The sequence below is a fragment of the Fringilla coelebs genome, assembly GCF_963513975.1.
Source record: "Fringilla coelebs genome assembly, chromosome: 3".
NCBI classification, from domain to species: domain Eukaryota; kingdom Metazoa; phylum Chordata; class Aves; order Passeriformes; family Fringillidae; genus Fringilla; species Fringilla coelebs.
This window is the reverse complement of record NC_140030.1, coordinates 73,984,997-74,273,354: the sequence shown is the minus strand read 5'-3', so window position 1 is coordinate 74,273,354 and position 288,358 is coordinate 73,984,997. Positions and strand designations below refer to the sequence as shown.

At 39.1% G+C, this 288,358-nt stretch overlaps 4 protein-coding genes across 4 annotated transcripts; all 4 read left to right on the top strand.

The window, feature by feature from the left end:
- Nucleotides 1-710: 710 nt before the first annotated feature.
- Nucleotides 711-6,751, top strand: LOC311151551 (sulfotransferase 6B1-like; the record flags this gene model as incomplete). Its single annotated transcript, XM_084202078.1, has 7 exons — nucleotides 711-941; nucleotides 2,396-2,532; nucleotides 3,200-3,289; nucleotides 3,932-4,058; nucleotides 4,813-4,907; nucleotides 5,530-5,686; nucleotides 6,621-6,751. The coding sequence occupies exons 1-7, from the start codon at nucleotides 740-742 to the stop codon at nucleotides 6,749-6,751; spliced, it is 939 nt and encodes a 312-aa protein (XP_084058204.1). The 5' UTR covers nucleotides 711-739.
- Nucleotides 6,752-13,867: 7,116 nt separating this feature from the next.
- On the top strand, nucleotides 13,868-36,965 carry LOC311151931 (uncharacterized protein; the record flags this gene model as incomplete). The annotated part of the gene is made up of 19 exons (XM_084202643.1): nucleotides 13,868-14,069; nucleotides 15,519-15,658; nucleotides 16,306-16,395; nucleotides 17,050-17,176; nucleotides 17,934-18,028; nucleotides 18,658-18,814; nucleotides 19,752-19,871; nucleotides 21,132-21,145; nucleotides 22,900-23,332; nucleotides 23,434-23,627; nucleotides 24,253-24,450; nucleotides 27,743-27,889; nucleotides 31,249-31,477; nucleotides 32,911-33,050; nucleotides 33,494-33,583; nucleotides 34,228-34,354; nucleotides 35,124-35,218; nucleotides 35,731-35,887; nucleotides 36,828-36,965. The coding sequence occupies 19 exons, from the start codon at nucleotides 13,868-13,870 to the stop codon at nucleotides 36,956-36,958; spliced, it is 2,886 nt and encodes a 961-aa protein (XP_084058769.1). The 3' UTR covers nucleotides 36,959-36,965.
- A 6,900-nt stretch (nucleotides 36,966-43,865) lies between these two features.
- LOC311151930 (uncharacterized protein) lies at nucleotides 43,866-60,226 on the top strand (the record flags this gene model as incomplete). Its single annotated transcript, XM_084202642.1, is given in 16 exon segments — nucleotides 43,866-44,067; nucleotides 45,506-45,645; nucleotides 46,312-46,401; nucleotides 47,066-47,192; nucleotides 47,953-48,047; nucleotides 48,560-48,716; nucleotides 49,654-49,773; nucleotides 52,791-52,823; nucleotides 53,504-53,752; nucleotides 55,808-55,947; nucleotides 56,402-56,491; nucleotides 58,014-58,140; nucleotides 58,567-58,590; nucleotides 58,593-58,660; nucleotides 59,075-59,231; nucleotides 60,096-60,226. Coding segments are annotated over 16 exon segments (1,950 nt in total).
- A 35,831-nt stretch (nucleotides 60,227-96,057) lies between these two features.
- Nucleotides 96,058-233,015, top strand: SMOC2 (SPARC related modular calcium binding 2; the record flags this gene model as incomplete). Its single annotated transcript, XM_084202185.1, has 13 exons — nucleotides 96,058-96,132; nucleotides 140,658-140,829; nucleotides 153,085-153,191; nucleotides 154,298-154,397; nucleotides 161,981-162,028; nucleotides 165,981-166,064; nucleotides 167,221-167,295; nucleotides 191,877-192,063; nucleotides 199,155-199,237; nucleotides 226,470-226,572; nucleotides 227,470-227,744; nucleotides 230,212-230,255; nucleotides 232,992-233,015. 13 exons carry the CDS (start codon nucleotides 96,058-96,060, stop codon nucleotides 233,013-233,015), a joined length of 1,377 nt encoding a protein of 458 aa, XP_084058311.1.
- Between the last annotated feature and the right edge of the window lie 55,343 nt (nucleotides 233,016-288,358).

Sequence of the window (288,358 nt, the reverse complement as noted above, 5' to 3'; positions counted from 1 at the left end):
CTATTACCAACTCCCTAAGCACTGATCAGTTGTTAAACAATGATTGAGCTCACCAAAGAAATGCAGAAATGAGTAATTTTCGTGTCACCACCAGAAGAACAGACCTCTGTAGTGCAGTCTGATGAGCGGTCCAAGAGTGCCTGTGCCCCTGTGGCCTCCTTGGCACCAGCTGCAGGGAGCCAGCCCCCCTCACAGGACTCTCCTCAGCTCTGTCTCTAGTGCACTGAACATTTTCTCTCCCAATCCCAACACATTTTCTCTAACTCTGGTGAGTGATATAAAAAAGAAAAAAATGAAAATTCCAGCAGTGAGTACTGGAAAGAGATGAACTGCCCTTGAGGATTTTGACTGAGGAATTTAATTTCAACCTGCAATTCATTTAATTCAATTTTTTTATATTCTTTTTATAAACTTTGTGTTGTAATCACAGAATTTTTGGCATGATGTTTAGAAATTATCTAAGCCCTTTCTTCTAGAACGCAATTGCATTTGGCTGCATCTCTTGTTCATTTATGTTCAACCACTATTGATTTCAAAGGTTCATATTATGTAACATACATGACAGGAGCTTCATTTATCTTCACAGGCTCAGAAAGAGGTAAATTATTATTCATACGGTCAACAAAAAAAAAAAAAAAGAACAACAAACCAAGCACCTATTAAAGGACAAGCTGTGTGTTTCATTCTTCTACACAGGATTTTACACTGTGACAGAGCGTGTGTGAGAGAGAGACGAAGAATGGAGAAGACCGGGAAAACATTAAATAGCTTGATAGATGAGGCATTTGCAGCTGCCAACTCCATGCGTCGTGATGAACTCCTCTTTTCTTACAAGGGAACTCTCTACCCTACCACTTTTTGCTTTCCGGAAACATTCAAAGCCTTGGAGTCCTTTGAAGCCAGAAGTGATGATGTAATTTTGGCAGGATACCCTAAATCTGGTGAATATATTTTAATTTTTTTCTAAACAAGGTTCTGTAATAGCAAGTAACAAGGTTTGTGCTAAATATATGAAATATTTATGATACATCATATGATATTATGCGAAATAATTGTATTTAGAATGTTCACCAAATTTTGTAAAACCGATTTAATTCTCAAAAAGCAGAAGAAATAAATGATGAATATTTGATATGGGAAATTCTCCAAAGGACTGTGAAAAGCATTCTGAATTTCTTTTTTATAGCATCTAAAGTTTTTTGTTATTTTTACTTTTCATAGTTATGAAGAGAAATTGGAGAGAATCACAAATTGGAGAGAATCAAAATACAGGTTTTTTTACACCTGTAAAAAGAGGCAACTAGAGCTCTTGATATTCCACGATCTGCTCCCAGGTTTATGTTTGTAAAGTGAAGAGATTTATATTTTTACAATGGAGCCTCTGGTACCTTCAAATGGTATCTTCCATATCCTTTAATTATTTCACATAGACGTCAGGAAATAGCTATCAAAAATATTTTTGTCGTCCTTGAAGTGATTGCACTGTTCTTTAATTTTTCTTTAAGGAAAATCAAGAGGACATCCTTGCTAGGATTGCAAGTTTACCCTATGTATTTCCTCAATCTGCCTCAAAGCACTGGCCCACATGAAAGCCAAAGGTCTGGATTAGATGTGCCTCATATACACTTTATTGTAGCTGCTTCTCTCTTCCAGCAATTGGTTCACACTGCCTTACAGTGGTTAGTCAGAGCTGACAGGATTGTGAACTTTATACATTTTATTGTATTTTCTTTTTGAAGAAATGTTATGCACTGGAATGCACTTGTTAAGATTGCAGTGAGAAGGATGTAGGCACCCAGTGTCCAGAAGTCAGGACACGATAAATCAGAGATGGGAGATCTATGCAGTCTCTGTTATCTTTTGAAGAAAAAGATAACAAGTGTGTCTAGGAAATGTCACTTCAGAGAGGTTTTCCTGTTGTTACAGAAAAGGAATGCACAATTTTCAGATGTAGTTCTGCTCCTGTCTTGAAGTACTGTGACCCATCGTTCTTCCAAAGATAATCCAGCACAACAGAAAACATTTAATACATTAGGTTTTAAAGTACAGGTTCACCACCCCAATCTGCCTTCTATGTGTCACAGTAAAATTCATTACATTAAGGCAAGTTTTCCTAGTTGAATGTCAGTGGTTCTTCTCCCTGATCAGTTAGTTTACGATATACAAGTTAATTTATGGTGTTCTGAACTGTTCAAGTTGGAGAAATGTGTCCTTACAAGGAACAAAGTTAGGGTCCTGGGTGGCTATTGACCAGACAGTCAGCTGTGATTGCAGGACATGAAAGGAGACCAGGTGAGTTCACCTGGCAGTACTACCACCTCTTGACTTCCCTGGTAAATCCATTTCTGTCCATTCTAAAAGTTTTACAAACACTTCTGTATTATTCTTCTTTCAGGCACTAACTGGCTGAGTCAAATCCTAACTGACCTGATAGCCATATCTCAAAAGAAAACACCAGGTAGCGAAAGCAGTGGGAATGCTGAAGAAGAAGAGTTCCCCTGCCTTGAAATTGGAGATGTGGAAAAATACGAGGTGGGAACAGAATATGTATGGAAATGATCAACATTATGTGCTTCAAATACTGAATCTATGTAGTTTGAACTATTCCCTTGTTTCATAAGAATTTGACCACTCTTTATGGGGCATCTGGTCAGGAGTAATTTCATCTGGATTGTCAGATACTGAGCACATACAATTAAATAAATAGTTCATTGGGCCTGAGAGGAGGACATACCCATGAGATACATAAGAAGTTCAGAAATTCAAGACAGCATCTTTTGTATTTAAGAAAAACTTCATGAAGTGTCAAATCATGTAATATTAGCATTTGTCTCTTGTACTAGCTCTTCCTCCTTATCCTCTCTCTTAGTCCTTGAGATGCTTCAGTTTTCACAGATAGCTAATGTGTACCCTACCTCTAGATTTGATCTCTTATATAACAGAACTGAAGAGAATTTTCACTGAAGAGAACTAAGAGTGGATAGTCCTTTTTCCAGTTGCTAATGGGCTTTTGAAGATTGGACCGACTCAGAGCAGCCCACTAATATCCCACGGCAACACTCATTAAAAAATCAAAAAACCCACTTCAATCAGCCAATAACTGTAGATAAGTTCATCAGGGCACTATTTTAGCATAGGTTAATGAAAAGAACACTTGCAGTAACTGAACTGTCCACTTTCCTCCTTCCGATACTTCAAGCGAATGACCAAATTACCTTCTCCAAGATTTATGGTTACTTATCTCCGTCCTGAAAATCTTCCCAAATCCATCTTTCAAAACAATGCCAAGGTGAGTGCTGATTTTAATGCATTCAAGAAAACACTTCAACAGATTTTGTTTTTTTTTTAAAGAGCCACTGTAGTACTTTCCTGGCAATTATCAGAATCACTCTTCTACTTAGATGTTTAGCCTGGCCATTTCTACATGACTGTTTAAGTACTGCCATTCATCTGACTGAACCACAGTTTGTCCTTATTGGCCCCTTTGGGACAGTTTCCATGAAAGAGTGGCAGGGCTTGAACACATCCCCCAGAGACAAAATGGATTTTGATGGGATTTCCTATGGGAGGAATTTTAAGGCATTGTTGCAAGGGAGGGCTTCAATGTGTCACATTTCAAGGAGAATTTGTATTTTTGCAAATTTTCCCTGCCACTTAAAAGATGACCTATGCTCGTATTGATCAAAACATACTTAGATTCTGAATTCATAATTTGGTTAATCTGTAAAAGGTAGTAATTCTAGGCAACCATCTTCTCATGGTTCCAAAGCAAAGTTAAATGCTGCATCTTCAGAATTGGGAATGAAATTGCTACTTCTGCAAGGAGCACACAAGGTATTAGAAATCCCCAGCTGCAGTTAAAGTATATTATTGTGATTTCTTTTTTTAATGCTGTAGTCTGCTATGTCTTTCTCTATAAATTTTTCTCTAGATATTGTTACTGATTCGTAATCCAAAGGATGTTGCTACATCATTCTACCATTTTTCCAATGGCCTGGCTGTTCTTCCCTCCTATGAGACTTGGGATGATTTCTTCACAGATTTCATGACAAAGAAAAGTACAGTATATTTTTTTGCCTGTGTCAATTATCCAATGATTTGTCTTTGTTTACCCTTGCTCTTTGGTAAATCAGCTTCACCAGGACTTTTTGGTTTACAGTGCAAAAGGAGAGACTAACGACAGAGAATTAGAAATCTGAACTGAATTTTTCCATGCTTGTCTTACTGCTTGAGGATCAATATTTGTCAAACTGTCCTTCCACAGGCTTTTTAAATTTGTAAAAATGGGAATTTCCCTGGAAGAAGCAGTTCTTCTTTATTTCTGTCTTGGGTCCCCTTTACCCCTTACTCTCCTATGTCCATCATCTGGTGTTCATGGAGCTATAAAATCACTTCCATTCCTAATTGCATGGAAGGAATTTTCTGGACTAAGCCTAGTGCATTAAAAGGGGGACTAATTCTAATGCATTAAAAAAGAGAGAAAGTAATAGAACGAGATTAAAGTTATGAATTTTGGGTAGCACATGGTCAGCAGAAGGGGGTTTTCAACAAGGTTTTAGACTGGATTAAGGGAATCTTACAAGGTGGTCGGCAAGGTGATAGCATTTTTGGTGAACTCAAAGCTGTCTTGAAATGCTACCAAGTTTTATTTTTCTGACTTACCAATGGTACCATATGCCTGAGTCTCGAGCAAAACCGATAATTCCCACCGAAGGCTGTAAACTCTGCCAGAGACATGATTAATAATGCCCTGAGCAAATCTTGTGTAATCTTAATTTATACTTCATCTTAGATGCATTTTATTTTATTTAGTGGCCTGGGGATGCTATTTTAAATACCTTTCTGAATGGAACAAATATGCTGACAAAGAAAATATTATGACAATAACATATGAAGAGTTGAAGGAGGTAAGGTTATCAATAATTACAAATACTTTATACCTCAAGGGACATTTTTTTCCTGAATCAATACACCATTATACACTCAGGGTATCCAAGGTGTGTGAGACACATTCTTGTTTTAAGAATCTGTTTTAAAGGAAGAAGAGGTGAAATTCAAATTTAAAGACCCTCTTAAAATTTTGCTTGTGAAAATGATTCCTGTATTTTATTTATCTCTAAGACTGGGTATGGCACTCGACGCCATGGTTTAGTTGAGGTGGTAGAGCATGGGTTGGACTTGATGATCTTTAAGGGGTCTCCAACCTACACATCCTGCAAATTCTGTGAATAACCCAAATAATTATAAAGCATGATCAACAGTAATCAATCCTTGGGGTGGAGCTTTTGTGTTTTCAGCAGTAGATTTTGCTACCTGTAAATCATATATAATTTTTTGTAACCTACAGGAAGGCAGCTCATATCTCCTCCAAAATAATTAAGGAGAAGTACTATGACCCACCCCAGTACTTGGGAACTCTATGAATACCCTATGATGCAGCCAGCAGAGAGATAGAGGGAAGGGTAAACACCTTGGAAAGCAGAGCCATTTGTTTGAAAGTCATGCCTTATGTTACCTTCCTCTTTCCAGAATCCTTCCCAGGGTGTGAAAAACATAGCTACATTCCTTGGAATTACCCTGACTGAGGAACAGCTCCAGCTGGTGGTAGAGAGGAGCAGCTTCCAGTCTATGAAGAAAAACTCAGAAAAGACCCATGGGTCAGTTGGCAATGTTCTCTTTCGCAAAGGTAGGAAGCTCCAAGGGGCTCAGAGGTAGAAATGTCCCACTCTCTGGAACTTGGGCCATCCTTTGGCTCTTTTCCTACACTCACTTTAGAATTGGAAGTTAGTATCAAGCAGGTGATCACTGCTTTGCTTGAGAAGACTATTCAGGGAGAAGTGGTGAGGGAGATACCCAGCAAGGCTCTCACAGCAGGGCCACTCATGGCAGCTCACAGATGGCTGTCAGGAAGGAGGAACTGTCATGTGTCTGAATTCCTCTCCACCTCTGTGCCTGGATCACCAAGTGCCCAGCCTTTGGAGCTGGCAGCACAGGGCCAAACTCAGCCTGAGTGGTGTGACCACACTTTGGAGGAGAGCATGGGAATCACCTGAGATGGCCACTGCCAAATGCCTGTTCCCTCTTACACATGAGAAGTAAGCCAAGCCAGCAAGAATCCAGGTGGACACAAGAGAGGGAACAGAAGGGAGTAACCGTTGCAGTGTAGTGTGGGGACATGGACATGAGAAGGGCAACCTGGTTGTTGTCACAATCTATTTCGTCATTTTATTTTAAAAAAGGAACTGGATAAAAACTGAAGCTGCCAAAGGAGCAGAAACTCAGCTCTTCCTCCTGGCAGATGATTCTTAATCAATTCTTCATGATCTTCCACTGTGCCCATCATAACAGACTAGAGGAGAGAGATGGAGGGAAACAGGATTTTAGGCTGTGGTTTTGAACACAGTCACCTAAAGTACAGTGTGTTCTTTTTGCTTTATAGCAGAAGTTTATTGACATATATATAACCCCACTGATTTCACAAAATTATATTGGTGTAAAAAAATGATTCATCTGAAAAATGGATGAACATGATTTAGTGCACAATGCAATAAAATGACAGCTCTATAGAATAAAAAATGAAATGTCTTGGTTTTCAAGAGTTTGTTCCTGCTTTTTTGAAGGTGGTGTAAGTGACTGGAAGAATCTCTTCAATGAAGATCAGAATGAGAAAATGGACAAAGCATTTGAAGAACATATAGCAGGAACAAAACTTGGGAAAAGGTTGAAGTATGAATTGTACTGCAAAGCCTGAAGAGAAGTGAAATGTGGTTAGAAAAAGAACTTTGCAAGGCAGATTCGGGTCATCAGAATGCTAGACCCTGGAAATCTAGATCAAATGATCCATGCATCTTAGAATTAATGTAGGAGTCATTGCAGCAGCCTTTTCAGTGACAGTGATGAGCCTTTTGTTTTATGGCGAGACCTCAGTCTACACTCATTTGCTACACTCATTTCAACTAATCATCTTTGCATAATCACAGCAGCCCTGTTCTAGCTGTCACCTGGAAGTAAATGCCCCTTTTCTTTTTAGACAAATTCCATCCTTCTAGACAATTTCTAATTATTTAGTATGCAGATTAGTTTTTTCTTCAAAAATGTTTCAAATCAGGCAACACCTTCACAGAAAGTATCATTAGCAAAAATAGGGATATGACAGAAGCCTAATGTCAAAGGAGATCTTCCATGGATTAAGCACATTCTAAATCAAAGCTAGAGAAAGCAGAGAGAAGGGGAATATGACTCAGTTCTTAGGGTTTTTCATCTCTCTGAATGCAAAATATTGAAATGGATTTCAGAATATGGGCTGAAGTTAACCGGCAAGATTCATTCAGAGGCACTGCTTTTTGAAGGATCACAGAGCAGCCCAGGCTGGAAGAGACCATGACCTGTTCTTGTAGTTTTATCCTCTCTTGTGTGATCCCAAGGATTGAGTTCAGTCCCTTTGTGCCCTTTACAATCTCACTCTGAAGGACAGAGCTGTTCAGAGCAGTAACACCTCATGTGTTTTGCTCAACTGGAGATACTCTGTGGGCCATTGCATTCAGGGTGGTGTAAGGAGGTGGAAGAAGGAAGGATGGATAAGGCAAGCATGCCAAATGAAGTAGGCAAGGAAACTTAATGGATGAGTGACATTTGGAGGGAGTGAAAAGTAAGCAGAGATGAGGCCAGTGAGTTTGAGAATCAATTCAGAAAAACTTGGGAATCTGTTTTGAATGCAAGACATAATTGACTGACGCAACAGCAGTGACTCAACAAATTTATTACTTTTAGGTTCTTACCAACTGTCAAAAGAAAAAGGAAAAAGAAAAGTATCTTTCTTTTCAGTCTAGTCCATTTTGTTGCCTATGATGCCTAAAAAGAGAAATTTCCACTGAAAATTATGGTTATATTGTATTTGTATTGGTTCCCTTTAAAGAGAATGAATAAACCAGAAAAAATGTATTAACCCACCTTCCACCTGATGTCCTTTGCCCAGTCCATTTCCTAAGCAAAGTTGGGGTGAGTCTTCCATTCAGGTGCATCTCCCCTTTATGGTGCACTGCAGATGCTCCTGATAGCAGCATTTCCATCCAAGGCAAAACTTCCTGTGGCCAACTGAGCAGCTGAGAGTTGGCCCAGAGGACCTCAGGGGCTGTCCCAGAGTCATTGAGCGGCACAGCCCAAGACACTTTGGCTGCTGGGCAGACAGTGCTGGGACTGGGACTTGGATTGCTGGCATACTCAGGATCCCTGCTGCCCCGAGCCTCTCCAGAGAGACGGGGCTGCTCTGCCCCCCTTGTGTGCAGCTCCTGAGCAGACAGACAGATGGCTGTGACAGCACTGGAGACCCTGCTCATGAGCAGAGGGCAGAGTCTAAGGGTTGAAGGAGCTGGAGGCACCTGTGTGCCCAGTGTCTCAGGGGACAGGTTGCTACATTTCATGCTGAGGGATTATAGTGATCTGGCTCCCTCAGGATTCAGGCAGCTGGCTCCAAAGAAAATCTCTAAGGCAGCTAGCCTAAAGGAAAAAAAAAAAGATAATTTCTTGATGCCCTTACTCTGTAGCACTGGAAATCAGAAAGAAATTTTCCTCTGCAATTCATACTTAACTCATGGACAAAGAGTTGAAAAGAATAACAACACAAAGCTTACAGAAGGCGTAATATATGAACTGTGTCTTCAACTTTTAAGAGTAAAACCGTTCCAATAGAGAAAGTATCTCCAATGAAATGATCTATTTTGATGGTTCTGCATTAAGTGAGACCAGGAAAATAATTTTAAATTAGACTTTGTAGGTAATTTTGACCAGTCTTCCAAGTCTTGTAGGTACAATCTTCATTTGATAATTCTGCATAATTAATTAATCTATATCTAAAATCCATTTATAAAGAAAGAGACAAGGATGTAATACAAGGGCTTAATATATGGGTAGTGAAAAAGACCTATACTGTATTCAAGGGCAGGAAAGAGAGTGAAAGGCCCCTTCACAGGGCAGTTCACCTTCCTGTATTGCCTGTCTCCATGGGGATGACCAGTGGAGATAGCCATTTCACAATCTCAGCACTGCTTACCTTTTAAAAAGGTGTCACCTAGAATACAAATTACAGCCCCATAAGAAACAATTTCACCCAAAGAGTAAATTATGGACATAAGGAGAGAGCAAAGGAAGTGAAACAGTACAAGTAGAATTTGATTACCACTAATGCACTGAAACTTCACATGCAAGTGACCCTCCTGTCAGATTTAATGACATAAAATTCTCAGATGTGAGTATGTCACTATGAGAAATCTGGTTTAGTTGATACCTGTCCTCAGCTCTGGACATTGCCTTACAGTGACTGGATGCAGGACAGAGCCATTGCCTGTAAGGAACCTTCATCCTGGGATGTGCATCCATTTCTGGAGTAGTGTGTGGTAAGGAAAAAGGAGAGAAGTGGGAAGGAGCTGAAAAGAGCAATAGAGGTCTGCTTCTGCTTCTGCTTCTGCTTCTGCCAAGGGATGTGATGTGACCCTGAAGCATGCAGGGCAGCACTCCACAGTGTCTGCTGAACAGCTCTGCCCCTGTTGACCTTGGGCACACCCTTGTTTATTATTAACCTGGGCTGTGATTTACCCTCAGCTGGCAACTCACAGCTCAGATCAGTGGTTCCACAGGACCACTCACTCTTTCACCTGCAAGGGGATGGGGGAGGGAAACAGAGTGAGAGCAGTCATGGTGGAAATAAAGAAAGTTAAATATGTAAAGCAAGAGCTATGTGTGCAAGCCAAGCAAAGGAAGGAATTCATTCTATCCTCCGAGCACTCAAATGTTCTGCTGTGTCCAGGGCTCCATCACCCATGATGGTGACATGGCAAGACAAGTGCCTTAGCTCTCAGCATCTCTTTCCTTCTTCTTCCCTCAGATTTTATTGCTGAGCATGACTCCATATGGAATAGAATAGTCCTTGAGTCAGTTAGGGTCAGCTGTCCCATCTGTGTCCCCTCTGAATTTCTTGTGCACCTGCAAGCTCCTCTCTGGCAGCTCAGTGTGAGAATCAGAGGAGGCCCTGACACTGTAATTACTGCTGAGCAATGACTCAAACATCTCTGTGTTACCAACATTGTTTTCAGCGCACATTCAACACATAGCTCCATACCAGCTACTATGGGGAAAATTAGTTGCATTGCAGTGAAAACCAGCACACACACTTTTTGAAAGATTAAAGTACAACATTGAGCCAAACTGGTTCACTTGAAACCAATTTGACAGGATTTACATCAGCCAGGTTTGCATGAAAACGTGAAGTGGAATAGATGTCCTAGTGGAGTCTTTATCCTTTCCCAGCTTGAACAAATGGTGAAGGAGTTGGCAGATGCCAAATATAGAGAAGAGGAAATGAAAGAGAGAATAAATGCTGATGAGAAGCTGGAGACATTTCAGCATCTAGAATTTGGGGATCCTGGGATATATGAGATAAGCAGGGAAATTCTGGGTAGAGGAAAGAGCAAGGTATGCTTCTGTGGATAATCTAGAGTGGAGTAATCTGATGTTGTGACAAGCTGTGATCCAGTCAGGGAAGGTGACCATCATGAAAAAGAATTGAAAGTGACCAGCATGAAAAATATTCAAGAGGAAAAGAAAAGCTGAAGGAGAATCCTAGAAAATTTTACAACACATTAGTTCTCTGACCCAAAGAGTCATTTATAGAAGACAAGAAAATCCACCCCGATCTGGTACTGAGGATTAGTTATTTTTCATCTCAGTTTCAGTACTTTCTATATTGTAAAGTCAACATTAGTAGTATCGTGCAGGCTGGTACATAATTTTTTTGTGGCAGTTACTTCATACCTCTCATGTAACCCTGACATAATAAGTCATGTGCAATCACAAAAGATTGTTCCTCTGTGCTTCTTTCTGTGTCTATAGCCCAAGACGACAGCTCCTGCCAGTCTTCAAAAGTTCTCCTGCACTGAACATTTTGATGGGTCGTCTTCCCACCAGGACACTGGGTGTGAAGCTGTCCTGGAACAGCCATAGAAGGGTCCTGGACAGGGTCCTGTCCCTTTTTAAGAGTCCTTAACTTGCATTCCACTCTGCCTAAGCTCCTCTGAGCTTGTGGAGACAGGCCTTGGATGAGCTGATATCATGGGACTGTCTGGGCAGGGTAGTGTTTCCCCCTTCATTGCTCTGCTGTGCTCCTTTGTGGGTGTGCAGACAGCTTTTGCCACGTAACCTAAGCCATCCTACCACCCTGGGCTCTGTGTGAAGGCTTTGAGTCTCCTCTGATCAGATCCACATGAAATTATTCAATGGGGAAAATACCACATATAGCATTTCCATTTTATAGTAAATTCTAATTTAAACCCAGTTTTCATGGGCTCATTCACAGAAGCCCAGGGCATCTCCATATCCTTGCAGGCTTTCCTTTGCTGTCGTTATTGTTGTTGTTGCTGTTGTTGCTGACGAATGATCAGAGGATCCTTCAGAAGCACCTTCTTGAATGGATCAATCTTAATGGCATTATCTAAAAACAGAGGGGGTTATTTTAGAGGAGTAATTTATGGAGGCCTTCTCCAGAGTTTTACTGAGATAAATACAGATCATAGAAATAATTGTAAAAAAATACATGTTCTTATTGAGCACTTGGGAGCTCATGTTTTGAAGCTTTCATTCTTGGAAGCTGTTTCATTTCACAGGCAATGGAGCTGCATGAGCAGAACAGTGCACTATGTAAGGGCCAGCTGGCACTGTCCTGTAGCTATCACAGAAATGTCTCCAGCCTCCTTCTGCAAAGCTCCATGACCAGATCTGGTCCAGCGTGGGAAGTCAGAAGCCTTCAGAAGAACTGTAGTGGCTTGAACAACAAATACCATTAATCTGGACAGAATCAAATCCTTTAATCTGTTTTTAATCTGTTTTTAATCCCTGTATTTGGAATGCTGCTTCTTAGAAATTTTGAATCAAGTGATGCTTTCTTGTCAGTCTCTGGGTTCACTATTCAGCAGGTTCAGAGGGTCTTGTATCCCATGGGTGGGGCTAGGCACTTCTCCTCCCATCTCTCAGCTCAGGTGTCCTGGCAGGTGGCTGTATCAGAGGCTCACATTGCTCAATCTTCATCCTGCTTCTTTTTTTCATCAAGGAATAAAACTGCCCTCAAAACAACTACTCATGATTTATGTCTTCTAATTATAGTTTTCTCCACAAATATAGGAATTGGCTTTTTGTTTCTAGTTCCTAAGACTAAAATATGCTTCCCAGGAATAAGTGGTCTGACTGCCCTTTCTTGCAAAAATACACTGGAAATCCAGTATATTTTTAGAAACACAAGTCCAAAACTATGCTATTGCATGAAATAACACTAATAATTTGCAGGTCATTTTCCATCTTTTTCTACCATTTGGGAGGATTATCACAACGGTTTTTTTTGCCAGCAGGTAAAAATACCAAGTCTGTACATTTTCTTATCTTCAGCCTATGACATCCAAGGGAAGATAAGGAAGAAAAATTAAGTAAGCTGCTTTTGTTTTCATAGGGTGGCTAGTTTGCCATCAAGAATCACCAAATGTGCTACTTCATGGGACAGCAACTTTTACCTGATATCAGTGAAATCAATGATGTAGGTGGTGCCAGCTTTGTGCCCTTTGGCACACGTCACTCATCAAATGGATCAGGCCATGTGATATCCACTGGTTTCCACTGATATCCACTGGTTTCAGATTATGCCTGTACATAGGTAGTCTTTCTATGCTGACACTCTTTTAAAGGTAAAACAGAGAAGAAGGGGAAAACAAAGGATTTTGTATGGACTGGAAAAAGTAGATGTGAAAATATAGGGCTAGATCATCCCATAAACACTGCAGTATGGCTCAGGGACCAGGCTTGAACCCTCAAGGAGAGTAAATAGCAGAAGCATGCAGGTGTGTAGTTGTTGGTCCCCTTCCTTCCAGTGCCCAGCAGGCAGCAGCCAGGAGAGGGAGATAAGAAAGGATGGCATGTAAATTCTGGGCAGAAATTGTGGGGAAGTATTATTTTCTCATTTTCTGTGACACATCTGTCCTTTGCCAGATACTTAAATATTGAACCTGAGTCTAAAGGCAGTTCCTTTCCTGGGGTCAGTGCAGTCAGGAGCTCATCAGCTGAAGTGCATGATAAACATGACTCGCTGTAGCTGTGGTTGTACTATTACCAACTCCCTAAGCACTGATCAGGTGTTAAACAATGATTGAGCTCACCAAAGAAATGCAGAAATGAGTAATTTTTGTGTCACCACCAGAAGAACAGACCTCTGTAGTGCAGTCTGATGAGCGGTCCAAGAGTGCCTGTGCCCCTGTGCCCTCCTTGGCACCAGCTGCAGGCAGCAGCCAGCCCCCCTCACAGGACTCTCCTCAGCTCTGTCTCTAGTACACTGAACAGTTTCTCTCCCAATCCCAACACATTTTTTCTAACTCTGGTGAGAATTATGAGTGATATAATAAAGAAAAAAAGAAAATCCCAGCAGTGAGTACTGGAAAGAGATAAACTGCGTTGAGGATTTTGACTATGACATTTAAACTCCAATCTGCAATTCATGTCAATCTATTTGGTTATATTCTGTTTATAAACTCGGTGTTGTAAACACAGAATTTTTGGCATGGCCTTTTTCCTAGAATGCAATTGCATTTGGTTGCTTATCTTGTTCGTTAATGTTCAACTTCTATTGATTTCAAAGGTTCATCTTATATAAGGTCTTTGACTGGAGCTGTATATCTTCACAGGTTCAGAAAGAGGTAAATTATTGTTCATAGGGTCTAGAAAAAAAAAAAGGAATAACCAACCAAGAACCTATAAATGGACAATCTACTCCTGAGGCTTTCTCCTTCTACATAGGATTTCACACTGTGACAGAGCGTGTGTGAGAGAGAGAAGAAGAATGGAGAAGTCCAGGAAAACATTTATTGATTTGGTAGACAAGGCATTTGCAGCTGCCAACTCCATGCGTCGTGATGAACTCCTCTTTTCTTACAAGGGAACTCTCTACCCTGCCACTGTTTGCAATCCAGAAACATTCAAAGCCTTGGAGTCCTTTGAAGCCAGAAGTGATGATGTAATTTTGGCAGGATACCCTAAATCCGGTGAATATATTTTAATTTTTTTCATAAACAATGTTCTGTAAGAGCAAGTAACAAGGTTTGTGCTAAATATATGAAATATTTATGATACATAATACAATATTATGCAAAATAATTGTATTGAGAATGTTCACCAAATTTTGAAAAACTGATTTCATTCTCAAAAAGCAGAAGAAATAAATGATGAATTTTTGATATGGGAAATTTTCCAAAAGACTGTGAAAAATATTCTGGTTGTCTTTTCTATAGCATCTAAAGTTTTTTTTATTTTCACTTTTCATATTTATGAAAATAAATTGGAGAGAATAACAAATTGGAGAGAAGCAAAATACAGTTTTTCACACCAGATGTAACTAGAACACTTGATATTCCATGATCTGCTCCCAGGTTAATGTTTGTAAAGAAAAGTGCTTTATGTTTTCACAATGGAGCCTTTGGTTTGTTTAAATAGCATATTCCATATTCTTTAGTTTATTTCCCATGGATGTCAGGAAATAGCTATCAAAAATATTTTTGTACTCCTTGAAGTGATTGCACTGTTCTTTAATTATACTTTAAGGAAAATCAAGAGGACATCCTTGATAGGATTGCAAGTTTACCCTATGTATTTCCTCAATCTGCCTCAAAGCACTGGCCCACATGAAAGCCAAAGGTCTGGATTAGATGTGCCTCATATACACTTTATTGTAGCTGCTTCTCTCTTCCAGCAATTGGTTCACACTGCCTTCCAGTGGTTAGTCAGAGCTGACAGGATTGTGAACTTTATACATTTTATTGTATTTTCTTTTTGAAGAAATGTTATGCACTGGAATGCACTTGTTAAGATTGCAGTGAGAAGGATGTAGGCACCCAGTGTCCAGAAGTCAGGACATGATAAATCAGAGATGGGAGATCTATGCAGTCTCTTTGTTATCTTTTGAAGAAAAAGATAACAAGTGTGTCTAGGAAATGTCACTTCAGAGAGGTTTTTCCTGTTGCTAAAGAAAATGAGTGCGCAATTTTCAGATGTAGTTCTGCTCCTGTCTTGAAGTACTGTGACCCATCGTTCTTCCAAAGATAATCCAGCACACCAGAAAACATTTAATACATTAGGTTTTAAAGTACAGGTTCACCACCCCAATCTGCCTTCTATGTGTCACAGTAAAATTCATTACATTAAGGCAAGTTTTCCTAGTTGAATCTCAGCAGTTCTTCTCCCTGATCAGTTAGTTTACAATATACAAGTTAATTTATGGTGTTCCGAATTGTTCAAGTTGAAGAAATATGTCCTTACGAGGAGCAAAGTTAGGATCCTGGGTGGCTGTTGACCAGATAGTCAGCTGTGATTGTAGGACATGAAAGGAGACCAGGTGAGTTCACCTGGCAGTACTACCACCTCTTGACTTCCCTGGTAAATCCATTTCTGTCCATTCTAAAAGTTTTACAAGCACTTCTGTATTTTTCTTCTTTCAGGCACTAACTGGCTAAGTCAAATCCTAACTGACCTGATAGCCATATCTCAAAAGAAAACACCAGGTATTGAAAGCAGTGGGAATGCTGAAGAACAAGAAGAGTTCCCCTACCTTGAAGTTGGAGATGCCGAAAAATTTGAGGTGGGAACAGAATATGTATGGAAATGATTAACATTACATGCTTCAAATACTGAATATATGAAGTTTGAACTATAAGAACTTTACCAATTCTCTTCATGTGGCATCTGGTCAGGAGTAATCTCATCTGGGCTGTCAAATACTGACCACATACAAATAAATAAAGACTTCATTGGGACTGAGAGAAGGACATACCCATGAGATACATAAGAAGTTCAGAAATTCAAGATAGCATCTTTTGTATTTAAGAAAAACTTCATGAAGTGTCAAATCATGTAAATTAGCATTTGTCTCTTGTACTAGCTCTTCCTCCTCACCCCATTTCTCAGTCCTTGAGATGCCTCAGCATTCACAGAGAACTAATGTGTACCCTACCTCTATATTTGATCTCTTATATAACAGAACTGAAGAGAATTTTCACTGAAGAGAACAATGGATAGTCTTTTTCCAATTGTTCATAGGCTTCTAAAGATTGGACCTACTCAGCCCACTAATATCCCAGGGCAACACCCACCAAAAAAACCCAGTAAACCACTTTAATCAGCCAATAACTGTAGATAAGTTCATCAGGGCACTATTTTAGCATAGATTAATGAAAAGAACACTTGCACTAACTGATCTGTCCACTTTCCTCCTTCCAATTCTTCAAGCGAATGACCAAATTACCTTCTCCAAGATTTATGGTTACTCATCTCCATCCTGAAAATCTTCCCAAATCCATCTTCCAAAACAATGCCAAGGTGAGTGCTGATTTTAATGTATTCAAGAAAACACTCCAACAGATTTTGGTTTTTTTTTGAAGAGCTGATGTAGTACTTTCCTGGCAATTATCAGAATCACTCTTCTACTTAGATGTTTAGCCTGGCCATTTCTACCTGACTGTTTAAGTACTGCCATTCACCTCATTTAGCCACAGTTTTCCCTTATTGGCACCTTTGGGACAGTTTCCATGAAAGAGTGGCAGGGCTTGAACACATCTTCCAGAGACAAAATGGATTTTGATGGGATTTCCTATGGGAGGAATTTTATGGCATTGTTGCAAGGGAGGGCTTCAATGTGTCACATTTCAAGGAGAATTTATATTTTTGCAAATTTTCCCTGCTACTTAAAAGATGAACTATGCTCGTACTGACCAAAACGTACTTAGATTCTGAATTCATAATTTGGCTAATCTGTAAAAGGTAGTAATTCTAGGCAACCATCTTCTCATGGTACCAAAGCAAAATTAAATACTGCATCTTCAGAATTGGGAATGAAATTGCTACTTCTGCAAGGAGCACACAAGGTATTAGAAATCCCCAGCTGCAGTTATAAATTATTTTATTTTTATTTCTTTTGTAATGCTATGATCTGCTATGGCTTTCTCTAGAAATGATAATTCAATTTTTCTCTAGATATTGTTACTGATTCGTAATCCAAAAGATGTTGCTACATCATTCTACCATTTTTGCAATGGCCTGCCCACTCTTCCCTCCTACGAGACCTGGGATGATTTCTTCACAGATTTCATGACAAAGAAAAGTACAGTATATTTTTTTGTCTTTGTCAATTATCCAATGATTTGTCTTTGTCTATAAACCATTGCTCTTTGGCAAATCAGCTTCTCTATGACTTTTTGGTTTAGATTACAAAAGCAGAGACTAAAGACAGAGAATTAGAAATCTGAACTGAATTTTTCCACGCTTGTCTTACTGCTTGAGAATAAATATTTGTCAAACTGCGCTTCCACAGGCTTTTAAAATTTGTAAAAATGGGTATTTTCCTGGAAGAAGCAGTTCTTCTTTATTTCTGTCTTGGGTCCCCTTTACCCCTTACTCTCCTATGTCCATCATCTGGTGTTCATGGAGCTATAAAATCACCTCCATGCCCAATTGGATGGAAGGAATTTTCTGGATTAAGCCTAGTGCATTAAAAGGGGGACTAATTCTAATGCATTAAAAAAGAGAGAAAGTAATAGAACGAGATTAAAGTTATGAATTTTGGGTAGCACATGGTCAGCAGAAGGGGGTTTTCAACAAGGTTTTGGACTGGATTAAGGGAATCTTACAAGGTGGTCGGCAAGGTGATAGCATTTTTGGTGAGCTCAAAACTGTCTTGAAATGCTACCAAGTTTTATTTTTCTGACTTACCAATGGTACCATATGCCTGAGTCTGCAGCAAAACTATAATTCCCACCGAAGGCTGTAAACTCTGCCAGAGACATGATTAATAATGCCCTGAGCAAATCTTGTGTAATCCTAATTTATTCTTCATCTTAGATGCATTTTGTTTTATTTAGTGGCCTGGGGATGCTATTTTGAATACCTTTCTGAATGGAACAAATATGCTGACAAAGAAAATATTCTGACAATAACTTATGAAGAGGTAAAAGAGGTAAGGTTATCAATAGTTACAAATACTTTATACTTCAGAGGACATTTTATTCCTGAATCAATACACCATTATGCACTCAGGGTATCCAAGGTGTGTGAGGCACATTCTTGTTTTAAGAATCTGTTTTAAAGGAAGAGGAGGTGAAATTTGATCTTAATGACCCCCTTAAAATTTTACTTGTGAAAATGATTTCTGGTTTTTATATATCTGCAAGACTGGCTATGGCACTAGATACCATGGTTTAGTTGAGGTGGTAGAGCACGGGGTGGACTTGATCTTGAAGGTATCTTCAAACCCGTCATTCTGCGAATTCTGTAATATAAGGCCAAATAATTGTTAACCAAAATCAACAGTAATCAATCTTTGGGGAAGAGCTTTGGGTTTTTAGCAGTGTGCATTTTATACAACTGTAAATCATATATAATTTTTTGCAATCTACAGGAAGGCAGCTCGTATTTCCTCCAAAATAATTAAGAAGAAAAACACTATTGGCCAACCTAGTCCTAGTGAATTCTATCAATATGCTATGTAGTATGCAGCCAGCAGAGAGATAGAGGGAAGTGTAAGCACCTTGGAAAGCAGAGTCATTTTTTTGAAAGTCATGCCTTATGTTACATTCCTCTTTCCAGAATCCTTCCCAGGGTGTGAAAAACATAGCTACATTCTTTGGAATTCCTCTGACTGAGGAACAGCTCCAGCTGGTGGTAGAGAGGAGCAGCTTCCAGTCTATGAAGAAAAACTCAGACAAGACCCATGGGGCACTTGGGAATATTCTCTTTCGCAAAGGTAAGAAGCTCCAAGGGGCTCAGAGGTAGAAATGTCCCACTCTCTGGAACCTGGGCCATCCTTTGGCTCTTTTCCTACACTCACTTTAGAATTGGAAGTTAGTATCAAGCAGGTGATCACTGCTTTGCTTGAGAAGACTATTCAGGGAGAAGTGGTGAGGAAGATACCCAGCAAGGCTCTCACAGCAGAGCCACTCATGGCAGCTCACAGATGGCTGTCAGGCAGGAAGAACTGTCATGTGTCTGAATTCCTCTCCACCTCTGTGCCTGGATCACCAAGTGCCCAGCTTTTGGAGCTGGCAGCACAGGGCCAAACTCAGCCTGAGTGGTGTGACCACACTCTGGAGGAGAGCATGGGAATCACCTGAGATGGGCACTGCCAAATGCCTGTTCCCTCTTACACATGAGAAGTAAGCCAAGCCAGCAAGAATCCAGGTGGACACAGGAGAGGGAAGAAAAGGGAGTAACCTTTGCAGTGTAGTGTGGGGACATGGACATGAGAAGGGCAACCTGCTTGTCACAATCTATTTCTGCATTTTATATTAAAAAAGTAACTGGATAAAAACTGAAGCTGCCAAAGGAGCAGAAACTCAGCTCTGCCTCCTGGCAGATGATTCCAACTAATTCTTTATGATGTTCCACTTTGTCCATCATAATAGACTAGAGGAGAGAGATGGATGGATGGAAACAGGATTTTAGGCTGCGATTTTGAAGACAGGTATCTAAGGGGGAGTATGTTCTTTTTGCATTATAGCAGAAGATTATTAATACAAATATGTAATTCCATTGATTTCACAAAATTATTTTAGTGTAGAAAAATGTTTCATCTGGAAAATGGACGAACACGATTTAGTGTACAATGCAATAAAAATGAAAACTCTGTAGTATAAAAAATGAAATGTCTTGGTTTTCAAGAGTTTGTTCCTGCTTCTTTGAAGGTGGTGTAAGTGACTGGAAGAATCTCTTCAATGAAGATCAGAATGAGAAAATGGACAAAGCATTTGAAGAACATATAGCAGGAACGAAACTCGGGAAAAAGTTGAAGTATGACTTGTACTGCAAATCCTGAAGAGAAATGAAATGTGGTTAGAACAAGAACTTTGCAAGGCAGACTCAGATCTTTAGAATGCTATACCCTGGAAATCTAGATCAAATGATCCATGCATCTTAGAACTACTGTAAGAGTCATTGCATCAGCCTTTACAGTGACAGTGATGAGCCTTTTGTTTTAGTGTGAGATCCTGGGCTACAATCACTTGCTGAAGAAGGCTTCAACTAATCATATTTACAAAATCTCAACAGCCCTGTTCCACCTGTCACCTGGAAGTTAATGCCTCTTTTCTTTCTAGACAAGTTCATCCTTCCTGACAATTTCTAATTATTTAGTATGCAGATTATTTTTTTCTTCAAAAATGTTCATATCAGGCAACATCTTCACAGAAAGTATCACTAGCAAAAATAGGGATATGACAGAAGCCTAATGTCAAAGGAGATCTTCCATGGATTAAGCACATTCTAAATCAAAGTTAGAGAAAGCAGAGAGAAGGGGAATATGGCTCAGAGTTCTTAGGGCTTTCCATCTCTCTGAATGCAAAATATCGAAATTGATTTCAGAGTATGGGCTGAAGCTAACCGGCAAGATTTACTCACTGGCACTGCTTTGCATGGAATCACAGAGCAGCCCAGGCTGGAAGAGACCATGACCTGTTCTTGTAGTTTTATCCTCTCTTGTGTGATCCCAAGGATTGAGTTCAGTCCCTTTGTGCCCTTTACAATCTCACTCTGAAGGACAGAGCTGTTCAGAGCAGTAACACCTCATGTGTTTTGCTCAACTGGAGATACTCTGTGGGCCCTTGCATTCAGGGTGGTGTAAGGAGGTGGAAGAAGGAAGGATGGATAAGGCAAGCATGCCAAATGAAGTAGGCAAGGAAACTTAATGGATGAGTGACATTTGGAGGGAGTGAAAAGTAAGCAGAGATGAGGCCAGTGAGTTTGAGAACGATCTCAGAAAAACTTGGGAATCTGTTTTGAAGGTAAAACATCACTGACTGACCCAATAACAGTGGCTCACAAAATTTATTACTTTCAGGTTCTTACCAATTGTCAAAAGAAAAAGAAAAAGAAAAAGAAAAGTATCTTTCTTTTTAGTCTAGTCCATTTTGTTGCCTATTGTCCGGGCTTCTGGCTGTTGTTTGTCTCTGCCCAGACAAGGGTGAGATGGGCTCGCTTCCCGGGCTCCAAAAGACAAGACTGGACTCTCAGGTTCGGTCTTCAACGTTGTTTATTATTTCTTATCTAAAAATTTTCTTTCTGCCCAGCCGGGGTCCGACTAGTAAGGCAGCCAAAGGCACTCTGACTGCCCACAGGGCGGTCGCATCTTTTTATAACAAAGTCTACGTAAACTATATTTATCTTTTGTCTCCAATACTTATCATTTTTATTACTAAGTGTACCTTTACTATAAACCTATCAAAAATACCTACGTCACACAGAAAATGGAAGACAAGAAGAAGGAGGAAGAACCATGTGGCAGGCCCCAACTCCCTCCATCTTGTTTTTCCAACCCCCCTGTACCAAAATCTTAAAAACTGTACTTTGACCTATAAATGTTCTATTTCTATATCCTTTACACACCAGTGATTCTTATATCCCCACATATAGGTGGTACATCTCTTGCAGGGTCCAAGTTGAGCCACCAGGTACTTTTAGCAACATCCCAAGGCTCCCGAGCTCCCCAAGGGTTCTCTCGGTAGCTCTGGCCCTCAGGAGACGTGCGAGTTCTCACATCTCCCCCTTCTGTTTGCACAAAAAGCACCTGTTTTGTGACTGAACTTATGATGCGTCGTATACACAAAAGAATACAAGGTGTAACAAACATGAGGACTATAAGAACCACTAAAACCATGAACCCTATTCTCAAAACTTCTCTCCATAAAGGAGAAAGATCGAAAAATCTTGCCATGTCATCAATCCAAGACCCTGTGTCTTCGCCAAGTTTTATAATATTATCTTCTATTCTTTTGATGTTCTCGTGAATAGATTTTGAATGATCAGAGAGATTCATACAGCACATCCCTTCAAATTCTTTGCATCCATGCCCATGAGTGAGCAATAGATAATCAATTGCTGCTCTGTTTTGAAGTGCTGTCTGTCTTACACCGCTCATGTCTTCCAACATGTCTCTCAGTGCAAGAGAGACTGAATGGGCAGGTTTGCTCAACCAACAACCCATGTGGTCCAGTTGAGTCAAGGCCACCCCTGATGCTGTTTGAGGTGAAAAAATTGCTACTGCAATTCTTTTTGCCTTGTCCCAAGTGTACACTTTGTCATCACAATTTGTACCATATTGTTGCAAAGATCTTTTTTCTTTATGTTTTTGTTTTCCCATCAATTTTGAATCTGGTGACAACATTGAAATCTCTCCGATGCTGCATGGACCTCCCTTGGTATTCGCAGGAATACCATACCAAATTCTGTCCCCACAAATCAAGAAAAGTCCCCTTGGCAATTGCACAGGTACTTGGAGTGATCTTTTGTCCATACTTTTCACCTTGAAGTCTTTGGCCTTGCTCCTTGCGATTGTGTCTTCATCGCTGTGTCAACTGAATGTAAAAGATTTTTTGCTGTCTCAACTGCCGTGAACATCCACTCTGGAATTCCTTTTGAAGCTGTGATTTTGATGGTTTCTTCTCCTTGTGATTGTTCTTCCTGCGGTATTCCTTCGATTTCCTGAAGCTCCGATGTTGCCGGGTGACTCATCTGTTGTGTTGTTGTTGTTTTCTTTGATTTAGCTTTCTTTTTATAAGTTGTTGGAAAGTATTGTTGTAATGTTGTGATTTCGCCACGAGACGGCGCTGTGGCTCCGCCGACCAGGTCTGGTACGTCCTGCAGTGTGATCATCCCCCCATAAGGTGGCGCTGTCTTCTGCCTGACTGACTCTGATGAGGTCACAGTCTGCTGTGTCTACTAAGTGTAGTTTCTGTGGCTTTTGGAGTCGAGTTTGAGTGGATTTCTGATATACTAGCGATGGAGTTTGGACATCTAAGCATCTTTTTGAGGTGTGGGTATTTTGAATCATTGGGATAGGGACTGGAGGAGCTGCGCTTGGAGAGGGGGCGAGGTTTTGCCGTGCCGAACCCCGGGCACGGCCCCGCCTCACCCCAGACGTCACTGGAGATCGGGCCCGCCCCCGACCGCGTTTTGACCGTGTTTTCCGGGCATGCGCAGTCCCTGGGAGGTACTCTGTGTCCCCCTGAGCTGACGTCACTCTCTCCCTCCCGCTCCGTCTCAGAAGTCTCTTCCCTAACGTCTGTCCCCCACTCTGCCTCTTCTTCTGATGTTGTGTCTGCCCCTCCTGCCCGCGCGTCCTGTCCCCGTCCCGCCTGCGCCTTCATCCGCTCCCTTATTCGAGCTGAACGCCGCGGCTGTATTTCCGGGTCTGATGTCATTACTCTGCGCCCTCTACGTTTCCTTACCGGGGCTTCAGAGAGGTCCGGGTTGACCCGTCTCTGTTGCCCAGGTCAGAGACGTAGGAACTGACATCGGAACCCTTACCAGAGCTGATTATTTTCGGCGCGGCGGCACCGGAGACCCCTGTTTCGCACGGTAACTCGCTTGCAGAAATCTCCCCAGAACCCGTCTCCCCCATTGTCCCCACGGGCCTTGTAGCCGCCCCTTCAGGCTCCGTCAACCCATGGCTCTCTGGTCCGCTATTTTTTGCGGTCCTGATCTTGCCGCTCACTGCGGCTTCGCTCCTCCCGCCGCTTCCCGCGGGTCCGCTCACCCCCTCGCTGCCGCTTGTATTAGCGGCACTGGTGCGACTGCGACTCCCCCCCCCCCCCGCTTGGTGCTCGCCGCGCGGCCGCGGGAAAGCGAGGCTCCGCCCCCATCCCCTGTGTTTTCGACTCCACTGCCTGAATCAGAGATTGAGCTGAGGTTTAAATCGCTTTCTGATTCTGAGGTTTCAGGGCACTTCGGGAGTCCCTCACACAGCTGGGGTGGTGGGACTGGAGGTTGTATTTCTCCCTGCTTTTCCTCTTCAGGAAGTGTCTCCCCTTGGCCGACAGGGTTTAGAGGCAGCCTCTGTCTCGAGCCTTTGTCCCCTCCCCCGGCCCCTGTGGGTGTATCAGGTGTTTGTTTGGCTACTTTGTTTGACTTAGCCATGACTGCTTCTAGCATAGTACGTGCTGGAGACAGCAATCTAAAGGCTGTCTCATCCTTTTTTATTGCTAATAGATACAGATATCTGTTCACTTCTTGCCAGAACCCCACTTCAAATAACAACCGGGTCTCTGCTGATGGATAATTGCATAAAAGTAGCTGTTTAAGGTCTGGCTTTGATATTCCTAATGTGTATGTATCTGCTACCCTTTTTAAATCTGATAAAATTTGTATTTGGTCCTTTGAATATGAAACTCCCATTTTGTATGTATTTTTAAGAATTCTCTCACCGAAATCGTCATCAGGAAAGCCGGAAATGTCCTGAATGCTGACCCGCAGTTTTCAGGAGATGGAATCAGAGGCGCCTTTCTGGTTCCGTTTCGGGCTGTCTTGATACGAGGTGTTTTCGGCAGAGAGTGGAGTGAGGTGGATTATCAGTGGCTGCTGTTGCTTCAAATTCCTGGCTGGCTCCTGAAGGTATTATCTGTGGTGTCCTTGGCACATGTCCCAGGCCGGGAAATCTCCGCTTCTTTCAGGCTATCAGTTGTGAGCCCCGTCTCAGGAGTCCTGAGCCGTCTTCTGAGAGTCCTCTTCTGAGCCTTCTTCTGAGAGCTCCCGGGCCCTCTTCCAAGAGCCCTAGAGCTCACTGTGAGCCCTGGAGCCCTGGAGCCCACCCAAAGGACAGCCAGTTGTCTGGGCGTCTGGCTGTTATTTGTCTCTGCCCAGACAAGGGTGAGATGGGCTCGCTTCCTGGGCTCCAAAAGACAAGACTGGACTCTCAGGTTCGGTCTTCAACGTTGTTTATTATTTCTTATCTACAAAAATTTTCTTTCTGCCCAGCCGGGGTCTGACTAGCAAGGCAGCCAAAGGCACTCTGACTGCCCACAGGGCGGTCGCATCTTTTTATAACAAAGTCTACATAAACTATATTTATCTTTTGTCTCCAATACTTATCATTTTTATTACTAAGTGTACCTTTACTATAAACCTATCAAAAATACCTACGTCACACAGAAAATGGAAGACAAGAAGAAGGAGGAAGAACCATGTGGCAGGCCCCAACTCCCTCCATCTTGTTTTTCCAACCCCCCTGTACCAAAATCTTAAAAACTGTACTTTGACCTATAAATGTTCTATTTCTATATCCTTTACACACCAGTGATTCTTATATCCCCACATATAGGTGGTACATCTCTTGCAGGGTCCAAGTTGAGCCACCAGGTACTTTTAGCAACATCCCAAGGCTCCCGAGCTCCCCAAGGGTTCTCTCGGTAGCTCTGGCCCTCAGGAGACGTGCGCCGAGTCCCCACAGCCTATGATGCCTAAAAAGAGAAATTTCCACTGAAAATTATGGTTATATTGTATTTGTATTGGTTCCCTTTAAAGAGAATGAATAAACCAGAAAAAATGTATTAACCCACCTTCCACCTGATGTCCTTTGCCCAGTCCATTTCCTAAGCAAAGTTGGGGTGAGTCTTCCATTCAGGTGCATCTCCCCTTTATGGTGCACTGCAGATGCTCCTGATAGCAGCATTTCCATCCAAGGCAAAACTTCCTGTGGCCAACTGAGCAACTGAGAGTTGGCCCAGAGGACCTCAGGGGCTGTCCCAGAGTCATTGAGCGGCACAGCCCAAGACACTTTGGCTGCTGGGCAGACAGTGCTGGGACTGGGACTTGGATTGCTGGCATACTCAGGATCCCTGCTGCCCCGAGCCTCTCCAGAGAGACGGGGCTGCTCTGCCCCCCTTGTGTGCAGCTCCTGAGCAGACAGACAGATGGCTGTGACAGCACTGGAGACCCTGCTCATGAGCAGAGGGCAGAGTCTAAGGGTTGAAGGAGCTGGAGGCACCTGTGTGCCCAGTGTCTCAGGGGACAGGTTGCTACATTTCGTGCTGAGGGATTATAGTGATCTGGCTCCCTCAGGATTCAGGCAGCTGGCTCCAAAGAAAATTTCTAAGGCAGCTGGCCTAAAGGAAAAAAAAAAAAAATTCTTGATGTCTTTACTCTGTAGCACTGGAAATCAGAAAGAAATTTTCCTCTGCAATTCACACTTAACTCATGGACAAAGAGCTGAAAAGAATATCTAAACAAAACTTACAGAAAGCACAATATATAAACTGTGTCTTCAACTTTTAAGTGTAAAACAGCGGCGATAGAGAAAGTATTTCCAATGAAAATGGTCTATTTTGATGGTTCTGCATTTTGGGAGACCAGAAAAATAATGTTAAATTAGTCTTTGTATGTAATTTTTACCAATCTTCCAAGTCTCGTAGGTACAATTCTCATTTGATAATGTTGCATAATTAATTAATCTGTATCTAACATACATTTATAAAGAATGAGACAAGGATGTGATACAAGGGCCTAATATATGGGTAGTGAACAAGATCTCTATTGTATTCAAGGGCAGGAAAGAGAGTGAAAGGCCCCTTCACAAGGCAATTCACCTTCCTATATTGCCTGTCTCCATTGGGATGACCAGTGGAGATAGCCATTTCACAATCTCAGCACTGCTTACCTTTTAAAAGGTGTCACCTAGAATACAAATTACAGCCCCATAAGAAACAATTTCACCCAAAGAGTAAATTATGGACATAAGGAGAGAGCAAAGGAAGTGAAATAGCGCAAGTAGAATTTGATTCCTGCTAATGCACTAAAACTTCACATGCAAGTGACCCTCCTGTCTGATTTAATGACATAAAATTCTCAGATGTGAGTATGTCACCATGAGAAATCTGGTTTAGGTGATACCTGTCCTCAGCTCTGGACATTGCCTTACAGTGACTGGATGCAGGACAGAGCCATTGCCTGTAAGGAACCTTCATCCTGGGATGTACATCCATTTCTGGAGTAGTGTGTGGTAAGGAAAAAGGAGAGAAGTGGGAAGGAGCTGAAAAGAGCAATAGAGGTCTGCTTCTGCCAAGGGATGTGATGTGACCCTGAAGCATGCAGGGCAGCACTTCACAGTGTCTGCTGAACAGCTCTGCCCCTTGGGCTGAACAGTTGACCTTGGGCACACCCTTGTTTATTATTAACCTGGGCTGTGATTTACCCTCAGTGGCAATTCACAGCTCATATCAGTGGCCCCACAGGACTACTCACTCTTTCACCTGCAAGGGGATGGAGGAGGGAAACAGAGTGAGAGCAGTCATGGTGGAAAAAAAGAAAGTTAAATACATAAAGCAAGAGCTATGTGTGCAAGCCAAGCAAAGGAAGGAATTCATTCTATCCTCCCAGCAGTCAAATGTTTTGCTGTGTGCAGGGCTCCATCACCCATGATGGTGACATGGCAAGACAAGTGCCTTAGCTCTCAGCATCTCCTTCCTTCTTCTTCCCTCAGATTTTATTGCTGAGCATGACTCCATATGGAATAGAATAGTCCTTGGATCAGTTGGGGTCAGCTGTCCCATCTGTGTCCCCTCTGAATTTCTTGTGCACCTGCAAGCTCCTCTCTGGCAGCTCAGTGTGAGAATCAGAGGGGGCCCTGACACTGTAATTACTGCTGAGCAATGACTCAAACATGTCTGTGTTACCAACATTGTTTTCAGCACAATTTCAACACATAGCTCCATACCAGCTACTATGGGGAAAATTAGTTGCATTGCAGTGAAAACCAGCACACACACTTTTTGAAAGGTTAAAGTACAACATTGAGCCAAACTGGTTCACTTGAAACCAATTTGACAGGATTTACATCAGCCAGGTTTACATGAAAAAGTGAAGTGGAATAGATGTCCTAGTGGTGTCTTTATCCTTTCCCAGCTTGAAGGTGTTGGCAGATGCCAAATATACAGAAGAGGAAATGAAAGAGAGAATAAATGCTGATGAGAAGCTGGAGACATTTCAGCATCGAGAATTTGGGGATCCTGGGATATATGAGATAAGCAGGGAAATTCTGTGTAGAGGAAAGAGCAAGGTATGCTTCTGTGGATAATCTAGAGTGGAGTAATCTGATCTTGTGACAAGCTTTGATCCAGTCTGGGAAAGTGACCAGCATGAAAAAGAATTGAAAGTGACCAGCATGAAAAATATTCAAGAGGAAAAGAAAAGATGAAGGAGGATCCTAGAAAATTTTACAACACATTAATTCTCTGACCCAAAGAGTCATTTATAGAAGACAAGAAAATCCACCCCGATCTGGTATTGAGGATTAGTTATTTTACATCTCAGTTTCTGTACTTTCTATATTGTAAAGTCAACATTAGTAGTATCATGCAGGCTGGTACATAAATTTTTTGTGGCAGTTACTTCATACCTGTCATGGAACCTTGACATAATAAGTCATGTGCAATCACAAAAGATTGTTCCTCTGTGCTTCTTTCTGTGTCTGGAGCCCAAGACAACAGCTCCTGCCGGTCTTCAAAAGTTCTGCTGCACCAAACATTTTGATGGGTCGTCTTCCCACCAGGACACTGGGTGTGAAGCTGTCCTGGAACAGCCATAGAAGGGTCCTGGACAGGGTCCAGTCCCTTTTTAAGAGTCCTTAACTTGCATTCCAACTCTGCCTAAGCTCCTCTGAGCTTGTGGAGACAGGCCTTGGATGAGCTGATTTCATGGGACTGTCTGGGCAGGGTACTGTTTCCCCCTTAACTGCTCTGCTGTGCTCCTTTGTGGGTGTGCAGACAGCTTTTGCCATGTAACCTAAGCCATCCTACCACCCTGGGCTCTGTGTGAAGGCTTTGGTTCTCCTCTGATCAGATCCACACGAATTTATTCAAAGGGGAATAATGCTACTTATGACATTTCCATTGTAGAGCAAATTCTACTTTAAGCCCAGCTTTTCATGGCTCATTCACAGAAGCCCAGGGCATCTGCATCTCACTACCCTTGCACGCTTTTCCTTCTTGTTGTTGTTACTGTGGTTGCAGATGAATGATCAGGGGAATTTTAAAGTACTTTCTTGAATGGACCAATTTTAATGAACTATCTAAAGACAGAGTGGGTTATTTTAGAGGAGTAATTTATGGAGGCCTTCTCCAGAGTTTACTGAGATAAATACAGATCATAGAAATAAACATAAAAACATACCTCTACCTATTTAGCACTTGGGAGCTCATGTTTTGAAGCTTTCATTCTTGGAAGCTGTTTCATTTAAGAGGCAATGGAGCTGCATGAGCAGAACAGTGCACTATGTAAGGGCCAGCTGGCACTGTCCTGTAGCTATCACAGAAATGTCTCCAGCCTCCTTCTGCAAAACTCCATGACCAGGTCTGGTCCAGCATGGGAAGTCAGAAGCCTTCAGAAGAACTGTAGTGGTTTGAACAACAAATACCATTAATCTGGACAGAATCAAATCCTTTAATTAGTTTTTAATCCCTGTATTTGGAATGCTGCTTCTTAGAAATTTTGAATCAAGTGATGCTTTCTTGTCAGTCTCTGGGTTCACTATTCAGCAGGTTCAGAGGGTCTTGTATCCCATGGGTGGGGCTAGGCACTTCTCCTCCCATCTCTCAGCTCATGTGGCAGGTGGCTGTATCAAAGGCTCACATTGCTAAATCTTCATCCTGCTTCTTTTTTTTGTCAAGGAATAAAACTGCCCTCAAAATGACCACTCATGACTTATGTCTTCTAATCATACTTTTCTCCACAAATACAGGAATTGGCTTTTTGTTTGTAGTTCCTAAGAATAATATATGCTTCCCAGGAATAATTGGTCTGAGTGCCCTTTCTTGCAAAAATACACTGGAAATCCAGTATAATTTTGGAAACCCTACTCCAATGCTATGCTATTGCACGAAATGACACGAATACTTACAGATCATTTTCCATCTTTTGCTACCCTTAGGGAGGATTGCCACAACTGGTTTTTTTGCCAGCAGGTAAAAATACCAAGTAAACACATTTTCTTATCTTCAGTCTCTGACAGTTTAATGCCCAGGGAAGATAAGGAAGATAAATTAAGTAAGCTGCTTTTTGTTTTCATAGGGTGGCTAGTTTGCCATCAAGAATCACCAAAAGTGCTACTTCATAGGAGAGCCTTTTTTAGCTGATGTCAGTGAAATCTTGATGCAGGTGGTGCCAGCTTTGTGCCCTTTGGCACACGTCACTCGTCAGATGGATCAGGCCATGTGATATCCACTGGTTTCCAGTGATATCTGCTGGTTTCAGATTATGCCTGTACATAGGTAGTCTTTCTATACTGACACTCTTTTAAAGGTAAAAGGGAGAAGAAGGGAAAAACAAAGGATTTTGTATGGACTGGAAAAAGTAGATGTGAAAATATAGGGCTAGATCATCCCATAAACACTGCATTATGGCTCAGGGACCAGGCTTGCATCCCTCAAGGAGAGTAAATAGCAGAAGCATGCAGGTGTGTAGTTGCTGGTCCCCTTCCTTCCCGTGCCCAGCAGGCAGCAGTCAGGAGAGGGAGATAAGAAAGGATGGCATGTAAATTCTGGGCAGAAATTGTGGGGAAGTATTATTTTCTCATTTTCTGTGACACATCTGTCCTTTGCCAGATACTTAAATATTGAACCTGAGTCTAAAGGCAGTTCCTTTCCTGGGGTCAGTGCAGTCAGGAGCTCATTATCTGAAGTGCATGATAAACATGACTTGCTGTAGCTGTGGTTGTACTATTACCAACTCCCTAAGCACTGATCAGGTGTTAAACAATGATTGAGCTCACCAAAGAAATGCAGAAATGAGTAATTTTTGTGTCACCACCAGAAGAACAGACCTCTGTAGTGCAGTCTGATGAGCGGTCCAAGAGTGCCTGTGCCCCTGTGCCCTCCTTGGCACCAGCTGCAGGCAGCAACCTGCCCCCCTCACAGGACTCTCCTCAGCTCTGTCTCTAGTACACTGAACAGTTTCTCTCCCAATCCCAACACATTTTCTCTAACTCTGGTGAGAATTATGAGTGATATAAAAAAGAAAAAAATGAAAATCCCAGCAGTGAGTACTGGAAAGAGATGAACTGCCCTTGAGGATTTTGACTGAGGAATTTAATTTCAACCTGCAATTCATGTCAATCTATTTGGTTATATTCTGTTTATAAACTTTGTGTTGTAATCACAGACTTTTTGGCATGACCTTTTTCCTAGAATGCAATTGCATTTGGTACTTATCTGGTTCATTAATGTTCAACTTCTATTGATTTCAATGTTTCATATTACCTAAGGTCTTCGACTGGAGCTGTATATATCCTCACAGGTTCAGAAAGTGGTAAATTATTGTTCATAGAGTCAAGGAAAAAAAATCCCAAATAACCAACCAAGCACCTATTAAAGGACAATCTGTGGGTTTTCTCCTTCTACACAGCTTTTCACACTGTGACAGAGCCTGTGTGTGAGAGAGAGAAGAAGAATGGAGAAGTCCAGGAAAGCATTTATTGGTTTGGTAGATGAGGCATTTGCAGCTGCCAACTCCATGCGTCGTGAAGAACTGCTTTTATCTTACAAGGGAATTCTCTACCCTAGAAGTCTTTACAGCCCTGAAACATTCAAAGCCTTGGAGTCCTTTGAAGCCAGAAGGGATGATGTAATTTTGGCAGGATACCCTAAATCCGGTGAATATATTTTAATTTTTTTCATAAACAATGTTCTGTAATAGCAAGTAGTAAAGTCTGTGCTAATTATATGCAATATATATGATGTGATACATATTATATATTATGCTAAATAATTGTATTTAGAATGTTCACCAAATTTGGTAAAGCTTATTTCATTCTCAAAAAGCACAAGAAATAAATGATGAATACTTGATATGGGAAATTCTCCAAAAGACTGTGAAAAACATTCTGATTTTTTTTTCTGTAGCTTATAAAGGTTCTTGGTATTTTTACTTTTCATATTTATGAAGTTAAATGCAGAAACTGGAGAGACTCAAAATACAGTTTTTTACACCAGAGCTTCCTAGGTCTCCTGACATTATACAATCTGCTCCCACATGTATGTTTATACAATTAGGAGGTTTATGTTTTACAATGGAACCTTTGGTCCCTTCAAATAGTGAAAATTTCTTAGTTTATTTCCCACAGATGTCTGGAAATAGCTATCAAAACTATTTTTGTAGTCCTTGAAGTGATTACACTGTTCTTTAAGTATTGGGAAATACTTAAAGGACATCTTTTCTAGGATTGCAAGTTTACCCTATGTATTTCCTCAATCTGCCTCAAAGCACAGGTCCACATGAAAGCCAAAGGTCTGGATTAGATGTGCCTCATATACACTTTAATCTAGCTGCTTCTCTCTTCCAGCAGTTGGTTCACACTGCCTTCCAGTGGTTAGTCAGAGCTGACAGGATTGTGAACTTTATACATTTTATTGTATTTTCTTTTTGAAGAAATGTTATGCACTGGATTGCACTTGTTAAGATTGCAGTGAGAAAGATGTAGACACCCAGTGTCCAGAAGTCAGGACATGATAAATCAGAGATGGGAGATCTATGCAGTCTCTGTTATCTTTTGAAGAAAAAGATAACAAGTGTGTCTAGGAAATGTCACTTCAGAGAGGTTTTTCCTGTTGTTACAGAAAAGGAATGCACAATTTTCAGATGTAGTTCTGCTCCTGTCTTGAAGTACTGTGACCCATCGTTCTTCCAAAGATAATCCAGCACAACAGAAAACATTTAATTCATTAGGTTTTAAAGTACAGGTTCACCACCCCAATCTCCCTTCTATGTGGCACAGTAAAATTCATTACATTAAGGCAAGTTTTCCTAGTTGAATGTCAGTGGTTCTTCTCCCTGATCATTTAGTCTACAATATACAAGTTAATTTATGGTGTTCTGAACTGTTCAAGTTGGAGAAATGTGTCCTTATGAGGAGCAAAGTTAGGGTCCTGGGTGGTGATTGACCAGATAGTCAGCTGTGATTGTAGGACATGAAAGGAGACCAGGTGAGTTCACCTGGCAGTACTACCACCTCTTGACTTCCCTGGTAAATCCATTTCTGTCCATTCTAAAAGTTTTACAAGCACTTCTGTATTTTTCTTCTTTCAGGCACTAACTGGCTGAGTCAAATCCTAACTGATCTGATAGCCATATCTCAAAAGAAAACACCAGGTAGCGAAAGCAGTGGGAATGCTGCAGAACAAGAAGAGTTCCCCTACCTTGAAATTGGAGATGTGGAAAAATATGAGGTGGGAACAGAATATGTATGGAAATGATCAACATTATGTGCTTCAAGTACTGAATATATGAAGTATGATCTATTCCATTGTTTGATGCTTCCACAGATAGCTCATCTTTACCTTCCTGCTGCCCTGCTCCGCTGCCACCCAGACCAGCCAGAGGGGCGGATGGGGGCAGCCACCCTTGGCACGGGCCAGGAGGTGGGGGCTAGCTATAGGATCACCAAGTGACTGCAAATGTCAATGGATAGTCTTTTTTCCAATTGCTCATGGACTTCTGAAGATTAGATCTATTAGAACAGCCCACTAATATCCCAGGGCACCACTCACAAAAACCTAAACCACTTGTTATATAACTGTTGATAAGTTCATCAGGGCACTATTTTAGCATAGGTTAATGAAAAGAACACTTGCACTAACTGATCTGTCCACTTTCCTCCTTCCAAATCAAGCGAATGAGCAAATTACCTTCTCCAAGATTTATGGTTACTAATCTCCGTCCGGAAAATCTTCCCAAATCTATCTTCCAAAACAATGCTAAGGTAAGTGCTGATTTTAATGTATTAAAGCAAACATTCCAACAGATTTTTTTTCCTTTTAAAGGGCCAATGTAGAAGTATTCTGGCGCTTCTCAGAATCACTCATACTAAAGTGTTTAGCCTGGCCATTTCTTCATGACTGTTTAAGTACTGCCATTCACACTGACCCGCAGTTTGTCCTTATTGGCCCCTTTGGGACAGTTTCCACATGAGCTTTGCTGGGCTTGAACAAATCTTCCAGAGGCAAAATGGATTTTGACGATATTTCCTATGGGAGGAATTTTATGGCATTGTTGCAAGTGAGGGCTTCAATGTGTCAAATTTCAAGGAGCATTTATACTTTTGTGAATTTTCCCTGCCACTTAAAAGATGAACTATGCCTGTATTGATCAAAACATACTTAGATTCTGCATTAATACTTTGGTTAATATGTAAAAGATAATAATTACAGGCAACCAACTTCTTATGGTAACAAAGCAAATTAAAATACGGCTCCTTCTGAACTGGGAGTGAAATAGTAACTTCTGCAAAGAGAACACAAGGTATTAGAAATCCTCAACCACAGTTTTAAAGTATATGTATTTTTTTTTTAATGCTGTAGTCAGCTATGCTTTTTTCTATAAATAATTAATTTAATTTTTCTCCAGATATTGTTACTGATTCGTAATCCAAAGGATGTTGCTACATCTTATTACCATTTTTCCAATGGCGTGGCTACTGTTCCCTCCTATGAGTCTTGGGATGATTTCTTCACAGATTTCATGACAAAGAAAAGTACAGTATATGTTTTCTGTCTGTTTCAATTATCCAATGATTTGTCTTTGTCTATAAACCATTGCTCTTTGGTAAATCAGCTTCACCAGGACTTTTTGGTTTAGAGTACAAAAGCAGAGACTAAAGACAGAGAATTAGAAATATGAACTGAATCTACCATGCTTGTCTTACTGCTTGAGGATAAATACTTGTCAAAACTGCACTTCACAGACTTCCCTCATTTGTACAAACTTGTATTTTTCCTGAAAGAAGCAGTTCTTCTTTATCTCTGTGCTGGGTCCCCTTTACCCCTGCTGTCCTGTGTCCAACATCATGTGTCCACGGTGATATATAATCACCTCCATGCCAGATTGGATGAAAGGAATTATCTGGACTAAGCCTAGTGCATTAAAAGGGGGACTAATTCTAATGCATTAAAAAAGAAAGTAATAGCACTAGTTTAAAGTTATGAGTTTGATGTAGCACATGGTCAGCAGAAGGGGGGTTTGAACAAGGTTTTAGACTGGATTAAGGGAGTCTTACAAGGTGGTCTCCAGGTTGATAGCATTTTTGGTGAAATCAGAGCTGTCTTGAAATGCTACCAAGTTTTATTTTTCTTACTTACAAAAGGTATCATATGCCTGAGTCTGGAGCAAAACAATAATTACCACCGAAGCCTGTAAACTCTGCCATAGACATGATTAATAACGCCCTTGTCTGACACAACTTCAAGAGTAAAACTTGTATAATCTTAATTTTTGCTTCATCTTAGTATTGTTTTGTTTTTTAGCGGCCTGGGGATGCTATTTTGAATACCTTTCTGAATGGAACAAATATGCTGACAAAGAAAATATTATGACAATAACTTATGAAGAGGTAAAAGAGGTAAGGTTATCAATAATTACAAATACTTTCTACAGAAAGGGAAATGTTTTTCCTGAACCAGTTCATCCTTATATATATGCAGGGTATCCAAGGTGGGTGAGGCAGATTTTAGTTTTAAGGGAAGAAAAGGTGAAATTCAAACTTTAAAATCTTTGTACAATTTTGCTTGTTAAAATGATTCTTGTATTTAATTTATCTGTGATATAAGCCCAAATAACTATAAATCCAAGTCTCCAGTATAATATTTTGGGAAGGAATTTTTCTGTTATCAGTAGTGTGGATTTTTCTACCTGTAAATCATATATAATATTTTGTAGTCTACAGGAAGGCAGCTTGTATCTACTCCAAAGTAATTATGGAGATGAGAAACATTATGGCCCACCCTAGTCCTGGTGAATTCTATGAATACGCAGTGTATGCAGCCAGCAGAGGGATATAGGGAAGTGTAAACGCTTTGGAAAGCAGAGTCATTTGTTTGAAAGTCATGCCTTATGTTACCTTCCTCTTTCCAGAATCCTGCTCTGAGTGTGAAAAACATAGCTACATTCTTTGGAATTCCCCTGACTGAGGAACAGCTCCAGCTGGTGGTAGAGAGAAGCAGCTTCCAGTCTATGAAGAAAAACTCAGACAAGACCCATGGGTCATTTGGCAATGTTCTCTTTCGCAAAGGTAAGAAGCTCCAAGGGGCTCAGAGGTAGAAATTTGCTGCTCTCTGGAACTTGGGCCATCCTTTGGCTCTTTTCCTACACTCACATTAGAATTGGAAGTTAGTATCAAGCAGGTGATCACTGCTTTGCTTGAGAAGACTATTCAGGGAGAAGTGGTGAGGGAGATACCCAGCAAGGCTCTCACAGCAGAGCCACTCATGGCAGCTCACAGATGGCTGTCATGAAGGAGGAATTGTCATGTGTCTGAATTCCTCTCCACCTCTGTGCCTGGATCACCAAGTGCCCAGCTTTTGGAGCTGGCAGCACAGGGCCAAACTCAGCCTGAGTGGTGTGACCACACTCTGGAGGAGAGCATGGGAATCACCTGAGATGGCCACTGCCAAATGCCTGTTCCCTCTTACACATGAGAAGTAAGCCAAGCCAGCAAGAATCCAGGTGGACACAGGAGAGGGAAGAGAAGGGAGTAACCTTTGCAGTGTAGTGTGGGGACATGGACATGAGAAGGGCAACCTGCTTGTCACAATCTATTTCTGCATTTTATTTTAAAAAAGGAACTGGATAAAAACTGTAGCTGCCAAAGGAGCAGAAAGCTAGCTCTGCCTCTTGGCAGATGATTCTTAATCAATTCTTCATGATGTTCCACTGTGCCCATCATAACAGACTAGAGGAGAGAGATGGAGGGAAACAGGATTTTAGGCTGCATTTTTGAACACAGTCACCTAAAGTACAGTGTGTTCTTTTTCTTTTGGCATTATAGCAGAAGATTATTGACATATATATGTAACTCCACTGATTTCACAAAATTATATTAGTGTAGAAAAATGTTTCATCTGGAAAATGGATGAACACTACTTAGTGTATTAATGTAAAAAAATGACAGCTCTATAGAATAAAAAAAGATATGTCTTAGTTTTCAAGAGTTTGTTCCTGCTTTTTTGAAGGTGGTATAAGTGACTGGAAGAATCTTTTCAGTGAAGAGCAGAGCAAGAAAATGGACAAAGCATTTGAAGAACATATAGCAGGAACGAAACTTGGAAAAAAGTTGAAGTATGACTTGTACTGCAAAGCCTGAAGAGAAATGAAATGTGGTTAGAACAAGAACTTTGCAAGAAAGACTCAATCATCTGAATCCTAGATCCTGGAAATCTAGATGAAATGATCCATGCATCTTAGAATTAATGTAGGAGTCATTGCAGCAGCCTTTTCAGTGACAGTGATGAGCCTTTTGTTTTATGGTGAGGCCTCGGGCTACACTAATTTGCTGAAGAAGATGCCAACTAATCATATTTACAGAAAGTCAACAGCCCTGTTCCAGCTGTCACCTGGAAGTTAATGCCCCTTTTCTTTTTAGACAAATTCCATCCTTCTAGACAATTTCTAATTATTTAGTATGCAGATTAATTTTTTCTTCAAAAATGTTTCATATCAGTGAACACCTTCACAGGAAATATCACTAGCAAAAATAGGGATATGACAGAAGCCTAAAGTCAAAGGAGATCTTCCATGAATTCAGCACAGACTAAATCAAAGCTAGAGAAAGCAGAAAGAAGGGGAATATGGATGTGCCTTCTTAAGTCTCTTCATCTCTCATGCAAAATATCAAGATGGATTTCAGATTATGGGCTGAAGTTAATAGTCAAGATTTACTTGGAGGCACTGCTTTCTATAGAATCATAGAGCAGCCACAGGTTGGAAGAGCCCTTGATAAATCATCTGGTGCAACCTTTCATGGAAAAGGGAGCCTGGATGAGATTCTATCGAGACATCATATCGTGAAAACCTCCAGTGATGAGGATTCTACCACAGTCTTGGAAGCTTTTGTTCCTGCAATTGTTTGTTCTTGCTGCAAAGCACTTACTTCATCAGGACTAAACCTCTCCTGTTGCATCTTGACTTCACTGCCTCCTTCTTCTCCATGGGGTGTCTGCTGAATAGGGAGCCTTTTTCCTCTTTGTAGCTGCCCTTTTAGCACTGGAAACTGTGATGATGTTGTCCCTGAGCCTTCTCAACTTTGTGATCCTCCCTTGGAAAACCTGTGTTTTGTTTGTGTCTTTCTTGAAAATCCTTCTATTGAGATGGTGGGGTTGTGAAGGGTGATGGTGTGAGACATTGCTCTGCCCAGCTCTCTTGTATTGCCATTGGCATTTGCCTCTCTAGATACAGTATTTCAGATTCTACCAGGGACCTGTCCTGGAAAAAAAAGTCAAAATAAGGTTCTGTAAGTATAGTTGAATTAAAATCTGGAATAACCCCAGCCAATTTTGTAGATCACTCAACTGAGCAGATGAGGTGTAAAAATAAAAGATATAGTTGGAAAGAATGAAATATTCAAAGACTTTTTGTTTCATTCTTTGAAAGCTGCTTGATTCTGCTTGGACATAAGTGGACATGCAGTGTTTTGTAAAGAAATAGGAATTCTAAACATAATACTTAGAACATTTAGAAAATAAATGAATGGATTCAAAAGCAGAGCAGCAGAAAGTCCTGTGGCAAGGCATCTTTGAGCAACTACAAGTTACCTGTTAGCAACCAGAAAGGTACCAGATTCCTGGAGGAGAACATACATAATAGCAGCGTTTAAAAACTTGTGAAGGAAGAATCAGAATAGAACAGTCACCTTAACTTGATCATAGAAATGTAGTAGCAAAAATGACAAAGCAACTGACTATGGAACATTTTGAAGAAAATGAAATACTAAACATGAATTATGTTAAAGAAGTTTGTGGTCCTCCTTAAGATAACTTGCCTCTTGAGTAAGCCACTGACAGAAAGTACAAAGAGACACAAATTTATGTGGAGCTGGCAATGTACAAATGTGCTTATAGGAATGACAGTACTGGGAGTAGACTTGGAAATTCATACAACAGCAATAAAAGGCATTCAGAAGCCCTGTCAGCAGCAGCAATACTTTCAGGAATATCCACTTGTTTCCATGGATATGATGAACTTGGTTGCAATGGTTTGCATATGGTCACAATGCATTTTCTGGTTGACAGCAAAACTGGGAGTGCAATTAAAGCAATCTCTTTTAGTGGTGAGTTCTGATCACATCCAATATTGTTTTTTACATCCAATATTGTTTATTTTTTTGGTGGACAGACTAAAATCATGAAGTGTATCATAAATGACTGACTTGTAAGTCTGGGGCTCAGAAGAGAGGGCTGAAATTACTAGAAAAAGTGGCAAAAGAATTTGAAACATAAAAAACCTCATTCTTTGAGAAGATTAGGGAACCCACCGTTTAGTAATGGCAAGTGTAAAACTATATGTTTAGAAAAGGGAAGCCAAAGGAGCAGGTACTTGATGGGGGTAAATCAGTCAGGCAGCAGCTGGCATAAGAACACCTGATGAATCACTTAGCAAGGACTAACCTGATGACAGTACTAGACCAAAAAGGCTCAGAACTTATTCTGGTCTTGCTGATCTGGTTGAAAAGCAGAGCATTATCTGATTTTGCAGTTTTATCCTTTCCTGTGTCATCCCAAGGCTTGAATTTAGTCCCTCTGTGCCCTTAACAGTCTCGCTTTGAAGGACAGAGCTATTCCGAGCCGTAACACCTCATGTGCTTTTGCTCCATTTTAGATATTCTGTGGGCCCTTGCATTCAGTGGGGTAAGGAGGTGGAAGTAGGAATGATGAAAAAGGCAAGCTGCCATGTCAAAATGAATGTAGACAAGGAAACTTGATGGATGAGTGACATTTGGAGGGATTGAAAAGTAAGCAGAGATGAGGCCTGTGAGTTTGAGAATCAAGTCAGAAAAATTTGGGAATCTGTTTTGAAGGCAAGACATAATTGACTGACACAACAGCAGTGGCTCTCAAAATTTATTGCTTCTAGGTTCTTACCAGTTTTCAAAAGAAAAAGAAAAGTATCTTTCGTTTTGGTCTTGTCTCTTTTGTTGCCTATGATGCCCTGTCATGGTTTTGCATGGGAGATATTTATCGCAGTGATGCAAACTTCTAGGCACTGGAAAGCTGGACACTCTTCTGTGAAAAACACAGGTTAAAGATGGAAGAAAGGCAGGAACTTCCTCTTTCTCTTCTGGCCAGCAAAGAGGTAACACGCCCTGTCCCCCTGTCCTGGCCAGGCTGGGCATGTTGGCCTTGGGTCCGGGCCTCTTTTCCCCGCACCGGGGCACGGGCCGGCCGCCCACAGCTGCCAGGCCGGGGAGGGGATGCCATGGGCCAGGGCAGGGCCGTGATTTCAGGGCCCAGCTGATTCCGCTGGCCCCCAGAGAGCAGCCCTGGGCTGATTTGGCTTGGCCAAAATTCTACCCTCCCAACCACCCTCGTAGGGGTGGTAGAATTTTGAGCTAAATTCTCCTCCCTCCGCCCCTTCCTCCCCTGGCGTGCTGCTGTTGAGGTCGGGCCTGCCGATGCGATCCTAGCCCTCCCCCTCAGCTGCGGTTCTTGCCGTCTGTAGCACCCAGCCCGACCTGGTTGACCATCCGCAGGCCCCAGGCGAGGTGTAAAGTCTTTCAGTGTTTCAATCCTCCCTCAAGAGAGAGAAAGGAACAAGAGACAAGCATGTAAAGAAGCAACATTAGGACACTGAGGTCAGTGAAGGAGTAGTCAAGTCCCAGATTGGAGAGATGAGGAGATGTCTTAATCTTGGGGCTGAAATCCTCTGGAAAAGCTAAGGAAAATTACTCTTTTTCCCTATAAGCATGAAGGAATGGAGAGATGAAAGTGTTCAAATTGTAGATATTAAGCAAAGGCCTCCATGCTAACATCAGCAGATGTTAAAGTAGCGGTCATTCCATGAGAAGTTTGAACAGAGGAGAGAAGGGTGATCCTGTGTCCCCAGGAAGAGAAGATGATGACCTCTGTTCCCAAAGATAAAGATGATTTAAGAGTCAGATAATGAGAACTATTGCCTTTGAACAGCTTATCTTTAAAGCAGTACGCCATAAGTTGACATGGCGCATAAACACAGCTGTGGGAAAAGCTTCTGGAAAATAGGAGGGACTTCACAAATGCAGATTTCCCCAGGTGGCGGCTATTCGTGACAAAATTGAGAACCACAAGAAAACTGATTTTTTTCTTGTGGAGAAGTCTCCATAACATTTACAAGAGGGATTTCTCTCTGAAGAAATACTATTCTAGAGGTGGCAAATTGACTGAAATTTTAGTTTTGCTTCTTTACATTGTCAGTGGGAAAAAAAGGATTGTGGGTAGAGGAGAAGTGTTCTGAAGGTTTTATTCTGATTTTTATTACTACTTCTTTTAGTTATTGTTAATAAAATTTTCTTTATACACTTTACAATTTTAAGCCTGCTTTGCCTTTCTCCTAATCCTACCTCACAGCAGGAAGGGAGTGCACGGGTGATTGCCTAGCATCGAACTCATCACATACCAAAAAAGAGAAATTTCCACTGAAAATTATGGTTATATTGTATTTTTGTTGGTTCCCTTTAAAGAGAATGAATAAACCAGAAAAAATGTATTAACCCACCTTCCACCTCATGTCCTTTGCCCAGTCCATTTCCTAAGCAAAGTTGGGGTGAGTCTTCCATTCAGGTGCATCTCCTCTTTATGGTGCACTGCAGATGCTCCTGATAGCAGCATTTCCATCCAAGGCAAAACTTCCTGTGGCCAACTGAGCAGCTGAGAGTTGGCCCAGAGGACCTCAGGGGCTGTCCCAGAGTCATTGAGCGGCACAGCCCATGACACTTTGGCTGCTGGGCAGACAGTGCTGGGACTCGGACTTGGATTGCTGGCATACTCAGGATCCCTGCTGCCCCGAGCCTCTCCAGAGAGACGGGGCTGCTCTGCCCCCCTTGTGTGCAGCTCCTGAGCAGACAGACAGATGGCTGTGACAGCACTGGAGACCCTGCTCATGAGCAGAGGGCAGAGTCTAAGGGTTGAAGGAGCTGGAGGCACCTGTGTGCCCAGTGTCTCAGGGGACAGGTTGCTACATTTCATGCTGAGGGATTATAGTGATCTGGCTCCCTCAGGATTCAGGCAGCTGGCTCCAAAGAAAATTTCTTAGGCAGCTAGCCTAAAGGAAAAAAAAAGATAATTTCTTGATGCCCTTACTCTGTATCACTGGAAAACAGAAAGAAATTTTCCTCTGCAATTCAGAATTCGCTCATGGACAAAGAGCTGAAAAGAATAACTAAACAAAGCTTACAGAGAGCAAAATATATGAACAGTGTCTTCAACTTTTAAGAGTAAAACCATTCCAATAAAGTATTTCCAATGAAATGGTCTATTTTGATGGTTCTGCATTTTGGGAGACCAGAAAAAAAAATTAAATTAGTCTTTTCAGATAATTTTAAGCAATCTTTCAAGACTTACAGCTGAAATTTTTATTTGATACTTTTTCATGTTTAATTAATCTTGTGTCTAATATCCATTTATAAAGAAAGAGACAAGGATGTTATAAAAGGGTTTGATATATGGGTAGTGAATGAGAACCATACTGTATTCATTTGCAGGAAGGAGAGTGAACGGCCCCTTCACAGAGCAATTCACCTTCCTGTATTGCCTGTCTCCATTGGGATGACCAGTGGAGATAGCTATTTCACCATCTCAGCACTCCTTACCTTCTAAAAAATGTCATACAAAAAACAGCCCCATAAGGAACAATTGCACCCAAATACTAAATTATAGACATGAGGAGGGACAAATGAAAGTGAGGTAGTACAAGTAGAATTTGATTCACCTGCATGCAGAAACTAAGTATCAAAACTTCACCTGCAAATGACCCTACTGTCTGATTTGATGACATAAAATTCTCAGATGTGAGTGTTTCATCACGAGAAATCTTGTTCGGGTGTTACCTGTCTTCAGCTCTGGACATTGCCGTACAGTGACTGGATTCAGGACAGAGCCAGAGCCTATAAGGAATCTTTATCCCGGGATCTGCATCCGTTAGTGGAGTCAATAGCTGGCCAGGTTGAGATCCACGGTTCCAGTGTCCATTACACATGTGCTCCTTGTCCAGTTGGAAAATTGCACTGCATTAGTCACCAGTGATAAATATTTCAGGAAATATCCTTTACAGGTGTTTCTTTGAAATAATTCAAAAATTTTAATCTACTAGGTCTTTCCACAATTGTTCCTGTTCCTGGTCTCAGGTGCAGCAAAGACCATAGGTCTTAGCCAGAAAAATAAATATTGAACCTGAGTCTAAATGCAGTTCCTTTACTGGGGTCAGTGCAGTCAGGAGCTCATCATCTGAAGTGAATGATAAACACGACTCACTGTAGCTGTGGTTATACTTTTACCAGCTCCCTAAGCACTGATCAGGTGTTAAACAATGATTGAACTCATCAAAGAAATGCAGAAATGAGTAATTTTTGTGTCACCACCAGAAGAACAGACCTCTGTAGTGCAGTCTGATGAGCGGTCCAAGAGTGCCTGTGCCCCTGTGGCCTCCTTGGCACCAGCTGCAGGCAGCAGCCAGCCACCCTCACAGGACTGTCCTCAGCTCTGTCTCTAGTGCACTGAACATTTTCTCTCCCAATCCCAACACATTTTCTCTAACTCTGGTGAGAATGATGAGTGATGTAATAAAGAAAAAAAGAAAATCCCAGCAGTGAGTACTGGAAAGAGATGAACTGCCTTAAAGATTTTGATCATGACATTTAAATTCCAATCTGCAATTCATGTTGCTCTATTTTGTTATATTCTTTTTATAAACTCGGTGTTGTAATCACAGACTTTTTGACATGAGGTTTATAAATTATTTAAGTCCTTTTCCTAGAATGCAATTGCATTTGGTTGCTTATCTGGTTCGTTTAAGTTCAACTTCTATTGACTTCAAAGGTTCATCTTATAAAAGGTCTTTGACTGGAGCTGTATATCTTCACAGGTTCAGAAAGAGGTAAATTATTGTTCATAGGGTCAAGGAAAAAAAAAAGAAAAAACAAACCAAGCACCTATTAAAGGACAATGTACTCCTGAGGGTTGTTCCTTCTACACAGCATTTCACACTGTGACAGAGCCTGTGTGTGAGAGAAAGAGAGAAGAAGAATGGAGAAGTCCAGGAAAAAATCTCTTGGTTTCATTGATAAGGCAATAGCAGCTGCCAACTCCATGCATCGTGATGAACTTCTTTTTTCTTACAAGGGAATTCTCTACCCTACCACTATTTGCAGTCCTGAAACATTCAAAGCCTTGGAGTCCTTTGAAGCCAGAAGGGATGATGTCATTTTGGCAGGATATCCTAAATCTGGTGAATATATTTTAATTTTTTTTTATAAGCAAGGTTTTGTAATAGCAAGTAACAAGGTTTGCACTAAATATATGAAATATTTCTGATATGATGCATAATATGATATTTTGCTAAATAATTGTATTTAGAATGTTCAACAAATTTTGTAAAACTGATATAATTCTCAAAAAGCACAAGAAATGAATTATGAATATTTGATATGGGAAATTTTCTAAAAGCCTGTGAAAAGCATTCTGATTTTCTTTCCTATAGCATCTAAAGGTTTTTGTTATCTTTACTTTTCATAGTCATGAAGTTAAATGCACAAATTGGAGAGAATCAAAATACAGTTTTTACACCAGAGGTAACTAGGTCTCCTAATATTACACAGTCTGCTCCCATGTATATTTTTGTAAAGTTAAGAGCTTTATGTTTTTACAATGGAGCCTTTGGAACCTTCAAATAGTATATTCAATATTCTTTAGTTTATTTCACAGAGGTGTCACAAAACAGCTATCAAAAATATTTTTGTAGTCCTTGAAGTGATAACACTGTTCTTTAAGTATTGGGAAATACTTAAAGGACATCTTTGCTAGGATTGCAAGTTTACCCTATGTATTTCCTCAATCTGCCTCAAAGCACTGGCTCACATGAAAGCCAAAGGTCTAGATTAGATGTGCCTCATATACACTTTATTGTAGCTGTTTCTCTCTTCCAGCAATTGGTTCACACTGCCTTCCAGTGGTTAGTCAGAGCTGACAGGATTGTGAACTTTATACATTTTATTGTATTTTCTTTTTGAAGAAATGTTATGCACTGGATTGCACTTGTTAAGATTGCAGTGAGAAAGATGTAGACACCCAGTGTCCAGAAGTCAGGACATGACAAATCAGAGATGGGAGATCTATGCAGTCTCTTTGTTATCTTTTGAAGAAAAAGATAACAAGTGTGTCTAGGAAATGTCACTTCAGAGAGGTTTTCCTGTTAAAGAAAATGAAAGCACAATTTTCAGATGTAGTTCTGCTCCTGTCTTGAAGTACTGTGACCCATCATTCTTCCAAAGATAATCCAGCACAACAGAAAACATTTAATACATTAGGTTTTAAAGTACAGGTTCACCACCCCAATCTCCCTTCTATGTGTCACAGTAAAATTCATTACATTGAGGCAAGTTTTCCCAGCTGAATCTCAGTGGTTCTTCTCCCTGATCAGTTAGTTTACAATATACAAGTTAATTTATGGTGTTCTGAACTGTTCAAGTTGAAGAAATGTGTCCTTACGAGGAACAAAGTTAGGGTCCTGGGTGGTGATTGACCAGATAGTCAGCTGTGATTGTAGGACATGAAAGGAGACCAGGTGAGTTCACCTGGCAGTACTACCACCTCTTGACTTCCCTGGTAAATCCATTTCTGTCCATTCTGAAAGTTTTACAAGCACTTCTGTATTTTTCTTCTTTCAGGCACTAACTGGCTAAGTCAAATCCTAACTGACCTGATAGCCATATCTCAAAAGAAAACACCAGATAGTGAAAGCAGTGTATATGCTGAAGAACAAGATGTAATATCATACCTTGAAGTTGGAGATGCTGAAAAATATGAGGTGGGTACAGAATATGTATGGAAGTGATCAATATTACATGCTTCAAATACTGAATATATGAAGTTTGAAGTATTCCCTTGTTTGATAAGAACTTTACCATTTCTCTTTATGTGGCATCTGGTCAGGAGTAATCTCATCTGGACTGTCAGATACTGAACACGTACAAATAAATAGACACTTCATTTGGTCTGAGAGGAGGACCCATGAGATACATAAGAAGTTCAGAAATTCAACATAACATCTTTTGTATTTGAGAAAAGCTTCATGAAGTGCCAAATCATGTAATAGTACCATGTGTCTCTTTTACTAGCTCTTCCTCCTTATCCCCTTTCTCAGTCTTTCAGATGCTTCAGCATTCACAGATAGCTAATGTGTACCCTACCACTAGATTTGATCCCTTGTCTACCAGAACTGAAGAGAATTATCACTGTAGAGAACTAACAGTGGATAGTCCTTTTCCCAATTGTTCATGGGCTTTTGAAGATTAGACCTACTCAGAGCAGCCCACTAATATCCCATGGCAACACTCATTAAAAAATCAAAAAACCCACTTCAATCAGCCAATAACTGTAGATAAGTTCATCAGGGCACTATTTTAGCATAGGTTAATGAAAAGAACACTTGCACTAACTGAACTGTCCACTTTCCTCCTTCCAATTCTTCAAGCGAATGACCAAATTACCTTCTCCAAGATTTATGGTTACTCATCTCTGTCCTGAAAATCTTCCCAAATCTATCTTCCAAAACAATGCCAAGGTGAGTGTTCATTTTAATGTATTCAACAAAACACTTCAACAGATTTATTTTTTTTTTAAGAGCCAGTGTAGTACTTTTCTGCCAATTCTTAGAATCACTCTTATACTTAAGTGTTAAGCCCGACCATTTCTACATGTTTAATGCTCTACCTGTTTAACAACTACCATTCACCTCACTTAATCACAGTTTGCCCTTATTGGCCCCTTTGGGACAGTTTCCACAAGAGATTTGCTGGGCTTGAACAAATCCTCCAGAGGCAAAATGGATTTTGATGTGATTTCGTGTGGGAGGAATTTTATGGCATTGTTGCAAGTAAGAGCTTCAATGTGTCAAATTTCAAGGAGAATTTATATTTCTGTGAATTTTCCGTGCTAGTTAAAAGATGACCTATGCTTGTATCGATCAAAACATACTTAGATTCTTCATAAATAATTTGTTTAATCTGTAAAAGGTAGTCATTCTAAGCAACCATCTTCTCATGGTACCAAAGCAAATTTAAATACTGCACCTTCTGAACTGGGAATGAAATTGTAACTTGTGCAAGGAGCACACAAGGTACTAGAAATCCCCAACTGCAATTATAAAGTACATTGCTGTTATATCTTTTGTAATGCTATAGTCTGCTATGTCTTTCTCTATAAATGATAATTCAGTTTTTCTCTAGATACTGTTACTGATTCGTAATCCAAAAGATGTTGCTACATCATTCTACCATTTTTGCAACGGCCTGCCCACTCTTCCCTCCTATGAGACCTGGGATGATTTCTTCACAGATTTCATGACAAAGAAAAGTACAGTATATTTTTTTGTCTGTGTCAATTATCCAATGATTTGTCTTTGTCTATAAACCATTGTTCTTTGGCAGATCAGCTTCACTAGGACTTTTTGGTTTGCAGTACAAAAGCAGGGACTAAAGACAGAGAATTAGAAATCTGAACTGAATTCTACCATGCTTGTCTGACTGCTTGAGGATAAATATTTGTCAAAACTGCACTTCCACAGGCTTTTAAAATTTGCACAAACTGTTTTTTTCCTGAAAGAAGCAGTTCTTCTTTATCGCTGTCTTGGGTCCCCTTTACCTCTTCTCTCCTACGTCCATCGTCTGGTGTCCATGGAGCTATATAATCACCTCCATTCCTAATTGGATGAAAGGAATTATGAAAGGACTAGTGCATTAAAAGGGGGAAAAATTCTGATGCATTAAAAAAGAGGGAAAGTAATAGCATGAGATTAAAGTTATGAGTTTGGTCATAGCACATGGCCAGCAGAAGAGGTGTTTCAACAAGGCTTTAGACTGGATTAAGGGAGTCTTACAAGATGGTCTGCAAGATGGTGAACTCAAAGGGATCTTGAAATACTAAAACATTTTATTTTTCTGACTTGCAAATGGTATCATATGCCTGAGTCTGGAGCAAAACTATAATTCCCACCAAAGGTTGTAAACTCTGCCATAGACATGATTACTAAACCCCTTGGCTAACCCAACATAATCATCAAAACTTGTGTAATCTTAATTTATGCTTCATCTTCAGAAACTTTTGTTTTATTTAGTGACCTGGGGATGCTATTTTGAATACCTTTCTGACTGGAACAAATATGCTGACAAAGAAAATATTCTGACAATAACTTATGAAGAGGTAAAAGAGGTAAGGTTACAAATAGTTACAAATACTTTATAGTCCAAGGGACATTTTTTTCCTGAGCCAATTCACCCTTATATGAATGCAGGGTATGCAAGGTTTGTGACATAAATTTTTGCTTTAAGGGAAGAAAAGGTGGAATTCAAACTTAAAAACCTTTGTAAAATTTTGCTTGATAAAAGTGTTCTTGTTTTTTATTTGTCAATGATATAAGGCCAAATAATTTTAAATCTAAATCACCAGTAATGTTTTTGGGAAGGAGCATAAATATTTTCAGCAGGGTAGATTTTGCTCAGCTTTATATCATATATAATATTTTTTAATCTACAGGAAGGCAGCTTGTATTTCTTCCAAAATAATTAAGGAGAAGAGAAATACTATGACAAACCCTAGTCTTGGTGAACTCTATGAATACCCTATGTATGCAGCCAGCAGAGAGATATAGGAAAGTGTAAACGCCTTGGAAAGCAGAGCCATTTGTTTGAAAGTCATGCCTTATGTTACCTTCCTCTTTCCAGAATCCTGCCCTGAGTGTGAAAAACATAGCTACATTCTTTGGAATTCCTCTGACCGAGGAACAGCTCCAGCTGGTGGTAGAGAGGAGCAGCTTCCAGTCTATGAAGAAAAACTCAGACAAGACCCATGGGTCATTTGGCAATGTTCTCTTTCGCAAAGGTAGGAAGCTCCAAGGGGCTCAGAGGTAGAAATGTCCCACTCTCTGGAACTTGGGCCATCCTTTGGCTCTTTTCCTACACTCACTTTAGAATTGGAAGTTAGTATCAAGCAGGTGATCACTGCTTTGCTTGAGAAGACTATTCAGGGAGAAGTGGTGAGGGAGATACCCAGCAAGGCTCTCACAGCAGGGCCACTCATGGCAGCTCACAGATGGCTGTCAGAAAGGAGGAACTGTCATGTGTCTGAATTCCTCTCCACCTCTGTGCCTGGATCACCAAGTGCCCAGCCTTTGGAGCTGGCAGCACAGGGCCAAACTCAGCCTGAGTGGTGTGACCACACTTTGGAGGAGAGCATGGGAATCACCTGAGATGGCCACTGCCAAATGCCTGTTCCCTCTTACACATGAGAAGTAAGCCAAGCCAGCAAGAATCCAGGTGGACACAAGAGAGGGAAGAGAAGGGAGTAACCTTTGCAGTGTAGTGTGGGGACATGGACATGAGAAGGGCAACCTGGTTGTTGTCACAATCTATTTCTGCATTTTATATTAAAAAAGTAACTGGATAAAAACTGAAGCTGCCAAAGGAGCAGAAACTCAGCTCTACCTCCTGGCAGATGATTCTTAATCAATTCTTTATGATCTTCCACTGTGCCCATCATAACAGACTAGAGGAGAGAGATGGAGGGAAACAGGATTTTAGGCTGTGGTTTTGAACGCAGTCACCTAAAGTACAGTGTGTTCTTTTTGCTTTATAGCAGAAGTTTATTCACATATATATGTAACTCCACTGATTTCACAAAATTATATTGGTGTAGAAAAATGTTTCATCTGGAAAATGGATGAACACGATTTAGTGTACAATGTAATAAAAATGACAGCTCTATATAATAAAAAGTGAAGTGTCTTGGTTTTCAAGAGTTTGTTCCTGCTTCTTTGAAGGTGGTATAAGTGACTGGAAGAATCTTTTCAGTGAAGAGCAGAGCAAGAAAATGGACAAAGCGTTTGAAGAACATATAGCAGGAACAAAACTTGGAAAGAAGTTGAAGTATGACTTGTACTGCAAAGCCTGAAGAGAAGTGAAAAAGTGGTTAGAAAAAGAACTTTGCAAGGCAGACTCGGATCATCAGAATGCTATACCCTGGAAATCTAAATCAAATGATCCATCAACCTTAGAACTACTGTAAGAGTCATTGCAACAGCCTTTACAGTGACAGTGATGAGCCTTTTGTTTTATGGTGAGACCTCGGGCTACACTCATTTGCTGAAGAAGATGCCAACTAATCATATTTGCAAAATCTCAACAGTTCTGTTCCAGCTGTCACCTGGAAGTTAATGCCCCTTTTCTTTCGAGAAAAATTCTATTCTTCTAGACAATTTCTAATTATTTACTATGCAGATTATTTTTTCTTCAAAAATGTTTTAAATCAGTCACAAATCAGTCAACATATTCTCAGAAAATATCACTAGCAAAAATAGGGATATGACAGAAGCCTAATGTCCAAGGAGATCTTCCATGAATTCAGCACAAACTAAATCAAAGCTAGAGAAAGCAGAAAGAAGGAAGATATGGATGTGCCTTCTTAAGTCTCTTCATCTCTCTGAATGCAAAATATCAAAATGGATTTCAGATTATGGCCTGAAGCTAACAGGCAAAATTCACTCATATGCACAGCTTTCTATAGAATCATAGAGCAGCCCAGGTAGGAAGAGCCCTTGAAAAATCATCTGGTGCAACCTTTCATGGAAAAGGGAGCCTGGATGAGATTCTATCTAGATATCATATCCTGAAAACCTCCAGTGATGAGGATTCTACCACAGTCTTGGAGGCTTTGTTCCAGCAATTGTTTGTTCTTGCTGTAAAGAACTTCATGTATCAAGATTTAACATCCCTTGTTGCAATTCAACCTCTTCTTTTCCATGCGGTGTCTGGTGAATAGGGAGCCTTTATCCTCTTTGTAAGTGCCCTTTAAATAATGGAAACTGTGATGATGTTGTCCCTGAGCCTTCTCAAATTTGTGGTTCTCCTTTGGTATGCCTCTGCTTTGTTTGTGTCTTTCTTGAAAATGCCTCTATTGAGATGGTGGGGTTGTGAAGGGTGATGGTGTGAGACGTTGCTCTACCCAGCTCTCTTGTACTGCCATTGGCATTTGTCTCCCTATACACAGTATTTCAGACTTCTCCAGGGACCTGTTCTGGAAAAAAAAAAGTCAAAATAAGGTTCTGTAATTATAGTTTAATTAAAACCAGGAAAAAAAACCAAACTACCCATTTTATAGATCAATCACCTAAGATGATAAGATGTAAAAATAAAAGATGCAGTTGAAGTGTGAGACAGGAGGTTGGAAATTTAAGTCAGCATTGAAACCAATTTTGGATTTAGGTGAAGTCTGTCTGTTTAGTCTGTAAACTTCTGTGCTCACAAAAATGCCTTCAGAGAGAACAATGGAGGTTCAAGGCTTTTTACAAAGGAATGCAAGCATCCAAGTTGAAGAGATATAAGAAGAGGCCCCACCAACCTGGAGGATGAAGCAGATGGAGAACTGAATCTGGGTTGCATGACTGAATAACTGCACAGGTTCATAAAAATGGATAAGACAGTCCAATACATATGCATATGTCTTTTTTGCAACAGGTTAGTGGATAAAGTAGACGCGGGAATTGTCAGGGGTGGGCATGTCCTTGGGGAGCATACGTTCAGCACTGAAATAAATCAAACCACCTTTACAACATTTAGACCTTGCAGAGGTTTTTTCCACAATTCAAAAGAATGAAATATTTGAAGATTTTTTGTTTCACTCTTCGAAAGCTGGTTGCTTCTGCTTGGACATAAGTAGACATGCAGCGTTTTGTAAAGAAATAGGAATTCTGGAAGTAATACTTAGAACATTTAGAAAATAAATGAATGGATTCAAAAGCAGAGCAGCAGAAAGTCCTGTGGCAAGGCATCTTTGAGCAACTACAAGTTACCTGTTAGCAACCAGAAAGGTACCAGATTCCTGGAGGAGAACATACATAATAGCAGTATTTAAAAACTTGTGAAGGAAGAATCAGAATAGAACAGTCACCTTAACTTGATCATAGAAATGTAGTAGCAAAAATGACAAAGCAACTGACTATGGAACATTTTGAAGAAAATGATATAGTAAATATGAATTATGTTAAAGAAGTTTGTGATCCTCCTTAAGATAACTTGCCTCTTGAGTAAGCCACTGACAGAAAATACAAGAGATGACAGCATCAGGGAGAGCCTGAAATTATGTGACTAAAGGGACATAAATTTATGTGGAGACGGCAATGTACAAACATTGGTTATAGAAATGACAGTACTGGAAGTAGACTTAGGTTGTTAGAAATTCATACAACAGCAATAAAAGGCATTCAGAAGCACTGTCAGCAGCAGCAATACATTCAGGAATATCCACTTGTTTCCGTGGATATTATGAACTTGGTTGCAATGGTCTGCATATCGTCACAATGCATATTCTGACTGACAGAAAAAATTGGGAGGACAATTAAAGCAGTCTCCTTTAGTGGTGAATTCTGATCACATCCAAAATTGTTTTTAACACTAGTGGGAAGACTAAATCATAAAGTGTATCATAAATGACTGACTTGTAAGTCTGGGGATCAAAAGAGAGGGCTGAAAGTACTACGAAAAATGGCAAGGCCGTTTGGCACATGAAAAATTGAGAAGATTAGAGACCACAAAATTTAGTAAGGGAAGTATAAAACTCTATATATAGAAAAGAGAAGCCAAAGGAGGAGGTACTTGATGGGGGTAAATGAGTCTGGCAGCAGCTGGCATAAGAACACCTGATGAATCACTTAGCAAGGACTAACCTGATGACAGTGCTAGACCAAAAAGGCTCAGAACTTATTCTGGTCTTGCTGATCTGGTTGAAAAGCAGAGAATTATCTGATTTTGCAGTTCTATCCTTTCCTGTATCATCCCAAGGCTTGAATTTAGTCCCTCTGTGCCCTTAACAGTCTCACTCTGAAGGACAGAGCTATTCAGAGCTGTAACACCTCATGTGTTTTTGCTCCATTTGAGATATTCTGTGGGCCCTTGCATTCAGGGCAAGGAGGTGGAAGAAGAGACGATGAAAAAGGCAAGCTGCCATGTCAAAATGAATGTAGACAAGGAAACTTAATGGATGAGTGACATTTGGAGGGATTGAAAAGTAAGCAGAGATGAGGCCAATGAGTTTGAGAATCAATTCAGAAAAACCTGGGAATCTGTTTTGAAGGTAAGACATAATTGACTGACACAACAGCAGTGGCTCACAAAATTTATTACTTCTAGGTAATTACTTCTACTAACCAATTGTCAGAAAAAATTAAAAGAAAAGTGTCTTTCATTTTGGTCTTGTCTCTTTTGTTGCCTATGATGCCTAAAAAGAGAAATTTCCACTGAAAATTATATTTATATTGCATTTTCATCTGTTTCCCTTAAAGAGAATGAACAAACCAGAAAAATTATATTGACCCATCTTCCCCCTCATGTCCTTTACCCAGTCCATTTCCAAATCAAAATTATTTCAGGAAATATCCTTTGCAGGTGTTTCTTTGGTTTAATTTAACATTTTTATTCCTGCTCGTTGTTGCCCCAATAATTCCTGTGGCTAGTATTAGTTGCAGCAAAGACCATAGGTCAGTCTTGTCCATCTCTGTGGAGTTCTGTAAAGTCAAAAGGGTTTATCAGAGTACAGAGTTAATCAGTCACTTGCACCTTCACCCCGAGTAAACACCCTGTCCTATAAATGTTGCATAAAGCTTTTCTGCATTGTAGAAAGACAACCTGTATCTCTTTGGGTAGATTTACATAGGGATACAGACATGACCAGAAACAGTGAAAGAATCATTGAAATAGTAGACAGATGTTTTTCAGAGGGTGACAAGATGGCCCCAGAAGACATGCTGTTTTCCTACAGAGGTATTTTATACCCAGTTACAATTAGCAGTCCGCAGACTTTGGAAGCTCTTAAATCCTTTGAAGCCAGGAGCGATGATGTGATTCTTGTGGGTTACCCTAAATCAGGTAAGTGTTTTCTTCATCAGTAGTCAAGTACACAGTGTTACAATCCTGTGGTTGATTATTTAATCACTTAACACAGCAAGAATTCCTGAGAAAAGCTTATGATGACATCAGACTTCAAAGAATACTGAATTTAAGTTGTAAGGCATATCTGGAGCTCAAATAGTGCAACCCCCTGCTCAAAGCAAGGGAAAGACCTAACATCCTAAGTTAAGGCCTTGTCCAGAAGGGTTTTGAAACTTTTGAGGATGGATGTTCACCACCCATTGAAATCTTTTGCAGTGTTTTCCCACACAGGTGTTTTTTGGGGTGGGGTTTTTCTTTGTTTTTACATCAATGCAGTCAGACATCCCCTTGTGTGAGACAGTCTCAGTCTTCATTACTACCTGCAGTGAGAGTGTCTAACGCCTTTTTTCTTCCGTCTTCAGCCTGAGCAAACCAAGCCTTTCTATGCAGTTCATTTGCTCCAGCTCCCAGTAGTTTCATGGAAATTCAACCAGACTTTCTCCAGGTTCTCCAAATCTTTTGTTCTTCAGTCTAGGAACTGCACACAGTATTCAAATGGTGAACACACCAGTGCCAGCTAAAGCCAGATAATCATATCCTTTCCTTTGTATCTAAATAGAGGAAAAGACATGAATGCCACAAGGATTTTCTCTCTCTTTTACTCTGGCCCTTTCAGAACCCTTAGTTTTTTTTCCTATTGGCTTTACAGAAATATCTTAATTTGCATAAAAAGAGGAAGTTGATCCTTTTCACATCACCTTTGTGTGCAGCCTCTAGAGCTGTACATAAGCAGAACTGGTTTATATGTGTGAGGATCAACCCAAACACTGCAGGAGGTGGTAAATGAGATTTTGCTCTCCAAACCCAGATCCTCATGCACCATTTCTCCCAGGCTGCAGAAATCAAGACAACCAAGTCTTGTGCGAAGATGGTGTCAGGGGTGTGCATGCAGTTACATAAGCCTAGCTGGGAATTGTGAATGAGACCAAATGTGTCAATAATGAAGAGACCATAAATTGAATCTGGTTGGGAAGAGGGAACAGAGTGTTCCCAAAGACAGCACTGTGGAAGGAAAGCAGAAACAGAAAATGGGTGACTCAGTCGGCCCAGTGCTGCAAGCCACACACCTCTTGAGTAATTTCCACAGGCAGTAGTGTGTGGTAACCAAAATGTAGAGAAGTTGAAAGGAGCTGAAAAGAGCAATGGAGTTCTGCTTCTGCTCTGCCAAGGGATGTGATGTGACCTTGAAGCATGCAGGCTAGCACTCCACAGTGTCGGCTGAACAGCTCTGCCCCTGTTGACCTTGGGCACACCCTTGCTGGTTATTAACCAGGGCTGTGATTTACCCTCAGCTGGCAACTCACAGCTCAGATCAGTGGCTCCACAGGCCACCCACTCTTTCACCTGCAAGGGGATGGGGGAAGGAAACAGAGTGAGAGCAGTCATGGTGGAAATAAAGAAAGTTAAATACATAAAGCAAGAGCTATGTGTGCAAGCCAAGCAAAGGAAGGAATTCATTCTAATTCTATCCTCCCAGCAGTCAAATGTTCTGCTGTGGGCAGGGCTCCATCACCCATGATGGTGACATGGCAAGATAAGTGCCTTAGCTCTCAGCATCTCTTTCCTGCTTCTTCCCTCAATGAGCATAACTCCATATGGAATAGAATAGTCCTTGGATCAGTTGGGGTCAGCTGTCCCATCTGTGTCCCCTCTGAATTTCTTGTGCACCTGCAAGCTCCTCTCTGGCAGCTCAGTGTGAGAATCAGAGGAGGCCCTGACACTGTGTAATTACTGCCGAGCAATGACTCAAACATCTCTGTGTTACCAACATTGTTTTCAGCACACATTCAACACATAGCTCCATACCAGCTACTATGGGGAAAATTAATTGCATTGCAGTGAAAACCAGCACACACACTTTTTAAAAGGTTAAAGTACAACATTGAGCCAAACTGGTTCACTTGAAACCAATTTGACAGGATTTACATCAGCCAGGTTTACATGAAAAAGTGAAGTGGAATAGATGTCCAAGTGGTGTCTTTATCCTTTCAGGAACCAATTGGCTTGAACAAATGGTGAAGGAGTTGGCAGATGCCAAATATACAGAAGAGGAAATGAAAGAGAGAATAAATGCTGAAAAGAAGCTGAAGACATTTCAGCGTCTGGAATTTGGGGATCCTGGGATATATGAGGTAAGCAGGAGCTGAAAATACTGTCCCTGCTGTTCCTACAGGGAGTAGTAGCTGAAAGAAAATGGCTGATCTTGGCGGTAATGGAGAACCTAGAGCCTTAACAACAGCTACGGTCTGCAGAAGTACCATGTGCTAGTGCTTCTGGTGTCTCAACACAAAGAGCCTCAGATGGAAGACAGGGCTGAGAAGGCACAGTGTCCTCCTGACATAGACCCAGAAAGTTTGATTAGTAAGACCTTTCTCCAGGGTGTCCTGATTTTAGGCCTGTGTCATGTGAAATGGTGCTTGTTGGCAGAAGTTGGCAGAAGCCTACACCACCAGTGGATCCCTGTGGGTTTTCCCAGGGATAAGATATATCCCTGGTCTCATCTTTTCTTATAACCTACAATAACTGAACAGGCACAACTCACTGAATAAGCTAATCTGGTTACATTTCTTCTCACTTTCTTTAAAGAGGATGAAGCAGCTTCCTTCCAGAAGAATTATAGTAACCCATTTGAGAGCTGATCTCCTGCCGCCATCCATTTTCCAAAGCAAGGCTAAGGTGAGTCTTCTCTTTACATCATGCTAAAAAAGCTTTCCAGACTAAATTAGCTTTCCTCTGTGTCAGATGTCTTTTCTGCATTTTCACGTGAGCTGGTCAATACACAGCCACATTTCCAAGGTTGAAGTGACAGCTCTGTGTGCCAAGGCTGTGAACAAACATCCTCTTCCAGCTGCAGTTTTGCTGACTATTGGTGGGCTTGTTGCTGAGTGTCGCTGTCCTTTCAGATCTCCTTCAGAAAGATGCTTCCAGGTTGGTGGTAGAAACTTGAGCAAGGCAAGGAGTGATTCTGTCTTGCCTTCAAAACCAGGGTATCTGTGGAAAGCCTACCACAGGCTGTGGTTAAGATAATCTTAGATGGGAATTACTGCAGAGAGAAGCTAGGGAACATCTAGAGACTGTTTCTTGCTCTTTTGTTCAGTAGATAATGAACTCATTTGTCTGGATTGGAACTAGGGCAGAACTGTCTTGAGGGAATCACTGAAAATATTCTTGTTTTCAGCCTGAAGCTTAGATTAGCAACAAGTGATCTGCCAAAGCTCTGATTTCTTACTCAAGAAAAGGAATTAGACCAGAATTGGATGGTCTGGTGCATTTTAGTGACAAGTAAGCTTGCAGACAACACCAAGTTGGGTGGGAGTGTTGATTTGCTGGAGGGTAGGAGGCTCTGCAGAGGGATTTGAACAGATAATGGGCTGAGGCCAATTGTATTAGGCTAAATAAGGTACGTATTGGGTCCTACAAAATGGGAGTCACAACAACCCCATGCAACACCCAAAGACTGGGGGCAGAGTGGCTAGAAAGCTGCTCAGTGGAAAAGGACCTGGGGGCGCTGTTTGGCAGTGGCTGAACATGAGCCAGAGCTGCACCTGAGTGGACAAGAAAGCCAGTGGCATCCTGGCATGGATCAATAATAGCATGGTCAGCAGAACCAGGGCAGTGATTGTCCCCCTGTACCTGGCACTAGTAAGTGACACACTTTGAGCACTGTGTCCAGTTTTGGGCCTCTCACTACAAGGAGGACACTGAGGTCCTAGAGTACATCCAGAGAAAGGCACTGGAGCTGGTGAAGGGTTTGCAGCATGAGTCTTAGGAGAAGCGGCTGAGGGAGCTGGAGTTGTTTAGCCTGGAGAAAAGGAGGCTCAGGGCGGACCTTGCCACCTGAAGGGAGGTTGTAGCTAGGTGGAGCTTGGTCTCTTCTCTGAGTAACGAGTGATAGGACAAAACGAAATAGACTCAAGTTGCACTGAGGGAGGTCTGGATCTGGGTATGAGAAAAATTTTTTCATTGAAAGGGTTGCCGAGCATTAGAACTGGCATCCAAGGCAGTGTTTGAGTTACTGTTCCTGAAGATATTTTTAAAAAATGTGGATCTGGTACTTATGGACATGGTTTAGTGATGGACTTGGTAGTGCTTGGTTAATGGTGGGACTTGATGACCTAAATGATTCTGTGATTCAATGAGTCTGTGTGTCGAGAAGATGGCATTTTGGTCAGTCAAAAGATGTATTTTCTTCCTCTAGATCCTTGTGCTAGTTCGGAACCCCAAGGACACGGCTGTCTCCTATTACCACTTCTGCAACAACCTACCAGTGATGCCATCTTTTGCCTCCTGGGATGAGTACTTTGCAGACTTCATGAATGGAAAATGTACTTTGCTCTACGTCCTCTGGCATTCCTCCTAACATGAGTGGCATATACAGGGCCTTGTGCATGGGAATTCTTCTGGGACATACCTTACCAAGGCACTCCCAGAACAGGCAGACAGGCTCCTGTTATGGCAGAAACAGGGTACCAGAGAATCAGAGTTTTGTCCCTCGCTTAAAATGGAGAGATCACGAGAAAGCTTTAGCCTGACTTTTCTATTCCCACAATGGAGCCTGTGGTTAGCCATATCAAGTGGACAGACCTGGGCCTGCTGCACTGACCTCAGAAGAAAGAATAGACATGTTGAGCTGGTCAACCCTTCACCATTCCAAAGCCACTTAGAAAGCTGTCTGGGCTGACTCCTCTGATTTGGTTAAGGGCCTGTATTGGGGAGTACTCTAGACAGTTATGTCTCTTCTTTGTTTGCAGTGGCCTGGGGATCCTACTTTGACCAACAGTGGAATGGAACAAATACATTGACAATGAGAGGATCATGACAATAAGCTATGAGGAACTCAAAGAGGTGTGGCATTTCACCCAGCTCTTCTTTGATGAGTGTGGTCTGCATCCCTCCTGATATGTATGGGTGTGGGAAAGTAGAAACTCTTGGGGCAAGTCTATCTTTAGAAGGATGTGCTTTTCTGAGTTACTCATTTATGTTTGGGGCAATGATGTTAGGAGAAGGATAGCCTTGCCTATTTGTGAAAGGAGTTTTATCTGGAAGAGGCACCGATTTTGGGAAAGAAGAAAAGGCCTTGAAACTTAGGCCAAAATGTGTCAGTTTCCTGGTCTGAAGGGTTTTCTGTTAGAGCTCTTGGAATTCCTTGGTGACATTGTGGGACACAGCTTCCCCTGCTGGGCTTCCCACAGGGTGCTGGCTCCATGCCACAGTGTCAAATCTCTTGATTTCACCTCTGTGCTATGTTCCTTTGGACAGGACCCAATTCTGGGGATGAAAAAGATTGCTTCCTTCTTTGGGTTTTCCCTGTGCGAGGAAGATTTTTCCAGAATTGCCAAGAAGACCAGTTTCAAAGCTATGAAAGAGAAATCCAGTGAAACCCATGGAAAGTTTGGGGACATCCTCTTCAGGAAGGGTAAGTCTCTACAAATGGAGACCTGCCTTCTGAAAGAGAACTCCAGAACGAGTTTTGAGTATGTTACTTTACTTAGCCAGGAGCTCGATGGACTGCCTGGGTGAGTTCTCTCCTGTGGTGCCACCTGTACAGAAATCTTCTGCTGTTGACAGGATTTAGGGGCTGTTTGTGAGAAACTTTATCAGAGTGCCAGTCTTAATGTCCTCAGTCATTGCTTTTGTGTTGCTGTCTTTTTCTGTAGCAGCCCTGCTTAGTTAGGTAAGTGAGGGCTGGCACTGGCACCTTCCTGTTACCCACTCAGCAAGAGCTTTATATGTCTTCTCTCAATGGACATGACAGTGGTGGTCCCAGAGATGGTCGCTCACAGGCCTGGGTCAGAGTTCTGACAGCCTTCCTGCTCCCCACAACCTCAAGAGTCTTTGGTTTCTGAGTACTGCAAACATGGGCTTTTAAAAACACATTTCTTTCACCACTCCTTGGAGGAAGAGGGATTTACCCAATCTCCTCTATACCACCTACCCCAAAAAAATTTCTCCCTTCAGAGGAAGTAATTAATGAATGAGCTTTCCCTTGTGACAAGACCAGATTCCCCTTTTTCTGTGTAAAAGCTTAATGAAGTCACCTTGGAAATCCCCTTCTGGAGAGGGAGCACTTGCAGGCAGCTAACCAGAAATGCTCCCTGTTATCTGGCTACAGCCTTTGCTTCTGATCTTTGATACCTTTCCTCTCGCAGGCAATCAGACCTCTCAGGTCATTTAATGTCATCCTTCCTGACTTGTGTAGTCAATGACTCTGCCCCACTGCTACCTAGATATTATTTTCTCTCAGGAGCATCTCCCTTCAGTTTTTGGTACTCATACACAGGGGTCGTTGGAAACTGGAGAGATGTCTTTTCTAAGGCTCAGAATGAAGAAATGGACCGGAAATTTCAAGATTCCCTGGGAGGAACAAAGATGGCAGCAAAGATAAAATATGATGTGTATTGCAAGGCCTGAAAATAAGCAGATGAATAGCATGACAGCAAGTCATGTTCCAAAGGTGATTCTCCAAAGGTGGATGATCCCCATTTTTCCTTCCCGTGAGAGAAGAGAGAAATCCCTCTGAGAACTACCTGGTACCTCCAAGAATTTGGTGTGTAATTCTTAGATGTGTCTGGGGTCTAGACCTTGTGCTTTGATTGATGTAGCCAAATAAAATCTGTGTATACCTCAAGTGAATGCCTGGCATCCTTTCAGGAGGGAGATGGTGCACAGACATCATGGCACCAGTCTGTTAGCATCCCTGCCTTTGCTTCTTGGCCTGAAATGATGAATGAGGCCCCTGCAGGTCTTGTTGTTAAGACAGAGGGATCAGCACAGAGCCTCAGCCTCTCCTCTGGCACAGAGTGGACTGGACATAGATATATGATGTGGGTCTGAACCACTAAATGTCTACAGAATAGGTAGAATATGTTAGTCTAGTTTTAGATTCATCACAGCTGCCATGGTATTGGCAGGTCAGGAAGGCCTTTGACTCTTCAGCAAACTTCACACATTGGTATGGCAAAGGGTGGAACTTCTAGAGATCAAAGAGCTATGAACTCTTAAGTAACAAACAGCTACATGCTTTTTGGAGTCCTTTGCTTCTGTTGGACTTTCTGGGAAGGTGAGTGGCAAGTAGAAAGAACCATGACATTCAAATGGGAGGACTGAAGGAAAGAAGGCCCTTGATGACCCTGAGCTAAGCTAGCTAAACTATGAGAGTGGCATTTATTAGACAATAAATACACTTATGCTACATAGATATGTTTTCCACTCCCTGCTTGTGATGTCGATGTCCTTGCTACATCTATGCAGAATGTGTTGCATGACCTTTTGTCACAGCCAGTCTCATAGGAAACAGAAAAGCCAAGGAGGTGAATGTCTGGCAAATGGAATTTGGTTCCATGGATGAGGGATTCCTCTGCCATATTTCTAGGTAGATTTACCAGCAGGACTCTTACACTGAACTAAGATTAAATACTGAGCAACCAGAAACCACAAATGTAATTAACAGAAATTCTTAAGTCCCTGTCAAAGTGCTGACTTCACCTGCGCAGCTCCTTGGGACTACCCCTACCCTGCCCGTGGCCCAGGGTTCCATGCCAACCCCTGCTCCAGGCTCTCAGCCCCTGCTCCAGTGATGGTGCAGCAGGGTCAGTCTTCTGCTCCTCACAGTCTGCCCTGCCTGGCCACTGGCCCTGCCAAACTGGACCCATCCACAGACCCACATCCTGGCCCATCCTCATCCCATCACCTTCCCCAGGAGAGCGTCTGATGCCTGGGCTGGGGCTGCCCAAGTGCCCAGGGCTGCTGTGCACCTGGCTGGACAGTGGGATGTGCTCTGGATGCCATGCCCTGCATCCCCTGTGTGACAGGGATAATGGGAAGTGATGCAGATTCAGCTCTGAAGGGTCACTCAAAGCCTACTTTCCAGGCAGATTTTCTAAATGTGTGTGCAAGAGCTGCACATGTTAAAAAGCTCTGCATGGACAGGTATGTTTGTTTGAACCTGATGAGTCTGGGTTTGTAGGTTTCCATTTCCAGAAGAGTAGGACTTTTTCTTATTCTGGGCTTCCATGGATGAAAAGAGGCAAGTGACCATGACCCTTAAGTTTTGGAACTATCAGCATTTGCACCTGTTACTTAGTACAGACCCTATACAATTTACTATATGGTGATATCAAAAGCTATCTAGACAACAGAAAACACTGTGTTATCTCAATGTCTGCAAGAATTTGAACAAGGAGTTAAAGAAGGGAACAAGACTGATCAGAAATGGAAAAAAAAAATCACAGAAATATTCAAAAGGCATTTATTAAGATAAAGAAGTGACATCTTAAGGTCTGTTGGTTTGGGTTTTTCTTCTGCAAAGATTTTTTGCAGGCTAAGAGCCCTTAGCAGTCCAGAAACTTTGGAAACTCTGAAGTTCTTGTAAACCAGAAGTGATGATGTGATTCTCACCAGATTTCCTAAAATGGGTGAGTCTTTCTGGCTTGATGAAGTGTCCATTGCTGCAGTACAGAACTGAGTGGCTGCACATAATGCAGCGACAATGCCCATGGTGAATTCATATTTCTGTGGAGGAACAGGAGCAGGGGAAGTCAGAGGGTGCTTCCATAGGCTTTCTTCATTGCAGGATGTAGGTAATTTCCTGGTGCTGGGTGGAGCTACAGGCTCACCTGCCACCCAGACTCTTGGACCCTTTTCCTCTCCCCATGCCTTTCAGTCCCAGCATTTGGGTTTACTGGTTACCTTCTCCAAACCACTTAGAGAAACAACAGGCCATTTGAGGGTGGGGGGGGTGGGGAAGGAGTTGATATTTGATCTGGATTACATCTCCTTAAATGCTCCATTTGAATTCTTCTTTTTTTCTCAGACAGAAAAGGTATAAAATTGTCTTATGTAAATATCATAGGTAATTTAGTGATAATTTGATGTCTGAGTTGTAGTATCTCAAATTTCCAACCGATCTTAAAAAACTGTGTTAGAAAATGCTTTATGTTACTTATTCTAAATATAATATGCTCAAGATTCAACTCGCTTAATTAGATGATGTGGTGGTGAATTATGGGTAAGCTGAGAGGGGTGCAGCCAAACTTTCAGGTCTACAGAGGGAAAGGACTTTTGGCTTCCAAATAACATTTTTCACAGAAATTATTGCAAAATGATTTGGGAGATGAGCTCAGACTCTCTTGATGATTAAAAGCCTGAAACTGGATTTGGTTATTAGTAGACAAGGTAATGGTTGCACAGAAACTCTTCTGAGAACTAATGAAAGCCTTGGAGGAAACTGAAATAATTTTAGTCTGTGAAGACTTACTTTTGGCAGATATTTCTAATTTTTAAAACAATTCTTCCCAGAAAATTATCAATTGTATTTCCTTTTCACAAAGTTTTCATTCCAGGCTGTTTTGGATTTACTTCTAGAAATACAGTCATCAGTCTTTGCTGATTTGTGAAATCTTATAGTTTCTCATCTCATGTTACCCTATTTAAAGGATTTCCTTCTGACCTTTCATTCTATGTATGCTTCTGAGTGTACAGGCTGGAAACCTTGTCTGTGATGAAAGTCCCTTCCTAAGGCATGCAGTTTTAAATCTTTTTCCTTTGTTTTATTTAGTTTCATCTATAGTTCATCGAACTATCTTTTTCTAGCAAAATGCTTACTTTGTTTCTGGTCCTGTTAAAGATAATGAAAAAATTATCTTTCAGAAGATAATTCAGTCTCATGTCTTGCCCTGCTTGTGCCTTTTCGAAGTAAGGCTAAATCTTTTATATTTGATCTGAAACTATATAGCATTTTCATACAGATTAGTTTTTAATTTCTTGTGTAAAATGTCTTTTCTGAGACTGTATGTAGGCTTTAAAGGGGTGATTATACATTTCTGAATGGGAAGTGATAAAGTACCATTTACAAAGACTCAGGACACACATTCTTTTTCAGTTATGTCTCCATGGGCTACTGTTGCCTTCCCTCATCCCCGCAAAAAACAAATGTTCCCTCAAATTTCCTTGCAGAGCTGCTCTCTGGCTCTTTTATCCCAAGTAATCCAGACTAGGATACCTTTGAACGAACTGAAAGGATCTTCAGTTGGCCAAAGCCTAGAGGTGATCCTAACTAGACCTTTTTTTTTACAGTGGACAGACCATAATCACTGAGAGGACTGTAAATTTCTAAAGGCTACATTTGCATTTATCTAAACTCGGACAGTCAATGTTTAAAATGCAGAAACTCAGTTTCTTCTGAGTGAGAACATAAAAATATAACAGGCTTTTCTCTTCACATTCTTTGTCTCAGTCCAGCAACATTTTGTGGCATTTTGGGTTGCAGCAGGCCCCACACAGGCTGAATATTCCTGCGAAATCTGAGCTCATGGCTGCCCCAAAGGCTAGGCTTACTTCCCGCTTCTGACTGCAGTTCTCTGCTCCTTCTTTGGCATAAGCTCTTCTGTTTGTTAGATACCCCCAGCTTTCTGAAACAGCACAGAGCACTCACTTTTGGTGTCAGCAAGCCGTCTGATTGACCCAGCTGTCTTGCACAATCTCACCCTTGGTGTCTCTGGGTCACTAAGAAAGAATTTCTTGCTTCAAAGACTTGGCTCTGTCGTTTTCTGCTTCTTTCAGGCGTGTGCTAATATCTGCCCTTGCTGCAGGCTTCCTCCCCACTGGGTCATGCCCTCATGCTCCAGAAGACTTTCCCCTTCAGCCAAGGCAGGGCAGGCGCAGAAAGGCAAAAGGGCGACTCCCTGGCTGGCCCCTGAAAGGGAGCAGGGTAGACGCAGCATTCTGTGCATGCACTGGTATTTGGCATCCCTCGCCCTCACACCCAGACAGGGACAGCAGTGGGTATAGATATGCTGGAAATCACAGTCTTTTGGGCTGGGGTGGGGGTGGAAATTTGACTTCTTTCTGTGAGGAGAACTGTGGACCTCAATTCAGTGGTGATCATTTCAGGTTTATTGTATTCCCTCTGGTTGTTTTACCAATAAAGTAATTCTTTATTTGAAAAATACAGAATTTATATATTTTCTGTCCAGAAACAGCTTACGAAGGAAGGCGTGCATTCGTTATTTTTTAAAACAATATTGAAAATTTGTAAATTGTTAAATATATGTATTTTCTGAGTATTTAACATCTTTTTCTTAGCCGCTCAGTTGCATACTTATGAGTTTTTTCATATTAGATCCAGAACATCAAAGATAAAGTCATTTACTTCAAATTTGACTTGTCCTCCAGGATAAGTACTTCACATCTGTATGAATGGGAAAGGTACTTCCTATTCTCTAGAAAGATGTTTTGATTATCAGTGTGTACATGTTAAAAATAGTTGTAGCCAAAGTGAGCCTAGCTTTTTGGAAATGAACAGAAAATTAGAATTTGAACCTGTGTTTGGCAGAAACTGCATTTTCTGACACTCTGTTATTTAGGTCTTTCCACCAAAGAAGTACTCAAAAACCTTAGCCCTGAATTCCCCCACTCTTGAAATAATTGTCATGTATTATTTTTAAGGTTCCAATGACACAGATGTGGTTCTGCATTGAACCTTTCCTAGCCAGAGACTGAACCAGTGGTTAATGACAGGGGTTGGTTTTGTGCATTTGGCTTCTCTCCAGCAAATGCACATTGGCCGCTGCAGCTGGAACATGATGAGGGGAAATGTGGAGGGAAGCCATTGTACCCTCTTCATGATTCCCATGTGCTTTCCTACCCACTTCCAACTTTCTGATGGCTGATAAGAAGCAGATCTGGGGTGCCTGAGCAACATTCATTTATAAGAGAACCTCTCTGTCTGGAATCCTAAGGAAAAGGGAAGGATGGCCTGAAACCTCAGGACAGGTTGGATATAGTCCCCAGACTTCCTGTTGGAAGTGAACACACTTCCTGTGTTTTCTAGGCCTTATTTTTTTGAAGGCATGTAATTGTTTACAAACTGTGCAAAGCACAACATCAGAGCAATCAGATCAGTGTTATTGCCTGAAGATTTGCTTATATTAATGGAAACAAAAACCCACAAAAATATGCTTTTTGTGTATGATTCAATAAGAGTTTATTAAAGTCCTGGGATGAAAAAAAATTTTTTCACTGAGACTGTATGCATCGGTATGGACAGCTTCACTCATTCTCCTTGCTTGCAAAAAATATCAATTACTTATTTTTGAGGCTTTGTTGTTGATATTTGTAAATATTTCAAAGAAAAGACATGTTGAGTACTACAACCTGCATTAAATGAAGCAGTAAAATTTTTGAGTGGCAATTCTTTTGCGGGGAGAAGAGTATAACATGTGAGAAATACTGTTATCATGAAAAAACTCACATTCAAAAATACAGAGAAAAGATAAATTTAGAGACCTAGATGATGTTCATTATACCACAAACATGCATGCTGAAATAGTTGAAGAATTAATTCAGAAGATTCTTCCAGGATTGAAACCTAGTAAAGCACCTCTGATTATCCTCCTGCTGATATAGAAGCTTTCATTCACCTTAGTCCTCCAAAGACAGTTTACTCTAAAGAAAATTAAATGCAGCCCAGGAGCTGGGAATAAGTCAGAATTCAATCAGTTATTTATCCCAGCTAGTTCTGGATATGATACTTCATTGCTCTTCTGTTTCTTAGGTCTCACTTCATAGTCCAAGTCCCCCAGCTGAATATAAATCTAAAGTTATGAAAGGAAGGTAGTGGTGAAGAAACCCTTTCTCCTCTACCTAACACATCTATGCTTTCACTGCTGCTGAATACTTTTTTCTCTTCAGCACTTGCTTGGGAATTGACTTGCCTGTGCCATTGAGTGAAATAGGCATTTTAATGATCAATATCTAAAGTCAATATCTAAGCTATGAGGAATCAAAAGAGGTGGGGTTAATGCTATTGAAAGTAAAACATATTTCAAATTTTAGTCAGAGTACTGCTGAAATCATGTACTGCAGGTCATAATGACCCATTAAGATCAGTTCAATGATGCTTCAAAACAGAAAGGGTCAGGAAATTGCTGTTCCTGCAAGTGACATTAAAATATTGCATATTTATGTAATGTAGTTACTGGCTTTTATTGAAACCTGAAATATTAAAACACATTTTTGGAAAGAAAAAGGGGAAATTTTGCATAAAATTTCTATAAGTCACAAAGCCTTTTTTCTTGGAAAGTATTTTGGCAGGACCTCTTAACATATACATTGAAATGTTTTCAAAAACACTAAAAATTTGGTTTGGATATGACATAATTCTAATTAAATTCTTTGGCAAAGGAGCAATTTTTCAAACTTCAAGCAAAGAATGTACTAAAGAAGATGGGCTTTAAAAATAAAAGCACATTGTGTTAGAAACCATGTGTCCACTGCTCTTCATAATGATTCTTGGCACACAGAGTATGCGCATCTACACATCCCCAGTCTGTTGACAGAATCAGGACAGGTCTTAGAGGTTCACTTTCTTCCCTAATTGTCTGGAATATGTATGAGTCATCAGTAACCTAATTTTCAGAATTACAAAATTTCTACCTATTTTATATGTATCAGTAGATGGTGATACCATGAAATAGCTCTTAAAATCAGACCAGCTGATGTATCTTATGTAAAGATATATAACGTGTATTGGAAAGAAATTTTGCCCAATATGGCATTATTTTTTAAAAATAATCAACATATTGTCATGGAATTTAAATTACAAGACTGAAATGAAGAGTTAACTATAAAATATGGATCTTATAGATGGAATTGAAAACTGCATTGCAATAACATGAAATACTATGCATTTAGCAAAAGTTTTTAACTACTGCTTGCATGTGTTCTCTCTTATTGGCCTTACTGCAGATTAAAAATGTCTTCTAAGTGTCTTCTTCAAAGAGTATGAAGTACATGGGCATGTTGGGAACACTACCCCACCATCAGACATCCGGCTTCTTTAGTTCAGTCTCTCCCTTCCACTGGGATCTGTTCCCTGGGAAACAGATTTATGGCTCATGGCCCTGTATCTTCCTGGAACACTTATTCTTACAAGTACAGAATCATAAGCCATGTCAATGAATCTACCAGAGTTTCCTGAAAGTTATTGGTAGTACGGTGTTTCCCACTTGCATAATTTTGTATGGACAAAATAGCCTTGCATGATGAGAAACCTCTGCCCACTGCTTCCCTTCCTACTCTGCCTCTTAGATTTTCTCAGTGGAATCAGGACCCAAAGCCTGTTCACAGCAAGCCCACTAAAGGAAAATTGTGAAGCCTACAGTTACAGTGCTGGAACACTGCCAAAGGTACAACCAAAATATAATTCTGTATGAATTCTGAATCACTATCAGATGCTGGGAATGAGAAGGGTAGCTTAATTCCCTGGGTCTCCTTGACTAGTGAAAATTGAAGCATCTGCCAAGAAGACCAGTTTCCAAGCTATGACAGAGAAACCCTCAGAACCCCAAAAACATTTGGGAATAATTTTTCAGAAAGGGTGAGCTGATAATATTTTGTAAGCAGCAGTAAAAAATTCTATTCTAGTTCTTAGTACTAATAATATCTCTCACAAATATGTAGCTCTTGCCATATAGAAAAATATGTGGATGCATTTACAGAACAGTACCAAGAATCATTGAGTTTATCTAGGCTGCATTATCTGGTATCCTGGTATCTTCCTAATGGAGAAAGGTAAGGTCTTGCAGCAGAAAGTTCATTTATTGTTAGATGTGAGTCTTGGTGTATTATCTTGTGGGGGGTACTCTTCCCTAAGACTGCTTTGTCCCCGGAGGAAATCTCATCCAAAAATACAATTTGTTTACCACTTATTCAGAAGTAATCTGTCAAAGAGGTATGTTATGGGAAATGGGCCATGTTTAAAAAAAAATGTTGTGACTCATAGCTTGTCAGCTGAGCAATACAAATCAGTTACTGCATACTCCTCATGATACTAATTCTAGGGTTTCCTTACCAAGGCCATGCAAAAGTGAACTGCTCTACTTGACCTTGGTGGGATGAGCTGGATTCTGAAAATTTTGTGTACTGGTTCATAAAACACAAAGTTTCTGTGAAGAAAAAAATCAGCTGGTTTTTCGTATCCTGTTGAGAAATTTCATTAACTCCATTAATGTTATGGTTGCTTTTAGATGAAGCTGCATGTGACTTACTGATTAAGAAATACTTAATATCTTGAATTGTGTTTAAGCAACAATCAAAGTACAAAAGTGTAATATTTTTCATCCTGTAAACCACAGCTCAGGTGCTGCCTAACTCCAGAGGTGAAAAACTCAATTTTTTGTCTTAAAGGTCTCTATACACCCAAACTCTGCTTGAAGACATAACCAAGAACTCTTCTGTCTTAACAGCCTCAGAACCCTGGAGCTTCTTGAAATCATGTACAGCCCATTTGAACTTCATAGTTAGATCTCATCTTTCCCTTATGCTCAGCACTTTTGGAATATAAGCCTCCATCTAGACTTCTCCAGATGGAAACAGCTGAAAATGGCAATCATTTTTACAAACCTTTTGCAAAGCATGTAGGGTTGATTCACCAGAACAGCATTCACTACAATGAAATGCTTGCTAATTCTGATCTGCCTACACAAGCCCAGAAGAACAATCTTGGTTTTACTAAAATTGCTTATTTAACCTGTCACTTTTAAAATGCTTTCTTCACCTCAGAATTATTTGGAGGCCGAAAGGCTCAGCACAGCTCTTCTGGTAATTGCAACCTGGGTCAAAATTCTTGGCACTGGGCTGAGGAGAAATATGCCAACCTGGGAAGCAGGATCTTCTGGTGGCCTGAAGGGAAACATTGGCAGGAGACTAGGGCACTCTGGGGAAAACATTTAAAAACTAAAGACAAATGAAAAAGCGCATTTGTGTTGGTTAATATAGCACAGCATAATTATTTCTCTGTAAAAAATATTCAAGGATTTACAAAAATGAATTCCATATCTAACAGTTTCTTTTCCCTGAATTTTATAGACTTTCCACAGAAACTTAATTTGAAGGCTACTTATGAAAGCCAGACTATGTTTTACATAGCATTATGTCTGAGCACAATTTTTCAGATGCTCCATGTCTGGCATGCTGAGAAGAGCTGGGCAGTTCCACACAGGAGTTCCAGTTTCATCCCATTTAAAGGTTATCTGTGTAACATGCACTTGGGGCAGCATTATAAGACCTCTCTATAGTTACTGGAAATGAATAAATCCCCTTGAGTATAAAAGGGTGAGTCTGATTTTAGATTGGTCGGGTCAAGTTCTAGTCTCCCCTGACACCACAGCAAGTTTTTGTTGGTGGTGTAGCTAAGCTTGCCAGATGAGAGTTTTCATGGTATTAATAAATCCACTATGATTTTTTATTAGCAAGGATGGATAGTATATGTAGGCAATGCAGTTTTCATTTTATCCCAGTTTTAAAAGACGGCTGTAGTCACTGAATATAGAAGGTGTTCCTAGAATTTTATAGAGATGAAACTGAAAGGATTCCATAAACTGAACCAGAGAATCATAGGAGTTACTGAAAAAAACAAAAGAAAATACATCCTCTATGGAGTCTTCAACTGTGTTTTAAAAAGTTGGCTCTATTGAATTCTGTAGCAACAACAGAATTTCCTATGAAATTCTTGCAGAAAAAAAAAAAAGGACATTCTTAAGTTAGAGAAAACACAAAAAAAAGTAAAAGAGCTGTGCTGTGCACCTACCGCTCCCATCAGCACTGATGGTAAGGAAGACAAAAGCACACTGGGGAAACAAGCCCACAGAAATGGCCAGGATTCCAGTCAGGTGATAGTGATTCCAGAAGGTGTGACTCTTGTTCTGTCCTACCAACAGACAACACTTATTTGTGTCTTAGGGACTGGCATTACTTTCAAAAGGGAAAGACAAAGGCCTTTAGTGTTGCTTCCAGATTTTTTTGTTAACCTCGTGGCATTTTGATTTTGGCAAGGGCTTGCTTTCTCTGAGCTCTGGCAGAGGCAATATAACCTGCACATCTGCCAGTGCTTTTAGGAGATATCCTGAATCATTCACTGCAATGCTTGATAAAAGCACACCAGTTGGCAGAAGTGTTTGACTGCTTTCCAGAGCCAGGCTGGCAGGAGCGGGAGTGCGGAGCCCTCCGTGCCCCTCTGCCACGTGCCAGCTGTGTTTGCGTGATGTGGTGGGGCCTGTGGGGTGGTTTTGCATGGACAGACCTCTTCCAGCCTGGCACTCTGAATTGCTTCTCTACTGGAGACCCATTCTCCTCCTCCTTGTGACTAAACTCAAACCAGATGGTACCTCCCAAAGTGGACAAACATTTTTTCTTCATTTAGTGCAAGAGTAATGCATACAAAATGTTAAAAATGCAAAATACAAAAAGTGGCATGATAAATGTGGTTCTGTGGCAAAGGAGTCATACATCTATGAAAAGACTTGTTAGATAAATCTTGATAAACAATCAGGCAGCTTTAAATAGCTGTACCAGAAAAAAAATGAAATAAGCACTGCAGTTTCTCTTTGAAGTTTTGACAAGGTTAGCAATCACAGATTGTACTATTTTTACTAAGTATTTACTTGCCTTTTTTAAATTTTTTTTTCCAAGACAGCTGTAAGCAGACAGCATAGCTACTCACACTTCTGGGTACTCTGCAAAAGAAAAAGTTGGAGAGGCTTTTGGATATAGTCTCTCATTGTTTTAGGCATCACAGTGCAACATGTGGGCAGGATTTTCTGTGCCAAAAGGACTGAGAATATTCTTCTGTGCTATTATTGTCACCAAGAAAAATTGGTTCTGCTGGCAACGGAAAATGTTAAATTTCAATCATGGTGGATCTGATTTTTCAATCCTATAGTGGAGGGCATATGTGAGTAAATATTGTGGCCATATCTGATTATTGTAAATAGCATTAGATAACAGAAAATGCAGCACTTCATAAGTCTAAAATGCCTAAACTGAGGTTTTTCTAGGGGTGAAACCAGTTTTCTCCAAGTCACACTTGTATCCTTGGCAGCTGGTAGCTCTCACCCCATGGATGAAGCCTGCCATTTGTACAGCTCGTTCAGCCAAGAGCTGAAAAAGCACATCATGGATGTTATTTCATCTCCAGATGTTCTGTGTGACAAGTCCTTGCCACAGCTGACATGAAGCGCTTTGAGGCCAAAGCAGGACAATGTAAAAGAATGCTGCCAATGGAATTAAAATGTTCAATGTATTTTACACAAATTTGAACATCTGTGGTGCTCAAGGAAGATTTCATGGAGTTCTGTTAATCATAGAATCATAAAATCATTGTCTGGAACTTGTAATTAGCTTCACAATATTGATGAAGTTTTATACATGGTTTATGGCTAGGGAGATTGGGACAGAAAAGATAAGCAGTGAGCCCTTGGGAAACAAAAATATTTTACGCCCTGGAAGGAAGCAGAACTCAAGCAAGTCAAGCAGTAAACCCGCCCATATCTTATTTTCCATAACACAATACTGTTTCTAATTTGGAGGAGATGGCAAACAGTTCAAGGTTACAAAGAGGTGTTTTGCTTTACAGCAATAAAAAGAGAGGGGAGATACATTTCTTCTCAGGTCTCTTTCTTATAGGTATCTAATGGCAATTCACAATTCCAATAACGAAAAGCATAAATTCATGTAATTAATTATTCAGGCTTCAAAAAGAAGGAGATTGTTTTAGCCTGTGTCCTTCTTTTTAAAAAGGTATTGTATATTTTGCCTTCCAATTTTGATCCTGTTTGATACAATTAAAAAATAGTTTTAGCTATCCTCCACAACCACTGAAAGCATTGCTATTGTTGAGAATGAGAGCTGAAATCCCTTTGAGAAAGGAACTAGGGTTTTCTGGAAAAGGCAACATTTGCTTCCCTTGGTTAGCAGAATAAAGTTTTAAAGTTGTTCATGAAGAGATAGTTCTCTGTATCTTCATGGACAACATGGAAAGTAAGCAGGATCTTTCTGCTGCTTTCAGATCACATAGCCGTAAATATTTCCAGCTGGGATGTTTGATGTAGATGTCAGGGTTCTGGTTTGCTGACTGGCCAAGCTGGAAAGATCTTCCACTTACATGGTATTCCATGTACATGGCATTCCTCCTGGTCCTGGCAGACACTGCAATGCTCAGGGGGCACTGATGGCTGGAAGAAAAGATTCCCTCTGACAGGTCCTGGGGACCCCATTCACAACATCCTAGGTTTTGCAGTACCACCATTTAGATGTAGTTTACAAGACTTTGTTGAAGCAGTTGGTGCTGCTCCTTGTTAGAAGTTGTAGCTTATCCCAACTGTGCAGCCTTTGGTGTTGCCTGGAGATGCAGAGAGGCAATCAGGCACTGAGCAGCAGTGGTGGTTAGCACAAAAGGAGCAAGTACCCTGCCACACATTTAATAAGGGTAGTCCCAAGCCCAGAGGAATGTAGCTTTGGCTCAGACCCTAGGCTGAGCTTTGAGGCTGTTAAAAAGAAACAGATTTTGTAGAAGTGTCATAATAGTAAAAGGGCTTTCAAATTGGTTTTGAAACTTTTGACACCTGAAGCAGTGTAAGAACAGATGTGTTGGTTTTTTGCATGGTCCCACGGATGTATGGAAATGGTTTATCAGTTGAAGGTGAAAGATGTGGAGTGTGTGCTTCACACAGACATGTTCAATTTTATGCTTGCTGCAAGCGGTGGGGCAGAGCAGCGAGTATTTCTGAATTGAGATACATCTCCACACTTGTGTGGTGGGAAAATGGGCAGTAGGGGTTAGAGATCCTACAGCCAAGACTAGGAGGATCATGGATGCGGTGGCTGGGCTCCAGGGCCCTCTTGAGATTCCAGAGTTGCCATGATTGGCCAAGAGCTGCCCAGGTCCTTCTCAGCCCCACCAGTGGCAAATAGCACTATCTCACACAAGCTGAGAGGAGAAGGTGATCACAAACCCAGAACAGCTTTCTGGAGCCAGTAGTCAAGGAGTGTTGGGCAAAAGAATCCCTCTTGAAAGGCTGAGCTCTGTTTTGGATGTGGCTCAGTTCCTTTTTCATAGTTTAGGGGTGTGAGCAAATGGTCTGAGCTCAACTGAAGTTTACAAAAACTATCAACAGGCAGGAATTGTTGCTTCTCTGACATTTGGGCAGGTAATGCAAGAGCAGACACTAGGTTCACAGTCTTCTTGTAGGTATACTACCCAGTTTCTAAACACTACTATATTATCAAAAATTATTAATGAAATAACAATGCTTTGAGGGAATTTCATACGAAGGATGTGATTGTAATTCCAAAAAACAACAGAATCAGAAGAAATGACACCTAACCATAGGAGATAACATATTGCACTGAGATTTGTTTCTACAGAAGAGAAGAAACAGGAAAATCAGTTAGGTAAATTCCTGTGGGTACCACTGAAAGTGCCCTGCAGTGTGACTTTCCTGCTCTGTCAGATGGAAGATGCTTTCTATGGGATATCTGTGATTATATGACTTTTTTTTTATACAGGCTACAGTTCTCCTGCCTTCCTCATCTTTAGGATACCAGCCAGCTGTTCAAAGCAGGAAACAAAGGTGGCAAGGTAGGGGTCCTGATTTTTTTTGTGATCTTTTTTGGAGGAAGAGTAGACACCCTATTGGTTTTTACCTGCTCTAGGCAGATTCTTGGTGACTTGAACAGCATTGTGTGGTGGAGACAGACTGAAGGGAAATTATAGAAATATATGCCCTGGGCTGGAGAGGGGAAAACATTGGTTTTACTGCACTGATGACTCTGGTTGCCAGCTCAGCAGCACCTGTGCATTATTTGGATGTTAGATGGAAGAGAATAGCTGGTTAGTGGTGCCCTGCTTTTTATGAGGATCCTTCTGGCTAGCCAGTGTTGGACATACACAGTGGCAGAAAAATCATGACCAAGAACTTAGTGAATGGGCTGCTACTTTGTAAACTACATGACAAACTGAATTAGAGATACTCCATATTCTTTTTTTTTTAAATTATTGTTATTAAAGCCAGGAACCCAAATGTCACTTTCATAATGAGCTGAGATGCTGCAACATCCTAACTGCGAGACAAAGATGCTGTTGCCTTGACCTCGTTCGTCCAGCACTCCCTCAACAGAGTCTGTCCTACACAAGTTGCCATTGCAGGTGCTCGCAGCCGCCGCCCCGCAGACCCAAGCTGCTGTAAATACACTGCTGTGCCTGCACTGACGAAGCTGCCGCTGCTGCTCGGCACTGCCTAATAACCGAAATAGCCGAAACCCGGCAAGCCAAAAAGCCCGGGCTGCTCCGGCATTGAGGGTGTCAGCGCTAGGTGGCACTGCCGCCCAAGGAAAAGGCAGCATTCCAAGGCTCCCAGAAACTGCCGGGGAAAAATCTTTTGCATTTCAGGAAAAGTTGATTCTACTGCTGGCAAAGAAATAAAAGAAAAAGACAACTATGTTATAAATATAGACTCAAGTCTAAATACATTAATTTTATGTGAATAGCATCTTTTATTCAGAAGGCAAACAGTAAATTGCTCTCTATGCTTGGATCACCTTAGCACACGGTGACAGAACTCATGCCTTGTTTCAGCTGGAGACTCTCATATTGAAAAAGATCTGCTGTATTGAAACTGATCAATGTTATTTCCTTAATTAACTGCAAACCTTAGATAACTGATATAACTTAAGACGCAAGAGAATAAGAAACATGATATGTAAGTACAGAGCACACCAAACCAGAAAAGAGCCTATGAAAAACCAGCTATATACACCTCTCCAATTGTTCACTCAAATACATACACCTCAAATTGTTCACTCATCTTTCCTAAACTTCTTAACCTTTCCCTCTGCATCCTAGATAGCCTTATTTCCTCTGCTCTTTCAGTATAAATGTGTTCTGAAATAATTGCAAATTTGCGAGTTGGAAAAATTAGAGTGAAAAGTAAGAAATACAAATTTATATTCAGAGCAAATGAATCCTTTTATTTCTTTACGAGTGGATTTCATCATTTGCTGATTTTTAATGTAGAAAAGCAGTGTGAATAAGAAACAAAGTTCTGGCAATGGGTTTGGGGTTTTTTCCTGTCTTTTGACAAATGTTGGCTTCTGTCAAAATAACCCCCCATAAAACATAGCTCCCTTGTGAGTTCTTTTTACACCAATTAAGTTCAAATGAAATGGAGTGGACTTTATTTACTTTTTCTAAAATTATTATTATTTATTAAATGTGTTCAGACAGCCTCTGGCTACCATTTGAAATTTGAAAATAAAACAAATGGCTCATTGATCTGTGTCAGCTCAGCTCAGAGTCCCCTCCAGGATAAACTAGACATGTTCACCACCACATCCTCAGGCAAGGACCTGAGCAAATAGATGAACCATGCATCCTGCCCAAAAAATCAACAGGCTGGGATACTGGCGGACCAGTGGAGGAAATGATACTCACAGGCAGACCTCTTACTGGTGAGTAGGCAGGAAGCATTTCCATGATGAAATGTCCCTGCTAAGAATGACAGGTGAAAGATTATCCCTGCTGGTCTTCTGCAGAGAAAGAGAGGAGGACTGGGAGGTAATTTGCTATCTGTCTTGCCTTCTCCCAGCAGTGGGCTCAAAGCTGGGCTCTACATTCACCCACTGGTAGGAGTACTTTCCACTGAAATGGGTGGGTAATTATGGACCCAGAAAGGTTTCTGGAGGAGGCCAGTCACAGGTTTGGCTGCTCATTTTGCAGATGCAAGAAAAGGATACAGATTCATGGTGCTAAGTGAGCTGCTCTTGACCCTGCTTTGAGAAGGGGGGGCTGAACCAGAGAATCTAGAGCTCCCTTTCCCACCTGAAAGTTTTTTCCATTTCTAGTTCCCAGGTTCATAGATTGTACTACAGAGAAGTGATAGCAAAATTGAAATTCTGGTTTACACCAGAATTGCAGAGAAGGAAAAACCAGAGAGTTCAAAGATGTAGAAGGATCAAAGCACTCCAAGAAAAGAATGTGACCTCATTGTGGCCTACCAAATTTGCTCTACTTTAGTTTAGGAACTTTTTTCACCCAGTTACTTCAAGTGTGAAATTATCCTGTTACGAATGGGTGTTAACAGGTTAAAGAGCTGCAGACTGATAAATGCAGATCTCCTCAATCATGCTTGATGAGAGGCACTTACAGGCCACATGGGCTGCCAACAGGACCATCTATCAACTCTGTAGGTGTCCAGACCATACCTGAAGTAAGCCAGCAAATGACATGCAATTTTTCATAAGATGAGAATATTGAGATCTATGACACACAGCTAAAATAAGATGCTGTATTAAAAAAAAAATAAAAATAAAGGTGATCTGAAGTAAACTGGAAAGTTTTGAGTAGTTGGAATTTTTTAGGGTTTAGGGTTTAATTACTAGTTAATTTATAATTAGTGAAAGAAAAATTAATGTAGTTAACATGAGCTTAAAACAATGTTTTCCATAATAAATTGTGTTGTTTTATATCAAGTCCTACAATCAGGGCCCAGGTCCCTAAACAAGATGAATGTCTCAAAGACCACTTAAAACAGAGAATTTTGTTTAATTCTCCTACTGACATTTTGCTGCTTTCTTTTAACAATCTCAGTGATAGCAAGATCTAATGCTTCAGTGTCAGCCCCTGTGCTCTTGGTGCGTTTGGTGCCATCCCATCATTCTCCTTTCTTCTTCTGTCCTGTACTTCCTCTCTTCTCAGTTTATTTTCCTTCATATGGTCATGTTCGTGTCTTTTCCATAAACTACATGTTCTTTCCTCATTTTTCTTCTCTCCTTAAACATAAGCTCTCCTTCACCAGGGCCAACTCTTAAATGTCTGAGTCTTGCTGAATCACTCATTAACATCATCCCCACAGACTTTTCTTGAACAATCATTTCCAACAGCACATCAGCACATCACGACTGCCAAAGAAGCCGCTTGAATGGAAACAAACTGCAACTCAACATGCCCAGTGTGACACCAAACACATGTGATGTCATTCCACGACCACAAGACTTAGTGTTATTTTGTTTTGATTTTCCCCAGCCACTGGTACTGGACTAGCAGCTTCACAAAGAACAGTTATTTAATGGCTGCTGTGCAAGCCAGAGAGTCTGAGCTAGTAGCTTGAGAAGGCTGTGATTTGATTTCATCCTGGCCAGTCTGAAAGTCTGAAGCATCTGACATTACACAGGCCCAGACAAACAGAAGACATAAGACAGTGATTTCATAAGAGGGATTGAGCTGTTATAATAAGCTTAGGGACCAAAAGGTGAACGGCAAAGGTTAAAGAGAGCATGTGGAAAGACAGTCTACTTTTCTTCCAGCATAACAGGGAAAATATTTGTCTTCTTTCCTCTAGCTTGGAGTACAGCAGAGCTCTCTCATTTCTTACTAAGTAGGGGGATCATATGATGAATCAAAATATGGAGCTTGCTTTTGGCTATAAAGTAGCAATCCAGACACATGGTCTCTTTCTAGCCCTTGGCCAGCAGTCACTGAGCACTGTCATGTACTGTATATGGCAGAATATTTAACCTATCCCTTTTCAATAATATATAGTGCAGCAGTTAAGAGAAGATCTAGATCAAGCAGGGTGAGACAGGAATGGTTTTGTCTTCTAATGGCTGCTTCTGTGAAAGGAGAGTTGAACAGACCTTGCCTTGCTAACTAAGAAAAATAGACAGTGTCATTGGTATCAAGTGCTTGAGCCAAAACTAAGAGAAAATAAAATTGCAGTATCAGCAGATTCTTCTCTGTGGCTTTCCATACTGGAGAGGGACTAAAGAACTCAAAGAGAGCAGGCACAAGCACATATATGTACCACCTTTCCTGACTTCCTGTCAGGAGACACCTCCTTCCAGGGGCATCCCTGTTTCTTTTTTCTTTAACCACCAGCTCATCAGATCTAAATATTTTTCTGGCTTATTTAGATCCATTTTAAGTAATACAAGGAAGGTTCCTTCCCAGGTGTTTGGTCAGCATCTAGTGAAAATATGAGAGGAAGTGTTTATCTTCCCCTACTCACCAAATCCTAATCCTCTGTTAGAAACACAAAAGCATTATTTGTTGTAAATGCTGTGCCATTAGGCTTCCTCTGCTTTTAGTCAGAGAAATTCCATCTACTGACTTGTCTTGATGTGCCAGCTCCATGATTCTGCCATGGCCAAACATGACATTCCCAGTATTTACGATGGATGGAAACTACAGTGACGATAGGTTCAGACATGTGGTCCAGGCATGCCTGTACAAGCATTGTGGAAAGGCTCTGAAAAACTTCCAGACAAGTATTTCCATTGCCACTGTGCTTTTAGACCTTTGCTAAAAATTCTAGGTATAAAGTATTAAGTTTTCTAGTAATCTTTTCTGATTCTCAGACAACCCACAGAAATATTGAAGTTTTCACACTGATATTTTCCCCTGAATATACTTGCTTCAAAACTTGTTTACCATAAATTGCCTATCTGCAAAAATTTGAGCCTGGTTGTGACAGACTTCTGGCATCATATGATGTCATTGCTGTTATCTGAGTTTGATAAACAGGAAAGCATTTCCTGCAAGAACTGTTGCACATGCATTTTTTTGAATAGTCTCATAGAAAAACATTCAATCAACTTTATTAATTCCTTTTCTCTGGGCATTCATGCCAGTGAAATATAGTCACTTCAATGTTTAAGAAAGGACTGAAATGTCAAAGCGAAATAGCAAATGGCATAAACATATTTATGTCATTGCAGTTATAGAAGATTCTTGGATTATTTTTTCAGGTCTGATTTTCTGGAATTTGAAATAGATTCATAAAATGGTACATTCCCACAAAGACTTAAATATCATTTGCGTTGCTCACAGAACTGTAATATGTCTTCACAGATTTCATTTGAGCTTTGTATATCAGCTCAGGTTCTGTAGGACAGAAATAGGAATGTCATGGGTTTTTTTAATAACTGGTTTTCTGCTGAGTTCACTAAATGTACAAAGAAATATGCCAAACATCTCTCTATTTCAACCACAAATTTGCATTTTATCATTTCCTCATTCCAAGTTGCTTATTTCTCTTTGTTTCTAGGGGTGAAATGACAATTTTCTCTTGTAAGGAAAGCGTACTTCTCATCAGAACCTTTTAAAATCTATTTTAAAAAAGCATTATAATGACAATTAAATAATACCTGCTTTGGTTACAGAATGTACTATACTCTGTGAACAGGATATGTGCTGAATTATAAACAAAATTAAATAATAAAATATGTTTTAAATGTTCATTTGAATTTGACAGCAATTTTCTACCCAGGTCAACATGTATGACACTTGAAGTGTTGCCAGCTCACATAATTTAAGCTTTAAAGTTTCACAAGTTGGTGTCCTGCTGTGAAGCTTGAAATTGACCCATTTGCAAACCTCTAAGCTGAATTATCACCAACATATTAAGAAGCGTCCACTGTCTGTGTAAGTGAAAATTATGCAATTTCTTCTGGGACTGAAATCATGCAATTGAGAATAAAAATAGTATCAGATGACTCAGTTTCAAACAAAAGTAACCCCAGAGTGAGTATTTACAACTCCTTAGTGGAGAATATGTAGTATGTTAACATTGAAAGCAGAACTAATTAAATCACTGGGTTCGGCGCTTGCCCCAAACAATAAGAAAGTCTGACACATAAAAGAGTTAAAAAATCTCTCAGGAATGATTGCTTTAGAAAAGTGTGTGTAAACGATCTCTTTTCTTTCTGCAAGCCAGAGTGAAGGGAAGAGAGAGCTTGTACAGGCCCTGTACAATATTACTATCTTTTAGTACAAAGACACTGATCACTCTGTCCTATGGAAGGTTCATTACTAGAGCATGACAACAGCTAATGCACCTATACAGTGGAAGTTGTATTATTAATGGCCCTGCTAATAGCTGGTGACAGTGAGAGAGTGAATTTCCACAGTTCACAGCCCTTTGAAAGTCTTCTTCTGGAATATTTCTCTTCACTATCATCACCCAGACTCCCCCTCTGACCTCTTTATCAGTCAGTGAGTGGTACCAGAGGTTTAAGACACATCATCACTGCAGCATGCCATGTGTGCTCTGCAGGGCAGCACAACAGATGGAGAAACTAGGAAAAAAACCCCAGCGCTTTAAAAAAATATAAGTTCCTAAAAATACTTGACGAGGTAATGATAATGTCATTTACTTCCACTTTTATTATTTTGTGCTTACTTACTTCACATCAGTTTTCATGTTACATCTTCAAGTGAATCTTCTTATTTACAGCTATGCAGCCTGATCTAAAATTCACTGTGGGCAGTGGAAATGCTGCCAATGACTTCAGTGGACTTTGGATCAAGCCCGTATCTACCTTAGGACTCTGGTTTCCTTGACTCCTACACATGAAATCAAAGGCTGAACCTGGCTTATCTATGTATATGAGGAGTACAGAAGTAACATTAAAAGAAAGCACTATTATGTTTGCTTCCACTTCTGCCTCCCTTTCAAGGGGAAGAGAAGTAGCTGCTCATTTCAGCACCTCTGCAATTAAAGTTAATATAACCAGCTATATGTTATAGTTTATTTCAAGCATGCTTTATGTTCAGCAAACCTTAGAAAAACGGATGCTTTTTGCTTTTGCAACTTTTTGCACCACAGAACAAGTGGTTGAATTTGTTTGCTACGGTACAGATAATGTTACACAGATGTTGCTGAAGCACAGCAGTGGCCCTTGAACTGTATTTGGTGTCTGCAGGAGCACTGGAGTCTTCCAGGGCCTTTGAAGCCTTGCACTTGGCCTTTCACAGAAATGTACCAAAACACAGTGATACGGCCGGTGGTTTTAACAGGGAGGCTTGGTGTAATGTTGTGCTCCACATGAGACAGCAAAAGCATCACCTCTCACTACTCCAGCTTTTGAAACTGCCAAAACTTCTTTAGACTCTTTGTTTACCGTTAATGCTATTAAAGGTTATGCACTTCCGAGGAAGCCTAAGTTAGGAGGTTGGCAAAACCATCCTGAGTATCTTCTCTGCAAAAAGAGACAATATGAAAACAATATAAATACTTGACTATCAATTTCTAGTAATGCAGACTTTGAGTTTGCATTTGATCTGTTCTGAGAGGTTTAAAACTTTTTTTTTTCAGCAGCATCAAGGAATCTGTGTTGCATAGCATTTTCCATAACTAAAAGGTCAGTGAAGCTATTTTCAAGTCTGCTTTACAGGAGAAGTAACTTAATCTTCCTGTTATTATTCTTGGTGTTTTTCAGCATCCCAGAAGAGCACCTGAATGAATCACTTCGGGTTAAAATTTTAAAGTAAGTTCTTAAAGGAATATTTTAGTTGGTTTTTTTCCTTAACACAAAGTTTGTATGTAATTCTTACTCAAATTCAGAAAAGCTGAATTAATATTCAATTAGCTTAATACAAAGAACTACCCTGGTTTGCATAATATTGCTGAGTACTGGTCAAACAAGGAGAATTTATACACTTTTCCCCCTTTTGTTTTGGTTTGATTATTAATACTGGTGTTACCTTTCAGCTTTATTGAGGACACAGGGGAATTGAGGAGGTATCTTTTCCTTATTTTTTTTTTTCCAGGAGTGCCAACTCTGACAGTCAGGTCAATGTATAAAACATTCTGATTAAGGGCAAACATGACCCAGAAGCTGTTCTGGAAGCACTGCGTGTGAATGGCTTCCCAGTAACATATCATATCATTGAAGATGATTCTGATATTTCAGTAGCTGGAAGATACCTTGGCTCTTTCTCTGCCTCAGCAGCTATTTCTGGTTCCTTACTTGAATGAGATTTGGAGGATCTTTCTCAGAGATTGTTATTCCTACATCACACTGATCAATGAATTCACTGGGAGATGGGGCAGGAGGAGTGGTCAGGCACAACCAGATCACGATAAAAGTCTCATTTCTCTAAGACATCAGAGAGAAAATAATCTATCATGTTATATTCTAGAAGAGCTCGTATTTCTGTACATTTTGCATGGGTAGCATACAGCTCCTTGCTCTGGGCTGGCAGCAAGATGCCCAAGGTGAAAGGTGGTTTGCAAGCCTGCCTTCTCAGCAGCTCCATGGGGAGAGAGGGGCAGCTGCCCTGAGCCAGCCCCTCCTTTGCCCGGGACTAGACCTTTCCAGGTGCAGCACATGCTGGCCCCACTCCAGCAAAGCACTTAAGCACATGCTTAACTTTCAACACATCAATTACTCATGGAGAAGTCAAGCCCAGAGAGGCTGCTGGTGCAGAGATAGTGGTGAAAAGGAAATGGGGAAGTGGTGACCTTATTGCCTCTCTTTCCCAATGGACCTGTCTGCAGACATCATTCAGGGCCTGGGGTAAAATGATCACGGAGGCTAATAGGTCAATGACCTGCTAGTCTGTCCTTAGCCCAGCCCCAACCTTTGCAAAAGAGAGGGGAAGGGAGTGGGGAAGATCTGTACAGTTTGTCAGATGTTATCACACTTGATAAGACAAAGCTTTGCTTTCAGGAATTTCTTCTTCCCTAGCTTGCTGTGAAGAAAAGATGGCAACTCAGAGATCTGTAGTGGCAAAGAGGAAATTTGCAGTCTTTTGTTCTTGCTCTGCCACTCACATCTGTGACAGGTTTCCTTTCTCCCTTAAGCTATTCCAATTTCTAGCTCTGCATGTGTCAAAATAAGTTTCCAAAGCAGATCACAAATGTATGGGGTAATTAGAGCTGTCATTTTATTGTCAGGGGAAGGCACTCCCCTTCCGTAAGAAGAGTACACTTTCCTGTCAACAGCATACTGTAGTGATGATGAAGAATTTAACATTTGTCTCTTTGGTTAATTAATATTTTCTTTTCCTTTTCCCTTGAAGGATGGGATAAGGGAAAAGAGGAGAATTGCCTGATGTTGCAGCTATATGGACCCTTCTGTGTTTAAACAACTCTTGGAAAATGCTGTTGAGATGTAGACGACTATGCATAACCACTAAAACACACAAAAGTGACCCTAGAGTCACCTTTTCAGACATGTGGAGACTTATCTGAATTTAAAGAAAATTTAAAAATAAGTACTCAAAAATTACATTCAGAAAATTTGAAATGCAACAAATCGAAGGACAAGATCTGTTCCTTCAGATTGCCTGCAACATGAAAAAGATTTTCTAAATGCTTGGAGGAGTATCTTTAAAAAGACATGCAGCCCAGATCCTCTTTCTTCCAGAGAATCCCTCAGGGACACATCTGAAGCTCCCTTCACAAGGCACAGTAAGGACAAGCTCACCATAAACCTACTCTCAGATGTTTCCGTAGCTTTTTAAACGTGAGTATTTTGTAATAATGGCAGCATATGTGGAGACAATTATTTCAAAAATTATTTGTGGGAGTTCAAGTGCGCACAAAAAGAATTTATTTTCCAGTTAAACTTCCCTGCTTTAGTTTTATACTCCTGTACCATACATGACTCCCCAATCTTTGTAAAACAGTTTTCTCTGGGGCAGCCACAGCACTTCATGGGAAATTTCAATTAAAATGGAGTCAGAGGTGTGTTTTAGATACAGAAAGAGTGAATAGGTATCTAAAATATATATTGCAGCATGGAAGAAGAATGGGCTTTCCAATCAATGTGCAGGACACTTGCACTCAGATTTGCTCTCTAACTGCTGTCCAATCTACTTGTGGTGAGCCACTTCCTTCCAGTGACCAGTTCCCAGCTCCACAGAGGGAATCACTATGACTCCTTTCTTCTATCTTTCTTGCATATTTTGCAGAATGGCATTTTATTAGTGTGCTGGGAATACTGTGGAGCATGAAGCACAGTGAAAGCAACAAGCATGGGAAGGCTCTCAGGTGCTGTTCAGCTGTGAGGTCTAATGGTAAGGTAAATCTAAGGATTCCTGCCCATTTCATTTCCTTGATCCTGTCTGTGCACTGCAGTTCACTGCCCTGAGTTGTTCCACTCTGAATTTTTCTGGAGGATGCTGAAAGCAGATCAGGGAACTTACCTAGTTAAAAGTAAGTCTCCTCTCACCAATATAATTTCTCATTCAGGCCAATGCATAGATAAGGACGGCATGGTCCCATCAACAGACCTTAGCACAGGTAAAATCTCACAAGAGCTGTGAGACAGCACAGGGGTGGAAACAAAGACTTTGGGTGATCTTAAATTAGTTTAGTCATCATTTCATTTCACTGTAGCCTGAGCAAAACTTTTTAGACTGCAGAAGCATTAAATGTTGTTATATGAGTCAGTGCTCCAACTCCATTGTGAAATTTTGCCCTTCTGCAGGATTTCTGATCAAGTAGCACAGCAGCTCTTTGCAAACATTAAGTACTGTGTCCCTACAACACACCTGGCAGGCAGATACAATATCCTCTTATCAGATGGGCAAAAGGAGCTGCACAGCAATCGCGACTGGCCCAGCCATGCAGCACGGGCCAACAGGAGAGGCAGCAAGAAGCAGAGGTCCTGACTGCTCCACTGATGTTTTAACTACCAGGCTTCTGCTGGAAACCAGCATCCACTTGCAGTAACTGCCAACACAGAGATGCTTCAAGCAGAAATAGGCATGGGATAAGGAGTAACAATGATATGACTTGCAGATGGCTTTCATTAAACAGAGTTTATATTGGATTAAAGACACAATTTTGAGTCTGCAGCAAAACTGCTTGAAATAGTTTAATCTAATCTTGAAGAGGCTTTTTGACCAAATCAAACACTTTGCTGCAAATTTTGCAACTCCACTAAAAGTTCCTGGGGGATTCTGTATTTAAAAAAAAAAAACCAAACCCAACCCTCTCCCCCCACCCCCCAAAAAAAAGGGGAATCTCAATACAGTCATGTTTGTAAGTCTTATCACTGAAAATGAGATCTATTTTATAGAAAGTGCATGTTGATACTTCTAAGAATAATTCTTATTTTTGACTTATTAGCAGAAGATTTGTCATTGATTAACATGAGTGAGTGACTGAGCTACAAATAATTTAAAAAGCAAAATGCTTTACTGTGTTACAGCAGTAACAAGAAAATACTTATTCCAGTGACAAAACTAGTGGTAATCAGCTTTTCTTGAAAGAAAGATTGTTTCATGTTGTATTTAGTGTCTATCTTCAAACTTTAAAAATATTATTGTTTTCATAGCAAAATTATTGTCATGTGGAATTGTTTTTGTTCAGGGGTTTTGGGAGTCTAAAAGTCAAAAGATAATTATATTATGCCAGAAGTTACCATTTTCACATACATTCATACAAAACTTCATCAAGGCACATATTACTTAATTCACAATGCACAATCCAAATACAATTATATACATGCTTGCAACTCCATTTCCTGCTGTATTCTTGGACATTAATGAAAGTTTTCTGACGTTTTTCTTTTTGGACAAACTCCCATAGGTCTCACATAGTCTATCTCATGGATAGACACTGAAGCTATAAGTGAACAAGGTAATTATAAGTTTGCCTTTGAACAGTCAAAAGAAGTAAAGGAATTGCCTTACTATGTTTTTGAGCCTCTATGTGATTGGTTAAATGCCCAAACCAACTGAAACTTTAGCTGCACTTTCCTTCTAAATTTGAACTGTTCAAAATTAGCCGGGGATCTCAGGCTCCAGTAGAGAGATCCAAAATCCACTAAGGCTGACACCTTGAAGGACAGAGAAATCCCTTCTGATTATGGTCCATAAAAAGAAAAACTGTCTATAAGCATGGAAAATAATATTCATATTTGCATAAATGATAATAACAAGTGGTGAGGGAGGTCAATGGAAGGGATGGATCTTGCAATTCTAAAACAAAAAACAAAAAGCAAATCCTCTCAAAAGATTCAGAAGTCCCATCAGACCAAAACCAAATGTTTTCAAAATCTGCAAAAACCTTCTGGTATAAAATAATTTCAAGTTTCAATGACAGTGCGGTTGGCAATAAACTATAAATCACTGTACACAGAGGTTTCTAACTGGCAAGTGGCAAATACATGAAGGCTGTTTCTCCATGCTTTTGGCTTATTCAAATACAATTTTTTGTAAGGAAACAAGATTTATATAACATTGTATTTCTCAGCCCTTTTAATCTCTCTGATCCCTGCTGGATAACTCCAGTTGAAGTTAAGAGAGCACTAGAGGCTTGCAGTGATTGTGGTCCTAAATACCCTTTGAATTCACTACCCAGGTGCTGGAGAGAGGGTCAGAGGCACAGAAGGGCTGTGATAGGAGAACAACTGCATCACCTGCTTCCAGGAACACTGAAGAGGTGAGATCTGTGGTGCACGTGCTGGCGGTAGGGAAAGCTGTAGCTGCAGCTCACAGTTTACCAGGTGGGAGGTGTTTCAGCAGAATTGAGGCCAGAGGCAGAGTCTGCTACTAACTGAACAGGTTTGGTCTCTTATTTGTGGAAGGAACCTCTGCTCATTCTTCACTCTCCTTCTACATTGTTACTTTTATGGATATTTTTTCTTTTTTCCCCCTACTTTTCTCTCCTTTGGCTTCATCTTAAAAGTTAAAGAACAGAAGTTGAGCAAATGTCCTTATGTGCACAAGCATGTGGGTAGTCAGACAGTTTTGTAACAGCTGCTGTATTGCTTTCTCCTTCACCTTAAGGGAATTCCTTATTCCACAGTGTTCCCACCAACAAAATATACTCCCTGTGTCTGCAACAGTCACTGCTCCAATGGTATCATGTAAGACCCTAGCGAGGCAGAACCGTCCCCAAGATTCCTCCTGGGGACAAGAAGGTTCTTGGCAAAATGTTCTTCAAAATGGTCTTCAAAATCTACCTCTCTCTTAACCTGCTGTGATAACATATGTCATAGGCAGGAAAACACCTGTCTTCCAGCAGTGGATCCATACCTGACAGTGGCAGGCATGGAGAAAGGTGTATACATAAAAGGCAGGAATAACTTGCATTATACAAGCATCTGAGGACTCTCCTATAAGGACCCTTGGAACTCAAAGTTACCCTATAACTCTTAGTGAATAAATTTTCAGACACAATCTGTACATCTATGTCACCAACACTCCAATACAAAGGTGCTTTTGTTGCCACCTGATGAATGGTGCAGAAGCAGGTGCAGACAGGATCACATTCAGCACTGGGAAGTCAAGTGAGTGTTTAATAGCTTCTCAGCAAGTTTTGAAAACTTTATACAGATTCTGGTTCAGCCTGCAGCCAGTGATATTCCTCCCAACTTCTGACACCAGCTGGTCAGCAGTCAGGACTCCCCTACAATCTCACTGCTGCATACAATGGGTGTGACAATGTATGGTGGGGTGTGGCTTTGAGGTGCTGCTACTCATGGGCAGGCATGACAAATCTGAGGAGCCTGAACCTTGATTCAAGCCACGGTGACTTTAACAGGCTGTTCAGACAGCGTACGTATTCGTTGTATTGGAGTGGGAATTATTACTGTGCATACTGACGCAGAATTAGACACAGGCAGAGACAAACAAGAGAGAAGGGATACTCCCCAGGAGCATTCAAAATGAAGGACTGTATTGGGGGACGAAAAGAAATTAGCCAGCTGAGATTGATGTTGGAGAACAAATGTGGTTCGTATTTTATTAATAAAAGAGGTCTCGCCACAAAGGAAATTCCCATCTTGGCCTGGCGATGTAGCACTAAGTGGTAATGGATACATGAAATGCCAAAACCCATAGATCTCTAGTTACACCAGAGTAGACACTCTTTGGGGCTTGTAATTACAGGGAGCTGGCAGACATTCAGATTTCATCTTTGAGAGAGAAAAGGACTTTCTGCTCTCCTGCCAACTGGGATGACTTAGCTCAGTGCCAAGCTGGACATACCTTCCAGAGTATTTGCAAAGTAGCATTCAGCTCTACCTCAGGTTCTTTCACTTTCCAGGTTTCTGAAAATGAGCAAATAAAATATTTTTAATGGCACCTGTAGTAGTGAGGCATCTCAGAGAGAAAAGCCAAGTCCTGCCTCCCTACCAGAAGAAAGCACAGTTGAGAAAAAGCTGTGTGGGACTGAAACAGAAAAAAAAAATGTATAATGGCTGGGACATGAACGACGTGTCAAAGACAGCAGATATTCTTGGACCCAAGTTTGTTCTCTGGACCCATCCTAATCGTGTGGATTAGGCACTGATGTACTGAAACATGGGGCAAGCATGGTTTCTCAGGCTGAAGACAAACTGACCATGCTGCCAGGCATTATCTATATAGTCAAGACCTGTTATACCAAGACCTGGAAAGCCTGTCCTCTCTTACTCTCTTCAGATTATCCCTGGACATTTTCTGCCAATTTGTTGTACTGAGATTAACAAATTTGCCCTAGAAGATTTATGCTGACTGCCAAGGTGGCAGTTGATGAGCTATCTGATATTTAGATCTCTTCACATGACATATGTAAAACCTGTGGGCAAATGAGCAGGCCCAATACTTCTTAGCCAAATTCTGTTCTCGGTTACACCAGAGGAATGCAACTGAAGTCAATATGATTTACAGGAATAAATGACAGTACATGGCTTGGGTATTTTTTGAAATGACTTGTAGATTCTAGCTGTAGCTAATAGGACTGGCCACAGAATAAAACTCAAAGAAAAGTAACACTGTTGTTTGTTTTTCTTCCCTAACTCTAATGTCAGCCCCAGTCTAACAAAGCACCCAGTAATATTTGCTTAGGCACTGAATTTGTTAGCCTAACTTATTTTCACTGTTTATCCCACATTTCTGTAAAAATGTGTTAAAAAGAAATAATCTGTTAATGCCAAAAGTTCTCAAATACTCTATTTCACAGACACAGTGTACACTAGAAGGAGCTTGCAAGTACAACTGTGCTGGAATTTTTATATCAATAAATCCCAGAGGGGTGGTGCAACTCCTGACACTGCACCGGTTCCAAGGATGAAATAACACATCCTGGCAACCCAACTGGATTTTGCCAGCAGAGCTGCAATGCTTTTTTTTGTTTCTTCTTTTTTTCTGAGACAGAATACCAGCAAAAACTTCTCCTGAGAAACCAAGCAGGGACTACACATTAGCTGCCTGCTTGGGATGCTCATCTGGCGCACAGGAGACAAAGGAGCGCATCCCTGCTCTGCTCAAATCACCTGTATCAAATCTGAACCCCTCTCCTAGCGAAAAGTCTCCCCAGTCCTGGCCCTGCTGACTACCAAAAGATCCTTCTGTTCTTCTGAGCTCATCTGTCAGAGCTGTTCCAGAACAGTTTGATCAGCTGGTTAGGATGGGATGTGGGAGAGCTGGGTGTCATTCAGGCAATACAAGGGCTCAAAGAAAGGTGTCCTCTATCTCCAGACATCTCGAGTAGCAGCCTTTTGGCTGAGGGGCAAAGTTCTGTCTGCTGGTCAGCAGAAACACTTGCTAGGGGCCCAAGGAATCTTTCCTGACAAGGATATTATTGCAGTTGATGTACCCCCACTGTAAAATGCATAGTTTTTTAAAAGTTGGTGCGTACTCGCGCAAACACACGTACATTTTGTTTCCCTGAAGAACTTCTGATCAACTCTTACGAGCTCAGGAAAGGCCAAATGACCTAAGGGTTATAAGGTGCCAGTTACAGATACTGTTTCACATTCTTTCTTAGAAAAACAGTTTTGAAACTACTGGGTTTTCTTCCCCCCCCCTTTTTTTTTTCTGTATCTCTTCCAATGCAAAATGCTTTGCTCTCCCAGTGGAAACCAATCATTTACTAAATATTTAGTGTAATTCCTATCACTGTCTCTCAAGTGGGCCTGTGTTTACATATCATAAGCAAGAATCTTTTTTCTTATGCCATAGTCATTACATAGAAATAAATACAAGCCACAGAACCTGCACAAATCTTTGCTGACACACAAAATTTTAAACACCTTATGGATTAATGTTTATGAAGCCTGTCAGAGGTTTAAAACCACAGTGAGAAAGAAAGATTTTCTTCAGGTCTGTGAAATGAACTTTTGGTCTAATGTCAGCCCTACACTGAAAAAGCCTTGATAGTTTGTTTGTCTAAGCCGACAGCTCTTTTATTCAATTGTTCATGATGTCTCTTCATTTAATTCTTGCTATAAATTTGTCTCTTTGCCACACTCTTTGCACTGTACCTCAGTGTGCCCCAGAGACATGGTGAGCCAGCAGCTCACCACTAACTCAGCTTAAGGAGAAATGCTAGCAACAAGGACCAGCCTGCCAAAACCCATAAAACTTGCTGCTTTTTGCCTCAGTTTAAAACAAAAAAATAATATTGTCTTTTCTCTAAAGTGGTAAAGCAACACATGCCCAAATGAGTTCTTGACATTACAGGATTTTTAATGGTTTTGAAGAAACCTTGGCACTTATAACACATTCTCCAAAATGTATGGTTGTTAATTAGTTTAGTAGTCAGCATAAGTAAAAACAAACAAACTGGTGGCAGCAGGTGCAACTCCTGGCTTTTGGTAGGCAATGGGAAGTACATGAAATTACAGCTTCTGAAATACTGAATAAATTGTAAAGGAAAAAGCTGATTAAAAGCAGAGAGTCATGTCCATTGCCATGTTAATCTGCTGTTTTACTGTTACCACAGTGTCTATGAGAATGTACCTGTACTCACCAGCTGGGCAAAACCAGTTAGTGAAAATCTAAAACATGAAGAAAAACGGGCATTTCCCTCCAAATGTGGTTTTTTTTTTTTAAGATTTAAATGAGTTTTTTGCATTATTTGTCAATTTTTTACTTTTTCTGAAGAAAATTTGGTAAGAAAAGATGACTCTCCGTAGATTAAAGGCCACTGCTACCCATTGCAAATTAAGATTTTGCTAGGTCATGTGTAGCAATTTTTGCACAGACCACTGCATGCTGATAATACCACTTTCCCCCCAGAAGTGCCTGCCTCTCTGCATTTGTCCTCAGGATCACTCAAAAACTGGCTGCAGGAATCCACTGCAGATCTGCAGCCTCTGAAAGGCCTGCTGGGTAGATATTCCTGCTCTCACCCAGTTTCAGGGTCCTATCCCTGCTCTTGCTTATATTTCCAGTATTTCACCCCTGCAGATGAAGCTGTTGTTTGTAGTCATGAGTTCTGTTTTCTCATCTTGCACAGAAGATTTGTTCTGACTTTCCTTGGACAGTCATGGAGGGCAGAAAGGAGCAAAGACATTTTCCTTTGCTGTGTGCCCATCATAAGGAGGGGACAGCAGTGAAGGGCAGAAGGGCTAAGGAATGACTAGCCTATGCCTGTTTTCTACCTCCTCATGTCTTAAAAGGCATTAGTCTCTGCAAGGTGCCCTGAAGAGGAAAGCCTTGTTTATGTAGAAGGCAGGAACAATGTATGAAGGGACAAGGATTGCTGCCCTGCGTGCTCAGGCAGCTTCACCTCCATCCTGTCCCAGACTGATCTCTGCCAGTGGTGATGGATGGCTCTGGCACTGGGCCCATGTCACCTTGCCATTTGGGCCAAGATTGCTGGGTGTGGGGAAGGCTTTGCAAACACCTCGGGCCCACAGACAGCTGGTTTGGGACCATGGAACTCCCCTTACACAGGGCTGAGGAAGAGGAGTAACAAAGTAAAGGAGTTTGGGTTACAACAGGTTTACAAATCTGAAATAGCAAGCTAGTACACAATACAAATGTTAGTGCTGGGGATTGGAAATAAAAAATATACAGGCACTAAACCTAGCTTTTTATTCCACATGTAGGACTGCATGAAATTTCCACTGGTAAAATACAACACTTCTCCTGCAAAAGTATTTCCATTTAACCTCTTAGGATTAGAAGAATGGAACCTCTTCCTATTCTTCTGAGAAGCAGTGCATATGGGTGCTGAAGTGGTACATTTCTGAGATCTGGTCAGGATCTTCCCAGTAAGAAGATTTCCTATATTTTCACATTTAAACTGTTTGTTCCTTCTTTTATTTGAAAATAAAAAGTATTTCCTCCAAAAGATGATGAGCCATACAGTAAACAGGTAATGATAGCAAAACAAGTCCAGCCAGGGAAGGGAAAAATAAAAATAAAAATAAAAATAGTAGATAAACACATACCACTTCTGTGCCCAAGAATTTTGATGTCTTAGAGCCTCTGATGTTATTTTGTGTTCTTATTTTCTGCAGCATCCTGTGTGTTACCTACGTCAGCTATTCCCCTGGCTCTCAGAAAAGCATTTTACAGCCACTATTTCACTTCACACAATAGCTCTTTTCCCGTATAATTTTAATGGTTGGTGCAAATCTAGATGCAAGAATTAGAGATGCATTTATCCTCCCCAGACAGAAATCCTTCTGCTGACCTTCTCCACAGAGTAGTTTATGTCCAAGGCTCCAAGAATCATGCAGAATCCCATGGTTGTTTCCAGACGGTCAAACAGGAAACCAGTTTTGTCAGCAACACTTCCAAAGGCTGTGTTGGTGTTCACATCCTTCTTGCCAGCACTGGTGCTCCTTTAACTCAGCCACCAGATGGTTTTTCAGGGTTTGGTTATCATCCCAGCCATGCCATCCCAGGCTCCACACTTGACTGAAAGAGGAGCACCTGTGGCTCTTTACTAAACCTCTGATTTAATGCAAGGTGAGTGAATCAACAGCAATGCTTCTTTCTGCACTGCAATCTTCTGAGAAGTCCAAAGAGTGTGCTACGTTGGATGATGGGGAGAGCATAGAAGAACTCTGTCTCTAGCAGGTGAGAATGCTACTAGCACTGCTCTCACATCATGATGAGAGTGGGATTTTTTTGCCATTGTTGTTGCCCTGAAGAGGTTTAAGTCCTCTTCCTCATCCTGACTACTCACTAAAATGGGATAAATCTCCACATAGTGGATAAATGTGTTAAATCTCCACATAGAAAAATGCAACATGCTGAAACTAAAAAGTCTAACTGAAGGATGATGCTTTTCAAAGCTGTCTGTTTTCCCACGGACAGCCAGCCACACATACTGGTCTGTGCCTCCACAGTTTTGATTTGATCTCTATATTCTGTCCCCTCCCTAAAAGGCCAGTTTAATATATTTTGACAAATCATCTTTATTTTAAAATTATAATGTCAACAGTTTCTGGACTCTAAACTTGCCTTTTTGCAGAATTTTGGCCTTTTGGCTATTGTCAAATTTGTGTAAATCCTCACATTCGACTAAGTTATAAACCCTCAAAAAACATAAGTAAGTTTGTTTTATTAGATGTATTTCTCATCAATTCTGAGAATGGGTTTTTTTCTGCAATGTCAAATCCAAACTGTGTGCTGTGTCATTCAGCATGTCCTGACAGACATGCTGAATGACAAGGGCCATTCATGTTGGCCATGAGCTGCCTTTACCCAGCTACATGCCAGCAGTGCAGACAGCACTGAACTGAAGGTGAAGGAGCTGGTGGGTTTGCAATGTACAAAGAGCAAGGTGAAAGAGATGGGAGAGCAGGCTTGTGATGAAGGGGACACGGACCTAAACTGGGGTGGACTGGAGAACATGAAAGAGGACTAGAAAGATGGGGGAAACAGGACTTTGTACATGTGGTGAATAATTCTGTGGTATGAAAGAGGCTAGTCATGGTCACAAGAAAAAAAAATCCTTTTGTCTCTGACAGACACATCAACATTCCCAAGTTTCACCCAGATGAGAGGAAAGGGCTATGAAGCCCAGGCTGGAAAATTGTACTGCAGTGCCTAATGCAGCCACTGGCAACTTGCTATCACTGTGAGAGGGGCTGCTAGTTTGAGAGCAATAGTGGTCTGGTGCAGTGAAGGGCCTCAAACATGCTCCAACTGGGGTGATAGAATATGTATCTTAGGGTTTTTTCCCCCATTTAAAAAGTGCAGGAGATATTACTGGCCATTTACACACAGATGTGTGCAAATACTTTGTTAAAAATTGTATCATATAGTGTTGTATTGCACTAATATAAAACAAAAACTTTTGAAAAGGGTGCTTTTTAAATTTTTGTGACTGTGTGTGCTTATCGAGACCTGGTAATTCTGCAACTACCTTGCTGGCTGCATCCATTGAACATTGTAGGATCTGGAAAAGTCAGCAGTAGGTGTCTCGAGTAAGGCACCCAAATCTCTTCGTAATTAATACCTGCTTCTCTCCGCCTTGGTTCACCATGCATGCAGCTACTGCTTTAGAGAGCATGCTCTACCCTGAGCCCCTCACTGAGCCACGTGTGACAAAGCCTTCAAGGATGTCAGATTTAATGCTTGAAGAAATTGTTATTTGTGTGTTGGGAGCGTGCCACTTTGCAGCCTCCCTAAAGTCCTTTTGTGTTCTGTCCCACAAACACGCACAAGCGAAGAAAGCAAGCCCTGATAGCTTCAGCGTCCCTTGTAGTACCACTTACCTGTGGGGATCTCTGCAGGCTGGCAGTGAGCTGTTGGGAGGAGCGGGGAGCTCCAGTGACAAAATTGTAGTGAAAGGGTTTCATTCAGGCGGCAGGGACGAGGAGATCCTTCACAGTAAGGAAATATAAACAGACCTCTATTTGGATCTTAAGAGATGAGAAAGAAAAGCGCAGCTCTGAGGTGGAACGTTTCACCTGGCATTAACTGCGCGCGTAGCGGCGGCCCCGCAGCGTCCGCATCTCACCGGGGTATCCCGCCCGGGGCCAGCAGTGCCCGCTCCCTGCCGTGCTGGAGCGCCTGGCAGCTCCCAGCGACGCCCGGATGCCCCACGGGGAGCTGCCACCTTGGCTTTTGTCCCAGCTCAGAAACCTGGATGCCACGGTCCTGGCTCCCGCCCCGTGCGTGCCCGGCGGGAGGCGCGGCGGGGCCAGGGCAGGGGCGCTCCGGCGGGAGGTCGGGGCTCACCGGGGCGGGGGTCGGGACCACCTCCCCCGCCTGCCATGGGCTGCCGGTGTCTGTACATGTTGATTCAGCATGTGGCGGGGGCGTGGGGGAGGAATAAACCCTGCGGGGGAAGCAAGAGGCGACCCCCCGGGAGCACCGGGGAGGGTTAATCGGCGAGGATCTGTGGGTCTGGGAGGAGAAAGCGGAGGCCGGGCTGGGAAGGGGGAAGGATAAGAGGAAAAGGGGCAGAGCGGCTCGGAGAGGTCGCACACCGCCAGCCTCCGCAGCCGGGGCAGTGCCTTCCCGCGTGCTCCCGGTGGTGGTGGTGAGTCCTCCCGTCCCAGTCGTTTCCTCCCGCTATCCCTGCCACCGAGGGCTCAGGGCTGGAAGGGAGAGAAAGGGACCCCCAGGGCTAGACAGCAGCTCGCCCGAGGCGGAGGCAGGCGCGTCGCCCCGGGGGAGGCGGCGGCGTCCGGCAGATTCCCCCGGCAGTGGGAGGGCTCCGGGAGAGGCTGGGGGAGCATCTCCTAGCCGGGGTTGACTCCCGAGGAGCGAGGGAGGGACACAGACAGAGGGAGAAAGTGCCGCCTCTCCGCTTTACAGCCGTCCTCAAATTTTAAGGACTGGGGTGGGGAAAAAGAAAACTGAGGACCTGAGCTGGGACCTCCCAGCCGGAGCGATTGAAAAGGAGCCAAAGCAGGCGTCGGCGGGGAGCGACATCCCAAGGAGAGTCCCGGTCCTCCGCTACCCGCAGCCGCTGCGTGCCCGCCGCCGCCGCCTCAGGATGTGGGTGCCGCTGCTGCTGCTGCTGCCGGAGCTGCTGCCCGCCGTGCCGGCACAGAAGCTCTCCGCCCTCACGGTAAGTCCACCCCGCCGCCGGCGCCGGGCGCCCTCCGGGCCGGTCCCGGGAGCACCTGAGCGGGCGATGCGGCTCCGGGGCGGCGAGAGGCGCCCGCGGCCGAGCGCTGCGCCCTGCCCCGGCCAGGCGGGAGCCCCGGCCAGGCGGGAGCTCCGCCGCGGCTCGCCCGGGGAGCCGCAGGCACCGCCGCCCCGCCGAGCGCCTCCGGGGAGAGCGCGGCCCGCGGCTGCGAGGAGGCGCAGGTTTACTGCGGGTCCCCGCAGAGCTTCGGTCCGGCGTTAATGTCCTTGTTAATGCTTTCGTTTGCCCGAAGAGGAATAATGCTGCAGTGAGGTCCGCTTTTGGACCGACTCGGGCGGAGAGATTTTACTTCATTTTAATTATAAAGCAACATGAAACAAGCCTTTCTGGCTGTTCCAGGCTCCATGATGCTATACATGGAACTCCGCGTAGAGATGGGTGATCCAATTCATTAGGCTTACTAAATAAGCCATAACCACTATTCTAGCCAAGACCTGAGGTTTGCAGCTAATAGCTTAGTTCAGTCTTCTTGTAGAGCTTGCAGTGTTTGCAAAGCTATAATTAATGCAATCTGTAGAAATAAAAACATTTTCCTTAAATGTGTTTTTAAACAAGTGCTTGAGTAAACATAACGGGCAGCAAATACTTCTTTCAAGCTGTTTTTAAGTGTTTTGGTGAAGGCTATGTGCTTAAAGTTTATTATGGTATAGTTACAGGCAGCTGCAAAGTGAAATAGACCCTATTTTGTTTAAGTCTTTCAGAAAATTTCTGTAAAGTCCCAAGAGTTGAGGTTTTTTTTTTTTTTTTTATTCTTTCCCCCCTTATTGAGTAAGGTGCTATAGGGACAGCTCAAGGTGAAATAGCTGTGGGGGATGGCTGAGCTGCTCATACCTGAAATTCTTCAGGAAAAGTTTTGCCTTGTTGACTAAATTTGGGGGTTTTGTTTTTTTTTCCTCTTAAATGATTTGTAGATTAGAAGCTGCTAATTGAAAATCTTAAAGGACTGAGTTTACTCAATGAATTTTATTGTGTATGGCATTTTAAAGTGTGGGATAGATAAAGTCAAGTGATTCTCATATTTTACTTTTAAAGATCTTAATCTGAAGCCCCCTTACATGGTCAGGTGATATATACTATTCTAATAAACAGATTAACATTGCAATTTACTTTCAAGTTCACTTTAACAAATGTATAAACATAATTTGCAAGATAGGACATGTAATATTCTTTTTTTCTGCACATAAAAAGAGTTCTAAATATTAGTGGAAGTAAACTGGAAATGCTACCAAATCTTAGTTTGTCCAAATGTAAAGTAAGAATGATTGTGACTGTTACAATATCTTCAGATGATACATAACCCAATGATGTTAAAGCCATTTTAAATATGGATATAAATCACTGCAAAATATACTTTTCATTCAGTGAGGGGTTGTCTGTGTCACAAAAGGGAAGAAAAATCTGGCTAAGGTCACTTGGTCAAACTCTTTAAAAATTAAATGCCACAGACTCATGCAAATGTACTTTGACTTCTCTGTTATCTGTGTGATTTTATAATACCCTCTATTCCTTCCTTCACCAAAGTGTGCGTTACTCATTTCTGTACCTTATAGTAGTCTGCATCTTTATGAACCATGAGCAGAAAAGTCAATTCTGGTAGAATTCCCACCCTCTGCGTCTGCTACCAAAAAGGTAATAGTTTTGAAGATGTCTAGCTTTCAGACTGAAATGAACTTGAACATTTTGGTAGGTGTAGCTAGCCTTGTTAGTAGAGGACTGTAGGTAGTGAGCTTAGTTTTTCCACTGCCTTCTTCTGGAAGGGGCTCACCCATACAAATACTAGACAACATTGGAAATCTTTCCCTAAAACAAGTAAGGGACAAGCAGACACCCGTAGGAACGAAATAACACTCGCTTACACTGATGCACACACACTTCCTACATCTTCCCACACGGCTGAACTTTGAGTGAGCAGGTTTATTTCTACTATTTCTGTACTTAAATGTTTAAACAACCATAAAAAACCGGTGCTATTACCGCAACAAATACTGTACCGCTTAATCAGTCTTAACTCCTGTAGTCATTTTGCTTGTAGCTCCCAGACTATATAACCCCTTTCCACATGTACCTGTCTCAAATATCCATGGATAGTATCTGCATAATTAAAAGGAACAACAAACCCAAGCTGTGTAGAAAGACCAAGAAAATCTATGGCTTTTTTTTTACCTGCTGTGCCGCTGTGTGGCAACTGAGAATGGCCATTCTTTTCTACACATCATATGCAGATTTTATTTTTATTTGTGGTTTGAAGAATAACAGATAAAGGCTGAAATGTTCATAAATAACCAGAGGTCATGGGAACAGGGTGTGTTTCACTGCGGATCTGAGTTTTATCAAAACGATGGGATGACCATGGAGAGGGAATGCACATCCCTGACCACAATACTTAGAGGTATACTCATCTTGCCAGGTGGTGGCAGTATCAGGGGAACAGTCTACTGCAGTCGCAAATCTGATGTTAGATGAACCTTGGCAGAGACAAAACAATAAAATTATAGTTCCCTCTATCAAAAGCCACTCTACTATTTTCCTTGCCTGGGCTTTAAGCAACAAACTGGGTGATGGAATGGCAGGGAGGGAGGATATCAACATCTGTCTTTAAGATTTTCATCTGTACAAACAGATCTCTGGCCTGTTTTAACTTTATGTCCTCACTAGCTCGAGGAACGGATCAAGTGCTACTTTCAGAAAAGACTTTCAGTAGTTTACAGACCTGTTTCCCCATTTAACTAGGAATAATATTTTTGTATTTCTCTTGAGCAGCAATACCCACAAGAACCATGCATGTCTGTAGTCCAGGTGAATATATGGTTTTCATATGCTGGAAGTTTTGCAACAGTCCAATAGCAATAAATCACAGAGTTTTCACACAAATAATATATCCAAGAGATTTCTGATTGTCTACCCGTTTTATGTGACTGCAGGTTTGCAAGAAGCGATGGGCATATGACTTCTATGGCACATGACAGCTATTAGGATGATTTCTGGGAGGCAGATGCATCAGAATAGTCAGCAGGTAGTTGAAATGCTCCAGTCTGTCTAGAGTCTGGTCCTCTGGACCTCATGGCTATATCTAAAGTGAGTGTGAGTGTTGTAATCTGTCCCTCTCTACCCAAACTGTGGACCCAGACAGAACTTACTTGACTGCCTGCCTGTGTGCTAGGATAGAGAAGGGCTGATGAGAGATGGACTGATGCATGCCTGAATCTTTATTGGGAAGCCATGATGTACACCAGGGTCTAAGAGTTTCAGAGTTTCTACGTGTTCACTGGGTTAGAGATAGTCCAATGTTACTTTGAGTTTGTACCAGTCTTGGCTTCTTGTCACCAGGATTACTTTTTGTTAATGTTTCTCCTGGACTCTGGTCTCCTGAGTAGGACCATATTGCAATAATAGATAAAGTGAGGTGAAATGTAATATTCCAATTATCAATTGCTAACTGAGCCTCAGGGATGCATGCAGGAGGATAATGTTTTTTATTGTTGTATTTACTGTTATTTCAAATGAACAAATATTGGCAACAGAACAATGGCTTTCATTATGGAAAGGTAGGCTGAGAGCTGTCTCATAAGAACCCATGAGATCTGGAGGGACTGTAGCCAGTTTGGCTACTCTTGTTCTTTTCCCCCCTTGTGTCAAATACTAATGTAAAACATTCTTACATTCTACAAAATATCTTAAGTAGCCTTGTCCTTTTGCCTTGTTTATAGAAAACCAGGTAGCACTCTGCAATTTTCATAACACACTGTTGGAATGTATTTTCAATGCTGCATTTTTATTCTGCTCTGTGAGATGTACCTGTTCTTTCTGGATGTATGAAACTGAGGAGATCTGAGCCTTGATGACTTCTTATTTTAGGGAAATTAGGCATATCTTGAGGCTATAGGTACTTTTGTTTTGAAACACAGTGCTTTGAGGAAAGCTCATTTTGTTCCTCAAGTAACTTTACGATCACTGCACTTACCAACACACTTTGTCATTGTTTATACTGCATTTTTGAAACCATCAACTTCTCTTTTATCTCAGTTGCAGTGTTGTGTGTGTGTGGATGTACTTCTACAAACAATAGGATACAAGTGTTTCTTATTTTAAAATCTTGATGACTTGCAACATACCACAAACTATTTATACTTTCAAAGCCTTGCTGTACCATGTGCTTTTCTCAATACAATTGATAGATCTTACAAAGGAAGAAAGTTTGCTTGAAATTACTTCTTGAAATGAACACCTCTGCCTGGTAATAGTTTCTTTCATCAGTAGCTGATATTTCGGGGAACAATTGTTTTCTTTTTCTCCCTTGGCACATGCTCTGTGAGTATTCAATAGCATTTAGTGTGCTGGATAGCTTCCACAACTCTGACCAATATAAGATGGACCGCTAAGGTAGTTCAGTAAAGGGAAGCTAAACACAATCAAAGCTTTCCAAGTTAAGGACCCATTTGGATGGCGCCTGCAAACCAAAACATTTGGAAAAGTTACTCTAATTGTGACTGAAAAACCAAGACCATAAATAAAATTGTAAGTGGCTCCAGATCCTAACAACATTGTTACTGCAAATGGGCATTGGTACAACCAAGGGTACATCAGCTCTGAAAATAAAACACTTTCAACAATGCTTCCTTGCAATAAACTCTCAAGACACTTCTTATTAAAGAAACAACACCAAAAACTGTGGGAGTTGATATTGAAAGCGTCAGCAAACTTTTCATCGGGGGTCAGAAGTAATTTTTGTGTGTGCAGCCAACATAAACTGCACCTTATGATGTGTAAGACATTAATGGAGATGGCCAGTTGACTGCATGCTGGTAAGATTTTTAAAACTAGAGTTGAAGACTAGAAATGAATGTGAGTGGGGAGGGAGGAGCAGGACAGAGCAAACAAAAAGAAGTAGATCATGCATATTGATCTACTGGACCAAAAGTGTCCACTTCTGGTGCTGTCATTGGTCCCCTGTTGCCTACTGAATACCTCGAGGAACAGCTGTATTTCTTGACAGTGGGCAAACTTCAAGGTTTAGTTCATTTTGAAAAGCCTCAAAAGGTTTAGCTGCTCTCCAAAACCTATCTGAACTCGGTTGGTCTGGAAACCAGGCTACAGACTTTTCAAGATCTGGCTTGCTTGGGGCTTTGCTCATATTTCCATTTCTTCAGCCAGACCAGCCTCACCACAGGCACAGCCATTTTCATGGTATTTTGGTGCTTCATTTCCTGTCAGGCCTGAGACCAGGAAGTGCAGAGGCGCCTGAAAATTAAAAACTGAGTAAGAAAGAGTTGGAATCAAAGACCTATTTTTGAACGGCAATGAAGGTCCGAGTTTGGTTCAGGAGTGACATTTTTTATCTGAACAAATTCAAGCGTTCTTGGGCAATCTGCAGAGTGAAAGGAGGTTACATCTTGCAAAGGATTCCAGGATTTCTAAAACTTTTGTGTTTTCTTTAGACTCAAAACCCAAGTGCATCCTAATTTTCTGTTTGATTCAGTATTGTGCTCTGAGGTAGATTTTTAAAGATTTGACATTGTAGATTCATGATGAAGGCCATTTCACAATTAAAATTTGTAGTCCTTTCTTCCAAATTAATGTAATCAAAGTAGTTTTTGACTTTGTGAATACTGGACCCTCTGTGCCTCTACTGTCTTCTACAGCAAAATTCAGGTGATGCCAGTCATTTGGTCTCAACGGCCCTTTGTATTTTCACAGGATATGCTTCTGTGGACATTTCTTTATCCACTTCTGGTTGTTAATTGGTAATCACTGCCTTAATATTATTTACAGTGGTAGCGCAACAGTGCAACACCGGAGGCAAAGAGAAAATTTTTCAGAAAAAATTTGCAAAATGCTAATCTCACAGATAATAATTTATGCCAAAAGAAAAGGAGAGATAGTGAGATTTAACATGATATTGTCCATAAGCAAATAAACTAAGCTGAGAAGAGAAGGTATAGCATAAATAGATGCATTTTTTTCCTGCAGTTTTTCAGTCTTTGCCAGCTGCCCCATGCACATAGGGAATTGGTCTGAATTACAGCCATTGCTGTAGTGCAGTGGTGTGCATGGGATACAGGGATGCAAACTTTGGTTATGGGTAAGTGAAAACTACCTAGAAGAATGTGGACTAGTGTTTAGATTGGTAGTGAATAGACTAGAATATGGACTAGTGTTTAGTGTGATAGCACTTAGTATGAGAAGGTTGCTTAATATGACTTTACCAAATTTACAGTGGTTCTCCAGCAGCAAAGCTAAGGCAGTGTCACGTCTTACCACAGAACTCATGAAGTCAGTCTCCCAAATGGAAGTTTCAGCCGGTCCTTGCAGAAGAAATAGCTTTGATGAGTTAGTAACTGCCCTTCAGTGAATTTTTTTCTCCTCTCTAATTTGTTACCTTTTAAAAGTGACCACTAAGTGTTTCATCAGCTGTTGAAAATCCAGGCTAATAGAGAATGCAACCTAGAATTCTGGTCAGGACAGAAAGAGAAAATATTTCCTGAAGGCGATGCTTTCCAGCTCTCTCCCTGGCTTGCTCAGTGGGTTGCTAGAAAACTTGCTTGAGACTGTTTACATCATACCTATCCAAAACCTAGCTTTTTTCCCCTTCATTTACTTTATGCTGCCTGTTGTGTCATCTTCTGAGTCACTGAGTAAAGATAATTTTTTTTTTTTTTGTTTTGCCTTAAATTTGTTTTGTGGATGTAATAATATACTTTCTTGTCTTTTGTGTGTTCACTTTTGAACTGTATACAAATTAGCCGTCATACACAGGCTATAAATCTTTGACTCTGTCCTAGAGACCTAAAGAGTACTTACATGCAAATAAAGAAAAATTTCTTTACTTTGGAATGCTCGTTAAGTCATGGCTTCATGCTGTATTTTGCAGATTTTTTGAATAAGATTGCTGCTGTGAAGTGCTCACAGTCTTTTTACTTGGCCTACCTTTATCATGCAATTACTAATATTCTGACCTTTTTTCAAAATTAAAACAAGGTACAATCAGTGAGTGAATGGTGTAAAAGCTCAGGAGAGATCAGTACATTTTTTGAAATGCAAGTAGCGACAGATGAAGAATAATTTTATTGGTATTCAGGATGGACTCACTATGATCCATGTAGCAAGCTGCAGTACAGAGAAAAAACTGAAGATTGCAGATGACCCCTGAATGTCAGGGCGGGAAAGCAATGCCTCAGTTCCATTATTTTTTCCTTGCTCTTATCTGGAGTAAAGTGGAGGAATGGTTGAGTTTAGTCTGAGTAAAATCTGCCATTGAGTCTCATTACTACTTTGAAGGTTGGGGAGAAGAGTGGGTGACATTTTAGTAGACATGCAACCATTTTAACCATACTTTAACTGCAGCATGTCTCCTTGTACAGAAATGCTGCTAAATCAGACCATGTGTCTGGAAGTATCACAGAATATAAAGTGTGTGAGCTGGGGACCTAAATCATGTCATCTAGACAATTGCTTCCCAAATGTTTTTCTTTGCTAGATGCTGCTCTTCACAGTGACATATTCCTGCAAATGGTAGAATCTAGAGTGTGGGACTGCTGTTCTGAGAATACAAGGTAGAAGTGTGGCATTGACAGCATGTCAGAAAGAGGGTGATACTAAAATGTGAGAATCTCTTCTCAGTGAGGCTGATACATGTGTGCCATGCTGGTTTCAGTGCACTTGTCTTTATCCTGATTTTCTATGTCATCCAAACATGCTGTGTTTCTCTTTGAGACTGTGAGGTGAACCTAATGGTCTTAAAATTAAAAGGAGATTCTCTGTTAGAAGCAGGAGGACATGTTGAACACAGCTTATCAATGGTTTCTGAATCAGTTGTCTCAGTTAATTTATTTGCCCTTGTCTGTGCAGGTGAAGAATTATTTATTGCCTTTAATCACCATGTTTTAATCAGTTCTCATACACTGTAGCCTCCACATGGATGCCACTTAGTGCAGACAAAGGGGTGTCAGTGAAACTGACCCTGGCTCTGTAAAGTTATATTTGGTAATGGTGTGGTCACTGTGCACTACCTTTTTTTTACCTATAGTGCTGTATAACACTGCTCAAGTCAAGGGAGCAGTTGTCTCGAGGGCTGATGGGTCTTCTAGAGTGAAAAATCACTGAGGCAAATGTCACTTTTTGAAGTAAAAGTTTCTATCGAAGAAATGAAATCAAGTGAGTGAAACCTGGTCCTGAAATAAGTATGCTACTATGTTCTCGAGGGTAGCACGTGTTGTAAAGATACCTTGGTCCCCACAAGAGGGTGCAGAAATGAAAAAGATTGTCAACATAGAAACTAAGTCAGGCTTTGAGTTAGCCATAGGTTTATTTGTTCAGTGAATTATCTCTGGTGTGTTGGATGGCTTATTTTTGGAGGAGAGCCATCAAAGATTTAAGCGACGCAAAATAAAAGCAGAGATAGGAGTTCCATACAGGTATTTCTCCCTTTCCCCCCCTGTCCATTCTGCGGCAAATACAGAGCGGTGGCACCGCTTGCTCAGCATCCTCGGGGGCAGGGAGGTCACCTCTGTCCTTCCATGGCCCTGCAGGGATCCACCACGGGAGGGAGAGCAAGAGCAGCGCCGTCTGCCCCATTCCTCTGGCGAGGGCTGGAAGGAGGGGAAGCCCTGGTTTCCCTCCCCAGGGGCTTGAGGAGGGAGCAGCTAGGGACCTTGATTTTTCAGTACGTGCCACTCAGCTGCGCATCAGATGGGAACTCAAATGGGAGAAATCTCAAGTGGAAAAAAGTCTTGGCACAAACTACTGAAAGGTAGAAAAGAATTCTGCAAAAAGGAAGTGTCTTTAATGACATGGTGTGGCTTGACATTAATTAGCATGAATTAGCACTCGTGAGAGCTCAGAGCAGGGTGGTGGGGACAAGAAGGATATATGGCCTAACATATGAGATGCTCTTGGCAGTGGGACATGAGGAGGGATTCAGTCTGCAGAAAGCATAGGGCATATTAATTTCATTGCATGTATCCATGCTGTTTCTTTTTGCAGCATTTATTGCATAAGTTCTGGTGAGCAAGACAAAACAAAGTGGACAACTTATTTTTTACACTGTATTTAATAGGATTGTATTTCAGATCATTTCCTCCTGGGATGGCAGTTTCCAAGCATGCCAAATTTTTGATAGATTTCAGCCTAACTGGATTTAATTGAAAATCTGAACTTTAAACAGGAGGTTTTATCTTCCCATCATGTTTTCTCCTTGAAAGGTTCCATAAATTACATTTCTGAAAGAAAGGGGAAGTTTTTTTGAAAGAAGTGTTCATTTGGTAAATTGCTCTTCTGTTTAAGCTTCCCTTTTCCAGGTGCTGAATGACTCCCAGAGCAAAAGCTCTGTCATTGCTTGATAATGGACTTCCATTAATTTGCAATACAATTACAAGGCAATATTCATGCATGGATAATTGATTTCACTCTGAAGGGAAAATGGCAAAAAGCAAAGCCCAAATGTCTACTTGTCTGTAATTAGTGCAGCAATTTTCTCCCCTGCAAAATGGGTATCAAGTACTTCTCTTATTAAGTGTCAGTGTTTATGTTCATTAACTGCAAGACCAGGAGAGGTCTACAGCAATGAGAGGGCCAGGGTATTTCCTACTACATGACAAAGCCAATCTGACATCAAGACTAAATGGCTGATAGAGATTGAATTTTTCACCTTTGTGGCTGGTGACAGACTCACTAAAACTCAGTAGACGCAGCACTGCTGGTTTGGCAGACTGACTGGTGAGATAACCACAGGGTCACAATTCGTGTAGTGTTGAGGTGAAAGCAAAGAAAAGAGCTACTGCAACACTGCTGCTAGGAGTGAGCCCAGAGGACCTGGAAATGGGCATCCTTTGGGACTGACTCGTAGTTGTGACTGGGCTCTCTCTGGCTGCTGTAGATTTTTCTCCAGTATCCTCCTTCCCCATCCAGTTGATCTTTCCTTAGTTCGTCTTCAATGTTTACATGCCTTTTCTATGTATAGACCGTAAGCTATTTGTGTTTGTACAATGTTTTGGGCAAAAGAGGCTCATGCCTGGTTCACTTTCTTGGTCTGCCACAGTTTTCAAGTTCAGTAATAAATAAATCTTGAATGACACCTTCTTGCAGGCGAGACTGAACACAAATAGCAGAGGATATACAAATAGTAGAGTTCATCAGGCAGTTGTGGCCACAGTCTGGTTCTTTACACCCACTGCAAATTATCCAAGCTGGTTATTTTGTATAGGCTTTCTTATAACTATGCATATATACACACACACGCATACACACACACACAAATACATATGTTCGATCCTACTCTGCCTTTTGTAAAGAATTGGAGCAAGCAATTCAACATTACAGGAAGTGATCAGCAAAATTGTCTATTCTCTGGTCTTGTCAAGCTGTTGGCCAAAGTGTTCTACACAGTGCAGAGAGCCAAGTGTCATCTGCTTGGTATTTCCTGACTTGTGAGAGCTTAGTGTTTCAACCTTATCATTGCCCTAAAGCTGGGGTTCTCAGCCTGTGAAATGTGTTTCCTTTCATGGTGCAAAACTCTTTCTCCACTAAAGAAAAAGAGCCCTGAATCAGTGCAGCCTGGTCTTTCCTACAAAGAACAACGTGAATGTTTGGGTGCCTCTTCCTATTTTTGCATGCAGGCCAGATGGAGCTTGAAGCTTCTCTACCCACTGCCCTTCCCTACTTTCAAAGGACAAGAGGAGATGGGTTTGGATGAAAGATGCTTCTGTCCTGTGAGAGCAGACCAAAGAGTTGAGAGCTGTTCTTGCTGCTGTGTTACAGCCTCTGAGTGCACTCTCTCTTTTGATAGCAGCAGCACCAAGAACCCTCTGGGAAACCTGGTCCAAAGGCTCTCTTGACAAACTCCGAGAGCTGTCAGGCATTATAAAGGACTTCTTCCTATAGGCCTTCTGTGGCTTCTGCATGTTGTATCCATCAGCTGCAATAAATTCCCTAGACTGCCATTTTCTACCTTAAGATGACCCATGTCAGCCATAAATGTGTATGTGGGGGTACGCTATATACATTCCCATGCAAACCTTTTCTTCCTTTTGTTTTTCAGGAATGATTGGAAAACCCCCATAAAAGCTTAAAGTTCCCTTGAGGTTAATAACCAGAATGTCAGCTATTTTTCCCATGAAGTTTATGTAATTTGATCTGATTGCTTTGATCTGATATTTTTTGTTAGTGTGTTTTGGTCTAAGGGAATGATGTATAGGAGTCTAGTGTTAGTTTTCATTTGACAAGATTTCTAGGTTGTTAGGTTTTGACTGTGTTGGAAGTGCTACAGGGCAGCTCTGTTTGTTAGTTGATGAATTTGTGTAATCTAAAGACTGAAAAGAACAAAAAGAATACCATCTCCCTTCAAATCTCAGATCAGGTCACTTCAGGAACTGCCTCAGGCGATATTTGATTTTATTTTAGCAGCTCTCATATTTGTCATTCTAAATAATGACGGAATAGAGCTTTTACTGTCTGCATTGCTTATTATGACAGGAGAAATCAAAAGGTCGCACAGTATCTTTCCTTGTTATGAAAGTAAATTATTTTTTTAAAACTGCTATCCTGAGTCTTCTCAACACCCCCGGGGGGTGAGAAAACTCCCAAGTGAGATTCATTTTACAACCATGTCAGGAAATCTCACTCATTTAATAGAAGTAAGAAGCAACCAGAAGTCTCCAATGAAATTAGGAGGTTACAAATAGGACTAATCACATGTAAAAACTCACTATTTTCCAGCTGACAGCAATTAAAGCAGTGTCAGAGATTCAATGATATTCCCTCCAGGGATCTTCGTAAAATTGAGACAAACATTAGAAAGAGTGTGCATGATGGATGGGAAAGTTTGAAAAAAAAAGAAAGACAAGTCTATCAAAGCTGAAGGGGGTCACAGTTCATACTCTCCAGCTCTTTTGTGGTATGCAGGATGTCTCAGGAAGAGCCCTGCAGCTATCTGCTGTCAACAACAGCAAAGCAGGTGTGCGGGTGTGCCTGGACTGTATACTTTCTCATACCTGGTGCTTCTTGCTTGAATAAAGGTCAACATCTTTTAAAACTTTGTGATTATTTTTTTACTGCTTCTGTTTTTGCTAGAAAACTGTTCAGTGGAGTGAGATTTAGAAGCTGTTGTCAAAGTATAATTGGAGCGGATTACCTAATTTCCTTTCATTTGTCGTGACTGTGGAATAGCCCGAGGGCTGCATGTCATATACACACATTCCAGTGCCCTGTACTGATTCAAAAGCTGTGTCATGTGTGCCAGGTGTCTGCAAGGCAGTTCAGATGGTGAAGCAGCATGAGGCGAAGTGAGATGGTTTGCCCTGCCAGTACACTCTTCTGAAAGATCAGAAATGATTCTGCCTCACCACACTTCAGTCCTTCCTATTAAAAAGAGATGCCACAAGTGCATCTTCTGTCCTGGTCTCTGGAATATTAGTTAGCTTCTGTACATCCTTGTGTTACTTGGAGAGCAGAAATGCCTGGAGCAGGCACTCAGCTGAAGTGGATCTCTTGTGGCCTGTGTGCTGTGGATGCAGGAGCTGCAGGTTCAGCTGTACAAGGGCTCCAGAGGAGGGATTGCATAATAGTAATTCTAATATTCCACAGTATTTATAATGAGTGTGTCCAGCCTTCTCCATAACATCCTGCTGAGTCCAGTGGGAGTTTGAGCAAGACGGAATTGGACATCTGTCTGCCCTCTTGAATCTGGATCAAGGGAAACACTGGGTCTACCCCATTAGGGCAGGAGTGTGCAGAGGAGCTTGGAGATAATTGAAGTGCCTGAAACTGATACTGTCAATGTGCATCTTTGGATATGAAGCCTGGGAGGTGTTATAAAATCTTTTTGTCTGTGTGCATCTGCTTGGTGGCGCTGTTCGTAACAGAAACATGTTGGCAGCTTTTTGTACATACAGGCAGAATTTGATCACAAGGATACCACTGGGCATATGCTGGGCATATAGAGTAGAAAATCACCTCTCCATGCTCTTTTTGCTACCGAATGGTGTTTGCTTTCTTGAATCAACCCTGTTGTCATATTTGTCCTTCTTACATGTTGTTGACCACAGAACCTAAATGTCCACTGAAATAGCCACTAATTCATGAAACAAAACTTGTTAAAATCCTATCCTTCCCTTTTAAGGGCAAATATAGCTCTATAACTCTCTTACTATGAATTTGATAAATCCCATATCCACCAAAACTGTTACTATAAGACTACCAATTTTCTTTTTTCCCTGTGAATATGATAGTTTTAGTCTTTGTGGCAAAGGCACACCAAGACACAGCCATTCTTAAACAACATGCTCAATGAAGACTCCAAAGTCAATATGTTCCAAAGACTCTTCTGGGAGAAGATTGCCTGATAGATAGTTGAGCATGGTAGAAGCACTCTGGCTCAATTGAAATAGAAGTGAGGAGAACCTGGAAATGACAGCAGTTAAAGTCAACAGAATGGGGAGCTGTGCTCATGCCAAAAATGTGTGAAGAAAAAAGTTTGAGTCTCATTTTTTATGTTTCTTTTTTTCCCGTCAAAACCAGGATGTTTGTTTCAAAATAAAATGGATTATAAATAAAATGAGCTATAAATAACATGCACATATTTTTGTAAAATTATTTTCTTACAAGCAACCTGTAAGGCAATCTCCAAATGTTTCATATTACCTCAGTGACATTGACTTTCTGTGCATACAACTCTGTTAAATTAGACCTAAGGTAGTGTACATGTGTGGTTCATTGACACAATCATTAAGAAAAGCTCACGAAGCTGGGAGTGCTAAAATACCTCTTGTTGTTGTGGCTGCATTATCTGGGCAAGCCCATTCAGTGTGCATGGGTTTCACAATGCACTCTTTTTCAAAGCTCATGCCTCTCAATCAGTCCTGCTGTCCCCCATGGCCTGGAATCCTGCCCGAGCTTGATTGTGGTATGTCAGGTGAGGTTCCTGCTGCTTCCTTAGTTGACAGCGTCCCGTGTTGTCCAGAAGTGCTTGCACATTGTGTTAAAACTCCTGCAGATTGCCTCTGAAAATATGGAATAAGGGAGTTTGTGTTTTCAACAGGCAGCCTCTGTCTTAGCAACAGTGTGAAACAAGTCAGTGCTGTTATTTCAGTTAATGTGGCCAGGACTCCCTCGTGTCCATTAACCTGAAGCTGTGAAGGATGTTATGGAAAAAAGGGCCGGTCTTTTAGTGTTCAGGTCACTTGCATTGTTGTGGTAGCACGTTGATCAAGATTTTAAGCTTTTTCTAGCCCAGAGATCTCTACTGCTTGCTGTTTTGCTGTCTTAAAAAACTGTTGACTAATATCTGCTGTCTCGCAGATAGACCTTTTTCTTCAATGCATTTTTCATGTCAGAGATGGACACCATTGAGCTATTGCTATTTCATTTTCCATATTGAATTAGGATCTGTGCCACAGGAATCCATTTAACTGTTATGGTGGTGTTCAAATAAACTGAACTTGAATTAAGCACTTGGCAGATTTGGCCTGATGGACTGTGAATCCAGATGTTATCCTTCATCTGCTCATCACCTAATAAAATGCATATCCAGTACTCTGTTACCCTAGGGATAATTTATCAGCCACACTCAGCTTCATTATGGACACTTCCCTTATCCTGTGGAGAGTGGCTGATCTGTCCGGTGAAGTGCAGCCCCACTCTATGTAGTAGGTTGTTTGGGAATTTGTCTGGGAACACATTCCTCTTAGAAAATATGTATTAGGGATTGTTAGGTAATCCTGATGGTCTGGTAAAGGCCAGATTGGTGACAGTGTAATTGCCCTCCGAACCACAGGAGACAAGCAGGTTCAGAATATTTTTGGCAAATATTTCTGCTTTATTCCTAGGTGACTGGCTGGTCACTGCTGTGTTTCTGATTGATGGTTGAGTACAAGAACAACCTCACATGCAAGGCACAGTTTCAGCTGCCTACTTGTTGTTATTTATTTTCCATCACCTCTGTAGTTTTTCAGGAGCCAGTGGAAACTGAATTGGTGGAAAGGATGGCTTCTTCATCTACTCAAAGACAATTTGTGAAAGTCTGAAAATTGTATCAGCTATAGCATGGGCTGAAAAGTAGAAAGAGGAGTCACACATATCCAAAGATAGGTACATATATTTTTGAAGGATCAAAAAAGAAAAGCACAAAAGAAGAAGAATATGTCAATATCATATACAGGATAGCCACCTAGCTCCAGACAGCCTAGGGTAAGTGCTTTCCTCTTGCCCCAGTCATGTACATGCATGTACTGACTCCCTTTTTTTTGGTCTTTTTGTTTGTTTTTAACTGATTTCCTTCATTTGTAGATAGATGGCTTTTCATTATCTGAGATTTAAAAAAAACTGTTGCCAATAACAAAGCATGTGAAATCTATCCTAGCTAATTTGATTAGATGAATGGTTGAAGGTTTTCTCTCATGATAAGAACTATGTAATCAAAAATACAAGTGATTAAAAATTATGTTAGCATAAAGAGAGAAAGGACAAGAAATTTGGGCTTTTTAAAGTAAGTTTTTTTAAAAGGCAATTTGCGATGAAATGTTGCATTTTTAGAGAAAACACTTCTTAACAAACAGCTCTGCTGTTTGAAAGATTTGTGTAAAATCGGTGGATTTTAATGAATTTCAGTGTTTAAAATGCTAATGTTCTTAAGGAGATGGAGAAGTACTCTTGTGGTATTCCAGAGATGCATAGTAATGCAGAAGAGCTTGGTTTCCAAAGAGAGGTGACAGAAGACAAAAATGTAGGAAATCAAGCAATTTAATCAAGCAATTTTTAAGTAGAAGGATTTTAATTGGAAGGAACTTCAAGCAGCTGCAGTGTTTCATGCACAGGGTAACATGGATGAAACTGCAGGCTGCTGTAATTATAGTTTTCTATCAGTAACAGGATATCTTCTAAACAGGAATTAATACAGTCTTAAAAGTTTCATTAACTGATTCTGCTTCTGTGAATCTTTTCTAATCTGAAAGGTATTCTGCAAAATTAGCAAATTTGGCAGGTTCTCTGACTTAGCTTCTTGCTAGCAATCACACCATCTTATTTTAATATTGAAGACAATATAGAAATATTCACTGTTGTCTTTTTTTTGCAAATTTCTTGAGAAGGTCCTTCACCATTTTTAATATGTGAATATCTATCTCTGATGAAAGATTTGATGTACACCATAAATGTGGCTCATTTAGAAATCAGCTTATCAAGCCCTATGTTCAGAAAAACCATATCTTTAATACACAGTAGCTAAAATGTCCAAGGATTTTGCAGATTTTATAGAATATTTTCCATCCTTGAAATATAAAATCAGGGTCTATTCTTGAAACACTTGTAGGCATAATAAATACTGGTTAATTGTCATGCCATGCAGGACAATCTTGTAGGTACATCTGAAGTATGGGATAAATTGACATTTGTATTTTGAATTATTATTAGCAAGAGACTGAGATAAGACAGCTCAAGCTGTTGCTTGTTACTTTTGCTAAATTTGTTTCTGACCAGGCATATCAAAATGTTCACAGACAGCTGTAGATTTATCCCTGCAGAATGAGGGGAAAAAGTCCTTACGTAACTATTACCAAAGCCAAACACTTGAAAAGTTAAACTGCTTATTTTATTATTGCAGTTTGTTTTTCTGTTTCATACTCACACTCTTCTTTGCATGGCAGATATGATCATCCATAGAAGTATAAAGGTGTGATTTGGGAGATGTCTCCAAACATCCATTTTTGAAAAATCCCAAGCAATTTAGTTAATGTACTTTTAATGGTATCTTTGGTGTTATATAGAAAATTGCTTTGTTTCATTGTGGAAGTTCCTTTACCTTTATATCACTTTCATGATCGTAGTGTCAGAGTGACCTTACCCATATCAAAATCTTTAATGTCAAAATAGTCCAGCTGTTTTCTCCAATTACCCTAATCACCCGATGTCAAAACATCCCAACAACCCAGTCTAAACACATTTCAGTCCAACAAATTAGCACATGTAAGGCTTTTTTCTCATATTATTTAATTAAAAATGAATTTCCCTTCCTCAGTCCAAAGAAAATCATTACACATTCATCTCAGGGGACCAATTCCTTTTTACTTGAACCACTACAACTGCCTCTTAATATGGTAAAAAATGTAATGGAAAAGGCAAGAAGTCTGCAATAGAGTGTCAGCTGCTGTGAGGACCAGGGGGTGGGAACAGTGGGGGCTCCCTGTGAGCAGGCAGAGCCTGTCCCACCCCCAGCAGGAGCAGGCAGTCATGGGGGCCCGGGGCAGCCCCAGCCCCTGGCATCTGGTGCCTCTGGTGCCTGCTCTTTAAGGGGGAGGTCACTTATAGTTTGGAATATGGGCATGGATGAGCAGAGCCACGGGGAAGATGGAATGGGGCAGGAGCAGTGGATCAGGCAGGGGCCAAGCAGCGAGGGTTTAGCTGTAAAGCAGGTCCCATGGGTGGGGACAGGTCTCAGCTGGGTTGTTGTGGCATGGGAGCCCCTCTGCAGGGACAGCAGGGAAGGGGGGCTGCCAGTGGGCTGTGCTGTCTCTCCATTAATCCTGAGCTCAGACAGCCAAACCTTTGGGAAGGGCATCATCTCAGGACCCGTACATGGGATCAAAAACCTCTACAATCTGTAAAATAATCCTTCTGATGAAAAATTCTAGCAGCCAGGTTTTTGATCTGGGCAAGGTGACACAAACCAACTTAAGGCAGGCACAGGCCAAGCTGTTGTTTCTAGTTTTACTAGACGAAACTGGATTGGTTGGTGTCTGCATAAGCACCCCAGTAAACTGCCTCTGCATTCTAGTTGATGTTGAGTTACATTGTACTTTTTATAATACAGATTTGATAGCTTTAACTGCTATGAAATACACAGGCAGTTGAGACAATTAACTTCTGATTTGATCACATATGCTGTGCTGAAGTTTCTTTTCTATTTGTGAGTGAAGACTTTTCCCTTGGAGAAGGAAAATTAAAAGAAGCTAGCATAGTACAAAACTGAAGGGTCTCATCATCCCCTAAGTCATGAAAAGGCTGAACAGAGAATCTGAAGAAAACTGTAGAAAAATACTCTGTGTAGTGGGCTGACTCAGACTGTGGAAGCAACGTATATGCTGCAGTCTTACATGTAATCACCCAGGGTACCTAAGGAACATAAGGTTTTGTAGGTCCCCACATCATATTGACTTGTTTTGCAAGAGAGCAGTAACCAGACTGTTGACAGCTTGTGTTCACATATCTGACAGAACAGCAGCCTGTAGGTAAAGTTTCCCCATCCCCAATCTCCTCAGGTGTGAGTAGCAAGCTATTAGAGGAAATGAATAGCACTTTCCACATTGCTTTCCCTGCTTCCTACACCCTATAAACCCAGAAGTGCAAATAAATCTTGTGGAAGCATGGGTGGGTGCCAGAGACAGAAGCTGCAGAGGGATGTGTCCGTGTCTATGTGCACACCTCTGTGCCCAGGTGGAGGCAGATCAGGAAGGACAGGTGCTTTAAAACTATTTCCCAAATATTGATCAAACACTCCTGGTAGTAGGAGACCACATGGCTCAGTGTAGCTGTGCTACCACGGCACAGTGCCCGTGCTGCTGTGGCTTTCAGGGTTGTGCAACAGGGGGTAAACATATCCACCTGCATCAAGACTAATGTGGCAGCACAGTTCCTCAGCAGGAACTAAGGACCTGTACTGGGGGTATGGCAGGGGTGACAGACATTACCATGGTTGTAATGGTTGCATACATCTCTCACTGTTTTCAAATTTCAGAAGACTAAACTGAGGAAGCATGTTGCAGGTAACTAACATACACGTGGCTTGCTTTCAAATATTCACACCAGAAATGCCCCAGTGAAATCAGTTTCTATTATATTGCAAGGTCTGGACAGAAATAGTTGTAGACCACAAGAACTGCTCTCATGTTGATGAAAGATCAAATTTCATGCCTTGTGTTTGCAGTTATGAAATGAAAGGTGCTTGCCAGCATCAGCTTTCCTGAGACAACAAGAAAACTCTGACATTTTCTCCTCCCTGAAGAAAGAAAAAAAGGAAAAAAGTATCCATTTCTCATTTCTTGCTGCAAGAGAAATATTTTTGCTTTCACATTCTTACTTTACCATATCAGGATTTTTTCCCAGACTTTGGGAGAAATGTTTACACTGAAAGCACTTGCAAAGTAATTTATGTTACTGTTATATCTGGTCATAAGGTTGAACACTAAAACCAAGCTAATTTACAGGATTTGGAACTGATTTTCCATTCGTAGTTAATATTTTTGATCAATCCGAATAAGTAAAATAATTGGAAGAATTTTAGAATCTTACAGTTCTCCTGGAAATTTTCATTGCTAACTGATTGTTTTTTGCTACATTAGGCTTGTCTGACCTCTTTGGATGTTTTCTAGATAGGCAGTAGCTCATGAAATTATTGAAGTTTTCTACTACTTATGAAGAGTTTATCTGGGGTAAAAATTTTATCATTAAGTCCTATCTGCCTTCACAATAAATGGATTGACCTTCAATGATCCATCTTGTTCCTCACTGAGATTTTCTTTAAGTAGTGGAGATTTTGTCACATCATTGCAATAGCCTTGCTTTTTTAACATAACGTAATTGGAAATAGACTTTTTCACTGATACAAACTTATGGGTAGCACATCAAATAGATGATATGTATTTCATGGAGAAAGGAGAAATAAAACCCGTTTTCCATTTGCATCAGTTCCATGTCAAGGAGGTCTGCTGTAGTTCTCTGCTTAGCTGTCTCCTTCCCTGGCCTTTCTGTAGCTGGTGGTGTCAGGGAGTCTGATGTATTGGGCTGGGAGGGTCTGAGTGAGCTGCTGGTGGGGCTGAGGTGTAGGGAAGGGGCAAGGTCTGAGTGAGCTGTTGGTGGGGCTGAGGTGTAGGGAAGGGGCAAGGTCTGAGTGAGCTGTTGGTGGGGCTGAGGTGTAGGGAAGAGGCAAGGTCTGAGTGAGCTGTTGGTGGGGCTGAGGTGTAGGGAAGGGGCAAGCCTGTCAGTGCATGCTTGCCTAAGTGCTCTGTGGGGTATTTATTGGCTCTCAGTGGTTTTCGCAGCCCTGCTCCGGCTGACGGAGCAGACTGGGATTTCTCAGGAGAGCTTTCCATGGATTGCTTCTCTGTGACTGGCAGCTCAGAGCTGCTGAGGAGACAGCTTCTTGTGGTGCCAGCAACAGGGCATACCTAGATAATCAATAATATTTTATGTGTTCTGGTTTGGACTAAGCATTTGTCCTCCACGCTCTCCGGTGGAGAGACAATCCCTAGTGAAAGTTGTACTCTAGATGATTTTAAAATATTTGTTTTTCTAGTGGGAAAGGAGCCTGTGCCCTCCCTCTGCCCACCACAGCTGAACACAGCCTGTGTGCAGCAGATCTGAATAGGAGTAGTTTTTCCTGTTCCTTCTGTACTTTTAATACCCTCTTTAGGAGCCACCTATAATGTGTTGCACAACACTAACAAAGTATAATTTATGAGACAGTTTAATTACTCAGCAAAAGGTACCAACCTTTCGGGAGGGAGTTCTGAGGATCAGAAAAGCATTATGTTTTTGTACTGCAGGGAGCCTGGAAAATATAGATTAATAATTTGGGAAGTAAACTCTTCTCATGATGTCAGCCAATGTCTTCCAATCCTTTTATTATGCAGCTATTCCCATAGGGAGTATGTCTATTTTCATGGGTCCAGTCCCATTTTTTTGTGGCTATTACTGTACAAATATTGAGTAGCTCTTTGGGTAATGACATCTCAGAGAGGCAAGCCCCCTTTGCAGAACCCATGCAGTCACCTCCAAGCCCTGTCCTGTTCACATCTGATGTAGTCAGGGCAAAGATCTCTGGGACTGGGTGAGGTAAGACTCTCAAGTGTGAAGTCGTGAACTGTGAAACTCCTAGAAGTGCTTTTTTGGGGTGGCTTATGCACCTCTCTGTGGCAGTGGCGGCATCAAGGATTCTGCTATTTGTTGATATTTTTAAACCTGCTGGAGGGAACTGTTGGAATCCTGATTGTGGCATGTGGAGGAGAAATAAATTCCTTGGAAAAAAGAATTGAGAAACATCCCATCTTTCCAGGCATTTTCAAACTGAGTGCTTCTGTCAAGCGGTTTTGGCTTAATGGCAGCAGAAACCTGTAGCTCTGTGCAGGAACAAATAAGAATTTATACAGAGGAAATGGAAATTCTTCAACCTTGCATTTTTGGTTTGAATAATCTGAGGATCAAACTCTGCTGCCCATGTAGTTCTCCCTTCAGGAGAACAGTGTGCTGGTGGAGGGGATTTGTTAGGCAGGTTGTTGTGTTACTCAATTTGAACAATCACCAGTAAAATAAGGTGGTGAACTCTTACATGAACTGAACTTTAGGGTGGATTTAATGCCAGCTTGAATGTTATAACTTAGCCTTGGTGCTCAGAGCTCTGTGGTTGCTTTCAGGAAACAGGATTTTCCTGCACTAGCACTGTGTATGATTCATTCCACAAGTTCATGGTTGGGAGAACTAAATATCACCCCTAATTCTGGGGGTGGTGGGAAGGGGAGGATGTGAAGAATGTTGAAAAGATGTTCTCTAAACCACACAAGAGAAACAACAAAAAAAGGAAGAGTTACGCCTCAAGCCTTAATATCCCATGTGTATGTTACTGTGAGTTCACTCAAAAATTCTGTGAACACAGTGCCAATATTCTTAAATTAAACTACTACTGTGTATTTAAGTCTTTTTTGCATATGGGGGCATCCTGCATCAGTGAATTTGCAGCACATATTCCAAAAGGGAACTCTGGGGAATTCTGCTGAATACCAGCCCCCACACACTGTTAAGCCCTCTATTTATTTCACTGTTGTAAGAAAAGCTCTTGGATAGGTACATTAGATAACAAAAGGAAAATTTTTTTCTTGTTATAGCAGTGAATCCTTATTCAAATGGAAGTCATTGCACAGCTGCAACTTGGAAGATTTTGACCTGTAGTATATGTGGTTGGGAACACAGTGATGGATTACTGACATCTGCTATTTATTTTGTCTTCTGTGAGATGCTGCTGTGTTTAGTGATGATAAACAGCATTTCTCAGTGATTCAGGATTTGCCCGTATTATTCAGCTAGTAGTCAAACTGTTTGGTTACAAGGATGAAACTAAAATACTTGAACACACTAGGAGATCCTGTATGGAATAGGGACTTTCACCACAGGAAAAAAAATGGTAGTATTTTAAGGTGTCAGCAGAAGAAACCTGCACCCTTCCTGAAGGGAAAAGACAGAAAACACTTCCCAGTGTGTGCTCACGTCAAGATCAGGAGAATAAACCCTACCGAAGGTTGTATTACAAATGGGTCCTTGCAAGAGTTCATCAGCCTCTTTGGTTTTTTTGTCTCTTAATAACAGAGGACATTGACATCCAGCTGGCTCCTGATATGTTGAAGATCTTACCTATTTGAGAAGAAAAGCACTATAGTTAGCAACACTTTACTGACTCCTGTAAACTGGGCTGAGTTCCCTAGTTCAGAGAAACTAAGATTGTAACCATGGAGCTTTTCTATTAATAGAATCTAAAAGGGATAAAATACAGGATAAAGTAGTAAATTGTTTCTTAGTCTCCTAGGAAAATTCCTGAAGCTGAGCATTTTCACCATGAAGTCTATAACCTGCACTAAAACACATCAACTGAAATGCTACAATATAGTTAAAGAAATTTTCATTTGCCCTGTGTAGCTTTACAGTTAATAAAAATCCCAGGTGCTGCCTGGATCTTAGAAGCAACAAATTACAAAATAAAGGAAAAGAGGATTTTACTATGAGTTTTTAGAAGTTCAGCCAAACATAGATGGGGATGCCTTTATCTGCTGGATCTAGAGTCCAGGGCAGGTTTAAATCTCGGAGGAAAATGATGCGTAACACATTGTGTTCAGGTCTGGTTTTCTGCAGGTACACTGAGTGTTGCTAGTGCTTTTCTCTATGAAATATCACAAGTGATTGTTACATTGATTGGGTCAAAACCCCTTGAACACTGATCTCACCTGTAAGCTTTCAAGTCCTGGTCTCATAAGGAAATATCCTTGAGTTACCAGTGCTGAAAAAGGGATGTTTGTTTAACTTTTGTTTATCCCAGTTATATGTCCCATCAATCTACTGGTCAATCTAGATAATGATTTACCCTTTAGGGATTCAAATGAGTTTAAAACATAAACTGTAAATCTCTCTATCTGTGATCTGTAGGTAGGTGTATTTCCACTGAGACAGTGGTATAGGGTGGGGAAGTTTATCAACTTAGAGGAAAATAACTCTCTGCACCTCAGCATTTTAGATACTGCTAATCTGAATTGTGTAACTTGCAAGAAAAAGACACAGCTGGGTACAGCAATGTAGTTTACAATGGCTTCTTGCAGAGTCCAAAAACCAGCATTGAAAAACAAGCTAAAATTAATCAGTTGCTTGGGAAAATATTTTCCAGGTTTATTAGAATCTTTCAATTCCATAAACTATCTTTTCTAGTGACAAATAGCCAAAAGGATGTTTAGATAGAGATGGGTATTCAAAGTACAACAGGCAGCTGCAGTGTTTAAAACTCTTCTCTATTCAGGGTAACACAATTCCACTTCACAGTTGTGTTTTTGCAGATGATACACTGCCAGTTTTGGAAAATTTGCTTTGAACCTGTCAGAAACAGAAATAGCTGGAACTCCATTTCCCTGGTTCTTTAAGCCATAATAAAAGACCATAGAAATTTTCATTCAGCCAGTTACTGTCAGTGTGTGAATTCATCACTGTAGCTTTTTACACAAAAGAAGTTGAGTCTCCTGTCGGAGCCAGAGTGAAGAATCATTGCAGACATTCTTGGGTTTTTGTAATGAGGGCTTATCACCCTTAAATGTAGACAAAAAATTCCAAGCAGACAGAGATCAGAAAAATCAAGATCAGCTACTTCCAGAAACTTTGGCTACTTTTATCTGTGTGTGTTCTCTTAAGGTACAGCTGGGCTGACAAAGTGTCACCTGGCCTTCTTGGAAACAAGTGACATTTTTCCTCTTATCTCAGTATTGACTGGAAGATTTTAATTAAGCTATAGATGTTACTTGCAGCTGTGAGTCAAATATAAGTGAATTTTCCTGCTCTAGTGTAATGGAGAAGAAGTTGTTTCCTACTTTCCAGCTACCTGATTGAAGAAAGATACTAATAATTTAGTTTACTGAATGTACTCTCTGGGTGAAACAGTAGCTCCCCTCCTTGCTCTCATACTAACCAGTATGTTCATTACTGGAACTGAACCACAGTTTATTAAGTCAGTAAAATAATATAATTTGTTTCTATAAATCTGACTTTGTATGTTTTTCTTGTATTTAGTATAAGGATCACAGTGTGAGCAGTAGTAAGGGAAATTTTTCATACACATCCTTGTCAATGTGACCTTCACTCAGATATGCTTTAGCTGAAATAGTTCTATCCCTAAATCTTTCCAGGCTCAGAATTTTTTTTAGGCACTCAAAAAAGTGGCTGTAGCAGGTCACATAGCCTGTATAAAGAAAAGAAAATAAGCCCAAACCCACAAAACTACCAACAAACTTATGATTTCACATGTAAGCTAGTTCTGAATGGATAGATAAGAATGCAGATGTACACATAAGCAGACTGATGTATCAAAGTTCACCATTTAACCAAAAAACACCACGACAGTTTTCCCTTCTTGTTGAAAGCATTGAGTTTTCTCCCACAGAGCAAACAATAACATCTGGCTGTGGCAGGTGTTGCAGTGTGGATCTCTCTCAGGCATCGGAGTTAATTTATGGATGTTAGGAATCAATTACAGCTTTTGTAGTTTTATTTTGATGAATAGTGTCACTGTTGATGTGGAGACTCAAGGAACCATATTTCTGTCCACCCTCCTTGTGCTTCGTGCTCAGATGACAGTAACAGGCATGGCACTATTTGCCTTTAGCTAGCGTACGCAGTTTTGTTACGTAAGATCGTTCAGGTGGGCTTGAGAAAATCAGTTCATATCCCTGTAAGTGTTGCTATTTTTCTGGCTGGGATGAGGCTAGGGATCTGCTCTGCAGGTTGCTGATGTACCCCACAGACTTGTTCCTTTTTCTACCTGAGCAAAATCTATGGAAATGGTGAAAGCAACTGAATGGGAGAAAGTAGGCAGAATATTCTCCCATTGGGAAAAGACAAAATACTGATTAGTTGGGAAAATGCTGCATTGAGAAGGCTGGCAGCTAGTTACAGTAAGTACTAACATTCAGCACAAAGCTTCAATTTTGCATTTTTGTTCTTTAGTACTGCCAGCTGAAGAAGAGGATTTGAAGCTGTCTGACTACACTACTTCGAAAACATTAATTACTGGGTTGTTGTAGCTCAGAGTGAAATGAAGGCTTATTTTGCATATTCCCAATATTTCTGAATTGTCAACTTGGTTGCCAGCATATACCACCCCTGAGAGAAAACATCTGTGGCTGGAGTCAGTAGACCTTTAACTTAATTTGAAAGCACTTTCTCAAATGTGGAATGACTGGCCTAGACTCTAGGAAAGAAACCTTTTTCCCACAACTAACTGCATAGTCGACATATTTTGGTTTGGACACTGATTCTCAAGAGTGGGAAGATGATTTAATTTTATTACTGGGTTAATTACTTCTTATACAACCAGTTTCAGTATATACATTAAAAAAAAATGAACATTTCAAAATTCAGAAAAAAGTAGGCTATTAGGGATGTATTAAACATGTACATATTCCTAGATGGGCAGCTCCTAGATGGGCTTCTCAATCATACTAAGGGTATGTAAAATAATCTGATTAAAAAGATTCAGCTTTTGAAAATAAAATTATTTTGTGTTTCAAATTTTTCTAACTTCATTTTCAAGTTATTGCTGGAAGTTAAGGCAGATTGCTTGAATGAGAAAGGTATTTTGCTTATTACTTTCTGTCAAGTTTGCTTGCATTTCAAATGTTTTAATAATAGGTAAATTCTGCTTTCTATTCTGTAAGCATTCAATGACTTGTCCTATGGAAGGAAATGAGATTGCTGCTGTTAATGACAATAAATGAGTTCAATGTCTTCCACAAATATTTGAGCAAGGATGATGGATAATCTTCATAGAAGCAGAGTTCTAACTGTAAGCAAAAACCAGGTTTGGAGCCATGACAATTTTTGCTTGCTGGAAATTGTTGAGTTCTGTCACAGGTGTCCCTACAGCTTAACTCTGGAATGAGTTCTTCTAATGGTCATGTATTTGTTGATATAGCAAATAAATGGTCATATCTGAGTTATGGACAATGGAATTTATAATTTCAGTGGAACATCAAGTTGGCACTTGCCTGTTAGCATGTTTATTTTCCATGTTTCTTTTTTGTTCTAGACCAAAAAGTACTTACTGTTTATGTTCCACAACTTAATTTACCAGTTACCACAAAGCCTTTAAAATCCAAAGTAGGTGCTGATGTATTTGGTGTGATATATTAGTTAAAATTACAGCAAATTTTGAGTTGCTAAAATTTATACAGACAAGGGCCTGAATCAAAATCTTGGATCTAAAACACACCGAGCTTGAGGAGGATTTGGATTTGGATCTAAACTCTGTGGTTTGGGTTTTTCTTTAATCACATGGCGTTACAGACATCTATTTCATGTTTCTAAACTGTCCCAGCTGTGCCGAGTATTTTCTTGAGCACATTGGACTTATTTTCACACAGATGTAAATCAGGAGTAACTTTAAATCAAGAGTAACTTTGCTAAAGTCAGTGCAATTGTGGCCAGTAGATGAGGCATAAGTAAAGGTCTTTGCTGTCCCTATGGTGTCTCTCTATGCTGATAATACAGAAATTACGTGCATTCATTGCATCCAATTTGGGAAGAAACTGTCTGCAATCTTTGCATGTACGAGAATGGGATGCACAGAATATAAATGAGTTGGAATGGCTGCTCTGTACAGTGGCCACTTGACACTTTCCTTAAGGTAGCACTCAGTGCCATTGCTCCATCCTCCTTCCTGTCTTTCTCCCACCTCACTGGTTTCTTCCAGGCTCTGCTACAACCAGTGAATTCTCTTTACACGTTTTGTAGCCATGTCCTGTTGCACCCTGTCAGTTCACTGGATTTGCCATTGTGCTGTTTGCCTCTCACCTTTAAGGCTATCACTCATCAGCTCTTAGGAACCAACATTATACAGTATTTGAGGTAAAGAGAATATAAGACCTGGATCAAGTGTTGATTTCCACTCCAGCTTTCCCTATTGAATTACATAAAGGTTTCAACCGAACTTGAGCTATAAAGAAACCCAAGCCTTTCTTTAGGTTGGACAGAGCTTGTAAAAGTCCTGTGTTTTTGTGTCTGTCATTCCCCATCCCTCCATCTTCATTATTCTTGCATGCATATCTAGTTTCGGATTAAACTGTGGCTGTTCTTGTGGTATTTCTTGTCCTGGCCAGAAACAGGAGCTCTGGGAAGCATTGCTGCAAAACCCTCTTGTTGAGTGTTCCTGTGTAGTTTTTCAGGCTTACTCAATCTAATCTTTGTTTTTAGATCCTTACTGGATGAAAATAAATTACCATTCCTTTACCTGTAGCTTTATTCGGATGCAATTGCTATTCTTCTGTTTCATCAAAGGAACTTATCTGTACTAGTGAAAATGATCTGACTTGCACCATATTATGCCAGCGACGAGAAACTGCCTTACAGATTTGTATTTTCCAAGGATGATATGTGGTCTCTCCACAGCTGCAATTCCCCTGGAGGAAGATGGTCAGACTTCTTACTGGGGGTTGTTCATTCTTGCCTCTTTGAGCCAAGAACAATATAAGTCAGGGTCAGTCAAGGGTAAGATCCATGCAGTTACCAGTTCAGTAATGCTTAGCATGAAAATATAACCCTCTAAGGGAGCATGAGAGAAAACAATGAATCCCACAGAATGTCATGTTGCATATTCTATCAGATAGAAGAAACCAGTACTTCAGGTGGCTCTGGGCAAGCAATAAAATAGAGTGCAAGGAGATGATTAGATCTACAACCTCTTCTTAAATTAAATACTAGGTCTTGGCCAAGGAATATAAAAATCTTGATACTTCCTTTTAAGTTGCCATTCAAGTTTGTGACTTTGAGGCAGGAAAGGATGAACAATCATAGGCTGCTTCCCCTTGAGAAAAGCAGTATTTCAAAGACTGCAAGCAGTGTGAATCCTGGAAGGAGCAGTGGGGATTTTCTTTTTGTGTACAAATATATGTCACTAGGTAAACTGTTTTGAGAGCACAGGTGAATTTTGTAAGATCTCAGGTGTTCTTTCAGTATCCTAAGAGCATCTTAAGCAGGTAACATTAAAAACAAGTTTCTTCTATCACTAGTTTTTTGTTATTTGGAATATATGACATATTATTCATCAGAGAAGGATTGGCACCACAATATGAGAAAGATACAAAGGTGTCAGAAAGCATCCAAAGGAGGACTACAAAGATGTTGAAGGGAGGGAAGACATATGAGGAGCAGCTGAAGTCACTTGGTCTATTCAGCCTGGAGAAGAGGGGAAACCTCATTGCAGTTACAACTTCCTTGTGAGGAAAAGAGGATGGTCAGGCACTGATCTCTTCAGTCCCATGGACCAGTGACAGGACTCAAAGGAATGGCTTCAAGTTGTGTCAGGGGAGATTTAGGTGGGGTATTAGAAAGGTTTTCACCCAGAGGGTAATCAGACGCTGGAACAGCTCCCCGGGGAAGTGGTCACAGCATCGACTGACAGAGTTCAAAAAGCATTTGAACAGCATTCTTGGGCACATGGTGTGACTCTTAAAGTGGTCCTGTGCAGGGCCAGGAGTTGGATTCAATGATTCCTGTGAGTCTCTTCCAACTCAGGAAATTCTAGAATTCTATGATATTCAAGCTGATAACCTGTTTAGGCTGTGCAAGAACACAGCTTTATATAAAAAGTGTCCAGCTTGCATATTACATGAAAACAAAACAATAGAACTGAGGAAAACTCAAAGATAAACATCAGCCTATGTGGTGATTGGGGAAACTTGCACATTCCCCAAAACGTTACACTAGACACCTTTATAGTTAAGTAATAGTGTATATTCTCTCTCATTGACAGCTAAAGCTTAATTAAGGCATAAAGGTTTAAACTAGACTCTTCATTGCTCAGAAACAAGTTGCCCCCAGATTTAACACTTGTTCTCTCCGTACTGGAATTTTATATATGCTTAACAGTAGATAATTTTTGGATTTACCTCCTTTTTATTGTCTGCACCAGGTCACCTGCTCCTTTATCTGGAGCTCAAGATTCAGCTTAAAACCTGACATTTGTCTGTAGTACTTCTGCAGGAATTATTAAATATAGTCTTAAAATATACTGGTTGAATTTATTAATACAATTTTCTCTATTTTTAGATAGTTTTATGTCACTTCCAACACTTGTATTTGTGTTTTCTGGATGTGACATTCCTGTAGCCAAAGAACAGGTCTTAGTTGGATTCTTGTACAGGGTTATGTCAGCTGTGATGAAAGATATTGGAGTACCTTTTGACTGACATGATTTTTAGAAATGGGAAAAAGAAAGAAGAATGTTTAGTAATGGGCTGCAACAATTTATAAGGCTATATATGCAGCACATCTACCATATTAAAAATACTGTATTGCCTACTGTTTTTTTTACATATTCTTGCACATGAAAACATGATACTATATTTCACCTCCATCTGGACCAGAGTATTGTGCTTTTGAGCGAGGGAGAAAGGAGGTGTATGGTAAGTGGAGTGTGCTATGGCCCTTTGTATTTGCCTTTTCTAAAGGTTGCAGCTGGAATATTGTTGCACGAAGCAAAGCTTTGACTGGACTGACTTAAGCAATAAGAGTGAGCTGTTCTTTATCATATTAATTACAGTTGACTCATGTCACTTCACCTCCCAAGACCAATGATGGTTGGTTGAGATTATATCCAAACCAGTCATAAGTTACCAATGAATCAGTAAGAGAATATTTTGGGCTGGTATACAAAAACATGTCTTGCTCCATATTTAGTTAGCTTGGATCCTCTTGTGGTTCAACAATATTTTACAGAAACAAAACATTTTCAGCTTCAAGCAGATTCCAGTTTCCCTAATAAAACTCTTAGTGCAAGGAGGGAAAGAGTTTAGCCAATATGCAGTTTCATTCCTCCAGGAGCAGCTAACAGGCACACATCTTACATATTGTGTGTTCAAGGCTTCCTACTGTAATTTATTTTGATTACCTGAAAGCTGTTGTGATATTAAAGCATGGTGTGCAGCAGATAAATTGTGATATCAGCTTCTTGTCATGCTAATCCTCTCTGCTTTTCCAGCTGTGAGAAGAAAAGGTTGAGGTGTTCGAGTATGGAAACCATGTTGAGCAACATGTTCTTCTTGGTTGAAGTGTTTCCTGTTTTTCTCAGATCAGTTCACAATTTGGTTGAAATATTGCTGTGAAGAAGCACTGAGGTATAGCTTTTAAAGAAATTAGTGGTAAGGAAAAATGTTTAGAAAAACCTTGAAAAATATGCCTCTGCCTTAAGAGTGTCTTTTTGCTATAGAAACATTAATGTATCATATCTATTCTGTTTTGATGGATATATTAACAATGCTGTCATTGTTTCTCTATGTCTGACAGCTACATAAAGAAGTATCTGAGGTGCTCCTAAAAGCTAAAAACCACATAACTAAATAAAACACTGTGCTAAGCTAACGTATAAAATACAAGTAATTAATGCTCAGCCATAAATAAGCTTTAGAGAACTAAAGCAAAAGTCAAGTCTGTGGCCATGTTAGAGCCTGATCTTGTGGCTTTGGCACTTATTTAATGTTCTGCTCTTACCATATTTTTCATTCATGGTTTATGAAATGCTTTACAAAGACAAGTAATGATAGCCTGATTTTTGTTAGGGGAGGTCTGAAGAAACACTAAGATAAAATGTCTTGTCTGTGATTTAGCCAGTTCATTGTGGGTAGAAAGAGTATAAATATTGCCTTTGTTTTGAGGAAGACGTGGTTATTTCCAGAAGAAAGATTGCAGTTGTCTATCTGTTACAAACTAGATTATTATTGTTCTCTTCTACTCTTTTAGGCTCAGAAGTGGAGAACTCTGAGAGACCTTGAATTCAGAATTTCCCCTAAAAAAACTAAAACCCAATCAGTACCACACTGTTAAAAACTTGAGAGAACTAATAGGATGCAGATCAGCCTGTGTTTTTTCCTGGAAAAATCATCCTAGATTGTGTTAAAAAATGACATTCAGTGAAGAGCTGGGTTTTTTTTGTAAATTGAAACAGAAGTCATAGAATAGTCTACAAAATATCCTCAAATGTTTTTAAAAAGAAAATCCATGTGCCAGTTTTGAAGGACTCATACTGTTTGTCTTGCCATGTCCTTGCTTTGTTAATGAACCGAGCTTATTTCAGCCATGACTAAATCTCATGTAGGAAAGACCATTTGGAAGAATGACACATGTGGTTAAAAAACAGAAAGGAGTTTCTGGAGTCCTGTACTTAATTCCCAGCATTGCCACAGACTTCCTCTTTGACTTTGAACAAGTCACCACATCTCTGTGACTAAATTAACTGTCTGTTAACTGATACTAGCAGAAATTTTCTCCTTTAATGGCAAGTTCTGGGGAGAATGTGTATTTGGGTATCAACAGGAGCTGCAAAGGATTTAGATTTTTAGCTTTCTAAAACGTGAATCCAAGAGAATTATTTAAAGGTGTAGCCACTTTCTATGGGTTGTTTCAATAATGGAAAAAACACCACAAAGTATTTGGAGTTGTTTGCATCAGCGATCCGTGGTGCTTTGGCACCTATTCCTATCTGACAGATTCACAGCAGAACACACTTTTCTACCTGTGAACCTGGGTCCAAGACAGTGATAATGGCAGATGTGTCAGTCTGTCCTGTGGCAGATGTGTCAGTCTGTCCTGTGGCAGATGTGTCAGTCAGCTAATAATGCTGCTCTGAGTAAGCTGTGGGTAGAGCTGTGGTATGGATTGCAGAGGTGACAGACTTCAGGGAACCTTAATTAAAGGAAAGGTCTGTCCCTCAGGCACTGCAGGAGGTGGCCAGGGATGCAGGCTGAGTGTATGGCATCCAACAGGTCAAGGGACAGACTGTGCAGCTGACAGAAGGATAACTTGGCTATCAAAGGCAATCTGTTCTAGGTGATAAGGGACCAATTTCATGCCCCCAGGCCTACACCTTAAACAGAAAAAGGCCTCTCCCATAGTAAATATGGGCATGCTGAATTCACATAAAACATTTGCTCTCCTGTTTTCTGAACAGTTAAACAGTGATTTACATTTGCCAAGGTTCATGAAAATACCTGTGTTCATCTAGTCCAAGCCATATTCATGGCTGAATATATTTACACTGTCATTTGTCATTTTTATCCAGATTACTTTAAGTGTGGTTAAGTGCTGTCCACAGAGAGCATCTGTAGCCTGTGGTGGGCAGCTTGTAATTCTCCTTGGGTAGTTGGCCAAGCTCTCCCTTCAGAAAGTGGTGGAGAATGAGCAATTGTCCTTAGTCCAGGCACCTGATGCTCCTTTTCCTCAGGCAACAACATAAGTGGAGATGAGAATGCCTTAGCATCTGCTGTAGAATATGCTCTTTTTTTCCTCTGTGAGGCAGATGACAGGGAAAAAGATTAAGTTTTTTCAAAATGGCATCACTATTTCTTTTCTTCCTCCCGTGTCAGTGAGATGTGGTCAAAACTAGCCAACTGATTGCTGTCTTTCCAGGCCACTCCATGCAACAGAGAAACAAAGCTGTGGCTCTGTTTGACCTCACAAGCACTAAAGGACAAAAGACAAAAGATTTGTGAAAGTCAGATTCCATGCTCCAAGGAAGGCAACAATTGTAACACTGGGAGGAAGAGGATGTGGAATTGGTGTGATGGGTCTATGTGTTAGAAGGGGATGGGCTCTCTTAAATATTGTTCCAAATGCTATAATCTCTGCAAAACCATGTCAGGGAACCATTTTCCACAGTGAAATAGGAAAATATATCATAGATGCCACCTCCGCCTGTATTTTTTGGTCAATTCCACTGCATATAAAAATTATCTGTAACATGGGATAATTATAGGCTTCCAACAAAAATAATCTGAGAGGAAAAGATTCTCTGATTTTTCAAGTATAACTAGAAACCACAAATACAAAATATTGCATCAGAGACTTCGGACTGCAGAAATCTTCACTCTTGAGTTGTAAAAATATGATGTTTATATAAGGCCCAGCTGAAACTTGCTGGGCCTTAATTCTTTCACTTTGTAGGGAGAGAAAAATTATGATTAAAATGAAATACCTGTTCTTTAGAGGTCTGGGGTTATATTTTCAAAGCACTTACAAGCATTTTGTTATCACAGATACAGTGTCTAGGCTTCCTCAAGTGTGCAAAAATTAATTCTGATTGCATAACATTAAAAAACCCCAAACTTTACAAAATCTTTGATGTGGGTGATTTTTATTAAAAAAAAATCTCAATAAATTGTTATAGTCTTATTCTGTGTGTTTTCAGGTCCACTATGTTTAAAACCAGAATTTTTGTTTTTACTTCTGAAATGAGGTAGTCTTTTCTGTTGTTGATTCATGTGTGACTGTCATTACAACGTTTTTGGGGATTTTGTTTTGGTACAGCACCAACTGTTGTGAGGTCTTTTCTCATTGAACTCAAGTGGAAGCTCTTCAAATTCTCCTCCATTTGGTTTGTCATCTGTAAGAATTCCTTGTGCTATCAAGAAATCTCACACATTCAGGTCTGTGGTGGAAAGGGAGTAATGGGTTGTACTGCTAGTATGACAATTGAACATCCCTAGGATTACTGGGTGATCTTTTGTGACAGATTTTAAAGCTACTGGCCAACTGGTGTGTAGAAGGCAAAGAACTGCAAGGAAAAGTTCTGACAAAGAAAGCAGAGGCCACTTAAAATGTGAAACAGAGCTTGGAAAAATTCTTTTATGTCTGGTTTGAATCATGGGTTGTTGACCCCTTTTATCCACTGCTAGATGCACACAAAATTTTGTCTTTCATATTTAAGGGTTTTTTCTTTTGAAAAAGTCCTCATAATAATTAGAAATAAACAGCTTCCTAATGACTTTTTTCCTTGGAAAACAATGGTTTAAATTAAAGGAAAAATGTTTTTGCCCAACATACAAACAAACATACAAGAGTTCCATAAAACCCCAAACTTGAGAGGAAATAGAGCTGCCAGTGGTTTGAGAAAACTGCTTACAGGTTCTTGTGTTCCTGTGGAAAGTGGTTCTTTTTTTCATTAGACTGGCTTGTTAAACCCTTGTATATTCTAAATGTGTACTATTAAACCCTTTGCTTTTAGCATGATTCCTCTTTTTAAAGATGACAGTATTTAAACCTAGCAACATGTTATTTTAAGATCAGCAGTTTAGCAAGAGCAAAATCTGCCTCCCAGACTCAGCTGCCTGCCTTCTTTCCCAAATTCTTTGTTCTGAAGGAGCTGATGGCAGTGATAAATGTAAGAGAGTGAGAGCTCTGCAGTTATTGTCAGCAAGTTAGCTTTATGGCTTGGGGATTAGACCTTTGATGTCTTATCGAGTTTCTGCCCTGCGTGAATCAGTTGCTTACTTGATTTAAATTATAAAAAGAAATGCTCTGTTGTGATATTGTCTCATACTGTGTCTTCGTCATTTGAGATGCCTCTGTGTTCTTTAGTTCCCCAGGAAGAGAAGGCAACCAGCCATATGGAGAGTGGCCAGTTGCCTGCCCATCGTGATAGGCACTAAATAGAGTTGCATAGAAATTCAGATATAGGCAAGCCCTGTTTAGCTGAGCCTTTCTGTCCCCCACAAAGAGAGATTGTTCCCCACAAGTCTGCAATGCGACATCCAGCACTGTTTCACTTTAGCTTTTGAGGGGGTCCCTCTATTCCTTTAATAAACTACTTCCTTTTCACAGAGGTAAGTGCTTCTTATGAAGTTTTTTTTTTTTTTGACATCCCTCAGTGTAATTGCAGCTGGACTGGTGCTACGGCATGTGGTGGGGGAAGAGCAAAGGTGAGCTTGAAAGGAAGTCTGCCTTTCATGATTCCAGGAATAGCGATACCTTACACTGGAAACGACCATCTAGAAGCTCATTTTGAGAGTTTTGTGTGTCCTGTATGCTGGAGATTTCTGGCATTTGTTGCAGAGGTTTAACCTAAAGCTTCTTTTTTGAGTTATAGGTCATTGTCTTTAGTTTTATTGGTTTAAGCTACCTCAGACACTTTAAATGGTGTGTACTGATATTCCCTAATCCTAAAATAGATCTCTCAAATATAGAAATGTTGATCTGACTTAGATTTTTATTTGCAATTTAAAATAGCTTTTCAACATTTTGGAAGCCAAAGTATTTTTCAAACAAGTGGCCTTTAGACAACACTAGGAAATAAAACTTGTCTATTTTCCCAACTTGTTGCTGAGGCTGTGAAAGATACCAGCCAAACAGATTAGCTGTGTCTCAAGAAACTGGCTAACAGGATGGTTGTGCTAGCCCACTTGTATTCTGAAAGCTGGGTCAGTACTCATGAAAAGCTTAAGTAAACTAGAGGATAATTCAATACATAGACAATGCATCCCACTGTTTCTCTGTTTATTTTCTCCCTGTGTGACTTCTGGCAACTGAGAAGAAACGCTATAAATGACAGCAACCCGCCAAAGAAAAGATTATGAATAACAATACCACAAGAATGAAGGGTGTGAAGTTACCACTGACTTGGGACAAATGCAGAGCAGTGGACACATGACACAGCCAGCAAACAGTGGATTGTAGTAGATGTAGAACAGAATACCTTCAGATTAGAAAGCCTTGCAATTTGAGTTTCAGCTTAAATTTATGCTAGTTTGTCCTGTCTCTGGTAACTAAAGGTCTTTATATCTGTAGGTTTTTGACTCTGTTGAACCTGTATACTTTGCTGGTAATACTCTGAAACCAAGAGAAGGGATGCCACTGGACACTGACAAAATGAAAATGCTGATCTCTCTCTAACTTACAATTACGTGTACATAGAGATGGTGCTAGCTTGTTTTGAGCACTGTACAAGTCTGTCATGCTTCCTATCCCAATCTAACATTCAATTTTCAGGCAATGCATGCCATAAGTTTCAATACTGTTTAACTTTTTGGATGTTGCGAAATGAAAAAAAAGCTGTTTATGTTAAACTGAAGTTTAACATAAAAAAAGCTGTTTATGCTAAACCGAAGTTAAAAATAACTTTAATAAAAATCACAGGAAGATTTTTCTTACCCCTGAAAAGTCAGGTGACCTGGTTTTTGGAAGAAAAGAAATGATCATTTGTAGATCATTTGCCCTTGCTGAGGCGCACTTTTATTACTTCTAAATATCTACAGTATTAAATGTGTTGGCTGTCTTCTTCTAAAATGAATGCACTAGGATCAGTTTGCAAAAATAAGTGGTTTCATGAAATGTGAAGGAGTCCTCATCTTGGAAGTGAATGAATGTAGTCAGATAAAGAGTGTTTTAGGGTCACTTACAGTATTTATCATATCTTGAAATTTAAGACCATTATTTTATTTTTAGTTGTATGGGGTCAGTGCCAAAACATTTTTCATACATTGCTTCTGATGCTCAGATTTTGCAGCTTCTGGTGTGAGTGCTTTGTGCTTGAAAAGACTGTACTGTAGGAGCATTGAAATGAATCAGGGAAAGGTCCTTCTGAAAGGGTAATTCACCATGGCTGAACGCCACTCAATTGGAGCCCAAGCCTGCTTCTGTTGATGTCTGTATATTTACATTCCTAGGAATGGAACCAGATCCTAGAATTAAGCTACTGAAGAGAATAGCCCTTCAAGAGGTATGGTTTCACTACCTTTGAGTTTCTTTTTAGGACATAGAGAGGAAAAAAGAGCAGATTTGGACTTCTTGTTCTTGTAGCATTTTCTGGCCTTCATGTGTCCATGCTTTCTTGAAAGCAAGAAAGAACGTGCATCCTGGTTTGCTTCAGTTTCAGCCTAATCCTTTCTAGTTTATGTGGTTGCACAGCTGAGATATTCTGCCTTTTTTAGTAATTTGTGAAGCAGAAGTAAAAAGAAATGATGGATGTACTGACATTCACCCCCCCTCCCCCCCATCCCTCCATCAATACAGCAAAGTAGAGGTCACTTAAAAAAAACACCTGTTAAAGCAATAAACATTTTAAAAATAACATGCAAAGCAAAACATATCAATCAAAGCACAACCCTGTTTAATAATTTTCTGTCGTTACAAGAGGAGAATGTAGTTTTGGCAGTGGGGCTCCAAAAGCTTTACTGCACTCCAGGCACTGAGGGAGTAAAGCACAACACTGTTCTAATTGATATGTAGGTAACTTGGAGCTGACTTTGAGTACTAATTGTGGGTGATTAAAAAAAAACCAAAAAACAACAAGCCCCACCACAACACAAAAAACAAACCCCAACAAACCCCAACCCCAAATTCCCACTCAGTAAAATTGCATACTCTAGCTGTTTATTTCAACCATCCTGGAAAAATTTTATAGGGAAAGAGGCAATACATCAATTACATGTGAAAAGTTTCATGAAATATAATGAAGTAGTGGTGGTGGGGGGTGTCTGTGTGCAAAGGTTTAACACAGGCCTTTTCAATAAAACAGCATCTCAGCAGGTATTAGAGACAGTTCTGCCTCCTGTGCGCCCCTGCAAATGCACAATCTACAGGAGACCTTTGACAAAGTTACTTTTGAAACCTAGAGCCCACCTCTGTTTCAGTTGTGTGAAACCAGGGACTGTGACAGTTTGTTCCCCTTTGGTTTTTTTGACACTATGGGGTAGGTTATTCTCATAGGACTTGAAATAAATACAGGAGAGCTAGTTTATCAGACTCTCCAGCTCATAGGGTAGAAGGGATGTTTTTAGGACATGATCTGTCTTTTCCAAGGCAGGTGAAGCTTATCCTAAAGCTGCCAATTTCTAGTTTTTGTAGCCTACACAATTAGTTCCACACCATGACACCGTGACCATGGCTTGCTGCCTTGGAGAGTGCTGCACTCCTGTGGCTGGGTCACTAATTTTTTGTATAAACAGGGATAATGAGCTCTAAAGAACAAATGCTCATTTTTTCTCAAGTTTGAGATAACTTTATTGAAATCAGTAATCTGCTCACTTGTCTGGTAGGGGAATATAATGGGAACATTCTGATGCACACCAAGAACTCCTGAGAAGAGGCAGAAGTGTTTTGATGAGATTCTTTGTTGTAAGTGCAAATGGCCTTGCCTACTGTAATAGCAAGCATGGGCATGTTCTGGTTCTAGAATCATGTCTGATTAGTCTCAGAATTGCAGAATGGGTCAGGCTGGAAGGGACCACAGTGGGGCATCTGGTCCAGCCTTGCTGTTCTAGCAGGGTTCTCCTAGAGCACACTGCACAGGATTGCATCCAGCTGCTTCTCAAATATCTCCAATGAAGGATACTCCACAACCTCTCTGGACAATCTGTTCCAGAACTCAGTCCCCTACACAGTGAAGTTCTTCCTTTTGTTCAGGTGGAGCTTTCTGTGCATCACTTTCTGCCCATTTTCCCTTGTCCTATTGCTTGACACGGACCTTTAGGTATTTATACACATTAATGAGGTCTCGTTGCAGTCATTTTTTCTTAAGGCTGCACAGGCCCAGTGTGTGATGGCTTCTGTGTAAATTCCTCCATGCAAGCTTAACCTTAATGATGATGTTCTGTATGTTTGTAAACAAAAGGAGGTCACAATTTCAAGTACACAGCTCTGGGTTTGTCATGGAACAGACATTAGGGACTGTTTTGCTTCAATGGGACAGCACAAGAGGAACAAATCTGTTTAGGATTGGTTGAGTACAGCAGTTATACACAGCAGGTATTTTGAAGGTATCTTCTGGTACTGCCCTTAATAACAGGGATGAGGAGAACTTAAGTTTTCCATCCATTTCAGTGCTAGGGCCGAATGCTCTTCCATGGCATTGGAATGAGGGTAAAGTTTGTTCTGTAAATTTACTTTAGAATCATAGAATATGAGTTGGAAGGGACCCATGAAGATCACCTTCTGCTTCATTCCTTGAGAGAAGAGTAAAGAAATAAACATTGAAAAGATTAGTGGTGTTTCAGTGAAGCAGATTGAGACAGCCTAGCTGGAATGCTCTCTAAGGCAGAGTGTAACATGGGTATGTAAACATCATTGCCTTTTTCTGAAATACACATGGGAATATGACTTTACAGATTAAAACTTGCATATGTCTACATATGTGCAGACACACACACATACATACACACATACGCAGGTGTTGTTTTTGTCTAACTCACTTTTCCATTATAGACAAGCCCAGAGGGAATGAAATATTCCTATCTTGGAGATTTCTACATCTGCCTATCAGACAGGAACAGCATGACTACATATATCACTGTAAATCAGCACATTTTTCACCAGCACAAAGCTCTCAGCACAGAGTGCACTGCTCCATGTTTGTTTGCAGACCTCCCATGCCAGCAGCAGGGAAGTCAGACCATTACATTCAGCATCTCACAGTAACCAGATGCAGAATAAAGAAATTGCCTTTCAAAGCTGTTGGCTGCAGTAGGGTTTTCCAGCGTGTCTAGCATCCATCTTCTCTTCTGCTTGTTTTTCAGGCCCTATTGGCTTTCAGCCCTCCAAGATGAGGTGTTAGTCTTCTGTTTTATGAGCAATCTTGAACTGTATTTTAGATTCTGAAGGTAGCATTCGCTTGGTCAGAGGGAAAGTTTGTATATCAGTTAAAAGGGATCCACAAAAATAATAAAATAAAAATCTGTTGTGAATGTGCTTAAATACCTGGTGTCAGTGGAGGGTATGTAGGTCCAATCAAAATTGAAGGAATCCGTAAATTATAGAAAAAGTGATTTCCTGGTCTTCACTTATATTAGGGCAAATTAAAAATAGGTTTGGCATGGTTATGAGTTATGCTTTATGTGCAGCCTGTTTGTGTTGAGGATGTCTCTACAGGATTGCAAGTATTAGAGACAAGCGGGCCCAAATTTAATGAAAAAAACAAAAAAAAAAAGGGGGAAAACAGTCCTGCCTTGCTCAGATTAATCAAACAGTGGCATCAAACCAAAGACAAAATCTGTAGGTGTGTACTATATTATGAAATGTAGAGTAGAGCATTTCCCATTACTGTTTAAGAGGCTTTGAGCCAAATTCAATAACTAATCTTTACACCTCAGCCTAAATGTCTGTTGTCAGCTTTTCTTCCAATGCAGAGATGCTGGTGCTCCCCATGGCCAGACTGTAACATTGCTCTTGACTCTTCTGCTTTCTTGGGTTGGCAGTTCAGCTTGTAGATGTATCCAGTTGTTGGCTCTCTAGCCAAGCACCATTTTTCTCACCTTATACTCTGTCATCTGCTTAGAAGCAAGGAGAGTTTCTCTGAACTTTAGAGGGTGGATTGGGGTCACAGATCTGTGCACCAGAAATGCAGAGGTGTGCATGTGGCTTGGTTTTTTGTGAAGACCTTTTCTGCCTTTGTGATTATGCAGCTGCAGGATGTAGACCATAGGAACAATACCACATTCCTGCATAAGAGTGAACAGTGTTAGGTAAAGATATGTGTTATACCATAACAGCGAGCAAAGCAAGGTTATACACATGCTATTTTGATAATTAGCTTAATAGCACAGTAAAGAAACCATCCATTTCCTACTGTTAAGGTACTGGAAAAACGTTCTTGTTGGCTGCAACACATTGCTTTGGTTGGAGAAATAAGCATCCTGACTGTCCATAGCCCAGATGTAGCAACAGTGACAAAAACAAAGGTGAAAGATAAATCAGAGCAGAAAACAGCAAAAAACAGAGCAGAAATGTTTAAGCAAGGTTTCATGCATCTACTGCTTCGTACTCTGAACTTCAGTAACAGAGAAATGAAAGATCACTGGGACCATCAGTGTTACGTTTAATCCAGTATTAAGATTCTTTGAAGTGTGAGACAGTGAAGGAAAACACTGGAATTCCATAATGCCAGAAATATATGACAGCAAATAATATTTCAGAAATGCTCATTCCTGTCAAGTGGGTATATCTAGTGACTTTAGTGATTAGCTTTTATTCATGAGGTAAACCTAAAATCAAACATTTTTCTGCTATAGACTCGTTATCATTCTTTCTTCTCAGAAATACTACATTAGAATTTAAAGCAGTGTCTAGTACAGAATGTTAAGTCCTTTGGAAGCTGGGTCTTGTCAAATATAGTGCTTTGGAAAGGCTGAAATGAATGATACTGAAATGTAAAGGAGAAGATAAGTTACAGCGATTCCAGCTGAGTCTGGAATCTGTGGAATAATTTTTAGTTGAAACCAGTTTTTTGAAACATGACTAGGCTGGTTTCTGTGTCATTAGGGCAAGAGGTGTCTCTCAGTTAAAAGTGTTTTAATAGGATTTAACCATAATTGTCCACTTTATGCTGGTTGTTCAAAATAATTCCATCTCAGGTTGTTCAACTGTTGTTGGCCTAATTTCAGTCATTACCAGCATTCAACAGAAATGCTGCTTTAAGCTTGTCTTTCAGTGAATCACGTGTTTGTACAATAACACGTTTGTTAAATGAATTCAAAGACAGAAATAGATGAACCAATACTGAGAGTGAGAATTCTGGACTTTCTGATCCATATTGAACTACTTTTCTCTCTCTAAACTGTCCTATTTTAATAAAAAGTACTATTTTCACAGGAAAGTAGAGCTCTAAGATGTGAACCAGTGTGATCCCAGCTTTTCTGTCACTGACTGTGCTTGTTTTTCTTTTCTTATGAGAAATTCCATAGCCCTTTCTTGTTTCAGCATCAGTTTTAGGTGTGTTCCTCAATTCCTTTGGCTATGTCAGCAAGCAATGCTGATATTGACTTGTACCATCTAACACTCCTGTAGTAAAGATGACAATGAAGTATTTTCCAAATGTCAATCACAAACTGTCTGTATGTTTTTTTCCTAGTACATTTGCCAGTCTCTCTTACAGGTTGTCTTCCCTTAAAATTGCTTGCCTTTTTGTCCTTCCTGCTCCTAAATCCCTCTGTTACACTAGGTTGGTGGAAATTGTTTAAATGTACAACCCAAATTCTCCAGTGAGGTTTGGCTAACCAATAAGCTATTCAAGTGGTTTTGTCTTCATCCTCTGCTTTTCCAGGTTGCTTAAATATCCTTGAACCCTTAATTTTCCCTAATCTCCTCTAAGGCTTTGAAATAATAAAATACTTAAATAAAACTCTTTGGATAAATGCCCTTTAAAATACAGCTTTATTTGTGAACTATCATGCTCTCAAGGGAGCGGATTTTGTTCCTCAGACAATTTAAGGGGATTTTCCGTCCACAGTGTTACCGTCAGGCATACCCATCTCAACTCCTGCAACAGTTCAAAACAGAACAAAGGAGGAAAGGAGGAAACTCTGGGGAAGAAATGGTGCAGGGGCTAGACTCCTGCTGTGTGTGATTTTCTTCTGGTGCCTGGGTTCAGTCCTCTGATCTGCTGCATGATTTTCTGTGGGTCACAAAGCCTTCCTGTGCTTTTGAAAATTAATTCTCTGCTCAACGGGGTTGTTGCTGAGGATAAGTAAAGGGTGGCAAAGTGCCTAGCCATTACAGAGGGGTAGTCTTCTGCACACTGAAAGGCTGTAGTCCTTACTTTGCAACACAGAAAGAGGGAGATCACCTGACTTGCCATCACCAAATCCACAGGGGAAGTCTGTGGCAAAGCAGAGGAGTGGATCCTTTTTTGTTTGCCAGGGGCCCCGTGGGGTCCATTTTTCATTGAGAAATCCTTTTCACAGTCCTAGATAGGCCTAATCTCAGAGTCCTGCAGATGCCTCCCAGGCAAGAAAGGGAAGCTAGGACAACCTCACAGGGCTCCCACAGCACAGCTCATCAGGGCACCCAGGCAAGACCTGGAGACCAACAGGGTTTGGGGCTTGTTCAGAGCCATGGATGCCTGTTTTCACTGTTACTCATTGGGCAGGTAAACGGGAATCACTTCAGTTTTTCTCCCTTTCCACTCAGCTCACCTAATTATTAATTTTGTGTCGGCAAGGAACTGCAAAATAACACCGACATGGGGAGCAAGGAACATCTTTGCTTCACTTCTGGAGCTCTATGGCTAGATTCCTTGGAGAAAGATTTGGGGTTTGTGTGTAATTTGTGAGTAATTTACTTCTGAAGTTAATTATTCCTAAAAGTGAAAAATTGCCCAAAAATGTTGGGAAAAGGAAGCTTTCCTTTTTATCTTAGTGTGCAGTAAAATATAAAAATTCTGGTAAAATTCCAACCATATGACTATTATTTTAAAGTGATACCTTCGAGATAATCTCTCCATTTTCATGCAGACTCTCCAGAAAGACATCTGTATTTCCTCACATTAAATGATAGGAAATGGAAATAGACCACAGTTTTAAGTAGGAAGGTTATGGAGATTTATAACTCTCTTATATATTTCTTATGGGTAATAAAATGCAGGGGAACTATACATAGCAAATGGGGGGTTTTTAATTTTTAATCCCAGATACATACTACTCTTGGTGCTTTCTTTTTTTTTTTTTCCCTTGAAATTTTCCTCCTCATAATTTCAGTTTCTCATCTAAAGTTCAAAATTTTCTCTACCTGAGGTGTGTAATGATGAAGTAGCATAGGGCTTTAGCTGGATGCAGATCGTTTCTTGGGCACCTCATGATGCTTAGGACAATTACTTCCTGGTAGCTGTATGTCTTGCTAAATTCTGTGCTTGTTCAGAAGAAGCAGAAAGAGAGAAATTCATCTGAGCACTTACTGAGTTCACCTTCTCCCTAGTCCCAGCTTTTCAAGAGCTCAGAAGATAAAGCAATACCTTTTTTTTTATCTGTCTTTGTTTTGGCTGGCATGTAGTGGCATCAGATCTGATTAGGGTTTTTTTTGGCAGCATGTTTCAGGGTGAGAAGCTCCTTCTTTTCACAATGCCAAGGATGATGCCAAACTCATAAGCCTTCCTGTCTTGGCATTGGAGAGATGAACAATTAGGTCAGGTTCAGTGCACTTTGTGTTAAAACTAGAAAGAAGTGCATTGAAATCCACAATGAGAATATTTATGTTAAAAATCCTGCCTGGGTCTTAGAACAGACTTTTCGGCTTGTCATTGTGGAATAATTAATACATATCTAATAAAATAGACAAGCATCCATTGCTGTCTCATTTTTGTTGTGAAGAATGTTTCTGCAGTCACCATTCTCACTCCAAAAACTCCAAGTTACTGTTTTGGGGTTCATGATGGTTGAAAGAGATTCAGACACTTCCTGATTGTGATACTGGATTTTGTGTATGTTATGGAGATGTTGCAGTCACTGCCATTTCACAGCAGCAGTGGAAAAACCCCAGATATAATGAATCAGCTAGGATCTGAATATCCTAAAAAGGCAGAACTTTCTTTTCAGTTTTGGGTGATTTGTATGTCCTTGCTGGGGAAGGGGACCACAGAGCAGTTTTCACACGGGAATAGCATTCCTACAGCATTAATTTCTTCTTTTTCCTAGTTTTTGAGAGTGGACCAGGACAAAGACAGAGAATGCAGCCTGGACTGTGCAGGTTCCCCTCAGAAATCACTCTGTGCATCTGATGGAAGAACTTTTCTGTCCCGGTGTGAGTTTCAACGAGCAAAATGCAAAGACCCTCAGCTGGAAATAGCCTACCGAGGCAACTGCAAAGGTGAGAAAATCAGTTTCCCTTGACCATAGAGAAGAATAATAGACTCTAAAATAGTGTTTGAAATGCCTGTGAATTGAAAACCGAGAGTGCTGGACTTGAAGAGTTTTCTAAAAGCAAGCAAGGTTGAAATCTGTTATTTCGATAACAATATTCTATCTAAAGATAAATTAATCTTGAGCCTTCATTAAAGTTGTGACTCTCAAACCCTCTTATTTTTTGGTAAGTCACTATTAAGGAACTTGCATGGCCAGGTCCTTGTTCAGAAGGACCACATCTATGACAGGTTCAGAGAAACTCTTACAATAGTTATCTTGGAAGGTTTCCTGTCTAGTACAATTTGGTATTTGAGATGGTCAATTTAAGTCTTGTATTTCCTAACTGCAATCAGGTAGTGTGGCAAGGGTGGTGGTGGTAGGGTGAGTTGAGTGAGAAAAAGCAAAAAACCAAAAAAATACATATGCATGGAGCCCTCACAGGGCATTCCTGCCTATATCATCCACTCCTTTACTTCTGATCTCTGTTTAGAGAATTTCAGTGACATGCAGCCCAACAAAATATTTGCAGTTAAATCTTGAAACTTTTAGAGCAGCATGGTGCTAGACAATGCAGTTCCTTACTGAAGTGTAGGGCGATTCCCAACACAGTGATTTTTCTAAAATGTAAGAATAGCCGTGGTCATAAGGATTTACTTTTCCCTCTGTCCCAAAGAAAGTGGCAGGGAGTGGAGGTAGGGGGTGGGAGAAAGAAAACCCCAGGGACCACACCAATTCAGCCTGTAGGAGGCAATTTTCTACATCATCTCTCTCCATTAGCTCCTGCAAACCTCTGAAGCATCAAGACTGCTTCAAAGAGACATTCTGTCTCATCTTCTGCCTGGATGAAACAGTATCCTCATTCTTCAGCCCTTTCATAGTAAACCATTGTACTACGTGATGGATCTATTTACTGTGGTGGGCAAGGATAACATAATGGAGCCACCTGAGCCAAAGCTTTTGTTACACTCATGAACGACAGAGACAATTATTGTGCACTTGGTATTTGCTCATTTTATACATTAGAGCTTTATGGAAATTAGTTTTGAGTGGTTTTCTTTATTGTTTTTTATACCGTATTGAAAAAACAACCTGCAAGAAATTTTCTTCATTAAGATGAGAATTGCTTTACTGAAGGTTTCAGTAAACCTGTCAAATTTTTCTGCAGTCAGTAGCTGCAATTTGGAGAAGTACTCATTTGATGTTTATTTATTAATGCATACAGTAGAATTGTAGAACTGGAATTGGACACCTTAGGCACCTTAAATATTGCTGATAGCAGTTACACATCATGTTCTCTTCAATCAAATGTTTTTTCCTTTGATTGGTAATAAACAGATATTTGCCAATAATGCACTTAGTCAGTATCAGCAAGAGACGAGTGCTCTTTTAATTTTACGTTTTCATGGTATTTCTTATGCAGTAAAGCAGTCTTAAATTTTGAAGTGACCAGTGTCTTTATTCCTACTTAAGTCTGTGATCATCAGATATATTTCAAGCTGTAAAAACAAGTTTTAAAGAAGAAGAAGCTGATTCATTGGCCTAGCTGCTGTTTCAGTTTTAGCATTGCTAGAGATAATTCTGATAGTCATATCAAACATTCTCATAGAGCCAAGGAACAATGCTCTGATTAAGACCTTTTGAGCCAGTTGCTTTTGATTGGTAAAATTTGTTGTTGCAGGTGATGCTTGATCAAAAAGCAGAGGGTTGTTTTAGTAGGGCTAACCAAAAAGTGATGTATCATTAGAGAGCAACTTTCAAGGTTTCAGAATTTACTTTTATTCCATGTAGGAATGAAAACAGATCCTTTTGGAAGTGTTTGTCTGTACCCCTGAAAAAACAGACACTCACCCTAACTTCCCATTAAAGCATTGGTTTTGAAACAAGTTTTGAGCTTGCAGGGAAAAGGAAAAGAAACATGCATGTTTTCATGTGAATGTTCTGAAAGGAGAAAAGAGGTGATTCCTGGTATAGACTTCACAACTTTAAATTTGTGCTGTGATAATCATCCACCATTGATCAAAAAAGACAATCTTAAGTCTGTCTCCTCCTGTCTTCCAAAAAACGTCCTTATTCACCTCACAAAAATCTTCTCTAAAAACCAAGTATTTCCAGGTACCATTTTAATTAATGATGACTAGCTCTTTGTTTGGTTCAGTCTATTCAGTAGCAATCTAAAGACTTTGACAGTTTATGTTGACAGCCTTTTGGAATAATTTTGAGTCCAGCATTTCTTGTTTAGATATTCAGAACTGTGATTTCTTTTAACATCCATAAGGAATTTTGAATTACTACCAGACTGATGTCTGCTTTCTCTGTTTCTTTTTTCCTTCAAAAGGCAAATTTATATTTATATCTTTTTTCTCTTTTTCACCTGTTCTCAACTTTTTTCTCATCTATTTGGTTTTAAAAACTTACATACTAAAAAGCACAAAGGGATAGTTTGCTCTGTGTTGGATGGTTCCCTTTCTAATTCAAGTTCCATTCACAGCAAGAGTGCTCAGCCCAGGCAATTCTTTAGCATTGCAAAGGAAATAAATTTTAGATCCTAGATCTTAAAAGATCACAGTAAAATGTCAGCATTTAATCAAATTTCCCCTTGTACTTCTGTTCTAGTTCCTGATGGTTGCAGCAGAGATCAAAACAGTTTAAACAAACCTGAAAATGAGTGAACCCTGAACCTTCCTCTCATTTCTGAAAGACAACCCATCTTTAACTAAACAAGCATTGAAACAGACTGTTCTGTTAGCTTTTTTTTTTTTTTTTCTGAAGGCATTAATTTTATGATTTTTTAAGTTCATTTCCAACCTTTGCTGGAATCCATTGCTAAGAAGAAGTTAAAATCTTATAAAGTTTCCAGCCTATTTTTGGAGTTTCTAAGAGCTCAAATAATCTGTGTACACTGTAGATGAACATTCACATTTTTGGAGACTTTTCCAAACAAAATCTTAATTCCAAAGTCCTGGAGATTTGCCACTTGCTCGACACAGGCATTTACTGTGCAATGAGATTACGAATCTAATAAATAAATGTATGTTGACAGCTGAGAAATACTACTTGTGTTGTTTAGCAGTTAGGAAGGACTGTTAAAATATCACCTGTGATGGGGATCAACTGCGTGCACACACAAATGCTTCACAGTAAATCTGGCCCGTCATAGCCAAAGGAACAAAACACACAAGAAGTGGAAAAGCAATATAATTGCTTTCAAACTCCTCAGAAAGAAACAGATACTATGTCTGCAGGAATTAATTAAGCAATGTAAGACAGTATGAGCGCCAGGCAGGTAAGGTGATAAATGCTGCCTGTTGTGCTTTGGGCCATGGCCAGCTGTGCTCTGCTGAGGACTGTATCTATGTGGCTCAGGGAAAAGATGGGCCAAGGACTTTTCCATGCAGGCAGCATGCACAGAGGTCCCTTCTTTTACAGGTTTAAGGCTGTTCAGCTTTTTTTTTTTAACTTTCTTTTTCTGTTTCACTTTTTGTTTCCTAAATAGCATTAAGAATACAAATTTCATTTCTTGGTATGTTTTTAAGTGTATATACCCCAGTAATATAATTGGGGCCCTGGAGACTAATATTCTGTATGCATTAAGCAAGTCGCTCAGTAATAATATTTGGTATTCTGGCATTGTGATCAATGAAAAAACAAATTCATATGTATCTTGCCAGCATACCTCTACCCTGACACAGAGTTCTTAAAATATCCCAGCTGGGGCACTTGGATTTTGTGGCTTCTGTACCAGTACTTCACTGAAATGCAACTTCTCTAATGTCTGGAGTTTGGATACAAATTGCCAGCCCCTATATAATCTCCACTGCCAGCTCGCATTGCATTTGCTTACTTCACTATCATCACGTAACAGCAGCCTGGGTGTGTAAGCAGCTGCTGAACAGGACTTGCACAAATCTCTGAGTGGTCCGTTCTAGAAATGGCAATGTAGGACCTTTACACAGTGATATCTAATTTCTGAGGGGCTTAATTTAATCTGTGTAACACTGAGTACATACTTAGTATTTGCAGTGATGCACTGCTTTGTGAGTACACCAAGGAGAGCCGTCACACGGAGTAATGTCCTTATTGTTCTGTAGATATGTAGATTCCCTTTCTTGATTGAAAATCCTAGGTAGGTCATGTTTAGCTTAATTCATTTATGGTATCATCTTAAAGAGCCTCACTCTTTAAAAATGCTGTTCTTTTATGAGCTATTATAGATATAACAAGTCTTCTTTCTCACAAGTAGCATAAAGAATCAAAGCACATCAAAATATGAGTGAAATTTCTCATAAAACAGGTATTTTACAATTTGATTTCCTTAAAGAAGAAAATGCTCAGCATTTGTTTTTTTAAATTAGGGCTTTTGGGAATAGTGTAAAGTTTCACTCATTTAAACTGTGATTATAATGAGTCAATGAATGGATTAAAAGCATGCCTAAATAAATTGAAATTTCTGCCTTTGGATAAACATGCTAAGAGGATTTTTTCCCTTTGTGCAGAGAATGAAGGCATTGCTGGGCAGTAGTTGCCTTGAGACCACAAGTTAATTTTGGTCCCATAATTAATGAATACAAGCATAATTTGGAGAGACATTACTCTTGCCTATTAGCTGGAGAACTGGGTTGTAAAAGCTGGACGTGGTTTCTGAGTGCACACCTTTTCCAGAATTCCCATGGAGGCTGCCATCCCGCTCAGGTTTGCCTGTGAGCCAGGCGGGCGTGAGCTTGACGTGTGCTGGCAGTGCCTGAGCATGTCCCTTAGCTGGAGTGTGGGCAGGGACCTCGGCTTGGCCAGGGCACCTGCTGCCTGGAAGGCAGCCCTGCGGGATGTGTTTGGGAGGTAGAACACGCTCCCAAGATGTTTTGTTTGGAGAGAGAAAAAAGAAGCGAGTAGGTATGGTTCTTTTTCTAACTGAAATGAGTGAAAGTGGGACTGGGCCAAGGTGTCAGTCTTAAAAATAAACTTGAACAGAGTGAGACTTTGGACAGTCTGTACCTTCAAAACAGGAACAGGACAGTTTTCACGTGTTCTCAGCTCTCCCTTTTCACCTCTCCTTTTCTTTTTTCTTCTCATCTTTAACAAGGAAAAACAAAAAAGAATTATGCAGGCTTTTTCAGTATTTCAAAAAACATATTTAAAAAAAATATATTGAGAAGTGGTACTAACTTTGGGATTATTGAAAATAAACTTTACAGGAGGAAGATTGATTACATGGCAGATTTTTGTCTTAAAGTACTTTCAGCTAGGACCCGTCTCCTCCTTTTTCAGACATATTTTATCACTGTAGGCACTGTGTTTAATTTGTAGGATGACTTCAGGTTTCCAGACTGTGATGCTGGCAATCCTGAGGCAAACGCTTGTCAGCCCCAGCCTCAGTTTGGTTTTGAGTCTTCATTTATATTATGTGTCAAGATGTTACGCATCAGTCCACTTTAGTAAAAGTGGTGAGAAACAAAATATCCAGCATGGTGAAAAAGATATCTACATAGAGAAGTTACAAATTATGTTATCTCTAAAACAAGTGGAGTTGGCTTCTGATTATGCTTTCTAGTATTTCATGGAAAGGAATGAAGTTTTAAGTACATTTGGAATATTTTTGTGGAATATTCTTTGCTCTTTTAAATGTATCTAGTGGTACTTAGAACACAAGACAATTAACACTGGGATAGTATCCACAGTTTTCTGGAGATAGAGTTTATCTCTTTTTAAAATTATTAATTTTTATCAATAATATTTCTCCAAGAAGAATTTGCTGAAGCCAGACTGCACAGAAATAAGGCATGTAAGAGCATTCTTATGTACAAAAAATGGGTCTTCATAAAATCAAACATGCAATGCAACAATTTGATTTGAAAGTAATCTTTTTCTGTTTTTTTGGGGGAGTTTTCATTTCTGCTCTTGTATTTTCAGTTTGAGTTTCAGATGGCATATAAAAATGAAGGTCCTAAAAGAAGTGGTGAGTGCTAAAGCAATAATACTGCACCAAAGACTAAGAACCACAAACCTTTGCAAAACTTCTCAGATTTCAGCGCAAGAATTAGCAAAATAGACTTCTCCAAACTATCAAATCTCTGCTCTTCTCAGAAAGCCAGTGTAGCCTTTGGCATCTAAAAAATTAGAAAGCTGTGGCTTTAATTTTTCTTGAAGTATTTGGTTCAGTTCTAATCAGACTGTATCTCTCCAAATGCGACTGTTAGCAAACTGAAATAGTGTGCCAAGAGGGAATCCAGGACAGCATTCCTTATTTTATCTTAGAGCTTAGATATCTAAATGGCTGTGTGGTTGCTAAATGTAGGGGGAAAAAAGCAAAAGCAAAAGCAAAAAGAAAACAACAAAGAAACCCCACACTGCCTGGCTCTGACTCTTAGATGCCAATAGAGCAGAGTTTAGGCTGAGATTGCTCTGCTGTTTTGTTTGAATCCAGAAAGCAACTATAAAAATAAATAGTGAAAGAGTTGGCCAGCTCTTGTCACGAAGCAGCAAGTCATTATTTTATGGTTGTGTCAGGCTAAATGTCTGCGCTGACATCCTTTCCAACCCAAGAGACTAATATCCCTGCATTTTAAAACTGATACTTTCAGCATGTATAGCTTGCTACGTGTTTCCTATCACTAGAGGCTACAGCTTTTTATCTGCTTTGCTGTTAGACACAATCAGTTCTTTACAATATACATTGACCTAGGTCAAATATAATGGGAAATTTTCATGAGCGGTTTATTCGATATAAACCAAGTGGTGTCTTGTGCTCCAAATAAAATTTTGGAGCTAAATTAACTGCAAAAAAAGACTGTTTGACTTTTATCATATCCCTACCAGTTACCAAAATGTTCAGCAGTGGGAAAGGAGCACAGAAGCAGAAATAAATTCTGGTTTGTAGGACAATTCACTAAAGTGCTCAGGTGAACAGCTAACTTGAAACAGCTTGTTGCACTGCATGTTTCTAAGTTTAAGGACAAGGGTACACAGGTATTCTGGCAAAATAGAGGTGCAAAGGGAAACAGTGAAATGCCTCTGGATTACGTGTATCTACACTAGGTCTGGTTGTTCACATCTATGTGACTTTAGAAAAGATTTCTCTTTAGTGTAAGAACAGCTGACTGTGGGAAGCTCTCAGGGAAACCTTAAAATGATTAAGTTAACCACTTTATATATAGTTTTTACAAAGTAGTAAATGTTTCTGATATGTTCCACAGAATATTCCTTCTATAATAAAATAAGTAAGTAAAGGATGAAGAGTATTTTTTGCATAAATAAATAACAAGGTTGTGTCAAGCACAATAATCTCTTGCAAAGCAAGCGAAGTTTGCTCCATGAATTGGGACTGGAAAAGGTATTTTTATTCCTACTGTGATACATAGCAAACCAAAAAAAACTGGATGAACTAAATTGAAATCTTTGCAAGAGATTTATCTATACTTTTGGCAAGCTGTTTACTTTTCCATGAGAGAATCTGGGTTAGAACTCTCTGTAGAGCCCCAAAATGCCTGTAAATCAATAGTACTGAATGTCACCTTAGAGATGGTGTTTACACCCTTGAGGAGTTTGTGCCATTGTTACAATGATAAACTTCTACTTTACAGTAATAAACTTCCCTCTGTTTGATATATTATTCAAGGATTAGCCAGCAGAGTTGAAGCTGGTGCATGTTTTTTCCCTGAAGCTCAGTGTTTTCAGAGCTGTACTGTTGGAAATAAAGCATAAAATGAGATTAGTTCCAAGTCAGGCTGGTGCTGTTTGTGAGGTTAACTCTATTTCCAGAATTTCCTGTTGACTTCAGTGCTATCTCAGGAAGGTCCTGCAGCAATGTAGTGGCACCACTTCATAGGTGAAAGTTTTCCCTGTTGCACAGAGAAACTTAGATCAGAGTTAAGATGACTTTTTATTTTGTTTGTGCTTTCTGGTCACCGGTCTCTCCTGGAAGTCAGAATTGTCACTAGGGCAATTCAGAAAGACCTGCCCAAACAGCTAAAACTCAGCACTCTCTTAAGTCCTGAGTACTTCTGTCCACTCCCATACATTCATTTTTGTCTTCTGTCGTGCTCCTCAAGATGTGTTCATCTTATTAAACCTCTGGTTGCTTTTGCAGTCCAGGTGCTAAGTCACAGAGGTACAATCAACACATTGGCCAACATGCAATGCTAAAATGCCATGAGACTTGTACCAATCCAATTTGACAGCTAACAGAGTCCCAGTGAGCTGATTTAAGGTAAATTCATGCTCAATTTCTATGCCAGGAGATATTTTGTTTTCCGATTCCCCACAAGGCTGTGGGATGTAAAAGCCCATTTACCTGGAGTTGAGAGGATAAAGTTTTGCTGAGTTAGTTATTGACACAATTCCAAATTACAGCTGGACATGCATATCTGCAAAATTAGTTCTTCTCATTGTATGACTATAGGCAAATTAGGCTGCGTTTCAGCCAGATTTTAACAGCTCTTAGAACCTAATGGCCTTTTCACCAGGTCATATACCAGAATCCAGCTTGAGCCTGCTAGCTTCCCTATTAATACTTTAGTTAGGAAGAGAAATATAGTGGGAATTCTAGTAAGAAACTTATAACAGTTTCAAGCCCCTTATTTTTCCACTAGAAAGTTCCAAAAATTTAAACAAAAACAGATTAAAAAAAAAAAAAGAAAGCTTTGCTGCATTACACAGTGCTTGTCATCGTTCCACAACCTTGCAGCCTCAGTCCCCTCTGCTATCAGGTTTGTCACCAGAGGGACACTGCTCACCTCATAAGACTAGCCTGCTTTTGTCAGGGGCAAAGCTGAAAAGTCAAAAACTGTGGGCTGGTTAATCAACACAGAAGTACCGGGTCAGTCCTATCACCTTTCATTCTTGGTCTTAATTCAAAATAATCAGGGTCCATCCTGATCTGAATGATTCCTGTCCTAGATCAATAGCAAAGCTGAATCTGTGTGTGAGAGACTTTACTGTTACCCATCAGCTTAGATGTATTTATTTATTTATTGATTCATTTATGTAAACTAAATTCTGACAAACCACATAATTCTAGACTCATCCTATTAATCTGAGTTTCATGTGCAGCATTTCCTGCTCTTCTATAGGTGCACAGAGGAGTCTGTAGACAAGAATTGTCTGGGTGCAGTCAAAGGAGACTTTGTATAGTGAATCCCAGATTTGCCTTTGCTCAATGGTCATGAGCAATGGCCATGTTGAAGGTTTTTCTCCCTATAGATTAGGATGTCACCCATCACTTATTTATTCAGGAGGAGCTGCAAGTTTTCCCTACAACTATCTCTTGTCTGATATTTTGACGTTTCAGCCTTTCTTCAGTCATGTCAGGAAATATTTTTTTAATCTTTTTTTCAGCTGTTATTTTGCATAAATGTATAGCCCTTAAATGTCTTGAATTCTTTTTCTTTGGAAAAATTTCTGGAATTTATGCAACAGATTTTTAAGGCATTGCAACTAGGGCACAGAGGCAGATAATCAGATGGTGTAATCTTACAAATTTATAGAAAATATTATAATTTCTTTTCTCTTCAATGATCTCTTTTTTATTTGAAGGAACTTAGCTCCTCTGAATTAACAGTTCAATGGTCATTAATATTCTGAGCATGAATATTTTCATATTTTTTCTTTTTGTCTTGATCACCTGATTACATTTCTTCTGTCAGGTTTGGGCCTCAACTCTGTGTTATAATTATTCTTCTGCAATAATATCTTGGTAAAATAAAAAAAAAAAAACCAAAAAAACAGAACTGGAAATAATATTTTGACTTTACTCACTTTCAGATGCTTAACTTGATAAGAAATCTTCCTCATGGTTTTATTTTGTGTATACTGAAGCACAGTAATATCCAACAGGTTTAAAATGTTTCCATGGTTATATAATACAAAATAAGACTTCAAATGTGAATTTTATATTCCAACAAATTTGGTGACTGTTGATTTTAAAGCATATTAGATCATCCACGAATAGGAGGCCTTTAGAGCATCAGGCTGTTTAGGAACAAGTGGTGGACAGCTTTGGAGAACTTCTCTTCTTGGCATACTTTTATGATAATTCAACTATTGAAGATAATTTACAACTCTGCTGGTTCTTTACCAGAGACCTTATGCGATGGAATTTATATCACTTTTCCTTTTAGACATTTAAACCACATGTCATTCTAGAAAAACGAGGACACAGGTCCAACAAAGGAGTGATTTATTTTCAGTTAAAATACTAGCTACATTAAAACCACATGTTATTAAGTACTGTATAACCAAACCATGCTCAGAAGAATGCTTACGACACCAAAGCTTGCTTAAAATGACTCTTTTTTTTCCCCCCCAAAAAGACCTTTGGCAGTGCACACATTAACAGATTTTACCTGAGCTGCACAGTACATTAACTATACTTCTCCCTTGGAGGAAAAAAAAGCCTATTTAAGTGCCATAGTACTAATTAATTCAGTTCCTTATTATTTTTCTTTCTCACATTTCTGGATGCTTGAACTTCTCTGTCCCTTTCAGCTATCATTTCATCTCTCTAAGTTTCCCTCCTGAAACAGCTTAATACAATTAATTATGCTAAGACTGAAACATAGTTTTTCAAATTGAAACTATTTGTTTTTGGGGCATATTAGCAGCATGAACTCTCATAGTGCTCCTTTGAGAAGAGTAAAGTAACAAACAGAACTAATGCACATGAATCCAAGATCAGGAGGGAAATAGGAAGAATAGAATTAAGGGGCCCCAATTTTGTTTTCAGAATGCAGATGCTGAGGACAAGTTTCTGTCCTCATTATGCTGCACTTCCACACCAGATTGCTTAGGACTTGAAGGGATTTTTTAATGCTAATGTTGCCAAGTGAGTTATCCAAAGCTCAGTGGGAGTGACAAGTGAAGGATTTACCCTGTAAAAAGAAACTTCTGCCATTCCACTGTGTTTCCGAGCTGGTTCTGTGAATGTGTGTCTGGATCATACTGGCACAGAGAGGGTGCTTGCAGGGATTCAGCTGGCTCACCTGTGTGCTCCTAAGAACACAAACCTCGGTCAAGTGCTGTTGATTCACTGTTCATATTCTGTTTAATTTGCACCTTGTATGGACTAGAAAGGCTGTTCCCATGCTTTTGAAGAACTGCACAAGCATTAATGAATCACCACAACACCACTGTCTCACAGGTAATCACTGGACAGTTTTAGCCTTAAAATTGGATTAACCACTTTCTGTCAAACAGTCTTTAAACCAAACAGGGATAAGAAGCAGCAAATTTCTCTGCTCGTACATTTGAAATCATTCTAATTCAGATGTTACAGTCACATCTTGAAGTCATTAATACTACCTTAAGCTTGCCTGGTATTCTCATTTTTCCTGAAATTGCTTAGCTCAAGCAGATTCTGAAGTTCTGATTCTGCATCAGCAGCATGCTAAAATTTGTAGTGTGGAAGGTACAACAACTTATGCTGTGTGTCTTTTAAGCTCTTGGCTGCATAGCTGCCATAAAGTATATGTAGTAGACAATATAGTTTGTTAGACAATAGAAACTCCACTGAATTGAAGCTGGCTGGTTTGCTGTTTGGTCTCTTGGATGGAGACCTATACCAAATAACAAAGGAGATGGTGCAAGAGACCTCACAGTGGACAAAAAAGACCATGCGGTAGACTTGATGTCCCATGCTTAAATTATGAACTGTCACATTAAATTTTAGCATAATATGAATCATTCATGTCCAAAATTATTATTTAATCACCTTCCCAATAAGTTCCTGCACTGTACAATGTATATATTTTTTTATTTTACCAGCCTGGTGGTGACATCTGTAGTCACAGCTGAAGTTGCTTCCTAGCTGCAGTAAGTAGGGAGTACAAGGCAGCCGTGCTCCTGCTGCCTCCTTTGCCTTTTCCGAAGCACTAGAAAGCAGTTGTTGCCACCATCTCTGAAAGAACATTGTGGTGTGCAGTGTGGCAGCTATTGCCGTGTTAAACTGAGAGGAAAAGCTCTGTTTGGGCTTCTGCTCCTTGGTGGCATTTGGAACAGAAAGTTTGTCTGTCCAGGCATCTCTCAATTTCATTTCCGAGTTATGGATTATTGTCCGGACATTATTGTCCTGCATTGGTTTTTTTCCCTAAAAATAATGCAAGCTGATCATACATTTTCATTTATTAAAATTCTGATTCTCTTTGCACAAGTCTCAGGGTTGTCTGTTTCATAATATGACGATCACCTATCTTTTTTTTATATTGCATCATCATTACCTTTTCTCTTTCTCTAGATGTTTCCAGATGTGTGGCTGAGAGGAAGTACACCCAAGAACAAGCTCGCAAAGAATTTCAACAAGTGTTCATCCCAGAATGCAATGACGACGGCACATATAGTCAGGTTGAAAACTTTTCATTCAGTGTCTTGCATGACTGGAAGGTCAGAGTATGTGTGTTGAAAAGGCTGAGGAAGAGACAAATGTAATGACGGGAAATGTAATTTCAAAATTAAATGTAATTTGTACCAACACATCAAAAAAAAAAAAAGGAAGGAAAATCTGTGCTATTTGTTGAGTCCTTGTTCTCTTTTTCACAGTTGGCCAGCAAAAGAGCCAAACATTACCACTCTTCGTGTAATACACTCCCTGCTCTTCTAGGATGAGGCAGCTGAATCATTCTTTAGCCCCCTGAATACTCATCAGATGGTAAAATGCTTGGAATTTGTGATCTGTTCCTGATTTGAACCAGAAATCTTGCAACTGGAATCCATATCTTAAGTGTTAAATCATGAATCATACAGAATCCTTCTTTATTCTCTGCTGAATTTCTTCACAAGCATGTGGTCTGAGAGTAATTTTCTTAGATCATGGAATTCAGAAGGAACACAGTTAGAAGCTTATCCTGAGGTATATATTCCAATCATGATCCCCTTCCATCCCCTCTACACTGCATTTTGATCCTGGAGTTGTGCAGAAGACAACTTTTATTTTTTTAAGCATGATGAGGAAAGTGATATTGGCCCTTAGAAAATAGAATGCAATTGGTTTTTATGAGGAATTCCAAGAGTTTCCTTTCTGACAGCTTGGGATATGAATAATGTTGGCAGAAGCACTCTGTCCTGCTCCTTCAGTGGGTGGAACAATATGTTCTCTATGTGGGAAAAAACTCAGGATTGCTTGTTTCAGGAACAGTTTATGTGTCCCTTGAGGAGCTTCCCTGTGAGGCTTTTATAACACCTGCACCTCACTCGTCTAAGGATGTAAACAACCACATAGTTCAAGAGTTTTCTCTTCCATTTGATTCTGAAGGAGCTACCACACTTAGCTTGAAATGTGCTTTATGCTAAAAAATCATATGTAGGATTGAGATGGGGCCATTGTGGTTTATTGTTTTAGGTTTTATCGATGCCGTTTGCTGGATAAGTTTCAGTACTCACGTGCCATGAATGCTGCGGGATAACAGGCATGTGTCTGACAAGCTGCACTTGGTTCTTGTTGTTTCTGACAGGTTCAGTGCCACAGTTACACTGGATACTGCTGGTGTGTCACTCCCAATGGCCGTCCTATCAGTGGTACTGCTGTGGCCCACAAAACTCCCCGCTGCCCAGGTAAGTCTTGTTTGTCTGGCTAGGTTATGGTGGTATGTCATGAACAGCAGTTTATCCGTGACTTCTGATCAGACTTAAGCAAAAGAAGTTTTCACTGGAAGGGTGGTTCAGCCCAGAAACACGTGCTGGTGGAAGCTGTGGATGCCCCATCCTTGGGGTTTGGTAAAATTCAGCTGGATGAGGCTCTGAGAAAGTTGGTCTCAGAGTTTTGATGTAGCCGTGCATGAAGTGTGAGGTCTCTGCCACCCTAAGCCTTCCTTGATTCTGGGATCCATCTCCTTTATTTGTACATTAATCTAGCTATTGAAGGTTTTCTGCAGCGGTCATTTATACTATATTTATGTGTCCACATATGAAACCAGGTGACCAAATTGCCGATATGGCACTTTATGTTATAAACTCTCTTGCGCAAAAACTCATTGTGAAAACACTTCAGAGGAACTTGCATTTTCTGATAATTCAATATTTAGAGTACAGGAAAAAATGTAGTGGGAATGCCCATTTGTAACATAGCCCAGTGAAAGAACTCCCACAGCAAATTCCACAAATGACCAAATCCAGAGGAGAAATAATAAAATAAAACCATTAAGAGCAAAATGAAAAAGTTGCCTGCAGAAATTAACTGGCAAATCCAACTCATTGCCTTGCAGGCTGCCTTTTGTCTTTCATCAGGACAATTAACAGGTTCTGTCTTTCAGGGGTTTGCTTCTGACTCTATTTCATTAACACTTATGATAAATACAAATCCCAAGTGTATGAATGGTTGCTAGAATCGCTGTTCATGCCCCTTGAGGCTGAGAGAATTGTACAGAAATAGCTCTACAAATATTTGCACGCTCTATCTATTGTATAACTGTTTGTGCTGCAGCACCGTTCTCTGTCAGAAAGTGGAAGAAACAGCTTTAAAAAGCCAATCCTGTAATGTGAACAAAGCTGAAAAAGAAAGCCAATAAGGGAATTTACCTGTCCTAGTCTACTTCAATCATTCAGGCACAACACAGATGTTTTTAATAAATAGATGGAGGAAGGAAGACACCACTGCAGAACTTTCAGCAAAGTTTATAGAAAGTTATTTTTATTTTTAAGGTCTTTCTAGTTAAAATGACTTGCAGAATTTTTCCCCATTTTGCCTGTAGGTGAACTTTATCCTGAAATAATACTCTTCAGAATATTCCTTTTAATCCAGTCTGAAAAGTCACTGTGAAACAAGACTCAGTAGTGAAAAATAATATAAAATATTCAGAAACCTTAAAATAGCGGAAAATGTGCATTCATTTTCATTTTAGTGTTATTATCATTTATGACTGATCTGCATCTTCAGAAGACATATGGATGTGTCTTCTTTAGTTGTGGATGTGCCATCCCTGGAAATGTTCAAGGCTGGGTTGGATACGGGTCTGAGCAGCGTGGTCTAATGGAAAGTGTCCCTGCCTGTGGCAAGGGGTTTGGAATGAGATAAACTTTAAATTCTCTTGCAAACCATTCTGTGATTCTATGATGCTATGGCCAGGACAGCACTTTAGTGCTTCAGAGTAATTTTGAGTAGAGATGTTTTTACACTTCCATACCCAGGGCTTCTCTGAGAGTGCACCTTGGTTTCTTTCTCTGCAAAATCCATTTTTATATCCTCCATTTATATCCTCCCTGCCTGTCCTTTCACTGACATCAGTGAAAAAAGGGTTATTCCCATGCTGAAATTTCAAGAAATAATTATTTGTCAGGTGTCTTATAACACATGGCACTATTTTGGCTCAAAATGTTGAATTTGCTATATTTTCACTTTTTGTATTTGTACTGGTATTGCTGAGGAGCAACTGCAGTGTAGTTCCCAGAAAATTAATCAATTAATATGAGAATTATTCTATATCACTACAGGAACTTAACCCTAGTTCCTCTCAAAGGTATATTCATGTGCCTAGCAGATAAACTGCCAGACTGCTTCAGCTCATTTTTGGAGGGGTGGGAAGGGAAATTATTTTTACAGAAATGCTAAGGTAAGGTCATAATAGCATTCAAACTGAATTTAGTAGCTCAGAGATAAATAAACTGCTCCACGGCACAGGTAAGTATTCAGAGTCTGATTTTGATCCCTAGAAAGATTTTGGATAATTTTTCAGTTGGTATGAGACCCTGTGGGATTATCTCTGCACACTTCATCCCCTGCTTGTATCAGTGTTCTCATGTTTTACTATTCATCGCTTCTCCTTTGTCCCTCAGGAAAAAGTCCAGCCACAGCAGAGTTTGGAAGCAAGACTTGAAATGCTAGGGGATTTTACAGTGGTATTGGCTAAGGACTCAGTTTTGAGGGATCTGGAGAAACCTTCTCATTCAACAGAGAAGGCAGCTACAGATTTTATCAGAAAGTTACGGGGTATAATAAAGCAAAATTTAGTTCGTTTATTGCAAAATGAAAGTCTCATGCACAACTGCATCTTTCTCCCATTTCCAAGTATATATTCAAAATTGCCATCTGTTTAGGATAACAGAGTTGGGGTTTTTTTTCCTCACAAGAGTGTTGATGTTTTCCAGATCCCTATTGATTCCCTTTTGTACTTTTTTATTTAGTACGACTATGAACAGGAATTATAACCCAAACTTCAGTGTGTCAACTGAAGTTGTATAGATATATTCCTGTTTCAACTAGTATTACAGAGATACCATTTTTGCCACTGCTATCCCTTGTTAGCCTTGTGTCTTGCTAGCCTTGATGCAGGAATTGCCTTGCTATTTCTGATATGCGGGCAGATCTGCAGCGGTGGCATCCTGACACCAGCATGTTTCTTTATTCTCACTGCTTCTTTGTATTCTGCAGGCTGGATGCTGTAGGTATTTCAAAGACATACAAATTTCTAAGTTTGCCTGTACCATACCTTTTCTCCCAAGATCACTTTTGCCACCTTTTTTTCTTTAGAGGAAAATTTGTACAGACAATTAAGATGCCTTTCTAATGATTTTCTTACAGGTAATGTGCTACCATGGAATGTATGAAAATTTTTTGCTTTAATGAAAATATTCAGTTAATTTTCAGTTCTATTTTAGTTCTTCAGCAACTTCAGATAAGGTTCAAATACATTTCTAATCAACTGTTCTGAAATGATAGGATAATTTCTTGCCTTTCATTTTCCCCCAGTGGAACTACCTTTGATGAATGCCCAGAAATAAGAAAGAAGAAAATGGCAGTCTGGAAGAACTTGAATTTCAATAGAGGAAATATGGAGCAGAATTTAGGATGGGCAGTTAAGAGTTTGGTTTAGCAATTCCAACCCCTATCCATGCTTCGCATTTACTGTGTGATACTGGATATGCAAAACAACCTCTACATTTCCCGAACTGTTAGGGTTGGTTAGCTAAATAACATGGTGTTTCCCAAAGTTATCTCAGGTCCAAAAAGTGTCCCATATCTGTTTTTTATGTATCAACAACAGTTGCCTGAGCCATTTTTTGCTCATTGACTTGTTCTTGTTGCTCTTAAGCTGCCTTTTGTGCAAGAGACATAAGATATGGAAGGATGAAGGTCATAAGCAGCATTAAAAAATGTATGACTTTCCAACAGTTTTATGTAAACCTTTGCTTTAATTACTATATCTTTACCCATCCTTTTCACTTTTTCCCACATCAGCATTTGGTACTGCTAAGACACACACAATAAATCTCAAAATGCTGTTCCACTCCATGAAAATAGTCTTCACTATTGCAGGAGCAATAGTGAGGGGGACAGTAAATCAAACACATTCCCATGATGGCCTTAAAAAGAAAGCTCCTTAAAAATGATTAATGTCTCCCAGTACTTTCACTAAAGAGCACCAGACATAAAAAAAGGACATTATTACGACTCTCCATCTCTGTTATCAGCACTGCAGGGAACTCCAGAAATTCCATAGGCAGGGAGTCCTGAGACATGGGGCAGAAGTTGAGAAGCAGGTGTTAAATTATTGTTGGAAGATACAGTCTTTGCCTATTGTAGGGGGTTTATGCGCTATTGAATACACTGGGCTCCTGCCAGTGAGATTGTAGAGGTATGGAGACACACTTTATTCTTCTGTGAAGCAGTTTTACTCCCTTTTGATTAAGATGGTATGATCATCTTTTATGGCCAAAATACAAGTAACTACCTTTAGAAATTCAGAACTATTCCAGTATAGTACTGTGATCAGATTATATGATTTGGGAAGACAATGAACTTTTAAAGTTTACATTAAATTGTTTTCATTAGCTGGAGAAAAATATCCATCCTTGAATCATCTAGATATTTAGTCCTCATACATAGTTCTTTGCGTATACAAACGCAGTCAGACACAACCATAGGTGAGATAGGAACAATAAGGGGAGTTTACCTTTCCTGATAACTGCATTCAGTGATTATATATCAAATATTCTCTAGTAGGAGATCAGAAATCATTATCTAAACTAATTAACAATAGGCTTTCACCTTTTTTTAATAGCCCAGTCCCATATGATCAGAATGATAGGGAATGGATATGCTGAAACCCACAAAACCCACAAAAGCTTACATCACACTCCCTGGAAGGTTTATTGTGCCTCAGATGCTGTTAGAGTGAAATTGGATAGAATTGTAGGGTGTGCCATAAACTAAGGCATGAACATGTCTGCCTTTAAAAAAAAAGATCAGAATCATAAATAGATAGATGGCTAAGTAAGCGTACAAACTTGAACAATGCTAAATTCTTCCTCTTGATGTAATGCTGCTGAACCTAATATCCCTCCTTGTCCTCTGTCATTGCATAAGGATATTTATTTTTGTGGTGATTTGTTTGTTTACAGTGTACCAAAAATTTGGAAGCCAGTTGCATTGCCTAACTTTTAGATAAGTTATAAGTTGGGGTTTTTTTTTGCCTAGCTAAAAATGTGGGGATTCATCTTGATACTGAAGACACAATTTCCTGAAAATTTGCAAATGCAACTTCCTATCATCATCTCAGCTAGAAGTGCTTCTACCTTAAATATATTCAGGAAATGGTAGAAAGAAGATGCAAACTCAATAACTCCTTACCTCAAATTTGGAGACAACAAGAAAATATGCTGCATAAATTGGAAATGTCAGGTGGAACTATATGAAGGGCATAGGATTTCTTTTATAGGAAATTCTGTGAATATTATTATTGGCTTCTTAAAACTATTAAAAAAAGTTATGTTAGCCCAGGAAAACTAATTTTCATAAAATCCATCCAATTTCTTGCTGAAGCTAGATTCGGTATGATTATGTTAGTTTTTAGTACTAGTTAATACCATTCTCCTCCTCCATCCATTTTCCTAATTTTTTCATGAAAATTTAGGGTAAAAAAAATAAAGTTCAATTCTCCCACACTTTAGTCATTCTCACCGTTTCTCATATAGATGAAGTAATGTGAATGCATCTGGAAAGATTTTTCTGCTTTTAGTTTAAGATGTGTGATAGTATATAAATTTCACCAATGTGTTAAATTACTTATGTATAAACTGAGTTCAATTTGTACTAATAGCTCTAATGTACATAGAGAGACAACACTGGTGCCAAGCTGGAGCAGAGTGAGTATCAGTAGCAGTTCATCACACACATTCCCCCTGCTGAGACATCATTTCTACTCACAAATGAAAAGCCTGTTTAAAGTGCTTGTGTGACTGAGATTCAGGCCTAAAATTTCTGGGTTTGCGAGGAAATTATAACTATAAGCCTTCGAACCAAAATGAAATTCAGAAACTACAGAGTTAATAGTAGCTGGATGAAATTTGAGGAAAGATTGGATCACTAGTATTTGGTGCAATTAGAAAAACCTGTAATTTTGTGTGTAGTACTTCCGAACACTGGAACATTTTATTTGAGTTCAAGCTGAGCCTTTTATCAAATGCAAGCCAAGCACAAAAAACTTAGGTCTTCTGGCTTCAGCATAAATACAAAATCTGCCTCCTTTTCAGAGTGAGCAGCATGGATTAGTACTGGAGCCCATTTAGAACAAGCTATCCCAAACACCCTTGGATATAATTCCTACTTTCTTTTTCTTGCCTCAGTTAATACTGATGCATCACTAAGTTTATTCAGTTTCTGGTGACTCAAACATTATATAGTGAAAATACATTAAAATATACCATAAAAGTAAACAAATCTAAACAAGAACATTTTAATATGAATATATAAAGTTGTAATTTGGATATATAAAGCTGTATTAAGAGCTGAATCTATCAGAAGGTTACTATCTTGGCTGCAATGACATGTATTCTTTTATGGAGCCTTTAAAATCATCAAGGCTGATTTGTAATGTTAGGCATCTCCCCTCTGGCAAACTCCTTGTCTAAACTTCCTGCTGAAGTAACCATCAGTTCAGCATGGTAAGCAAGGCCTGTGATTTAGTGGATTCTCTTATTTAAATTGTCCTTTTAGAACACAAGCATTTTGCTGCTAGGTTTGGGTTTCCTTTATTTTTTTTTAAACACAGTGATCATAGTTATTCCAATAACTTAATAAATTAAGAAAATTAAGGCAGCTAAATTATTTCACAGACCTACAAGCATCTGTCAGACGTGTCAGATGAGTGTTTTTTGGTATTTTTCTTTTAATTATAGCAGGTGTGTGTAAGAAGAGACTATATGGCAAGAATGGAAAGACTTCATGTTTTTAAGATTTGATCACTCCATGTGGCTCTTTAGAGAGAAAAATACCAATTTTAAAGGTGATTTTCAATGCAGCAGACAGATAAATTGTTAAAACAGATAAATTGTTATAAAGTGTCTAGTAATTAGAATCATAAAAATAGAAATGGCACATAAGCAAGAAATAAGGAAGGATTTCTATTTTAAACCCTAAGGAGAAGTGCCCCCTTGAAAAACTGCTAAGAACATTAGTGGAATCTCCATTACTTGGTGGCTTGAAAGCAAGGCTGGATTCTGTGTTGAATTGGAGTACAGGCTGGAAGAATAAGTTATGAAAACCCATCTCTTGCAATCTTCTTGCCTCCCCTCTCAGCTCTACTGTCTCTTCTCCCCAGGGCTGCAGCTCTGGGGATGAGCTGTGAGCCCAGCTCAGGCTCGGAATAAGGCTCTGTGTTCCCCCCAGGACACAAACACTTTGCTACACCAGCACAGGGTTTCCACAAGGTTTTGTGTGAGGCCTTTAAAGCAGGAAAGGACTGTTTTTAATCTAGAGGCTGAAAAAGCCCCTGGGAGCATCTGAGGTGTGAGGGCAAAACTGAGCAGAGGTAGAGAGCTGCCCCGTATGAGGGACAGCAAGGGAGTGGTTCTGGGGTGATGCTCTTTCCTGCAGAACCTGTCCTTGCTGGGGCAGGGGGGGAGGGAAAGAGTCATCCTGCAGCACATGAGCATGTTCTTGGACTTGTGTCTGTGTGGTGTTTAATGCTCCCTCTTCCTCAGGTCTTGTGTTGGCCAAGAAGTGGAGTCTGGCAGTGTATGGATTGTGCGCAAATGCAGAGGTCAGGCAAAGCTGAAACCTTTGGTTTGCAAAGGAAGAATTTGCTGATATTTATTGCTGTAATATACAAAAATGAATCATTACAGCAGAACTGTGTTTCTTAGATGGCATATTAAAAGTGAAAATAATATTTTTTCTGGTTAATTCCTTTTTCCAATTGTAGGTTCAGTGAGTGAGAAGCTGCCACAACGAGAAGGAGCAGGCAAAACAGGTAAATATCTTAGTTGGCCTTTAAATAGAAACTAAAATAGCTGTGGGAGACACTACTGTGGTTTTCCATATATTTAAATTATCAATATAAATTTATGATGCATTGTAGCTGCATATATAATATATATGCATGCATGTTATCAATTTTATATTTGCATTGCAGATATTTAATAAACTTAAAAGTATAAATATATATATGTATGCACAGACACTATATTTTTCTAGTTTTAGTCCTATAGACTTTGCAATTCAGTGCTGTTTACAGCAACTTTCCTTCCCAATTCTATACTCTGAAATATTTTCCCATACTTTTTGCTTTTTCTGGAGGACAGATTATTCTGTCTGTTTGATAAAGATAACATTCTGCAGCCCCAAAATCTTGGGAACTGGAGTTCTCACTTTATTTCCATAGCAATCAGTGCTTGAGTCATCATGGACCCAGCACTTGGCTTTATATTGGGATTAATTCATCTGATGGCTTATATTTATGGCCAGAAGTTTGTTGTCGTTTGATATAGGTCATGATGTATATCTTTTTGGCAGAACAAAATCTGATGTGAATATAGCTCGCAGACTAAAATGGATGAGATGCCTATGCTCCAAACACTTGAAAGAATTTTAGATTTAGCTAAATATTTCCATCAGTTACACTGCATAAATTTTAAAGAAGTTACTCATTTTTGTTCTAATGTTAATGCCTCTCTGTTTGGTGCATGGTAAATATAGCTAATTTTTTTTTACAGGCACTTTTGCAGCATTGCAATAAACCTAACATTTAAATAAACTATAGTAGGAGATCAGAAATCATTTTCTAAACACATTAGTGCTCTTAGGCTAAAAGAATCAGTACTTCTTTAGGGCTAATTATCACAAAGTACTGAAAAATTGGTCCTTCATGTATTTCCAGACAAACTGAGGGTTCCACTAACCTTACGTTGCCCATTTTCTTCAGGTCTGGACTTTCATTTTCAGCTTTGAATGGAATGAACTATTCCACATATAAAACTTGACTGGTATTCTTTTTTTTTGTTTGTGGCTGTGATGGCTGAACTACTGAACCCTGAATGAGCAGTCATAGAACAAGGAAGTGAACACAGTTTATCAAATCTCCCTTCTTACCATGTATATTTGTGTCTTAAGTGACATGATTGTATTTTACTCGTGCCTGGTTTTTGTTCTCCAGCACAAGCCTGCAGCATTAAAGGCTTCTGACCTGGTTCCCAGGTGGTCCCTGCTTCTTCTCAGATGCTGCTGTCTTCCTCTCCTCTCCCTTCTTTCAGTTGGATACTGCCTTATGCTTTAAATAAAGCAGTGTTGTCCGAGGCATCCAAAATTCTTTGGCGACTACCACAGCGTAGGGACCAGGATCATACATCTATCTGAGTTAAGGAGCTGTGCTTCAGCTTCACAGCCAGTGTAGTAAAACATATTTTGTAGCTCAGCTTGCAAGGGCACAGTAGTATTTTTTGCAACAAACATAACACTCTCTGCTCCTCTTTCCTCCACATGTTCCTGCGGAGTAACCAGGGGTGTCTGCCCATATTGTAGCCCAGCAAGCTTAGGCTGGTTCACAGTGTTCTCAGTGCTCCAGAGGACGTGCTTCAGACCTTCAAGGTGTGGCCTTGAGGACTCTCCTCAAGAGACAACATAGACTTAACTTGAGACAGTCTCCTCTTCCAAGATGTCTCGTAGATATGGAGCTGGTGAGCCATATCTGCTGTACTTGTGCACCTTGCTTTCTCTGGGTATTCCAATACTGAAAGAAAACTTCCAGCTGCAGATATTGGAGACCAGGGGCTTTGTTAGCATGTTTGTAAATTTAAATATTAAACTGAACAGAAATGAAGCTTAAAATTTATTCCCTAAAGTATGTTCTCTGGCTCCACAGTTCTTTCCCCTATCCAAGGAAAATATTTATACTCTGAAAAGCACAGGTGTCAGAGTTGGGATCACATCCCTCTTTTCTGGTTCTTAACTGACTGCAGGACTGTGTTCTTGGTAACTGAACTCTGACAGCAAACAGAATTTAAACAGGTTTATGTTTAAATATACAGAGTGGCATCCATGTGCCAGCCAGGAAGAATTGTACAATTAGTCTGTGAGATATCTAATTCACATCAGTCATTAAACATATGTTGTTTTACAACAGCAGCAACACCAAAATGGTTTTAAATGCTGCTTGAACAAAGTTCAGGAGCCTAATTTTGATTGGGCTGATTATCACTGAGTTGCAGCATTATGCTGAATTTCAGATAAGTGCATAAGATTAAATGTGTCCAAACTGAAATTGTGTACCAAAAGATGATCAGAAAAGTGTCATTTAAATGCAGACCCAATCCCTGGCTTGGCTCTGGGTAATATCTGGGTAAGTTACCTTCTGAAATACCGGGTTTCCCGAATCACATAGTGATTGATGATCTAAATATGTGTCTTGATTTTCAGTACAGTAGGATGCTTGATGGCCTCTCTGAAATTAATCAATGGTCTTATTCCACCACCCAGAGGATACCACAGAAATGCCAGCAAAGCTAATGAGGAGTTACAGTCTTTCATAGCATTGGAGCAAAGAATCCTGCCATTGTGTGGACATGAAGAAAGAGCACTCTTAAAAGAAATCTCCTTATGCCTTGGTTAGATATTTTTGCATTGAAAATAAGATCCCATTGCTGCTGCTTTGGTTTTGTATAAAGATCACTATTTCATGGCTGGAAATTTGGTTTTACCTGCTATCAATATCTACCTAATATCTGTATTTGCTGACCTAGACTATGATCCTTAGAGGCAAAGGTCAGAGTGACCCCAAACCTTTTGCATGATTTAAAGACAACACAGGCTTAAAAATACCCCAAGCAGTGATGGTGATAGCAAAGAGAACAGGAGACTCTTGGAATTGCACTAGCAGAAAGGAAAGGAAAGGAAAGAGAGTGTGTTAGCCTAAAAGCTGCTGCTCCCTTGTTACCCAGGTAAGGCTACAAGCCAGAAGCAGCTTCTCAGTTACCTTACATTCTGTCTTCCATGAAAATGCCAAGAAAACAATCTGGAAACTATTTTGGTCTGACATCCACCTGTGAAACTGCAAGAAATAGTAATAAAACCTTTGCACAGAAGATGCTGTTTACTGCAGTACACCTTGGTCTTGGAGTTAGCTCCATGCCACAGGAAAATATGACTGGAAAATATGGTCTAGCATGGTCTCCTGAGTCATATTTACCCCACATCTGCGATAGTTTTAAATAACAAAAACATAATAAAGTAAAGATGGGTCTTTGGTACCACTCTGTTTAGCAAAAGCTTGTTTAAATAGTTTTTTATGTTTAATTTTTCTTTTCCAGCACTACGTCCACAGTGTTTTACTGAACCTAAAATGACTCACATCTTCTTGTCATTTCTGTAATTTTCCCTCCCTCATTTCTTGCCGTAATGGTTGGTAGTAGGTGGATGAAGAGTGCTGACCAGAGGATAACAGTTGTGCAAACAATATTCTGGTTATATAATCCATGAATCTTACTTGTAAATCAACTTGATTCTTGAATAGATCCTGCTGTACTTAAAAATCCCTTTGATTTTAAGGTGTCTGCAGCCAGTCATTTCCTCCAGGCTCTTTTTGCTTTTACAGGTTTCACTTCTTCTATACATTTATCTAATTATTTCTTAGAAATGCTGATTTTTCAGTTATAATCTATAGGTATCAGTGTGCAGCATAAGAAGTGAAGAATTACACTCCAGAGAGCAACCTGATCACTTCATGCATCATCAAAGAACTTGCAATAAATTCATCATCCATAACCTCAAACCCTATCCATTTATAAAACATAGTCTTGATATGTAATATATCTGTGCTGTGTACTGCCTATGAAGAATGTTTAAATTATTGTTTACTGGCCGGGGCTATGTGCAAATCATTCTTTTCAATCATGTATGTACACTTATTTAGCTTACTCTCATAATTGTAGTCTCCTTGCAAATCTTTTCCATTCTGAATTCAGATGATGCCTCAGCTCCCGCGCTGGAGACTCAGCCTCAAGGTGATGAAGAAGGTGAGCAAATTTAACAGTGTGGTATTAAACTGTGCAGTTGTGGACTGTATTCCACAACATAAAATGCCATCCTAGGAGTATCTGCCACTGCTGGGGCAGTTGCAAGAAAGTGCAAACATCTGTTCTTTTTTTAGGAGCAACAAAGACAGCAAACACATTAGAGTCTTGCAGGCAGTGAATTTTGTATGATAGTCTGGAGATGAGACTTTACCTGTGGAGACCAGCATCAGCAATTTTAATTGTCATGACTGAGGGCAGACACAGGTTTTGAACTTGAGTCAAAGTGAAGATTAGAACTCTGTGTTCAAATAAAGAAGTTAAAGTGTAATGACTAGTAATGTCACTGTTAAGGCTGATGTTTTGTGAGGCTTATTTGCCTCTGGAGAAATTAATTGCCATTAAATAAGCAATAATAGTCCTATGTTGTGGCTGCCTTATCACTCACTACAAATCTTGCAGAATTTGGGTCTGCAGCCATTATATATTTTGGGTCCAGAGTAGAACATTTTTATTTTGACTAAACATAATTTTAATCTAGAAGTGTTTATTCAACTTTTAGATTGAGAAATCTCCTGTACAAATAGGATAAGGAAAGGACTATTCCTGCCTTTGCATGAATAAAATCTTAACTGTGGTGGTGTTCACAGGGGTCTCAGGAAGAGAGAAGAGATGAGGATCTGACTCCATGTTTCAGAGGCTGATTTCCTATTTTATGATTTATTTTATAGTAAAACTATACTAAAGGAATTGAAGAAAAAATTTCATCAGAAGGCTTGCAAGGAAAGGAAAGAATGGAATGATAATAAAATCTTTTGACTGACCAGACAGTCTGAGACAGCTGGACTGTGTTTGGCCATTAATTAAAAACAACCAGATGAGACCAATCACAGATCCACCTGTTGCATTCCGCAGCAGCAGATAATCATTGTTTACATTTTGTTCCTGAGGCCTCTCGGCTTCTCAGGAGAAAAATCCTGGCAAATGGATTTTTCAGAAAATATCATAGCTACACTTAACTGCCCTAATATAAACCAATGTTGCCTTTTTTTTAAAGATCCATGTTTCTTTAAAACTAGCCTTTATTCAGTTGCTAATAACTCTTAAAAATGTTAACATACTTTATAAAGTATGTTCTGTTGCCTTTTCTTTTTTCTAGATATAGCTTCTCGTTATCCTACCTTATGGACTGAGCAAGTAAAGAGTAGACAGAACAAAACCAATAAAAGCTCAGGTAAGAAACTTAGGTTGTCCTTACTTTGTAAAGCTCCTGTGAAGGTATGCATGAACCATTTTAATAACCATCATGCTTCCACTCTCGTTGTATGATAGTGCCTTAATGATTAGCAATGGTGATGATTTACTAAGCTCATGCATCATACATTCCTTTATAGAGGAGTACTTTTGGCCAGGTTTTACTTGGCTAAAATGATGTTAGTCCACTAAAGTCTCTGGTTCATACCTATTTGCATGTTTAGTGGGTCAGACATTTACTTTTGACATTCTTTTAAATTATCTTTCTCTTTGTTATCTGCTTAATTTTGGGTGATATGTAGCAAGAAGGGGCTTGTAAAATGACAGTGTGGGTTACATTTGTTTGGTGGTGAATCTTAGGAGGAAAACTTCAAAAAGCAAACTCTCATCAGAAGCCAGTTTTCAGTGAGCAGGAATTGGAAAGACAATGTTACCTGCTTTTTTCTACATCAGTCACCTGCTATCTACAAACTGGTTTGATGTGAATTAATTATGTTGCTTTTTAAAATTAATTGTGGAGTTCTGGCTTTACTTATTTTCATCACTGTTTAGAATTGAGCTTTTTAAACCTGGACTAGGAATGTCAGGTGAATGTCCTAAGACTGAATTCTCTAGAGTATTCGCATAAATTCAGTGCTTTGGTGGATGATAAATTTTGGTGCCTTTCTCATTGCTCCTTCCTTTCAGTGGGATAAACTTTTGAGAATATTCCTGGTTTCTATTTCTGTGGAAAAATTTATAGTTTGAAAGGAAACATTATTGATGTAGGCTATGATTCAGTAAATCACCCCAAATTCAAATCCAGTAGAAATTGAAGTTATGCACTACATTAAGTACAGTGCTTAAATATTTTACTGAATTGAAGGCCAAAAGCACTTAGAAAAGACAAACAATCATAATAAGAAAGAAAGCAAGATGCTAAAAGGTTTAAAGATTCCTTTATACAAGCCATTTTTAACATCAGTGCAATAATTATTAATGATTTTTTCTCTCCTTGATTTTCCAGTAGGCACTTAAGGGAAGAACCTTAAACAGTGTAGGCAAGAGTTTGAAGCAAATAATTTTCATGCTGGAGATTACATTTTTCATTTCTTTAGTCAGTGTAGGCAAGAACAGAATTCCTTTGGGATTTCTGTAGCATAAAATATGTCTATAGAAATTTGTCACTTAGGAGTATTTGTTTAATTTTTACAGTTCTAGAGACTAAAGCAAGACTTCTTGAGTTTGCAGTGTAGCTGCCAAAGCTTCGACACACACACACACACACACACACACACACACACACACACAGAGAAAAAATAAAAAAGGTGAGTTTATTTCTGGGAACTGGTAACTTCCAGTCCATTTAAAAACACATTTACAAGAGAAGTGGAATCAGAAGCATAGTTTACCTGTGTTGTGACTCCTAGCCCATCATCAAAAGCATGATTGTGTTAGATTTGCTAACAACAGGACTTGCTCACGATGGTGGTGCCATACCCAGGCTAGCAGAATTACTTCAGGAGGAACTATGCAGCCAACCTTTCTGTAATTTGCAGCTATATCTGATGTGCCAGATTGACATAATCAATCAAGGTGAATCCAGGTGCTAAAAACAGTGTTGTCACTGATAGTTTTAGGAAGGTTTTTAAGGTCTTGAAAAAAAAAAAGAGTACAATTTTTCTCGTATTACCTCTCAGAGTGGTGCCAAGGTTTTTGGAAACATCTACAGAGAACCAACTCTGGACTGTTATGTGTACAGAGCAGGAAAGAACTTGCCACTGAATCCAGTGGACTGTAAACTTGCTGTCTTCCCACTTCCAGGCTTCAATATAAAGGATAAATATTGATGTCTTCTTCACTCAGTTAGCTTAGTAAACTCTGATTCAAACTTGATCATACAAACTTTAGAAAACTTATTCAAAAATATTTGTCTGAGGAAAAGGAAGAAAATTTATCTCTGCATAGGAACTGTGTTTATAAAACAAAACATGAAGACAAATTTATTCGTAAGGGGCTAAATTTTCCTTTGTTTTTCTATAGTAATCCTAATGCTGTTAAAGAAATTCTTGAGGTGCAAATAACCCTACTATCTAGCCCTGCCTATAGAACATAAATAAAAAAAAGACAAAATTAAAATTTCAGGCAAGATCCTAATATCCTATTTAAAGACTTACTATTTTAGTCTATACTGCTTCATTTTTGCTAGTTTTTACCAGAATATATGTTCTAATGTACCATGATCAACATGTCATCTACAAACTTCTCTTGAGCTGACAAATCAATCTCCTTAGGAGAAAGGTTTTGTGAGTTAAGGTCACAAATGAATACATTCAACTTGTTTTAATTAATACATTAAATTTTTTTTAACCATGAAGTGGTTTGCTTTTGCTGTTCTGCAAATGACCTGCCAGTTACAATTAGCCAGTAAAATCAGCATAAACTATTTCAGGTTTTGGAAGATAGAAAATAATGGCTCAGGAAATTCTAGTTTATATTAGCTCTCCAGTGCATTCATTTGACTGAATGAGCCTAAATTAATTTAGCACAGAGTAATGGCATTTGCAAGGATCACAGATGCAAGGCATGAAACGAGTGGATTATATATCCATGTTCTATAATGCTTTCTAGTGTGTGTTCTTTTTGTTGGCTCTGAGAAATAGGCTTTTGCCTTCACTTAAGGCATTTGTGGAGTGGTATTTAACCTATTAGTTTTTGAAGACAAAATTTTACTCCTGGAAAAAATGCCATCAACACTGGATTATGTTACAATAGCTCTGTTTAGAGTGGCTGTTTTGAGCAGAAACATCCGAATAGCTGTTTCGGTACATTTAAGATGATTTCCAAAATACTTTTTCTTTCCATACTTAGAGTATTCATCTCATTGCTAAAGTAGATTTTGCTGAGATATTTTATACATACGTCACAGTGCCTTGGTAAATATTTTATGACTGCCCCCACACTCCTCATTTCTTTCTCCATTTCACAGGAAACATTGCAGATTTGCCATATCAGATTGACAGAAGTAAGAATTTTATCAACAGCCATAGAAAATAAACAGAAAACAATGAACAAGGGACTACATGGATTCTAAATAAGACACAGCCTACACTGCTGTGTGTCTGTGAACTCAGGGTCTAAATTCCTGCTAGGAATTTAGGCATGGTGTCTAGTTTAGATCTGTAGTTGATATTAAGGTGTCTGTATTTTGGGCAGACATAGTCCCACACCAGTATCAGTTGGAAATCCAGGCACTATATGAGTGGAGAAGACAGTGCAGATACTTTCCCATCACCTAACAGGGAATATCCAGCTTAGGATGGACTTTAAATCTCTTAGGTTCTCCTTGCCACATCTGCTCTATCACCAGTTTATATCCCTGTGGGATTCTTAGCAATACAGTGTGATGTTTAACAGAGGTTGTACACCATTTTTTGTGTTTGAGTACAGACAAAGAAAGTGTAGTTTAATTCTTTTCACAATGCCCAGTGAAACTTCAAATTCATTTTGTTAGCTTGAATTTGAGAGCCATTATTTTCAAATAGTCTGTTGTGGGAGCACTTTCCTGAGAAATAAATAGGGTGAGTTTAAGTGATAAAATTTTTAATGTTCAAAAAAGTTCTTAAAGTACTCAGCGATTTTTCTGTAGAATCTGTATTTTGTAATAAATATGTAAGTGTAGAAAACACCACAGAATAAACCATACTTAGTGTAAAACTTCATTAATTTTGCAAATAAAGGAAAGAAAAATTCTTCTGTAACCTGTAATATATGTATATAGGTACTTAAAGACCTTAGAAATTCTGGTGATAGTGTAATTCAAGATAAAAAAAAGTTTGAATATTGTTCTAGTGGTTAAAATACAGTACAGTTTCACCTATTTACTATTCAGTTTTCTTATTATACTTTCATCTGTTTCTGTAGAGATGCAATAGTATCCTAGCACTAATGATTTATATGTTCATTGATCAGACATTTGTTGATTGTGTATTTAATGAGCATTGTAAAGGTGTTGTAAAGCTGGTCTTTGTTGTGTTGATAATCCAGTATGACCAAAACAGAAGAGAGGAAGAAATTGTTGCCTTTCTTTGTTGATCCAATAGTTCACATTTCATCTGAATCCCAGAGATGAGTGATGCACTGTTTGTGTGAGCTCTGTGATTTCTGCCATCTTTATGCTTATATGCTTTAAGCAGGTGCTAGTGGACAAGCCATTCATAATCCATCATAAAATAGGGTTGACCCAGAGAAAATCCTGATCTGCCATTAAGGCTTCTGAACCAGAGTCAGGTTTATGTGATTATGACATTTTTCCTCCAGAATGAAGAATCCTAAATCACAATTAATTGTCTCCTCAAACCATGATTTTAGTGATTTCAAGAGTACCCAGATTTCAAACCCCTTAATCTGGATATTCTGGTAATGTAGAATCATTATCATCATAATTTTTTACTTCACCTGTGCACACATGAAAGGGACACATAGATTTTTATTTAATTTTCTGACACGATGGGGTGGTGTTTTATTGCTGCCTTTTTGCTACAGACTTTTCAGAGCTTAAAAAATCTGTTGTAAGATTTTATCAATTAGTCCCAGAGAGTTCAATCCAAAAGGAGTTTCATTCTCAAAACACCATCTGGGAAAACACTGATGTACAGCAATGTATTATAGACTCCGTGCAAATGTAAATTAAAAAACTGTATGATGTCTGCTGAGAATACCTTCTTAATAGACTAAAATAATGAAATCTAAAGTGATAATTATGTGTCTGTATCTATACAAAATAGCTGCTTGCATTTATCTGTCTGTATAGTCTGAATCTGTTGGCAAAGTGTGCCAGTAAGACTGATTAATATGACAGAGTGACAATCTAAGAGGTGAATGCAGTTTTTATTGCTGTGTCATCTGACAGCTTCAAAGAATTTGTGCATTAGAGTTTTCCTCACATGGAAACTATGTTGGCTGTCAGGGAGGTTTCTGTCTCATTAGCTTACTTATTTTGTTGTCCATATTCCAGTGCTCATGTTCATTCCAAGCTCAACCTGACCAACTTCTTACTGTTTTGCCTATCCTGACAAAAGTCAGTCCTAAAGTTAAAAAAACTTGCATAAACCCCCCCAAGAAACCATTTTCTTTCAAAGGAAATAAATGTAAGAGTTCATGTGTCTGCCCAATTACATCAATTCTAAGAGCCATTCCTTTCTAAGCATAGGAAAATTAATAACCTAGAGACAGAAAACTGTGTAACAGCTCTGTGACTTTTTATTTATTCTCATTAATTGTTGCATTTTCCAGATGTTGCTTTTAGTGTTCACTGAAGATAAATTACCTGAAGTTGAAGTTGTGTGAGCTAGCAAGGAAAAATTAAGATCCAGTTGAATGTTTCCACTTACATATTTATTACAAAATAGTTAGAAGTTTTCTAAAAGTATTTTGTATTAGGCTTATTGCACAATGTGGAGATTTGAGATATGAAACCAGTTATAACAGAAGGAAATCAAAATGGATATCATAAAAAGTGAGGAAAGAACATAGGCAAGAAGGGGAAGAAAGTATTTTAAAAGCTTGTTGCCTTTTTCCGCAGGGGTTCCTAGGAAGTAGTTTGTTGTCCTGCAGAACTGTGGCTAATCTTCCATTCTGAAATTTGCTTGTATTTGGCATTAAAGGAGGGGCAGGAGAGAATGATGCCTGCTTGCCCTTAATATATTATGCCTATATTGGACACTCAGAAATGGACTTCAAATTAATACATAGAGTTGCCTAGGGAAAGAGCCTGAGTAGAAGTGGCCCATTAATTGAAAACCACTGAATTACACAGAAAAACTGGAGCTTTTTGCCTGTTACTAGCTCATTTCAGCCCTAAAGACAGCGTTTCTCTCCAACAATTAGTGAGGTATGAGCCACACTCAACCATGGTAATTGCTTGTGTTATAAACACTTGTAAATGCAGTCATCAGCTGTAGCTGGAGAAGTCAAGAGAGTGGCAATCAATTGTTGAGGTATATCCATGTCATGCCTAGAGTGTCTGCCATTGTCATGGGCTAAAAACTACAACAGCCTGTTGGAGATCTGTGATGTTCTGGCACAGAGGTTTGTTAATCCAGAGTATCTGAAATGGAATTGGCTTAAGCCCTAAAAACGTCAATTCGAACCCTGAAAGGAAAGTGGAAGGCACAAGTATTGATTTTAAATGTCTTCAAACATCCCAACGGGCTATCAAATCAGCACAGGGATTCTGTCAATGGGAACTCAGTCCATAACAAGTGGCAATCTGTCTCTGCTAAATTTTAGACAAGTTCAAGTCCAGACATTTTTACTGTGAACTTTCTACTTTGGACTTATCTGTGGGTCAGCTCCCTACACAATGAAAAACACTACCATTGTTTCATGACATCTACAGCAAGTCCAAATATTTTATGTTAGCCATAGATCTGCCTTTTGGGCCTTGTAAAACCTGTGGGTGCTGAAAGACATGAGCTGTTAGAACAATTTTTGTTTGGCCTGTTCTCTCAGCAAAGTGGTGCAAGGCAGTTAAAAAGAAAAGCATTGCATGGAATTTTAGTAAGAAATATTCAGATGAAGACTGGAAGCTTCCAAAACACAGTCTTATGGCATTCTCAGATTTTTGGGTTGACTTATAGCTGATTCACTAAATGTTCCCTTTAGAGTTCAAGAAGGAACTTAATTAGCCTGAGTGAACTGTAATTTCTGATTTGTATTTTACTCTAAACCTAGCATTGTTAAGAAACTGCTGGGGAACGACATCCATGAGGCACTGTCACAACTTGTTATATGCACTACTGTTATATTTTAAAGTGTAGGAGGCAGCTCTCTTTACTTCTCCTTCATTTGCTGTTGTTTTTCTGTCAAGAACCACAATAGTTTTAGAGTAGAATTCTTTCCGAATATTGCTTGCAAGATACCCTCTGGCAGCTGAAAAACTCACAGCTTAAAAACTACTGAATGTTCACATCACTACAGCCAATCAGTAAATGGTTGACTTAGTTCTTAATAAAGAACTTATTATTACTTTTAGCAGCAATTTTTAATGATACTCTAGTCTTGATTTATCTGTTACAAAAGAGGGAACAGTACTCTTCAACTTCTTCATGTTCTTCACCAGTGAACAAAATCACTCTTCATACTCTGATCCTCTTTCTTTTCCTTGCCCTGCTTTGCCTTGCCTGACCTAAATTGGTAAAGGAAAATTGCTGTTTTCTTTCAGTTCTTTCAGAGTTGTCCAAGATGATTAAACTTTCCAGACCTCCCCACACTGCTTGTATATTATGATTCATTCTTAATTCATAGGCTGCTGGATCATGCTAGTGATAGAACTGTCCTATCTTTAATAATCCTTTTCACAAGGATTTTAATTTATCTTCATTTTAATTTTACGTATTAGTTCAAAACCTTAAAAAAGATCAAGCACTGCCATTTCCAGCTTTTTCCTCCCACTACAGGAGAAGACCCTCCCATCCTAAACCATTAGAAAAAGAGCTCTGTTTTACATCCAGTTGATGTTCTTTATCCTCAGGATGTTCCAGGGCTTTACTGGACCTCCACTGTGGGAGGGAAAAAAAAAAATCTGGTTTTTGCCAGGCTGATAATTTCTATTTTACTGCATGTGTTAAAATTTGATGCCAAAAGATAGTAATCTTTCCTGACCATTTTTAATTATATCACATTACTTTCTACAGCAAGTAAATGACAAAATAGTCCTGCTTGAAGTTCTCCTTTAGTTTTCAGACATGCACTCCTCCACCTACCCACAGTTTTCTATGGTTTGCCAGACATCAGATTGCATAATCATAAAAACATCAATAAGGTCCATAAATCCTAAGAGGAATGTCAGGTTAATGATCTGTATTTTAGTGACAGATGAAAACAAATCATGTAAATCATGTTAATGCACAGAAACATATTAGACTGGATCATATCTAATGACATAATCTTTCTGGGAAATAGATAAAACTTTCAGTCAAGACAGTCTGGTTCTGGCTATGGCTGCACTACAATTGCTGGGTGGTATGTAGAAGATAGGTCTTCCAACAGGGTAAACAGTAAGAGCAGCCAGGCGTTCCATCATCATTCAGTGACCTGATAGTTAGGAGAAAATGTCCATGTTCTATGCAGAGATGCAGTTTTTTTCTTCTATCAGGATAAGTCAAATAACCAGCTATCTACCCTTCCAATAATGGAATAAGCTTTGTTTGAAAAAGAAGAGAAAACCAGTTATATGGACTGTGGAATTCTACTGCTTCATCTGAACAAAAAAAGTTCTGACTGTTGTTAATGTAAATACAGACTGTGGGAGGACCATGTAATGTTCCCTGGTAGATCAGGTTATGGCTAGTCATGGTTGCTTAAATTTGGAGGGATTTTTAACTGGATGATTTATCACATATGGATTCCACATTTCTTATTTGCCAAGCCATGTATCTCTGAACAAAATTGTTGAAGAGACTGGCAGCTTGTGCTACAGTTCATGCATTGCTTAATTATTTTCAAAAAAATCTTGGCTCTTTCTGTAATTCTGTAACGAACTGCCACATGATACAGGAACTTTTTGAGGCTTCATCAGCAATTTTAGTGTTCTCCATTTGGTACAAAAGTAAGAGAAATTCAGCTCATACAGTGACTTCTTTGTGATGGGTGGAATTCACCCCCAAACCTGTGCATTGGCCACATGTCTGCAGTGAACCTGTTGCATTAGTCTGAGCCTTTACAGCAGTGTCTGCTTTTATGGACTGTTAAGGTCCAAGGTTAATGCTGTCATCCATGGATCCTTAACCCAACCCTGTCCTTACTGGGTTCTTTTGTTAGCTACAGTTCCCACTGTAGAGCCTCCTTTCCATGCAAAGCCCCACCAAGGGTCATCAGAGCAAGAGAAGTTCTTGTAGGCACATCATGTTGCTAAGGTACATAAACCCACTTCAAGATCTTCTCATCTATACCACAACTACTGTCTTACAACTGGCTTGCTTTACATTTTACTGCACTCTGTACATTGTGCTCTGTCATCTCTCAGATCAGACTGCTCCAGACAAATGTTAGTTTCCCTGCACTCTGCAATGCATAGGAATGACTGCCCAGGAATAATGTTAAGTATTGTTTCCACAGTGCACTAGATTTCTGTGTTGCTGGAGAAGAAGCAGTGGTTGAAGAGACAGACCACTGCTTTTCATTAAGCAATTTTTAATACCTGTTTTAGTTTAAAAACAGCAGGCTAAGTATCTGCACTCATCCACAAATAAAACTATGTTTAAATACAATTAAGGCTGTAAATTAAATTTCAGATCTTAAATTCTCTTGGTCAAAACACAAGAGAAAAGAGAGGGCAAAGTTTAATAGCCCAAACTGGTTGAAAATGCAGTCTTCTGTGGAAAACACATGACTTAATAGAGAATTTGTTTTTTAAATATATGTATTTTTATCTAAAGAAGTGCATCTTCAAGACAAAAATTCAGTTAAAAATATCTTCAAATAACTGAATGGTTTTGGCTCAAAACTCAAAATCTTGACATTACATTATAATGCCTTGTTGGAGCTGTAATTTTAAAACTTCATTAGTTATTCCTTTTTGAGTGCTGGGTCCTTAATATATGCAGAACATAATAATCTCCCCATTTTATAAACTCAGACATTTGAGGAATCTTGTATTGTGTGGTTCTCTGTGAAGTTCAACACAAACAGCTTTTTGAGGGGTTTTGGTTTTTTTCCCTTCTTTATCAAAGAGAAACACTTTGAATGAAAAACATATTTTTATTCAAATACTTGGTTTTCCAGCAGACTGTCAACATAAAATTTTTCAACCAACTGTACTACAGTCATAACAAGCTATGAAAAAATTTATGTTCTTCCATTTAAACAGTGTACCATTGCTTGTACCATTACTTTCCATTGAGATCTAAGTGATATTTAGACTTTCCAGATTTGTTCTTCAGTGAGTAAAAACAACTTATCAAAATGAAAGAACTTTTATTGGCCTCTATTTGAAGGAATGATTAGGTGCAGTTTTTGTGGGACTGGAATGCATTATAAATACATAAATTTCTCCAACACGGGTGACTTTTAATGCCCTTTAATTATTTTCCAGTACACCCAGTTAGATCAGGGTGACAAACTCATTGATATTTGGTCTGGAAGCAGAGCATTATGAGTCAAATTAACTCTTCAAGTGCCTACAAAATCTGAGGTAAAGTTTTTGGAAGAAAGAAAATAGTTCAGAATTGCAAGATCTGTTCAAGTTCAAATCATAGGAAGGGTTTAGTGTTTCCCTCAATCATTAGGCCAAATTTTCACATCTGTATTAAACCAAATTCCAAAAGATGAAAGAACTGGCAAAGACTGATGGTTATGTTTACCTGTGGCTTACTGAATTCATCCACATAATCTGATTCAATGGAGACTTTTAACAGAGGCAGAGGTGGGATTAGTGGCAGAGGCTTGTGACCACACTGTTCTGGTGCAGTTTACTCTTTCAGGCCATCCCTGTGCCCAGTTGTTCTGGCTGGCAAAGAAATAGGGGTGCTTTCTCTTTGTTTACTTGCCTAATTGGTTTGGGGAGGAGAAATTTAAGTAACTTCTGCTCTTGTTTCCTCTCTGATTTTCCTTAAACTCCCATTATGTAGCTAAAGTCATAATCTCAAACTGCCAGAAGGTAGTGAGAAAATTGCTAATCTCATTGCTCTCCTGTTTGGTTGTCTCTTAGTTTAAGGGACTTACAGTTTCATTGTTCTTGAAGTTTCTTATCAGATTTTAAAAGCAATCTAAGATAATTTTTAGGATATGATTTTAAGTTCCTATGAATTGACACAACAGAGGAGCAGCAAAGCCAAAAATATCAGTATAAATGTCAACGGTTTGAAAGGTCAGTTCTTCCCATTTCCCCACTAATGTCTTTAGTACAGAACAGTGACTTGTAATGTAGTCACACATCCTGTAGTTCATCCCTTTGGCTAAACAGTCCAATATAATAATAGAAAATTGCTGTAGGAGGCGATGATTTAGTTTCAGCAGGCCTGAAGCCTCGTGTTACTCAGAGCAGTGTAAATGGGAGTGACTCTGCTGCAGTTACAAGGCTAATACCACTGGAAGACTTATGAGGAGAGAGGGGAATCAGGCCTGGAGGGTTTATTTAATTTTTTTTAAAGTTTTTCTTTTTATGGGGATGTTAATGGTACAGGACTGATTATGGAGTTAAGGCTTCTCTTGGAAACACAGAGCACACTCATTTCTTAAAGTAGCTAGTATGTAGTGTATCAGTCTGCTGAACCAGTGACAATAGGACAGTCCACCCCAGTCCTGCTGCTGTTACATAGGTGGAATTCTTCTTGACTTTAATGAATGTGCTGTCAGCACATGGGCTCCTCTACTCCATTGGTATTGCCAGCTGAAAGGCTGAATAAGGTATTATCTCTTTATTATCATTATGTACAACTCAATTGTCACCAGATGATGTGTTTTGCACACTGAATCATATTTATATTTAGAAAAATTGAATATTCAGAAATACCTTCACACATCAGAGACTAGGTCACACAAGTAACCATGGTGCTAAGGATGTCGTGGTGCACTTACCTTTCCAATATTCTTGTTAAAATGAGCCTGTGTGGCTTCTATATAGAGCACCCCCTGTCGACAGCAAAGCTAGAGAGAAAATACCTTGCTTCAGGTCTTTTAATTCCCTATATGATTAGGAAATTTTGTGAATCAGAACACTATATTTAAGCTTAATTTATCTTTTATTTCATACCTACTTTTATTGGAGCTTTTTTGCAATATTATCATGGTCTCAGTTATTCATCCTCCAAGTTGGTTGCATACAGAGAATTCCTATTATGTTTCAAATCCTTTCTTTGCAGTCTTCTTTCTCTCCTGTCAGCAGCTGACCTTCACTGCCTGTTACTCAATTTTTCACTAGATATCATTGTGCAATCTCAAATACTGGTTAACATTTCTTGTAACACTGATTTGTCATCTCTCTAATCTTTCATCTTCTCCTTTCAACTAAGACAGACAGAGGCACAAACTGGAGGCTTTATGAGGAGAATAACCAAGAAATAAAGGCTGTTGATCCTGCTATGAGTTTGCAGGCTGTAGTCTGAAAATACAGCGACCCCAAAACCAAGCTGAGAGTTCTTAGGAGCAGCCAGTTGAGCAGTGATTGCAAAGAACAGGAGAGAGAGCTTGACTCCTAGATTGAGTAAACTTGGAAAGGTGTCATTACCTATCTGGGTAGGATGTCAGAGACTGTATCAGAGACACCTTGTCCAGCTGTGTTATCCATACTGAAGGATACCAAAATGTAGGAGCAACTAGGTGTTTGATGCTAAAGCTAGTGAAATAAATTTTCAGCATTAATTCAGTACCCTTCCAAGTAACAGTGCTTCCTAAATAAGAATGCATTAAGTTAGAATGCTTCCTAAGTAAGAATCCATCACCTTAGCCAAAGCTGTGAGTTGTTTTGTGGAAGTTCATTTGAGTTTTTCAAATAAAACTCCATACAAGTGTCATAATGTCAATGCTCTTGGTCTGACTGACTAGTGCTCAGAGTCTTGGCCTATATTTTGTGCCAATATCACTTCCTCAGGATATCATTGTGGAGACTTAAGCAGCCTACAAAGTATTGTATGGGAAAACATCTGACGTCAGCTAGTGGAGGGAGACAGTGTGGTTTCATTGCTTACATTCAGGGCAGCTAGCCAGGAACTCCAGGCCTCTAATCCTGGCTCTGCTTTGGGCAGGGCTGTCACAGTCTGGACAGATCAATGCAAGCAGAAGAATGGTTTCATTAGAGAGCTGGTTGAGACAGCATCTGGTACAGGAATACAGAATACAATATGGAGCTTTACAGACTTAGGCAGTATAACAGGTGGAAGTGAAGGAAAAGATGTATTGACCAATTGAAATAGTGGCATTTCTCTAAATGAAAAGGCACCCTTTTTTTCAATTCTGCATGCCTTTTGTTTTGTTTGTTGATCTCAGTGTCCCAGTCATGTAAATTGTGACATTGGATTTACATCTTTTTTACTGGCAACTGATTGATAACTTTAAAGATTCCTCCCCTTCATTCTGCAAACTATACCTGTCATTGTGTCATTGTAAAATATGCATGTAGAACACAAGCAGAAGAGGATAGACTTGACCCTTGATGCAAGGGAGAGCCTGTGTCTTCTGCATGTTACCTTCACGAAAATGTGCATACATGTATGAGGCAAAATTGCTAGTGTTCACGGCTATTTGCCATGGGACTGTAGTGTAGTTGTTTCCATGAGAACCAAGGCAAGCAGGTTTGTAAGTACCCAGGCTTTTCCACTCCTCTTTAGTCTGTGTTTGTTCCTCATGATTAATGAAAACTAGTACTGCTAAAGGCCCTTGTGAAGTACATTAATTATGCCAGTGGTTGACTGGTTTGGCCCCAAATGCTTTGTAACAATAGGCAGATTTAATTAGCAACAGTTCTGATTGCAATGGCTTCACAACCTCCTGGGAGCATCATGCAGTGAGCTTCCTTTTGCATTACTGTCAAGACATTAAACAATGTTTAATTTTCCCAAATTAAAAAGAACACAAAGCATACAATGCATTCTATGTAGAAACAATAACAGAACTGTCTTCACATAAGCGATGATAAAAACGTTTCCTTATTAGGTGACTGAACGCCAACATTGCTCTTTCCTGCGATGCTCATTGTAAAAGTTAAATATTTATAATCTGTTTTATTCAAACAGTACTGCCAAAATCAGTCTTCCGGATTTTCTTCCTTAGTTGTTGAAAGCTTCAAAGTAAATATGGCTTGAGGTACTTGCATAAATCTGTGTGAGAAGATGAGATGGGAACAGGTCTGAAAGGGCTGGAAATACCAAGCAAACACCTTGAAAAATTACACTTTGGGAAACCCGCTCTTTACTTTCACACACAGTAGGTTGCTGGGATTTTTGCAAGCTCTTTACTATTTATCCAGGTCATTTGTGTGGCATGTTAAACACTTAAAACAGTGATCTTCTGACCATACAAAGTAATCATGGATTGTAAAAGATTAAGGATCCTTAGACACTTTAAAACTCTCATTTTACTAGTTCAAAGGTCTTTGCTACTATGCATTATTTAAGAAGCCTTTAAAATTGTTCTGAATATTCTTGGGACTAAATTTTCTGCTGCTGATCCCTACTGTATGCATTGGAATGGTTCCAGTTCATAGAAGCAGAAATTTTGGCCTGGAATTTTTCAATATGATTGTTGGTCTCCCATTCTTCAAAGGCATAGCAATGTTTCATTCTCACATCATATTTAGCATTATCTACTCTTCAGAAAACTGGGTTTTTTTGAAAACAGAGATGAAAGTGGGGTGGAATTGGAATTTTTATTTTTAATTCAGATTGCCCCTGTTTTTTTCCAAAGTTTGAAGGTAAAGCCAAGCCAAAGATTTGTCTTTGCTCTTGAAACCAAAGCACAGGCTGAACTGTTTAACCATGGCCATATGACAAAAGAAAAAAAGAAAAGAAAGAGCAACATAAAACTATATTAAAAGTTATTGGAGTCGAAAGAATTAGTATTAGAATATTCTTATTGGCTTTTACTCTTCTTTGGCTTATCCCCTTTATTGCACACAAAACTTTGCCAAAATCAGTAAGCAGTCTTCTTTCTGAATCCTGGAGTTCTCCTGTTATGAGTACTGACATCCAACGTGCTATATAAATAATGTGCTTGGATATAGTGTGCTGTGGGGCAAAGACCTGTACAGCCTTTAATCGGAGATGAGCTTTTGGCTTTACACAGGGTTAAAGTAGTGCAGTTACCTTTTGACCAGGCTTCATGGTCATGTTGTTGAATCTCATATGAAGGACAAGAGCTCTGGGAGCAGCATAATCAACAGATGATACAACCTTAGAGAGGTTTCTCTGTTAAAAGATTTCTCATTGCACAACACAGTCCTTGTAATTAGAGACAAGCAATAATATGAATGCTCATTTTCCACCTGCTTCTTGCCTTTTCTTCGATGACATGAAGAAGAAAATAACAGTAGAAAAGTTTTTGATTCATCTGTCATAGGTTAACTTTTAAGGGTGTAATTATGTTCTCAGTATTACTACATTTTTTTAAATTTTCAGATTGTTTAAACCAAATGGGTTTTAAGGGTACTTATCTGAAAGGTAATGGCAATGGTAGCACAAACTTTTGTGTTATGGCTGTCGAAATAGCTGCCTGAAATATTGAAGAAAAAATTGAGCATTTTTATTTCAGCAGCCTGTTTAATGTCTGTATTCCTGCTCATTGCCTGAGGGCTAAATTCTTACCATTCTGTAATGCCCATCCAGTCTGCTATGAATTAGACAAAGGTGCAGACAGTACTGACCATTTTGTAAGATACTTCGACGCATGTAAAGGAGAGCTACCAAAATTCAAAATAACATTCCCTTATTTTTTTTAGCATATCTGCACATTTTTAAACTATGCATCTCAGATCACATTCCCATAAAACAGACAGAAATCCTCCTGGCTCCTGCTGGCTTCTGCAGCAGTAGCGAGAGTTCTGTCTGTAAGGTGGAAATGAGTTGATACTTAGAAAATTGAATGTTGGTGGAGTGCAGTCACCTCAGGCAGGAGTTAAGCAATAAGGCTGGAAAACATTGCATGGTGCCAACAGCATTAGCAGTGTGAACCAGTGGCAGGAACACGACACAGGCTGCAGCCAGAGATGCCACTGTATGTCTTTGAAAGGAAAATTGAGTGCCTAAGGTCAAGTATCCAAAGTCATATCCACGCTCTCAGTTTCCCAAATGAGGAAGAGAAACAACTTCTGTTTCATGGAGGAGAAATGCTAGACGGATAAACATTCGTGTAAGATGGCTGGGTTATTTAAATGCCAAAGCATGAATTTAGGCACCCCTGTTTGCCTACTTTGTTTTTTAATTTTTAGTGAAGCTATTCAAACAAATATGTATCCTCAGCTTACCTGGCAAAGAGTTTCATTTTCACAGCTCTATGGAAAAAGTGAACCAGCTTTATTTTCACTTCAAATTTCTCTTGAAAAATGAGAGATTTTTCCACTGGCAGGAGACTCACATTTGCTGGTCAATATACTCATAAAGAAAGAATGATAGCTTTGCGCAATTTTGTTTAATGAATGAGCCTTCAGATTGCTATAGCAAGCTGGCCAGCCAGCCACTCTGTTTGGGACAAGTCAGTGACTTTTTTGTTTGGTTGGTTTTGCAGTTTGAACACAGTGGGGCTGCTCTGCTATGGCAGGATGAGGCAGCCATATGTAACAATAATAGGTACCAGTATTTCCTCTTATGTAGGAAAACCAGATTTCATTCCATTTGGAAAATAACTGCTTTCAGATGTATCCTTGCAGAGTGGGGCAGTCGTTTGCACATTATCCACTCTCATGTTAGGGAAGTCAAGTTAACAAAGCCTAGCAAGAACACCTGGAGATGATAATCCATGCTCTTCCCATTAATTGAGCAAAAGCAGGATGAGGGATCTCACCTCTTCAGAAGACCAGATTTTCCACTCTCATTGTGAATCCTGATGCCATGACATTGACCATTTGGCTTTAAATGATTTTTGATTTGTGTAAAGGTACTTTTTAAAGATCCATTGAGGAAGGTAGGGTGTAAACAGTCCTTGGATTATGCCTGGCACTTCGCAAAGGTTTGCTATCCTTTTCACACACTGCTGTTAAAGATTTACCAGAAGTATGCTGCTTTTGGTTTACTGCACTCTGACATTTCATGGATGGTACAATAAAATATTTAAACTGGGAAATTCAATGCAAAAATTTGTCTGTAATGCAAAGTACATCTTTGAAGTAACTCCTATCTGTAATCTAATGTATACTCCATGTTTCTCCCCTTTTTATCTACTGTAGAAGTAAATGCTAATATTTAAATGTTAAGAATTGTGTCATGTTTATAAATGAAGACTAATTTCTGTGTGAGTTTTCAAGTTGGGACTGATCTCATGCTACTGTTTTATTCAATCTGAGTAGGAATGGTAAAATAGAGAATTACATTTGGTGTCAAAGTAGATAGTTTGATCCCTTAATCTCTTCAATGGCAGCGAAGAGAAAAAGGATCACAAGTGAATAGCTGATTAATTTAAATTAGTTATAATTCTCTGAGAGGATAAATCTGAATACTTGAATAATGCTTCTCATCTGTTTAACCAAGAAGTTGGGCTAAAATAAATAAACAAGCAAGCAAAGGAAGAATCAAATAGAGTGCTAAAATAGCAGGCTTTTTGAGGCAAAACAGTTATTTTTCTTTTGCAGTGACTGTGGTTACAGTTTTTCTCAGTAACTGTGGTTACAGGATTTCAAATCTTAAGAAAATAAAGAATTGCAGAGGTATGTGCAAACACTTCCCTAAACCAGAAACTTTAAAGAAAAAAAATCCCAGCAGAAAAGTGGGTTCGGATTTTGATTAAAGAGCGTGTCATCCCATTACATTTCAGACCTCTGTCTTATGGCCCCCCAAATTTTGCCAGTTGGTAGAACAGAATTTGTGTGTTTCAGAAAGCTTGATTTGATATGGGGCTGCTTGACTCAGACCCAGGGTAAAAGCTGAGTTGGTGTATCCCAGTAGATGATACTGATTATGATTGTACTCTTTTCAGGTAAAGCTAAATGGGGGCTAGTGGTTTCTGCATTTTGAATATTTTTTTCAATGGGCTCAGTACATTTTCAGAGGATTTTCCTTGTGTATTGTAGCGTCTTTGCATATGAAACCACATAGATAAATGAGAGCATCTGTCTGTGATTTATCCTTCTTTGTTCAATGGACTAAAATACATAAATTAATCATTAGGGCTGTGTTGAAGCAATGAACTTTTTGCTTTTTGAGCCACAATCATCAGCCCAAGCTCCAAAAGTGCAAAATAGTGATCAGCTGTACGCTGAGAGCTCTCTGAAAATGCACACAAGGGGCCTGCAATATTTGGTTCCCACAAGTTTTTTCACAAATGAGAAAGAATATGGGTAGGAAAGTTGCCAGCTTCCTCCAGGCTTTAAGAACCCTCATGCTGATGCGCATCTGAACCTAATGTAAATCAAAACATGTGGCACCAGATGAGCATGAATGCTGTAATTTAGTCCTAGGTTTTGGTTGCCATCTAGATGTTGGGTCTAAGGTTGAGTGTTTACTAATGTTACCTATTCCTTCCAATCAGTACTTGGTCCATGGACAAATATTAGACTTAACTGGAAACATACTTGCATATGAATATATCCAGCTGAGACCTGATGTACTGTCCATTGAGTTTAGTAGGTATTTTTCCATGAATTTTTACTGAGGGAAGCCTGGCCCGCATACATACTCTTTGTTTGATCCAGGTTAATAAACAGCCTTTATAAGAAGCTAGCAGCATGAGCAAATTAATTCTTGCATTTTTTGGTAGCATTTAGCTGTACTTGATTTCAGTTAGAATCAAGGTTATTTGAAAGTGTCAGGAGGTGGCGGGCAGATACATTTTTGTAAGAACAGGTGTCCTGGTTTGAATAAAAATAATCTTGGAAAAGATTGGTGTGAGATGCCCATGCTCTGGCTATGAGGGAAAAGGAAACAGCTTACTTTACACAAAGGGTAAGAAGGTGGCTTTCGAAGTGCATTATACCACTTCATCTACCTCTTCAGAGAAGGAATCTGTCATATTAGAGAATGTCCGGACAAAATCTGGAAACCCTGAAAAAATAGAAAGCCATGGAATTACATCTCTCCTTCACTAGGATGAAATAATTTGGGGAATTTTGGTCATTTGTATTCACTGTGCTTATAGCAGGAACATAATTGATGGATTCTGGGTGATGAAATTGATCATCTACAGGTGAAGAACGTGTTAGTTTACCTTGAAGGGGTGTGTTTGCTGGAGTTGGATTGATGGAACCACTGCTGTAGTAGACCATTTTGCCATTCAGTCAACTTCAACTCCTCTGCAGGAAGTGCATATCTTGAATAGAAATTATCCCACTTCCCACTTTCCTTTCTAATGTGAACATTTTGGTCATATGTGGAAATACAATTTGGTGTAATGTAAGTGCAATTCCATTCAATGAAACTTGAATACTGTGAAAACTAGTTAAAAATATAAAAACATATTGTGATCAGTTTCCTTGGGGTGTATCAACTTCACTGGTTCAAAGAGGGTTCATCCTAAGCAAATGGATCAAATTCTTATTCTCATGAGATATGAAATTTCTTGGACAGTTTCATGGGTATCAATGAAATGAGTATTTATCCATCCTAATCATGGTTTATTGAAATAAACTAGCAAAAAGTTTCTGTAAATTAGTACTTGAAGTGTGCTTAAATTAGGCTTAATTAACTAGGACAGATGATTTGAGGAACACTCTGATTAGCAGAAATCATCATACAATTTAGGTATGATTACATGCTTATATTCTCTCTGTATATCTTCCCAGAAATAAGGTACAACTGGAATATTAGCTGCCTGTAGGGTTACACTGTAATCCTCTAGAACTTGCTTATCCCTTTTGGAAGTATTTTTGTTCACAGGTTTCTTGTTGCCTATTTTCTATAGGGGACACTGAGCTTCAAGCCCTAATAAAAGATCCATTTACCCTGAAAACTAGGCTGCCTAAAATGCCCTTTCATGGCCCATTATGATAACGAGAAAAGGAGGGAGAAGGAACCAACTGAAAACAGAATTTCTTGGAGTGGATTCTGTTTGTTATATGCACATTGTGGGGTTAAGGAAGTTGGAAGGAAATGTTTGTATAGCGGCAGGAAATGTTAAAGTACCATACAGATGCCTCCGTAATTTTCTGCAGATTTGACAACTTGTTCCTTTGAACCATACTGAAATTTAGACATAAATACAGCTATTTACATTTATGCAAAAAAAAAATTACAACTCAAATTATTTGTAATTATGAAATTCCACGCACTGGGAGAAGTTGTGATAAGATACAGCCGGAAAACTGCTTGATTTTCTGAAATAAGGAGCATGTTACAAGACTAAGAAGATGATTATCCTAACATACATAATGCAGCACTCAGTGTTTTAGATGTGCAACAGAAAAATGTACAGTTAAATAGATTATTCAGGATGATTTTTCCAGAAAAATCACTGCTATTCTCCTCTAGGACATTCCCTAGTAAACATTAATTAACATTTTAGGTAGCCCATCACAGATGAGTAAATGGAGTCTTCAATAAATAAGGATAAGTGTTGCTTCCTATTACTATTGAGGTATTTTTCTTAAAAATGAATGGAATTAATCTAATTTTTTTTGTTAACTGAAGTTTCCTTTAAAAAAAATCTTGTGAATTAACTTGATTTGTTGAAATCCAGAGTGTTTTCTTAGGGAGGACTGGCAGAAAAAATTGACCAAAGATTTTATACAAAACATGAAACTTCTCCTCCAAGTTTGTCATTAGCTGAAGTGTGTTTCTTATTGACAGAAGATGCAGCGTTTCAGCTGGTTGTTTGTAATGGACTGTAAAGACAGCTTGAACCAGAACATGAAAAATGTATTTAGCAACTAATCTTTAAAGTGAAGAGGGAAGAAATCAAATAGCACTGCAACATAGGAAGTGTAACATGCATTACATGTAAAGCATTTTTTTAAACTCAGTCTTAGTTCTGAGCAAGAATTTTACTTGGTCATTCAAAAATGGCCACTGGGTGGATGGTACAAAGGCTCTCGGTATAAAACTGGACAAGAAGGTGTATTGCCTTATATGACTGAAATGTCTGTTTTGAATCAGTAATGCTTATAAACCTAAATTAAAATGTAGTTTGGGTAGGAAATGCAGAAATGTTTATCAACCTGAAATAAATTACTAAAGCTAAAGCACTGACTAACATGGTAGACTATGCAGAAAGGATTTTTTTTAGCCATGTTTATAATTTTTTACTAAGATGCTTGGAAATTATCTCTTTTTTTCTGGCAAGGTAAAATTGAGGGAATTAAGTAAAATAACAACACTGTAAGCACATTCCTTGAAAAGAAGAAGCTGGAGTGTCAGTGCTTTTCTGTTCCCAGAAGGAATGTTATTGTAGTAACACATTCCAGAGAAAGTTTGATGCATTTTAATGAGTAAGGTATTTACCCTACTTTTATTGTGGCATAGATCCTTTTCCATACTGTTCATTTTATGAACTTCTGGCATCCATCTGTTATGGTTCCAGTTCATAGTTGTTGTCAGATTGTTTGGACAAACTGTCAGAGATTTTCTAAGTTAATGACATTTATCACTGGTTCTCCTGGGAAATGAACATTTGTTGACCATGACTCTTCTGACATTACAAAGGCAACGATTTTCAGCAGTATGGTAGCTGTTGTGATAAGAGCTCTTAGCATCACAGGGCTGCAGTTGCATCTTTCCACTAGTCCTGTTGTAAATAATTGAAAGAAAAGTCTGAAAGTGGATGAATGGCTGCCTTAGACAGGAAATCACACAAAGGATTAATGTTCTGGTTCTGGCAGGCAGGATTATAGATAAGCACTTTAGACCAGTTTTCCTTTAGGTAGGATTAGTATTCTAGTGGGGAAAACAAACAGGGAAGTAGTAATGGTAACACAAATGGTTGAATCAAAAGTGTACAAGACATTAGACTTCAGAAATTACTTTCTTGGGCAGATGGCCTGATAGCTGACCTGAAGCTCATGGGCCATTGTATAAGGGAGAAAAATGATAAGTTATTGTTGAATGAATTTAATGAACTCTGTTTAGCAGATTTGTCATACGACTCAGTGATTTGGCTCATAGAGAACTGACAGATGTAGTGTTTATCATATTATTTTTCCCTAATTTGTTAGAAATAATCTAGATTTTATCGGAAAACTAATTTAAGCCCAGTGATAAGTGTTCCTCTGCTTGTTAAAATTTCCTATCTGTAAGGGAAACATAAGAAATTAAAAGTTTCAAGAAGGGGAAAGTCCTTTATCTTTAAACCTTCCTTTGATTACTGTCTGCTCTGTTTCCAGTCTCACTTCTAATGTTAAGTTCAAGCAGTCTGACTATCCTTCCTAAAGCTATAAGCCATATTTTCAGCCCTCTTGTGACATCTTCCCCATAATTCTGCTTTTCTGTGCCTTTGAGATTTAAAACCTGACATAAGAGAATAAAAAGACCAGAAGAAACATGACTTAAGTGCAAAAGATACAAATTTCTGGCTTGAGCAACAGCTTATAGAAAATCTTGCCTCAGCAAGTCAACCAGTAAAGACCAGTTATTTAAGTCTAACACTGTCACCTAAATCACCTTAACAGAGGTGACTGCACTGGCCCACGAGTCAGCAGCACGGTCCTTCATGGGTTGTTTCAATCAGTAGAAACTAGAGCTCCACAGAAATTAGAGAGCACAGCTTATGCTCACAGCTGAAAAAATTCACATCTGCTTCTGCACTGGGAATTTTCCATCACACCAACTCTGTTTCAGGTATATTTTGCTTATCTGGAGGACCTGACTATGTGGTCTTTATATACCAGTGTATTTTCTAAACAAAGTTGGGAGCATACAAATGTATTTTTCATACAAAAATGTGTTTTAGGGAGATAAGAATACCTGCACATCTGCCATATTCTGTTGCTAGTTACAAGGACATAAACCAAGAGAAGGTCACAGTAATGGCATGGTCCCAAGGTTTATCAGTATGAAAGAGACATTAATTTAGTGGAGTAAAAAAAGTAATTATTTCCTCTCTCTCACTGCAGCCGCTTCACCCCAAGTGGTCTTTTTTGCCTGATTGTATACAAAACATAAAAAGTAAACAAAAAAGCTAAGTGAGGTGTTTTCTAGAGTTGTTAGAGCTTTTTATTTGATATTCATTATAATCTAGATTCACTGATAGCAAAATTTATTTTGGCTACTCTAGGAGAATGTTGGTGACAGATTTCTACTTTGTCAAGCTATAGTTATTTTTGTGAAGATTTCAATACGCAAATAATGCCTATTTCCCTTTTTAAAAGAGTGTTTCTGTCCCTACTACAGTGATTCTCTAAGTACACTTTATTATCTAAACACTGGAAATTTGAGAGGTATTCAATCTCTGTTTATGTCAGTGGGTAGACCAAGACAAAAGCATGCAAAATCATCAACTTATCTAGATACCCTGTTCAAATACTAAATGAAACAAAAGAGGGAAAAGAAAATCAGGTGAAGATCTCCATCTGTGCCTTGTGTAATCAAGCTAGAAAATTATATTCTCTTTTACATGGATTGGAAAAAAACACGCTGTTTTGTAAACCAGGCCATTGTACAGATGGCCATTTAAAGTATGAAGCTGTTTAGCTTCCTTTTCCCCTGCCACTGAAGTCTTACTGATTTTGGACATTTACATATGTAAAAAACTGTCAAGAAGCAGTATTATTCTGTGAGTTTCTATTGGTGCCTACAGTTTGCAAAGCATTTTCTGAACTCTGTGGATAAAAGAAAACAAGATTACCCTAGAGCTGAAATTTGTTAAAATGCGCTAGAATATTCAGTCAGGATTCAACTTGTTCTTTGTGCACTGAACTTTTAAAAGTCAAAAAGTAAATCCTTTAACTGGTTTGAAAGAAGAGCAAATATTACCCACTTTTTTTTATTGTAACATTAAAATTACTTTTATTTAACTGTAGAGAATCTGTTACTGATTGAAATTTTACTGGCTTGAAATTTTCCTGTTAGCAATTTGAACATCTGTAGAGTGCTTAATATTCTTGCTTTTCAAATATTTAATATTTTTCCCTACTGGATAGTGCGTGAATTATTTAGAAATGTATTTTTTAGCAATCTAAATTTCACATGATAGGTGATTTTAAAGTCTCTGGTAAAAAAATGCCTTGAATAAATAGTCTTTCTTATTTTAGGTCTCTGAAGTTTCACGTGTACCAGTTTATTAGTGACCAAAAATCCTCAGCAGAGGTGTTATTTTATTGATTGGTGTAAACTGACAGGCCTTCTCAGGCCCTGTGGTTTCTGCTCTTTCCCCCTTGCCTCATAGTTTCATGTAAAGGCTGAGAATGTATAGATATGTAAGTTCTTCAAACATTCAGAAAGATTCAGACATACTGATTCCATGACATAAAAATGTATTCCTCTCGTGGGTCTTTGCTCTCCAGAGCAAATGATACATTGCCAACACCAGAATCACCAGAAAAGAATGTGGAAGAATTCTCACTGTGTTAAGAGGTTGTTTAAAAACTGGAAAGAACGAGCAGAATATAAACATCCAAATGAATATCTAGATGAATAATTCATTTAAGGAATCCTAAGCAGCTGGATTTTTACTATTGCCTCTGAGAAGAATCCATTCTTTACTGACTGTGGAGTGCATGAGGATTTTTTTTAAGGTCGCAAAGTATATACTTGTCCATAGATGACATCAAGTATAGGAAGAGGAGCATTCAAAATACTATTAGGACTATAAAATGAAGCAGCTGCATGAAAAGGAAACTAAAGTTTTTAACAAGATATAGCCTAAAACGATGTAGCTGGTAGTTGAGCTGTAGCAAGCCTTCATGAAGAAAATCCTTATATGCAATCAAAGAAAGGTATAAAATCTGTTTGATAAACTGAGTGGGCTCTTTCCAGCTATCTTCTTCAGTACTTTTTCTTTTCCATCCAAAAGCATCGTCATGTGATCAAGAACTTCAGTCTGCCCTGGAGGAAGCAAAGCAGCCCCAGAAAGACAATGTGTTCATTCCAGAGTGTGCTCAGGGTGGCCTCTACAAACCAGTGCAGTGCCATCCTTCCACAGGCTACTGCTGGTGTGTCCTGGTGGATACAGGACGTCCCATCCCCGGTACCTCAACCAGGTAAGGGAGTGCATGTCCAGTTCTCAAAAGCTGTGTTAAGAACTTATCCTAGTGTCCATGAACTATTGTGTAGATTTCTATTGCTGGTGGAATTATGTCATAAAGGTTTTTTATAAAGTGAAATATTTTGAGATATCAAAAATTAAGGCCAGATGGCCATGGGCTCTTTCACTGCAATGGCACAGGCAGTTTGCCATCCTAGTCCTCTTCTTCACTCCTTTCTTGTGCTAGGAATCCAAGACTTGCAGCATATAATGAATAATCCCAGAGGAAATCTTACACTCCTAATCCTGAATATAAAAGAGGCAAGTGAGATGGTCTATGAGACAAACCACGTCCAACCTCAGAGATGCTTAGTTATTTTGTTATTTTTCCAGCATCCTTCTCAACTATTTCATACGATGGTCTTTGATGGAACAACTCCTCGGGAACCCATAGCAAGGAAATATCATTTTAGTGTGTTATTAATAGAAGGTTGGAGCTCAGTCATCTCAGCTGAGCCGGATACATGGTAAATTATTGTAAGCCACATAGTGCAGATGTAGGCAAAATACATATCAGGTTCCAAAGGATGTTATTTAGGTTGGTTATTGAGGTTTGGCCTTGTAGGAATGCTATAGAAGCTCATATGGAGCTGGCAGGCAGTATAGGTATCTTGGTGCAATCATAACTCTTTTATAACTTAAGCAAAATCTTTTTTATCATTTGCATAAGGTTTGTGAAAGAAACATGCCTTATAAGCTGCTTGCTGTAAATCCTCCCCTTCTTGGGGAGGGTTTTTTAACATATTCTTCAAGGTCTGAGTTATTTCTAGCTGTTTATACCATAGTCTCGACTATGTCAATTACAGTGCCATCTGAAGTAGACTTTATGATCTTAGATGTCTTTTCCAACCTTAAGGATTCTTTCATTTTATCACTTAGAGTCGCTGTTGATCAACTGTTTTTGACAAGTTGAGGTCCATAAATTGTCAAAACATAATAGTCTGAATTTGATGCTAAAACTGTAGGATCACTAGACATATTTTATGAGGATCTAAAGATGACTTCTAGAGATTCCAGATACTCCCTTTTACACTCTTTCTCTGTTCCCCACCCCTAGGTTTGTTCACTGTTTCTTCTTTTTAGTGCTAATCCTTCTTTGAATTATTGCCTTGAATAATTTTATTTCCTGTTCCCTAATTTGAGTCCAAATCATCTTTTTGTGCTCATCAAGCAATGGGGCTTCTGCTGTGGTTTTGTTTTTGTTGGGTTTTGGGTTTTGGTGGGGTCTTCTTTTTTTTTTTTTCTTTTTTGTTTTTTTTTTAGTTAGGGTTTTCTTCTTGTGGGTTTTTGGTTTGGGGTTTTTTTGGGGGAGGGTTTGTGGTGTTGTTTCTTTTTCTTTTTTCTCCTTTTTTTGGTTTTTGTTTTTGGTTTTTTGTGTGTGTTTTAATTCTTATTGATATAATTTTATTATAGAGTCACAGTATAGCTGAGATTGATAGGGACATCTGGAGGTTTTCTGATCCAATCCCCTTACTCAAAGTAAGATCATCTATAGCAGATTGCTCAGGACTATGTCCAGTTTATTTTGAGAATTGCTAAGAATAAGGATTCATAGCCTCTCTAAGCAGCCTGTTTTAGTGTTTGATCACCATCATAGTTAAAAATAAGGTTTTTCTTACCTTTACATGAAATTTTCAGTATTTTATTTTATGCCCACTGCCTTTTTTCCTACTACTGGACATCAGCAAGAAGATTATAACTTCATTATTTTCCTCTCTTTGGATACTTAGAGACAACATTAAGATCCTCTTGTGAGCCTTCTCTTTTCCAGGGTGAACATTGTCAGCATTCTTTCCTTACCATATAAAATGCTCCAGTCCCTTAATCATATTCATTGCCCTTTGCTAGACTCAGTGTGCCCATGCCTCTGTTTTTAGGGGAGCTCAGAGCTGGACACAACATTGCAGATCAGTCTCATTCTCCCATTATGAACGAGAGGACAAAGGTCTGACCTGACAGCAGTACTTTTCCTAGAGCAGCCCGGGAGGCTATTGGCCTTCTTTGCTGCCTACTCAGCATCCATCAGAAATCCCAGGTTCTTGCTTCAAAGCTGCTTTCCAGCTGGTTGACCCCATACTGTACTGATGCAGGGAGTAAATCTGTGCCAGGGGCAAGAATTTTGCATTTTTTTTTAAACTTCATGGGAGTCCTGCTAACCCATTTCTGCAGCCTGTTGAAGTTCCTCTGAATGGCAGCACAACCATCTTTTGTATCAGACACTTCCTCCCAGTTTTGTGTCATCTGCAAACTTACTAAAGTTGTTCCATGTCCCATTGTACTGGTCATTAACCTTGTTTAACAATAAACAAGCTTTGGGGCACTCCACTGGTGACTGGCTTCCAGCTGAAATATTTCTGCTCATCCCAACTATTTGACACTGGCTGTTCAGCCAGTTTTCAACACACCTCACTGTTCTTTTATCTCCTACGTACTCTATCAGTTTGTCTATGAGAATATGCTCAGAGACAGTGTTAAAAGCCTAGCTAAAATTAAGATAAATAATATCTGCCCATCTCACCATATCCACTGAGCAGTTACAGAATCACAGGAAGCTGCAGTGTTGGAGAAGTATGATTTCTCTTCATAACTCCATCCTGACAACTCTCAATCATCTTGTATTTCTTCATATATTTTGAAATAGTTTATAGGAGGATTTACTTCATCACCTTTTCAGAAACTGAGGTGAGGATCTCTGGCTTATTTGGCTCTTTCTTGCCCTTCTTGAACACAGAAGTGACATTTTCTTTCTTCCAGTCCCCAGGAACCTTTCCCAGTCAGTATGACCTTTCAGATATGAGAGTGGCCCACAAATCAGTCAGCTTCATCAGCACTCGTGGGTGCATCCCATCAGGTCCCATGGAGTTATGTATGTCCAATTTGTTCAAACAATCCCTGAGTTGATCCTTCATGACCCAGGATAAGTCTTCCTTGCTATAGACTTTACTATTGCTCTCAAGAACCTGGGATTCCTTGGAGACTGGTCTTACAAGTAAAGACCAGGCAGAAGGTGCCAGTGAGTACTTCTGCCTTCTCTCTGTTCTGTGTCACAAGGTCTCTTATCCCTCCCAGCAGCAGGCTCAAACTTCCCTTGTCTTCTTTTTGCTGCTGATACACATGTAGGAAGTTCTTCTTGTTGCCTTCATGCTCCTTACCAGATTCTTAATCCCATCCCTGCACACTTGAACAGTGTCTGTTTATTCCTCCTGTATCAGCTGACCAATTATATGCTTCCTTTTTAAATGTGAATTTTTTAGGTGCACTTTCTTCATCTGAGCGGGCTTCCTGCCACATCCTGCATGTCAGGATGAGCCATTTATGAAACTGAAGGTGGTGATCCTTAAAAATCAACCATCTTGCTTTCCTATTCATATGTATAGTGTGCCTGCAGTATGTGCCGTTTTGGCTCCTACTGTCATACAGACTGGAATTCTAGGCCTTCCCAACCCCTTGATGAATCACCTGTGAACCTAGAATCAGTCTCTGTCTCTTTTTTTTTTTTCCCCTGTTTGGTCTGCTGGGCTCTTGTTTTTGGCAGCTACACAGTCACTCAGCTGTGGGAGAAGAGGCAGTGGGAAGACCTTTCACTGTGCTGCACGTCTCAAGGCTGAAAGGCTGGAAAATTGGATACAATCTTTCCATGGTTTAGACACAAAAGTGCTCTGCATGATGACTGATACTAAAAAGATCAGCTGCTATGTTCTTTACCACTTCTAATTTTTCAGCTTTGTTAGACTTAAGGTCAGTCCTCAGTGAAGCTCTGCGGAAGTAAAATTTAGTGATATCCCCAAAGAGGACATTTCTGAGCACAGATGGGTAAGGAGAGTACTCAGTTTTAGGAATTTCATACTAAATAAAGGATGACTGATGTATTTAGGAATCTACAGTCTTGGTAAACAAGCAGGTGGAATTACTGCCTGGAGTTTAAGAGGAATGTCTAGACCTCATTTCTGAGAAATATTTAGATGGGCTGGAATCCCATTAATTATTTCTTGATTTTAATTTTCTTTTCTGTATTGATAAAACTAAACTTTTTTTTTTCTTTCAGAGAGAGGGAACTAAAGGGGGATCAGAATATCAGGAATATACACTTGTCTTTTGTAATTCTTGTAGAATGAAAAGAAGTGATATGTGAGTCCTTCCTAGTTTAAACAGCTAGGGGCTTGTGCAAAATTTGGTGTACTGTCCTTCAGTTTTCCACTTCTAAATACAAATTAAAGTGTCTTAAAACTCTGCCACAGGAACTGATAGCACTAGTACTCCTGGTAGGAAGATGGGTGCATAGCATACTGAAATCTCTGTTCTGCAAATAAGGGTCGAATCGCTAAGGGACAACACTTGAAAGGATAGACAGATCCAGAAAGCTATTGCCAGAACAGCTCAGTATTCTGCTTGATATTTGTTTTGAATGTACTCATGAAGATGACATTTGTCATATTTTAAGGTTCTGAACACCTCAGTAAATGGTAGTGACATTAAATAAGACCCTCAAAATGAAGGGAAGTTATTAACATTCATTTACCTTCTAATACACTGTCATCTGAAAAAAAGACAAATCATTTATCAGTGAAGGTATTTCAGAAAAAAATTAACTTGTTCTAGAGTTAAAATAAAGCTATGTCAATGAAGGACATTTAAGACAGTAAAACAAAAGAAATAGGTGAAGTTGTGGAATAAATCTGGATTACAAGGAGGTAATGCATTTAAAGGCTAAAAACAACCATTCCCACAAAGTGTTTGTGGGGTCCTCATCAGCTGGCTCCCAATGCCTCTTGGAAATCCCAGCATGAACCTCAGCCTTTTGGCTCAGTGGGGATCATGGGGCTGTGTTCTCACATGTGACTTTTTTTAGCAACTAGGATCTCGTGCAGAGTAAACCCCAAGCTTGCACAAGATTCTCTAAACTTTAAAAGGAACATAAATCATCTGTTTCATGAAGCTGCCCACACTGTAGAATCCCTGTGGAAGCCTCCATCTCTACTGATTTGTACACCTCAGTAAATCTCACTGCTTCCCAGCAGACTGATCAGAGGTACAAAGCACTCTTCCTAAGCCCTTGCCAATTCTAGATATGCATTCACTGCTAGGGATTCTTTCCCCTTTTAAATTCAAAAGAGTAACTTGGGATGTCTTTTAACTACACAATTTTTAACCTGACCATGTTCCATTCTGACATACTATCCCGTTCCCACTCTTTCTCCATGAAAACTGAGGCAAGTCTGCTTTTCTTATCAGTTTTTAGCATGGCTGTTCCTGTATGGTAAATTTTAAATGACTTGTTTTCTTTCTCCAGTTGCTTTAAAGAGTTAAACATAGACTTTTCACATTGCAACATTTTAACACCTACTGGGCTTTTATAGATTTAGTTTGTATATGATGAACTATGTGCGTATTTAACAGAAATATCAGCCCAAAGGGTAGAAGAGTAGAGGCCAAAAAATGAAATGTAGGCACAGAGCAGCCACAGTAATGGAAGAGAAGGAGGGGAATGCAGAGTCAGGTATCAGATTAATCAGGGGCCAGGCTGTTTGCCAGATACTGCATTAGTGGGGATTGCTCAGAGACTTCCCTTTCACTGTTTTCTTGGCTGATTGAAGTGGTCGTCCATCAAACATCTGAATCCAACCCGTGTTATCAAAGCACCTTCTATTTCTGCTGTTCTTTAGGGTAAAAAAGAGTCTGTAGCTCTCCCATGTCCATAAAAACGATACTGTACCTTCTTGCAGCAGCCAAAACTTAGTGGGCCAGTAGTCAGTTTTATCAGATGGTACAGAAATAAATTAAGTGCTCAAAGGAAAAAATAATATCGCAGTTCTCTATGCTGCCTGATAATTAAGAGCAAAATATTCAGGCATTACTTTTAGAAGCAGTCTGACCTGAATCTAGAGCATTGCTGCCATTCAATGCTTTTAGAAATATTTTGTTCCAAAAAAATTGGATTAGTATAATTTAATAAGAAATTTAACCATGCCACGCAGTAAATGCAATTTTGATGAAGTTGGAGTGGGAGAACTTCAGTTACATAAACTATGAAAGAATCTAGAATCTATTCAGTGAACAGTGTGTGCATACACAATTCATGTTAATTTAACTGAGACTTGAAACATTCTCTGAAGTGCTACCTGCTAAGTCCTGCAACTTCAGTCTGCTTTAGGACAATAAAGTAAAAATTACTCAGAAAGAGACTCTGGTGAGGTGAGTGAAAAACCACCATGCTTTGATAGTGGGAGATGGAAGAGGTGAGATTCAGCAGCAGATGCTCCCATGTCTCCTGGTCTCACATAAAAGATATTGCTAGTGATGTGGCATTAGTCACCGTTCATTGGAAGTACAAATAGCAGAATTTCTTGTTGCCAGTTAGACTAACAAAGTGACTAAGTAAACTCAGCAAGCATAGAAAAGACAGAATGTTCCAGTAGCAGGTAGAGATTCAGTCTTCTTCACAGTTCATTCAAGCAGTTCCAGCCCAATTACCTTCCTTCTGGAAATCCTATGACTTTTTCACTCTTATTCAAAACATTCATGGTTAACCCTTCTTTCTTAAACTATTTTTTTACAAGATACAGTAGCACATAAATTTAGAACTGCAGTAGTACCTAACAATAGTACCTGCCTTGCTGGGATTTTGAAATTATATCTCTGGTGTTTCCCAACATAAATACTGTCTGTGATATTGTTTATGACTTTTTTTTGTTTTATAGGTGGGATACAGACTTATTTTTTCTTGATTCAGTGGGGTTTCTTTGGTATATTTTTCAAAACAGTTTTTATTTTGTATTAATTTATAGCAATTCTTTAGTTTTTCTCCCAGTAGAATGGGCTCTAGAAGAGAGAATATTTTTTTTTTAGTTTGGTATCAACTCCAGGAGAATAAAGATGGTTTCTTTGAGGTAAGTGCAAAATAGACAGATAAGTTTGCATTGCCCTCTGAATGAAAAGGCAGGCTTATTCCCTAAATACAGAAGGTATGAGGACTACAAAATTGGAAATTAATTAATTCTTAATCCAATTAACATGACTGGTTTTATTCTCTTCCTGTTTGTTCTTTAGGTATGAACAACCTAAATGTGATAATGGAGCCAGAGCTCACCCAACAAAAACAAAGGATTTGTACAAAGGACGTCAGCTTCAAGGTCAGTGAAATTGATAAATTTAAGTTTATGCATTCCAATGCTTTGTCCATTCACTGCAGTAAATTAGAAAGGAATTCCTTACACTATATCAAAGCAGTGTATCTTTTAGATACCCCTATATTTATTTGCCACTGACTGAAGTCTTTGACTTTGGACCAGTGTAAGTCAATATGGGTCTTGGGATCTTGTCAGAGAAAGTAAGTCCCATTTTAATTGGTAGTTTAATGGCCTTCACATTTACTTACTGGAATTGTGATTTACTGCTCTCATATCAGAGAGATCAGCAAATATATCCAGGATAATTTAACCTATGCATCATAATCCTTTTTCTAGCAAAATCCATGGGAAATTGGCCTCCATCTTCAAATCAGTTTAAATAATGTATCCATCTTACTTTTCTCCAAGAGATCTTTGTCAGTTTACCTCACAATAATACTTCTTGAAATTATTCTTTGATGAACGAAAAATGGTGTTTATTACAGTTTTCATTTTTTTCACACTTTTTATAATCATGTGAGAGATCTTATTTGTGGATAGTTGAGCTACACAGAAGTCAGTAGACTTCCTTAATTTTTGAAATGGACTTTTAGTATGCTTGAATAACTTGAGGAGTAGCAGGTTCAGTGATATTGCACATTATGAGAGAATTGCAAGTCACTGTCAGCCATTGTAAAGAACCAGAAAGAAGTAAATAATATGTGCAGATCTTTCATGTTATGAAAAATAATCTAGTTTGGTCAGCCAAAGAAGCATTCAGACAATTCTCAAACTGTGCCCATCAGTGTTGAAATGCATATTGAGTGAACACACATTAATGCTCTCTGTCATTACATAAATTTAATGACAAGGTGTAATAAAGAAAAAACAAACCTAGATACAACTCTAAGTTGTGTTCTATATAGAGGCTAATTAAAAGACCAGGTTGAAGATGCCCTGCTTATTGTTTGGGGCTGCAGAAGATAACCTTTGAGGGTCCCTTCTAAACCAAATTATTCTGTGCTATTTACAACTCCAAGGAAACCAGTGGAAAGTTAGCCATCTTCAAAACTTATTTCACACAACACTTGCATAGTTACAGACTTGGATGGTTACTTGATTTTGTGGGGGTTTTTTCTGAATGTAAAGAACTTGACTTAGAAGACATTATAGCAGAGCAGAAGTTGAAGAAACAAGTTTTGCAGTTGAAGACATCACTTACTGGTCATTCCTACCTTTTGCTAAATATTTTGAAAAGCATTTGCTCGATGGAATCTTAGAGGAGAATGGGCAGGTGAAGGTTTTTAAGATTGCATATACCTATTTTTTTATCTAAACTGCTAGTGCTTTCATGCAGTACAGTAATAAAGATTTATCCAAAATTAAGATACAAGTGAAATAGTTAACAAGAATCTTCAATGCTGAAAGCTCCTACTTGATAAATAAATTTTCATCAAGTTAGGCAATGGTATATTGATTTTCTTTTTTTTTTACACTATGGAATTTTGCATTATGTGTGCTTTAGTCAAAAAAACACTACAGCAATGCAAGCCTATAAGTATTATAATTGATATGTATGACATGGATTTGCTCTCTGTCATGTTAGGTTGTTTAATCTTTGACTTCCAAATGCCTTGTGTTATTTTAAAATAAGGCAAATACCAAAATTTCTTAAATACTTACAGGTTAGCTGGAAGAATCTCCTATTTTGCAGCAGCATGGAATAAGTACATGTCTGTACAAGTAATTGGGGGAAGAGGCTACTTCCCAGTTGCAGTTGTGTTAAGATGTTTATTTTTTTCTTTCTCTCCCTGTGGGACTAAGTGCACAAGTGCATTTGCCAATAAATGGCAAATTTATTTCTTATCATGAAAACACTACATCAAGTGAAATGAATTGAATTTACTTTAGACAATTTTTTGAAAAAAAGGAGGTTGAAAGGTGAGCTTGTACAAGTATTTCTAGTTGTTAACAAGTAACACAAAGTTATGTGAATAGCTAATACGAATCAACTTTTTAATAGCAATGAATCACTGTATTCAGTTTTTCTCTTGTAAGCAGCCTTGCAAAGGCATGTTTGCAAATGTGTTGTCTAAATTTAAATACAGCATATAATTGCTGAGTTGTGCCAGGACTGAATAAAGAAAAAAACTAGGTTAATTGGAGTCTTACTTTTAAGGAATAATACATTTCTGAAAGGATGGGTTTACTTGATTTGCTGATTAGAGCCACAAAAATGCAGTAGCCCTTGGTGAACTCACTCTGACTACCTGCCATGTAAAACCAGGAAGATTTTAAAATTAATTACTTTACTGCTATGAATGATCTTAAATGGGATAAACCCTACAGGTAGTTCCTCAAGTGGATTAAATTGGCATGGTTCTGCAGCTTCACTGATTTATACCACCTGAAAATTTGAACCCATTATATGTTAAGCCAAATATTTTTAGCAATAATTTGTAAGTAAACCAAGAAACAGTTTTTGGCAAGCACTGATACCTTGTTAAGGCAAAATTGTGGCAGATAAGTGTCCCTTGGAATCTACAGCAAAATTCCCACTAATTTAAACCTTAACATCCTAAGGTAACCTAATATAAAGCATTTGAAGCTGAAGGCTAGTCTAATGTTTGTAGGGACGATCCAAGCCACCTGTATCTCTTAGTTTGGACTGGAAGTTATATAATAATAATAATTATTCTTCCCATTAGGTTTCTAGTCCTTTTTTAAAGCCAAAGCATTTTTCTGAGGTTACTTGCGGTTATGATCCTTCTCAGAATCTGGTTATTCTGAGATAATGAAATTGAACTCAAAAAGGAGTATAGAGAATGTCACATACTATGGAAACAAAAGAGTTTTTTATTTTCTCACAGTCAGAGCTTTAAAACATTTGTATTTTGACCTTTTGTTCTCTTCTGTGTTATACAGTAAAATGGAATCTCTGTGATGTAAGGTCTTGAATAGTTTTTTCCATACTTTGGATTACTGCTGTGTTAAAGAGGAATTCATTTTTCTACATAAGCTGATCAAGAGCATTTAAAAGGGTTTAGCCTGAAGGCCAGTTAAGCTAAACATATAGTATGATGAAATGAGGTGTAGGTGCCCCTGTAAGCTCCCTGTTCATAAAGCTAGTCTTAACTCTCTCTAACCAACCTGGAAGAAAAGGACCTTGGTGTGTAAGAAAGCAAGACATGATAACATACTGAGACAGTGCCAGACTACTCAGATAATTTGTCTCCTGGGCAAATCCTTTTCTTATTTAAAAAGTATGCATTGAAAGCAAGAAGTATCTGTTTTAGGCTCTGCTGTGTGTGAGGGCTGGATAAACCTCGGGTAGTACTTTATATGATTTAAGATTTTTGTATTCTTACCTGACTTGGGAATTTATCTTATTTTCCTGTAATATGATTTTCATTACCCAGACCTGAAATTTGAAAAGTAAATAGAAAAATTTTTAAAGTATTCTGGGCAATGTCATTTTGATCATATAATGTTTTTTAATTAGCAGTACACTTACCTTTTGTGCAGAAAAAAACTCCCAAAACTAACAAATGAGTAAATGACACACAGGTTTCAGCAAGGGACTCAATGTCAAGCTGGATTTTCAGACTTTACTGCGTTGCTATGGTTTTGTCAATTTAAGTCAGACCACTAATTTTGCTTACATTTTATTTTGGTTTGTTTAAGTTTCTCCTTTTCTTTAACATGATGTGGGTTTTTTTGAAGTTCCTACAGTTGTGATACTTCATTTTATACAAAAGTATCATTTGAGAGGGGAAAGTATAGCTTGGAAATGACAGTGCCTCGAACAGTAATACAGTATACTGACTTGGGTCAATGTGCAGATGTGGTAAATCAGTCTACTAAAAGTCTTGAAAATCTCCTTTTTTTATTTTCTCTAAATAGCATAGCTTTTCACTGTTGAATATTTTGTTTTCCTGAGATGCTGATCTCAGTTTGTCTTGCTGGAAGTAGCATGCTTCCATTGCATTCAAGTTACTGTAGGTTTTCACTGGTCACATAAGATCAGCATTTCACTCCTATTTCTGTTCTTACTGGCAGTCCTTCACTTCCCTTGATTATCATTACAAGTTTTGATTCTAGACCATTTCTCATAAAAAGGTGAGTATTTCAGGGTTTTGATAGCATTGAGTTAAGAAGCATCTGAAGGGTTTTTATTGTCCAGGGTTTATTCAGTGGCACAAGAAAAATCCAAATTAGTTTTGCACAGCCTCTGTGAGGTAGATTTTGAATTCTCTGTGCCCCCTTTTCCCTACAACCCAAATCCAAAACTCAGCACTTTCCATCCAGGGCCTAAGCTCTGTTAATCATGGTGGTGATACTCTGATGGTCTACAGTTTAAGTCAAACTTAGAACTTTATGACTCAAATGAAATGTCTTGACAAAGGTCCCTTGTAGAGTTAATCAATTTAATAACAAAACAAAAAAAAATCCCCCAAAACTCTTCCTTAAATATAAACTATAAGTTGTTTTCTAATTTCATAACCCATTACTGACTCAGGTCTTGTTTTAAGCTATGGGCGTCCTTGAGCCTAGTTTAACCCTGGCATTCAAGTAGTTAATATTTTTCTCCTGCAAATCATGCATGAGAGCAGTTTAAATCATCTGTTTATTTAATTTTTGTGTTACTTAAGAGAAACAAAAATATTCTAACTGCCCAATTCTCTTCCTATTGTAATGGTTTTATTTACTGTGTTTCTGATGGGATAATCCTGCACTGACCCTGAACAGTTTATGTTTTGTGGAGCAAAACTCATGATTTAAGGTATGGGGGAATTATATGTGGATAAGTACAGTTTACTTTTGGTTGTTGGCAGTGTATCTTTTTCCAAAGTTAAAGGGAAATAGTCGGAAGCACTCAAACCACAATGATGCAACACCCACAGCCAAGCAGCCATCATATGAAGTGTTTCACTTCAAAGGCATCTTAAAAGAAAAAGAAAGTGATAGAGGCTTAACTGCTTTTCCTTTTGAGGTTAATTCTATCATGCAGTGGTTCCACTTTTGACCATGACTGCATCAGGTTTTATGAGGTGCAAGAGAATTTCTCGGCTAAAATACTGAGGTACCACCACTGGCCTACCTCATCTAGCTTAGTCTTTTCCACATAGTCCTTTGTTTGCTCAGTGTAGTCCAGTACCAGCACCAAGTAGAAGCTAATCTTACCTTATTTCACATTCTTAAACATTGGAATGACTAAAGCTTTCTTTTTTTTAAAGGCATCAGATAAGGCATAATGCAAATTTTTAACACATGCCTGCCTTCCCATGAGCTTCAAACTGTTAGGTCAATTGGCATGTAACTGTCTCCACTGAGCTGTGATTTAAAAGGATTATATTTTTATGATGTAACCAGCTTTCTGGCTGCATGAGCTAATACTCAAAATGCTCCTTTCTGCTATTGAATCTTAAAGCTCTGAGCAGTCAACCAACCACTTGAAGTTTCTGGCTGTTTTGAATGAGCCTGTAAGCATTGCCCTGAGCTCTGTGCTGTCCTATTTACCAAGAGGTACTTGGCAAAAAGGCTCTGTACAGAGCAGAGCTACCTAAATAATGACTATGACCAGGAAACGTTGGTTCAAATCTGGTGTGAACCTTGATGACAGTGAAGTGATGGCAGAGCTGAACAACTGCATGGTGAGTTGATGTAGGGGACCTGCCTGGAGCATGGTGGGGTCTGCAGGGAGGATGTGAGGCTCAACAGGGAGGTACAGCTCCCAGAGCTGGAGGATTGTGATGGAAGCAGAGTGAAGCCCCCATAATCCAAAAGGAAATGGCTAGTGATGTTGTATGCCAATTAGACACCACCAAGTCTGTGGGCCCAGGTGGGGTGAAGTGAGAGTAATGAGAAGAGCTGGCCAGGAGAGCTTCCCACGTCACTTCCAGAAATTTACCAGCAGTCCTGGTTAACTGGGGAAGTCCCAGAATTACCAGAAGGTAATCAGCAAATGTAACACCCATCCATGAGAGGGGTTGAAGGGATGGTCTGGGAAACGAAAGGCCTGTCATCCTGACCTTGGTACCAGGGAAGGTCATGGAGCAGATCATCGTGAGTGCCATCATACAGCATGTGCAGGACAACCAGGGGATCAGGCCAGTCAATGGGGCTTCATGAAAGGCAGGTCCTGCATGAGCACCCTAATCTTTTATGGCAAGGTTACTTGCTTTGAAGATGAGGGAAAAGCTGTGGCTGTTGAATAGCTAGATTTCAGTAAAAGGTGGTTACACCTTCTTCCACTACAGTCTCCTGGAGAAATTGAGTCTTTTTTTGGCTTGAACAGATGCAGTTTTTACTGGATTAAACACTGGCTGGATGGCTGGGCCAAGAAAATGGTCGAGAATGGAATTAAATCCAGTTGATGGCCAGTCGCTGGTGGTATTCCCCAGGACTCAGTATTGAGTTTGGTCCTGTTTTGTATCTTTTATCAATGATTTGGATAAGGGGATTTAGTGCATCCTCGGTAAGTTTGCAGATAACAACAAAATAGATGGAAGTGTTTTTCTGCTGGAGGATAGGAAGGCTCTGCAGAGAGGTCCTGACAGGCTGGATCAGTGGGTGGAGGATGACTGCATGATGTTCAGTAAAGCGAAGTGCTGGGTACTGCACTTGTATTGCAGCAACCCCATGCATCAATATAGGCTTGGGGAAAAGTGGCTTGAGAACTGCTTCGCAGACAGAGATTTGGGAATGCTGGTTACCCCATTGTCTGGCTACACGAGTATATTTTAGTCTCCCAGAGGGAATTTTAGCTGCAGAGGGAGGAAGTCTTGCAAGTTCCTTTACAAGGCTCTGCAGATCACATTGATTTCCTGCACACCCTCTTCTATTCTTCTCCTCATCCTGATTTGATTAATAATGATCTGGCCACAGTTCTTCATACTGCTTTAATTTTGCCTCAATTTGTAATAATTTCTTATCAAAATGAATCTTAACACAAACCTGCAGTAGAAATATTAATATCTGAAAAAAATAATCTCAAAATAATAAAAAAGCACATAACCTAAGAGCTACTTAATGTGAAAATTTGCCTATAAAAATGACAGTGAAAGAATTTGTGTTGCTAGTAAAATGCCAGTGAAAGACACAACTGCTTCACAGCTTACAAAAGAGAAAAGCTTGCTAATTAAAGGTGATGCTACTGGCTCAGCAATAGCATTTCATTCATTGCTCTATTTCATATTAACCTATAATTTTATGTTTATTGTAAAGGGCTATAATAGAACTAATAAACACTGACTTAATTTGCTTCACAGCATTTGGCTATGCCAAAGAATATATATTTTGTTTCTCACCTCACTTGTTGCTGTCCTCCTTTTGCAAACAAACACATGTTTAAGGACAGCAATCTTGCCTGCTGTGAGTGTGAGCAGTGGAACACCTCCAGGAGAACATGCCCAGAAGGGAGAATGTTCTCCTGTATCTGGCTGGTTTCCCAGGAGGTTGTCTCACACAGCTGTACAGTTACATTCAATCCATAATGTTATATTTACTCTCCTTCCATATTTTTTTTCCTAATAGTGAAAAGACAAAGAAGGGAATGAATTTATGTAAAATGTTTCAATGCAGAGATTAGCCTAATCAAGAATTCCAAAAGAAACTGAAAACAGTACATTTTAAACATCTTTGTTTCTTTTAACAAGGTCTCTGCAGAAAACACATGTGAGTATGAAGAAAATCAAGATACTTGCCCTCTTTTAAAGACAGTCTAAAGTTTACAGTGAAAATATGACAGACCCTTTTAAAACAGCTCCAAGAACATTACTGTAGGATACTGAGGTAGTGTCTGTGCCCGGTATAAAATCCTACAATAAGCAGAGTGAAACTTTGATCACACTGGAACCTAAAAGGAATTAAAGAATCTGCCTCATTCAACGAACATTGATGCTGTATTCTTAAAACTACAAACTTCAAGAAATGTTTTTTAAAAAACCTTGAAATAATCTCTGTGATAGTGAAGACATAGGAGAGGTATCCCATAATAATGGAGCAATGTGGGGCAACTGGATTATAGCTCTTGTGTAAGCAGTAGGAAAAAGCCAACACCAGCAGGGAAGATTGATATTGAATAACCTCAGTGTTTTCTGCCAGAATGCCTGCAATCATTATCATCTTACAATCTAAAAGCTGTCAAGAAAAGCTCATATTAACTGAACAGAAAAGGTGAAAACCTTTTAGTGTGCCAGGGCTGTAATCATAATGAAAAATGACACCTGAATCTTATCATGACAGTGAGTGGGAGTCACATAATAAGACACTATTTCCTCAAAGGCGCATGTTATGGGGCTTCTCCTTTATAATCTGGCAGAGTAAATTGAATGAAAACATGCCGTGGATTTGTAACACTGTTCCTTTCAAAATGGATCTCTTGTTTTGTTGTGTTTTCATACTTGGATACAAGTTCTCCTTGATTATGTGGCAGAAACAGCTCTCATGTTTAATCTGGGGACAGGGAAAAATAAATATTTTCATTTCAGATTGAATGTATATCTGGAGCTATATTTTCAAGAGGAACAGCAATGGTTAGCCATTTATTCCTTGTGTTTAGTCACTTGGAGAAGTGTTCCAGTTTTCAAATAAAATGAGAGCTTCAATAACTGTGAGTTCAGTGGGGATTTTCAATTCACAGCAATTATGAAAATATCCCCTACTTACAATAAATCACCCTAGAAATTTTGTGATTTTCATCAAACAGTGACTTTTTGAAATGCAGACTTAAAAGGCTAGGGCTTGTGAAAATTTAAGCCAGTGCAAGCCTTCCCACTTACTAACATTTTGAATAACTTAATGTGTAATACAGTAATAACATCAGTCATTACTACGCTGAATAATGACTGAAAGTGTCAAGCAATAAGCCTAATTTACTTGTCAAGGAAAATGAACAAGGTGTAGTCAAAATTGTTGACACTGATCTCACATCATTAAGTAAATTTTTCTGAAGAAAATATTTTTGTTTTAGTCTCCAAAAGGCTTTTTCGTGTAACCCCCTGCAAAAGGGCAAAAAAAATTTCATCCTCAAGGGCTTTCAGTTGTGGAGACCTAAAGGTTGTATTCAAACAAGGAATAACATTGCACATTTAAAAACACAGAAATAGTCTCGTATGCACTATCGTGCAGTATATTTTGCCTGCTGCAAAAAAGAATTACTTTGTTTGCTTCTTTTGAGAAAAAGGCTGTCTCTGATTATCAGTCCATTCAATGCTCCTGTTTTCTAAATACCAGCATAGCTTATCTGAGAACACTGGAAATGACCACCAGTAGAAGAGCGTTGCACATATCACTGAGGTTGACTTTATTTTACAAAGTAAAATATGGTTATTGAACATAGTTTCTGACTGAGGCTTAAAAGTAATGCCAGGTTCTGTCCTCCTCATCATAGCAGATCAAAGACGATTAATTTCACATCCTTTGTCTTGGTGAGGAAGTGCTGTAACCTTAGTGCAAGCCACAGATAGAGGATGTCATGTTGTTAATATGGAGAACCTGCAACCAGAAATGAGCTGGGAAAGACTCTGTGCTTAGTGTTGTTGATTGCTTGCCTCAGAACAGTTTATAGCTGTATAATCTGGGATGCCAGCGTTCTGGGCACTGCAAAAATACAGAATAACAAGATGATGCCTGGAAAATTTGCAGTCGAGCTGATTGCAAAGCCACTTGGACAATGGGTGGACAGATGCCATCAGCTGGAGAGGCAATGAAAGTTCCTGCCAATTCCTCAAAGTGCTTCAGTCTGCCAGCATGTGTCACCTTCATTTCACACTGGCTGAGCTTAAGCCAGCTGGCTTTCCTCCAGGTCCTTCTTCGCATCAGGTATTTAAACTGCAGAGAAGGCTTTTTCTGGGCTCAGTGAAGAGATGTAGAATAAATACTCTTGTTCACAGGGATGACATTTTATATGATACTATCTCAGTGTTTTTCAAATAGATGGTGTTATTCCTTGGTTAAGTACAGCTTATAGGCCTCCACATGAAATGACCCCATAAAAACATCTGGGAAGTCTTTCAAAGGATTCAGAATGCTTCACAAGGTTCAGAAATTTGCTTCTCTCTAGCTCAGCAGGAGTGCTACTGTTCATAGATTCCTGATGTTAGCATATGGCAAAAATCCGTGAATAATTTTGGGAAATAAATTACTCACAAATTTTGCCCTTTACATTTGTGAAGTTCTTGGATTTGCTTGCTATCTAGAAATGTTTCCTGGTAAAGCTTTTTTTCTCTGTAAGTCATCCACAAGCAATTAATTGTAAGTATTCCTAAAGTACAATCCATGACCTGCTGAACCCTGATCCTGCAAACACTTACTTGCATTCTTCTTGTGATTAGTTCAATTAAAATCAAAGAAACTTTTACATGTGGTTGTAAAGTTAAGCCCAGGCATAAGTGTCTGTAGGGTGAGGGTTTATGTTGTTCCATAACCCTTGATATTCTACGTGCTATGTAGTCTCTGATTGTTAAATGAGACACAGACAGCCAGAACCAGTGCAAAGTCAGGGGTTTTCAGTCCCTGCTCTCTAACTGGAGACTTATAGAATGCGAGTCTTACGAGTCTGAGGTTTGGGTTCTTTGAGTACATGATCCAGATTTGCTGGTAATGATCCAATTTGAAATTCACTTTGGAACGCAGTTCAATGCAAAGCAAAGGTCATTGAATGAAATTAATTTAAGAAGCAGAGCAAATATTCATCAGCTTTTTTTAATGGCTTCTTAATCACTACAGACCCTTCTGTGCTGTGAACTTTATAATGGGGAAAAGTACTGATAAGCGAATTCCTAGGCTTTGTAGCCAGACACAGTTATAATGGAAAATGTCTACTAGAGCTGAGCAGCAGATTTGTCTGCAGAAAATAAACCCAGAGTTTGAAAAATTCACCTGGCTCACTGAGGAGGAAAGCAGAATCTAGGAATAGCTGTTGAGTAGCATATTCAGCTACATAGCTAGTAGTTGTAGTACTAGTTTGCTATAGTATTTTTTCTACTGTACATCTGCTGGTGAAAAGAATAGACAGCTATGTTAAATATGGATTTAACTCGTAAATTACATTTGGCATTTGGCTCTACAATCTCACTTGCTATTATTGCTGTGTCTCTCTCATTTTCATCAAGCAGGAAGGCATCATAAAGAACTCCATTAGCTGGGCACCTATGTGTGCATCTAAATATAATCATCAATAATGAACAGTTATTCTTTCATGTATGCTGGAAATATCCATATTGTAATTTCAGTTCAGAGAAGTAATATTTAAATAGCCACAAAACAATATCTCTGAACTACTGAAAATAAAAGATTGCTTGTTTTTTATTAGGATATTTAGCATATATTTCAACCCTTGGAAATTTTTCAGTACAATTGGTGCTTGTCCTTTAGGTTTTGAATGCAAAAAGCTAATTTGGAGTTATTTAGAGAAGGATTTTATTAGTTCGAATTTTTTTCTCTCTCTGAAATCTGTATAGCTGAATTGACACTATCAAAGAAAGAGCTGGAAGGATACAAAAATATTCCTAATAAAACATTCTTAAACTCCCTGAAATATTTATACAAGAGAGTTTGGTATTCTTTTTTCCCAAAATAACATGTACTTGTGCAGGGTTTAGGAAGGTACATTGGAGTATAGTAATTTCTTCTGGTGCTTTTTGTGATTATGTGTGTCGGTAATTTCATTAAACAGGAATAATGTGTTTCTGATTTATGCAGATTGGAAGTGTTTATATGATAACTAACATAGCTCTAAATTTAAATCTGTATTTATACTAAAATTCACATTTACAGACAGAGATCTTCTTATGCCTCTCAACTCACACTCCTAGGAAAGGATCATAAACAGGTTCTACTTACAAATGTATTCCATATATATTCTCAGTAGTTTTCTCATGTTTTGAAATGAATCAAAGCCATTCTCCAAGCTGTATCCTATCTCTGCTGTTTGTAATGAATTACTGTGGTGAACCTTAGAGAAAGAAATCAGTTTTACTTAGCCTCACTCAAGCTGACTCTGAAATTCATTGTGTCATTTTATTAAGAATAGAAAAAATAAATACATATTTTGCCAATATTTTCAATAGTTGATACCATGCAGCTGATTATGTAGATAACTTCTTGAAAGTAGGTTTGTAATTGTATACTTGGCAGTTATTTGCTCTAAAGAAGAATTTTATTTTATTTAATCTCTGAAGCTGTTCAAATTCTGCTTCTAATCCATTACTTTGAATTGAAAATAGTCTCACTGTAATGAGTTCTTTTAGGGTGTAAAATGGTATAAAGGAAACCAATAACTAGAACAGGATACCTATAGAGGGCTCACAAAAGAGATCTCTGATACTATTATATTACTATTATTTTCTTGCTTTTTTTTTCACAGAAGGAGAGAACAAGTGAGATTCAGTAGCAAGTGTCATTAGAAGGTTTCAAGGAGTGTCAGCATTTCAATCCAAGAATCTCTTGTAAATACTGACATCCTGGGGAGGGATGCTGGGACTTGGAGGGAAGATTTCCCATCCTCTTCTCTCCAAATGTTTGAGTGGACATTCATTCTCCTGCCACAGCTCTCCTACTCTGGAGCAGGACAGCTCAAGCTCCAGACTCCTGCAGTGGGGCTGCAGGACATGAGGCTGGGCTGACACCATCTGTGTGCACCACTCTGCCGAGATGAGTTGAGACTCCCCTGCTCCCATACTCCTTGCACACATGGCAGAGGCCAGCCTGCACAGGCATCAGTCTGGGCTGGGGGTGAGATGTGATGAATGAGCTCTTTTTGTATTTTCCTCTCAGTGAGACTTAGCTGGGATTTTGAACTATTCCCCTACCAGAAGCGGGATGAGCTGCTCTGACCAGCCCATTTTTCCTGTAGGCACATCTATGTGCCTGCATTTTTTTGCCTAGAGCTGGTTCTGTGACACATTGCTCTGAGGGAAAAGAGTTACTCTCTGCTGTGTCAGTGAGCTCAACAGCCTCAGGTGATGGTGGGTTCACTGCATGTACAATGTGACTCCTTGAGCATACCCACACTCTCCACGTCTCAATGATTTCTCTGTGTCTGAAAGCTACTGAGTGGTAGGTTCCCCTGTACAGCACTAGAAATGGCCACATTTTTCAGCACTTTGCTCTGCATGCTTATCTTTCAGATTTTTCATGCAGACCTATTAAAAGAAATTTGAGTGTACTTAAACATGAGAAAACATTTATTTTACAGCCCTTAAAACTGTGTCTCAGCATCTTTTGTCTTAGAAAAGCAGGAAGATTGCTTCTGAAAAAAATGTGATTGATGCATTGTATGTATATATATATATATACCAAAGGACTACTTTTTTTGCACAATATGAGATTTTTTTACAGCTGGCAAGCCAGGACACTTAGTTAATTAGGAGCTCTTAGTAAATATCTCTCTTCCTCAGTAGTTCAGCTGGATTCCAGTTTTCCTATCAGCTTTGTGCAAAGCATAGTTCATCATAATTAGGACACCAGCTGGACTGTAGAAGTTAGGGTCATCTAAACTTCATAAACAGCACCAACAGGGAGTTCATGCTCTAGGTGTTACTGACATTACCATATCAATTTGAACCAAAGTAATGGATAAAAATAATTAATATTAGATATACAATCCTAGTGTCAAATTTTGCAAGGAATAATTATTCTCTAAACTTAGTCTGGTTCCTACTTAATCAAAGGAAGCTAGTCTCTTTTATATAAAAATACTTTGTCCTCTGAATTCCTTAAGTTTTACTAATTTTTTCATGAAACTTTCCTATTGCAAGCTGGGCTAAATTTATTTTTTTTTGCAAACACTAAAATCCCAATCTGTTATGAGCTGTTTGAAATCATGTTTGCTATTTTAACTGTCCACTCACTTGGACACAATGCTGGTTTCATCCTTTGTCTGCTGTATATCTTTTTCCCTTGTTCCTCCTTCTTGATTAAAAAAATGAAGGCAAACAGAGTCACAACATCTGTGTCTCACATGTTTACAAGTCCATTTCATTTGTTCTATGAGCTGTACAGGATTTATGTGTAGTATTTTGTTCACTAGGTGTAATTGTCAATAGGAAAGGTTTAATCCAATAGGGATTACCAAAAAAAAAAATTTACTTGAACTTCCTATAAAGAATTAATTTCTTTAAACAGGTATTTTTATCCCTACATTAACAGGGTACACAGTTTTCTTGGAGCCAGGCTTATGGTTCCAGGCATGCATCACACAGTGTTATTGCAAACTTGGCAACTAAATCGAGGGAAGAGATTAATGTGCAGGGTGGTGGCTGAACATGTAAGGTACAGGAATTGGGCTTTAATTTAGAGTTCCCTGTATGGCTTGGTAAAAAAGAATGCACACTGCTGTGGTGCTGGCATTTCTGACATTTAGAAAAACAGGGCTTGCTCTTCATCGTGAGTTGCTTTTATTTTTGAAGTTCATTAATTTCCCTGACAGAGGCAGGTGGCTCGGTTAAAGTAGGGTTATTTGGGAAAGCAGGGCTCTTCTGGGAGAGTGAAAACTGTATGGTTTATTTTACAGTGAAACCTTGTTTTGTCAAATTCCTTAGCTGCTTGAGATTTAAGCGTGGAAGCTTAGCTGAGCGTTTGGGTGAATGCTTTGTTGTTGCTAGCTCTCCTTCATATCTGGCCGTGGGGCATCTTGCAGACAGGCTTCACTTGATAGTCACTTTGTGTGGAAGACAGCGAGGGAAGGAGGAATGTGAATAGATATAAACTCCTCTGATTCTTTACAATCCACCCAAGGAAAGCTGCCCCAGAAGCAGGTCAGAAAATGCTGGTTTAATATGAAAGGAGAGGCATGAATTTCTTATCATAAAACTATTACCTGAATCCGAGGAAAGTGTATATTAAACCTAAACTCTTCATCCAATGTGGTTGTCTAGAGGGGGAGTGAAAAAAAACCAGACCCACTGGATCTTACTCTAATTGTCATTATATAGGTGAAATACAAAAGGTGAGCTCATTGTGGGGTACAGTGAATGTCTTGATGCTGAAGTTTTTCCTTTTTCTACAATGAATTTCAGAAGATGTTCAGCTGGGTAGAAAGAGAAGGGTACCTTCTCTGCCTTTTATCTTAGATGGAACTCATAGGTTGGCTAATAGGAAAGGAATATAATTTTTTAATAAAAGTATTTCTTTACAAATGAGTTTTATAATTTTTAATAAAGTTAGGATTCATGTGCACAGGCTCTAGTCAAGCTCCCTCACACAGATTCTTTTCTCTCTCAGATGTTTAGTTTCAGAACTTTTGCTTAGTAACATTTGTAATTTGGAGACAGGTAAGAATTAATTTGTTTAATTTTCTTGTTGCCAACCCAAAATTTGTACTTCAACAGCAAAAGGCTAATTCCCCAAGCCCAATTTTTCTTCTTAGTGATTTATCTCTGTTTACAGATAAAGCAGAACACTGTAATACAGGGCAGAGAAAGCAAGGACATTCTATACTCATTATATTTTTAGTAGGGTCAACAGATAAATGCCTGTCATAAAAGAAGAGCAATTTATTCTTAAAATGGGCTTTGATAGCTAGGCATTTATATTCTTCTTCATTGTTTCCTGGTAACCATTTCCAAACGTATCAGCATAATTAATGGAATCTCTCAAATACTTGAGAGGTGAGAAGTGATCCTCTTCATGCAGAAAAACCAGAAAACAGATTAAATAAAGTTCCCTAAAAAAATGATTGTAAAATTTGAATTTGGAACTCTCATCCTTTCCCCTTGTCTTGATAGATGTTTTTATCTTCAAACATTCATGAAATTCATAGATCAAATTGATTCTACTCCATCTGAACAACTCAAGATACACTTGATATTATAGACAAAGCACCTAGGTGCTTTAGTAAGTCAAGTCATAAAGTTTGTTGATGTTTTTGAAGGTACTGTGTGAGAACCCTGAGTTGCCTTTCTATGCAAAATTTAGACAATTGAGTGAAACTTTTCTCATGAAAATGAAAAAAAGTGCCAAATCAAAGTTGTGCTCTGTGTTGTGAATGGAAATTGTCAGGTTGAGATAGAACCCCTGAAGTACCCTATGCTTTTTGTTGCCCCTATAAATAATGTTTTCTTTTATTTTTTTCCCTACTCTCTTCCATGACATCTGAGTACTTGATTCCCTCCAGCTGCCCTATTTTTTCCAGTGTGTTCTGAATTCAATTTTATAGCACTGGACATTATATTATCTACTCTTTTAATGTCCTCTAAGTGAAATACTGACATTGAATAATAGCGAAGCTTAAATGCTCAATTTGAAATTGAACGTATTGAAAGTTAGAAAATAAAATCCAACAGACTTAATGTATTTTTATATTGAACAGCAGGCTTCTCTTTTGTATTTGCTGAAAAAGGTTATAAGCAGTGGCTTATAGTACATAAGAATGATAAAGTGCTGCTAAGCATCCGTTTGCACAACTCTGTTTGGTGAGGCAACAAGCCTCAAGACCAAAACATGCAAGGCAAAAAACCTTTCTACTGAGAATTTGACTCTTCAGACTATGAAGTGCAGTGCCTTTGTCCAGCAAAGCACTGAAGCCCATGCTTTTCTTTAAGCACATGAATTCATTTGATCTAGTGAGAAGACTCTGTTGAGACACTTGCCTGGCTTTTTGGAAGATGCTGGTTGCATTTCTTTATGTCATGCAGGATGAAGTCCTGACTTAAAGAACACGCTGTCCAGTTCTGATGGTATTGTTATTCTGCTGAAGAAAATGTTTTAATGTAGCAATGGGAATGGTTTCTGACATTTTCTTTGTTCTGAGGGTTTGCTCACAGCAAAAGGAACCCTTCTGTGGACACACAATAGCTTGATGATTAGAGTACTCAGCTGAAGAGGAAAGAACATAGGTTCAAATGCTTGATCCAAACCAGACAGAGCAGGGAATTGAACCTAACTCTCTAGTGTCAGAGATTAGGGTATTCCACTGGGATAACAGCAAGCCAGGTTTCAACTCCCTGCTCTGTCTGGTTTGGATCAGGGAGTTGAACCTCAGTCTCCTCCATCTCAGCTGCGTGCCCTCATCACCAAGCTATTTGGCCAAGATGGGATAGGGTGTTTTGCTCTTAAAAAAAAAAAAAAAAAGGCATTAAAAAGCTCATTTTGCACCAGAGTAAAATATAAACTACCCAATCCTGACTATTTCCACATGATGGAATTGTTGTTTCGTAGCCAGGCTGAGAGAGAGCTACTTCGTGGTCACATACTAAGAGAGCCAGAAGCAATAGGAAGATATAAAACCCTTCTGTCCCTGCAAATGCAGCTAAAGACAGAGAGATTCAGCCGTGTTATCCACATGGCTTTGGCAGAAGCAGAGAAAACAAAATCACCAGAAGCCAGTTCATGTGAATGCCAGAGCTATCTCAGGGAATCACAGTTTTGTTTGGAGGAGAATGGGGGAGGAAGATTAATATTCTGTCAGTGCTGTTGGAGGTGTCTGTGTCAGTGCACACGCTGGGAGTTTGCTTGGAGCTTCAAGCAGCTTTTTTCTCCACTGGTTTCCATGTCTCTCTTTTCTCCCTTCATTTTCTACCTGGTTCTTTCCAATTTCAATGCTTTTCTCCTCCTTTCACTGCCCTTACCATATATTCATGTCCTTTCCACAAAAATTGTTCTGGCTTAAGCTCTAGTTTTTGCAATGGCACACATAATTGAAACTTGTAAAATCCTCTGCAAATGTACTTATATCCGTTGATAGAAATTGAAGGGTTGTGACTGTTTACCTTTTTCTTGTAAGCCACACATACATTTTGAATTTCTTGATCGAGTCCTAAGCATTTTTAAAGGTTTAAGTAGTTGGTTGTGGGTTTTTTCTGCTCATTACATTCTCTTTTTTTGCCTCCTGGTTTTAACCAGCAGTAGAAGACCAAGTGATATTTGACAAGCTAGCATGTGAACCCTCTTACAGTCATCTGCATAGGGCTTGTTTACCTTAGTCATGTGAAGTTCATAGACTGAAAATCTGCATGTGTTGGAATTCACAATATTTGTTATCTGTATGTATGAAGCATGGACTTCTAGTTTGGAATAACAGTTTTTTACATTCATTCACTTGTAATGGAAAATGACCACTGCATACTAAATCAGTATTAGAGTATGTGTATTTATACCTGAGAATTATTCCCGATAGGGTTAGAATGGAAATGTGGGGTGTATGAATTACAGAGTCATTATTTCAGTTGCCTTCACCAACAGGCAAGCACTGTTGCAAAATGCATGGCTGAAAGTCAGGTTAGTATGCACACCCAAGAACAACTCAGTTTTCCTGGGTCTGAGCCTTTGGGATGCTGCTGCTGTACACTCAGATTGAATTTTCCCCTATCCCCTTCAATACTCGGGGCACAAAGTTATAAAGCAAAGTCTTGTTTCCATCTCTCTCCATTCATTCAGCAGCACAGAGTAGGACACCTGAGAACCTTGCTGGTGTGTTTCTGTTGCTGTGTTATCAACAAATGAGATTGCATGGCCTGCTCCAGAAACTGTACACACACCCTGCCGTAACTGTCTACCCTGGCTCAGTCTTGCAGCATGCCATGCCACGTCAGCCTGTGTATAAAATGGGGTCACATTTGTTTGTAGACCATGCCTGATGTCTGGAGGGGACGGTGGGATATTTCTCCCTCTCTCTCTGTTTCCTGTAGAGTCTGACTGTCAGTAAGCCTGACTGGTTTTCACATTTCAGTCACCTCTCTCCTCAGCTCTTTCAGATATTTCCTGTTAGTACCAATAGTCAGCTGATTCTGGGGATCCTGGTTGGCATTGCACTTCATGACAGCTGCTGAAGCTGACAGGGCGGGCTTCTGCACAAACACAAGGAAATCCAGTCCTTGGCATGGCTGCAGGATATCCTCAGTTGAGTACCTGACTGAATGCTGTACATGCACAGGGGAAGTAAGCCACACTGTACCCAAAGAAACTCACCTACAGTGTAGTAGTTTAGTGAGGAAAGTGTCTTCATAATCCTAATGGAGTGTTGTCATGGAATTGGATCTTCCTGCTGTAAAGTGACCCAAGGCACTTTGTAATCAAACCGCACAGTGTAAACTGTTTTACATGAAGTCAGCTGCATTGCATCCTTCCTGGCAGACACTTTAGAACCATAATTACATTAATCTTCGTCCTTAATTTGCTCCATTGTGCTTCTGTCATTGCAGGATCTCTGCTACCAAGTAGGATGTGTTCATTTCCTCAGTGCTTACTGTAAATTGCAAATTAAGGGTGGCATGATTAACTCTCAATTGCCTGCTTCTTTTGTGGGATTAAGTCCTCTTCATCATTACTTGAGCATTTAGTTTTTTATTGTTTAATGAGGTACACAATAGTACATTTGACTTGGAGGATCTGTTCCAAACAGAGGTTTATTTGCAAAGAAAGTGGGTTTGAGAACCTGCTGTAGCTACAGAGACTTCTGTCAACCCTGGAGAAGTGAACTGGGTAATGTTGAATTAGGAGTGGACCATCACCTTTAATTTAAATAAATAGTGTCTAATTATTAAAGCCTGGACCTAGTCAGTCTGTCACAATATGCCCACCTCCTTCAGCAGGACCTAGGGACATTTCATTCTTGTGTAATTTTATACCTTGTAAGAGTCCATACTTAGGATTTGTGAGTTGTATTTATGTTTTTTGTATGAGTCATCTTACAGCTTTTTGTCTAGCAAAGGATGAGCCAGTGAGATTTGAAATGACATTTGCAGAGGAAATCTATCATGATTAATGGAAAGTGTCCAGAAATGTAACACGACTGCAAATCCCAAATTAAAAATTACATAAAGAGAAGGGAGATTTTTGTGATGCCAGGTTTCCAAGGGCTGTTTCATTCCATAGTGTTCAAGTAATGCTTTAGTGGTACTTGCTGACTCTTGTTTCACTTCAGTTACTTCCAGGATTTCCATTTTATAAATCTGTTTTAATCACTCTTGTAAAAATCCAATCTGATTAAATCAATTCAGTATATAGTTGATGTTCCAAAAAATAACCATTCCTGCCTGCCATTAATTCTAGCTTCCCTCTGTATTGGATATCCAGTTTCTAAATCTGTCACTTGCCAGTTAGAGAAGGAAGGGAGAAAAAAGTAATCAGTAATCAGGTAAAACTGATTAAAATTTGTCTCTTAATGCAAGTTCAGTATTCACAGGTATAAGCAAAATAAAGTAAGGGTAAAGACTGATATTTTGCATGACTGCTTGCAATATTGCTAGATCTTCTTCCTTCTTTCTGCTCCTCCTTTCCCCATCCTTTTTTTCCATCTCATCCTCTACCATCCAACAACATACATTGGGCCCTGGTAGTACTGCTTAGTTTTGCTTTTGGTGGTTCTGCCACTGCTTTTATTTCCAGATTCAAGGACATCAAGTCACTGCTTCTGTGAAATACTCCATTAGTGTGCCGCAGGTTGGCATTGCTCTGTTTAATCTCTATTTGTTCTTTTTAAAAACAAAACAAAAAACAACCCCCAAAACAAGGAATGTACAGTGTTTCAAAGGTTTATTTGAAAAGATCCATCATGTACAAAAAGGTATCTTCATGGAGCACTAATCTTCCATCTCCATCCATCCCATGTTATGTACACACATGAGAATCACACACGGGTATGAAGGTACCACTCTGTGCACGGGGACTCCTGAAGAATTGCTCTAATAGGAATGTGTGCTGCTGGCCCAACAGCTCTGGATTTCCTTCTTCTGATTTAATTACCACTGGTTCTTAGGGTCTGAATAAAGACCTTTTCTGCAGCTTTAGATGATAGTGGGTGCTTTGAGGATTTTCAGCTTATGTTTCCAGGGGTAAAAGCCTCAGTAAGAGACAGCCAGAAACGTTAAAATCAACATCAGTTTGTAGAAAAGGCTGTTTTTCATGAAGGTATCCAAGGAGCAGGCTGCTTAGATTAATTAAGTAATGTAAAAAACATCCCCACTAGGTCAAGTCCCCATAGTTCAATTTTTCCATCAAGAGACCAGAATTATGCACCTTATTTCTGAGGTCACTTCCATAATTACAACAACATACATTCTTTGTAATAGCTTTTCCTTTGTAATGGATATTTAAACGGAGGTAATTAAATATGTTTTCTTTCATACCCTTCTCCTGAGAGGAAGCATAACAACATGATGAAAATACAAGTAAATGGGAAGTAATAAAGATCTACTAAAAATAACTGCATTTTTACTCTCTAAGCAGTATTGATTGCTAATTGTTAAGACTCTCAGAGTGATAATGAGAAGATTCGGATGCCTGTCATACTATATACAACTGAATTCCAAAATATTTCAGTTTAATAAACTATTCTTAAAAGTGTTACTGCAGTCAGAGGTACTGGCTGTTTATCTCAAGTCCAGGCAGTGATGAAATATGGTATATAAAGCAGAAGCATAACATTTTGAAAATCAGATCTAGCTGCTTTTCTCTTCTACACATTTTTAGGTACCTTTCTAGTTTTTAAACACTTCTCTCTGTGTCCTAATCAGTTGATGATGATTAGGGATGATTGAGTTCTGTCACTGTGCCAACACTTCAGTTAAATGCACTGTGTTTCTTCCACTGGAGCTTGACCCACATGGCTCCATTGCAGGTCGAGCTCAACCTGAGGGGATGAGCCTCTAAAGGCTACAAGTTGGCATTGGCACAGAGACTGTCAACCTAAATGCTGAGAATGTCAGATCCTTCTCAGCATACTGAGGTGTCTTTGCCCTCCAAAAGCGAAGCAGATATTGTAGGCATTGACTGCCAAATAGAAATATCAGTTTTCTTGTATCCAGTCAAGAAGCAAAGAGACACAACTCCTTATGATCTGAATTTTTAGACCTTTTTCCTATTTACAGTCAAACCAAGAAAGGTAAAGGTCTACAAGAGAATGTTTAAGAATTGCAAATAAGATCCAAAGACTTTCTTAAGTTGAGCACTGACTTTTGGCTGGACAGCCTCTGAAAGGATTACCGTGTTTCAACTGATTCATCTCTCTGTGTTGCCATAGTGACACCTCAGAGCTGTTAGCAGCAAGAAATCCATTTCTCAAAAGCCTGTAATGGAGGGAAAACCAGACTAAAAAGTGAAAATCAGAAGCTAGCCATTTCACATTGCCTGTCTTGTGCTCTGATGATCTGATATGATTTTCTTTTTCTTATTTAGTAATAATAGTACAGGAACTGAAATAAACATAATGGACTGTTTTTCCTATCAACAAATGTCCTAGTCTTTGTCACTCAGTTGCCTGCAAAAGCTGCTTATAGGATCTTATGTTTCTGCTATGAATATTATCCCTTCTTTCTTCCACATTTACCCAAAGAATAGGAGAGTAGTTAGAGCCTAAATCCATTTGTAAAACAGACACACGTAGAATTAATCACAACCTATTTAACTCTACCAGGGAATATGAGTTATCTGTCTGGGCTTCCTCAGTTAATAGGGAAGAAGTGAAACCTTTTAAGGGAGATTCTCTTCTATTCTAAGAAAAAAAATCCCTCAGGTAGCTGGGATCAATGCCTTCTGAATGGGTTCCTTTATACTGAACTTAAATAACTATTGTGGGTGAGACATCCCATTTCAGCAGGCTCAAGTTCAACAAATCCCCTTTAAAGAACTTTGTTATGATATGAATGTCTAAGGTTGAAGGGTAGGGCTCTGGGAGAGCATCCTTTGTTAACTCTTTAGTGTGTGTGTGTGTGTCTTGAAATTAGAACAGAAAGATAATTTTAAAATAGCAACAACAAATTAAATGCATGTTGAGAACTGAAATCTGCTTCTGCACTTGTCAAGAAATAATACTTCTTTCCTGTAAGACATGGAGATCTGGGGCTACAAAGCAATGGATCAGTAGCCCCCCACAGCTAACATCCATTGTATTCTATTTACTTATTTTTTAAATTTGGGTGAGGACATATGAAAGAAAATTTGTCTCTGAGCTTAACTTAATTCTTTTAAATTGTACAAATATATATGGGAAAAAATAAAATTATTTAAAAATTGTAATATCTGAGGGATGTTAAAAGGTAGAGGTAATGTCCTCAAGCCTTCAAGGATATAAAATAAGAAGTAGATAGTTTTTGTCTGTGAGAAGTTACCAGAAGCAGTGAGGGAAAGACTGAAATGAGGCATAGAGTCATGGAATCAGAGCATTCTTAAGACTGGAAAAGACCTCTTAGATGATCAAGTCCATCTGTTCAATAAAATTATAAAGGCAGTGACTTTGTCAGTGAGACATGATTTGAGACCATGATTTTTAGTAATCAGTAGAGTAACAAATTTCACTTCCCAGGCTCATATTTTTGAAGGATTTTTTTTTTTTTTTGGAAAGGGAGTCAGGAAGAGCTCAGGAAGTCCTCCAAAAAATGAGGAGGCCCCTCAGTATGTCTAGACAAACACAAGCTCGTGGTTCACATGGATCAACAGAAATAAACTCATGGCTACACATGTATAGAATAAATGTCCAAGAAAAAAAGGTTTTGTTGTATTGTCTATTGTGCCAGGATAACCAGTAGCACTGAAGGATTTTGTTAAATTCTTTTCTTCTGCATAACACTGCTTTTCAGTGAAATCAAAGGTACAAATGAAGCATAAATAGTTCTGGTCATTCTGCTTTTTGGCAGATCACAAACTTACTTGGGATCTTTAGAGGAATTTCAGTCATCATTGTATCTGAGTGCACCACTAAGCTTTATGTTCATATTAGCAAACAGGGAATAAAAAAGAAAGTTTAGATTTGCTAATCTACAGTTGTCATGCCTTTAATAACTTGAGTGACTGACTCAAGACAGTTTCCTCTCTTGCGGGAAGATTAATGTGCAATCCCTTTTAAGGTGGTAAATCTTATCTGTTGTATTCCCATTTTTACAAAAATGAACAAAATGCTCTTCTAGCCATGACTTTAGATATGCTGTGAAAGATAATCTTCCAAGACTGACAGTAGTAGATTATTATCAGCCAAGCAGAGAGTTCCAAGGCACTAGGGTGCATATTTTAGAATGTTTATGGAAAACCTCCCCACAGATTTAACTTCAAAAATACATTCTCAGTGCTAAAAGTAGTTATATGTATAGAGAGATGTGTATATATGAGAAATATAATGCATAATGATGATTCTCCAATTTCCTTTATATTATAGCTGAAATGAGGTGTTTGTGTATTCCTGTCATTTGTTGTACGTATCTGTTGGTCTAAGGTTTACCCTGGGTAACCCTATCCCTAAAGCAAACACTTCAGTCTACATTCTGAACCTGTATGCTAACTCCATGTGGTTTCAGCTTCCACCCTTTAACAACAAATTACTCTGTATGTAAGCTGTCAAATCCACATAGGACAGGCAGCTGCAGAAGAAGGAACTGAAGCCCATAAACCATAGCAAGAAGCATAAGGCTCCCATAAGAGACTAGTCTTTCGTTTTCTGTATTTAGCCCAATAAGAGTGAATTATTCATTACAATCAAGCTAAAGCTCCTCCAGTCTTGCCATCCACAAATCTGCTGAAAATTAAAGCTCGGCGTGAAGCCTCCAGAGAATTATTCTGAGTTAGTAACACCTGCAAAGAACAGAGATTTCTCTGTGGGGTAAATTGCTGTGTGATTGCCCACATGTCAGCAAAACTTATAGTTGGGAGAACCTGAATATTTTCTCTGTATTTGACTGATGAGGATTTTGTGGGGTGTCATTTTACGTTAAGTAGTAGAGTTGCAATTTAGAATGTTTCACAGCAACTTACTGTGTTTGTTTTAACAGCAATTTCTGTATTCTATGAGATTTCTATTGCTGTCAGCTGTTATTGCAACTTTATGAAATACACATTTAGAAACCTTTCTTAGTCTTAGGGAAAATTGTCAGAGACAGGCTTTAAACTGTGGAATTTTCTTCCTGCGATTTCTTGTGAATTTAGAAGTTGATACTTTCCCCTGCTTAGCTGTATCTCATAAATGGCAAGCAAAGTGAGGATTTGGTCTCTATATCTGGAGCATATGTAGACTCAGCAGCTCCCTAGACAGCAGTGGAAACTACCTAAAGCAGATTTTTGTTTCTTCCAGATGTTTCAGAAATACACTCATAAATGGTGGATCTCCTAAATCAAGTTGGACATTGACATTATTGACTCTCCAAAAAAAAGACAGGGAAAGAAAAAAGTCAAATTCCTTTGCTCCATGTTGCACTGTGTTCTTACAAGCTGAGGTCTTATTTTCTTTATTTTCCATAAGTTCTATATCAATTCACAAATTAAGTTTGGAGCAGAATTTAGGCTGATGTTGGTAATAACAGCTCCAACACAAGGTGAATAAAGCTCATAACATTCAAGACAGGCTTTCATGGAGAGCCTCAGACAGACTCTTACACTCGTCCTTTGAAGGGAACCAGCTCTGGCCCACAGTGCTGTCCTTGCTAGCAAGGGGTGGCACTGAGCTCAGTGGGTTCCTCAAGGACTTGTTGCTGATTCCCACAGGTTGGCATGCTGGCACAAGTGGATGCGCCTGCTGCACGGGGACTGCCTGCCCTCTGCCTGCTCATCTCTGGACAGATGTGCTTTTGTGGCTCGAAAAGTTATGTGACCTCATTTAAATGACAATTCACAGTTTGCTTTCATGGCTGGCACGCCTGAACCTAATTTGGCAGCACACTCTTTGCATTAGGGATTATGCACTGAATGGAACCTGTTGGTACAGTTTTCTATCCTTCCCTTATTAATATCTTGCCTCCCTTCTTGCTTTCATTCCTTTCAGGGAAAATTGAAGTGCTTGCTTCACTGAACTCAAACTTATAGCTGCTGGATTGTTTGGTTTTGGTTTTTGGTGGTTTTTGTTCTTTTTCCATTTCTTTTTCCTCTTTTTTCCAGTTGTGACAGAAAAAACCCCACAACTGATTAAATACTAATGAGAAAGGGACATATGTAACAGAGTGACAACTGCTTTCATATGTGTACTTTTAGTGCAGTAAATCTTGCCTCAGTGAATTCCTTTTATATACCTTTTACAGTTACTGAAATAAAACATCCTTGGTGCCAAAGGCAAGGAATTCATAACTTCATGAATGTGTTAGACAATAATATCTAGTGGGTACTTCTGCTGTACATAATAGCTGAGCTATTCTGACTGCAACACAGCTAAGGGCTAATATAACACAGGTTTACTTCCTTGGATCAACATGGGATGTATTCAAAAATAATTTGCTGGGCAAGATGAAGCTTTTCAGGCTCATGTAGTCCTACTGCCTGCTCCAGGGGTTGCTGAGAAATGTAGTAAAACACCAAATCCCTACTGACTGACTAATCTTACTTTTCCACAACACTTCAAAGTATTTCCCTTTTTCACTTTAAAACAGAACTACAGAAAGTGGCTTCCAGCACAGAATTGTCTGTGAAAGTCCTGCCGTGGGCTCTAGCTTCAAGCTTGTAATCTCCATGTCACTGATCAGGGATCATCCTGTACTTTAACTCAGCTATTGGGAGGGTTAGAGGAAGACCTGGTGTTTGGCTCAGGGCTCTAGGGAAGAGGAGAGGAAGCAGGTGTATTGTATAAACAAACCTCCATGTGTCAACATCCATGTGCTTGTCAGAGGAATTTATCTGCTCCAGCTGTGCTGCTTGAAGAGGGGATCTTTCAGTATATATTTATCTGACATATTATGTGTCTGAAACATGTTGTCAGTTTGTTTCAGAGAAGAACTTTGTAGGATGGGGAATGTGATTATGAGGATGATCAAGCATCGCCATAGGCTCTCACAGTATGAACCAAAGTACCAACTAGCAGCGGCTTATTGGGCTAGGTGCCATGTAGTGCTAGTTAACCCCTGTCCAAGTGGAAAGGGAAGGACACAAGGAGTTGAAAGAGAAAAACCAATGTACTGAAAATATGTGTGTCAAGAAAGCCAGTGGAAAAGGAGTGAAAGTGGAAATCTGAAATAGGTATTGTGTTGTCAACTTCCTGTCCATTTTTCTGTCTTGTGTCATGTACGAACTTTTATGGCTTCAAAGCTGTTATTTTCAAACTTTGACACCCATGTTAAAGACATCTGAAAGAAGGAAAAATAGTGGCCCAAAATTAAATAAAGGGACTCAAGGTATGCAAAACAAATTCACACTTGCTTCAGTTCAAAGGGTTTGTTTTTTATTCCTGCTCTGTTACAGATATGAACCTGAATTTAAATGCTTGTCTTTGAATTATATTATGAACATTTATGGAAATTTGTGTACAGGGAGTAATATCTATCTTAAAGTCTAAACTACTGTTGGAATCTAAGTGTTGAAAAAACAGGTAACAAGAAAAGAAAAAAAAATAAATCTGATTTTCTAGGTTGTCCTGGGGCCAAGAAGAATGAGTTCCTAACGAGTGTTTTGGATGCATTGTCCACAGATATGGTGCACGCGGTCTCTGATCCATCATTGTCTTCCAGCCGGTGGGTTTCAGATCTTTTTGTGCATCTTTAAAAGGATCCCCACAGTGGTGAACAGATTGTTGAGGGCTTTGAGAAGTCTGCATAAAGGGTGAATTTCCAAGAACCTGTCTAGGAGAGTTTACTTCAAAGTTTCCACTGTGGACTGGTCACTAAACAGAGATATACTTGAATGATGAATTCTCAGCAGCACAGCTTAGGGTTTATCTGTAGCTGCTGGTGCAACTGTGTCAGTCTTTGTTCTCCTCACAAGGCTTTATTTCTTGATTATGTTCTATCTTCCTGATTCATATTCTTCCTAGTTGCCTGTAAAACAAACCAATGCTATCAACAGTCACAGGTAGTGTTAAAAATGTGTGAGTGCTGTCAAACTTAGGGCATCTGCAGGTCAGGTACTTATCTGAGGAGATAGCATTTATTTTTATAGCTTATCATGTAATTCAATACATTTAGGTGTTGTAGCTCTAAGAGAATCCATCATGGGTTGTAATTGGAGCTTTGGTATTTGGCAGTGCTGATTGTTGATCAACTTCAGTTGGTTACTTTACACATTTAATGCATCTGATGACTGTGAAGCAGTCTTTTTTTCTCTTTTATTTCTCTCTCCACTTTTCTCTGATTTAGGAAATTTAAGGAGAAGGCACTGCTTACTGAGCATGGTGCTGACCTCAACAAGGTTTCAGAGTGTACGCTAAAAGTAAATTCTAACCCTTAGTGTAAAATTCAGGATATTGTTGGCCAAAGTGAAAAAAAGAGAGATTCTCTATAATTTAGTGTCCAAAACTAGGGAGTTTTACGTAACAGTGGTGATGGTCATCTGATGGTGATATAACTATTCTGAAATAAAGGTATGAAATATCAGAATTAAGACTAAATTATCTTTTTTTTTTCTTGTTCCAGTGTTTCTGAACCTGATCCAAATCATACTCTGGAAGAGAGAGTCGTCCATTGGTATTTCAAACAGCTGGATAAAAATTCCAGTGGTGATATCGGCAAGAAGGAAATCAAGCCATTTAAGAGATTCCTAAGAAAGAAATCAAAGCCCAAAAAATGTGTGAAGAAGTTTGTGGAATACTGTGATGTGAACAACGATAAGTCCTTGTCAGTTCAAGAATTAATGGGCTGCTTGGGAGTGACAAAAGAAGAAGGTAAAGCAGAAACAAAGAAACGCCATAGTAAGAATCTTTTCTCTCTGTCTTTTTCACTAAATTCTTCAAAGCTTATGAAGCCTGATATTTATTTGTGCCAGAGTTTTTCAAAATAAAAGAATACACCTGTCTTCAGCTAATGCAGCTGTTGCTTAGGACAGATGGCAAGAAAGTTGCTTCTGGATCACTTTGCTCCAACAGAATCAAAACCTTCCTGTTGATTCTAACCATTAAATGTATTATGGTAGGAAACCTAAGAAGATATAATAACAATCATCAAAAAGCCAGTTTAGCGTTATTATAGAACTGTGTTCTGAGTGAGTGGAAGTATCACACCTGTGCTTTTTGGATTCCTGGAAGCAAACACATGGTTGAGCTTTCTAATAACTTCTCATTTCTCAAATGTGGTTTAGAGATGCGGAGAGGAATGTGGTCATCTGCCAAACAGGTGGAGTAACAGCTAATGCACAGCTACCTCACCTTGCTGCCAAACTAGTAGGAAGGGGAGCAACTAACTACAGAGTATAATAGTACCTGCAGATTTCAATCACACAATTCCTGAAAATGGGAAAAAAATTTAAAAAAAAAAGTTCTAAACAGTAGCAGTAGATTCCCATTCTTTAAGAAGTTGTGGAAGAATGAATATAGGTAAATTGTTTTGTCTGGTACCTTAAAATGAAGGGAGGACAGTGGAACAAAGGTCTCATTGGCTGTATTCAAGTCTAGAAGAGGAATACTGCAGAAAGACAGGAGGAGTCTACATTTTACTAATGAAGGAAATTGTCTATGGCTCACAGTAACAGATCTCTCAAAACAAATATTGATCAGATCCAGAATTTTTTTTTTGGAGGAGATTTTTTTGTGGACCTCATACTGATACCTTCCAATTTTCACTTAGATGATGAAGATTAAAAAAATGAATATGAAGGTGGATGAATTTTGGTATCTTTATATTTATCTTTATCTATCTGACTTTTGGTCAGATAGATTTTTTATCTATGAATGTGGAAAGTGAAACAATTCTGACCTGCTGCAGCATTCTTTCTTAGGATTTGTGGATGAAATTTGGGTTCACAATCACTACACAGGCAGTAAAGGAAAACCATAGCAAGACTGAAAACAAACTCCAGTTTTTTTGTCATCATATTCCAGTAGAAAACCCCGAAAATATTGAGATAAACTGTCTGTTTTGGAAATGAAAATTGTAAGAGTCATGAAATCATGTGAAGATCACCCACAGATTTGGCTGAAGTAAAAATTGTGACCACCACAACAGAAGTTCTGTAACAGATCTTCTGCAAAAAAATTCTTTCAATAAGGAGAACATTCAGCTTTGGAAGGAAAAAAATCTCAGAAGTTTGGCATTGGAAAACTAATGATATCCAGTTGGAAAAAAGTTCTTAACCAAATCATTGGGTTGCTTTACTAGAAGTACATAGTTTTAAGGACAAGACAATAAAAATTACTTTTGTTGGAATGCCATTTATTCTATTTTGTTTCTCTTACTTGATAATTAAAATTTCCTTTCTGATACTTCTTTCACTTGCACAAATGAAAACAATTACCACTTCACTGAAGTTAGAGTTACATCTCTAGGAAAATATGAGACTCTTGTCACCTGAGGTGTCAGAGCTGAGCTAAGAAAGTGGCTCTGTATCATTTTGTATGAGTCCCAAGTTTCTTGTGTGAGAATAATTTGAAGCAACATAAAAGCCAAAGAGTTGTGAAGCATGTTTTCCAAAGGGGGTACTAGCTGCTGTAGCATTTTTCAAGGTCCATTTTTTCCCCCTTAGTTCCAGTACAGCTTGTCTGACTCACAGACTAACACGGAAAACCAAGACAGCAAGTTCCTCCCTAGTCTCACAAGTTAGCTTCGGAAGATTAATGGGCTAGCAAATTCATTTAGCTTTTTGAGGGTTTATTTTCCCCTATTTTGGGCACTGTCTTTGACTTTGATACTAAGAAATTTTAAAAAACAGTGATAATCCTGTCCTTTTACAGATGCAACGTAAACAATGTTTTTGGTTTGTAGAACTGTTTCTGTGATATCTTTATCTTTTATCTATTTTGTATCTTTTATCTTTTGCTCTGTAAAACTGTTTCTGATATCTTTAATCAAAGTGAATACTTTCCATAAAAGTCTTCTTGTCCATGCTTCTTTACTGCCAGGGATAATAGACTATATTTACTACTAAAGATTTAGTAAGTTTGAAATGCTCAACCTTGGCTATATGCAATCTCATAAGCAAATTTGACATATTAACTGGCAAGAGATGTTGTTGCTCAACTTTCATATAACTCCTTGAAATAAACAATACCTGTATTGGGGAAAGAAAAAAGTAGCTGTGTCAATGAAAGGTCTGAAATATTTTATCTCATTTATTGAAAGCTGAGCACTTACCCTGCTCTAAAAAATAGCTTTTCAGAGTGAGGGCTTCAGTTCTTGAGGATAACTTACAAACCATATTTATAATGTTTTCTTTCCTTCCTTTAGCGGTCCCTAGAACCAACACTGAGAGCACTTCATCCAGCAGGCAGGTGAGTACTGGGGAAAGCAAGATCTCCATTTCTGCCTCTCCTGGTTGAATTTCTTGGGGTTTTAGCAGTCATCGTTGCAGCTTCAAACTGCTTTAATCTGCTATTCTGCAGCATTGCCTGAAAAATGCAGTGCAACATCCCAATTAATGAATTTTAAGTTAAGTTCTATGTATGGAAAGCTAAATCAGTCAATTACAGGTGCAAAGTAAATGTGCATAATTTGCAAAGTGGATTAGGCTTGCATGTGGATGTTCCTAGGAAAGTGTAAGTTGACATATAGGACATTTATGATAATTTGATGAGTGTAATTGAGCCCTCTTGAGTCTTCTGCATTCCTGAGTGACAACATTCCCATGCACTTTTAAATGTGCACTGCTTCATCTTCATTTAACTTTTACTTTAGCTAAATTCTGTCAATTTTCCTTTGTGTCACACTATAAACACAAACTGACGTTGATTGAAATGAACAAAGCCATGCATTTTGCATGCCCTGTGAAAATCTATACATTTCAGAAACCCCACTGCATTATTATATGGTGGCTTAAAACAGCTTTTAAAATCTTAGTGCAATGAAAAGAACTGTCACTTTCAGATGCCTTTGCTGGCTGAGCAAAATATGCTGAAGAACTAGGATTTGCATCAGGCTAATCTGTGTTTAAACTAAAATTGCAGAATGATTGGAAAAAATAAAATGTCAAGTGCCCTGACAACATAATCCATAATTTTTTTTTGATCGGTTTTCTGCAAAGACTTGATTTTGTTTTTCAAAATAGCGCCAGTGTATGTCATCCATGGAGGTTTGGCTACTCAAGCTGTTCAGAGCTGCAAAAGGCACAAAAGCAGAGTTTTTTAGCCCTTTAAAGAAAGGTGCACTTTGAGAAGGAGGGACTTCAGTGAAAGGCCAGGAAAATAGGTAAAAAAGGAAAATAGGAAAAAAGTGGGCTTTAATTTGTATGTGTCTATTTTAATAACCATTTATCCTAAAGAAATTTTTTCTGGGCAAAATTGTTATACCTTCCTAGTACTTTTGCATGGTCTTGAAGTACTTTTGCATGGTGAGTCCAGTAGTTTGAGTAGTCTAGCAAGTCATCTTCACACTATTCTTATACCTCATTGTATTAGTTAGAGACTTAAATTATTAATGCCTACAAAAGCATCAGTAAACTATGAAATGGTTTAAAATTTATTCAAGTAACTATGTTATAAGAACAGCTCAGGTAATGCTGCACCTTTGAAATTAGGAATTTGGTTAAAAATACCCCAAAACCCAAGATGTGGTAAATATCATCCTGTCTGTCATAAAGCTAGATTAATTTGATAGAAACTGAACCCCAGGTGAACCTACCCACAAACCAAGAGAAATCTTCCTCTTGTTGCTCATTGATTTGTTCCCTTTTTTAAATCTCTGCTTTGTTTGATGTTAGGTTTACACTTCCTAAGGCAAGCTCAACATTGGTTGTGGTTTTTACCAGAGACCTCCTACATAGCTTTGATGGAATATAAAATATTCTCACAGCTACAATAATGTGATAAGTTCATTCGTCTAAACAAGTGTTTGTGGTCTTAATTTTTCAGGTTTTTCCCACAAATCACTTACACCTTAAACAAGACAGCCTGAAAACAATTATCCTTTCAGAACTCCCAGAGCATTCAGAGGGGTTATTTTAATTATATAATGGCAATTACTGGCACACGTGCATTGCACTTGAAGCATGACAAGCCTTCTCCCCTTTCTTGTAATCTGATACTGACTTGTGGAATTAGAAATAAAAGTGTCCTTAGAACCTCTATGTTTTTCAATTTTGTTGAATAATTTTGCTGACTCAGCATCAATTATTTTAAGAGCTGTTGCTGACAAATGATAGCCTTGCATTAAGGCTGGCTAAGAAAACCATCTGTTGGCAGTTTCATACTTGAACAATACATGGCTGCAAATGCACAAGGTGGTTTTCATCACAGAAGTTCTCACTTGGAAGGAAGCTACTGAAAAGCATAGAAGCTGCTCAAAGGAAACCACCCATCTGAGGAGGCCTGATCAGATTTGCAACAGTCAGGAGACACACACTCAAAACAGCTTGCTCTCTACTAATTTATTATTTAGCAGCAGTTTAGTTAAATACATGCTCATGTGTGCTTCAGCACATGTTTTTTCATGTTTGTTGAGAAAACAGCTTAATGAAAGAAAGCAGAGGAACATACACTAATATGCTTACTGCGGCACAGCTGTGGCTGCTCTCAAAAGGTCAAACAGGGGATGGCTCTGACTGGACTCAGGTAGTGGCCAGGAACATTTCCCTTGCTCAGCTCCTCCCTGTCCAGCAAACACACACGTGCATGCCCACACACTGTCCGCGCTGCTTTTTGCAGCCCAGCAAAACGCTTGCAAGGAAACCACAGATTGTTTGTGAGACTTCAGCCAGCAGCCCGTTCCTTACACATCACAAGCCATAGGAGGTATATTGAGCCAGGGACTTGCCCAGGCAGTTGCTAAAACTGTGTTTGACAGCTGTGGATTTGAAGGGCCATAGGTAAGTCGTCAAAATATTGCTCATACCCTTGCTCGTAGATCCCATGGAGGACTACAGGGCAGGAATCTCTTTTATTCCCTGTGTATATTTCTGCAGAACTCTCTTCTGAGAGTGGAACATGGGTACTGCTGAAAAATAGAGGTAGAATTTTATGCTGGACTAATTGAAAACATCATTAATAATGCAGATTTTCCCAACTTCCTTTCAGCAAGTTTCGAAGAAGCAAGGATGAACACCTTACTAATCCAAGGCAGATCTCTTTGACATGTGGGAGATTTCCTCACCAAAAGGCAATAAAAACAACTGTAGTATTTGCACTTTGTACTTAAAAATGTAAATTCACTTTGTAGAAATGAAATATTTAAACAGACTTTTTTTAATCTGTGAAAAGTAATGGCTAGTTTTGAAAAATTATCACATACAATGTATGTGTATTCTTTTGTTGTCTGAAATATGTAAAACATGTTGGAGATGTAAAAGTTTGCATTTAAACCATTTTTTTAAAACTAACTTTTTGGCAAACAGTAGCACAGAAACCTGATTCTTTGTATTTTTGGTTTCAATAGTATGCCTTATTTTTCTTAATACTGTCATTTAAGTAGAGTTATGCTGAAAAATCTACTGTATTCTCAACTTTGTCCAAGCAGTGTTGAATGTTTCAGGTTTGCAGGACTGAGAGAATTGTGTAAATTGCTGTCTACTTGGTTTTGCAGTTTTTTACTGAACAGATATTTCATTGGTGGCAATATTTTATTTCATTTTGTTTTTATTGTAATTACTAGGCTTTCCAAAGATCATACAATGAGAATACAACCACTAATGGATTCAAAAAACAGTTATTCTACTTGGGATGCTTATAGAACAATGTATCCTTTTATCAATTTTTGAAGTGCCTTTATTAATAAGTTTTGGTAGGATTTTTCTCCTGTTTGCTTTCTCTTGCAAACACAAAAGGAGTAAGGTAGAGTGTAGTGTCACTCCAGTCTGGTTCAGCCTGGGCCTTAAAAGCGTGTTCCCATGGTCAGTGCAAAGCAGGAGCAAAGTTTGTATGGGTCAGAATTGTAAATCTTTCTATTGTGACAGGGAAGGATAAGCCTTTTTCCTCTACACCTGGTTACCCTTATCAACCCTTTGGCTCTGCCTGGGGGCCCACTAGAGGAGGGGCTGTTCACATTGCCCCTGCCTGAAGCTTTTGTTTTGCTGACTAAAGAAACTTCTCGAAAGTTTTCATACTTTCTCCATCATTTTTCCTCCCAATGTTTTTTTTCATATATTTGTCTGAGGGGAATAAGAACTTCTGGATGTGAATCTAAAGCAGGGGACCCAAATGAAAAAAGGTCTGCTCTTGAACAACTGTGAGTTACAAGCAGCTGGGTTGATCGATGCAGTGGTAGGACTACTGGCATCCAGGAGCTGACATGAGAAGGCAGGAATGTAGCAGGAAGCAGTGATTTCATTATGTTTTTTTTTTTATTAATGTGGAGGATCTGACATGTGACCAGCTATTTGTAATAGCACCCTGCTTGAGTTTGTACCTGGAAAAGCTTTTTGTGAATCAAAAGGTGTCGTTTCAATTCCAATGTATTCTGTAGTAATGGAAACACTGTACGCCATGGAATTGTGTCCCAGAAATTGTATACTCTAAGCTCTGGCAACAGGAGAAACCAAGGCAACTGTGTGTTATCTTGTATTTTTGTTTTAAAAAGTATTTGTTATTCTTTTATAATGTTAAACTTTGAAATTAATCTTCTTTATAGATTAAAGATTAGTATGTTATCAAACTATGCTGGTGACTTTTCTTTTGCAACACAGAGAGACTTGTTTGGAAGTAGATACACACAGTGATGACTTCACCGCTGCTTTTGAGCTTACAAGAAACCTCATGACTGGCATTGTGTCTGTCTACTTCCCTTGCCTTTACTGAATTCTCTTTTAGGATCATTCATGTCTTAGTCATACCATTGCTTCCTCGAATTCTCCATACAGCTTCAACCTGATCTCAGCAAAGTGCAATGTGGCATAGATGGAGGTGACAGCTTTTCCTCTCCATGTGAGTGTGAGTGGCAGGGCAGCTTTCAGCCTGGCTGGAAACAATGAGGAGGGAGACACAAACCCTCAACATTCACAATGCCTGGTCAGGAGGCCACAGTATGGGTAATAGCAGCATTTTGTAGGAAGCATTTAATTCCATCACTTTGGCCTTTAGAGGCAATATAAATGTAGGCTGCCAAATACTTTGCCATGTCCATGGTTTGAAAATGCACTCAGTTTAAACTGAGAGGTCGTGTGGGGAGGCAGATTTGGACTAGCAACATGATTATATAACGAGTAGCCTTAAACAGTGGTGGAAGTGCAGGCAAGTGCTAAAGGCATTTTTAAGTAGCCAAAGACTTCTACGACATAGAGTCATTTAATAACTCTACAACAACTGAAACATGAGGTATTTCCTTTTTGTATACATTTCTGTGTCATCACTTTCATGATTTATGTCAATTAACAGCCATCACACCACTTGAAAATAAGTAGTACAGACTTATACTGCCAGGTAGAGTCCAGATCCCTAATGGAATCATACTTGCAAGCTTGCTAAATTCACCTTGGCTTCCTGCATCTCCCATATGTCCACAGGAATATTTAAACTGAGATAAATGTTCTATTTGTAACTAGAAACAGTCTTGATACCAAAAAGGAACCCATGTGGATAGGCCCTTAGGCTCACACTACAGTGTTTATTTACACAGTAATTAATTAGTTCTAGTTTTTATCCTACTCCATGTGCAAAAATTTAATTTCAAATTTAATCCTGTTACTGAAAACAAAACCTATATTCTGCTTCTCATTGACCAATATTTGTTCTATTTCCAGCTATTGTTGAACATATTTGTTTAGAGCTTTTATAAGGTTGTAAATAGAAGACTATAAAATTTGAAAAATGTGTATGTATTCAGTGACTAGTCCAGCCTGTTGCAATGTCCATTAGTCAACAGGCCACATAGTAAGAAATGCTCCATATTTTGTCAACACTTTGGAAAATGTACTAATTTTCTTCCTTTCCCTACATTTAGGCCAATTTCATAGTTTAATTTTTACCAAAACCACTTAATTGTCAGTCTTCTCCCAGTCTAACAAAATACCTATCTTTCAGGTGCTCATTTTGGGAATTGGGACCTTGATAAGTGCTGCAAATGACATTTTTTCTTGATAATGTCATTTCAGATACTGAAAGACTGAAACAGAGAAACTTTAACAATAATCACTGCATGCAAATAAAGGAATACACTGTAGTTTTTATTTAGACCATGCATTTGCTCTTCATAAGTGCCATAAGCAAATGGAGAAAGCAGCCATTCTTAGAAAGCTGGAAGGAAAATAAAAATACAGATTGATTCATTAAAAATATTTAAGTGCTTCCAAGATTTGATAGATGTAATTAATATTTTCTTTTTATAGTAGTAATAGAAGATGGATTAATGGAGGTTAAGAAATCTTTGCTGTCAAAGATAATATAGTTGTCCCTTATAAATATTTTCACTGGTGTATTATATAGCTAAGTTATAGAAATTAATGTTTCTAAATAAGAGTCTTTAGTGCTGAAAGTGAGAGGTTTATTGCTTTTATTTCCTTTAGGATGGCAAATTGATGTAATTTTGGAGTAATTTCTTTGACATGAAATAGGAACCAACTAAGTTTATTGACGTCTGAAACGTTAGAATGATTGTAGTAAATTATTGATACAAACTGTACTCTTTTGTCCAATTTAATTGTTTCAGTTCAAGTTTTATAAGTGAAAACATGTCCTTTGTTTAAAAATCATCAATAATACATGTTATTTTTTCTTTAAACAAAAGCTCATGTGGAAAGCATTGAGAACAACACATTTCCCTAGAACTACCAATGAGGGGGATAACAGGAAGAGAGGTCTATTTTAATCTAAATTAATGATAAAAATACATGCGGTATTTTGCCTCTACTACATCCACCTTCCCTTTTTCATCTTAAGGTTTAAGGCAAATCTGGGAGAAAACCTCCAAAAGGGGGCCCCTCCAGAAAGCAAATCCACACGGCCCCTCCCCTCAACCGGTTCGGGAAGGATTCCTTGGAGACAAGTGGAAAGAACCTGTTTATTTAACAGGAACAGCATCCTGCAGCACACATAATGAACAATCCCGGATGGCACCACTCTTTCACTGCTCTGAAAAAGATGACAAATTCAGAAAGTCTCTCCTGGAGGTGGTCGCTCTGTTATAAGTCCCTCCAGTGCTGGGGCAGCTGCTGCAGCCACAAGGTGCAAACTCTCGGTGTTTCCCAGGTCCTGGTCCAGAGCAGGTTAAAGTAGGTCCAAAAAAGGGAAAGGAAAACCAGTCCATTAGTTAGCTAAACAGTCCATTAGTGAGCTTCTGCTCATTAGCTAAACTAACTAGTGAGCAGAAGCAAAAAGCAAGAGCAAAGCAGGAGCAAAGGAGAAGCAAGAGCAAGAGCAAAGCAAAAAGCGAAGCAAAAAGCAAAAGCAGCACTATGTACTGTCCCATCTGTATGTCCCACCAGCTGTGGGGAAACAGGCTGATAAGAAACCAAAACTTCCACTCTTCCAAGCCAGTCTTGAAGGCACAGAACATAATATCCAACATAAACAGAACACACAAATGGGGATACAAGCATCATAACGTCTTAACATCATCCTAGGACAGTCACACACTTTGCTCTCTGACTCATGTCACTGGTGGTGCACAAAGCTTTTTTGTGAGGTAAGATAATGGATTGAGATTCCATTCTGTGCATATGAACAATCTTTTACATAAAACAGAGTCATCTGAGTCGTCCTTTCCCTAGACACTCTCTTTACTTAACAGCAATTCGATGCATGGGATTTCTTGCTTCATATCAAATACAGAATCCTTCTTTGCACAGTCATGGCATCCATTCTTGGCTGAATGTGTACTTTATGAAGAAAACCACTCATAAAAGATCAGCACAGTCTGGGGGATTGTAGGTGGACAGCTGCAATTTTTTATTAATCTACTAATAACAGTAAATAAAGAGTTATAAAGCCCACTCAGTATGTGAAGTAAATCCATGAAGTTGCCTCTATCTGTTCTAAGTAGTCAGTCAGAAAAGAAAGAAAGAAAGAAAGAAAGAAAGAAAGAAAGAAAGAAAGAAAGAAAGAAAGAAAGAAAGAAAGAAAGAAAGAAAGAAAGAAAGAAAGAAAGAAAGAAAGAAAGAAAGAAAGAAAGAAAGAAAGAAAGAAAGAAAGAAAGAAAGAAAGAAAGAAAGAAAGAAAGAAGTGGTAAATGAAGCTCCCAGTGAGAAATATTGTTTCACTAAACCATGATTGACTGATTCAATGTGATTGAGGTTTACTATGGAATGCCACTTTTAAAAGTATTTTTTTGTTTTAGTGGTTATTTTTATCCTGGAACTTATTTTCCTTTAACTAACAAGCATGAAATACCAACATGGTAAAGTGACATTTGAACACCTGTTTTGTCACAAAATTGGATATTGTGAAAGGTAGCAGTGTTCCTGCTTTTCCACCAACTGTTTTTAAAAAATCATATTTGTTTAAAAGCAGTCAGGTTTCCAAACAGTTTTTCCATGCTTCATCTGAGTTTTTGAGTGCCTTGCTATGCCTGTGTGAAGCAAAGAAAAACGAGACTGAGGCTTGATGAATGGTTGGATTTAGCACTGAATGCATGTGAAATGTGAAGAAAACTGCAATGTGGGTAAGGGTATTTATATTAGTTTGTATCTATGCAAAACAGTTGAAGCAGTGTGAATTATCTGCAGAAATATAAGGGACACTATTCCAGCTTGCAAAGCAAACCTGTCATGAGACTGATTGCAAATATATTCAAAACATAAAATATTCTAGCAAATCTCTACTTTGAACAGTCATTCCGCTCAAAGGCTGGTGTGAACCAAAATCCACTTTGACCACTACCCAAGCAGTACCTCTAGCTCTCTTGGTTTGTATCTTCCCAATTAGTCTTCCTGAATCCACAGCTTGGGTACATTCTTCTGAGTTCCCCCCTCCTCCCCAGGCTGCGATACCAGAGGGACAAAGACCCAGAACAAAGAACACAAGATTAAACATGGTGACAGATGCTGCAAAGTACAGGATATTACTCCATAGCTCAGATTTTTTTACCCTGGTGGGCTGTGATGAACTGAAAACTCCTGCCCTGTATCATCAATGACAAACCCTAACTTCCTGCTTCTTAATGCATCAAATCCGTGCTCAGAGTGAGAGAACATCATGCTTCAACTGAGTGGGAGGCAGTCTGAATCACAGCTACAGGGCATCTGAGAAATACTATGATTCCTCAATAGATGCATGTGCTCAGTTAACTCCCACCAGTTAATTCCTCCTCCTGCTCAGCACCATATGATGGAGCAGTGGCTGCACACATCAGTTCTTTAGTGCTCTGCAGAAAGGAGCTGTGCTTCTCAGCCTGGAGCATAGTTCTTCATATTGAATGCTCAGTGTTGAGGAGGGAAGGTTTTTTCTGTAGCTTGTTGCTGTCCCAGGAACCTGAATTGTATCTCTGCTGCCTTACAGAGGTTTCAAGAAATATTTTGCAACACAAAATATACAAAGGAAGAGGTGCTGGCTGAAGTGGTAGGAAAAAAAAATAGAACATGCAGTTTAAAAAAGGCTAATTAAAAAAAAAAAAAAAAGAGAAGGAAAAACTTAGAGAGAAGAGAAAAATCAAAATAGGATCATGGAGACACCCTGAGGCACTGAGGAAGGTGGCCAGAACTGTGCTAAAGCCACATGTGAAAATGAAGGAAGAGCAGACAAAGAGAGCACACAACAGAGAGAGAGCAGGTTGAAATGGGAGGAGAGCTTAAAAGGGTATGAACAAAAACAAAGCAAGGATAGAAATGCTAAAGATAGAAAGAAATAGAATAGGTAATTAGGCTCCCATGAGGAGGAAAAGTCCGAGAGACTGAGGGAGAAAAAGATGAGAAGGGACATAGGTTAAAAGGAGACTGCAAATTTCATTTTTCTGGGCACAGCATCTCTCTCATACAGCATCACTCTCTGAGTAGTACAAGAGGTTTATCCTGCCTTTGGATGTTTCCTTATCCATGTATAAGGTCTGAATTTGGTCCTTGGTATCCCAGTCACTCCAGTGCTTTGTTCCAAAGGACATTGTTTTCATGGCCAATCCAAAGGCTTCCTTTAGATCCAGGAAGTCTGAGCAACATTTAATGAAAATGTGAAAGAAGAAACCAGCATATTTCTAAACTAAGAGCAGACTTGAGCAGGATGAGGAAATCAGAACCACAACAAAGATAAATTTCCTTTTGTATTTCTTATTCAGTAAAGATGCAAGCAAAATTTAATTAGCTGTGTTTTTTTAGGTTTTTCTGTCATTCATTTCACCAACAAATCCTCTGCAGGCTTTGGTGATACCCTACAGTTTAACATTTTCTTTAATCAACACATAGATGACAAAGGAGTACAAAAGTTCTTAATTCTCATTGTCTGTTTTTTTTCTTTTGTGGTTTCCTTTATGTTCACTCTTGGGGTGGCTAAAAACTAATTATTTAAATGCTTCTCAAAGTCTTTAATCTTTAAAGGTTTCTATCTCTGCAAGAGAGAAAAAGGCACAGAAACAGACTGCAAGAAAGATGCTCAAGAAAACTTTGGAGCCCTTAGAAAATATCACATGTTCAGAGTAGAACTATTTTCAAGGTACCAAATGTTTCCACGACCTGATTGATGACAAGGAATTTGACTTTATTACCTTTGGAAATTTACTTAGAAAATTAATTTGGAAAATTACTTAGAAAATTGCTGACTGCAAGGAGCAACTTGCACTTTGGATTTTCAGCAGCGCAATGGAGAAGATACAGAAACACTTTCATCACATGGTGTCCTAATGCAAATAGCAAATTGACATAGGCTGGGGTGGCTCTAGGGAGAGGCTGGGAAGGGACTTCACGTGGGTGCTGCTTGAAGCAAGAGAGAGCCATCTACATGCCCATGAACAGCTTGGAGAGGAATGGGAGAGAGGGACCAGGTCTTTGAAGAGGAGGAGGCTGCAATGAGAGTGGCCAGATAGCCTGTCTTGCAGCCAGCACCTGCTGCACCCTTTGAAGCCCAGAAACTTTGAACTGTTCAGAATCTGTGTCCTGGCAGTAGGCAGCATAGCCAGTCCATATCAGATTTTGTCTGAAAGGTTTTCAACCTTAAACCAGGCAGTACAACTGAAAAATGGAAGACAATGGCAATTGGCACAGATTTCCTGTTTGCTTGTGATGGTTGAAGGTGGGGAGGGGGATGGACAGTGGCAGGAAGATTGTTTTAAACTTTAGCGCCTCTGCTCAAATTTAACTTTTTAAAATCGAACATTTCATTCTCTTCTGAAATCTATGATATGTAAATTCCCAGGACTGAATGTCCTTTTACAGTGAGAAAGGGGGATCCAGGCACCACGATGAGACAGGCATCTCTGAAAGGAGATGGCCCAAAATCATGGCTGATTAATAAGAAACACTGAGCATTGCTTTAAGCTAGAAGCTAAATGTACAAATGAATACGAATACTGCCACAGTGAGACTCAATCATTATATACTTGGTCCCCCTTTTTTCTTATAATTTTCAGCACCAATTTGATGGATTCTGCTTAAGAAATTGTTTATTATAGCCTGGGCCATAAAAACGAAACAGTAAATTTCAGATAAATTTTTCCTTGTAAGTTTTGCTTTAGTTTGTATTGTTGGTGTATAGGCCTTTTTCGGGGGGAGAAGTCAGTAATGGGTACTTTAGCATCTTTGGAGCAACTGTTAGTGTATCTTTTTTTTTCTTTTTCTTTTCTCAGGGGCTTGAAACAGTTTTTCACATCATGAAAGACCACACTTCTACCAAATGCTCTCTGTTAAATAGTGTTGCCAATCTTCTTCTGGACAATAGGTAACACATTTGAGAGGGAAGTAACAGAACAGATCATGCAGCATTTGTAATTAGTGACATGCATTGCTGGTGGTATTTTTGTATTTTGTTCTTCATGCATTTAGATAAACATTATCTTTCATTGTAATTCTATTAATCAGTGCTTTTATATAACAAACAATGAAAACAAAGAAAATAATTATTTTAGGAGAATAAAAATTCAGTCAGGGAATTAATTGTATTTAAATTTTATTAATATTTATCACCTTTTACAGACATTTCCATAAGCAAAATTCAGCTCATGCTGATCTACTTCATGGTTTCATCATGCTACAAGATTTCACACAGCAGTTTCCCATTGTTTGGGTCTCTGCCATAAATATAAGGGAGTTCATTATTTTTGTCCTAAACCGCCTATGTTTGTAGTCTATCTCAAAACCATGAGATAATTTTGTGTGGCTAACAGCCTTTGTTTCAAAGATAGGGGGGAATGGAATACAAATGATTGAGGTGCAAGTGCCGAGGCAAAACTACATGTGGAAACTTGTAAAACGCCCTTTTCAACTATTTTTAAGCTTGACTTTTAGTGAATTTTCAACTCAGTTTTTGAAGAACACATTTAATAGATAGTGAAGTAGGATACATTTGCTACAGATGTTTCTGCATATAAATAAAATGCCCCCTGTCTTTGTGAATTGCCTTCAATAAACACTCATTGTTGTGGTTAACAGCAGAACCTATGTTTATTCAGACAATCCAACATGCAGGCAGATTTCTGTTCCCATATAACGTTCCCTACCTTTCCCTAAAACACTGTGCAGACCAGCTGTGCTCCGGTTCCCTGGGAACATTAAAGCAGTGTTTAAGACCAGAGCCTGGGACTCTAATGAGAACAGTGTGGATTTAAAGAGTCAGCCAGATCTGAGAGGGGAGTGGAAGCATCACTTTATCACATCTCGTTCCTGTGAGAGTCAACATACAGTGCTCTCACAGGTAGGAGTTATGGTGCCCTGGAGTAAAAGTGTGCCCAGTTCCCTGGAACCAGGGGCTGCAGTAAGTGAATGCAGGCTGTGAGTTTACCTGCTTACAAAGTGCTGCTGCCCCTTCCCCTTCCACCTCAGGCTGAAGTGTGGTGAGGGCATTATATCAGTTCACTCTGGAATTCCTTATGCTCTTTGCCTTAAAAACCTGTCTGGAGGGTGCTGCTAGAAGGGCTGAATGTATATCTGGTTGGTTGCCAGGTTTAAGTGCAGTGCTTGGGTCCATTTCAAAGCAGGGCTCCAGCACCATTGCTTCAGATCATGACTTTGTGGGATCAGGCAGAGGGTGAGACTCAAGACAAGCCCCAGCATGAGCCATCCCTACAAACAGTCCCTGGCTCACAGCAGCCTTTCCATCAGGCTTAATAAGTATAGGCATGAATAAACAGATGAAACAGATGGAGCCCAGTCTGGATTGCAGAAGAGCTCAAGGACTGCCTTCCATGAGCAGGGAGGAGAAATGATCTTTTGCCAGCAGTAAGTTAGGGCAACAATTAGTTTGAATTTAATTCGCACTAAGACCTCAGACAAGGGCAGAGTTAGCCCCAGCTGCAAAGGAACATATCTGTGCTTATTGGCTGACTTTCTGAGTGAAGAGCTGTATGTGAATCCAAGACAGAGATTTCAAGAACATGGAAATGCGCTTTTATAGACCAGATACATTTTTTAAAGTTGAATTTTATTTTTTTCTCTTGGGTAAAGCTAGGATAAAAGTAGCTAATGTGTAATACAGACATCTGTACTGATGTAATGGTTTAGGCCATCACCAGGACAAAAAAAAAAGTTGAACCCTATTTTCTGAAAAGTCAGCAAATTACAGTGAGGGATATAAAGAAAGTTGAGTTAGGAGCAAGTGCATAATCTCAAATTTAGCAGTCAGTCAAGAAGTTAGGTTTATGTGCGCTGTTTCCAATAATGAATAAAATCTCTCCTGTTGAATGGAGTCACTGAAGTTATATGCAGTGTTTATATCCCAGTTGAGTTTCACCGTCCTTGTACAAGTCTTCTGAGAACCTGTTTCCAGTAACAGAACGAGGTTGGCAGTACAGGCTATACACACATCTGTTTCCTGGAGCATGGCAAATCTGCAGTTTGCATCACAAACTGGGTTGCACATGTTCTAGAAAGCCTTGGGCGTTGATTCTGAAGAGGAAATATGTTAATATGGGTTATTTCAAAATGGTTTTCAGGTTTAATTTAGTTGGTTACTCTGAAAACAGAAACCTGTATAAAATCTCAGCAAAAGTAGAGAGTCTTTACTTATCGTAAAGCTTTTTTAATGGCATAGAGTGATGGTGAAGTTTGGGGTGAATAGTTCTGTGCCAAAGTTCTGGTGAGGTTTAATGAAGATAGCCGCCTGCCAGAAGACAGAAAAAAATGCCAGCAGAAAAGAAAAATGGATTATTAACTAAAGTCTCAGCTGACTTGAAGCACATTTTGTTTGCCTGCCTGACAAGCACATACATCACATGGAAGATTCATGTTTGGATTCATGTTATATTTTCCTGTTGTGGTCTGGTGACAACTGAAATGCAAGATGTATAGCAGGAAGTTTTCGGTAACTTTCCAGGTCATGAACTGGTATGAAACCTGAGATGAAAAGAAAATCATTGCAATGAAAAAATTGCAATGCAAATCCATTTTCTTTGCAGTTTAGAAGATACACCTGCCAATTCTATTTCTTTGGGAAATGTACTGAAACCCTCAGGGTTAATCTATTGTCCTCCTAATAGAATGCCATAATCTGTGTTTCAAAAACATGTAGAAACTCCCACCTACCGTGGCCACGAGGGTCACCAAACATAGGACAAAGAATAGTTAAATGCAACACTTTCAACACTACCAAGGCATTCACTAGATTTGAGTCTAACATCCTGGTGTCAGCAGGTAGCAAAGCATATTATACACTTGTGACCTTTTAGCAATGCCATATGTTCACCAAATTGGTAGTCAAATATGGATTCAGGCAGTACCTTTCTTCATAAAAAAGCTGGTGAATGAAGTCAAATTTTGTTGTAAGATTCTTAGGAAAAATGCTATTTTTTCATAATCCTTTTATGTGAGTATTTTTGAAATGTTATTGTTAGATCAACATCAATTTCTCTTCTATTTTTCTCAGCTTACGTCAGGGGTCAACTGTCCTATCAATTTACTAAAGCAATAAACAGCAGAGCAAACTCCTGTAATAGCAATTTCTAACCTTTTTCAGTTTGCAAATCTAATTTTTTTTTCAAATGAACTGTTTTCTCTTGTAGAGTCAATACAAGGTACTATCAGTAGATTCTTCTTCACAATTGTGTGGATTTCTTAGAAATGGAGCCATGGACCATCAACAAATACAGTTCAGAGTTTGAGATTACCACTGTAGAAAAAATACTGATAGCATTGATAATATTTTACATGAATCCACTACCATTCATTTTCATCGGAACGGAAAAAAAATCCATTCTGCCACGAGGTCTATTGGAAAATCTGATTTCTCCCAGTTTGCAAATTAACTGATACTACAGGTTTGTGTTTTGGAATCTGTAGCAGTGTTGCTGGTTGCCTCAATCATGGTGTGTTGGTCCCTCACTGCTCTTTTGAGTCTACGTCTGGTGGCACATAATGAAACAAAGAATTCCTTCTTCATGTTTGCTGAAGGTTTATCATAGCCAAATGTTTAGGTGGTAATTATACAGGCAGGATGTGGGGAAGACTTTCCACGTGCTTCTGTGGGAACAGAATTTATTTTCTTAAATCATGGTTGGTGTATCCTTGAAATATTCCCGACTCAGACAGAATTCTGAGCTTGGAGAAGTAGTGACTGAGCAAGGATCTATTTAGATTGTTCCCTATGACAGGAACTCAGACTGTGGATTATGTGGTTCTTGGCTTCTACAATTTGTGAATTTCAAAATAGATGTGCAATACAAAGGAAGAAAGTTAAAATACCCTTAATGCCACTCATTTAAAATAATTGTTTAGCTTAAGGTTTAATTAGATGTGAGATTAGCTTGTAGGATTTGGATCTGTAAAACTTACTTTTTTTGTTTGTTTTATAGGAGGAAATACTGTCTATGATATTTAGTTTCAGGCATGCTAGTTTAGATTTCAAGTTAGTTCTATCCTCTCTTTAAACTAAATAAAAAAATTAAAAGATTGCAAACATTGTGCCATTCAGTTGTTACCAAAGCCCAATGGCAACTTTTTTTCTTGTTAGTTGAAAGCTAAAAATGGGGGAAAAAACATACTAGCCATTCTTATTTTGACTGACACTGTGAATCTTGTTTTCTTTTTATCTGCCTTTGTGCAATGAGATGTAACTGTGTTGGGATGAAAGCTTTGAGAGACTGACCCGCCGTTTGACAGAGATTGAGTTGGCCAGAGAAACTTTGCTTGTTGCCCTGCTCCCTGTCCATAAGCCAGCAAACATCCTCTTCACCCTGCTGAAAACCACCTATCACTGCAACTCAGCAAACCAAACAGAAACTTATTGAAGTGCTTTCCAAGTGAGACACTCTTGGGAAGGGCTTGCAGATTCAGTTGAGAGCTTACATCTGGACTCACCCATGTGTGTCTAGCTGGGAATCTTGCCTCACATCTTACATTAACTTGTTTAGGCATTTCCCAGGAATGCAAAGAGGTCCTGACATTCAATGGAGACGTTTAGACAAGTTTCATGCAGCTAATTATATACATGGACATAGAACCAAGTACTGGAAAGAGTCTTAAGAAAAAAATTAATATTTCTGTAAGTAGTGCATAGGGATTGGTTTCCGATGGTTTGGCACGTGTGACTGAATTTACTGGTCTCTAATAAGATACAAGAGACATGGGAAACAATATCTTGAAGATCCTCACTCCTTGTTCTGAAATTGTCTGAGGAATTCAAATTTTTTTAAGAATAGACATAAACATATCATGCTTGCTTGGGAGTCCTGAATAGCAATTCATAGGAAAGAACAAAAACTTTCAGACTTAGATACTTTAAAACAACTATCCAAAAACATGTTTGGATGCTCTAACCATTCCTACAGAGTACTCTAAAAAAATTAGATCTCCTCTTGTGGTGCCTAGCATCATAAATATTAAATCTTTGTCCCAAAGTATAACTCACATTTACTGATTGATTTTATAGCAAAATATCGAAGCTGGAACTATCCAGAGAATGCTTATAATAGCATCTTTCAAAGCTTTCCTCCAGATGGAGCATCTGTCCTCCTGCTGCTGTGCCAGTGTCTATAAAATATACTATCACTAGCTTAAAAATTATTTTTATTGAGTAAAATGAAACCAGAAGTCTGTTGTGGTTTAGATTATTGTTTCATATATTAATATTAAGCACAATTTCTCAAACAGGGGTAATAAATGAAAACTGGCTTGTGCATCCAAGTTCACTGTTAGTGCTGTGAGGGGACAGTAACAAAGTTTTCAAAATTGAGTCTGTGTTTAACTGCATAGGATCTTATTCTTTTAAAACAGCAGAATTGCAGACATGTTTGTAACGATTACTTAGAAACTCTGCTGGAATAATATGTTGTTCTAAAGAAAAACTTTATTATTGGTCTTGGGCTAGCAGCAATCATATACTGATAAAGTGTCTACATATTTTTCCTAACCCATATTAACATACAATTACACAATTTAGTTGAAATATAATTTTCAACTAAAAAAAAATGAAAAGAAAAATCAAACAGTTATTTTCTGTTTTTCTCTTTTAATTCCCCATTATCTAACACACAATGATGAGTTTAGCTTAGTAGAGTGTGCATTCTTGGTTTTGTCCAATGCACTATCTGCAAATTCATTACACAGTTATTTTGGAGCATTCATGTTTCCCTCTTTTCCCTTAAAATACAGAAACTGTCACTAGAATGGTTTCTTCAGAGTTAAAATTCCAAATATGAGTGCATCCAAGATGTACCTAACCACACCTGAGGCAACAGCTTTATATCCAGCCATTTGATGGAATATCCCATTCCCTTCCCATGGCAGCTGTGGAGCCATGGCACAGGACTTTATTGTGAAGCTGTGAAGAAAACTGTGAATAGTTACATCAGAAGAAAGAATGCTTAACTTCCCTAAATTTCATGGAGCCAAGCCTTGTTCACATCTACAGATTTGTGCTGTGTTACACCCAGGAGAGTCAGAATGACTGTCTGTCTGAGACTTAATAATTTCAGGACTGACAGGTGGTAAATGAATAACTTTAATCACATGAGAATCCATAAGGGTTTAATGAGGACTTAAATGGAGCTTACACCTGTCCCAGTAGAGAACTGAGTCTCAGCTTGCGTTCCAAGTGCTGTGATCTTGTGCTATTCGTCTGGCTCAGTAGAGAAAATGGTCACTGGTTTCAGTGTGAGTGAGATCTAGTTCCTAAATCTGATGATGATGATGATGATTTCCTAATTATGAAATTAACTCATCAGGGAGTTGGCTGGATGTAGCACTTTTTTGCTTCAGCTGCAGCACCTTACAAGCAGCTTCCATGTTTACATCTGGTTTTACATGAATCTGTAAACATTTCTAGATAACAATCTCTTCTCACATCTTGTTAAGCTAGTGGAAATGACTGTTTTCCTACCATCCCACAGACCTGAAAAATCAATGAATATTTAGACCATACCAGCATTTCCAGAAGATTACTGCCATGGTTACTTTTCCTAGTAGCTTACAAGGAGTATGTCAAATCAGAGGGAAAGGAATCTGCTCAGCTACGTTCTAAGAAATATTCAACTAATGCCACTAGAGTTTTGGTTTGAGGTACTGAGCCAGTGACATGAGAAAATTTTCACTTGATCCATTTCTTCTACTCTCTGGAAGAAAGCAGAACTCAGCTATTCAGTTAAGCCTTACTTCAGGCCTATTTGGAATATCTGATCACTCTTATGTATCTAACTAAAATTGTGAAAAAGAAATGTCAACCCTCTATGACTGCTAAGGATAGATCATACCCCTGTTATCCATTATAGCAACATGGTTGTTCCAGTGAAGAGAAGCCCCTCCATAGCAATTAGTAATTTCCTTTAAATGAATATGTCTGCACTTTATACTTGTCCCTTCAGGAAGGACTACCTGAGAAAATAGTTGCTTGAGAAGGAAAGGAGGCCAGACAAAATTAGGAATTTCAAGTCAATTCATGGCATGAGATTTATCAGCTGGACAAAGAAATGTCAATTTGGACTCCAAAACTGTGTATCACTTTGAAACAAACCCTCTTTAGTGCTTGAGTTGCAAAATGATGGTTTTTTGCTACAAATAAATCATGCTTTTTGCTTTCCTTTTCTTTTCCAAGCTTCATTCCCTCACCGAATGCTAAGAAAATCTTATCTCACAAAGCTGCCAAGTTTAAGGGCAGGAGAAGAGCAACAAGCTTGACCCAGAGGAAAAGGAGAATGAAGTTTTAGTTCATAGCAAGACCTTTTTATCTGTGTTAGGTGGGTCTGGCCAGATATCAAACAAAAAAAAAATTGATAGCATGGTTCAGCATCCCCTAATATGGAAATCAGGGGTTGCTAATGCACACCATGCAGTTGTGCATTACAGGCGAGGTGCTGTTCTTATGATTTTGGCACTGTGGATTCTCTCGAAGGAATGGGTGCCCTGCAGAGTGACCTTGACAAATTAGAGGGCTGGGTGATCACCAGGGAAGTTCAAGACAGGAAAGTGCCAGACTCTGCATCTGAAATGGGGCAGCCCTGGATATATGGACAGATTGGAAAATGAGTTGCTGGAGAGCAGTACAACGGAAAGGGATCTGGAGATCCTGGTCAGTGGCAAGTTGGATATGAGCCAGCAGTGCCCTGGCAGCCAGCAGGGCCAGCCCTGGCCTGGGGGACATCAGGCACAGCATCACCAGCCAGGCAAGGGAGGGGATTGTCTCGCTCTGCTCTGCACTGGGGCAGCCTCACCTCGAGTGCTGGGGGTAGTGTTGGGAAAAAAAATATAAGAAAAATATTAAACTGTTAGAGAGTGTCCCAAGGAGAGTCAGGAGGATGATAAAAGGCCTTGAGGGAAAACAATATGAGGAGAGACTGAGGTCAGTTGGTCTGTTCAGCCTGGAGAAGAGGAGATTGAAGAGAGACCTCATTGTAGCTACAATTTCCTCATGAGGCGAGGAGGAGGGGCGGACATTGATCTCTTTGCTTTGGGGGCCAATCACAAAACTGGAGGGAATGGCCTGAAGATGTGCCATGGGAGGTTTATGATGGATATTAGGAAAAGTTTCTTCACCCAGAGGGTGGTTGGGTGCTGGAACAGGCTCCCCAGGGATGTGGTCACAGCCCCAAGCCTGACAGAACTCAAGAAGTGTTTGGACAACACTCTCAGGTGCATGGTGTGACTCTTGGAGATGGTGCTGTTCAGGGCCAGGAATTTGACTCAGTTATCCTTGTGGGTCCCTTCCAATGCAGCATATTCTGTGATTCTGTGATTCTGCAATATAATTAGCCAAATGTGCCAGAGGTCTCTGAGTACTTGATCACATTCAGATATAATGACAATAACTAGCACAATTTTACTGGAGTCTACCAAGAGGTGAGTCTACCTCACATCCAATTTTTGTTCAGTCTTAAGGCAGTTGAGAAAATGTAAGCTATGTAAGCTGAGAGACACATTTATGTGTGCTTCCAAACCAAGTTTAAGGCGTGCCGTTCTTCAGTACCATGAGCAAGCCTGAATGCATTTTGAAACAAATTAAGTTCTGCAGCACCTCAGCAGAATTTAGTGAAAATCACAGCACAGAAGCAATGAATAATTAGTCGTGGAATTTGCCCAACACCATGAAATGGAACCCTGGCTTTATTTTATCCACTTTGACTTCCTCCCCACCTGCCTATGTTTATTACATTTCAATAATTAAGTGGAGCTAGAAAACACCCCCTTAACTCTTGGAAAAATTTTAATTTATAGATTTTGTATGTGGTTTTCTTAATTCCTGTGAATAGATTTGCTTAGGGAGCAGTAAACACATGAAAATTAATTTGAAACCGTAATCAGACTATGGAGTACAATTATTCTTTCCCAGACTAAACAAGCTTCAAGAAGTTTCATGCTAGCCTTCTTCTAATGGGACAGACTGTTGTTGAAGAAAAGGATTCTTCCCAAGATCTTCACACTTTCTTTCCATACCTTGTGTAGAACTGTTGCCCTAATTTTTCTGTTGCTGTTCTCTTTGGAATCTTCTAAGTCAAATTTTAAAAATACAATGAAATAACTTTGGGAGCCTGTTTGGATTTGTGTCATGAAGAGCATGGTATTTTCTCAAAGAAATTATGCCAGCTGTGTTGGTATACTGATGTTAATATTTTCCTGTCGTGTGGTTGCTCTCAACTACGAGATTGTGTCCCAGGACATTTTTAGAGAGGTGTTCATGAACATTGTGTTGGGTTTTTTTTTCACTAATCTGCCAAGAATTGTTATGTTGTTGCGGGGATATAATATGCTTCCATGAGAAACATAAATCCAGTCTAATCTGAGAGCTAGGGTTCAGATCTAGCACAAAACCTGACAATTAACACTGCAGTCAGACTCAGGTTTGATATATAGAACCCAAATCTGTATGGAGCCAAATAAGACTTTGGGTATGAGAGAAATATTGGTCTATGTTTGCTCTCAAAGGAGAAAAGCCTGTCACGTGCAAACACTGCTCTGCTGAATTTACGACGGTTTTAGTTTAATTGGGCCAACACTGGACTCCAGCTTCACAAACTTGTGTCAAAATAAGTAATTTCATATCTAAGCAGGAACAAAACTCCAGTGTAGAAATAAAGTTCTTTCATTCTTTTCTTGTGTAACAATCAACACGTATTATTTTTTATTATAATAATTAGGACTAGAGAAATAAGCTCTAGCCAAAATAAAAGCCAATTAGGTATTATTGTTATTAATACTATCTGGTGATGTGATCTGCAAAAATAATGGGTATATTAAATGCCTTGGATGAAAATATTGAAACGTGAAGGAATGAAGTTAACATCTAAATTAAAGGCCTGATTTATTTTTTTGTAGAATGCCAGACTGTTAAACAAAGCCAAACCCAGTGGCGTGCCAGTAAGTTAACAGCATACCACCATGAGAAAAACTTCAGTTGGATTTATGGTCCCTCTGTCTGAACCTTTTCTGTTTGAAGATGCCTAACTTAAATCTGCACCATGGGTGGCAGGAGTGTGAGAGAGGGAAAAGGCTGCAGTCACTTTCCTGGTCCCTCTTGCAAAGCAATGGCACGATAGCACCAGTAGCCTATAGGGGCTTTCTTCATGTCAAAAAGAAGCAGACAAACTGTCTCCTCTTGTTCTAGCCACAGCATTGCTTTCTTAGGGAGTTGTTTTTCTCAGCTTGAAATGATACAAATAATAAAATGGAGCGTTATTTTCTATTCTATGGAGCATTAATTTCTATTCTGGAGTTCTTTGGAAGTGAAGGTGATGTAAAAATTATTTTTGACTGGAAAGAATTATTTTCCCTTTTGCTGTTTTAACTATTGGAACACAAGAAAGAAAGAATCATGCTCATGGAATAAATAAATTAAAAGATGGGGAAAAAAACCCTAAAGCATTTTACTGGGCAAGTAAATTTAACAAAAAATCAACCCCATCAAACCACAAAAACTTTCACTATTGGAGTCCTTGTGACTTAATTTGGTATTTTGTCTTTCTGCTGCAAACCTCAAAAAATATAACTAGGCAATTTCTCATTATAACTGTTGGACAAAATTCCCTTTACTAGCAGAAAGATAACACAAACTTTTTGACTCCTTCTGCTTCACATTTTGAAGATATAGCCAAACCCCCTGCTTATATTTCATACTGCAACAACACAGGCACTCAAGGGAGAGATATTCTTCAGCGTACTTTTTCCCTGGAAGTCATTCAAAACTGGTAGGAAGAAAACAGGCATCCTGCCATGAGCCAGCATTGTCCTCTCTCTGCTTTCTACATCTGGCAGAAATCCCTGCTGTCACTCCCACCCCATCCTATTTTACCTCCCCCTGGAATCTACGTGGAGGGTTGCTTTTTTATCATTATTGTAATCAGTCCTACAGCCTTCTCATTCTGCCCAGATTTCTCCTCTGAATACTTGCTTACTTGTCTGAAGTCCCTTCTGTGCCCATCCTTGTATACCATCAAGACAACTGCATTTATACTCTCATAGGGTGTCAGAAACACAATAAAGCCATGACTGTACATTGCATTGAGACCCTGAGAGAAAAATCAATAACAAAATCATGCTTAACTAGCTTGCATTTTGTAATGTATAACATTGCTGGACAGCAAAATGCACTGGATGAACAAGAAATGCTGCATTGAATCCATCTAAAGGGTGAAATTCTGGACTTTCTCAAATTTAATTTTTTTCTTTTCTTTTTTTTTTTTTTTTTTGCACAGCTGTTATCTGGTATTTAGAGGTTTGTTTTAGCTAATTCAAACACAGCATAGACAAAGTAGCTACAGATCTGTTTTAATTTGCACCACCTGCTTTATTTCCCTTGCCTGTACCTAACTCCCCCTAAACCTCTCAAAGCCTCGTGTTTGAAAGTTTGGCTCTGGGTGGCTCTAGACTATCTAAGTTTCAGGGGATGTCCTTGAATCTACACCCTGCCTGAGCAAGTTCAGGAAAGTTTTTGGGAACTATTTTGTCCCCTCTTTAGGAACCCCCCAGAAGAAAAATAGGTTTTCTGCTAGCTTTCAGACGGCATGTATGAATTTCTCTGTCTTTCCATCCCTATGGTCCTAGTGCCAAAAGGGATTAATCAGTTGGGTAATCAACAATATTGACAACAAAAATAACAACATGGTCACTTTAAACTCTGATCTCCATGCAAGCTGAAAACCTTCCTTTTTCAGGACATTTAAAGATTTAAAAAGTATCAAAATAAAAAGTGGCATGAAAACCAATTTTCATTTGTAGGAAAAAAAAATGAAGTTCATACTCTCTCATCCTTACTTGGGCCAGCTAGGGGAATTTTCACTGAGAAGTGAAAAAGGAAAAGCATATTCCCCTTCAAGGAAGATTTTGTTTTTACTAAATAATTCCTTAAAGCTGAACTTAATTTCAGTGCAGAAGGAGACACTACTCAGGAACACAAATTTTCCTAACAAAAGTTAGACTTATTTGCATTTCCTTTTCTTTTTTCCCAAAGCAGAGAAACTGTCTCTTTTGAAAAATAATATGGCTTAGTTCTACTTACCTGAGGATAGCCTGTTTTCTTTTTTTGTAATGCATTCAACTGTTTGCCAGACATTATAAATTTTACTCCTCTAATTCTGTCTCTGGCTATCAGAAAATCATAGTATCATGTCTAGCAATAGCATCCCTTTCAAACATGTCAGTGCCACAAGCTTAAGGCACTAGTATGTCCTAGACCTAATTTCCATGATTTCTGCCCTGATCTACATTTCCTCTTATTTAGCCAAACTTCCTTAAGAAACTTTGTAGCCATTGATTTCTTTTTTTTTCTATTAAGTGTAAACTACCTACCTTATAAACTTCTCTGCCTCCTTGCTTTGTCATACCGTTTCTGCTTAGGAGGGAATCTAAGCTATAGATAATCCTAAGATAAGTAAGGTCTATGACTGGAATTTTTTCAGATGCTGAAGCTAGTTAATAAATTCTGCTTAACTCAGACCAGGGTTTTTTTCCCTAGAAAATGATTAAGTACATATAATTTTTGTGATCCTTGGTAGGAATGTAATACTGGACACGATTTGCATTTGTACTAAACAGTAGGGCTGAGTAGGTTGCAGAATGATGACTGCTTTTTATGTATATCTGGTACAGTCAAAAAACATCAATTGCATTAGAATGGAAAAATTTGTTAGAAGCCTTATATCATGTTTAGAAAACAGGAACAGTTGAAATAGTTTCATGGCTGTAGGTGGGCATTTAGATGAGTATAGTTTTAATGTTGCTGCATGTGGCAACAGACTGGAAAACATTTAATTTATATAGTGTTTCATCAATCTTTAAATAAACTTTAGTTTCAGTTAGGATATGCTTAGAACCTGGCACCATGATACACTGATGCACATGCTCCCTCTTTCAGCTGTGCTTCATCAGTTATTTAGGGTCATATAGGTGACCTTTCTCTATATCTTGGCAGGTAGTGAGAGTGGCAAATGAATGCACCTTTTTATACCATTCTTGGCTTAAAAATGCAAAATTTATTCCTGAGAACATCACCTCTCACTGTACCCTTCTGTTTCAAGTAAATGTTTTTTGTTTGGAGCTATTATGAGAACACTGCGCCTTCTCACTCTTTCCAAATGAGAACCACATGCTGGCAGCTTGGGATCTCTCGGAGAACAGCAATGCAGTTTCTGATACATGATTTTGGCTGTTTGCATCGACAGCTATCTCAAGGGAAGTAATGAAAAACTCAGAATGACAACTGTTTTATTATAAATATTATCATCTTGGGAAAGAGGTTGGAGAAGTACATAATGAACAAAGGTAATATTACCTAGCCTTCTATAAAAGGACTCTTTTCATTATAAGCAACCAAAATCAAGCTAACATAAGCTGTGACAATAATTTATATTCCCAAGCAGACAGAGTTTGCAGCTGGAGGTGAAACTTAGATTTGTTTCATAAATATAACAGGGACAGGATGACTAAGATGCATATGCTTTATTTCCATTCTAACCTGCAGTGGGACTAAGGGTTTCTCATTTTTACCTTTCTGAATTTGAATTTGCACACCTATTGCCAAAATTCCTCCCTCCTTGCCACCTTTCCCAAAATCATCAAAAAATGCTTAGCACTGGTATCATGTGCCAATGACAAAAACCAGAAATACTGTGGTTGAGGTTGGTATGTGACCTGTTACTCTGACATCCTCAAATGATGGTATTGTTATAGCCTTGCTGAATAGGACTTTTCTGGGAGTGCCCGAAAGACAAGCCAATTCCCTGGAGTACCACAGCCATACTTTAAAAAGTAAATATTTACACATTATATTAAAGAATATAAATCACATATATATTTTTAATAAGTTCTCCTCTTTCCGATGTTTGTGCTGTGGATAATACTGGATTTCTAAGGAGCAGCATGTATGTTGCCATGCAACTGTGACAAGACATGTTTTGGTCTCACAGTGAAGATATGATAATAATTAATTCTAAGTGCATTGGGGTTGACACAAGATTCTTTGAGTACTTCCCCCCTCCCTCATAAATGGATATCCTGCTTTTTCTTTTCATTTATTAAAAAAAGCTGATAAAAGCACATCCACCTGTGAAAATTTGCTGAATCCAACCTGAACAATATTAGAAGGAAGAATATAAGACCTTTCAATCTGCAGCATAAACCTGAACCACTTGAACAACCAAGCAGTTGATAAGTAGTGTGGTAATACTTATGGTGTGGACCAGAGCTGGACAGCACAACTTGTGGATTTTGTTAAGTGACAGAATAATAAAAGGAAAAGAGTAATAATAATATTTTCTACTCTTTCCTCTTGAAATGCTAACTCACTCTGTTTTGTTTTGGTTTAGCAGTTTTCTTTTCATAACTGGGAATAATTTTTATCAAAATGAATTAAAGAAATTTTAGTAATAATAATTCAACTACCCAAGATGCAAGATAACTGGAATAATGAACTCAGCCTAATAAATTCCTGTGAGATCCTCCACTGGTACCACCTTATTAGTAGGAATGCAGAACTAAAAAAAAAGGAAATTAGGAGAAATGTCACATAAATCTTTACAGAAAAAAGAAAATGGGAAAAAAATACCCAAAGTTTAGTTGTGTTTGTTTGCCAGAAAATAATAAGATTAAGTATAATGGGTTTTTTTCAATATGTGGGGGCAATCTGAAAATGTCCTGTTTAAATTAATTGGGAATAAACAAAAAAGGTTACCTGGGACAGAGGACTGAAAATAATCTGTTTTTAATAAAAAAAAATGAATTTTCTAATAAAAAAACATTCTGCAAGATTATATTTGGAGCTGTTGCCACATAGATGTTGTGGTTCAGTGACCTTGGTCTTTTCTGGTCAACTCATGGACAGAAGAATGAGGGATGGGCTCTGTGTGAAGTATGCTTTGAGAGACCTAATCTAGCCAGTAAAGATGAAAGCAAATGAAATACCAAAAATAATGCATCAAGATGACACTTCCCAAAAACCAATATTCAGGTTCATTATGAGTTTTTACCCAAAATGAACATCAAAGTTTTGAGTAATACTTTTTTCTGTGTCTTTCCACCTACAACATAATGCTTGTTTCTAAAAGGCCCTAGAAATAAGCCCAGACTTGAGGAACTCCTTGGATGATTTTTCAGTAAAAGCAGTGCCAGTGCTTTCAAATTTCCACCAGAGACAGGAAGACTTTACATGGGATACTCAAAAAACTCCATACAGAGCAAGAGCATGCTCTGGGATACCTCAGCTCTTCTTTACATGATGAGAAGGCCATGACCAGGAAAAAATGGCTCTGAGTCTTTCTTTAATCAATACCTACTACAGCTAGGATTGGATGCCTGTTTCCCGACTACTTTAAGATGTCCCAGCAGCAAACCTCAGTCAACCCTGTTTGCAAGTAGAGCTACAAGGTAAAGGCTTTGTTTTAATTGGCAGTGTTGTCCAGGATGCAGAAAAGACAATGTGAATGGAACAGGAAGACACAACAGACCCACCACAGAGAAGGTTACAGCTGCCTTGGCATTCGCTACACTGCTTGCTGCTACTGCTGGCATTCTAAATATTTCCCCTGATTCTTTTTGCTCTCTTTTATTTTGGAAAGAGTCCTTTGCAAATCTGAAATAGCTAATGAATAAGGACACCCACAAATATTTACTAGGGTTGATAAACAATGGAAAACTCTGTGAACGATCTCAGCTTATTTTTATAAAGATGAAAAGCTGTTCATGGTTGCCAGGTCTAGAAGCCTCAGGCCATCACCATTAAAATAGTAAAGGCATCCTCAGAAAGAAAAGGACTTGAAAATTGAGTTCTGAACCTCATCTCCACAGCAAAATGCACATTTTAAAAGCAAAAATATTGCTTTCAAACCACATTAGTCAAGCAAACACGAGTGTCACAGGGTGGGCTTTTTAGTGCATTTACCTAACAAGCAAGTGTAAGCCTCTGGTTGAAGTAATTTCCAAAAGGACCTTTGGCTTCTTACCTGTGGAGATGAACAGAGAACTAATACTATCACTGTTTCTGAGAGAGACTGTTTGTAAAAAAGTAAAGACTGTTTGTACACGATTTATCACAGCTTTGAAAAGTTTTTCCAGAACCAGAAGAGGTGCAGAAAAAAGTTTGAGATTAATTACTATTCAAGGAGAAAAATAAACAATACAATATGCTTAGATAACCAAATAGAAGACACAGAAATATTTTAACTGGCGTGGGGTGTCTCCCTAGAGAAAAAATGCCCTGCAGGATGAGGGGGCTGCCCATGGGGGTCTGTTGAGACAAAGCACGACAGGACCTGTCCTGCCATCCCAGCAAGGTGCAGGAAGCTGGGGGCACTGGGACAGTCCCATCTTTGGGCATCAGGCACCTTCCTGGGGATGGAGACAGGCCGAGGGCTGGGCCAGATTTGGACCTGGCTTGGCAGGACTGAGAGGAGCTTGGACCAGCCCTGCTGCGGAGTCACTGAGACAGGGCTGGTGGCCCTGGGGACTGGCATAGCGCCCTGGGCATCGGGGGAGCCCCACAGTCTGGGCAGGGACACGGCATATCACAGGACATGGATTTAATACTCAGAATGATCAACCCAAGCAAGCAGAATATTTTCCATTTTTGTATTATTCAAATGAATCCTTTGCTATTTTTCCAGAAGATAAGATTTTCTGGTGAAAATGTGTAAGCCAAGTCAGATAACATGGCCTGTTGGTGTTGTAGGATCTCATAGTCTGTGGATATCCTATCCAGTTTCAGTTTAAACATGTTGCCCATTCAGCCTAAATCAGGCTTTCCCTGCAACAGAAACAAATAAAAAATATCTTCTCTTGGTATCAAGTCTGTGTGGACAGTTACCTAAGTTCAACTAAATCCAAGTAAATTTTTGTTCATCTATTGGCTTATGTTTGGGCTTGAAGCTGAATTTAGAATATGTTCAGATATAGTCCCAGATCAGGGCATGCTAAATTATCACATAATATCTCCTAACACAATTTTTCCTCAAGTGTCAAGACATTGTCACCTTTGTTTGTATGCTTCATTTGAACAGTCTAATGAAGGAAATCAAGCAACAGCCCTTAAAATCTTCCTACAGGAGGTCTGTCTCAGGTGGGAATGGGAGCAGGGAGGTAAACAAAAGAGCTTCCTCTTGACCACTTCATTGCAAGACCAGGGCATGGTACAGCAGAAAAGACTTTTTCCAAACGAAACCCTCTTCTCTATTGTGTAGGGCTCTAACCTGTCACGTGAGAGGACACAGTTTGTGTGCATTTCTGCCCAAACTGAGATAGAGAAATTATAGTGAAGCAGTTGTTTATGAAGGCAAGTATGTTTGAGGGCTGGTTAGCACAACCCCTGTACTATAGCAAAGGCACTGGCACTTGCCAGAAGCTGCTCTTCAATTGACTGCAGGGCTAGCAGACTGCCAGCTGGGTTAGTGGGACCAGGAGCTGGAAGTCTTGAAGGCCAGTCTTTTTGCAGCAGTCACTAAAGTTGGAGTTGCCACTGCCTTTTGCACCATGGTAAACTGTTGTGTTGCTGCAAAACTTCTACCACCTACTAATACCTCTTTTTAAAATGCCACAAAGGCTTCAGAATTTGTTTGGGGAGTTGTTAGGATTTGCATAATCATTTGATAAATTGAAAAATGGTTGATAGATACCAGTAAATGGTAATAGGATGAATAAGAAATGTTGTTTATAGGCTGGACCGGACAATCTTTTGAGGTTCCTTCCTGCCTGAGTTGTTCAATGTTTGCTTCTAAAGGAAAGCAGAAAATTCTTGGCAAAAGCCTGCAAATACCTGGGATTGATGATGCTTGAAACAGATACACAAAATAGCTTAAAAAGCCACAGACTTACTTGCTCTGCTGTTCTGGTACTTATGGGCCTTGAGGGAGAAAGCAGGTTTTGAAAAATAGATTCCTAAAGGCCTAAAATTGAGATTTTTGTAATTCATATAGTACCAGAGTAGGCAGTTTAAATACCACAGTGGCAGCATGCTTTTCCCTTGGCCCAAAGACTGCTCAGCTGCAAGTGAAAAGTTCATGTGCTGCCCTAGGAATTTCTGGCTTGTGCTGTCAAAGTGGCATGGAAGGACACCTTCATCTGCTGTGCCTGGCAGCAGCCAGGCTGCCCATTGCAACACAGGCAGGCTTGAAGGCTGCAGGGCTACAGTTGGCCAGGCTTGTGCATCAGAGACCTGGGAAGTCACCATTGGAAGCCCACTTGAAGCAATGTAATGATGTAGAAGGCTTTTAAAGAGTTTTCCTAATTTCAATCTCATCAATATATAATGAGTCACTAAACTTCCTTTCCTTTCCTTTCCTTTCCTTTCCTTTCCTTTCCTTTCCTTTCCTTTCCTTTCCTTTCCTTTCCTTTCCTTTTCCTTTCCTTTCCTTTCCTTTCCTTTCCTTTCCTTTCCTTTCCTTTCCTTTCCTTTCCTTTCCTTTCCTTTCCTTTCCTTTCCTTTCCTTTCCTTTCCTTTCCTTTCCTTTCCTTTCCTTTCCTTTCCTTTCCTTTCCTTTCCTTTCCTTTCCTTTCCTTTCCTTTCCTTTCCTTTCCTTTCCCTTTCCTTTCCTTTCCTTTCCTTTCCTTTCCTTTCCTTTCCTTTCCTTTCCTTTCCTTTCCTTTCCTTTCCTTTCCTTTCCTTTCCTTTCCTTTCCTTTCCTTTCCTTTCCTTTCCTTTCCTTTCCTTTCCTTTCCTTTCCTTTCCTTTCCTTTCCTTTCCTTTCCTTTCCTTTCCTTTCCTTTCCTTTCCTTTCCTTTCCTTTCCTTTCTTTCCTTTCCTTTCCTTTCCTTTCCTTTCCTTTCCTTTCCTTTCCTTTCCTTTCCTTTCCTTTCTTTTGTTAAATAACCATTTAGTTGACTCTTCTGTTTGTGGTGTGGGTCTTTCAAATGACAATTTGACTGGGTGTTTGTTTTTCTTGTATTATTTTTTAATAGAGAAAATGTGAAAAAAGAACTGGATAGAATGTCAATGTAGTACCTGAAATTACTTGTTTCTCATTAAATGAAAGTGATTAGACTGCAGATTATCTGCAAGTTTGATAGAATTGTGTGTATTTAGTGTCTGTGAGACTGGAAAAGATCTGAAGGGAGACCATGCAATGATATTCTCACTTAAAACATTACTGTGGGGAAAAGTACTCGTTTTGTCTTCTTTCCAGGAGAGGAACAGAAATGATGAACTAGATCTGTAGCAGTGAAGATTCAGGTTTGACACCACAAAATTCCCTCCACTAACACAGTGAAGTGCCACAGACTGTAGAAGAAGCTTATGTATAAGGTGTTAATGAGTAGACTGAACATCTTGGAGACAAGAAGCAGACATGTCTGATTCTCAATTGGCAATGGAATGGAGCAAACATCAGGTCATGTTCCTTTTTAGCAGCTTTTTCTACCATTTTATGAACCTTTTTTCTTCAAACTTTCAGTTAGAGTTTAGCTTTTGGGGACTGGTTAGATTTTTATTTCCCCACCCTGCCCCCCAAACACGCATATCTACCTCCACTCCCAGTCTCCAGACCCTGGAACTTGTAGCCTATTGGTATATGGTCTGAATGACCAGAATGCTATTGCTGACTTTGTCTCCCAAACAACAATTAAATATCATCCTTGAAGAACTCTCCAAGAGTTTGTAAAAACAAAGGGCTTTTTATGCCAATCATTTTTTTCTCTTTCCCATTATAGTGCTTCCATTATAGTGCTAGGGTAAATAGAGCACCAACTGGAGCTGATACTTTAGCATCCCTTATATTCTTTTTTCTTCTGAGTGCATCTAGATAATATTGCCCATAGTGCAACTTGGCATTATATTCTGTTTCAGATCTCCTGTCAGAAGACCTGACCCATCAGTAGTAATGACTTTTTTACAAAGGTATAGTGGTAGGACAAGGGGAATGGCCTTAACCTGAAGGAGGGTAGATATAGATTAGATGTTAGGAAGAAACTTTACTGTGAGGGTGTGGAGACATTGCCAGAGGTTGCCCAGAGAAGATGTGGGTACCTCATTCCTGAGAGTGTTCAAGGTTGTGTTGGATGGAACTTTGAGCAACCAGGTCTGGTGAAAATTGTACCTGTCTATGGCAGAGGGGTTGAAGCCAGATGATCTTTAAGGTCCCCTGCCAACACTATGATCCTATGATGGGAAAATTTCAGGGAAAACTAAGTTTCTTGTTGTTCCCAACAGATTTTATAATTAGGGTAATTTTACTTGCATTGTACTTTACTTATCTGGTCAGAAAAAATATTGCATTGTGTGTCCCTGCCCCACCCCAAAAAACCAAACCAAACCCTAAACTAAACTAACCAGCCAAAATATCCTTAAACCAAAAACCCAACAAAATCTAAACCCTAAACAAAACAAACAAAAAACATCCCACTGCACCTCTACCCCAAAAAATCACCCTTGAATACATTCAGGATGAAACTGGGAATGTCTTCTCTTTATTTTCCTTTGTTTACCCAATCTTAACTTTCCAGAGGGTAGTTTAATTTGTTTTTTGGGAACTTGTTCACATCAGTGAATTTTCCTGGGAAAATTCATTCAAGAATAAAGAAACTGTGGAAGCACTGTGACTTCAAACAAAATAGGTCTGTCTCTTTTAGCCAACTTGATTTGGATTGTGAGGCAGCAGGAGGGAGAATTCTCCTTGGTCTGGGAACAGCCAGCCCTCTTACCCAAAGATTACCTGTGAACAAATCAGGTGTAGTCACTTCACCCCTCATCATCATCCCCAAGCCTGCCCTTCTGGGAGTATCTACATGTACATATTGATATTTATGAGCTGTTAAAGAAATATGTGAGGATAAAGGACTCAGGAAAGTTTTGATGCCTGCAGATGACATAAACTAATTCCTTTTTAAAACTGGTGGGCTTTGCCACCATTTTTCGTGGTTCATAAGAATTTCCACCCTCCTCCTCACCTTCTAATCTGAAGCCTGCATGACTCTTTATTTGACAAAGCTTGCTACTGCTGTGGTCATCTGAAAAGTGGCATTTTGGCATTTTTCTGCTCTGTTATAATGAAAGATGTGCTCTAGATAAATTAGCTTTAAACTAGACCACCAGATAACATAGGTGCTGACTTTTAACACTTTAATTAAAAACTTACTTGAACAAACACTTAAATTTTCTCTTCTCAGTGATGACTTGGGGTACTGCCAGCCACTTTTTTTCCATCATCACGAGCTGTTTATCTACTTCTGGTATTGTCATAAATTGTAACTAAATATTCATCTTCCTCCCTGCCTTTCCTTCTCCTAATTTTCCTCTAACTTGTGCCTCCTCAAAATTTACTACCCATTTCCTCTCATCTTACCCACTTTCTATTTTCTATTTTTTGTAATGCTAAAAGGCTGCTAATTCAGCATTCCACGCATGCCTAAGTGATTTGCACATTAGCAGACATAGAAGAGAGCTTTGGAAGAAATGCAAGCCCATGGAAGACACTAAGTGTTATGCTGTTGATTTCAATATAGTCAAAATTAGTATTCATCCAAAACATGTTCACTTCCCTCTTATTTTTAAGTGGTATCTTTTCTTAGGGATGGATAATATTAGATTAACTATGTTGCTCTCTGAAAGTTCTTTTTTATCATGATACACTGGAAAGGGCTTAAGACAGGTCCCTCTCTCTCTTCCCTTCAGATTTTTCTTTTCTGTATTCACATGATAGGTTTCCAGCACAAAATATTCCAATCTTTTACTACAATTATATTATTTTGTTGCATTCCCCTGAACAGTTCTGGTCCCACTGCAAAAGATGTCAGGGGCTTTTTGACTTATTTTTTGTGACTTCAAAGACAAATGAAGTCTTAGGGCCCAAGGGTGGAGAAAATGTACTTTTGTTCCAAAACCTACACGTAAGATACTGGTCTTCATGTACAGCCTAGGGCTTCCAGTTTTAAATACAGGCTCTGCATTACACAACATCACTTATTTGATGAATCCAGCATGTACTTGTTTGTAAAATCTGTTCCTTGACATTTATACACAAAAAAATTATTCACACATGAGTGAATTAACAGAAAAGCAGTACCTACATAAAATGACAGTGGAAAGATCATCTGATGGGTAAGGACAGGGCATGTTCTTTTCCTTCTTTCCTCTCTAATTTCTGTGGTATCATTCAGAAACCATTTCTGTAAGCACATCAATTACAGGAAACTGTAGGTAGAGGTGATGTGAATACGGGTCCCAGTGGTTCACATTGCAGAGACAAACATATACATGCCCAATGTAATAGTACAGGGTTTTCTAGACCAGGTTAAATCCTTTTCCTCCTCCTCTGCATTTATTATTATCTGGTCTTTGACAGGACTTGACCCTACACCACATGGTCTGCACATGGCTTTGTTTATTCCTGGCTCACAGCCACCTTTGTTTTGTTTCAAGGTAGCACTGAAACAGAAATGATGAGATAAGCAGGGCTAAGAAACACCTCGCTCCCTCCCAACACCCATGGTGCATAATGGAAATAATTGCAATACTCAGAACATTTGGCTAGGCTGTTACTAAGAGAAGATTTTACAAAATGGACTACTAAGTCCTATTGCAATATTTTCCCTGTAGAAAATGAGCTGTTTAAGCACACTTCTATGAAATAGGAAGATTGAGATATGAAATCCAAGGCTGAAAAAGAAATCAGCAGAAGTAGCAAGAGCAAGAAAAGAACAGTGAGAACAGACCACCTATTTCCTAACACAGCAGGAACTGTTCCTATGCACAGCTTCAGAACTGGTTTAAGCTTCAGAAGAGGTTTAATTACTTTGGTAGTGCTGGTTTAGGCTGTTCCCTGTGATGGATGTGCATCTCTCTGACCCTTGTCACAATCTTAAATGTTTAGGTTCAATACTAGAAACTGAGAAGTGTACCTTTGTATCTCAATATCAATTCCAAGTAGTCACAGCTTAATAGGTATTCTAATAAATATAGCATATTTTAAATTACTTTGATTCTTCTATAGACAATTAGCTGTTAAAAAGCAAATAAAGAATGACATTTACAAAATGCCTTGGATTTTCATCAATAAACCATTTCTTTCTATTCACATCTCTGGCACATTACAAAATAAGCCTTTAAGTGCTTTTTGTCACTGAGGAATGTGACCAGAATGCTCCACTTCAGCAGCAACTAAATGATTGTGGAATAAAGAGGCTTTCATTTCAGAACAACATTTCTAATAGAAATTATTCCAGAACAGGTTATTGCACAGTGTCTATTTGATTCACTTTTGTCATACAAACTCTAGACTGATTTAGTTAAATCAGTATTCAGACTTTATGTAGGCCTATTCGCAGTCTTCTATTCTTAAAATGTAATGTTCTCTGAAAAAAAAAAAAAAATGGACTCACTGGATTAAATTGAGATTTTAGTCTTTGTGTCTTTGTATTTTTCACCTTTAATTTATTCTAACAGATTGCCTATTTGTAATTAAGACATCAATTAGCCAGTTCTGAAAATAAGGTTTCATTTAAGAGTAAATACAAATGCATTTAGCAGAAATTTAGCTACTCTTTTTCATGCTTGGTAATCAGTCCTGCTTTTGCCTGGGTGATTCAGGAATCTTGTGGGATAACCTTCTTTACAAAACATGATCTGTGACTTCTCTTCCTTAGTGACTATGTTAGCTCCAGAGGTGTGCTTAGGAGAATAAACAGCTCAGCTTTTCTAGACTTCCAAATCTGACTTTGTGCAAATGGTCATGGAGGCATTTATTTTGTTAGACCTTGTTTATCTGTTATTAACTGTTAGCTATAGATGAGCACAGGACTGTGGTTTTGGTCTAATGCTTTGTTGTTTTGTAATATAAACAGCCTTTTGAGCATCATGGTTTGCCTTCTGTGGACTGGGGATACAGAGGAAAATTAAACAAAATGAAAAATCAAAACAAAGAAACCACACCAATGAACAAATAAATAATGAAATGCATGACGTTCTCTGTATAGAGCTAGCAGCAGACAAGTTCATTAATTAAATCATCCAACATGAAATGTAATGAATAGTAGAAATTAGGCTAGTGGCAGTTTTTCACATTATTTTGCTTTTTTAACCTTAAGTATTTAGGTATTCTCAGGCTCTCTTTCTTTAATTGATTTTGTGAATACAGCATTCTAAACAAAATGAAGTTAACTTTGGATAGCAAGGCTGGATCAGCCCATGATCCAGACATCTCTCCTAAATCTGACTCTAAGGACAATAAAAAACTTCTGCTGGGCCTTCATCTACCAGGTATTTAATAAGGTCCAGACTGTCAAGCACCCTACTGGAGGAAAGTTTATGTCAAATTAAGAATTACTGTCCCTCAGGTATCTCCATAGTACTGGCCACTGAGAGTTAAATACCAGGGGCAACAGCAACCTATCCTGGAGGCTTGCTCAGAAGCAGTGGGTGTGTAAGATTTCCACATCATTTGCCAACCAAAACATGAAGGAAAATGTGTCCACTTGTATGGCTAAGAGAAGGGAAGAATCTAAACCAGCTTGGGAAAAAAGCAAACAGAAAACATCATTAATCTGGGTGAACTGGGTGTTGCTATAGGCAAGCTGTGCTTACCAGATGGCTGAGTGGCTGAAGCAGTGGGAAGTTTGGGTTCAGTGGGCAGATAATTCAGGTTGAAAGCTGTAGGTTTTTTATCTTTATCCCTAAGAATTTTTTCCCTAAAACAATAGCAGCTATTGATGTTTATAGGCATTTGACACATGCAGGGTGTACTGCTTTGTGAGAGAGCATCCTGTTATATGCAGACCTGTGAGAAGCAAGAATCCCCAAAATTCTAAAGAAAACAAAGTTATGAGCTTTTCAGACCAGTGACACAGATACAAAAGGGTTAGAAGGGTTAGACTCTTCAGAAGAGCTTCACACAAGGATACAATTCTTTAGATGAATACCCAATTTGTATTCTCATCTGTGGGGAAGTTTTGACTGCCATCTTTCCTCATTTTGTCGGGGATCTGGTATTTGCTCTAGCATAGACAAAGTCAGAAATTCTGGAGGAGTTCTTGCTGGATCTCAGAGATCCATGAAGATAGACTCCAGCTGCTGGGCTTCAACAGCTGGTGCCCAAGGAACACAATTTCCCCTGGAGTCTCTGTCTCTCTAGGACATTCTCTCAGTCTTTCTGCACCCCCTTTGAGCCTCTGTGTGGCCTCTCAGGGGAGTCTTAGCAGTGCACATGCACACACACACACACATACAAATAATATGCCAGGGATAGGTCGGCATCTCTTTGGCCAGACTCACAGTCTGTGCAGGGAGAGGCTTAAACACACCCTCCAGCACACACAGGGTCTTGCAGGCCTGAGCATGCTAATCAGGTTACTGTGCCAGTAGGGGTGCTTGGCAAACTCTCTGCAGCCTGTCTGCAAGAAAAAGGAAGAGCACCATGATAAAAGGAACTCTTAATTTCTTTGCTAGCATTACCACTTTTTGCCTTGCTACCAGACCAGTTCCTCGGTGCCCACAGGGACTGAATTCAAATGCCCGTGGACAGATGTTTCTGTGTCCAGCTGGATGTGAGTTCAGTGGACTTGTAGGAACTTCCCCCATTAGGCAATGGATACCTTCAGGCAGGAGCTTTGAACATTGCCTGCCCTCCTTTCTAAGGGTCACTGCTGCTGTGAAGTCCCTCTAGCCACCTCCAACCTGCAGAGAAGATAGTTGCTCTGAATCCTCATCACATTCTCCCTGTAGCTGGAAATATTCATGTAATTTAGGGAGTCGGGTTCAGTTATGTATCTTTTGTGACAATGTGTGGAAAGAAGGAACCCATGCTAAAACATTTCCAATTTTTAGAGGTTTTACATTTTAATTATTAGTGCAGAGGTTTACAAAACAGCAGTTAGCCTGTCAGTTCGATTAGTGCCCTTATTCTTTCTGAGTCTTTAAAGCCTTTCTTTTACTCTCTCTGTATTTTTCTTCTTAATGGTTTCTTCATGTTTTTGTTATTGTTACGTTGGCTCAAAGGTAATTTTTCCTGGCAACACAACCTTTTATTTGAGGTCTTATACTATTGTACTATTGTTGTCTTTTGAAAGGATTTTCCATTCCGCCTGGTTATTCTGACCTCTTTCAATTTTTTTTTTCTTGTTTCATTTGTTTCATCAAGCAAAGATCATTCTGTTGTAGATTCTGTTTCCAGACTGTTATACTAAAAAAAAAAAAAGGAAAAAAGAAAAAAAAATAAAAGGGATGTATCATATCTATAAGATACACATACCCATATGTGTGCAAAACATATACATGTAACATATATATATATACACACACACACACACACATATATATATATGAAAACCACAGACCACCAGGCTAGGGAAGTATCAAGGGAAAGGTGACCTGCAGCTGATTTTGTAGAGGCCATAAAAATTACTGCCTCTGGTCCATTATTCCACAGTTGTGTTGACAGCATGGCTGTAAATACCCTGTATCTTGTTTCAGCCAGGGACTAGCAAAGAACAGCTGTGTACATCTCCTAAACCAGAACAGTTCATTTTCCCTGAAAAGGTCACTCCTTGTTGAAACAGCTCGGGAGAAGAGTAAGATGTAGCAGTAACCTCCAGCTGGGAATATGTGGTATGGGAAATGCTGAAGGAGAATTGGAGTGAGTGGAGTGAACTGACAGCTGTGAGTGGGATAAATTGCCCCATGTTGTTATACAGATGTAGTCAGATGTTGAAGGACTCCCATCACCAAATCATCCTATCTGTAGTACTGGGCAGAGAAGAGACATGGGATGACTAGAGGCCACTGCAAAACTGTGAGTCTATGCTGACTCTTCATCCTATTTCATGGGAAATGGGTCAGTGTTAATGTTTTCAAGTCCTAGAAAAGATTACAATTTAAGTACTTTAATAAGAGCTTCTATTTTCCCTGGAGTCTGAGCCACCAGGCTCCCATTGAAAAACCAAGCCAAGACTAAATGGTTCTTTTTTTTTTGCTGGACTGAACCCTCAGACACTGCATTGACAGTTGGAAGAAATCCTAATAACATTGGGGTGGGGCAGAAGAGAGGAATGTGTTTTTATTTTAGAAATCACTATTTATTACTTCTTTGAAAAAACAAACCATATCTACACTGCTCACCCAAAATAACATAAATCTAGTTGATGATTCATCCTGATCTACCTTTTACTCAATCATGGGTAGCTTTTCTACACTCAAAAGACAGAAAAGTGTTTATGAGGACAACTATCAAATTCCAGTAGATCTTTTACCTCTCACTTTCTGAGTCACTTCAAAAATACTTGAATGCTGTTTTAAGTCGAGTTATAAGAATAATATTCCTCATTTACTCACTGACTTAGCTTGAAGCATTAAACATCCTAATAAAATCTTTATTACTTCTCTTGTATTAGCTTATTCATAAGTCGAAAGAATCAGGGCCTAAGAGTAAGGGAAAGCATAACTCATGTCCCCCCACTTTTAATGTCTCTGTCCTTGTTTTCTTTCACAGGTAAATTATGAAAAAAACAAAAAAAACAAAACAGAATACATTCATGACTACTGGATAAAAGCAATTCTGGTGACATAAATGAGTCTATAGGATGTACAGAATGAAATTATTATGAGTGCAATGGGTTTTATAGTAGATTTGAAGGCAGAAGCTATGACTCCACACCTAACTAGCCCTTCAAAGCTCCCCCAATGCACTGGAGAAGAGCATATCAGGCTCAGGTTGCTTGGCATTTATTCCTGTATAGACTACTGAATTTTCATTTTGTACTATTCCATCTTGGTGTGCGTTGGTTTCCCACATTGTAAAAAAGGGTAAAGATATATCTCTCTCTTTTTAAAGCCACTCAGGATGCACTGCTCAAAAGCATCCTTTAAGAATGAGGAATTATTTCTGAGTTCCAATCATGTGATAGCAATTGCAGGACTGGGATTACAGATTCTTTATTGGGTATTTAAATACCATAAAATCCTGAACTGGTCCTGACTGCTCTTGCCCTTATCTGCAAATAGGTTCTGACTGTATTTGCAAGGATTAGTATTGCCTGTGTGGGATTGGACCCACTTTCAGCAAGGCCAGACACTACCCACAAAATAACTGATTATTAGACATCTGTATGCTGACTTGCTGTTTTGTGATATATTATTAGAGGCTGGTGTTTAAGGGAGGGTTGCAATGTACAAATAACATTTAACCAGCACTTCTGATATTGCCCTGTATATCCCACAGGGCCAACACTAATAATTTCATCACAGGTCATCATTTTTTTTCTGTTTGTTATATCATTGAAGCATGCAACTCCATGTTTGCAGTAAAATTATTGCTGTCAGCCTTCAAACCAGTGAATTCTTTTGCCTTATTGCTTGCAAATAAGGTCTTATTAATACGAGTTTAAAAGATCAGGATCCTATCCCACCATCTAGATTGTTCCCTCTGGACCTAGAAAAGCTTGGAACTATTCCAAGTGGTCCCATGTGACTTGTGTGATTTCAAGCCCTTCCCTAAAATTTTAGAGATACGGAAGCACCCAATACCCTCTGGCATCCAGCAAAGAATGAGATGTCTAATCCAAGTATAAAGTCTGGGCTTTGTTTCTGTGCTGCAATTCCTTTTCTGCAGAGTGAGGATTGCAGATCACTCATGTTTCATGTAGTTTGGGAAGGGTTGAGGTATGAAGCCTAGTCATGCAGGGGTCCTCTGGGAATAGAAATTAGGTGCAATGAGTAGAAATCCAAATTTACTAATTGGCAAAAATGTGTTCACCAGTATATACTTGTAAATGTGAAGGTCTCTGTCAGTATATGCTGGTAATGTGAGGGTCAGCATCTCCAGGGTGAGGAGCACTCTTGTGGGAAGACAAAGTATCCATATTACCCCAAGCATGGCTTCTTTCTGCAAGTGCTTCTGCATGTGAGGAATTGGGAGATGCCCCTGGTCTTGTGTTGGTTGGAGGACAAGTCAGGGTCAATCAGATCCAAATCTTGGCCAGATACAGCTCACAAGCATTTCTTTCCCTGACATTTTCATGTGTTTTTCTTTACCAGTAGTATATTGGATATCAACCCTCCTTTTGCTGCTCTCATTTTATGGACAGTGAAAGATATGGCTCCCCTCCATTTTTGATTCCACAAAACTGTACCCAAAACCAAGGACAAGTATGTCTTCCGCTCTAGTATGATGTATAGTGTATCATATAATTATCTTTTGGCTATGGATAGCTAGAAAAATAATAATAATACTTAGCACTGGCATAGCAATTACCTCTCTGAGCCCTTTGTAACCATTGCCTAGTTCCATGGTTCCCAAACTCGAGTGCATGCCCTGGGAGTGGCTGCAGAGAGATGTTGCCTCACACTGGTGAACTCCCAAGTTTACCACTTGTGCACTGCCCTAAAGACAGCTACAAATCCCTTCAATTTGGTGATGTAGAGTGGCAAACAGAAACCCTGGTGCATGAAGCAAGTTGGGGCCACCTGTCAAATTGCATGAAGTTGGTAACTTGACTCCTGGACCTGGAACAGTTCGTGCTTACACACAGTATAAAGGCAAATTGGCTCTCACAGGAACAAGTGTTTCAGTGGCTTCAACAAAGTTTTGTGACCAGGAAAGTGAGGAGAAATGGTCTCCATGACAGCATGAAGGAGGGCTTTCGCTGCTGATTCTGTCTTCAGAAAAAATTGGGAGAAGAAAAAATGTATTAAATCTAGAAAATTAATTTCATGCAAATGCAACCTTTCTTTTTTTTTTTTTTTTTTTTTTGCATGAGATTACCAGTAATCAATTTTTTAAAGGTCTTACAGTTGTAAAAATAACTATTTAGATTTCTGCATATCCATCTGGAACATGGACTACAAACTGGACCTTCCTAACATCAGTTTATACAAACAACCAGAACACAGTTTCTCATAGTAACCCCTGGCTAAACACCTCAGTATTTTATCTAAGTGGAAGAGCTTCAGCAGCCTGGGATAAGGCTCTCTACTGGCACATCACAAATCATAGTTGAAAAAATATCTCTGTTCTCCATCACAGAACTCAGAAAGATGAACCTGAGTGTCCTTAACTGCAGCTATATAAAGAAGGAAGGGAGAGCACAGCTATCCTGTTCCTCAGGTTTCTGCACCTTGTATCTTCAGCTTTTCCTAAGTGTGCCCAGAAGCAAAACCATTTTGTTTCCAGAGGAAATAAACAACATATGGGGATAATATTTGATTTCTGATCCTGCCAGGCAGCTAAAATGCCCCAAAGAAACAAAGAAAAACATTATCCCCAAATATGTTTAATTTTTTATTTGGCTGCACCAAAGTTCTGTAGATCATGTAACTACATCCAGGTAGCAGAAGCCATCATTTAGGGTTGGTGACATTTTGATTTCCATCAAATGTGCTTCCTGCTCTTCAGAAGGAATACACAAGATTGATCAAACAGGCATAGGCAAGGATGGGCACTCACTATGAACCTTGATTTTCTGCGCTGAGAAATTGTTCAAACAGTTCCTGGGATGTAACTAGGAACAATCAGGAGCACACACAGGCCTGCAACCATTAGCAATACTCAGGCTGGATTTGGCCAGCCTGTTTTGGAAAGTACAGGAGTGAATAGTCTAGGTTACTCACACTCAGGACTGAAGAATGGAGCCTAGCTATTTTTAAAGTTTCAGTACACATGTAACCACAAAGGTTTTGCCAGTCCTGGGAAAAGGAGGATCCTCAAATCTCAGGCTGTGTCAAACCAAGCAAGGATTTGGACTAAAAGGCTGGGTTAGGGCCCCAGATTTTGCAAGCACAAATCTAATCAAGAAATTGAAATCACTAGAGTAAAAAAAAGTGTATGAAAATTTAAACTTCAGCTGTGAATTCCAACTCATCTTAGGAAGGGATGTACTCAGGAAAACTTTCATGCACGTGTCCTTGAAATTCATTATTTTCCACACAGTTCTTGATGGTTTTCAGCAATTGAGTGCTGCATGGTACGGGTATGACCTAGGGATTAAAGGAAAAATTGTGTCAAATCAGTATTGCTCTAGAGGAAGAAATCCCAAACCTCTTCAAGTCTTGAGGATGCAAAATTTTTGCAGAGGTCATCTTTTTGTGGCAATTGACTGAGCACCCTGTGAAACTTGGTCATTTGTTTTGAAGTCCTGAATGTTTTCTGCAGGCATCTGCTCTCCAATTAAAGCTCTGAGATGCAACCTCTCAGAGCTTTGCCATGAAACAGGAATATTTCCCTTGACACATATGAACATACACATTTGCATTGTTCTTGCACTAAAATATATTGCTTTACCTTGCAATATGAAGTAATCTTTCAGTAGTCTTGTTTTATAGCTTCAAGTTGAAAAGAATATTGCAACACTAAACTACAAAATTAAGCTGGAATTCTCAAGAGAAAAAGGCTGTTTTGTGAGGTTATTAATCCTTCCTGTTTCCACTCTGTCCAAAAATACCACAATTTCAATTTTGGTCACGGCATTTCAGCACTTCTTTCTCAGCCAAAATCTCAAAATACTCAAATGTAAGTTAAGGAAACAATGTGTGATTTCAAACTTGCATTCTCCCTTCCCTTCTACCCCTATTTCAGCTTTTTATACTGAAACTACCCCTCTACCATTCCCTTTATATTTGACAAAATAATAATCTTTAGTTGCAAATTTAATTTGATCCAGTAGAACTAAACTTTTATGCTTTTGAAGAGAGGAGATATTGAAAACTGTAATTATTTTTGTGAAATAAAATAAAGCTTGTCTTGCATAAAAAAGCATTCTGGAAAACAAAAATTTAACAGAAATATTTTAATAGCTAATATTTAAGTTCATTCCATAAAATATGCATATGTATGATTAGCTCAAATCAGAAATAGCTTTCCATATCTTCCTACAGTAGAAAATCACTCAGTAGAAATATTTTCAGAAATAATTTTTAACAGATGTGATGTTGTAGTGGCTAAGAGCCACAAATGGGCATGAAGAACATGTCAAGGGCAAGGCTGGGGTGTGCAGCTGGATGATTCTTTTTCTCTTCAGCTGGACTTTAGCTTGTAGCAATTAAAAGCCTTCTAACTTTAAACTATCTAATTGAAGTCTTTCAGCCTTGCAGTCTGGTACTTTTAAATGGTGCTATTAGGGGCTCAGCAGCTTCCAGGAATGCACTTTACAATACCATGCTGACAAATTTGCTCTAGCAGTCTAGTGCTGTCGGTAGGCATGAAATGACTTTTTGTAAAATCTGTTAATTTTGCTCTGGTTTAGAAAAAATCTTTCAGAAATAAAAACAGTGACAGCTAAAGGCATAATGTGGAGCTCCCTCCCATTCTGGGGGGACCAAAAGCAGCATGGGCAAGTTAGCAGTGTTATGTGGACATACATGTTACCAATCAATTATAAGTACATGGCAAGACATTTATGTGCCTCACATCCAAGTGAAGGCAATTAAATCTCACAGATAAATGTAAACCTACTTTTTTCCTGGTCTCCTTTTCAACTTTTCAACCTAAGTCATAAGGTATTAGCAATATTTTTAATATATTTTTTTAACCAGTACATTTTATTTCGGATGTCACAGCATAGGATGGTTTATGTACCGTTTCCCCAAACAACCAGTGTAGCACCTCTCGTCTGCTAAAACAGTCTTTTGGGAGTAACCAAACATGGCATACCTGAGTGTAAATGTAAGTTTAAATGATCTGGGTCACTTCACTTGAATTAAAAATATTTGGAACAGCTCAGATCTCTCAAAGCCCAGACCAGATTTTTAACCAAATCTTTTAGTGTTGAATTTTAGTTCCTGGATGTGGTAAAAATTAGAGAAGTTTCCTATCAAATCCTCTGGTGTGTTCTGGGGTTTCTGTGCTGATGGATTTCAGTTTTTAAATGGATGATCAATTTTTAAGGATGGACTCCATAAAATAGAGTCTTCAGCAGGCTTCACCTAACTCAAGGTAAGTATTTGGCACTATGTTTTCATTTATGCTATGAGCATATTGCAAGAGGCATGTCTCAAGTTTAACATTATAGCTATGAGATGCTATTCAAGCAGCATAGGAAATACTGTCATCTTGTCAGTCAGTCTAACCCTGCATTTTCCTTTCATCTCCTTTGCAGCTGTCCGTGATTCACAGAAATGAATTATCTCTGTTGTAAAAAATGCATTATTTTTCTTTTGGATTATTCAGTAAATGATCTCTATGACATCTCCTGTCTCCAAAGCTATAACCAACTCAGCAGTCTTTGGAAGTTAGAGAACCAATGCTCTTATTCTACTGGTTTTAAAGTTCTCTTTAACTGAGAAGAATCTCTTTTTGGGTGTGCAACGTCTTATATAATATTTGTGAAATGAAAGCCATAAAAATTGACTTCTAAATTGTTAAAAATCCCAAAAATCCTATGCAAGTTTAAGTCTTCACAAAAGTACATGTTTCATTGAGTAGAGCATTGGACTGTGCATCAATGTGGCTTTGTTTCAATACTGGTGGTTTAAAAATTCTTCTATGCAAGTTTAGTTCATTTTAATGATGAAAACATACTGTACAAGTATAATTAGGACAGATTACAGGAAAAACTCAGAAAGTGACTAATGTTTATGTCTGCAAAAGGTTAGAAAAAAACTGCAAAACTGCAAGCTCACTTTTGTTTCCAAAGAACGTACTCCTCTTCATGACTTTTTGTGGCATATTTAAACAAATGAGCTGCACTATTTGTGGTTTCATGGGAGATGATGTTATTGCTCATTCTTGTCTGGAAGATCTAACAGGTTGAGCACAAATACCATCACTATTCATCCCTAGAGCTATTTTTTTCACAGGTAGATATGGTGTTAGTTTCTGAGGGACCTCAGAAGTCAAATTCAGATCTATTGCTCACTCTGAGATTGTGCCAGATGTGTTAGTCATGTACCAATTGTACACTCAATGAATTGTGTCTTGGCTGCTTTTATTCCCTTCTCTGCAGGCCCATCTGAGAAACTGTAGGGAAAAAAATCCATATTAATTTATTTATGTGTAAAGTAAAAGAGAATACCAAAAAGCAGGTAAGAATCTGTAGCAAAACTAGTTGAAGAAAGGGGACTCCATATGGAGAAAAAACAGTGGAAATGAAAAGTTATTTCCATTTTACAGAGACTGAAATCCAGGCATTTCTTATTATATTATAAAATATGAAAATTTAAGGAATATAAATGTATTTTTTTTCCTCTATTTATTTCAGTTTTCTATCTGTATGAGTAGGTTGGCCAGTTTCCCCTTAGTAAACAGACACACTGTTTACATATTTACATTTTAGATGCTTACACAATTTTGGTTTTCCTTCTGCTATTTGCAACCATTGAAATAGGACAAAACTGTCCAAAGAATAATATCTTTTCAATACACACTGTATGCAGATGAAGACTTTTCTTTTAACATTTTGCTTCAGTCAGGTGACTTCTTAGCTATGTTTCTGTAAAAGCAAATATTGAGATTTCAAGAACAAGACATGTTTACCTGTGTTTTTACCAGCCTTGTAATGACCAGAATCAGACACATTATTTTTAGAACTGTGCCAAGTACAGGGATTCATTGAACAGAAAGAATAAGCTCCTTATTTCAGCTCAATACTTTCTCATTCATGCAGTTACAGAACATGACATCCTTTGCCCATAGTCTTGCAATGTGATCTGTTCACTACCATGGCTTGCAAGTGGTCAAAGTCAGGGCTTTATGAGACTTTTGACATATACATGAAATTATGAGATGGATATTTTTGCTCTTAAATATATAATTTTATAGCTGATATCTTTTAAATATTTTATGGTTTCTTTGTTCCTGGCTTATAGGAAACTTCTCTGTCTTATCAATATTCCCATTAAAATTTTGTCATCTGAAAGTTTGTCAGAAATGACTTCACATTGTTCCCCAGAAAAGCAATACAAATGGAAAACAATTTAGCACTAGATCATCATCCCTGGATTTCCCTCTGAAACCTACCCACTCAGAGATGACTTCCTGCAAACAGTTACATTTCAGTTCCTGCTCAATAAACTTGTTCTCTCTTATGCTTCTCTTGTTTTGTTGCTGTTGTTATATATTTCTTGGTTGTGTTTTTTGTTGTTTTTTTATAAAGGGGAACCCATTAGCATGACAAACATTTCATAAAAGTTTGGCAATATTGTATGAATTCTTGCCTTTTAATCAATCAAAATATTATTACAGTTAAAATGAAAAGTCTTTTGTGAGAACATAATTTCCTGTAAAGGCCATCAATCTTAATTGACTTCTATTACACCACTTTCTCCTAATCTTTATTAATGAACTCCTTCACTAGTTGTTTAGATAGCCAGACTAATGTTTAGGAAGGCAAGGATTATGACTGGTTCATTCTATTTAGCTTTTATGAATATTGGCGTGACACTAGAATTCTTCTATTCTACTGGAACTTCCCTACTCTTTCCAAACTTACTGGAAAATTATATTTGCAATTTAAACAGACACTCAACAAGCTCTTTTTAAAATCTTGGATGCAAGTTAACCTTTATTCACTAGTTGAAATGTCAAGTTTTAGTAGTTTTTGTTTAGTATCTTCTGTCAAAGTGGAAACTATTTCATCAGACTAAGAGCTAACAGAAACTTGCCAAGAACAAATTCTGCCTAATTTATTTCGCTCACACAGTAACTGAGCAGCTAATACAGTAATGGCATTGTGTATTCTCCTTTTAATGAGGTTTTTGATCATCTTCTGAGGATCCTAAGGAAATCTTGTGTGGACTTTAAAGTGCATGCAAAAATCAAATGGATAGCACTTCCAGATAGTTGTTAGCAATAGTCAGTGATAGGACTTACCCAGTGTCACGCCGCCCTGAATCTAGGCATGCTCAATATTTTCATGACTTGAGGAGGGAAGAGAGATCATGGTCATGCAATTTTACAGTTGATTGGAGTCTAGAAGAGTAGGAAGAAAAATCAAAATTATCCTAATCAACTGAAGGAATCTTCTGGAAGAAAAAGACTGTATGTAATCCAGTAGTTACAAGTTTTAGAACAATCAGCCACACATATACAGGATGGAAAAAACTCCAGGAGTGCAGCCATGTTTTAGAAGCTCATCTAGGAATTTGATTGCATCGTTGTTGAACACGAATCATAAATGTTTGGATGTTATGGAAAGGCTGACATTACAGTGGGATGTATAAACTAGATCAGACATAGGAAATAATACTGCTCCTAGCAGTGGCTGCAGTTCCATTTTGAACAGCACATTTCAAGAAAGACATGAAAATATGGAAGGGAATCCAAACATAATTGAAAAAAATGTGCAGCAGTATAGAAAACATGAAGATTTGTCTCACCTAACAAAAAGTAGAATGAAGTAGACATAATAACAATGCTGAATTGTGTAAATAGTTTTGCAGGTATGGAAGTGTTAATTGTTCTCAGTGACCACGGTGGACTGGGCAAAAAGCAGTTGGCTTAGTCTGGAGCAGGAAGTAAAGGATATTTGGAACAGTTAGATAGGAAACAAATTGGTATAGGCAAGTACAGCAGAACACTGGAATAGAAAGCCAAATGAGACTGTAAAATTTTCAGTGCTGGATGTCTGTAAAAAGACAGTAGATAAAATAATGCCATGAAAGATATAAGTCTTTCGAAGGTTTATGAAATGTACTAGATAGCTTCTTAAAATTACTTTAAAATAAAATTGTTTTTCTATTATTTTTTTCTGTGATATCTGTAAAATATGAACAGATCCTCTGTTTCCCTCTGTGTACCAAATAGAGAAAAATCTTGACTTTTTCATTTTCCTGTTCTGTTCAAGCATTTTCTGATAGCATGTCCTAAACAGTTTTATTTTCTTTATAATACAATTGACAATTCTACCACTGACAAACAGAATAAGATTCATTCTCTAACAATTTTATTTGTTCATCACAGCCTTTAGTTTACCCAATTGATTTTAAGTCCTGTTTTCTGGTTTACAGTAATTTCTTCCAAGTTACCTCCTTTTACAATAGTTAGATGTTTTAAAGTGCTGTTTTATTTTTCCCTATTAAACACGCTGTTTTTCTAATCACTGAGTCCCTCCCTTTGGATTATGGGGTAACAGGGAAAATATTCTTAAGTAATTCCCAAATATTGTTAATAATTTTTTTCTTAAAGTCATTAGTATAAACTCATCTTGTTCAAAATTGCTTAGAGATTTTTGAATTTGGTAATGTTAAAATCTCATGTGGCACTAATTTGGATATTATTCTCTTTGTGTCTATGAGATATTCTGTGGTTGGGTTAGCACAACTTTTTAGAGTACCATGAATATAATTTATTCCTATCTTTTTTCCCAGCATTTTGATCTATAGGATTGCTATAGGTGCTGGTGGAGCATTCCAAGAACACTCTATTGATATCTGTATGAGCAATTTCATGTGGTTTAAACCAAAGATCTTCCAAATTCTTTTAATTATACTCTCATTAAAATTATAATCCATTTTTCCTACACACTACATACTTGTCCTTAAAGCATTGGTATCACCAGAAAAGACTGTTTTTTAATTTTGTTGTTCAAGGGCTAAGAAACATCCTCATAGGTGATAATTATTTCTTTTTTCACTTCTTGGCCAGATCTGTAGCTATGCAATGTTTGACTTAAACCTCAGGACTTAACACAAGGGGTATGACTCAGTCTGAGCCCTCGATGCCAGAAAAGCTGGGGGAGTGGGTTATAAACCTGAGGGAACCCACGTGCCTGGTGGTATGCTTCAAATCCCAGGAGTTTCTTAAATATATTATATTTCAAAGAACCAAAAGCAGGCAAGGGAAGAAAAGGGAAGGGATTAATTTGTTTAAAATTCTCACCAGAAAGAGAAAAAAGCTATAAACCAGAAACTTCACTAAAGCCTGAGCATCCTCATAAATGTATAGATCTTGAATCTCTAGTGTGATGGAGAAAGATAAACACAAGAGATGGGCTTGAACTCTGGGCTGTATCTTCCCAGCAAGATGCACAACTTTACCCAAATACTTTGCAACAAAGGGGCCACAAGAAGTTTAAGACCAATTTGAAGTCCAAAGACAAGAGGAAGGTAGATAGTGTGCAGGTCTGGTCTGCACATAAGTACAGCTTAAACCCTTCATTCCTCCATCAGGAAAAGACATCTGGAAAAAACAGTGCCTGGTGTGCAACAGGATATGTGAATCAGTGTGTCAGTGCTTTTCTTCATTTGCTAATTTTGAAAAAAGAGACCAGCTTCTTTCCTACTATGTAAGAGACACTCCAATAATTTTCTAGATTTCAGTCATTGCAAGAAATCCCTCATAAATATCAGGTTTCATATCCTTATGCTTTCAAAACATAAGAGAATCTGTCCATTTCCGCCTTGGAATCACCCTGCAATGGGTTTTTACAGCTGACAGGATTTATTCACACTCAGTCAGAAAACAAACCAAATCAAACCATGAACAAAAAAGCTTTTGTTTTGGCAATGTATGGCTAAGATCTGTAGAGGTGACTGACAATTGTGAATGCATCTAAGTGCTGAATCTATTACATTGCCTTGCAGCCTTGAACATTGGATAGTCAGCATTTTCTGAAAACTAGATATGAGGAAATTGTCATAAATTAAACTCTCCCAAATAAGTAGTTATTTGATAATGCACTGGTCAGCTGCTGAAAGCAAGGGAATACATAAGTACATTCACACATCCATTCATATCAATAAAATGCAGACAGATTATGATGGTGTGGGAAAGCAGAAAAATTTTATAAACATTCATTTAATGTTTTATAGAAAGCAACTGAGAACTAACATATTTACACATATATTATGTTAAATAAACCAAGTTAAAAATAGCCTAATTAAGTGTGTTTTTCAAAAATGTATGCATTTTCATAGTTGCATCTTTGTGCTTAAACTACTGCCCCTAGTCTTTCTCTTAGAGAGAATAGAATATTGTAATTCAGAAATCCAGAAAAATAACCCTGGAGGTGATCCAGAAAAAGGAATGAAGCAATTAACTCTCTTTGCATGAAAAGGAAATGGAGATAAATGCATATTTCATTGGATTTGAGCATCAGACCTGAAGGAGTTATCCACCCTTTGCTAAAAATATGAAACCTGCTCACTAAGTATTCTGGTGGCATACATTTGTTTATCTCTTGGATTCTGGAAGAGGTTTGTATTACTGTAGGTTCTTTCTGACTATTAGGGGAGTCCAATCATGGGAAATATCTAGAGCATCAGTGAATTTATGACTGATACAGTATTCCTCTGGGCTCATGGAACAGCATAATATCCCTCTAGGTATTTTCAAAGCAAGTAAAGCATAGGGAGACTCATTGATGTTCAAACCACTAGAATAGGTATGACGCTAGCTAAAAAATATTAAAACTAAAAAAAACCAGATGAGAAAAATTTCATCTGGCTAATAAACTGTTTTGTTATCTCATTTCAGAGAAGAACCTATTGAATCAACAGGATTTGACAAGCTTGTTTACCTGACATAAACCTGCAAACAGCCCATCCCATGCTTCATCAAATCCTCTTATGTCTTTCTGTACTGCCCTGCAAGGAGCTTGCAAGCCAAGTCAGTGGAGTCAAAAAATAAATTTTCCCTGTGGTGTCTGGCTCTTGACATCCCACCTAGGCTGGCTGAGCTGCACAAGCCTGCTGAGACAGTGTCATCCCTGACACCGCTGGGATCTGCTGCCTGTGCCTGGGTTTCACACCCCTCCAGATCATGCTTGCCCTCCCCTCCCCAGGTTTGGCATCCAGAGACTCAGTGCCTGTCTCACAGCACCCTTGGGAAGGGCATCCTCACAAAACCAGAAATGGAATATTTTTACCAGCACAGCTCCTTTACTGCACAGAAGAGCTAAAATGCAGAATGTATTTGTCTCATCACTGCAAATATTTTCAGTAAGGAACCAGTTTCCAGTCTTCCTGCTCTTTCTAGGGTTATCTCAGTTTTTGTAGGCTTTTCCTGACTTTGTTTCATGAAATCTAATCTATAGCTTCTTCCCAGTTCTTATCAGATTTCCAGTCTACCTAAATTGGCTTGGCCATGCAGGTCTTTTACCTTCACAGAGGAAAGGTTACAGAAAGGTACTTTGAACACATACTTCATATTCTGACAAGAAAAAAAAACAAATATAACCTCTAAACATATTTATTATTTTTATTAATAATAATATTAGCAACAGTAATAATAAAAATAATAAAAATCCCAGACACACACATTGCTGATTTCATAAAAACAATAGATTATTTGAAGCACATTATTATTATTATCTCCTAGAAAAATAAGAGATTATTTGAAAAATAAGTCACCTTCTTTTTTCCAAGACACCTCTTTTAAGGATAACACATTATACACAAACTCTTTTACAGCTGTTTTGTTGAAGGCATTGAATCACAGAGAAAAAATGGTTTGAACTGACATGGGACACACACATGGCAGCACATCTTGCACTCCTGGCTTCAGGAGACAGGAATGCAATTGAAGTAGATTGTCACAATTTAATTTGATTTTGTTTCTTGGTTTTTTCTAATGGAAATGGAAGCAAATGAAAACAGGAGAAAAAGAACAACAAATTATTTTCTGCTGATGTTAAGTAGCACTTTTCAATGACAATATTTTCAAATAGAATTTATGTAATTTTTCCTTAAAATAAGTAATGGATAAAAAAATTAAATCTATTCCGTATACCTGGAAAGAAGAATTGCTCCCATTTGAATATTTTTGGCCATAAATCTATTTTAGTTTTACAATCCTAAATCCTGGGAATTCCATCATTCTCTGAGTGGTGTCTAATAGATTTCCTTGTTACAATAATCATCTTACCCCCACACCACATATTCTACACTTTAAAAAACAAAAATTGAGTCTAAAAACACAAAGAGCCCTTATGGAGATATTCTCACTTGCAAATGCCTACATAAAAAGCCAGTCACTGAACAGAGGAAAATTAAGTGCTGCATTTTTGGCAGTGGTATAGAAAGACAGAATTGCTTCCCTGAGTTTTGCAAAATAAGGAATTAATTTTTGCAAATATTCATAAAAACAGCTTTCTGTTCTGTTTCAAGGCATCTTGATCCAAATTTTGCTTTGCCACAGCTTTTTGTGGCAGAAGAACAAAGGATGTTAAATACTTAATTACCAGGACAGTACACGTGACTGGTGGATTGAGTTGGATAAATGAAGCTGCAATTATTTCACCACAGTGTGGCTGACTAAGATTGATACTTGGCCTTCACTCAATGATTTTCATCATTCCACCAGAAATAAACAGAGCACAGACTAATCTCAATATGTTTATGCATCAGTAACTTAAATTGCTTTTGGAAACTGTGAAATTTCTGCCATTGGTTTTAAAAGACAGTACAGTTTTGAATTTTTTCCTCATGTGCTGCAACTTAGAGTCAATGTGTGCGTAATTTTCATCCTTCTTATAAGACATGTTATTCCTAAGAGCTGAGACAAAAAAAAAAAAAAGAACACATTTTTCTTCATCAAAATCCTATTCTATTCTGCCTTGTTTGCAAAGATGAGAAACAGGACTTGCAAAAAAATTAATATGTGAGTCCAAGTTTCAGTTTCCTTCAAAAAATACTTGAAGACAAGAATTTGGTTAAAACTGAAGCAGGTTACTCTGTCACAAAACTTGGATTGTGCGCTAAAACTTGAAATATGGGGTTGCATGCTGCCTGCAGCCCCTGTGCTGCGAAGGTGCCTGATTGAAGGATAGCTCGTGGTAACAGTGCCACAGTAATCTGGATATATGTCTCCAGTTTGGAAAGGTTTATGTTCAGCCAGCTCAGAGGCCCAGCAAGTGACAGAGCCCTTGCCTGACATCCTTGTCTGATTTTAGTTGTCTACCCAATTTAGAAACATGACACTGCAGAAACAGTGGTGGGAATACTGGCAAGGACATGAAAACTGTGACCTTTGTTCCTCCTTCCCACCATGCTACCCAGCTTTGCTCCAAGAAGGAAGAGATGACAAAAGTCTAGCTGCTTTTTATATACCAATGTCTCTGCTGTTGTCTACCAGCATGGCATCTTTAGAAGTGCTGTTTCAATAATAGAATAGTTATAGAAAGTGCTCAGCATGGACATGACTACAGAGATACAGCAAGCTGTGAAAAAGAGACTAGAATTCATTAAACTGTCTTTACCTACTTTTTTCAGAATTACGCCATATCTTTTGTAAAGAAGGATATACAGAAGAGTCAGAGTTAAATTAATTTTAGGCTCCTTCCTTAATGTGGTTTATGTGTTTTAATTCAAGCAAGGACAAGCATAAGGCTTCTGAAGAATATCTCTTTCTTCCTGACACAGGAAGCCAAATCATCTCTGTTGTGAAGACTTTGCATTTTCCTGATTGTTTTCCTACATGACTTTCTATAGTCTAAATGAGGCCTAGCATAACTCTCATGTCTATTAGCCACTCTAAACAAGGCTGTTATTCAATGCTATGTGACTAAATAATTTCCATATAGCGGTTTTCTCTTTATTTACCATCTTCTATTTATTTACCATCTACCAAGACATCTTGTTTATGTGTATCGGATTAGTTCTGAATCTGGCCTAAGTTAGCAATATCATCTGCTCCATATGTTTTTATGACATTTTTGTTCAGTTAAGGAATTTTTTTTTTATTGTTAAAATTAATTCAAGAAGGGTTTCATGTGCAGGAAGCAGAGGAATAGCATCTGAACTGATAGATACCCTAGATCTCAATTATCAGTGATCTGCTCAAACCAGTCCAAGTAGGCTGGAAGGCACAAGAGAGATGAGCAGTCTGATTTTAACAATGAGATACTATTTCTCACATACAGCATACAGATCACAGGGCTTAGTAGAAGACAAACTACAGAGCAGGGAGAGGCAAGGGAAAAAATACTGATCTAGGAAATGAAGGAAAGTAGATGCGTACAGCCTTGGGTACATAGGAACTTATACTTTAAATTTATTCACTAAATTCCTTCAAGATATTTTCTACAAGGCCAGGTTGGATGGGGCTTTGAGCAATCTGACGTTGTGGAAGGTGTCCCTGCTGCTTCAGGGTTGGACTCAAAAAAGTTACATTTTCAGTACAAATGGCATAATTGTTTTTACCTGCTTATCCATTGCATTTAGAAATATTGAAAATAACTAGAACTGATTTTAAAAAAACCCTAAACAATAATTCATTTTCTGTTACTCTTAATTTACTTTTTAAAAAAAAAATTACTTAAATAAGAATATTTATTTGCACATGTAGTGTATCTCTGATTTTATAAAGCTATGTGCTCATTTGAGGTAGGAAATCTTCCAGTTAGCTTAAATAATGGGATGTAAGTGGTTAAAGTTATTAAGGATGGATGTTAGAAGTTGGTCTTGGTCAACTAGAGAAACTGGAACTCAAGAATTAGTATATCTCTCTGTCTGACATGGGTTTAAAAATATTTCCAGAAATTGTTTGGGGTTTTTTTGGGGTTTTTTTTTCCTTTTTTTTAGGTATTCTAAAAAGCCAGAGAACCTGTGTCAACGCTAAATTTCTAAATTGTCCTTCTTGAAAACTCCAGTCTATTTGTATATGAACATGAACTGCTTAAGGGCCTTTTCAACCCTAAAGCCTGTCATAGATAAATTAAATTGAAACGGCTGATATCTCTTTATGCAGAGAGTTGTTAACCAGAACTCAGTTTAAGGAGATGTCACTTAGCCTTAAAACTAAAAGCTTGTAATTAGAAAATATATGGAGGCAATAAAATATTCTTGGACCAAATCAAGAACCTTTAAGATTATGAAGGCTTATGGTATATGGTGCTGCAGAGTCAATATAGGTAAATAATAAAGCACCATCAAAAATAAAATAACTTAATGGGGTAGAGACTTCACTTTTCTTCTTTGAAATTCAATAAACTTGACTTTACTTCTTTTACTAATTTTTGTGGAAATTAGTGCAGCTGTTAAACTTAATTTAGAATAATTTTCCAAAGTGCTAAATTTGCTCTTCCACATCGTCAAAGACCTCTAATCATTTCTGATTTATCATGTGCCCATCTTTCCCATCACAATGCCTTTATGTTTCTCAGTTACTTTCAGTCTCCCTTTATCTCTTACAAGAACTTCTTAGAGAACATATTAAAAGATATCAATCTAATGTAGAACAGATGACAGAACAGAACAATATCGACAATGGTAAAAAAAGAAAGGGTGGTGGGAGACAGAAAGAAAAATTAAGTTTCCTTCCCCTTAATTTTCTTTTTTCCCCTTTAATTTTTCTATCATCTGATACACAGAAAGAAATGGGGAAAATATTTTAGCTTAAACAATATTTTGTTTGGTCAATGTTTGTCTGTAGATCGCTTATTTGGAAATAGTAATTTACAGTGTACATATTTTTATAATCCATATTATATCTTCTCTATGGAGTATTTTAAAGGTTTTTTACTAAAACTAAAATTTCAGTGTATTTCCTCCAGTAATCAACTATTTAATTCTGAAAGACATAAACCTGGAAATGGGAAAACAGAATATAAATTAAGTCTCAATTTGTAGTCTTTCAGAACAGCTTTCCTGGAAACACTCTGTATATAGTGCCTTACATAAATGTAAAGTGACTTGATTTTTGGCTTAACCATCCATGTTATTTGCAATATCTTTTATTTATTTAAACTTCAAATACAAGAAAGCTTCTTATACGCCTTTGGATTCCTGTTGCTTCAGTTTGCCTGGTCCTTCTATCACAGGATGATTACTTGCAGTTACTCCGAATCTCCTCTGTAAATAACTTTCCATAATATAAATTTTTATTCAAGTCTGTTACTATGATAATAGGATGGACATTCAGAATAACTACAGGCATTTTCTGGAGATTAAAATTCCCCTCTTCAGGAGAAAAGTAATCCCCAGTGCTAATAGAGATTATTATTATTATCATTATCATTATCATTATCAAATAATAAATAGATTCAGAGGTATTCTTTTCATTAAATAGTTTTATGATCTATACAGACATGAATTTTACCCTTAAGAGGTAGAATCAAAGTCAAGCAACACTTGACTAAGGCACAGTAGAAACTAAAACTATCAACTTCAAATGATACTAGATGATTACAGAGCTCTCCTCTGACTTCATTCAGGGTTTTTGTGTTTACACTGGACAATGGCTGAGTCTGGTTGCTACCATACAGATGAGTCAAAGAAGATATCAGCTGAAAGAAATGTTCAATTATGAGTGTGAAGTGGAACAGAATTTGAAAATTTACCTACTCTGCTAGTGTTCAAAACAAGTTGGAACTTCCTTGTCTTAATGAGTGGAAATATAAATGCTAAAACTTTGCATAGTTCACAAAACTGGAAATATTTGGAGGAGACTGAATCTTTTTTTTTCATTATTTTCTTAGATTATCAGCCTCAATCTAATCAGCTAGCACTGAATTTACATGACCTAATTCATAAACATTGCGTAATGAATTAGCTAAGCAATCAACATCATCAGGGTTTTCTTTAAGGAAGAGTGCAATACTGAACCTCCATAAATTTATATTTAAATTACTTATTTATTCTTATCTGAATTTCCATTCCCATCATTTCCACTTGGTGGTTCATGGAAATCCTGCCAGAAGAAACCACATAGATACAACTAGTCAATGTGAGACACCAAGGTGATGCTAAAGATGTTGGAATATGTTTTGAGATGGGTATTCCTAATAAGGTATATTTGCTAAAAGCGAGTTCTGGTAAAAGTAGACACACTGATATGGAAGATGTTTATTTGCTGCATGGTCTCTTGCAGTTCCATTTCCTCATTTTGCTACTTGTTGGTTCAAGAAGTTACCACAGACTCAACTGGTATTAATTTCTAGGTTATCCAAAGCAGATGGAAAAAATGAGAATGAAGAAGCAGCCATTATTTCCTACATGATGCCTGAGACAGCTTGGGATTTTTACAATGTTTGTATCAGTGTAAAAACATAATAATTGCTACAGAAGAAACCAGAGGACCATCTAATTTGACCTTCTGTCTTCAAGTGAGCTGATGCCAGCCTTCTCAAATGTAGACATAAATATCCCTAATACAGAATTGTGCAATGGTCTGCCATAGAGGAAATTATTCCTGACTCCAGCTGTTGCTCAATTATGTCCTGAAGCATGAGGATTAATGGTTCTTGTGACTTCTGTCCCAGCATGAGTAATTGCAGATGCCATTATTATTCAGATCAATGGATAATTCTGCTCTGAACCTTCCTCAATGCTTTTCCTTCTACTAATTTGTGGCCTTAAATGGCAGAAGATGTCACATCATTTTAAAAACACATCCCAGACATATCCTACCATGCACCAAAGAAGTAGATTCTATCTTGGAGTGAAGCAAAATTTATCTGCAGAGAAATATTAACTGAGGTGGGAGTTATGCAATCATTTGGCTGCTGGAGCGTAGGAGGGCTCTATAGAGGGATCTGGACAGGCTGGATAGATGGACTGAGGCCAGTTGTATGAGGTTCAACAAACTGAGGTGCCAAGTCCTACACTTTGTCCACCAGGCAACCCCAGGCAGACCTACAAGCTGGGGAAAGTGTGTCTGGAAAGCTCCCTGGCAGAAAAGGACCTGGGAG